At 47.9% G+C, this 288,358-nt stretch overlaps 3 protein-coding genes, 1 long non-coding RNA gene and 1 other non-coding gene across 8 annotated transcripts; 3 read left to right on the forward strand and 2 right to left on the reverse strand.

Annotated features, from left to right (window-relative positions):
- Nucleotides 1–14,835: 14,835 nt before the first annotated feature.
- On the forward strand, nt 14,836–166,259 carry clcnk (chloride channel K). 2 transcript variants are annotated; one of them, XM_038821627.1, is made up of 20 exons: nt 14,836–15,096; nt 79,627–79,799; nt 91,425–91,553; nt 97,374–97,502; nt 112,829–112,968; nt 114,278–114,355; nt 115,329–115,407; nt 119,133–119,258; nt 120,512–120,596; nt 122,522–122,623; nt 126,485–126,569; nt 126,780–126,953; nt 127,169–127,238; nt 129,314–129,424; nt 129,854–130,067; nt 131,749–131,882; nt 133,775–133,872; nt 143,554–143,637; nt 159,986–160,072; nt 165,617–166,259. In XM_038821627.1, the coding sequence occupies exons 3-20, from the start codon at nt 91,502–91,504 to the stop codon at nt 165,668–165,670; spliced, it is 1,902 nt and encodes a 633-aa protein (XP_038677555.1). In that variant the 5' UTR covers nt 14,836–15,096; nt 79,627–79,799; nt 91,425–91,501; the 3' UTR covers nt 165,671–166,259. The 2 variants fall into 2 exon arrangements, with proteins under 2 accessions (XP_038677555.1, XP_038677554.1); XM_038821626.1 differs by lacking the exons at nt 14,836–15,096; nt 79,627–79,799 and adding an exon at nt 86,830–87,029.
- On the reverse strand, nt 31,191–48,197 carry hspb7 (heat shock protein family, member 7 (cardiovascular)). The gene is made up of 3 exons (XM_038821628.1): nt 47,658–48,197; nt 42,877–43,010; nt 31,191–31,870 (listed from the first exon to the last, which is right to left on the reverse strand). Exons 1-3 carry the CDS (start codon nt 47,857–47,859, stop codon nt 31,685–31,687), a joined length of 522 nt encoding a protein of 173 aa, XP_038677556.1. The 5' UTR covers nt 47,860–48,197; the 3' UTR covers nt 31,191–31,684.
- On the forward strand, nt 75,975–76,046 carry trnaa-ugc. Its single transcript has one exon. It is a non-coding gene; the product is annotated as a tRNA-Ala (tRNA).
- Nucleotides 166,260–167,133: 874 nt separating the features above from the next.
- Nucleotides 167,134–201,239, reverse strand: fam131c (family with sequence similarity 131 member C). Of its 3 annotated transcripts, none has more exons than XM_038773681.1 (7): nt 200,975–201,239; nt 191,789–191,904; nt 190,272–190,310; nt 185,544–185,637; nt 181,920–182,102; nt 178,447–178,557; nt 167,134–168,611 (listed from the first exon to the last, which is right to left on the reverse strand). In XM_038773681.1, the coding sequence occupies exons 1-7, from the start codon at nt 200,994–200,996 to the stop codon at nt 168,262–168,264; spliced, it is 915 nt and encodes a 304-aa protein (XP_038629609.1). In that variant the 5' UTR covers nt 200,997–201,239; the 3' UTR covers nt 167,134–168,261. The 3 variants fall into 3 exon arrangements, with proteins under 3 accessions (XP_038629609.1, XP_038629611.1, XP_038629610.1); XM_038773683.1 differs by having other exon boundaries at nt 201,115–201,230; XM_038773682.1 differs by lacking the exon at nt 200,975–201,239 and adding an exon at nt 200,207–200,711.
- A 58,769-nt stretch (nt 201,240–260,008) lies between these two features.
- Nucleotides 260,009–260,942, forward strand: LOC119950901. Its single transcript, XR_005457455.1, has 3 exons — nt 260,009–260,069; nt 260,572–260,697; nt 260,804–260,942. It is a non-coding gene; the product is annotated as an uncharacterized LOC119950901 (long non-coding RNA).
- The last annotated feature ends 27,416 nt before the right edge of the window (nt 260,943–288,358 follow it).

A 288,358-nucleotide genomic window follows, 5' to 3' on the forward strand; every position in this document is an offset into this window, starting at 1 on the left:
CATGAGCGTGAGTCCCCGGGTGAATCAACCCTGAGACCGGAGCAACCGCTAATATTTTTTGAACACCAGATGGTATCATCGAGCTATTTAAATATCAAATCTCACCGAGTCCTGTATTAATTTTTTGTTTTAAATGGCTTGAGTTGATGCAATGTTTCCTATATTTCTTGTCTTTGTAATGCGGAAAGGGGGCCGGGATGAACTGGAACAGCTCTTTCGAAGAGCCAGCATTGACACGATGGGCCGAAAGACCTCCTTTCTGTGCTCTCGGACTGGTTACTGGTGCAGTTCCTCCCCCAAGTGGTCGTCCTACATGTGGGAGTGAGTTTCAGATGGATATGGGACTGTGTGGATACACCAGCTGAGCCCCATTATCTTGGACTTCCATCCCAGCGCCTTCCCATAGAGATCACAGGATACTGATCAGCAGCAGGTATTCCTGGCTGATTTTCAAATTCACTCTATTTGGCCCTTAGACCTGTAGCAGCTCTGCAGCTACCCTCGATCCCGGCTCAGGGTCGCTGTCCGTGGGGAGTTTGCACATTCTCACCGTGTTTGCGTGGGTTTCGCCCCCGCAACCCAAAGCTCTGCAGCTGCCCCATCTAAAATCAACCGATCATCGGCGGCGAAGTGCCATGTCTGGTGGCATAAGTGACCAAACATTCTTCCAACATTTCTGATCATCCAGCAGTGGATGACCTCGTTGTTCTCGATGGTATGATGACGATTCATGGACATCCGTACCGAGGGTGATTTTACACGAGTGATGCAAACCCCCAGTTCTGACTCTATTTGACTTGGGTAAAGGGAAGCACCAGCTGATTTCCTGTTGCCTTCCTCAACACAAACACTCTTTCTGGGTCCAGCTGGCCATTGTTCTCCAAAGTTGTAAGCTCCTCTGCCTTCATTGCAGAATCTGCTGCATCCACTGTGCCCAACCCTCATACCCCTGAGTGTGGTTCATAAAAGAGTAGGTTCGATTATATCCTGGTAATCATTCAAATAAACATGCTACCCTGTCAGGCTAAAGTAAATATTGGTCCTTTAGAGGATGAGAAGGAAGATTTAATAATGGGAGATGAAGAAATGGCTGAGGAACTGGACAGGTTTTTTTGGGTCGGTCTTCACCGTGGAAGACACAAATAACATGCCAATGACTGATGAAAATGAGGCAATGACAGGTGAGGACCTTGAGATGATTGTTATCACTAAGGTAGTGATGGGCAAGCTAATGGGGCGAAAGGTAGACAAGTCTCCTGGCCCTGATGGAATGCATCCCAGAGTGCTAAAAGAGATGGCTAGGGAAATTTTAAATGCACTAGTGATAATTTACCGGAATTCACTAGACTCTGGGGTGGTCCCGGCGGATTGGAAATTGGCAAACATGACACCACTGCTTAAAAAAGGAGGTAGGCAGAAAGCGGGTAATTATAACCCAGTTAGCTTAACTTCGGTAGTAGGGAAAATGCTGGAATCTATCATCAAGGAAGAAATAGCGAGGCATCTGGATGGAAATTGTCCCATTGGGCAGACGCAGCATGGGTTCATAAAGGGCAGGTCATGCCTAACTATGATGTGGAGATGCCGGCGTTGGACTGGGGTGAGCACAGTAAGAAGTCTTACAACACCAGGTTAAAGTCCAACAGGTTTGTTTCAAACACGAGCTTTCGGAGCACTGCTCCTGTGGAAGCAATCACCTGAGGAAGGAGCAGTGCTTCGAAAGCTCGTGTTTGAAACAAACCTGTTGGACTTTAACCTGGTGTTGTAAGACTTCTTACTGTGCCTAACTAATTTAGTGGAATTTTTTGAGGACATTACCAGTGCGGTAGATAACGGGGAGCCAATGGATGTGGTATATCTGGATTTCCAGAAAGCCTTTGACAAGGTGCCACACAAAAGGTTGCTGCATAAGATAAAGATGCATGGCATTAAGGGTAAAGTAGTAGCATGGATAGAGGATTGGTTAATTAATAGAAAGCAAAGAGTGGGTATTAATGGGCAGCATGGTAGTATTGTGGATAGCACAATGGCTTCACAGCTCCAGGGTCCCAGGTTCGATTCCGGCTTGGGTCACTATCTGTGCGGAGTCTGCACATCCTCCCTGTGTGTGCGTGGGTTTCCTACAGGTGCTCCGGTTTCCTCCCACAGTTTAAAGATGTGCAGGTTAGGTGGATTGGCCATGATAAATTGCCCTTAGTGTCCAAAATTGCCCTTAGTGTTGGGTGGGGTTACTGGGTTATTGGGATAGGGGGAGGTGTTGACCTTGGGTAGGGTGCTCTTTCCAAGAGCCGGTGCAGACTCGATGGGCCGAATGGCCTCCTTCTGCACTGTAAATTCTATGATATCTATGATAATGGGTGTTTCTCTGGTTGGCAATCAGTAGCTAGTGGTGTTCCTCAGGGATTAGTGTTGGGCCCACAATTGTTCACAATTTAAATAGATGATTTGGAGTTGGGGACCAAAGGCAATGTGTCCAAGTTTGCAGATGACACTAAAATGGGTGGTAAGACAAAAAGTGCAGAGGATACTGGAAGTCTGCAGAGGGATTTTGGTAGGTTAAGTGAATGGGCTAGGGTCTGGCAGTTGGAATACAATGTTGACAAATGTGAGGTTATTCATTTTGGTAGGAATAACAGCAAAAGGATTATTATTTAAATGATAAAATATTAAAACATGCTGCTGTGCAGAGAGACCTGGGTGTGCTAGTGCATGAGTCGCAAAAAGGTGGTTTACAGGTGCAACAGGTGATTAAGAAGGCAAATGGAATTTTGTCCTTCATTGCTAGAGGGATGGAGTTTAAGACTAGGGAGGTTATGCTGCAATTGTATAAGGTGTTAGCGAGGCCACACCTGGAATATTGTGTTCAGTTTTAGTCTCCTTACCTGAGAAAGGATGTACTGCCACTGGAGGGTGTGCAGAGGAGATTCACTAGATTAATCCCAGAGCTGAAGGGGTTGGATTATGAGGAGAGGTTGAGTAGACTGGGACTGTACTCATTGGAATTTAGAAGGATGAGAGGGATCTTATAGAAACATATAAAATTATGAAGGGAATAGATAGGATAGATGCAGACAGGTTGTTTCCACTGGCGGGTGAAAGCAGAACTAGGGAGATAGCCTCAAAATAAGGGGAAGTAGATTTAGGACTGAGTTTAGGAGGAACTTCTTCACCCAAAGGGTTGAGAATCTATTGAATTCCTTGCCCAGTGAAGCAGTTGAGGCTCTTCATTAAATGTTTTTAAGGTAAAGATAGATAGTTTTTTGAAGAATAAAGGGATTAAGGGTTATGGTGTGCAGACCGGAAAGTGAAGCCGAGTCCACAAAAGATCAGCCATGATCTAATTGAATGGCGGAGCAGGCTCGAGGGGCCAGATGGCCTACTCCTGCTTCTAGTTCGTATGTACATATGTTCATATCAACTGATTCCAAGTCTCTTCGCGAATCTAGCCGTGCGCTAAGGCAGACTTTCATCTGCGTCCCTAGCTGGTCATTCCCAGAACAGAACGCTAGTCTGTTGCCAGGAGCTTATAGTTTGAGGGCATCATTCCACATTAAGCATGGAAGACCAGGAGACACTCCCACTCTTACCACCGGCAATTGGCGTGTTTGAAAGACTTTACAGGTTGATAATTAACCTGTTTGACCACATTATGGACACTCCTGCCTTGGCTATCGAGTACTGGGGTGGGATTCGAGCCCAGAAACAGGGACACTAGCAACTGCACCACAAGATCTTGTATCAATAAAAACAGGGGAACAAATCTGACACCTTTGCTGTTTTCTTACTGAATACAGTCACTGAGCCAGCAGGACAATGACAACGCCATTGTTTTATTGTTGAGCCTATACATCGTTGCCTGTCATAGATTACATAGAACATACAGTGCAGAAGGAGGCCATTCAGCCCCTCGAGTCTGCACCGACCCACTTAAGCCCTCAATTCCACTCTATCCCCTTTACCCAGTAACTCCTCCTAACCTTTTTTGGTCACTAAGGACAATTTATCATGGCCAATCCACCTAACCTGCACGTCTTTGGACTGTGGGAGGAAACCGGAGCACCCGGAGGAAACCTATGCAGGCACGGCGAGAACATGCATACTCCGCACAGACAGTGACCCAGCGGGGAATCGAACCTGGGACCCTGGCGCTGTGAAGCCACAGTGCTAATCACTTGTGCTACCGTGCTGCCCATTTACTAATCTACTAACAGGGGCAAGAGCCCCCTGTAACGAGACCTTCAAAGGGAAAGTACAGGACGACTGGCACACCATTTCTGCCAATGTGCCCCGAGAACCTCACCAACCTGAGCTTCACCCTGTGCTTCCTGACATGAAACTTGTCCTTGCAGTCAGCTATAACAACATATACTCTGAATCATTGAAGTGCCCTTGGTCCATAAATTTGTAATTGGGCAGCACTTCATTGTGTTGGTCTTGAAGGCAGAATTCCAGCAGAACAGCAGCGATAAAATATCACCCGACCACTGCAGCCAGGGAAGGACCCACGGTTCGAAATGAGTCAGCGACTAAACTCTTTTTTTTAAAAAGATACTTGAACGATTAGTGATTTTTTATATATTTCCAGTTCTGGGTCAGAGGGTCTGGGGAAATACAGGTATGTGGAAGTGCTAATCATTGAGGAGGTGGTGAAGGTGAACCCTATTTAGTGGCAAAAGTGCCTGGGTTAAGGGTCCTGCCATATAATGGGGTCCAGGTTGCAGCTCAGTGGTGTGCGGGAGCTGCTATTCTGTAAAATCTCATTGAGTGAAGAGAGACTAAAATGCTGCTTGGTGGGTGGGATTGGAGGGCCCCAAGTGTCATTTACCCTATGTTTAAGTGGTCTGGTATCCTAATTGGGAAATAGGTACCTGGGATGTGGATAAACAGGAGTAAAGTGGTCCGCAGTGAGGGTGGGTGGAAGGCTAAGAAGGTAATCAATGGCGGAAGCAATGCTGAGTTGCGAGGGGTAGAGTTGGCAACGGGGCCAGGGATTGCAAAATTACTCTGAGTCAAGGAGGAAACAACTGTGTGCAGGCAAGGTGATCAAGGTGGCCAATACAGGGCTGTGTGGGAGGTCACAGTAAGAAGTCTTACAACACCAGGTTAAAGTCCAACAGGTTTATTTGTAATCCCAAGCTTTTGGAGTGCAGCTCCTTCATCAGGTGAGTGAAGAGGTAGGTTACACAGCATATAAAGACAAAGCCAATGATGCAAGATGATACTTTGAATGCGAGTCTTTGCAGGTAATTACTGGCCCAGATGGTGCAACGGAGAGAGGGACATTCACAGGTTAAAGAGGTGTGAATTGTCTCACGCCAGGACAGATGGTAGGATTTTGAAAGCCCAGGCCATATGGTGGGGGGTTAAATGTAGTTAATTGTAGTGAGACATGAATCCAAGGTCCCGGTTAAGGCCATACTCATGCGTGTGGAATTTGGCGATCAGTTTCTGCTCGGCGATTCTGCGTTGTCGTGCGTCCTGAAGGCCACCTTGGAGAACGCTTACCCGAAGATTAGTGGCTGAATGCACTTGACCACCCACTAGAATGTCCCAAAGCATGTTAGTCAATTAACTACTATCAATGCTGTTGCTGTTGTAATGTTGGGAAGATGGTAGCACAGCAAAATCTTACACACAGCAATGAGATAATCAGATTATCTATAGTAATAGAAAAACAGATGGCGCAAATATGGAATAAAATATAAAATGCTAAAATACTCAACAGGTCAGGCAACATACGTCGGGTTTGATGCCTCAGTTTGATAGCTCATCATCCAAAAGACAGTGGGCAGGATTCTCCGTCGGCGGGATCCTCCTCCTACTCACGCCAGGAGGTTTCCCGAAGACGTGGGGTTGGCCACAATGGGAAACCCCATTGTCCGGCTGCCGGGACGGAGGATCCTGCTGCTGCCGGGGGCCATAAAACGGGTCTGGTGGGATGGATTACACATTCAAGTATCCAACAGTGGAGCTTGAACCCAAAACCTTCTGCCCTGGAGGCAAGAGTCAAGGCCAGCATCTTAACATTGCAGAAGGCCCAGTAATGGCAGAGCAAATTGTTTCTTTCCTCAGGGCTGGCCATGGAAGCACAAGATGTTATTGTGTAAATACCCTAACCACAGAAGATTCAATGTAATTTGCACATTGGATTTCTGGCCAACTTTGCACTTAGAATCATTCAGTCCTCTGCTTTTCTCCAGAGATGCTGCCTGACCTGCTGAATATTTCCAGCATTTTCTGAGTTTATTCCGTATTTGCAGCATCTGTCACTGGATGATCTGGTCATCACCTCATTGTTTGTAGGACTTTGCTGTGTGCATATTAGCTGCCACCTTCCCAACTTTACAACAGTGACTAATTCTAAAGGATTTAATTGGTTGTAAAGTATTTTTGTGATGTGCTGAGGTTGTGAAAGGCACTATATAAATGCAGTTAGGAGGCAACTTGGCCCTTCGTATCCATGCTGTCTCTGCTAGAGCAACGCAGTTGGTCCCACTCTCCCTGTAGCCCTGCCACGTTTTTCTGTTCAATTAATTATCCAATTTCCTTTAGAAATTCATGATGGAATCTGCCTCTACCATGTATCCAAGGTAGTTTGTTCCAGAGGCTAACCACTCGCTGCATAAAAATGATTTTCCCCATATTACCTTTGGTTCTTTTGTGTCAGTCGTTTCAACGAATATAGAATCATACAGGATCACTGAAGTCTTTCATCCGCACCCTCTCCAAGGCCCTGACACACTACCTAAAATGTGATGCCCAAAATTGGACAACATAATTGAGATACAGCTAGTGATCTGTTGGCATAATTTCTTTGCTTGGGTCTGAACTGCATTGGGATTGGAGAAACTAGACTATTCATATTCACAGATCGGTTGCTCGTGCATACATAGAGCTGCATGCACACTCATACAGAAACTCAAACTTACACGCAGCACAAATTTGTGCTTGCATTCAAACTCATGTGCATCCACTATTTAGATATACACACGAGGGCATCGGATAGGTCAGTCCTCACAGACATTACTGATCAATAGGAAGCTGGCCTTCCTGGAACACTGATTCCAATGGAAGAATTTTCCTTTGACTAGTCCCGAGCGTTTTGACTCCACGTAGCAAATCATATTTCAATGGGCGGAGACTGGCTGACCCATGGCTTCTTGGCTTTTTGGCTATGATCTGGGCTGCGATCTTCCGACCACCCTGTGCCAGAAGCAGCCCGCCGGTGAAAGCCGAGAGACTCCGCTCCGGGGATCTACCGGAACCTCACTGCCTCGCGAGATTCAATGCAATCTCACAAGATGTTGCAAGGGGAATCCCGCCAATAATGGGCGGGATCAGATTTTGGCAAATCTGCATATTGCAGTGAGCAGAAAGCCTCACTCTAAGGTGCAGATTCCCGAGGTACCTGAGGCTTTGGGATTCAATCCCTTTGGGTGAGCACCGTTTGGTCCTGGTCCCCACAAACAGGGACCAGACAGAGCGGCACTCGTGGGGGTCTCCAAGATGCTCAGAGGCCCCAGCTGCATGTCCTTTGGGCAGAGTGGTGCCAAGCTGGCATTTTGTGCGTTCGAGCGATCAGGCCGGGGTTGCCTGGGGTGGATGTTGGGGGGCCGGGGGACCCTCCCATCTTGCGTTCAGGTTGTTGGTGGGGGGGGAAGTCGTGGATCTTTTTGTGGGCTTCGGAGATCGGAACGCCATTTAGAAATGGTGTCCTGATCTCTCGGTACAACAGAGAGTTCCGGCGAGCAGAGCTCCCCATTGTAGAAAACGGGGCTCAATGCGGCCTCGGCCCCTTTTAGGCCCCTTTTTCAAAGCGGGTTGCGATGAATAGCCAGATGTTTCTCGACATTGCGAGTGCCAGGAAACATGCGGCGAAACGCGCTCGCTCGGGGACTTTGTTTGCTTTTGTGGAGCTTGTGCCCCTAGTGTGAGATCAGGTGTGGTGCCTGCTCTTGTCAGCTGGTGTGTCTCTCTTGTGGGGACCATGAAGTGGATTCAGTTTGAATTTGAATTGGTTTTTGGAGCGGGAAGGAGATGGATTTGGGGTTTGTCTCTGTTCACTCTGCACTTTGGCTTTGTGACTTTGAGAAAGAGACTGTCTGACCCTCAGTTTTCAGTGCTCGTAGCTACAGTTAAGAAACATAATCGCTCCCTTGTCTCATTGCACTGACGGAATCCGTTTTACTGCCTCACATTGAACTGCGACAGGAGCTCTGTCAAAGAATTATATTTAGCTAACGGCTGTTTGGCAGGTTTACTATTAAATTGATGGCCCTAAATGGAGTGAATTGGTTAGGTAACAGTGTCCCATCGAACACTGCAGTTAGTCCAGGATAGCCACTGACCTCAGCAGACATATTTTGGGGCTTTCTTTAAGGAAACCAGCAGGATACTGATACAGGAAAATCTTGATAGATAATGTAATAGTGGCTGAGGATGATAATTAGCACTGGTAGTGAGAGCGGGTCATTTACGAGCATTATTGTGTAATGAGGGTTGTTGTTAGAAATGAGAAAAAAAGAAAAATTGCTGCCGGCTGCGATTGCTGACAGGAGTTAGTCAGAACTGGGATTGGGTTATAGTTAGTGGTTAGAGTTAGAGATATTGGGGTTGTTTGTTGAGATTGGTGGTGGTGGAGGGCCGGAGTCTGTAAAGTTGTGGTTGCTGGACGCAAGTATAAAGGGGCTAGAGTGGATGCTTAGTTATGATGGAGGCTGGAAGTCACTATTGAAAGATTGTTGATTTGAGTCAGTGGGTGTGGGTTGCTAGTTAAAGGCAGTGAGGTTGCTAGTTGGAATTGGTAATGCCATTGTTGCTGGTCATGTTATGTGGCGCTAGGGTAAGTGGTTAGAAAACAAGAACACCAAGTAGGCCCATCGAGCCTGCCCCACCATTCAATATGATCATAGCTGATCTTGGACTTTGGCTCTACTTCCCTGTCTGCTACCCGTTTCCCTTGATTCCAAAAACATGTCCTTCTCACTCTTAAATATATTCAACCATGGAGCATCCACCGCATTCTGGGGTAGAAGATTCCAAAAATTCGCAACCCATCAAGTGTAGAAATCTCACCTCATCTCCGTCCTAAATGATTGCCTCCTTACCCTGAGTCTGACCCCAGGTTTTCGATTCCCCAGTCGGGGGTGACAACCTTTCAGTGTCTACCGTGGCAAGTTCCTTCAGAATCTTGTACGGCCTGTTAGAGTTGGTGGTAGCAGGCAGCTGGTAATTTAGAGAGAGGGAGAGTGGAGATTGTTGGCTGCGCTGCCCGTTAGAGCCAGCGAGGACAGAGTTTGCACTAATTGACAACAGTGAGTTGCGAGTTAAGAGTCGGTAAGGCTGGGGTTGTTGGTTGGCGATGGAGTTGGGTGTTGCTATGAAACAGTACCTTTTATTTAGTCAAAGAGAAAGAAGTGCCACTCCAGCATTGAACAGTGTTAAGCAAATCCCAACACTTCATAGTGCTTCACACATTCTTGCACACAACTTAATACATCCATTTGTCCCCTTGGAGCTAATCCAATGTAAGAGTTATTCCAATCCATTACACAAGCCCATACAAGATGCTCAGCTAGCCTAACTGGCTTCTGGAGGCTGCCTCCCAGTCCGTGTTGTTTATAATGTTGTGTAACACGTTACTAGGCAACTCTATACACTTGTCAGGAATAGACACAGAGCCTGACCTTCCATTAACACGATAGCCCGGCTGTTGGGGTTATTTCGATGTATTTATAATACCAAAGGCCTGGTAGCTGGGATTATAATTATATATGCAAGCCTGGCTGTAGAGTAAATAATATTAACAACCCATTGAGAATATAAACTGTATTACCAGAAGTGAGTTAGGTCCAATAATTCATCATGAATTACACATGGCCTGTGCATGCATGCATTCTGACATATAAATTATAAATACCAGTGCTCAGTTAATGAATGCACTGCCCTGGGTGGTACTGCGATATAACAGTAAAATCAGTAATTCCAGCAAGGAGCTCTATTTTAGGGTTTCACAGGTCAAAAAATAAACGCTACTGTGTTCTCCTGTTGCCTCCAGCTTGTTCTTCCTTTGAATACTCGGGGCGTGAATTTATCCTCAAGAAACTAATAGAAAACGTGGGAATATTGCGCCCAGTTATGGGCACCGCATTTCAGGAAAGATGCGAAGGCAATAGAGACAGCAGAAAAGATTCATGAGAATGGTTGCAGGAATGAGGCAAGTCAGTTACGTAGCCGGATTGGAGAAATTCGGACTGTTTTCCGTGCAGATGGATTCTGGATTTGTTTATTGTCAGGTGTACCGAGGTACAGTGAAAAGTATTTTTCTGCGAGCAGCTTAGACAGGTCATTTAGTACATGAAAATAAAATAAAAAGAAAACACATCATAGGGCAACACAAGGTACACAATGTAAATATATAGACGTTGGCATCGGGTGAAGCATACATGGGTGTAATGTTAATGAGGTCAGTCCATAAGAGGGTCATTTAGGAGTCTGGTGACAGTGGGGAAGAAGCTGTTTTTGAGTCTGTTCGTGCGTGTTCTCAGACTTCTGTATCTCCTGCCCGATGGAAGAAGTTGGAAGAGTGAGTAAGCCGGGTGGGAGGGGTCTTTGATTATGCTGCCTGCTTTCCCCAAACAGCGGGAGGTGTAGACAGTCGATGGATGGAAGGCAGGTTCATGTGATGGACTGGGCTGTGTTCACGACTTTCTGAAGTTTCTTGTTGAGAGGGGATTTGATGGTGAAGGTGTTCAAAAGCATGAGGGGTCTCAACAGCTCAGAGTAGATAGGGAGAGGCATTTCCTACTTGTGCAAGGATTGAGAACGAGAGGGCACAGATTTAAGGTAACTGGCAAAAGAAGCGATGGCAGCTTGAGGAGAAACTTTTTCACGCAGCGAGTGGCTTGGTTCTGGAATTCTCTGCCTGAGAATGTGGTGGACGCATGTTCAATTCAGGCATTCAGAAGGGAATTAAATAGTTATCTCAAAAGGAAGAATTTGCAGGGTTATGGGGAGAATGGCACCAAATGTATTGCGCATTTGGAAAGCTGGTGCAGATATGATGGGCTGAATGGTCCCCTCCTGCTCTGTCAGAACTCAGTAATTCTGGGTTCCTGATTCTGTGATAGTCCCTGATGAGAATCCTACTTGTGAGTAGGCACAAGTGTATTTGCTTGCTTTGACTCAGCAGAAAAGTAAATGTTGAGCAGTGATTTGATTGAGGTATTCAAAGAATCCTGAGGGGTCTGGACAGTGTAGATAGGTAATAACGAGGTGGCACAGTGGTTATCACTGTTACCCCACAGCGACAGAGACCCGGATTCGATTCTGACCTTGGGTCGCTGTGTGGAGTTTCCACGTTCTCTCCGTGTCTGTGAGCGTTTCATCTGAGTTTCCTTCCACAGTCCAAAGATGTGCAGGTTCAGTGGATTGGCCATGCTAAATTGCCCCTCAGTGTCTGAAGTTTAGGTGGAGCCATGGGGTTACGGGGATAGGGTGGGTGATTGGGCTTAGGTAGGGTTACTCTTTCAGAGGGCACGTGCAGACTCAATGGGCCGAATGGCCTCCTTCTGCACTGTAGGAATTCTATGATTCTACGAAACTGTTCCCACTGGCGGAAGGATCCAGAATGAGAGGAGACAGATTGAAGGTGATTGTCCAAAAAAACAGAGGCAACATAAGGAAAACATTTTTTTGCGCCATGGTTGGGATCTGGAATGCACGCCTGAGAACATGGTGGCGACAGATTCAATCATGGTTTTCAAAAAGGAATTGGATAATTACCTGAAGAGAAAAAAAATCACAGTGCTACGGGGAAAAGGCAGGTGTGTCAGATTAGCTCTTACAGAGACATGATTGAGCAAAGAACCTACCTACCGTGCTGCAACCATTGTTATGAAATCCCATTGATTTGATTTGATTTGATTTGATTTATTGTCACATGTACTGAAGTACAGTGAAAAGTATTTTTCTGTGGCTGAGGAACGTACACAGCATGTACATGGTAGACACAAGAATAATCAACAGGGAACATTGACAAATCGTACATTGACAAAACAGTGATTGGTTACAGTGCAGAACAAGGGACCAAACAAAGCAAATACATGAGCAAGAGCAGCATAGGGTGTTGTGAATAGTGTTCTTACAGGGTACAGATCAGTCTGAGGGGGAGTCATTGTAGCTGTGGGGAAGAAGCTGTTTCTGTGTCTGGATGTGCGGGTCTTCAGACTTCTGTACCTTCTGCCTGATGGAAGGGTCTGGAAGAAGGCAATGCATGGGTGGGAGGGGTCTCTGACAATGCTGTCTGCCTTCCTGAGGCAGCGGGAGGTGTAGACAGAATCAAAGTGGGGGTGGCAAGCTTGTGTAATGTGTTGGGCTGAGTTCGCCACAGTCTGCAGTTTCTTGTGATCTTGGGCCGAGCAGTTGCCATACCAGGCTGTGATGCAGCTGGATAGGATGCTCTCTATGGCACTTCTGTAGAAGATGTAGAACATTGATGTTATGCGCTAGATTGTTCCAGCATTTGTTTCATGTGCTGTATTTCTGTTGGATATTAGTGAGAAACATTTGCCGAAACAGTGAAAATTCAGACCTATCTTTCATTAAGCAACAATAAAAGTATTTATTAAAGTAGAAGAAAGATAGTGGAACACTACAAAGAACTATCTTACACTTCAGCACATTAACAGTAAGCACTTAGACCCTCAAAACACAAAAGCATCTATTTCCTCCCAAATCCTAAACTCTGCTGAGACCCCTCCATTTCCAACACAAAAACCATAAATTAATTGGCCAAATCCAGCCAGTGACTGCCACACCATAGAGTTTATGTGACTCAGGACTTGGAAATGGTCTTCCGTTCAGTGAAGAAAACAATCTTTTGCACAAACTAGCTTTTGCCTTTAGCACTCCATGTCTAGCTTAGCTGTTTCCTGAGGTTTTCTGTCCCTCTCTCTCTCTTGCTGATGCTTCTTCAACACCTCATCTGTGTCTCGCCCGCTTCCTGGCTCACAGCACTCTGACTACTAAATGTTTCAATTGCAAAGAACACACGGTTCCCTGTTCTTTCCTGTTCCTTGCTTTCTCTTAATTGCTGCCCAGACATGGTTTACAAAATACACGGCAGTTAGATTTTACTTGTGCAAAGATAAACATTTTTTTTAATAACACCCTGCCATTCCATAACACCATTCTATAATTCTATGTATAGGATCAATGCTGTTCAATTCTTGCTCTGTGCTTAGTTACTCTAGGGTGGCAGCAGTATGTTACCATTCAATCCAAGTTGCTGTCACAACATGAACATTCACATGCATGCTGTGGTCTGAAGTTATGGACAGTGATGGGAGAGGCTCCAACTTACTTCCAGCACATGACTGACCAAGGATCTCTCCTGCTCTCACCGCTTGCCATTGGCCTGTGTTGAAGGATTTGTAGGTTGATGCTCAATTTGCATAATACCAAATAGGGTCTGGTTTAGCACAGGGCTAAAGAGCTGGCTTTTAAAGCAGACCAAGGCAGGCCAGCAGCACGGTTCAATTCCCGTACCAGCATCCCCGAACAGGCGCCGGAATGTGGCGACTAGGGGCTTTTCAAAATAACTTCATTTGAAGCCTACTTGTGACAAGAAGCGATTTTCATTTCATTTAATTTCTGCTTGACTGCGTTGTGGATACTCCGTCCTTGACTGCCAAGTCCTGGTGGGACTTGAACCTGGAGCTTTTGGCTCAGAGGCCCAAGACCTCCTAGAATGGCAGCAGGGACACTAAATCTGGCATCGTAGTTCATGGCATAAGTGATGGATAAACCAAAGTTCACACTCCTGATCCTTATCTCTTTCTGCTGGAAGGTTTGCCTCTGCACATATTGGTTGAGGAGAGAATCAGGCCTGGCTGCAATATTCCCATGATCAAAGAGCTTGCAGGCACGAAAAGTGCAATTCCATGAAGGTGTGCTCTTGGAACGTTTCTCACTGGGGACACATATTGAGAAACTGCTGGTCTCCATCACTTTTGTTGGAAAATGACAATGTCCACACCTGTGATAAGTTGTCTTGGGATGCAAGAGGTACGTTGACTTTTGAGATTTATTGAACATGATTACCAGCAGGCAAATCCATCTCTTACACTCACCAGCAGGATATTTATTGGGGACTAAGAGCCTCTCCTACTCGAGATAGCTCTTAGCTTTGAGTAACAGAAAGTTGTTGCTATTGCTTCTCTTACCCACCTCGTGGTTACCCACCTAGCGCAAGGTGGACTTTCATCTGGTCCCGTGGCGAGGTTTTACCACGGAGCAGGCCGCTAGCCTGTCGCCAGAGGCTTGTAGCTTGAGGGGCGCCACTCTACATCAAGCATGGCCGACCAGGGATCTTTCCCACTCTTACCACCTTCCATTGGCCCATGGGAAGGATTTTGTAGGTTAACACTCAAACTGTTTGGCTGCATTATGTACACGCCTTCCTTGGCCATCAAGTTCTGAGATGGGACTCGAATCCCGGGCTTCTAGCTCAGAGGCAGGGATACCACCGCACCACAAGACCTCCAGTCACCGAAAGTACATGCATTCATATTTATATGTTTCACTAAATCATCTTTATTTTGGTCGCAGGATATTATGTAAGCGTGGCACCATCTGCTATCCCTGGCTAAAACCAGCTTCCAGTTTAGCAGTATATCACATGACGTGTTTTGGCGCAAAACTGCTAACTGCTGTGTCATGTTCCAGTTCTTAAAAGCTTATCTCGTTTTAGTACTTTTCCATCATGTGTTCAGCATGCGAACAGTGCATGTACTCGCTATAGCAACCACAGATTGGTTTTAACCCATTCACTGCCGGCAGGGTTTCCTGGCCAGAGCTGTCAATGCTAGGTAAAGCCCTGACATTGTGACTTTCAATCACTGCCTCTTGAGGCGTACCCCAGCCCCACTCTGCTGAGCCTTGAGCCTGACTCATTTTCCGGAGCCTTGTTCCAGAGCTCTGTTCCACAGAAGCAAGTTAAAAAAATCGTTCAGGTTCTATAAATGACACAGAATGTGCAGCGAAGAAACAGGCCCTTTGGCCCATCTGCTCTCTGCCAGTGATCATGTGCCCCAGGTGAGCTCCTCCTTTAATCTTATTAGTGTATTCTTCTGTTATGTTCTGTTACAGGAACAAAGGAAGATAGGAGCAGGTGTAGGCCATTGAGCCCATCGAGACTGCTTCTCCATTTAATAAGATCATGGTTGGTCATTCACTTTTTAGTGGTCACAGAGGAGTCTGGAAAAGAAAGTTAAAACAAATGGTTTATTACCAAAGTAAAGTATATACAAGTAACAGTCCCAGTCCCAGCTGGGACTACTCTGCAGCTTAGCTCCTACCTGGGCCGACCTTTAATGTCCTGAGTTAACTATCCTGCTGATGGGCCTCCGACACTCAGTGGGGGAGCTCGTACTCCACGAAGCTCACAGAGAGATTAATCGGGTCATCCCTGTGTGTCTTGTGGAGATTATAACACACTTCAATGTTTTTTTCCCCACTATGCCCATGTCCTTTTGTGTCACTGTTATTTAGAAATCTGTCATGCTCAATGACTGAGCTTGCATAGCTCTCTGGGGCACAGAATTCCAAAGAATCACAACACTATTGTGTGGAAGAAAATCTCCTCAACTCGGACCAAAGTGGTTTCCCCCTTATTTTGAAATGATGTCTCCTGGTTCTCCAGAGCAGAAACATCTTGCCTGCATTTACCCTGTTTATCCCTTAAGTATTTTGTGGGTTTCAATGAGATTGATTACCTCTCAATCTTTGAAGCTCTTTGTTATTGGCCTCGACCATTCCATACGATAGCAAATTCTAGCAATTCTCCGGCTGGAGAACTTTCTACTGAATTCCTGACTGGATGTATTCGTGACACTCTTTTATTTATTGCCCTCATTTTGGACTCCCTACAGGTGGGAGTGGCTCCTCGGCAAGAGGTTATACAGACTCGGAACTCTGGGCAAGATTTTATGTCTATTCTCGCTGGCGGGATGGCCTGGCCCCAAAGGCGATGACCACCTCCCACCAAAGGTTACCAATGGTGTTCCATTGACCTGCCATGGGAGCCCGGGCTTCCACAATATTTGTCAATGATTTGGAGCAAAGTAGCTATAGCAGTGTTGCACAATAGCTGATAATGTAAAGCTTTGCCGATGGGGTGAACCAAATCTCTAAATTGGCTTGGATATGGTGGATTATTTTAAAAGTGGATGAATGTGAGGTGTTGCATGTTGGAAGATAATGGTAAACATGGGGTGCGATTTTCCGGCCCCTCCCATTGGTGGGAATTTTCCAGTCTCGCCAAAGTCAACGGGCATTTGAACTGCTTGCCACGTTTTCCAGCCGCGGCGCCATCCTGGCAGGGCTGTAACACTCCGCACGTGGGTACAACAGAAAAAGGTTTCTAACTTTTGATAGTCCTGAGTCCTGTTCCTGGCCACCATGCACCCAGCAATGCCTGAGTTGTCTAAGACGCATTCACGCCGTCACCACAGACGTCTTAGTTATTTTGTTCTATTTTCAGTCTGGAAATAAGCCAACTGGACAGACTATCCGATTGGAGAAAGCAACCAGGAAGCTGCAGTCTCGAACACTTGGGCCATTCCCCACCAATTGGTGGCGGAGGTGGGGGGGGGAAACGAGACAGAAAGAGATTTCAGTTTGCGGTTTGATGGAATTCATCAAAAGCGGGATGGGGTGTAAGAGGCTGTGACTGGCTGGGTAAGGCAGAAAGCTCCCTTGTGGGTCTGGGAGGAGTGTGCACTGCTCCTCCTCTTGGCCCACAAGGAGTGCTATAAAAGGCACTTACTTTTCTGAGCTGAGAGGTCCACTTTGCTACTGAGTTTCCTGAGCCCTGGGTAACCCATCTGGTAACAGCCACATTAAAATGAGGCTCTCACTGGCACTGTAGAGGCCTGGTGTAAATACGTTAATGAAGTGTGCCACTTCTTGAATATGAAACGCTCGCACGGCATGGAGTCCACTATTGTACAGTGGCCATGGGCAGGCACAAAGTGAGTTGGGGCGGGGGGGGGAATCATATTTCATTTTTTTTTTTTTTTTTTTTTTTTTTTTTTTAGAAATTTAGATTACCCAATTATTTTTTCCAATTAAGGGGCAATTTAGCATGGCCAATCCACCTACTCTGCACATTTTTGGGTTGTGGGGGCGAAACCCACGCAGACACGGGGAGAATGTGCAAACTCCACACGGACAGTGACCCAGAGCCGGGATCGAACCTGGGACCTCGACGCCGTGAGGCAGCTGTGCTAACCACTTGGCCACCGTGCTGCCCTTGGGAATCATATTTCATGTCTCGTCCTTTGCTGTCCTTTATTGGGGGGGGTGTGGTGGTGGGGAGGATTAATGTCAAGGTAATAATATCTGTGACCCGTCCATATCTGCCTTTCTCTCAATTCTGTCCCCCCTCCCCCACCCCCAACACACACCTTTTCTTCTTATTTTCTTTTGCCTACTGAGACTAAAGACTGGCCCCTCAGTTTTGCCTCTGCCTCCTTGCTGAATTCCTGAGCTGCCTCGACAGCTGATAATGCTGAAATAGAGAAAGGAATAAGTGAGTCAGGGTCTGAAAATAGCTCCAAACACTGACAAAGACAAGTGCTCAACACACACCGAGGTTAGACAGTCACGGGAGAACGTGAGGTGGAGGGCGGGAGCAGGGGTGAATCGCTGAATCACATTTCACAGCCCTGTCAGATCTTCTATCTGATTTTGCATTTCCCTCAGATTCATAGTTCTCGCAGAGCCATTTCTTTGCTTGCCCGTCTGCTTCTAAGCGGCGACATATTTAGCGTTGAACATCTGAAAAGTGTGAGTTGGCAAGATGTCTGCTGCACAAAACCACAGTAATGTTTCCGCGTGATGTCCTGGTCAATAAATAACTTTTAAAAATAAATTTAGAGTACCCAATTCATTTTTTCCAATTAAGGGGCAATTTAGCGTGGCCAATCCACCTACCCTGCACATCTTTGGGTTGTGGGGGCGAAACCCACGCAGACACGGGGAGAATGTGCAAACTCCACACGAACAGTGACCCAGAGCCGGGATCGAACCTGGGACCTCGGCGCCATGAGGCAGCAGGGCTAACCCACTGCGCCACCGAGCTGCCCTCATCAATAAATAACTTGACAAGAAAATCATATTTTGTGACACATTTTTCATTTACTCTGAATTGTTTTAGACAATACTCTTCCTTAATAGACAACACTCACATCATCCCTTTAGGGCAGCACAGTAGTATTGTGGATAGCACAATCGCTTCACAGCTCCAGGGTCCCAGGTTCGATTCCGGCTTGGGTCACTGTCTGTGCGGAGTCTGCACTTCCTCCCCGTGTGTGCGTGGGTTTCCTCCGGGTGCTCCGGTTTCCTCCCACAGTCCAAAGATGTGCAGGTTAGGTGGATTGGCCATGATAAATTGCCCTTAGTGTCCAAAATTGCCCTTAGTGTTGGGTGGTGTTACTGGGTTATGGGGATAGGGTGGAGGTGTTAACCTTGGGTAGGGTGCTCTTTCCAGGAGCCGGTGCAAACTTGATGGGCCGAATGTCCTCCTTCTGCACTGTAAATTCTATGATTCTAGACATATTTCGGAATCCACAAACACCTTAATAACTGAGCTGAATGTAGCGTGGAAGTGACACAGCCATGTCGGACTGTCCCCTTTCCTCTTACCGAACCTGTTACTCCATCTCTGCATCCACATGTCTCTTGGACCTGTGTCTCCTTTGGACCTAATTTTCCAATCTCTTCATCTCCCCCACCACCACCCACCTATCGCCTCATGTGTTCTCCCATAAGGCAGTTTTTTTAAAAACGTTGTTCCGTAATTTTAAAAAGTCAAAAATATTTAACGATTCAAAATATTTGTGCTCTCTCCACTTCCTGTGCTGTGGCCTCATTTTCTTTTTCTGTTTTGTCTGAAATAGTTTCATAAATGCAAATTTGTTTCTCTTTGTAGCCTGCTTTGTCTGGAGTACAATCTAATGACTGTTTGCCATGTCTGGCAGGACACAACGGGACACATATTTCAACAGTACAGCCGTGTTCATTCTGCAGATTGGAGGCTTTCAGCAAAATTTAGTAAAGGGAAGGCCATACCTATTAATAAATCAGGAGTTCATGACACATGCTCCTTTCCCCTTTTTCCTGTCACTTGTTCCACATAGTTGTAGAATGAACCGTGGCACCATATCAAATTAGACAAAGAGTGTTCTGCTGTCTTGATAGATGGATGTATCACAGGATGTGATGTTGAGCTATGTGATATTGAGTTGTGCAGACCACAAGCACCCCAAGTCCTTTGTAGGGGTTCAATCTGCAGTCTCTCCTTTCCTATGCACAGTATGCACTGTCTGTATAGCATGCAACAAACAATACTTTTCACTGTATACTAATACAGGTGACAATAATAAAGCAAATCAAATCAATCCTCCCGGATTTCCTAGACTCTGCTGGAATGGCCAATTAACCTCCCGGCTATTGCTGCAACCGCTACATGTCTTCGTACCTCCAAAAGCCCAAACTAGCAATTCTCTATTTATTAACCATCCCTAATTTTCATTGAACCACTTCAGAGGACACAACCCTGTGAATCTGGAGTCACATGTAGGTCAGACCAGGTAAAGGTGGCAGGTATCCTTCCCTGAGGGATATGGCACTAGGAAGAGCTGAGGGGTTTGGCCAAGGGTAGCATCATGGCTGGTACGGGCTTGGAGGGCCGAAGGGCCTGTTCCTGTGCTGTATTGTTCTTTGTTACAAAGGACATTCGTGAACCAAATGGGTTTTTGCAACAATTGACAATGGTTTCAAAGTCTTCACTAGATTTTTAACTCCGGAATTTTATTGAATTCAAATCTCATCACCTGCTGTGGCGAGATTTGGACCTCAGTCCCCAAAGCATTACCCTGGTTCTCTGGATATAGCCCAATGACAATTCCACTGCGCCACTGCCTCTATAGAAGTACTCTAGCATATTCTGCCACGTGACTCTCTGCAAATATCTCCCGATAGTCGCAAGGCCATCTGCTTCAATGTGAAGAATGTCTCTAAGTAAACAGGGGTCTCATACCCACAGTGAGTATCAACTCATCACAAGAAATGTTTAAGGGATGGACTATGAAGCAGAGCGGATTGCTGCTTACACCTGTGCCATTCCATGAATGGAGAGTTATTGAATTTAGCTCAAAAGCAGAAGTCCGGGATTAATCTTTCTGATTTGAATGGTTTCAATGGATGGATTTTCAGAGCCCGATGGGGATGGACCGGTGCCCTTTTGGAAAAGGTTTAGGTTGGGGCAGAATGGTTACCCACAGGCAAATCTTGGTAGCCAATGAAAGCAATTAGAGGGTCTATTGAGTCTATTGAGGCACAGTAGTTTGCACTGTTGCCTCACAGCGCCAGGGACTTGGGTTCAATTCTGGCCTTGGGTGACTTTGTGGAGTTTGCATGTTCTCCCCGTGTCTGCGTAGGTTTTCTCCCGGTGCTCTCCTGTTTCCTCCGACAGTCAAACGACGTGCAGGTTAGGTGGGTTGGCCACGCTAAATTGCCCCTTAGTGTCCAAAAATGTGCAGGTTAGGTTGCGGGGATAGGGTTGGGTGGGGTGGGGGAGTGGATCGAGGTGGAATGCTGTTTCGGAGGGTCGTGCAGACGAGTTGGGCCACATGGCCACCTTCAGCACTGTAGGGATTCTATGTTAAGCCCTTATACTGAATAAAACACAACCGGAGAGGGGAGGCAGTCTTCCAGTGGGAGCATCAGTGCTTCAGTGTGTTTTATAAACCACAACCATCAACACCCTCACGGTAGCTGCCAGACCGTGATGGGCACCGCTGTGACCAAAGTCTGTCAGGTAGCGGAGCCACCCCCCCCCCTCCGTCCTCCACCTGGACAACTTGTCAGCTGTGGCCAAAGTCTGTCAGGTAGCGGAGCTCTCCCCCCCCCCTCTCTCCCCCCCCTCTCTCCCCCCCCCCCCCTCCCCCCCTCTCTCCCCCCCCTCTCCCCCCCCCTCTCCCCCCCCTCTCTCTCCCCCCCCCTCTCTCTCCCCCCCCTCTTCCCCCCCTCTCCCCCCCCCTCTCCCCCCCCCTCTCCCCCCCCCTCCGTCCTCCACCTGGACAACTTGTCAGCTGTGGCCTCCGATACTTTTAAGAAGTCTTTAAAGGAAGCCTCAGGGCAGAGGAACCCATCCTTTCTCTCCCACACCCATCGGCAGCTCCCACCTTGGAAGGGGCATCCCTGTTGGACAGCCTTGTTGACCTTCAGGCCTCGGAGCCTCCCTACCACTAACCAGACGACGGGCATGCCCTCTGGCCTGGCGTTGACATGGTGCGCGGTCAGGACATTGAAGTTCCCCTGACAATGTGTTCCCAACCCCAGATGGAAAATCCAGGCCAGTGGATTTCCCAGGATGACGAATAGAATCATAGAATTTACAGTGCTGAAGGAGGCCATTCGGCCCATCGAGTCTGCACTGGCCCTTGGAAAGAGTACCCTACCCAAACCCACACCTCCACCCTATCCCTGTAACCCAGTAACCCCACTTAACCTTTTTGGACACTAAGGGCAATTTAGCATGGCCAATTCACCTACCCGCATATCTTTGGACTGTGGGAGGAAACCGGAGCACCCGGAGGAAACCCACGCAGACAACGGGGAGAACGTGCAGACTCCGCACAGACAGTGACCCAAGCCAGGAATCGAACTTGGGACCCTGGAGCTGTGAAGCAACTATGCTAACCACTATGCTACTGTGCTGCCCTGCCATGCTATCGTGCTGCCCCCCTATGCTATCGTGCTGCCCCCATACTTACTGAGTTATGTACATTGGACATTGGTAAGCATTTCTACTGCTAAGAATCAATGCTTGCAGAATTGGACTGTTTACTGGATTGTTTATGAATTGGGTATTTCATTATATCGAGATGGTGGGCATTAATTGGGGATAGTGGGCTTTAATTGATCTGTAGCAAAGCTGAAACTGTGGGCCCTGGTTTGGAGGTGTGCAGTATATAATGTGAGTCTTTGTAAAGGAGGGTGTATGTTTCCAAAGACTAGGCTCCAAAGTTCTATCCTTCACTGTCTGGTGTTCTGCGCTGCAACAGGCGGTGCCAACTACTGGTGCCAGTGTTACCAAAGCCCCAAAGGCATAAAATGGCGTGGGCCACTTCTGGTGAGTCCCATGTGGTGCTCCATGTTGGACAGGAGTGTGGCTTTGCCCGTGTGTGCGCCAATGTCGTGAGATGAAGTCTGACAGTGATGTCAATCAGCCATTCTGACTGAATCGATGTACGAACTTGGCCTACGTGGGCCTGCTGTACGCCTGTGCTAATCATCCTCAGTTAAACATGCATTCAACTCACGAGGAATCCCCCTCCCTGCTGAGCTAGTTAAAAGGACAGGAATCCAACTTGCGGATGATCTGTATTGGACTTGCTTCTGTTGCGGTAGTATTATGGTTAGGTGGTTTTAAAGGTTACGTGAGTGAACTTGTGCATCCATTCAGGAAGACCAGAGAAATTGGTCACCCAGGTCTGCCAAAGGTATGCAATGCACCTGGGTCTTCAACAGAACTCTGCAGAGAGGGGACCCTCTGGGAAGAAGGAGGAGGATGAGGAGGAAGGGCCCTGGAACAGGTTTTCCCAGAGCATTTTGCATCCCTCTGCCTGAGCTAGGAGCGATGGCTGAGGCAGCTCGGGATCACTAATGAGATGGTTATATAACTTATGGCTTTATTGTGTTTTTTTTTTATAAATTTAGATTACCCAATTATTTTTTCCAATTAAGGGGCAATTTAGCGTGGCCAATCCACCTTGAAGTTAAAACTCACCACTATTCTTAGAATTCCCCCTATACCAAAAAAAGGTTGATATTCTAAATGGTGAACAGGGATTCTCACTCCCTGACTCCAGTGCAGGCTTCTGTGAGTGCTATTCAGGTCAAACTATCTTTTCAAGTTATCCCCCGGTATAACCCATACCTTCACCGAAGAATTCTACCTACTTACCCCTTAATAGCATCGATGTCCTGGGTCCTGCGTTATTAAGGAAGTGAAGTAAGCTAATAACCACTTTTTCAGGTTAAGTTATTTTTATTATTATATTTTTTCTTTTAAAAGCTGCAAACACTTTCTTTACAGAAAGGAAAAAAGATCTTGCTTCTGGCTGCTTCAGGCCCACCTTGGCAATCGATCTTCTTAAAATCTGGTCTTCTTGAGTTGTATTCGCTGGTGAACTCGGTTGCTGTGTCCTGTTCTTCCCATGCACCGAGCTGTGAGAGCTGGCTCTGCTAGCTATCTCTAAGCTGACTCTGACTCCTGTTTAAATTCTAGCCTTCCTTAGATGTATAACTGTTTAAACTCGGCTGCTTGCCTTGTCTTTCCCATGACCGAGCTCTCTCTCTCTCTCTCTGAGTTCTCCTCCCCTTCTCTCCTGTTGCTGGTGCTGTTCTCTGTCCTGTCCTCTGTGCTCTGCTGCTGCTCCCTGGGTTTATATTCTGTTTCTGAGAGTTATTAAGTTTTAACGACTTTTGTAAATGGGCTTGTTTCACTTTGATAGTTTAAAAGTATCTTTGATGTAAACATCTTACTACAACTAATTATTCATTTTGGGCATATCGTCTCCTCTCAGATCTGATTAAACAATGCTTTGGTTTCAATAGGTGTTACTTTTAATTCTGTGATTTCAAATCGTTTAATTTTCCAATTGTCCCCAGCTCATAACTTTGCCTTTGATTTTGACTTACATGATGTTTCTCGTAGACAGGTCGTCTCCAATTTTCTTTTAATTGTCCTGATGTTCATAGAATTTTACACTTTAAAATTGACACCAAATTTGACTGAGTATCTTCCATCCTTTCCAGCTGTTTACTAAGAGAGTTTATTTCAATTAAGGTGTGAAACTTTGCTTTTAGCGGTATGCTAAAATTTAACTTGGTTATGACTTGAAAGACTTGCCTGTTTTAAACATTCGTCACTTAATGCAATTGAAACTCTCATCCATGCTTTTTCAGATGCTTCCTGAGATAGTTACTTTCCATGAAGGTGTGAGCCATTGTTTTAGCTTACCACATGAGACTGGTGTGTTTGATTAGCCTGCTTGTGAGCAAGAATCTGCATTTTACAACCCTGCTCTTTGCAGCTGCTATGAAACTTTTGTGGGATCTTTCCCTGTATCCTCTCAAACCAGATATTGCCAGACTTCCATGTTTCAAATGACACATTTTTCTGTATTTTCAAGAACAACCTACTCTGCACATTTTTCGGTTGTGGGGGCGAAGCCCACGCGGACACGGGGAGAATATGATGGCTTTATTGTGTTGATGTTGTACCTTTGATGTGGTGTGGCCTGGATGAACATTCTATTTCCAGAGAATAGCAGAGACCACCTAGCCGACAAATGGAGTAATAGAGATCTACAGCACAGAAAAGGCCCTTTGGCCCATCACTGTGCGTCAGTCAAAAACCAAACTATTGGAATCCCATTTTCCAGCACTTGGCCATGGCCTTGTAGGCCATCACCCTTTCAGGCAGTGAGTTCCACATTCTCACTACCCTCTGGGTGAAAAAGAGTTTCCTCACATCCCCTCTAAACCTCCTGCCCCTCACCTTAAATTTATGCTCCCTGGACATTGATCCCTCCACCAAGAGGAAACGTTTCTTCCTGTCTACTCTATCTATGCCCCTCATAATGTTATACATCTATAAAAAAAAAAAAATTTAGAGTACCCAATTCATTTTTTTCCAATTAAGGGGCAATTTAGCATGTTCAATCCACCTATCTTGCGCATCTTTGGGTTGTGGAGGCGAAACCCACGCAAACACGGGGAGAATGTGCAAACTCCACACGGACAGTGACCCAGAGCCGGGATCGAACCTGGGACCTCAGCGCCGTGAGGCAGCAAGGCTAACCCACTATGCCAACGTGCCGCCCTGTTATACATCTTAATCATGCCCTCCTTCAGTCTCCTCTGCTCCAAGGGGGAAAAAAACAGTCTATCCAATCTCTCTTCATAACTAAATCTCTCCAACCCAGGCAGCATCTTGATAAACCCTGCCCCTAATGTCTCAACAAGGTCGTCTCTCATTCTTTTAAACCAATGAATACAGGCCCAACCTACTCAACCTCTCGTCATAAGAAAATCCCTCCATACCCGAGATGAGCCTAGTGAACCTTCTCTGGGTCCCCTCCAATGCCAGTAAGTCTTTCCTTAAATAAGGGGACCAAAACAATACAGATTTCAGCTGCTTTTATTGATTAACTGCATTTAGAGTCCCCCCAGCTTGCTGTGGTGGGATTTGAACTCATGGCTCTGGAGTATTAGTCTAGACCTGTGGATTTGTAGTTCAGTAATGTTACCATTTTAACTTGAAGGGTATCACGGTTACTGTGAACATGAGTTATGGCTTTCTTCCTGCGGCACAGTGCTTACTTGGAGCACAATAGCTGCTGACCCGGCTGATAGCAGCTAACAAGTAAATCAAGCTGGGAGCATTAGGGCTGTGCTGTCTCATCACGTGTGGCAGTGCCTTTACCTGTGGAGCCATGAGGGCGTTATTCAACCAGTCATTAATTTGCTCTGCTTGCTAGGTGTTTAAGTGGAATGAATGAGGACTGATTTATATGTTTGTGTGACTGTTGTCGGAAGGGCCAGTGAGGGTCAAAGTGCAATTGGAGAGCCACGTCCAGATATATATTAACTTTCTCCTTCAGCAACTTTCCAGTGGCCTGTCACGAGGATTTGTAATTCTGGCTTCAGCGTTCAGGCACATAATGTTCCTGTGCGATTAGTAATAGACTCAGACAGGGTGTGGTGTTATCTATGTGTTAGCTGGGGCTGACTCACGGGTGAGGAATGGTTTTTTTTTTATTTCCCGGGGAGAGGGCTATACATGGTCTAGCCTACATCTCCACTGCCTCGCTAAGAGATTGGCTTCTCAGGCTGCCGAAAAAAGTGTCAGATAGTAACGGGCAAGCAGCCTTAAATAGAAACACGGCTTTAAATAGATAAGAACTGCAAGTCTTGCCAAGAACCAGGAGCATTGTTCGAATCAGAGGCCTCTTATCTAAGCTCCAGCTCAGCTCATCGGAGAATAGACACAAAAACAATAATAGGCATGATAGCAATTCCCATGAAGCAATGAGGGGGAGGTATCAAAGAGCCAACAATTCACATATTGTGGAGGAATGTATGGAACCGGTATGAGCCAAAGGGAAAATGCAACTTCCAGGGATGGGGAATTTGAAAGTTGTTCCCTTGAGCTGATGGCACAAGGACCAGGTGACACAGGCTTAAGTTTTTGGGCAGAGATGCTAGCAGAATGCGAGGAGGGAAGCTTTTATGCAGTGGGTGGTCGTGGCCTCGAACTTGCTGCCCACAGGCGTGGTGGAAACTGTGCCGATTCTAGGATTTTGAAAGGAAATCGCGTGGGGCACTTGACGAGAATAATCTTGAAGAGAATAATCTTGTCGGGCTTTGGAGATGGAGCGGGGGTGGGGGGGGGGGGGAATGGGAACTGACAGAGCACTGGTGCAGACTCGATGGGCCGAATGGCCTCCTTTTGTGGTGTTGTAACTTCATGATCCTAGGGCAAGAATGTGTAGAGGAGTGGGAGGTGGATGGCAAAGAAAGAGGAAACTAGAAACGCTGGGGTGGGAAAAAAAGATGAGGTCATGAGCTAGTACGGTGCAGTCCCAGTCTCATCCCATGGTGCTGGCAGAAGGTGGTAAGGACTAAGCAGTCCTCTGGTTTTGTTGCATTTTCTTCATTGTGCTCTACTTTTGACTGCCGCCCTGCTGACTACATTACCTCTTTGTGATTGCTCCTAGATGTTGGGCACAGCACCAAAGTAGCGATATTGGAACGCTTGGAGTTCAATGACAAAGCACAATACCCACCAGGGTATAGTCCTGCTTTGGGCAAATATAATATTATTCTGAAGCAACGTAGATGTATGTGGCACTCAGTTTCATGAAGACATATCCTTGCAGTATATAACTTCTAAAACAAAACACAATCTTCATGAATTCAGAATGGAGTATATTTATTTAGTAAAACAGAAATACAGTGGAATTCTGTTACATATAATAGTAAAGAAAAAATACGTTTATATATGTAAAAGTAACATCAATGCTAGTACTGACTCGAAGCGCGAAATACATTAGAATGGATTAAAAATGAACGAACAAGAATTTTCCATAACTTCTTTACAAAGTTGCATGTTCTTTACTGTGTGTGGGTTCGAATGCACATATAGGGTGGGTTTCCTCCCCTCCCCATGACATTTGGCCACTGGCAGAATCTTCTGGTCTAGTCAATTTTTACTGCATTTTGCGTGGCTTGACCATCCCACTGTTGGGAAACCCTCGTTTGCGGGGGAGGGTGGGAACGCCATCGGCAGAACTGGAATATCCCACTAAAGAGAAGATCCCACCCATCGATTCGAGGTAAATCCCAAAAACCCTGTCAGATCCATAATTCATCAACACTGTTCTATCTGTCAAATATATCTATGGTTGTGTGTATTTATATATATATACAATATATATTATGTATGCTGGGAGGATGTTTCCCCTGGCTGGGAAATCTATAACTAGACATCACAACCTCAAAATAAAGGGTCATCAATTTAGGACTCAGATGAGGAGAAATTTCTTCACTAAAGGGTTGTGAAGCTTTAGAATTCTCCCCCAATAGATTGGTAGATTTTTGGTGACTAAGAGAATCAAGGGTTATGAGATAGTACAGGAGGATGTGGCTGATGTAGGAGATCAGCCACATTCCTGTTGAATAGTAGAGCAGGACAAAGGGCCACATGGCCAACTCCTGCTCCTATTTCTTCTGCTCCTATGTAGATTCGAACCAAAGTGCCGATCTGCGTCAACGACTGACCTTGGTAAGAGTGCAATACAAGAATCAGCCGTAGGAAAGTGTCACCCTGGATTGGCGATTCTTGCCTTTGCAACACCTCGTTCATCTCCCAAGACAGACCAGAGATGTTGCGCAAAGCCCAGCACCCTTTGCACTAATGAGTGTGCTGAATAGCGTAACGGCGTGAGGTGCTGCAGCGTAATTATGTCACCTTACTTGATCAAACTGTATGTGTGGGAGGAATAACTGTGGATCCTCCGAAGCCTTGACTGTGAATGTTTCAAGTGACATGGACAGCCTCTCCAGGCCCTGTAAAATCACTGTGTGCATTCAGGAGAATGCCTGACCCCACCATACTTTCTCAATATGGATAATCAAAACTCCTTTTTAAGTAATACGCTTGAATCGGAAAAAGGGCCTGCTGCCATGTCGAAGAGTAAGTTTTGCTATGTAGAATGGTCTGCCACTGTTCTCAATACAACATGTGTTAATATTTAGAGAGGGATGCTGAAGACCTCAAGGCACCGAGGAAATTATGTCACGTAATAAAACGTGACAGGTATAAAGGTATAAAATCTATGAATTAAACTCAAGTTTTGCAAGAGCAAAGGGAGGTGGTTCAGGGGATCCACATCAAGGTATATATTGAATCTGAATTCGGAGTAAACCAAGAAATTAAGACCAGAGAACAAAACCTAAATGAATGAGTAATAAATTTAGGAAGAACTTTGGTGCTTAAACATTTAATAAAATACTTATCAGAATCTGCTAGGGAATAGGGAAAAGCATTGGCGTATTTAAAATGCATCTGGCTGTTATAATGGGAGAGGATGAGCAAACTTATATTTTTTTCATGGCAGCTTTCACGACCTTAGGACTTCACCAAGCACTTGGCAGTCTTTGAAGTAGTTATTTTTTGAAGTGTTGTTACTGTTTTGATGCAGGGAAATGGAGGAACAACGTTTCACACAATGAAGCTCCACAAACGAGGGGCAGGATTTTACAGGTGATGGCGGGGGGAGGCTCTAAGTGTCCTAAACTAGCAAAGGGTTGGCCTTCCACCTGGCCAACCTGATTGGCCAGCTTGTTCTAGTCCCTGCAGCACCAGGACTCTGTAATGAAGACTGCTGGGACTGCAAGGAGATCCGTGAGGATTGAAGATGGACACCAGATCCAGGTACGTCCCTGGCTTTCAAGGAAGGGAGGGATTGGGCACCTGAGGGAGGGGTGTGGGGGGGTGAGGGGTTTGGAGACCCAAATGGGGGCTAACATCTTAGGGAAAGGTGTCCTCAGTGCGCACTGGCACCATTGAATAATATACCCCAAATTCCTTCCCATCTTTTCATCAAATTTGTTTTTAAAAATGGCCTTCTTGTTTTGGCTATTTTCTACTGTACTATGGCAGTGGAGGTGGATTAATGTCCTTAAGGTTGCAGTAGTTGGTCACTTAAAGCCCTCAATAGGCCTAAGGGTGGGCGGGCTAGTGGGCGCCTTACCCATCCATGCCGCCCCTGGTATTATTGGTACTTGTTCGGGGTGGGTGAGAAGGCAGGGAACTAGCCACTCTGTGATATATTTTACATGCCCCGCCTGCTTTGAAGTGACGGAGGAATCAATGTTGGTCCAACAGCAGGATAACTGGCTTGCCTTCAGGTACTGTCCTCGGGAAAAAGGGCCTGGTAGGGCCTCGTTTGTATTCCCAGCAAGTCTGTGGAGTGGGCCTTGATTCCATGGCTGACTGACTAAGAGGCAAGGCCAACACCTTAATAGGATGAACGTTCATGAACTAATGTCCTTTTTTCTCTCAGCTATAACGTTTCTTATTTTATCAAATGATTGTGGACATCAGGGACGGCATTCTCCCCTAACCGGCGTGACAGAGGGTCCCGGAGTAGGGGAGTGGTGCCAACCACTCAGGGGCCAGGCCTCCCCAAAGGTGGGGAATTCTCCCCACCTTTGGGGGCCAGCCCCGCGCCGGAGCGGTTGGCACCAGAAGACTGGCGCAAAAAACCGGGGCCCCCGGCAGCGGGGCTGGCCGAAAGGCTTTCGCCGGTCCGCGCATGACATCAGTGGCAGCTGGCCGCTGACGTCACTGCCGGCGCATGCGCGATGTGGGGTTCTCTGCCGCTTCCGCCATGGCGGCCGCGGAAGGAGAAATAGTGCACCCACGGCACTGGCCCGGAGTCTGAGCCGGGGGCCCGGAGTCTGAGCCGGGGGCCCCGATCGCGGGCCAGGCCACCGTGGGGGCACCCCCCGGGGTTCGATCGCCCCCCCTCCCCCCAGGACCCCGGGGCCCGCTCGCACCGCTGATCCCGCCGTTCCAGAGGTGGTTCAAACCTCGGCAGCGGGAGAGGCCTCCCAGCGGCGGGACTTCGGCCCATCCGGGCCGGAGAATCACCGCAGGGGCCTCTCTGATCGGAGTGGCGAGATTCCGCCGCCGCCACTTCCCGGGTGGCGGAGAATCTCTGCCACGGCGGGGGCGGGATTTTAGTCGGCCCCAGGCGGTTCTCCAATCCTGCTGGGGGTCGGAGAATTTCGCCCATAGTTCGGAATCAATTGCCATTGTCAGAGATGAACAAAAGCTTCTTTTACCGTAAGGAATCATTTTTTGTAGTAAAGAATCAACAATAGGAGCTGACAACTTCTAGGTGTATCTGGGCACATTGCTGTTAAAGTGAAGTGATGGCTCAGACTCGGCTGCCATTGATGTTAATGTAAAGTGATGGCTCAGACTCGGCTGCCATGAGCTCGGTTTGAAGCATTCTATCTCACCCCGACTAACAGTCCTCACCCCCACCCTACACCCCCGCCACTGCAAACCTAGTATCCCTGCCAGCTTGACATTTTGGTTTGATGATGACATTATTTCATTGAAGGTTTCTAGGCATTTGCTACATCACAGGAGTACCCTGCCGATACACCAGAGGTAGAACTGCAACCGCGATGAGCAAGAGGTGAAAGGGTACCGTGCGGTGAGAATGTGGAGTTGCAGTTCCAATCAGATTAGCCATGATCTTATTGAATGGCAGAGCAGGCTCGAGGAGCCGAGTGGCCTACTCATGCTCCTAACTTGTGTGGAGGAAAATGCAGCATTATTGCTCAAGTGGACATTTTAGCCATGTTTTATCATTTGTATTTCCATCTCTGAAAAAAGGGACAGTTCTGTTGGAGGTGATGGTCTCTTTCCTATTCCTGATGGGCCTTATATTCTTGTGCTTTGCAACCATTCCCTTTGTAATACTATTAGCAACATCTCTTTTACAATCATTTGAGACACAAAAATGAATCTCTTGTCAAACAACAAAACAGGTGTAATGGTGCAAATCTATGTACAAAACACATATGCATGAAAGTTAAACTGGGGGGGGGGGCTCAACTGATTAGATATTCTACCAACGTTGCTGATCTATTTTACCTCACGCTACAAGACCATTCACGCACTCAGGGAGTTGAATTATCAGCATTATCGCCTGTTTGATTAATCTAGCAGTTATTTTGGTACAGAAAAACATTCAAACACATCGGCCATTGTATTGTGAGTCGTGGATTAGTAATGAATACGTAAAATAAATGGAATTACTAAATAATGTGATAGAAAGTGTCAAATATCTTATTGCACAGGCTTTCGCTCAACGTTTCCATGCCTGCAAGAGTTGAGATGATATTTTACAAATGGTACGTTGGTAGGGTGAGGTGTGAAACACCAGCACATGCTGCATACTGCGAGACTGGGCATTATCAAACACCACCCTGCATTACCATAAAGTAGCTCTCATCCCTTGCCTGCTCAGATCTTAATCTCAGTTCTAAAAGTCTGTTGCACATGTTCGGTGTGCTTGGCCGGGTGCCTCTTTGCTTTAACTGTCAGGGTCCCATCGTCGCCCAGAGCGGAGGTCACGGAGGTGGGGTCCACATCATCTGGGAGCTGACATTTGTGTGTGAATGTGTTCATTATAGTTCCATCTGCGGCAAGCTGAAAATGAAAGATAATTGCTTTATATTTGTACTGGTTACAGGTATTTGAGCTGCTGAAAACTACTCCCACACTCGAAGGGGCTGAATGTGAAATTGCGCTAACTGCCTCAAGGGAGTGATCTCACATGTGTATTGACAGTGATGGTAATTAGGAGTATTTCTCTTGTTGGGAGTACAAGAGCTGTCAATTGCTATTAAGGACATTTTCCATGCTATATAATGGGACCACATCGAAGGCATGAGAGTCTTTAACACTGAATGAAATGAAATGAAAATTGCTTATTGTCACAAGTAGGCTTCAAATGAAGTTACTGTGAAAAAACACTTTAATTGTTTCTGTGTTAAACTAGGAATGTTTTGAAGGACAGATGTAATGAATATAGTCAAGTGACCACTCTACCTTTCTAATTCAGTGACTTGTCGGAGAGGCTCAGGGAAGACCAAGAACTGCGTGTGCTAAAGGATTCATTTTCTCTTCACTCACACTTGGACACAGTTTTTATTAACCAGCAGCACATTTTGTGAAATTATATGTGGCAGCCCCTGATGTTCTGCCTATTAATGCTATCAGACAAGAAGTCATGGGTGGGATTTCTGCCGCTTTTCACCAGCAGGATCTTCCTGGCCCACGAAGGCGACTCTCCCTCGGCAGCAGGTTCCCTGGTGGCAGGATGGGAGAGCCATGTAAAACGCTGTAGACATGGGTGGGACAGGAAGATACCACTCGTGGCCAATGGGGAGCTGCCTCCACCGCTGGAAAAAGTGTGGGGGCGGTGGGGGGCAAGGGGTGCAAAATGTCACCCCATGGGCTGTGCCTGCTCAATTTCCCAAGGTTCGTATCAGTTGTGTGCAAGAGAACTTACACACTTCAAGTATTTTTCTTGTTCAATTTGTTCTTGAGATATCGCCAACACTGGAAAGACTGTACTTACTGATTGTTTCTAATAACCTTACATAGTTGGCACTGTAGCCGAGTGGTTATAGGTTAGACCCAACAACCCAGAGTTTGTAACCTAGTATTCCCACTATGGGAAATTGGGTTAAATTGTATGGTTCCCAGTGGGGCGTTGGAGGTGGAATGGGAAGTGTGTCGATCCCGCCCCTGCCAGCTTACTTTGGTGAATCAAGCGGCAAATGGCCAATTCAAGGCTGCCTAAAGGTACAGCGGCCAATTGGCATTGGGAGAGGGAGGTTCAGACTCAATTGGGCATCTAGGCCAGACATTGGGTGGGAGAGGGGTTATGCCGTGAATTGGAAGTCATTCACTGTCAACAGTTTAAAGGCTCCCTGTCCTCTCAATCTCAACCTCATTTGTTATGGTAGCCTAGTGAATGGATAGAGTCCAAAAACACCCAAACTGGAGTTTTCCAGTTATCAAGGGAGACAGGATAGGCTGGGGTTGTTTTCCCTGGAGCAGAGAAGACTCAGGGGGGGACCTGACTGAGGTGTATAAAAGTATGAGGGATATAGATAGGAAGGTGCATTTCCCCTTAGCAGAGGCGTCAAAACCAGAAGGCGTAGATTTAAGTTAAGGGGCAGGAGATTTAGAGGAGATGTAAGGAAGAAAGTTTTTACCGAGAGGGTGTTGAGAACCTGTAACTCACTGCCTGAAAGGGTGGTGGAGGCGGGAACCCTCACAACTTTTAAGATGTATTTAGATTAGCACTTCAAAAGCCAAGGCAAACAAGGTTATGGACCAGGTGTTGGAAAATGGGATTAGAATTGATGCTTGATGGCCGGCGCAGACACGATGGGCCAAAGGGCCTCTTTTCATGCTGGAAAACTCTATGACTCAAAAAGGTCAGGTGAGCTTCCAATATTAGCAGCCGCATTACTTCCAACATCTTGGAGTCTGGCATGATGATGCAGATTAGGCGATTTGTGGTCGTAAAACCCAGCCCCTGGATTCAATCAATTTGATAATGCATGGGATAGTACCAGAAAACTGCTGTGAAAGCTGTGGGATGATGGAAGTATCCAGCTGTTTGGCTATCGTACTTCAGGGTGTGATAGAACTGTTCCAAATTCGATGTGACTTCAGCTCCGTGCTTTGTGGTTGACTTGTCCTCAGAGACTCGGGCTGCCTTTCCAATGTTATTCGTATACCAAGAATCCATTTATAAAATGTGGTTAACTTTCTTCTCGCAATTTTTATTTTCCGCCAATCAGTGGTTTGCGATGGTGTTAAGAGGCAAGTATATTGGAACGAGAATCTTATGTAGGCCAGACCAATAAGGGGTAGTAGATGTATGAAAAATGAACTGAAATGAAAATCGCTTATTGTCACGAGTAGGCTTCAATGAAGTTACTGTGAAAAGCCCCTAGTCGCCACATTCCGGCACCTGTCCGGGGAGGCTGGTACAGGAATCGAACCGTGCTGCTGGCCTGCTTGGTCTGCTTTATAAGCCAGCGATTTAGCCTTGTGAGCTAAACCAGCCCCTATGTAGAGTAAAAGGTTAACATCAGAAGCACATGAAGTTGATGCAATGATGATTTAACATCACATGATTGAGTAACAGGAATCTGGAGAAAGGAAAAGTTTCAACCTCATGCAAGAGTTCCTGATGTGTGCATAGTGGCAGTAAATAAAACATAATGGGCGAAATTCTCCCCCCCCCCACGACGGGTGGGAGAATAGGGGGAGGGCCTTCCCGACATTTTTGACGCCCTCCCGCTATTCTCCCCCCCCCCCGCCGAAATCCCGCCAAGAATCGCTGCCGCCGTTTTTTTACGGCCGGCAGCGATTCTCAGCTGTTAGAAGGGCCGAAGTCCCAGCCCTTTACGACCTTTTTACGAACGGCAAACACACATGGTCCTGCCATTCGTAAAAACGTCGTGACAAACTCGCAAAAAATAACCATGGCACCGATTGGCACGGCAGTACCACGGCCGTGCCAAGGGTGCCATGGGCCCGCGATCGGTGGGCACCGATCGCGGGCAGCGGGCCCGATGCCCGTGCACTATTTGTCCTTCCGCCGCCCCGCAGTATCAATACGCGGGGCGGCTGAGGGGCAACCCGGCCCGCGCATGCGCGGGTTTCGCGCAAAAACGTGATGACGTCACCCGCGCATGCGCGGGTGGAGTCTTCCCACCTGCGCATGCGCGGCTGACGTCATATGACTCGTCAGCCGGCGCTAACTCCGGCAAGCGGGCTTAACGATTTTCGTTAAGCCCGACTTGTCGGAGCCTCCGACGTCGGGCTGCTAGCCCCGACGGGGGACCAGAATCGGTCCCCCGTCGGGAAGGGGCGCGCTGCCGTAAAACCCGCCCGGGTTTTACGGCAGTTTTACGATTTCTCCCGTTTTGGGAGAATTTCGCCCAATGGTTTTAACAAACTACAGTCTTGAGCAACTTACTTTGGTCGCAGAGACAAGCTTCATCTAGACCCCAAATGCATGACGAAACAGTAGGTTCTCTTCGCTAAACAAGATTTAGTTATTAAAAGACATAATGGCCAGGAATTTCTGCTCTGGGCCTAGGTCCCATGGCTGGGGCAGCAAGCGAGAGTGTTTCCTGCCATGGAGCCCAGAGGGAAATCACCCCGAATGACGCGATGCTGCATTTATCAATTATGCGGCCAGGCGTTTCCCAACAATTTTCACAGTGGGGCAATGAATTAACATTCAAGCGTGTAATAAAGGATGAACAATCACAGCTCTGAGGACCTGGGTTCGATCCCGGTTCTGGGTCACTGTCCGTGTGGAGTTTTCACATTCTCCCCCTGTGTGTGTGGGTCTCACCCCCACAATCCAAAGATGTGCAGGCTAGATGGATTGGCCATGTTAAATTGCCCCTTTATTGGAAAAATGAATTGGGTACACTAAATTTTTTTAAATAAATAAATAAATAAATTTGCGAAACCCACGCAAACACGGGGAGAATGTGCAAACTCCACACGGACAGTGACGTAGAGCCGGGATCGAACCTGGGACCTCGACGCCGTGAGGCAACAGGGCTAACCCACTGCGCCACCGTGCTGCCCCGGATACTTTAAATGTATGTTTTTAAAAAATGATTGAACGATTATCACCAGTTTCTTAAAATGCTAAAGCTGAAGCTTTACATCCCATAAAGGTGGTGATTCGGGAGAAACCTCATTCAGGTGAATAGAACATTAAATTGTGTAGGTGAGGTAAACCAAAAGGCAGATAGGTAGGACAAGGAAAAAGCAAAATAAATTTTAATAAATAGAAAATAAGCTGGAAACAGATCTTAGGAAGAAATTCTTCACTAAATGCTGAGTCTTTGGAACAATTTGATAAATGGCATAATAGATGCAAAATCATTTTGAGATTTTCATTTGCGATTGGGTGCTACAATTGGTGAGTTGAGGTACTGGGGAGATGTGCTTTGCGGGGAGATGAGCTTAATAGCCTTTCGTTGTATGGAAGGCTCAAAGCGGCCTCTCCCTGTGAGAGCAAAGCAGTGTAGAAATGAAAGTTGATGCTGTGACAATTACTGAATTGTATTGAGTACAAAACCGGAGGACTGGCACAAAATAGAGAGGTAGGAGGTGAGACAATGGTTTAAGGTATGAGGCAGGAGAATTAGAGGGGATGTGAGGAAAAACCTTTCACCCAGAGGGTGGTGGGAGTCTAGAACTCGCTGCCTGAAAGGATGGTGTAGGCAGAAGCCCTCACAACATTTAAGAAGTATTTAGATGAGCACTTGCAATGCCAAGGCATACAAAGCAAGTGCTGAAAAATGGGATTGTTTCTGACCGGCAATGGGCCGAAGGGCCTTTTCTGTGCTCTACACCTCTATGACTTTATGACAATATAAGTTGCCTTAAGAAGACACATCACGTATAAAGGATTTGCGAAAATCAATGGCGCAATTCCAGGATTTGGAGAGAGGGAGAAGGAGACGCAGCCTACAGGAACACAAGGCCTCATCTGTAATTGTGTCCAACATCCTGTTCAGTAGCCCAAGGCCTTCCACATGTACCCACATCAAATGTTTTGGGTGTGAATGCTCACAAAGGACAGTCGGAGATTGTAAGTACGGGTTTGAATTCAGCAGCTCGGTTGCTCATTGCGTTTCCAAATGATAGATTGCAGGAGGCCCTCGCCCTCAAAAGATTTGTGTATGTAATTCGAGTATGTTTTGCTGCACCTCCCTTCTCCTCACATGACCTTCCCTCCAGCACAGCTTTGAGTGCTTCTTGGCTTTTATCCAGGTGGATTTGGTGGAGGCGGAGAAGTACCTGTGAGCTGAGCTGGCCTGCGGAAGTGGTCCAGGCTGCTGGGACGGGTGTTGCTGCGATGCAGTTTGTTGATACAGAATGAAACTTTGTAGATGTTGACAGGATGGCAGCATTATCTGGTCTTTTGTATAAAATGTTCAGCTGACAATGTTCCCGGAAATACATTTTGATGAAGGAAAATTATTTTTTCAATGCAGTAAGTTGTTATGATTTGCAATGTACTGCCTAAAAGGCAACTTCAAAAAGGGAATCAGATAAATACTTGAAGGGAAACATTTGCAGCGCTATAAGGAAACGGCAGGGGATTGAGATCAATGGTAACTCTTTCAAAGAGCAAGCACAGGCATGATGGCCCAAAGGGGCTTCCTTCTGTGCTGTATCCATGGCTCGGATTCATAGGGTGACGGTTTTTCCCATCCCACCACTTAAGGAGTCGGCGGAGAACACGTCGCCTCCGACACTGACTACTCTGCAGCCATTTAACGCTCCAACCAGTGTTAACCGACTGGAGATGGGAGATTCACCCTTTACACGGGAGGAATTCACCCCTCGACATGGCCGGCAGCTCTCTAGTGCCAGCAGCACCAGGGGCTCCAATGGACAGGACAGGGACTGCAAACAGTCTCCACAGTCTTAAGTCCCAAGAGTCCAAAAATAGGTGTGTTGAATGTAGGACTTTCAGATATATTGCATTAGATGTATTTGGCGCAGTAAGAGTTAAAAACCTGGGTTATTGTGTGTGTGACTGCTGCAGTCATGTTTTCAAATAATCCTGGTTTGAACGGTTTGGGGAGCCAGAAGTGCAATTAAAGCATCGTAAAAACTTGGACTTTTGTTTGGATTAAGGGGGTTCCCTGGGGAGCACTTAATCAGAGACCTTTGTGTTCAGTTAGTAAGATGCTGTAACTAACGGAGGAGCTAGAGTATGAGGCATTTTAGCAGAGAAGCAGAGATTGTTCGATTGGTTTCTGAAAGTCAAACCATGAAGACAGTTTCTGAAGAGGTCCTGCATTGTTCTGACAGGATTCAGGTCTACCTCTTACAACAGTTTCCAAGAGCATCGCCTAAGTGGGCAGGTCTCAGGTGGGGAACAGCGGTGAGGCCCAGGGGAGGTGGGCAGAGGGGGTGGGGGATGTGGGAGTGTTGGTGGACAGGCCAAGTGAGCACTTGGAGGGTGAATGGGTGGGGGCACCTGTGGTTTAAAGGAGTCTGTTGAAAGAGGCAGTCCCCCCCACTTCCCGGCCAAGGCCCGAGCTTTCCCCTTCTCACTGAACTCCTCCCACCAACCTGAACATTAAAAAAAATAAATTTAGAGTGCCCAATTAATTTTTTCCAATTAAGGGGCAATTTAGCAAGGCCAATTGACCTACCCTGCACATCTTTGGGTAGAAACCCACGCAAACACAGGGAGAATGTGCAAACTCCACAGGACAGTGACCCAGAGCCGGGATCGAACCTGGGACCTCTGAGCCGTGAGGTAGCAGTGCTAACCACTGCACCACTGTGCTGCCCACCAACCTGAAAGTTGAGGCTGGGCAGGAAATGGGCCGTTAGTAGTCATTAATTGGCCACCCAAGGGCGTCAATTGGGGCAAGGGAAGGTGGCCGAAGCCTCACCCACTCCACTGTATAATTGGGAGAGGTCAGGGTGAGTGGGAGTCTAGTGGGTCGTCCCTGTCTGCAAACATGCTGGCGGGAGAAACATCAAGTTCTGCCCTATGAATATTTGGCAGTTCTGGAAAATATTTTAGCTTAAAAAGGCTGCAAATTCATTAGGAATGTGTAATTCTTGGAATGAATTCACAATATTGAGGCTGGCTTTGTAGGGTTTGGTAACTGTTGGGATGAGGAGTTGAGATTAAGTATGTTTTTAGTTTCGACCTTATTTAAACAGCCAGTGGGACGAGAGTTATTTTCTGAAGTGATGAAATAGAGCCCATCTGTTTTTCATTAAACCCAGTCTGTCAAAATTGAGTTAAAGATGTAAGGAAGATAATTCAAAACCCAAAAGTGAATCAAATTTCATTGCAGGGTAGGGTGAGGGAGTGGGTGGTGATACTGGGATACGGAGGTAATACACCTCTCTACTCTCCTCTTACATTTTCACCATGTCATGCATCACGAGGAACTGGAAATATGACAATATTTGGCTCAGTTGGTAGAACCATCATCTCTGGGGGGGAATCTTTTTTTTTAAATTTAGAGCACTCAATTATGTTTTCCAATTAAGGGGCAATTTAGCCTGGATAATCCACCTATCCTGCACATCTTTGGGTTGTGGGGGTGAAACCCACGCAGACACGGGGAGAACGTGCAAACTCCACACAGACAGTGACCCAGGGCCAGGATTCGAACCCAGGTCCTCAGCGCCGTAGGCAGCAATGCTAACCACTGTGCCACCGTGCTGCGCTTTCTGGGGGGGGGGGGATCTTGTGTCAGCAATGGCAGACTTAACCACTGAAGGGAGAGCCCCTCCACCCCTGTTGCCTCTTTCTGGGAAGGCCCACTGGAATGATGTGCCAATCAGGCACTTGACAGGCCACCTGTGGGCCTTTCCCAGGCACCAGGATCCGCAGGGTGGAAGACCTGTCTGCCAAGAGTTGCTAGCCAATCAGAGACTGGCAGCTCTTTGGAACAGCAGTGCTACTGGGGAAGCACTGTCTGTAGACAGAATAATGCCACCAGAGGCCCAAGATCTAGACCACAGGTTAATGATGGTGGGAGTGGGGGTCACGGGAGAGGGAGGTATGGGGGTCAGCAACAAGGGAAGGGGAATGACTCTCATTGGGCCCCCCCCCACTTTCCCAATACTGGGTACCTCGATCAGGTATTGAATGCCTTTGAATAAAAGCCACCCCATCCCTGGGTTTGCTTGTTGTGCTGCATGCTGAGCCCCTGCCTGCTAGTGGATCAAAACAGCGGTGGAGGGATGAGGCTCTTAATTGTACAATAACTGCCCACTTAAGAGCCTCAGTCGGCTGCGTGACAGGAAGGCCGGCCACGGGCCTTCTCCTCATGGACTTCATTGGGGGTGGAGGTGGGAATTTGGTGGAGTTCCCAGCTGTCACCCTTTCGCTTGGTTAAATGCCCTCCTTGCCATGGAGGGAGGGCACTGATTGCACCCTCTTGAGTCAGGAAGTTGTGGGTTCAAGTCCCACTCCAGAGAGCTGAGCACAAAATTCAAAGCTGACCCTCCAGTGCAGCGCTGAGGGTGTGCTGCACTGTTGGAGATGCTGTCTTTTGGAGGAGCCATAACAGAGATCCCGGTAATCCCGGGTTATCCTCAATATCCTGGCTAAGTATGTATCCCTCAGTCAACATCACCAAACAAAACAAATTGCCTTGTCATTATCGCATTGTTGTTTGTGGGAGCTTGCTGTGCACATATTGGCTGTCACATTTCCCATGTTGCCACAGTCATTCCACATAAAAGTTTGTTATTGGATGGAAAGCATTTTGAGACATCCTGGTGTTATGAATGATGCTGTGTAAATGCAAATCGTTTTTTTTCATAGACAATGATGCAGCAATCTCCTTTGAATAGAGGGGAAAGCCTCCTTGTGACCAGAAGATAGGGGCATGGTGGTTTCCATGTGTTGGACTGTATGCTAGGTTGTGAAAATTATGAATCGAGAGCTTGATAATGGTGCCTTACTGTTAGGATACAGAGGTAGTTTTAAATGATTTAAATTTGTAGTTTGTGGGTATTAGAAACAAGGGGCGCATTTCTCGCCCCCCATGCCGGGTGGGAGAATCGCAGGGGAGCCGGACGAGTCCTGTCACGCCGCCCCGGCAACCGCACGCGATTCTCCCACCCACCCCAAAACGGCGCTCCGAGATTTACGGCAGGCTGCTCGGACAATCGCCGCTAGCCGTTTGTAACAGGCGAGCAGCGATTCTCCGGACCGAATGGGCCGAGCAGCCTGCCCAACACGATGGGTTCACGCCGGCGCCAACCACTCCTGGTCGCTGCCGGCGCGAACAGCGCGCGGACGCTGCGGGGGCGACCTGTGTGGGGGGGGGGGAGGGAGGATCGAGCACCGGGGAAGCGCTCAAAAGGGGCCGGCGTCTCTGAAGGACGCACTCCTTTCCTCCGCCGCCCCGCAAGATCACTCCGACATTTCTTGCGGAGCGCCTACGGGGAGGACGCCAACCGCGCATGCCGAGTTGGCGCCGGCCAATCTGCGCATGCGCGGGTGACGTCATTTATGCGGCGCCAGCCGTGTAATTTACGCGGCGCCGCTCCTAGCCCCCTGGGGGTGGGAGAATAGGGGGCAAGGAGCGGCCTCCGACGCCGGGGTGAAACACTCCGGTTTTCACTCCGGCGTCGGCACTGGACACCCGTTGGGAGAATCGCGCCCAAGGTATAGCTTTAGGTAAGTTTAATTTTGTGTTTCTGGACAAGAAAGGGTTAAAACCTTAGGTAGCTACATGTTAAACAAAGCTGCCTGCATGTCTGTGGGTTTTAATCACTTCAAAACTGTGCCTGCATTGTAATTAAAAGGTTTACAATGTGAGAACAAACAGTTTATAGAAAGACTAGGCTGTTGCCTAGCATCCAGGGGCCCACACTAAAATGCATAAGCAATTATAGTTCAGTTGGAACCTGAGAAGAAAGCAACTCTCTCAGAAACTGGCAGCAGAGGGGCAGGGCAATAGAGTAAGATGCAGAAAGTAAGTTCCAGAAGCTAAAGAACGGGTTGTTCTAGAATCCAGGGAATTAAAGAGAAGTCCCAGGAAGACTGAAGTCAAAAGGACAGAGAACTAGAATGTGAACAAGGTAATATTCACTGAAGTTCAAGACAGGAGCAGAGATATGACCCCTGTTGCAGACAGAGCTGAAAGATGCAGACCTCATGAAGTCGGCCAGTGAGAAGCTAGACATATGGAATAATCCTACAGTTGGTGACACCTTCGTAAAGCCTGCGAAGCAGTGGTGTTCTGTCGGCATGGCTGGGTACCCGAGAGATTGTGCAGAAGCTTGAATGCATGTGGCAATCCAGGGCAGAGGAATTCTGAAAACAGTGATTGTAATCCTGGAATTAGATCCTTGGTGAATGCAACATTATTTGGGAGAAGATTCTGAGGTGTGCTTTTTCCATGAGTGGAAGCACTCATGGGGAAATCAGAATTCCATTGAGACCAGTTGGCTCACAGTGTGATATAAACCTGGGGAGGGGGGAATTTGAAGCCACAGAAGTTGTATTGGGTGGAACCTGCCACTTGGTTTCAGAGTGGCGGGTGTCTGACCACAGTTATCCTTTTGGTATACATAGACTGGACAGTCACTGAGAATATTATAGCAGTAAGATATATTTTGTAACTTGTGTTATCCTTAAAAATCTATGTACATCTGTAAAGATATAGGTGGGGTGCAAGAGCATTATTGTATTATAATCAATTTTTTCATGTTTAATAAATGCTTTGCTCTTTTGAGTACCCAATTAATGTTTTCCAATTAAGGGGCAATTTAACATGGCCAATCCACCTACCCTGCACATCTTTGGGTTGTGGGGGTGAAACCCATGCAAACACGGGGAGAATGTGCAAACTCCACACGGACAGTGACCCAGGGCCGGGAATCAAACCTGGGACCTCGGCGCGTGAGGCAGCAGTGCTAACCCACTGCGCCACCGTGCTGCCCTCCTTTGCACTTTTGGTAAAAGTTAATTGGCAATCCTGTGACTTTGTTCATCCACATCTCCAAATAAAAAATAAAAGTTACACTCTATTGAGCCAGGGTTCCATTCTGGGACCTGACCGCCCAGTAGTAACATCGGCTGGGATCATAACACTTACCTTCTCAGCATGAACTTCAATCTGATTATTGGAGGTGGTAACAATTATATCTTCAGGTGAGAAGTCACTCACATCTACTGTGAATTGGTAATTGTCTCCCATGGTCTTTACATTCCCCATATTTCCAGGGCGGCCTATTTGGGGTAAAGCACATTGTACAATCCCATCAGATAAGTTTGCATTTGGTGACATGGACAATGTATATTGTTGGATGAGTTGGATGATCTCCAGTATGGTCCAAGAGGGCAAATCACTGTGTGCAGATGCTTCCTATTACAAATTAATGCTGGAGTCAATTCTATATTAGTGCTATGATGAACCAAGCCAACAGTCTGGTATCAAACATGTGAAAGAAATTTACAGCTGTATGTTAAGAAGTGTGAGTCATTATCATGCCGAGACATTTTTAATTTGAAATCAGCAGTGACCTTTTCTATCCTATTAACATTCCATCTGCAGGAAGATTCTGGAGTGTAGATGCTTTTCATTCCGATAAAGCAGCAATACGTGGAGTTTGCTGCGCTACCACAGATACAGACTAGGGCGGAGTTAAAAGATGCTGGTAAACAATCTCCAATCCAACTATTTGCATCCGCAAACATAGCAAAGTGAAACAAAGTAGAGCAAACAGTCCATAATGAGCAAAAGCAAAATGCTGGAAATGTGAAATAAAAACAGAAAATGCTGGAAAAACTCAGCAGGTCTGGCAGCGTCTGTGGAGAGAGAAACAGAGTTTTTTTTAAATTTAGAGTACCCAATCAATTTTTTCCAATTAAGGGGCAATTTAGCATAGCCAATCCACCTAGCCTGCACATCTTTGGGTTGTGGGGGCGAAACCCGCGCAAACACGGGGAGAATGGTGCAAACTCCACACGGACAGTGACCCAGAGCCGGGATCGAACCTGGGACCTCGGTGCCGTGAGGCAACAGGGCTAACCCACTGCGCCACCGTGCTGCCCGAAAGAAACAGAGTTAACGCTTCAAGTCCGTATGACTCTTCTTCCGAACTTTAGTTAGTTATTTAAAATCCGTTTGCTTGTTTTCTTTGTAATCTAATTTTTTTTGTAATCTAATTTTTTTTTGCTTGTTCCTCTTTGTTTTCTTGTCTCCTAATTGCTCAATATTTCCTTTTATCTTTCCTCCCAATCTTTTTTTAAATCCTCATGCCCTGTCATCATGCCCTTTTCTGACAGTAATTAAGTATGGTCCCATGGATGCAGAAAGACCTCCAACATCTCATCAGATTTCCCAGCTTTCCTGGGTAAACCAAAGCAATGTGTATCATTGCGATGTTGAATAGTGAGGCTGATCACACTTGACTCCTCACTGGGCATCCACACACATACTTTTCCACCATGGTCACAGGGAAGGAATCAGGGGCAGAAATTCTGGACGATTCCATTCGATTTTGAAGTAAATTTAGAGCATCCAATTCTTTTTTTTCTCAATTAAGGGGCAATTTGGGGCAGCACGGTGGCCTAGTGGTTAGCACAACCGCCTCATGGCGCTGAGGTCCCAGGTTCGATCCCGGCTCTGGGTCACTGTCCGTGTGGAGTTTGCACATTCTCCCCGTGTCTGCGTGGGTTTCGCCCTCACAACCCAAAAATGTGCAGAGTAGGTGGATTGGCCACTCTAAATTGCCCCTTAATAGAAAAAAATATTTGGGTAATCTAAATTTAAAAAAAAAATAAATAAAAAATTTTTTTAAAACTGAAGGGGCAATTTTGCGTGGCCAATTCACCTACCCTGCAGATCTTTTTGGGTTGTGGGGGTGAGACCCACGCAGACACAGGGAGAATGTGCAAACACCACATGGACAGTGACCTGGGGCCGGGATTGAACCCGGGTCCCCAGCGTTGCGAGGCAGCAGTGCTAACCACTGCGACACTGTGCTGTCCTAGGCCAATTTCACTTTAGCCCCACCACTCCCTGAACAAAAGGATCTGTGGCTAATTGTAACACCCTGACCACCATCACCCTCCTTCGACAACACCTTCCAAACCTGTGAACTCAACCGCCTGGGAGGCCAAGGGCAGCAGACAGTTGGGAAGCACCATCACCTGGAAATGACCCTCCAAGCCACACACCATCCTACCTTGGGAATATATTGCCATTCCTTTGCTGTCAGTGGTTCAAAATCCTGGAACTCCCTCTCTAAAAGCACTGTTGGTGTACCTACTCCATATGGACTGTAGCAATTCAAGAAGGCGGCTCACCACCTTCTTCCCAAGGGCAATTGGGGATGGACAATAAAAATGCTGGACCAGTCAGTAGCATCCCATGAAAAGAATAGAAACAAAATTGGGGTAGGCTTCAGATCGCATACTAAAGGGGGAATTGATGACCATGGACCTCCACTGGATTGGTCCATGATTGTGCTTGGAAAAACATTGTAGTGGTTTGCTGACACCTTCTGCAAGATGGCTGACCAGGAAACTCTTCGGCTCTTTATCACCTGCCATCAGGCATATTGGAAGGATTTACAGGCTGATAATCAACGTGTTTGGCCACATTATGGACCTTCTGGCTTAAAGTAGGGATGCTATCCACTGTGCCACAAAATCTTCTACATATGAGTTTACCCACTGAATATCGAGGGATGCTCCATTCTTAAAAACATATCCATCTCTTTGTTCTTTTTTGTTTTCTTGTTCTGTCACGTTCATTTCATTCTAATTCCTTTCCATTTTGTTCTGTGTTGGTGTCTGTGCATGAACAACTTCTACTGTTGTAAGACCATAAGGCCATCAGACATATGAGCAGAATTTGGCCATTCGGCCCATCGAGACTGCTCTGTCATTCATTCATGCCGATAGGTTTCTCATTCACATTCTCCTGCCTTCTCCCCATAACCCAGATCCCCTTATTAATCAAGAACCTATCCATCACTGTCTTAAAGATACTCAGTGATTTGGCCTCCACAGCCTTCTGTGGCAAAGAGTTCCACAGATTCACCACCTTCTGGAAGAAGAAATTCCTCCTCATCTCAGTTTTAAAGGATCGTCCCTTCAGTCTGAGGCTGTGGCCTCAGGTTCTATTTTTTCCTACTGATGGAAACATCCTCTCCACATCCACTCTATCTAGGCCTCTCATTATCCTGTAAGTTTCAATAAGACCCCCCCCCCCTCCCCCTCATCCTTCTAAACTCCAAGTACAGATCCAGAGTCCTCAATCATTCCTCATATGACAAAATTTAATTCCTGGGATCATTCTTGTGAACCTTCTCTGGATCCTCTCCAAGGCCAACACATCCTTCCTTAGATATGGAGCCCAATATTGCTCACAATATTCGAAATGGGGTCTGACCAGACCCTTATACAGCCTCAACAGTCCATCCCTGCTCTTGTATTCTATTTTTGTTTTTAAATTTAGAGTACCCAGTTCAGTTTTTTCCAATTAAGGGCCAATTTTAGCGTGGCCAATCCACCTACCCTGCACATCTTTGGGTTGTGGGGGAGAAACCCACGCCAACACGGGGAGAATGTGCAAACTCCACACGGACAGTGACCCAGAGCCAGGATCGAACCTGGGACATCGGCACTGTGAGACAGCAGTGCTAACCACTGCTGGTTAACCACTGCGCCACCGTGCTGCCCCTGCTCTTGTATTCTAGCCCTCTCAACATGAATGCTAACATTGCATTTGCCTTCCTAACTGCTGACTGAACCTGCACGTTAACCTTAAGAGAATCTTGAACTAGGGCTCCCAATTCCCTTTGAAATGAAATGAAAATCGCTTATTGTCACGGTGCTTCTGATTTTCTAAGCTCTGCAAATAAACCCAGGGGCAATGGATTTAAACATGGTAAACATATTAACATTTGGATTGTCAGCCCGACTTTGATGCAGCAAATCAGGATTGAAATTCACTCACACAATCAGCTTGCTCAACTTAAATCAGGTTGAATACTAGCTGAAAAGGACTATTCATTATCCCATTTTTTACCAGATGCTTTTGCTTTCTTTCCTTTCCAAATCTCAAAATGGAACCTGCTGGTTTTTGCATTAGTCTTCAACTAATCTTGTATCTTATCTTCCTGACCCATGATTAGTGCTTTAAAAAAAATGTTTCCGTATTCTGTATAATCATGTTTAGGTCTTTTAGTTTCTTTCCTAAAATGAATTAATATTAATATACAAAGTAGCATTGCTGCCTCATGGCGCTGAGGACCCGGGTTCGATTCCTGCCCCGGGTCACTGTCCATGTGTAGTTTACACATTCTCCTCATGCCTGCGTGGATCTCACCCCTCTCACCCAAAAAGATGTGCAGGGTAGGTGAATTGGCCATGCTAAATTGTCCCTTAATTGGAAAAAAAGAATTGGGTACTCTAAATTTATTTTTTAAAAATAACATGCATCAATATGCATAGCCATACATAATCCACCAAGCACATATTTCCAAAGTGGCTACTGTAGAAAGACACTAGTTTCAAAGTGTGAAGTAGATGAATTTGAATCTTGCAAATACCTTCAATTTATCGGCCTCAATTGTATATTTACTTTTTTTTAAATAAGCTTGTGCACAATTATAATCCGCTCGAGGACCTCAGTACACTGCAGGTCACAATCACTTCACTTTTGAGTTTTATTGATCATTATTTTCTATATCTGTGAAATTAGATCTTTTTTTACGTGTGCATTTTTTTCAGATGTATGACACAGCTTCAAATTTCATTTAGCAAACCAACTTAAGTAATAATATTAGGACAGCACTTCAATTCCTCAACATGTTTGGTGCCGATAAGAATGTGTATTTGTTACTCTGGACAGATTTCACTTGCCTGAATATCCCAGTTGCTCATTTCGTGGCCTTAAGAAGCTTCCATGGAGGATTGAGGACTTCTCAAACTCGTCCCCAAAGAGACCCCTTGTTTTATCCATGCACTGATCCAAGCTCGGACCCGAGGAAGCGGAGGAGGAGGAAGTGGTGTTCTGGTGGAAGCAACGCTCAGATCTGAAAGCAGTCGAGGATTTTACACTCATGGAAGGCAGATCAACTTTAAATCTCAAAAAAAAAGCAAATTAACCAGGTCCTTTCTAGCAACCCCCGATGGTCAGGTAATATCGGATAAGCTTCCGAAGACTGAGTTGTCTTTTGTGCTCTGATGGTGTTCTACACTGCTTTTATACAGCCTTCTGCCAACTTGCCTGACTGCCAATGTCAAAACTTGATGTTAATTTTAGCACAGGCCACATCAGGCACGCAGTTGTGAAAATTCTAACAGATGAAAGGTCGTCAGAGTCCTCCAAACAAATGGAGCGATCCAGGAATGTGTTCTCATAGCGAGCATTCCAGCCCAGCTCGACAGAGAACTTAAAAAAGCAGTTTGACTCCCAGCACTGTAATTCTTGTTAAAGCTGCAACCCTGCTGTCCTGAAATTGGAAAATGCTTTATTTAGACTTGCAGTGCCGGTTTGGGACAATTGTGAAGATTCGAGAAAACCCTGACCTGACCTTTTGAACACAAATCTTTTGTGTATTCAGTCAACAGATTTGTTAGGAAAGTTCCAACTCATTCAAGCAGTCCCCACTGAACATAGAATGAAAATAAAACCCCTCTGGTTCTGCTCTGCCACGAATGGTTCACAAACGGTGGAACGCACATTGGCGGCAAGGTAGCCCAGTGGTTAGCACTGTTGCTTCACAGCGCCAGGGTCCCAGGTTCGATTCCCGGCTTGGGTCACTGTCTGTGCGGAGTCTGCACGTTCTCCCCGCGTCCGCGTGGGTTTCCTCCGGGTGCTCCGGTTTCATCCCACAAGTCCCCAAAGATATTTTGTTAGGTGAATTCGACATTGTGAATTCTCCCTCTGTGTAACCGAACAGACGCCGGAATAAGGCGATGAGGGACTTTTCACATTAACTTCGTTGCAGCGTAATGTAAGCCTACTTGTAACGATAAGATTTTTTTAAAAAACCCTTTTAAAATCTCAAATGAACTGACATTTAAAGCAATAGTTCAGAGGAGCATGAATGTGATTCCCTTCAGGAGTTGGATTTGAACTTGGATCTTTAAGGGCCTGATGGCAACACTTGTGCATGTGGATGGGGCTTGAAACTATTAACACTGGGCCCTTAGACTTTTGAATTCTGGCCTTTGTGAAGCTGAATCTGAATTTCCATTCTATCATACTGTTTAAAATGGCAGGGATGCCGATAGAACTCACTATCAAGGAGACTTAGCATTTTCTCAATGTCAACCAGGAAAAAATGGATGGACATTGGGCATCATAGCTCCACCATAAGGGCAGAAAAATGATCTCTTCCCACTAGATCAAGTTAAATTGGGGAAAATTAAGTAAGAGAAAATGGAAGCAGCGGTATAACATGGAATAACAGTCTGTAATTTGATTAGGCAGTCTGAATAGGTAGTGGTGAATAAACTGAATTCTCCGAATAGAACATAGAACATAGAACATTACAGCGCAGTACGGGCCCTTCGGCCCTCGATGTTGCGCCGATCTGTGAAACCATCTGAAGCCTATCTGACCTACACTATTCCATTTTCATCCATATGTCTATCCAGTGACCACTTAAATGCCCTTAAAGTTGGCGAGTCTACTACTGTTACAGGCAGGGCGTTCCACACCCCTACTACTCTCTGAGTAAAGAAACTGCCTCTGATATCTGTCCTACATCTATCACCCCTCAATTTAAAGCTATGTCCCCTCGTGTTGGTCATCACCATCCGAGGAAAAAGACTCTCACTGTCCACCCTATCTAACCCTCTGACTATCTTATATGTCTCTATTAAGTCATGCTCTGATTATAGTGTAAAGGGTTAATGTTAGATATATATTTAGACAGTATACATCATATGTAGCATAAGATCACACAAGGGAGTTCTATGTGAAGCTTTGTACTAAGCCCTGTACTATGCATCTGCGTAGAATGTTACGTTTACCAATAGTCTACCCTCTAGCCGTGTCTCTCAGTCCTGACCAAGGAGAACCTCATCCAAGACCCACAAAGATGAACGACGAAATGACAATTATGATCTTCTGAGCTGCTGCTGACAGAGGGATGTGAAGAAGAAACTTGTTGGAAATGTGGGAGAAGCAAAAAGAGAAATGCTCAGAATGACAAACGTGAAGCTTTAGAGCACTCAAAACATTTTCAACCTATTCAAATTTCTGTTTGCTCTTTTAATAAAATTGATTGATTTTGAAATAGTATAAATAAGAGAATTATTAAGAACTTAATAAGATTAAGAGAAAGCCACTTTTGGGAGGAATGGTGGCACAGTGGTTAGCACTGCTGCTTCACAGTTCCAGGGACCCAGGTTCAATTCTGGCCTTGAGTGACTGTGTGGAATTTTCACCTTCTCCCCGGGTGCTCCGATTCCCTCCCACAGTCCAAAGATGTGCAGGTTAGGTGGATTGGCCATGCTAAATTGCCCCTTAGTGTCCAAAGGGTTAGTTGAGGTTACTGGTTTCCAGGGATAGGGTGGAGGGGTGGGCTTGTAGGGTGCTCTTTTCAAGGGCCGGTGCAGACTCGATGGGCTGAACGGCCTCCTTCTGCACTGTAGGGATTCTCTGATTCTATGAAAGAGTTGGGCCACACTGGGTTTTACCCCTTTCTCATTAGAATTGAATAATTCAACAAGGGTAAGAAGAGGCATTCAAGATGTGTGAAGATGGTTACTACGGTGGAAGCCAAAGTTAAAGTGATGCAGCAAATGTTGTTATTTGCTACTAGCTTATCAATCCACAAAAGCTGTACACCCAACCTGTTAACGATTACGAAGAAAAGTGATCCATATATTGGCGCTGTAATCACAGAATTGCTATGGGGCAGAAGGGGGCCATTTGGCCCATTGTGTCTGCACAGAGTCTCCAAACAAGCATCATGATTCAGTGCCATTGCATGGCCTTTTCCCCATACCGCTGCACATTGTTTCTATTCAATTAATCATCTATTACCCTCGACTGAACATGCCTCCACCACACTTCCAGCCTGTGCATCCCAGACCCAAACCACCGTTGTGTGAAAACGTTTTCTCTCACATCACTTTAAATCTGTGCTGTAGCCATGCTGGCCACGCAAAATGGACACTGAGCCAAACTAAAATGGAAGGCTGCTGGGAAACAGACAGTTCAGCCAGAACAGCAGTCTGCAAAGAGCAGTTTGCATTCTGCAGCAGCAGAAACCAGTTTGGGCTCAGGTGAAGAGACCTTAGCTAGGTGCAAATGGCAAAACGCTTTGCATGCTAATGAGGCCATCAGACTTGAACACCCACACAATAGATACATTTGGTTCTGAATGGACACATTCCAATCAAGACCCAGACATCGAGGCACCAGAAACCTCCGAACAAAAGGACATAAGAAACGCCCCCTCCATCACGGAGACCCCCTCGCATTGGGGAATTAATCCAGTATCGATAAGAAATTGATCCAATAGGTAGAGCCCGCCCGAGAAGAGGGAAGGACAACGGAACCCCTATAAAAGATAGGGACCTCGTGTTGTCCGGTCTGTTAAACCTGTGCTCCGGCCCCGACTGACACCTGGTATCCTGACTCCAGCCGTTGAGCACCAGCCGCCGAAACCGTAAGTTCAACGCTCGCTACGCGATCCAAGCCCGCTAGACTCCCAAGTGCCAGAACGCTTGCTGAAGGCTGCAGACAAAACCAGGACGAAGGCCTCGTTCTCTGACCTTGCCTGTTCCTGTTAGATAAGTATTCTGTTTGCTTATGTTTAGTTGTAGCTTAGTCTCTTAGTGTGTGTGCATGAGTATTTATTATTAACTGTATAATAAATATTGATCGTTTGAACTTGACTAATCGGTGTATCGTCTTTATTACTTTGAATTTGACCTTGGAATACTTGTGACGTTGCCTATACGGCAGCTGGCGACTCCAGAGCTTAAATAATTACATAGAACAGAGCCTAGCAGTGTTAAGCACACGTCGAACTCGGAGGCGTGTTAATACACTCCAATAAACGCGTTTTACGCCCATAGTAAAACGTGCAACATTTAGTGGCGACATCCGCCGGGACCCTGTTGTAAGTGGAAACACCACAGCGTCCAGGACCCTGAAATTTGAATCAGAACTCCAAATTGCAGAGAAATAAAGAGATCACAAGTATTCAAGGTGTTCAAAATAATAAGCGAAATTCGGAAGTGTGTTTTAGTGCATGCGTACTAACAGGGCTGTAAGGTAAAACTGAAAGCTTTTTGTTGCGACAAACTTTCGGTAGTTTTGTAATCGGAAAATAGCGTAAGCCGTACCCTTTTTACGAAACACCACCCCAGCAACCCCCTGTTCCAAATTATAAAAAGAGAGTCAGAGGAAATGGCCATGCAGGCAATGGAACGTCTGATGGACCCAGAAAGGTTTGTGGTCGCAGCGACCAGCAGCAGTAGCAGAGTAGGCCAGTGTCCCACGTGGGAGCTGGAACTCCGCAAATATTTACAAGGAAAGGGATGGCCCCTTTGGAAAGAGTTTTGTGCAAATGAGGAGACAGGTCCCGGAAGTATAGGTCATACTTGGTGGGAGAACCTCTCTCAGATACACAAAAAGAGTTTAGGTAAAGCACGCAAGCCGATGGCGATTGTGTCCTGCTTGGCACAATTGCGAGGCGCAGAGGAGGTCATCAGGACGCTCCGGGCAGATTTAGAGGAAAGGAACAGAATGAGTAAGGTCGATGTCAGGGACATCGAGAAAGAAAACCTGGAATTAAAAGGGAAGTTGGCAGAGAAGGGTAGAGAGGTGGATGATGCCAAGAGGGCTCACCAGTCTTGTCTAGCTCATCTGAACAGTTCCCAGACCCAGTATGAGAAAGCCTATCAGGACGTGCAACGTGCCGTTCTGATAAGACAGGAATCGGAAAAGCAGGTGGAGGCATTGCAGAGGCAATGTTCCGATCTCAAAGCAGCTTTGAGAGCACTCCATGCTGCAACAACCGAACAAAGACAAAGCACAGTTGACCACGCGAAATGCAGAAAACAGATTGCGGAACTGCAATCTCTGCTTTCGGTGCAGAATGGCTTCCAAAGCACCTTTGGAGCTCAGTTAGATGGGGAAAACGCCCCAGATTGGCAGGAATTAAGCGAGACAGCGCAGCGTTATGTTCAGGGAACATGTGCGCCCGCAGCTCAGCAGAAACGACAGGCACCCCAACCCCCCACAGCTCAGATCATAACCGCACCCATGAATCCCGTAACCACACAGAGGAAAGCCGAATCAGAAGGCGCCCCAGACATAACTTACACCACCCCTTTAACAGTAACCCAGCTAAGGGACGCTTGTGAAAAGATCACTCCGTTCCTCCCCACCGCAGACCCCCACCAGTTCTTTGCGAAAGTAAAACAGCAGGCTACCATGTACGGCCTGGATGAGAGAGAGCAGGTTAAGCTCACCGTGTTGAGCTTAGACCAGAGTGTAGTGGCAGCCCTCCCCGACCCACAAAACGTGGCAGGAGGCAGCCTAGAGGAGATGCACACTGCTATTTTAGATGCCATCGGGTACAATAGAGGTGACCCCGTAGAAGGCTTGAATAAGTGCAGGCAGAAGAGATCTGAACACCCCACAGCATTCGCCGGAAGGCTGTGGATTCACTTCAGCGCAGTTTTCGGACAGCTAGATAGAGCGCATTTAACCCGCGAAAACATGGTTAAGTGGACGCGCACAATTATCTCACACGCAACAGAGGCAGGACAGAGCGCTTGCAATAATTACGACCCCTCAGAGGAGGCCCATAACGAAAAATGGGTCCTCAAAAGATTGTCCCGCGCTTGGGAGCAATCGCTTCAGGCAAAAGCAAAGGTTAGATCCCCAGAAGAGGCTCAGGCTGCTGCAGATATCCAAGCAGTCAGAGAGCACCAGAAGCCCGCATGGGTAAACGAAGGCAAGAGCAGCCCTCAGCAGAAAGGTCAGGAATGCTATAACTGTGGACAGTTAGGGCATTGGGCAAAAGAGTGTAATGCACCCCAGCGATCTCAGAGAGGCCAGCAGACAGGCACTCTGAACCGCAACAAAGCAAAACCCATCCACAATGTAGCAGTACAGTCAGGACCCACCAATGTGGACGAGACGAACTGACGGTGTTCGGGCTCCCCCACTTGGGTCTGTGACACACTATGGGACTCATCAGGGAGGCCCGTAGTCACGGCAAAAGTCAAAGGGAAGCCCATAGAGTTACTGTGGGACACAGGAGGATCCCGCACCACCATTAACTCCACAACCACGGCACACGCAGACACGTGGCCGACCACCTCCACCATCACACTTAGCGGGTTCACCGGACACTCGCAGCAGGGACATATCACAGTACCCGTAGCGATCCAGCTAGGGAACATTAGCACAAGGCACCCCGTAGTTTTAGTAAATCTTCCCCGGACAGCAGAACACATCCTGGGGATAGATTTTATGAACGCTCATAGCTTGTCGTTCGACCCAGTGAACCAGTGTGTCTGGCGAATGGCGAGATCAGACAGAGCCCCAGCCACCCTCACAGTAGGAGACTACGCTAATCGGATTAGCGCAGTGGGAGAGTACTCATTCGACCTGACTACACTCCACACCGACAGACAAATTAAGGCCCTACTAAACAAACACAGGACAGCATTTGCAAGTCACCGTCATGACTGTGGCAGAATGACTGGACAAGTTCATGTTACCGGACAGGACCCCCGACCGCAAAAGCAGTATAGATTTCCCCTCGAGGCAGAGGTGGAAATAGAAAAGGTTATAGGCAGCTTGTTGGACCAAGGTGTACTGAGAACGGTAGCCTCCACCAACAATGCCCCTATTTGGCCAGTGAGGAAGCCCGATGGATCATGGCGTCTGACCATCGATTATCGGGAACTCAACAAAGTAACCCCCGCAGTAGCCCCAACGGTAGCTACTAGTCCCGAGACCATGCTCAAGCAGGGTCTCAACGCCAAGTACTTCACGGTATTGGACATCAGTAATGGATTCTGGTCAATACCATTGGCAAAAGCGTGCCAATACAAATTCGCATTCACTTTTAAAACACAGCAGTACACGTGGACATGCCTCCCACAAGGATTCCACAATTCACCCTCCATTTTCCACCGACAGCTGGCAAGTGGATTAGAAAAATTTTCCCGACCCGAATGTCTGGTACAGTATGTAGACGACCTACTACTGCAGACAGACACAAAGGCAGAGCACATTTCGCTTCTGGCCGAACTCCTAGAACTCTTAACTGAAATTGGCTGTAAAGTTAACCCGAAAAGGCCCAAATATTGGAAAGTAAAGTGATGTATTTGGGATCAGTCATCACGCACGGCAAACGCGAGATCGAATTCAAAAGAATTGATTCGATTGTCAAATTGCCCCTTCCCCAGAATGTATCAGCCCTCCGGTCGTTTTTAGGACTGGTTGGCTATTGTCGGAACCACATCGACGGATTCGCGACAAAAGCCGCCCCACTTTCAGACCTCCTTAAGAAAGGAGCCCCCTGGGAATGGCTTCCGCAGCATACAGGCGCTGTGGAAGAGTTGAAACGAGCCCTTAGTGCAGCACCCGCGCTGCTAGTCCCCGACCAACTTTCACCGTACGCAATAGAGGTAGCGAGCACAGATCTGACCCTCTCGGCCGTGTTGCTTCAGGAACGGCACGAGCAGCTAAGACCAGTGGCTTATGCCTCCCGACTGTTAGACCCGGTAGAACAAGGATTTTCAGCCTGTGAGAGGCACCTCCTTGCTGTCTTCTGGGCAGTGCAGTATTTCTCATACATCACCGGACTCAACCCCATTACTATTCTGACCGAACACACACCCACACAGCTACTACTAGACGGTCGACTGAAGGACGGTTCAGTTAGCCAGATTAGGGCAGCTAGGTGGACCCTACTTTTACAAGGACGGGACATTACAGTGAAACGGACACGCACCCACACATACTTAGCAGACAACCTCCAATACCCCGGACAGCCCCATGACTGTGAAATTGTAGCTCCCCTGCATAACACAGGACCCTTTTTAGCAAAAACACCCCCCAGGAAGATAGGGAACCCGAAACAAAGCCCCCAGCCCACAGACACGTGTGGACCCTTGAGGATTATGTAGACGGTTCCTCCACAGTTTTAAATGGTGAGCGTATCACAGGATGCGGCATCTATGTAGAGGACGCGCAGGGGCGCGCTCTCGAAGAGATAGCTCTTAAGTTACCAGGTCACTTAGGCGCGCAGGCAGCAGAGCTAGCAGCCATAGCGTACATAGTGGACCACCCCGATTCTTTCCCCAGCCCAGCAGACATATATTCAGACAGCTTATATGTCTGTAACAGTTTAACCGATTTTCTGCCCCTGTGGAGGACACGAGGTTTTGTCTCCGCAGACGGGAAACCCCTTCCATCAGCCCCTCTACTCCAGCATATCCTAGAGAAAGCGAAGGACAGGACCTTCGGCATAATAAAAGTAAGAAGCCACCATAGGTCATCACCCCCTGGGAACGTAAAGGCCGACGCATTGGCTAAGGCAGGTTCCAGGAGAGGACACTTATGGACCCCCCCAGCTAGCACACCAGCTAGCGCCCCTGTGAGCGCAGTCCAAGTCTCACAGACTGATATTAAAGATCTCGTGGCAGCACAAAAACAGGACGGAGACCTCAGGGAGGTTTTCAAGGGAAACTTTGTGCCTGCTTACGAGCACTTTAAACACGCACTGACCACACATGAGGGTGTGATCATTAAGGACCGACTTTATGTGGTCCCACAGCAGGACAGGAATCAGATGATTGCCTTGTTCCATGACGGACACGGGCATCAGGGAATTGATGCAACAACGAGGCACCTCAGGCAACTCTGTTGGTGGCCTGATCTCAGGAATGATGTAACGCACTACATTGAGAATTGCCTGATTTGTGCACAGAATAACCCGGAGCGGTATTCTAAGAAGGCACAACTTCGGCATACTCGCCCAGTTAACGGCCCTTGGACAAACCTCCAGATCGATTTTATAGGTCCATTGCCCCCTTGTCGGAATGGCTATAAATACGTTCTGGTGGTGATAGATACCTTTACCAAGTGGGTAGAGGCATTTCCCTCACGAACAAATACAGCAAAGACAGCTGCAAAGATCCTGACCCACCACATCTTCACGAGATGGGGTTTACCCCGAAGTATCGATTCGGACCAGGGATCTCACTTTACAGGACGGGTCATGAGGAACGTCCTGACAATATTCGGAATCAAACAGAACTTCCACATTGCGTATCATCCACAGTCCAGCGGGATTGTGGAGCGCATGAATCGGACCCTAAAAACTACCCTTAGGAAAATGGTTCAGGAGAACAATTCCACATGGGATTCAGTGCTCCCATTTGCACTTATGTTCATAAGGAACACTGTCTCCACATCGACAGGATACACACCACACACACTCATGACCGGACGCCCTATGAAAGGTACAGAATTCCTTTTAGGACTGGACATGACAAGCCCCGAAGTGACGGCCCTCACACATGAAAAGGCAGTTAAAGATCTAGTTGAGACTGTGAGGTCTGCACAGCTCGCAGCCGCAGTCCAGCTAGGGAAACGCCGACAGCAACGTACTGCCTGTTTCAATAAGACCGTACACACCACAGAATTCCAGGTTGGGCAACAGGTAATGTTATCTGTTTATAACCCCAGCAGTTTTTTGGCTCCAAATATTCCGGCCCCTACTCAATTTCGGACAAAATTAGCCCCTCCGTTTACAGGATAAAGTATCCTAATGGGAAGACCGCGTGGTTCCATATAAACCAGTTAAAGGCTTATGGAACACAGGCCAACCATGCTCACCATGTCCTGCTGGATGCAGCAGAACACTTCACCCCGCCCACCAGAGACACTTTTCCACCATCCCCCTCACAGACCAGTTCATCAACGGACTCGCCCACGACTCCGCCCACAGACCACCACAGACCACGCCCCGACACGCCCACAAGCTGCCACAGCAGAGACAGTAGGACAGACACTGACTCTGAAGACAGCGACACCACACAGCCATACAGCCCACACTGCACCAACTACGACCCCGACTCCAGTGACCTCATGGAAGTCACTTACCTCAAAAACCCCGAACCACCACCCGACCCCGACTACCCCGACAACACACTCGACGCCACACAATGGCACAGGGACAATTCCTACAGACTTGTCCGCAATGACGAAAGTGACCCCCGGTCACACAACTCCAAAATTGCATGCCTGATCCACACAAGGGTGTGGGATCCGGGAGAGCAGGACGACACGGTGTCTGACTCCCGACACGGCAACCCCTTTGTGACCCTGTTCACAGAGGCAGAATCAAAGTGAGGTGTCCAGATGATGTAAGATAGGAATCGTTTGAGGGAAACGATGTCCTTTCTGATGGAACCTGCACGTATGTTTGTCTTCGTTTTATGTTTGTTTGTTTTCAGGAATGTAAATGTTTCAGTTGGAGGATGGACATCTTCTTTTCAGCTGAAAAGATTGTGACCACCTCACATGCACGTTAGTTTGTCCGCAGATATCTCTGAGAACTTCAGGGATGTCCTCAGTTGGAGCATCTTGGCTCCCTTGGTTTTTTAGGTGCCCCTCTATTCGGCGAAATAGAGGCTGCAAGTCATGGTAAACACATTCGTACCCGTTTCTCTCCAGGTTACTCAGGCAGTGGACAAACGGCACTGAGGACCCGCCCTGTCTGAGAACCAACCCTTGGTCAGCCAAGCTCGGGTATGGCACAGCACGCCCTACCCGGGGATTCCATCCAACTCGTACCCGTAGCGGCCCATACGCAACTCATTCGGATGTTTATTTCCAAGTTTGTTTTCATTTTACGTTAGGTAGCCCTTCGGCCACCATCCCACATGCTATTTACATCCGGGAACATTCGGATGGTAAATCAGCAAAGCCTGCGAGACGGCTCGCAGAAGGAAGGATTGTTAGGTGTATGCTGGTCTTTAAATTCGCTTTTTGAAAAAAAAAATGATGAGGGGAGTCACAGGGTGTGACTTAGCCAGTCATTTTAAAGGGTCAATTGGGTTTTGAAAGACAGATGCACTAACAAGTAAAGGTCTTAAACTGTGTATTGACAGATACTGTGCTTGATCCCAAAGGTTTCAAAGGACGAGACAGAGGTCGAAGCCAGGATTGTCAATACCGGAGGAAGAAGGAAGAGAAAGAAGAACAGCAAAATGATGGAAGCCCACTTATTACTATTTAATGTCATATGTATATGTGTGGAAACAAGACACGTTTCCCCCACAACCCCCACCGTAAATGTTAGTACAGCAAACCCCCAGTGCTCAGCTCTGATCAGCGAGGTTCAGACCTGGTGTACTAAATTCATGACGTGGTACTCCATGTCCTACATAATCGAATCACTGTTGGTGATTGCGATCCTCATCATCCTAGTGCAGACCCTCAGGTTGAGGAAATGGAAGAGGAGAGCCTCTCGTTCCAGCACCTCACCCATCTATAGAGTGCAATCCCCCATCTTCGGATTCCACCAAACCCCTCAACCCCTCACTGATTACAACACTCTGTAAATAAAATTCAGCCATGTATTATATTGTTCCATACTCGACTGCCGAGTTGGGAAGTGTGATGTTGTGGTGTGAATGGTTAAGATTTTAGAGTGATTAAATGTTTAAGTTAAGGTTAAGGTTAATAGTGATAGGTAGAGGTTCCCAGTTGTAGTAATGCATGTCCCTTTGACATAGGGCCAAGTAGAAATGTTAGTTAAAATTTTTTTCTCTTCTTCCCATAGTTTAGAACAGAGTAGAACAGGAACTGGCAAGAGGTCAGAACACAAGGAGGCAAAGTACATAGGTGATCCTTCACAATAGTATGATTGTGAGGATCACAAGGAGGGAATGTAGCCATGCTGGCCACGCAAAATGGACACTGAGCCAAACTAAAATGGAAGGCTGCTGGGAAACAGACAGTTCAGCCAGAACAGCAGTCTGCAAAGAGCAGTTTGCATTCTGCAGCAGCAGAAACCAGTTTGGGCTCAGGTGAAGAGACCTTAGCTAGGTGCAAATGGCAAAACGCTTTGCATGCTAATGAGGCCATCAGACTTGAACACCCACACAATAGATACATTTGGTTCTGAATGGACACATTCCAATCAAGACCCAGACATCGAGGCACCAGAAACCTCCGAACAAAAGGACATAAGAAACGCCCCCTCCATCACGGAGACCCCCTCGCATTGGGGAATTAATCCAGTATCGATAAGAAATTGATCCAATAGGTAGAGCCCGCCCGAGAAGAGGGAAGGACAACGGAACCCCTATAAAAGATAGGGACGTCGTGTTGTCCGGTCTGTTAAACCTGTGCTCCGGCCCCGACTGACACCTGGTATCCTGACTCCAGCCGTTGAGCACCAGCCGCCGAAACCGTAAGTTCAACGCTCGCTACGCGATCCAAGCCCGCTAGACTCCCAAGTGCCAGAACGCTTGCTGAAGGCTGCAGACAAAACCAGGACGAAGGCCTCGTTCTCTGACCTTGCCTGTTCCTGTTAGATAAGTATTCTGTTTGCTTATGTTTAGTTGTAGCTTAGTCTCTTAGTGTGTGTGCATGAGTATTTATTATTAACTGTATAATAAATATTGATCGTTTGAACTTGACTAATCGGTGTATCGTCTTTATTACTTTGAATTTGACCTTGGAATACTTGTGACGTTGCCTATACGGCAGCTGGCGACTCCAGAGCTTAAATAATTACATAGAACAGAGCCTAGCAGTGTTAAGCACACGTCGAACTCGGAGGCGTGTTAATACACTCCAATAAACGCGTTTTACGCCCATAGTAAAACGTGCAACAGTGCCCTGTCATTCTTGATCCTTTTAAAAGTGGGAATGGTTTCTCCCTCTCTACTCTGTCCAGCCCTTCATGATTTTGAATACCTCCATCAAACCTCCTCTTAAGCCTTCTTCTCTCCAAGGAGAACAGTCCCAACCTCTCAGCAATCGTGTAAAATGGATGCTTGGGAAATTGGTAACCCATCTTACACTATTCCGTTCAATCCCTTTTCCATTGACTTGTTGGTATCCATGTAAATGCATTAACCCTGACTGTCCACAAGAAACTGTACTGAGCTTTCAGAGAGGTTTGTCAGAACAATACTGCCTGGCATCATTAAGATTCAAACCCATTCTAATCCTCTGTGTTTTGAACATTGTTTAAACAGAAACAAGAAATACTGAAAGTTGAGATAAAACAAATTTGTAGAGTTTATACTTTTATAAAGATTTTTTTTTTAAATGTAGCAAAAGCTAGATTATTATTGAACTGTAATATACGCTTGAGGCACAATATTGATTGGAGACCTTTATAGTATGTACTTTACCAACTTCCAGATGACGGAGAATAGTTTTGATGCAAGAAACTAAAAAATACTTTTGAGAATAATTGGAGTTGGAGAACGGTCCTTTGATATATTGAGGTGGCTGATTGTACTGTTACTCTGATATATTAATGATAACCTACATTTGTATAGCACCTTCAACATAATAAAATGTTGAGCAGCGTGGTGGCGCAGTGGTTAGCATTGCTGCCCCAAGACTTCTGGTTGCGGCGATGCGGAGCTAAGCCGCACGTTCGGTGGCTCTCGCTATTTTTGGACTTTCGGGCTCTTTTAAGGGCCCGCAACGGGGCTGTTTTGACTTTTCCCCGAGTGGGAACGCAGCCTCTGTGCTTGGCGGCCGGTGGATGGGCTGGACTAGAAGTGGAGCAACCAGAAAATCAACTTTGCAGCAGAAGGTGCGAGGCAGAAAGGACAAGATGGCGGCGGGCGGGGAACCGGCAGCGTGGCAGCAGTGGGCGAGGGAGCAGCAGAAGCTGTTGAGGGCATCGCTGGACAGGCTCGGGGCGACTCAGACAGCTCAGGCTGCGGAGATTCGGGAGCTTCAGCAGCTTCAGCAGAAGTCTTCGGAGAACAAGGACGAACTCCTGGGCCTGGCGGTGAGGGTGGAGTTGCACGAGGGGCTTCACAAGAAATGGTTGGCAAGGATGGAGAATCGCTCCCGCCGGAAGAATCTGCAGATTTTGGGCCTCCTGGAGGGGCTGGAAGGTTCGGATTTGGGAGCCTACGTGGTCCTGATGCTGAACTCGCTGATGGACGTGGGGTCGTTCCGGGTACCCCTGGAGCTGGAGGGTGCCCATCGGGTGATGCTGCGGAAGCCCAGGCCGAACGAGCCGCCCAGGGCGGTGCTGGTCCACTTTCAACGCTTGGTCGACCGTGAGTGTGTGCTTCGTTGGGCGAAGAGGGAGAGGAGTAGCAAGTGGGAGAATACGGAGATCAGGATCTACCAGGACTGGAATGCGGAGGTGGCGAAGAGAAGGGCTGGGTTTAACCGGGCGAAGGCAGTGCTCCACAAGAAGGGGGTCAAGTTTGGCCTGTTACAGCCGGCACGCCTGTGGGTCACCTATAAAGACCGCCAACTTTACTTTGACTCCCCAGAGGAGGCCTGGACTTTTGTCCAGGCAGAGAAGCTGGACTTGAACTGAAGACTGGGGGCTGGGGAACATTGTACACAGCCCGGAGGCTTTGTCCTCCTTGATATCCTTTCGCTTTTTTCTTTTTAGTTCTATTGGACGATGTTTTTTTGCTGTTCTGTTTTTTCTTGTCTGCTTTTCGGGACTGTTATCTGTTTACTTGGGTGTTTTATCACATCATGTTGGGATTTTTATTATTTCACTGGTTGCGGGTTTGGGTGGGGTTCGCGGCCCTGTTGGGTCATGTGCCTGTCTTCCCGCGCTTTGGGTCGGGGGGGCGGGGCTTGGAATGGGGGCACGGGCTTTCCCCCTGTGCTGGAGACGCAGGGGGCGTGGTTGGCATTGGGGGAATGGGTGTGTGTCACTGGGGAGGGTAATTGGGGTGGGCGGGAGCAGCCGGGGTCACAGGAGTCGGCTGACTTACGGAAGTACAATGACTGGAGTTACGCTGCTAGGGGGGCCCTAGCTTGGGAGGGGGCGTGGGGAGGTTGGGGGGGGGTAAGAGGGGGGGGATACCGGGTTGCTGCTGGAATGGCCAAGAAGGAGCTGGAGCGTGTAGAGGGGGTCGGGATGGGGGTCTGTCGCTGTGGGGAACGGGCTGAGCGGGGGGGGGGGGGGGGGGGGGGGGGGCGCGGGCACGTGGCGGATTACGGAAGGGTGATGGCTAGTCGACGGGGGAGGGGGGCAGGTGGCCCTCCGATCCGGCTGATCACCTGGAATGTGAGGGGGGCTGAATGGGCCGGTTAAACGGTCCCGCGTGTTTGCGCACCTGAGTGGGCTGAAGGCGGACGTGGCTATGCTTCAGGAGACGCACCTGAAGGTGGTGGATCAGGTCAGGTTGAGGAAGGGGTGGGTGGGCCAAGTGTTTCATTCGGGGCTGGATGCAAAAAACCGGGGGGGTGGCGATCCTGGTGGGGAAGAGGGTGTCGTTTGAGGCGTCGAGTGTGGTGGCAGACAGCGGCGGGAGGTACGTGATGGTGAGTGACAAGCTGCAAGGGGAGCGGGTGGTGCTGGTCAATGTATACGCCCCGAATTGGGATGATGCGGGTTTCATGCGGCGCATGTTGGGCCGGATTCCAGATTTGGCGGCGGGGGGGCCTGGTAATGGGGGGGGATTGCAACACGGTGCTGGATCCGCCACTGGATCGATCCAGTTCCAGGACGGGTAGGAGGTCTGCGGCGGCTAAGGTGCTGAGGGGGTTTATGGACCAGATGGGAGGGGTGGATCCTTGGAGGTTTGCGAGGCCGAGGGCCAGGGAATTTTCATACTTCTCCCGTGTGCATAAGGCCTACTCCCGGATCGATTTTTTCATTTTAAGTAGGGCACTGATTGCGGGGGTAGTAGACGCTGACTACTCGGCGATAGCCATTTCTGACCATGCCCCGCATTGGGTGGACCTCGAGCTGGGGGAGGAGAGGGACCAGCGCCCGTTGTGGTGCTTGGAGGTGGGGCTGCTGGCGGACGAGGATGTGAGGGGGCGGGTTCGAGGATGCATCGAGAGGTGAAGGCCTTTGACAGGGTCGAGTGGGGGTACTTGTGGGAGATGCTGGAAAGGTTCGGGTTTGGGGAGGGGTTTGTCAGTTGGGCGAGGCTGTTGTATGAGGCCCCGATGGCGAGTATGGCCACGAATAAGAGGAGGTCGGAGTATTTTCGACTATACCGAGGGACGAGGCAGGGGTGTCCCCAGTCACCCCTACTTTTTGCGCTGGCAATTGAACCCCTTGCTATGGCGCTGAGGGAGTCGGGGGATTGGAGAGGGCTGGTCCGGGGTGGGGAGGAGCACCGAGTGTCGCTCTACGCGGACGACCTTTTGTTGTATGTGGCGGACCTGGTGGAGGGAATGCTGGTGGTGATGGGGATTCTCCGGGAATTTGGGGATTTCTCAGGGTATAAGCTTAACTTTGGGAAAAGCGAACTGTTTGTGGTCCACCCGGGGGACCAGGAGGGGGGGATTGGGAGGCTCCCGCTGAAAAGGGCGGAGAGGAGCTTCAGGTACTTGGGGGTTCAGGTGGCCAGGAGCTGGGGGGCCTTGCATAAGCTAAACCTCACAAGGCTGGTGGAGCAAACGGAGGAGGAGTTTAAGAGGTGGGACATGCTGCCCTGTCTCTAGCGGGTAGGGTGCAGTCAGTCAAGATGACGGTGCTTCCAAGGTTTCTGTTCCTGTTCCAGTGCCTCCCCATCCTTATCCCGAAGGCCTTTTTCAGGCGGGTTAATGGGAGCATTACGGGATTTGTGTGGGCGCACGGGACCCCGAGGGTGGGAAGGGTGTTTCTGGAGCGGGGCAGGGATGGGGGGGGGCTGGCGCTGCCCAACCTCTGTGGGTATTATTGGGCTGCCAATGCAGCGATGGTGCATAAGTGGGTAATGGACGGGGAGGGGGCAGCATGGAAGAGGATGGAGATGGCATCTGTGTGGGCACGAGCCTGGAAGCGCTGGTAACGGCGCCGCTGCCGCTCCCTCCAACGAGGTATACCACGAGCCCGGTGGTGGCAGCTACCCTCAAGATTTGGGGCAATAGAGGTGGCACAGGGGGGAGGTGGGGGCCTCTATGGGGTCCCCGATACGGGGGAACCACTGGTTTGTTCCGGGGAGAATTGATGGCGGATTCCTGAGTTGGCACAGGGCAGGTGTCAGGAGGCTGGGGGACCTGTTCATAGACGGGAAGTTTGCGAGCCTGGGTGAGCTGGAAGAGAATTTTGGGCTCCCCCCGGGGAACACCTTTAGGTACATGCAAGTAAGGGTGTTTATCAGGCGGCAGGTGGCGGGGTTCCCTCTGCTGCCGCCGCGTGGCGTTCAGGACAGGGTTCTCTTGGGGGTGTAGGTTGGAGAGGGGAGGATCTCGGAAGCGTACCAGGTGATGCAGGAGGTAGACGAGGCCTCGGTGGAGGAGATGAAAGATAAATTGGAGGAGGAGCTGGGGGAGAAGATTGAGGAGGGACGTGGGAGGATGCCTGGAAAGGCTGAACTCCTCCTTTTCATGTGCGAGGTTTAGCCTCATACAGTTTAAGGTGCTGCATAGGGCTCATATGACTGGGGCAAGGATGAGTCGGTTTTTTGGGAGTGAGGACAGGTGTGTTAGGTGCTCTGGGGACCCAGCAAACCATGCCCATATGTTCTGGGCATGCCCAGCGCTGGGGGAATTTTGGAAGGGTGTAGCAAGGATGGTATCGAGGGTGGTAGGATCCAGGGTCAATCCAGGCTGGGGACTCGCGATATTTGGGGTTGCAGTGGAGCCGGGAGTGCAGGAGGTGAAAGAGGCCGGTGTTCTGGCCTTTGCGGTCCCTAGTAGCTGGTGGAGGATTCTTCTTCAGTGGAAGGATGCGAGGCCCCCAAGCGTGGAGGCCTGGGTCAACGATATGGTGGGGTTTATTAAATTGGAGAAGGTGAAATTTGCCCTAAGGGGGTCAGTGCAGGGGGTTTTTCAGGAGATGGCAACCATTCCTAGATCTCCTGGCAGAACGGTAAAAACAAAAGGTCAGCAGCAGCAGCAACCCGGGGGGGGGGGGGGGGGGGTCTCTTTGTTTTTGTTTTGGGTTGAATCTTCGCTAACGACGGCCGTTTATTTATTGTTTCTCTTTTGTATATATGGGGGGGGGGGGGGGGGGTTGTTCTTTTTGTTCTTTGAATTTTCTGTTACTGTTTCTTTTTTGTGAAAATGTGAAAATTTGAATAAAAATTATTTAAAAAATAAAGCATTGCTTGCCACAAGGACTTGCTTCGATCTCAGCCCCAGGTCACTGTCCATGTGGAGTTTGCACATTCTCCCCGTGTTTGTGAGGGTCTCACCCCCACAACTCAAAAGATGAAACAAATGAAACAATCGAAATGGCTTATTGTCACGAGTTGGCCTTCAATGAAGTGACTGTGAAAAGCCCCTGTCGCCACATTCCGGCGCCTGTCCGGGGAGGCTGGTACGGGAATTGAACCGTTGCTGCTGGCCTGCTTGGTCTGCTTTAAAAGCCAGCGATTTAGCCCTGCAGATGTGCAGGTGCAGGGTAGGTGAATTGGCCACACTAAAAGTGCCCCTTACTTGGAAAAAAAAAGAATTGGGTACTCTAAATGAAAACAAAAATAAGAAAATGTCCAAGGTGCTTCACAGAAGCACTTGGCACCAAGAATACACGTGGGGAATCTGGGTAAAATGGTGGGTTGCAAGAGTGTTTGAACAGGAGGAAGGTAATGTGGAAAAGTGCTGGGGAGGCTATTCAGAGGCTCAGACCCAGGCAACTGAAGGCACAGCTACCAATAGTGGAGCAATAAAAATTGAGGATGCTCAGGAGGCCAGAATTGAAGGAAACCAGATTTCGCAAAGAATTGGGGGAGGCTGCTCGAGATTACAGAGATAGTTGACGGGGGGATTGGCTATGAAAGAGTTTGAAACAAGAATGCGAATTTTTAAACTTAAGATTGCTGCTTGACCTGGAGTCACTGGTCAGTGAGCACAGATGAGGGTAAATGGGACTTGCTCACTGCAGAAATCTTTATATACCTTTTATAAAATCCTTAAGAAATTATTGAATATTATCGAAATAATTTCCTCCCTCTCACTCATCTTATGAAGAACGCTTCTATAGCGGCTTGCTGGTTGACAGACACAGAGATGTCTTGGGTCTGTTATTTGCCAAGGACATGACTCTGGCACAGGCTCTGAAGCAAGACATTCTTAAACTGATAATACTGGATCTCAGACTCATATGTAAACCAGCTGTCTTACTAAAGATTAGACAGGATGTCCTAGCCAGCCATGAGATGATTTAATGGGCTTCAGTTGGAAATAGCGGGGCTTACCCTGAGTACATGCCCCTCGGTGATTGGATCAATGGGATCAAACAAGTGATTGGCATGGGGCATCCATCACCCTCTAGAAATAATGTTTATTTACTGATGCTTGGGAGGGGAATATTCCAGCCTTCTGCAATCAGCGGACGCCCAGTGACAGCTTCCTGACACTTCAATTAGCTCACAAAATCTGAGAGCAGAAGGAACTGCTACCACCAGATACAGCAATCCTATCCGCGTCATCTGTCTATTTATCCTCTGGAATCAGTAAACCATTGTCAACTGTCACGGGTCGTATGTTTTTCCTGTCTATTTGGTCATGCATCATACTTAAACTGTTGCTTCTTAATAAACTGCTTTAAAATCATATATGATTTGGAACCTCTTTTTTTGGGTCTTCTCCCTCAACAAATCTTATCGTGTTAAGACAAGGGCAGCAGAATTTTGGATGACATCAAGTTAAGGGTAAGATGTAGGGACCAGCCAGGAGTGTATTTGAGTTGTCCAGTCCAGAGGTTAATGAAGGCATTGTCATTCTTGGTGTAATGGATGGACGTGTGTTCATATATTTAGCTCCTATAATAGTTTCAGCAGATCCAAATTCAGCAAAAGATTATGTTGTGGGTGTTAAGACCAGGTGAGAAGGAGCAAAGTGACTCCCTTTTATTCAACCCCTCCGGCTCGTCACAACAAAGGTTTTTACAACATTTCATTTCCCCATCTATGCCTTTTCCAATCTGAATGTACTTTCTTAAAATAAGGAGACAATCAGATCAGGTTTTCTTCAGTCAAAGAAAGAGTAGGTTTATTAGCTACTAAACGTAAGGAAAAAACAATAAAAGATGCAACAATGCATACACAGATGTCAGAAGCAAGAGTCCCAAATAAAAGATAAGATGAGATACAATTAAGTTCTTTGCTTGTTCTTGAGGCATAGATTGTTGAACCAAGTCTGGTTTCCTTTCAAATCCTGGAGTTAAATTGAAGTTTAGGTTACTATTGTGGATACAGCCGTGACTTCAGAGAAAGAGAGAGAGAGAAATAGATAGAGAGAGAGATATTCCTTACTGTTTCTTTTAGCGGTATTTCCAGTTGATTTTGATTTTTCTCTCCGTTTCTGGTTTGGTAAAACCAATATTTAAACCTCCTGTTTGCATATTCCAAGAAGGAATTTGATTATGTCATGAGAATGTCGCTTTAAGAAATGTTTGTCTGCTCATGTTACTGCCGTGATGTCAGAGTGTGGGTGGAGCTGAGCTCTGGCTCTGCTTTTTAGTTTCACTTTGAGAAAAGCTTGGGTGTGTCTGTGTTTTTTTGGTTTTGTTTTCAGTGTCGGAGCGCCAGACAATGCAGCTGTACTGCTGTTCTCTCTGCCATGAAAAGACTGTCTCTTGATCATTTGGTGAATTCAGAATTTTAAATATTCTGACTAGTGACTTTAACCTGATGTGCTTCTGTTAAAGGTTATGTTTTTTGTAAGTCTTCTGGATGTTAAAAGGACAGCGTACACATTACTCAGTGTTGTATTCTTTGGGGGTTGTATTTGAATTAAAGGTTGCTAAGATGTTCACTGTTTGTTTTAAAAAGGTTAACTTGGGCAGCACGGTGGCGCAGTGGGTTAGCACTGCGGCCTCACGGCGCTGAGGTCCCAGGTTTGATCCCGGCTCTGGGTCACTGTCTGTGTGGAGTTTGCACATTCTCCCCGTGTCTGCGTGGGTTTCGCCCCCACAACCCAAAAATGTGCAAGCTAGGTGGATTGGCCACTCTAAATTGCCCCTTAATTGGAAAAATGATTGGGTACACTAAATTTATATTAAAAAAAAGGTTAACTTTAATTAATAGAATAAACATTGTTTTGCTTTAAAAATACTTTTCAATTTCTGCTGTACCACACCTGTAGAGTGGGCCGTGTGCTCCCCATACCACAATCTATTAAAAGTTGTGGGCCAGGTGAACTCCATGATACACTTTGGGGTTCTCTTCACCCTGGGCCATTGTCATGATATGCAGGCACACACAGACACACACACACAATGATATACAGACAAGCAGCTAATGGACACAGAGAACAGGACATGACTAATAAGCAGGCAGGACACACAGGGGTGGGATCTGACTATAAAAGACACAAGGCACTCACACTCCGCCTCTTTCCACTGATGAACATCTATCTAGAGAGTCAGTCAAGGGTGTTGTTACAATCTCGCACCTCCATCACGTGGCTAAGAGCTAGTCTGGTTCAGTCAGACAAAGGAACCACACTTAAGTTAACTGAGAGTCAAACAGACAGAGAACTTTTAAAAAATAAATTTAGAGTACCCAATAATTTTTTTCCAATTAAGAGGCAATTTAGAGTGGTCAATCCCCTTACCTGCATATCTGTGTGTTGTGGGGCTAAAACCCACACAAACACAGTGAGAATGTGCAAATTCCACATAGATAGTTGCCCAGAGCCAGAGCCAGGATCGAATCTGGGACCTCAGCGCCGTGACGCAGCAGGGGTAACCCTGTCCACCGCCGTGCTGCCCTAACTCACAGAGAACTGTGCTAACTGTGCTATTAGTTCAATAAACCTGATTGAACTAACTTCAAGGTCTGGAATATCTTTCTGATCTAAACTGCACCCAAGTTGCAGCCAGTGTTAGACCCGTGTACATAACACAACACTCGTAACAATTAGCATATAATCCAGTTATTGTTGCAGAACAAGTCATAAAACTTTTGATCTTTCATCTTAGAAACGTCGGACACATTTCAAGATGGTAGAAAACCAACAGGAGATTAGGTTAATTCATCCTGCACAGTGGATTTTGAATGTGTGTTGGGCATATAATTGGCTAGACGTTCCCACTGTCTTGCCAGAATTACAGTTGATTAAAGTCCAACATTTGTATTTAGAATGTTTTCATTTCAAGACCCCTGTTGTGAAATCGACCTTGATGCCCCCCACCCCCCGGTGCGAATTCCATAAGTAAAATGTCAGCAATGCAATCCATACAATAACTTTCCAGAAAGGTCAACTGACAATTCCAGACATCGGGCGACTCATGATAGCCATTTGCGGTCGGTGTCTTTTCTTGGTTTTTTTAAGGAGGTCCTTGTTAAACAGTTCAATATGTCTTTTGGTTGGTTACAGTTAGGTCTCACTCAGTCACAATTTCCCGTCATTGTGACATGGGTTAGAAATAGATGATCAAAAGTAGAATATTACACAGGATTTGTTTGGGCAGCCTTTGCTGCCTATTCGAGGTTTAATGTCTTGCCTGCTCTCTTGGATGAAGTGGTGCTACTCGTTCATGTAAACTGTCTGGGTGTCATATGCCCATTATAGAATAGTATAATCCATGGATGTAATAATCCTAACCACTGCCCACCCCTGTTATCCAAACTGAGTATGCATGTCAGTTCCACGCTCTATTGCACATATCTCTCCAAACATTTTTTTAAAAATTATTTTGATGTGGAGATGCCGGCGTTGGACTGGGGTGAACACAGTAAGAAGTCTTACAACACCAGGTTAAAGTCCAACAGGATTGTTACGAATCACTAGCTTTCGGAGCACTGCTCCTTCCTCAGGTGGACTCCTTACTCAAATTATTTTATTCAAGTTATTTTCATTTAAACAATCAAACAACATTATAAACAACGAACACTCGCTCACCCCCTGATCCCTTAATACAACCCCTTTCTTCGACCCCGCCTTTTCCATTGTAAACCCCCCCCCCCCCCCCCCCCCCCCCCCCCCCCACTGACCCCTCAATCATCCTCAAAGTAATCAATAAACGGCTTCCACCTCCCGGTGAACCCATCCATCGACCCCCACAAAGCGACCTTCTTCAGCCTCAGGTATACCGCCAGGCCGCGCACCCTCACCCCTGCTTTCGGAGGCTCCAAGTCCCACCACCCAAGCGAAATCTGTCTCCGGGCTATCAGGGCGGCAAAGGCCAAAACATCGGCCTCTTTCACCACCTGGACTCACGGGTCTTCTGAAACCCCGAATATCGCCAGCCCTGGACTCGGGACCTCCACCCCCAGCACCTCGAACATCAGATTCGGGAAGCTCCGTGAGAATCCCTTCAGAAAAAGGGCAGCACGGTGGCCTAGTGGTTAGCACAACCGCCTCACGGCGCTGAGGTCCCAGGTTCGATCCCGGCTCTGGGTCACTGTCCGTGTGGAGTTTGCACATTCTCCCCGTGTCTGCGTGGGTTTCGCCCCCACAACCCAAAAATGTGCAGAGTAGGTGGATTGGACACGCTAAATTGCCCCTTAATTGGAAAAAATAATTGGGTAATCTAAATTTATAAACAAAAAAAAAAAAGAATCCCTACAGAACATGTGGACGTGATTCGTGGGACTCCCCGCGCACTGTCCACACCTACCCTCCACCCCTCAGGACCGCCCTTTGTATCACTTTAAACTGAATGAGGCTTAACCTTGCACACGACGAGCATGCATTCTCCCTCCTAGTTCCTCCTCCCACTTAGGCTTTATGTCTCCAATGAACAGTATCCTGTTCCAACTTTCTGGATCCAGTTAAACACTAAAACTCAAAAGGTCTTCTCCCTAAAAGTGGCCCCTGGTTGCGAAGTAACACCTCATTCTTTCTGCAAACCCTTATTTACTTTTCCCATCATAAACGCTCTCTCGGGCAGCACGGTGGTGCAGTGGTTAGCATTACTGCCTACGGCGCGGAGGACCTAGGTTCGAATCCCAGCTCTGGGTCACTGTCCGTGTGGAGTTTGCACATTCTCCCCGTGTCTGCGTGGGTTTCACTCCCACAACCCAAGGATGTGCAAATAGGTGGATTGGCCTCGCTAAATTCCCCCTTAATTGTAAAAAATAATTGGGTACTCAAAAAATTTTTTTTTTTTTTAAATAAATGAACACTCTCTCAAGGGCTTCTGGTGATGGGGATGTGCTGAGTACTCGCACATCAGGTGGCGCTTCTCCAGAACGCAGCAATGTTGGCACTTTTGGCCAAATTTAGCCCGAACATTCGCACTCATTCATCTCCTCAACTGTAAAGAAAAAGAAGAGGAAGGGTATGCCAGGAAGCAGGGAAGGCAGAAAATGTGGAAAAGGGCAAGAGCAGCGAGTGAGTGAGTCGGCAGACCCAGGAGGCAAGGGGTTCCTGATCACCCCCAAGAGAGGAAGACAGGCGACCTGGACTACAGGGTCCCCCCCCTTCCCCCCCCCCCCCCCCCCCCCCCCCCTTCCCCAGGAGAGGGGTGGAAGACGTTCCTAAATATGGAACCGAAACTGACCACGATTAAAGATCAGATAATTTTAAAAAAAAATTTAGAGTACCCAATTATTTATTTCCAATTAAGGGGCAATTTAGAGTGGCCAATCCACCTACCTTGCACATCTTTGGGTTCTGGAGGTGAAACCCACGCAGACACGGGGAGAATGTGCAAACTCCACACAGGCAGTGACCCAGAACCGGGATCAAACCCGGGTCCTCAGCACAGTAGGTAGCAGTGCTAACCACTGCGCCACTGGGCCACCGTAAAGGTGAGATCAAAGTGGAAATCCAGATGGTGGTCAGGGTGGCAAGGCAAGGGCAGCACGGTGGCGCAGAGGGTTAGCCCTGCTGCCTCACGGCGCCGAGGTCCCAGGTTCGATCCCGGCTCTGGGTCACTGTCCATGTGGAGTTTGCATATTCTCCCCGTGTTAGCGTGGGTTTCGCCCCCACAACCCAAAGATGTGCAGGGTAGGTGAATTGGCCAACACTAAATTGCCCCTTAATTGGAAAAAAATGAATTGGGTACTCTAAATTTAAAAAACAAATGGTGGCAAGGCAGAGGCGCAGGCCGCCATACAGACGGTGTTAGATGGGACGGGAAAGAAGCTGGAGGCACATCGAAGAATGGTCCAAGAGCTCGAAAAGACACCGACCAACCAGAGCAACTGGCTCGTTGTCCTGGAGGCCGAGATAAAAAGGTTGGTGGTGACCCAAGGGAGCCTGAAGGGGAAGGTCGAGGACCAAGTGAAACGATCCAGGTGACAGAATATATGAATAGTGGGCCTGCCAGAGGGGATCGAGGGCAGAGACCCAACCGACTACATGGCCCAGACGCTGGGCAACGTGTTTGGATGGGACAGTTCCCCCAAGCCGCCAGAGATCGACAGGGCCTACAGGTCATTCCGACCAAAGCCCAAGGCTGGGAGCAGCCGAGGGCGATAATCGCCAAGCTACACAGGTACCAGGACTGGGAGAGGATCCTGCACTGGGCTCGGCAGACCAAGGTGAGCAGTTGGGAAGCACACAGAATTAGGGTGTATCAGGACATTGAGCGGTCCTGGCAAAGCGCAGGGGCAAGTTCACCACGCAAAACCGGCCCTGTACAAGAACAGTGTAAAATTAGGGATATTGTTCCCAGTCAGGGTCTGGGTGACATACCAGGCGAAGGAACATTGTTCCACCAGGGATGGACTGGTTCATGCATGCGGACAGCCTGGGAAAAAGGCAAAGAAGGCAGCAGCGAGGAAGGCACAGGGACGTAAGTGATGGACATGGACAGTTTTGCGCTGGATGCACGGCCTCACTGTAAGTAGGAGAACCAGCTCATAGGAAGGAAGGGGCGAGGGCAGCGGAGCACAGGAGAGGGTGAGGTGGAGACAGAGAGGACAGCAACGGAATGGGCACAGGAGGGGGTTAGGGCAACCCCGGGTGGGGAGCCGCCACAGTAGTGGGAAAAGCTAGTATTAGGAACGAGAAGGGAGCCGTGGTGCATCTCCCAGCAGGGAGAGAGTACCGTGGGGGGGGGGGGGGGGGGGGGGGGGGGGGGGAATACAGGGATAGGGGAGGAAGGTAGGGGAGGCAAATAAAAAGGGGGCACAGGAGGACAACAGAAAGGGGGATTGAGGGGGAATTGGAACCAGGCGGGGGGGGGACATAATGATAAGGAAGGGAAGGGCTCTCGACTGCCTTCAACAGGTCAGTTCCGGGATGATGGAACAAGATGGCACCATAAGCAGACACGTTGGAGGGCTATACAAATATACATTAATTAAACCTGCCTCTGTTTCCAGACAGTGTTCATCACGAAACACTTGGCAAGACAATGCTGGTTATGAATAACTTAAGCTACATTTTGGGGATCAAGTGAAATACAGAGTGTGATTGAACTCACTTCATTCAATCAGTACAACTTACCTCTCTCTAATCATTTAAAATATTCCACCTTCAGGGCAGCACGGTGGCCTAGTGGTTAGCACAACCGCCTCACGGCGCTGAGGTCCCAGGTTCGATCCCGGCTCTGGGTCACTGTCCGTGTGGAGTTTGCACATTCTCCCCGTGTCTGCGTGGGTTTCGCCCCCACAACCCAAAAATGTGCAGAGTAGGTGGATCGACCATGCTAAATTGCCCCTTAATAGAAAAAATAATTGGGTAATCTAAATTTAAAAAAAAAATATTCCACCTTCCACAGGCAATGCTGCTTCCCAAATCAGTGGGTTATCTTTGTTGACCTGAAGAAAAAGCGCTCCAGCAGTCGAACCCTCAGAGCCTGGTGAAAGCATGCTCCACCTTTATACACCTGCCAGTGGTTCAGTCGCAGCTTCTTAACTTCCTGTTTTCAAAGCTGGAGGGAGAGCACAGTCTAGTAACGCCCTGACAAATGCCCTGGATCTGGGGCCTATCAGAACATTTTTTTTGCAAAGGGAATGCACAATTTCGATTATGGTCCATCTCCAGGCGCTAATCACCACCCCCCCCCCCCCCCCCCCCCCCCCCCCCCCCCCCCCCCCCCAACCCCACCTCACACCCCCGCTCAATCTGGCCCACACCGAGGCATCGCGTGGACAGACCTGAGAAAATGCTGCACGTGGTGCACCTGGCACTCCCGCAGGAAATGTGATTGATTTCGGGCAGCACGGTGGCGCAGTGGGTTAGCCCTGCTGCCTCACGGCGCTGAGGCCCCAGGTTCGATCCTGGCTCTGGGGTCGCTGCCCGTGTGGAGCTTGCACATTCTCCCCATGCTTGCGTGGGTTTCGCCCCCACAACCCAAAGATGTGCAGGGTAGATGGATTGAACACGCTAAATTGCCCCTTAATTGGAAATAATATGAATTGGGTACTCTAAATTTATGGAAAAAAAGGAAGTATTATTCGGCCGGCAGCACAATGCAGTTCACGCTCCTGCTGTCCAATTTGCATTTTAAATAGTTTAATTATTAATTGTCCTTCTTTCGATCCAGGCAATAAGATACACTTCAGTGAGGCTCTATGGGCCTCTGTGCACAGTCTCCCTCAGATTCTGCAAGCTGCCTTGACCCCTGAGGATAGATTGTCGGTCGAACTGACGACCTTGTTTAAATACAGACTCACAATCATCATCGCCCATTGAGTCCCTCGACCAAAATCCTGCGAACTACCTCTCTCCATGTTATGAAAGCCTCCTCGAAAAAGTCCTCTTTTGACATTCAATACTCTTTTTCCCTTGTCCTCTTTTTTGTCCACTGCCCTGCTAAACTTTGAGATAATGTTCTGTATGTGGCTCCAAAAATTTATATTATTTTCTGAAACAAAACTGAAGGTCAGAGAGTGCAGAGATGTTTACAAAAACAACTCCAGGGATGAGAAACTTCAGTTATGAGGATAGATTGGGGAGGCTGCAACTGTTTTCCTTGGAGAGAAGAAGGCTAAGAGGAGATCTGAAGGCAATGTTCAAAATCATGAAGGGGCTGTACAAAGTAGATCGGGAGAAACTGCTCCTGCCCGGAAAAGGATCGGGAATGACAGGCACACCATTGCAAAAGAAGCAAAAGAGATGTGAGAAAAGTATTTTTCACAGGGGATGTAGTTCAGTGGTAGAATGCATGCTTTGCATGTATGAGGTCCTGGGTTCAATGCCAGACATCTCCACAGATTTTAGCAGGAGGGGATGTAGCTCAGTGGTAGAACACATGCTTTGCATGTGTGAGGTCCTGGGTTCAATCGCCAGCATCTCCACAGATTTTGGGCTGCACGGTAGCACAAGTGGTTAGCACTGTGGCTTCACAGCGCCAGGGTCCCAGGTTCAATTCCCCGCTGGGTCACTGTCTGTGCTGAGTCTACACATTCTCCCCGTGTCTGCGTGGGTTTCCCCTGGTTGCTCCGGTTTCCTCCCACATTCCAAAGATGTGCAGGTTAGGTGGATTGGCCATGATAAATTGCCCTTAGTGACCAAAAAGATTCGGAGGGGTTACAGGGATAGGGTGGAGGTGAGAGCATAAGTGCAGACTTGATGGGCTGAATGGCCTCCTTCTGCACTGTATGTTCTATGTTCACACAGTGAGTGGTTGGGGTCTGGAATGCACTGCCTGGAAGTGTGATAGAAGGAGGTTGAATTGAGGCATTCGACAGGGCTTTAGATGCCTGTTTAAACAAAAATTAATGTTTCTATTCAGGATTACAGGGAACAGCCAGGATAATGGCACTAAGTCAGAATGCTGATTTGGAGAGCTGGTGCAGACACTATGGGCTGAATGGCCTCCTTGAGCACCGTAGCACATCTGTGATCGCTTCAGAACAATGTTGGAAGAGAAATCCTGGAATGTGGGAAAGCGCAGTGCTGAGGGAGAAACTTTCTTATAGGGCAGCACAGTGGCGCAATGATTAGAACTGCTGCCTCGAGCAGCACGGTGGCACAGTGGGTTAGCACTGCGGCCTCACGGCGCTGAGGTCCCAGGTTCGATCCCGGCTCTGGGTCACTGTCCATGTGGAGTTTGCACATTCTCCCCGTGTTTGCGTGGGTTTTGCCCCCACAATCCAAAGATGTGCAGGCTAGGTGGATTGGCCACTCTAAATTTTTTTTTTTTAATTTAGATTACCCAATTATTTTTTCCAATTAAGGGGCAATTTAGCGTGGCCAATCCACCTACTCTGCACATTTTTGGGTTGTGGGGGCGAAACCCACACAGACACGGGGAGAATGTGCAAACTCCACACAGACAGTGACCCAGAGCCGGGATCGAACCTAGGACTTCAGCGCCGTGAGGCGGTTGTGCTAACCACTAGGCCACCGTGCTGCCCTTTGGCCACTCTAAATTGCCCCTTAATTGGAAAAATGATTGGGTACACTAAATTAAAAAAAAAAGAACTGCTGCCTCACGGCGCCGAGGACCCAGGTTCGATCCCGGTCCCGGGTCACTGTCCATGTGGAGTTTGCACATTCTCCCCGTGTTTGCGTGGGTTTCACCCCCACAACCCAAAGATGAGCAGGGTAGGTGGATTGGCCACACTAAATTGCCCCTTAATTGGAACAAAAACAATTGGTACCCGAAATGTTTTTAAAAAAAATCTCTATACCTTTTCATTTGTCCACCTTTATTTGGACTATAGCTTGCCACAGAGGACAGCTTTGGGAATCCTACAATCAGGCACGCAAACGACATGTTCAGTCCAACATAACCTTTCGATCATGGCTTCAATTCCAATTATAGTGCAGCTTTTGAGAATATGTTTATTGTGCACCCTGCCCTGTCATTTGATGCCAAGGACATGTCAACAGCGCAAGTGGAAATAGTCAAGTGAGCAGCAGTACCACAGCAGTGGGGTAGAAGGACATGGTGTGGATTAGTTGTGGAGAGGTCAGAGCCTGGGTGGAATGACATTGCTTTGTCCAAACTGGACTTGGGCGATATGTTTCACTGGGAAATGTTTCAGAACTGTGCATTCTGGAGGCTGAGGCATCAATACAGCTTTAAATAATTGGCAGCTGGTGTTGTCAGTTCCTTAAATGAAATGGTAGCTGCTGTTGTCACAATAAACTGTTCAGTTACCCATTACACAACGCTGCGTGAGGTTAACCATAACACAATCCTCCTTGAATCCACCTACCTCGTCCAATTTTTAAGCAATTGCCTATTTTTTTGTTAACGCTTTCAGACCAGGCTAACTGGGCCTGAGCAAAGTCTTTGATGTCTGATCTGATGAATAGAGAGTGGGCCTAAGAAATATTGGTGCCCATTGGAGATTAGTTGATCAGGAGATCTAGTGGGATGGCATAACTTTGAGTTGACGGATAATGAGTTTAAATACTCCCGTTAGCGAAAGAAGAAACCACAGCCCGACTTTACTTGCATTAGATTTATTCACAGAATGAAACATTACAGGTATCTATCTTCAGACTCCACTCTATTCCTGTGTCAGTAAGGATCTCTTCATATGTGCTCAAATAGCCGTCCAATCAATGTCTTTCACCTACTTAACTTCAATTGATACAATTAACAAGAGGGAGCGCAGCACAATAAATAGCACATGGTGGAGTAATACGTTACAGCAGGAGAATGACAGTTGTTTCTAGTCGTCCGTCACCATCAGTTGGTTCATGTTAGAATGACTCATAATCAGGACTGAAGGTCAGATGGTGCAGGGGTCAGCGTCTGGGCTTAACCCAGTAACCAGTCTACCTCGTGGAAAATCAATCTTGTGCTATCAGGGGAATGACGTCTGGACGTTGGGATGTGTGGAAAATTCTGCGGCTTCATTCCAGAGCAATGTCCTTCCCCCCCCCCCCCCCCCCCCCATCAATATTTTGTCAATGTAGATAGAAATCTGACAAAGCAGAAAGAAAGTGACTTGAGTTCTCAAGAGTTGCTTATCGTGAGTGGACTGAATGTCGATGTCATCATGTCCATTTATTTCTATTGAAACTCTTGAAAAGTGTTTAGCTCACCAGGCTAAATCGCTGGCTTTTAAAGCAGACCAAGGCAGGCCAGCAGCACGGTTCGATTCCCGTACCAGCCTCCCCGGACAGGTGCCGGAATGTGGCGACTAGGGGCTTTTCACAGTAACTTCATTGAAGCCTACTTGTGACAATAAGTGATTTTCATTTCATTTCATTTCACAGCTTATGGTTCCATTCTTTTTTAACTAAGGGGCAATTTAGAGTGGCCAATCCGCCTACCCTGCACATCTTTGGGTTGTGGGGGTGAAACCCACGCAGAAACGGGGAGAATGTGCAAGCTCCACATGGACAGTGACCCGGGGCCGGGATCGGACCCGGGTCCTCGGCACCGTGAGGCAGCAGTGCTAACCACTGCGCCGCCGTGCCTCCCGCATTCCATTCTAACCCGACTTCCATTTTTTTTTCTTGAACTCCGTCTTTCATCCATTTAATGGGCCCCTTAAAAAATAAAATTTCACACCTCTCCTGTGATTCAGTCTGTTTTAAACAACATTTACTTTTCAATTCAGGAATGGCAGTCAGTCGAGATGCTACGCTGCTTAATTTATGATGGTTTAGTGTAAAATCCCCCCAAAAAGTGTCTTCTCTTTCTTTCCCGGGATTTTGCAGACCTCGTGGTGAAGGTTTGTCCGAAATGATTCTTCTGTAGTTATCTTATGGAAGTTATGTTACATTTAGGTGAAGGTGAACATACTATTGGCCATTCTGTATTCTCCCTCTGTTTACCCGAACAGGCGCCGGAACGTGGCGACTCGGGTATTTTCACAGTAACTTCATTGCAGTGTTAGTGTAAGCCGACTTGTGATACTAATAAAGATTATTATTATTAATGTTTCTCTGTGAACTATCTTTCCCTTTCAGGGCTCCTCCGGGCTACGCAACACCAAAGTTCGAGCGAGCCGGGAGGAGATCACTGACCTTCGATTTCTTGGACCGAATGTGCGAATTGTGAGCTCTGACCTTGTCAGACATTGATGCTGGGCCCTTTAACTTCGTCTCCACTTTGCGGAACCCTGGATGACCGGTTCGAAAAGGTGAGAAGTAAATGAGGGAATCTAAAACACGGGAGTGGGGGGAGGGGCGCAGGGCCGGCTCAAGGCACCGGCAACTCGGGCAGTCGCCCGGGGCGCCATGTGCTGGGGGGCGCCAGAGACTCGGGTCCCGTGCATGCGCAGTTGGGCTGGTACCAACCAGCGCATGCGCGGTGGCCGCCCTCCCCCAAGGCGCCCCCCCACCCGGTCCGCCCCCCCCGCTCGGTCCACTCCCCCCCTCGGTCCTCCCCGCCCGCCCCCCCTCAGGCCCGCCCCCCCCCTCGGGTCCGCCCCCCCCCCCGCCCCCCCCTCGGGTCCATGCCCCCCCCCCTCGGCCCCGCCCTGCCCCCCCCTCGGCCCCGCCCCCCCCCTCGGCCCCGCTTGCCCCCCCGCCCCCCGGCCCCGCCCCCCCTCGTGGCCCCCCCCCCTCACCCCCCCCCTCGCCCCCCCCCCCGCCCCCCCCACCCCTCGGCCCCCCCCCCCACCCCTCGGCCCCGCCCCCCCAAGGGCGCCGAAGTTCAGCTTGCCCGGGACGCCAGCAACCCTAGGGCCAGCGCTGGAGGGGCGGTGTGGGGCCGCAGTCTCAGGACAAGGGGCTGATCACTTAGGTCTGAGATGAGGAGCAATTACTTCTCTCAGAGGGTTGCAACTCTTTGGAATTCTCCACCCCAGAGGGCTGTGAATTGTCCAATCGTTGTACACATTCCTGGTATTAGTCTGGTAAACCTTCTCTGAACTGCTTCCAATGCATTTACATATTTCCTTAAATAAGGAGACCAAGACTTGGATATAATACTCTAGATGTGGTCTCACCAATGCCCTGTACAAGTGAAGCATAATCTCCCTACTTCTGTATTCAGTTCCCCTCACAATAAATGATAACATTCTATTAGATTTCCTAATTACTTGCTGTACCTCTATACCAGTCTTTTGTGATTCATGCACTAGGGCGCCCAGGCCCCTCTGCCCCTCAGAGCTCTGCAATCTCTCACCACTTAGATAATGAGCTTCTTTTAATTCTTCCTGCAAAAATGGGCAATTTCACATTTGCCCAGACTACACTGCATTTGCAAGATCTTTGCCCACAATTTCCTGTTTGTGTACCACAATAATGTCATTTTAGCGTCAATTTCAGGCAACCACCCAGAAAATGGTCAGGTACCTGATGTGGACACCGGACGTGATTCTGCAGACTGGGGGTTGAGCGGAGATCCGGAATTACAGAACCTCGCCCAAATATTTTTGACTGAGTTGACCATTTTCTGTCTGTTAATTGAGCAGATTTAATCAGAAAATGCCTGCAGTGCAGGCCACCATATACCAGTCTTCAGCTGTGCACAGATTAGTCCCCTTGCTGTTTCTGTGCCTTATCATCTTCCTTATTGTGTGACTGTATCAGTTATTGAGGTTGTTCAGGGCTTCAATTCATTTTAATTAGTTAGGGCGAACAATTCCACCATCCCAACTCATTTCCTTCTGTATTCAGTTTTGGACAACATTCTTTTTTTTAAGTAAATTTAGAGTACCCAATTATTTCTCTCTTTTTTCAATTAAGGGGCAATTTAGCATGGCCAAGCCACCTACCTGCACATCTTTGGATTGTGGGGGGGTGAAACCCACGCAGACAGATTGTGCAAACTCCACACGGACAGTGACCCAAGGCTGGGATTCGAACCTGGGTCCTCAGTGCCGTAGGCAGCAATGCTAACCACTGCGCCACATGCCACCCCCAATTTTGGATAACATTCTTAACAATACCCTAGAATCCTCATGATTTCTTCCATCCCCTCTATTGGGTCCGATACATACAGAAGCAGGTCGTCTGCATAAAGCGAGATTCTGTGCTCCAACCCCCCCCCCCCCCCCCCCCCCCCCCACCCCCGGACCAGCCCCTTCCAGCCCCTTGAGGCTCTCAGAGCAATTGCCAGCGGCTCTATAGCTAGCGTGAACAACAGTGCGGAAAGGGGGCATCCCTGTCGCGTCCCCTGGTGCAGTCTAAAATAGTCCGATGTTGTCCTATTCGTCCGTACATTTGCCACAGGAGCCTGATACAGTAACCTGACCCAGTGAATAAAGCCCCGCCCAAATCCGAACTGTACCAGTACCTCCCACAGATAATCCCATTCTACCCGATCAAAAGCCTTTTCTGCATCCATTGCGATCACTACCTCCACCTCCCTACCTTCCGGGGGCATCATGATCACATTTAACAGCCTTCTTACATTGGCCACCAACTGCCTACCCTTAACAAACCCCGTCAGGTCCTCCCCAATAACGTCCGGAACACAATCCTCAATCCTGGAGGGCAAAATTTGGCCTGCAGTTTGCCGTCCACATTCAACAGGGATATCGGCCTGCAGGACCCACACAGGTCCGGGTTCTTGTCCAGCTTCAGAATCAGCGAAATTGTGGCCTGTGACATTGTCGGGGGCAGCACCCCTCTTTCCCTTTGCCTCATTGAACATCCTCATCAACACCGGCCCCAATATCCCAGAGAACTTTTTATAAAACTCCAATGGGTACTCGTCCGGCCCCGGGGCTTTACCCGCCTGCATGGCCTTCAGACCCTCCACTATCTCTTCCAACCCGATCGGGGCCCCCAGCCCTTCTACCAGCTCCCGTCCACCTTTGGGAAATTCAGCCCCCCCAGGAAGTGCCTCATCCCCTCCGGCCCCGTAGGGGGTTCCGACCTGTACAGCCTACTGTAGAAATCCCTAAATGCCTTATTCACCCCTGCTGAATCTCCAACCAGGTTCCCATCTTCGTCATTTACTTTCCCTATCTCCCTGGCTGCCTCCCTCTTTCTAAGGTGCTGTGCAAGTATTCTGCAGTCCTTCTCTCCATGCTCATATATCACCGCCCCCTCACCTTTCTCAGCTGCTCCACCGCCCTCCCTGTGGATAACAAGCCGAACTCTGCCTGTAGCCTCCGCCGTTCCCTTAAAAGCCCTGCCTCTGGGGTCTCCGCATACCTCCTATCGATCTGTCGTATCTCCTTAACCAGTCGGTCCATCTCTGCCCTGTGTACCTTCTCCCTATGGGCCCGTATCAAGATCAGCTCCCCTCTGACCACCGCCTTCAGTGCTTCCCAGACCATCGCTGCTGAAATTTCCCCCGTGTCGTTGACCTGCAGGTAGTTCTGGATACATTTCCTCAGCCGCTCGCACACCCCTTCGTCAGCCAAAAGTCCCACATCTAACCTCCAGTGCGGGCGCTGGTTACTGTCTTTACTAACCTGCAGGTCAACCCAGTGCAGAGCATGGTCTGGGATTGTGATCGGCGAGTACCCCTTGTCCCCCCACCCCTGCCAGTAAGGCCCTGCTCAAAATAAAGAAATCGATCTGGGAGTACACTTCATACACGTGTGAGTAGAAGAAGAACTCCTTCACCCTTGGCTGCCCAAATCTCCATGGATCCACCCCCCCCCCCCCCCCCCCCCCCCCCCCCCCCCCATCTGCTCCATGAACCCTTTTAGTTCCTTTGCCATTGCTGGCACCTGGCCTGTTTTCGAGCTTGACCAGTCCAAGCCAGTGTCAATAACCGTGTCGAAGTCCCCTCCCATGACCAACCTGTGCGACTCCAGGTCCTGTATCTTCCCCAGCATCCTCTTTATAAACTCCACATCATCCCAATTTGGCGCATGCACATTTACTAATACCATCTACACCCCCTCCATTATCCCACTGACCCTAATGTACCGACCTCCCACATCCGAGACTATTCTACCCGCTTCAATCACCACCCGCTTCTTGATCAGGATTGCGACCCCTCTAGTCTTTGAGTCTAGTCCCGAGTGAAAGAACTGACTGACCCATCCTTTCCTCAATCTAATCTGGTCAGTTAGTCTAAGGTGCGTCTCCTGCAACATTACCATGTCCGCCTTCAGTCCCCTCAGATGCACGAACACACGTGCCCTCTTGACCGGCCAATTTAACCCTCGAACATTTCAGGTGATCAGCCTAGTTGGGGGGCTAATTGCCCCCCCCTTCGCCGATCAGCCATCCCCTTTTTTGGGCCCGCCTCCAGCCCATGTTCCGCACCTCCATCGGCCTGCCCCTAGGTAGCCTCCGCCCCCCAACCCTCTCTCTGTCCCTTAGCCCAAGTCCCTCCCTCGTCAGCAGAACATTTGCCCCCCTCCCCCCCCTAGCAACAACACTCTGTAACCCACCCCGTTAATAAACCGAACATATGCACATCCACCACTGCGCTTCGCGAGCTAGCCCGCCCAGCTAGCTTGGTGGCCCCCATCCCTGGTACCGGATAGTCTCCCACCTATTTTTCCCTCCCACCATCCCCTCCACTCATACAAACATACTCCAACATTAAACAATCCCCACACAATTGCCCGACAGAAAAACACCAAGCATAGCTCCATCCCCCAACAGCGCAAATGAAAACCTTAACTCACTCAGCTCTACAGCTGGTCTCAAATCAATACGGAAGGCATTACAAACAGCTTCCACAAAACAAAAAACGAGAAACTTTATTTTTAAAAAGAACAGAAAAACAAACAAAAAACAAAACAAGAACGTTGCAGCAAAGTTAAAACGTTCTCAGTCCACCACCAATCCTTCCCTTTTTGCGAAGTCCAGCGCGTCCTGAGGCGACTCGAAATGAAAGTGCTGTTCTTAGTGCGTGACCCAGAGACGGGCCGGGTATAACAGTCCGAACTTCATCTTTTCTTAAAAAGGATCGACCTAATCTGGTTGAAGCCTGCTCTTCTCCTGGCCATTCCACACTCAGGTCTTGGTAGACCCGCAGGATACTATTGTCCCATTTACAGTTCCGTGTCTGCTTGGCCCACTGTAAAATGCGCTCCTCATCCAGGTACCTGTGGAATCTCACCACCATTGCCCGGGGGGGTCGCCCATTCGCGGCTTCCTCACAAGTGCTCTGTGAGCCCTGTCCACCTCCAAGGGTCGGGAGAATGCCCCATCCCCCAGCAGCTTCTCAAACATGTCTGCGATGTATGCCCCAGCGTCCGCTCCTTCGGACCCCTCTGGGAGCCCAACGATTCTCAAGTTCTGCCGGCGGGACCTATTCTCTAGGTCCTCCACCTTCGTCTGGAGCCTTTTCTGCTGGTCTCTCAGCATCCCCACCTCCAACTCCACAGCAGTTTGATGTTCCTCCTGCACAGCCAGCGCCTTCTCCACCTTCTGGATCGCTCGGTCTTGGGCGTCCAATCTAAGCTCCAGCCACTCAATTGACTCTTTTATCGGGTCCAAGCAGTCCCGTTTCTGCTTAGCAAAGCCTTTTTGAATAACTTGCATCAGCTGCTCTGTTGACCGCTGGGTCGACAAGCCAGAGGTCCCGGTCCTCCACCATGCTGTCTCCTGCTGCAGCTTCAGCCCAAGCCTTCTCTGTCTTTCTGTTTCTGCCTTTACGAGCACTTCTAGTCCTTCTCTCCATGCACCGATGTGGGAATTCAGTACACAATTGCCTCTGTCATCAGTTTTTCAATTCAAGTCCGGTAGAAAATCAAGGGAAAAGGTTCAAAAGTCCGACCAGAGCAGGAGCCACAAAATGTGCGACTTATTCATTCATAGCCGTCACTGGGGCCGGGATTCTCCCCTACCCGGCAGGGCGGGGGGTCCCGGAATGATGGAGTGGCGTGAACCACTCCGGCGTCGGGCCACCCCAAAGGTGCGGATGTCTCCACACCTTTAGGGGCCAAGCCCTAACATTGAGGGGCTAGGCCCGTGCCGGAGTGGTTGGCGCTCCGCTGGCTGGCGTGGAAGGCATTTGGCACAACGGCAGCTGGGGCCGAAGGGATTTCGCCGGCTGGCGGACGTCCACACATGCGCCGGAGTGTCAGCGGCTGCTGACGCCATCCCTGCGCATGCGCAGGGGAGGGGGTCACTTCCGCCTCCGCCATGGTGAAGACTATGGCGAAGGCGGAAGGAAGAGAGTGCCCCCACGGCACAGGCCCGCCCGCCGATCGGTGGGCCCCGATCGCGGGCCAGGCCACCGTAGGGGCACACCCCGGCGCCAGATTGCCCCGCGCCCCCCCCTCCAGGACCCCAGAGCCCGCCCGCGCCGCCTGCTCCCGCCGGTAAGGTACGTAGTTTGATCCACGCCAGCGGGAGAGGCATGACAGTGGCGGGACTTTGGCCCACCCGGGCTGGAGAATCGCCGGGGGGGGGGGGGGGGGGGGCACGCCGACCGGCGCGGAGCGATTCCCGCCCCTGCCGAATCTCCGGTGCCGGAGAATTCTGGACACGGCGGGGGCGGGATTGACGCCGGCCCCCGGCGATTCTCCGACCTGGCGGGGGATCGGAGAATCCCAACACGGAAGTCTCGTCCTGCCAAAAGTTAATAGACTTTTAGCTGGCCTGGCCCATTCCCCGCCATGGTGGCATATGTCTCAAATTAAAGTTAAGCACTAGCCTATTGGCATGGAGGATAGTCTTAAAATGAAGAGCCAGCTATAGTTTGAGGCAGGAAATCAGGAAGCACGTGATGGAGCGGAAATTTGGTGGACCTAATAGATGTTGGATCAATGGAAATGTTTAAGGCTGAGATCAATAGATTTTTACTAGGTAAGGATATCAAGGGATATGGAGCAAAGACAGATAAGTTAAGGACAAGATCCCTCATGAATGGCAGAACAGGCTCAAAGGGCTGAATCGCCTCCTTCTGTCTCTATATAAAAGTTTGAAGAAGAAATGCATCAAATGGCAAACTGGGGAGGCACGTTTCAACAATGGTCCCCAATTGGCCCCCAGAGGCAGTGGGAATTAAGATTTAATAAATGGCAGCATTCTAATAAATAAACTCGTCCTGGGTGGTAATGGAAGTTTGCATTATTCGGTTGGTGGCTTTCAAATGCTTTCTTCAAGTTGGGTCCTTTTGAAAAAGCCTTTGACTCTTACAGAAGTGACTTCCAAGGGCAAGCAGGTTGTGACTGTAAATGTTATGTGAGCTATGTAGGGGGTGGAGTGGGGAAGGGGGGGCGGGTGGTGGGTGGTGTTGCAGGTGCTTTCATCCTGTTTATACCAGGTTTGCAGCAAACCGCTGCGTGGTTCAGGTGTACCAGGCAAGGGACAGTTCGCAAGGGACAGAGTGTGTGTGTGTGTGTGTGTGATGACTGGCACAGGAAGCTGGTAATGCCTTATGTCTGCAATGAGCGAAGTATGGAGACAAGAGAATTCTCCCACTCTGGGAGCAGAGAAAAGTATTCTTCTGCAGCAAAACATTCGGAGACCATGGCCCAAAACCAGGAAGAACGTGACAGGTAAGTAAGAACGAGTAACCTTCCAACTTTCGAGGTCTGTCTAACTTTTTCACCGAGTATCACTCGTACATCTTAATTAACAAATGTGCCATTGGCGAATTTGTAATATTTACAGGACTAAGAGAACCATCCTTATTCAGTGCATCTATTGTAGTTTGTTACATATGGCTGGTCTTTAAACCTGAGGAGCAAGCTCGATAATCAGGTACAGGGTATCACTGGTTATCATCGCCAGCAGATAGGTCTAGTATACAGTAAGGAGCAATTCCACACTCCTTAGCAAAGTCTAACTGCATTCAGAATTCTTAAACCGGTTCTAACTTTGTTCTGTTGTCATTCTGATATACGCAGAGGTGCTAATGTCATGAATTTTAATGTGTGACTGCTTGAATGTTGATTATGTTTGCTGGCCAGCAAGGTCTAGATTTCCAGCAGTTTGTCATCCTCCGTGGAGTGGAGCACTGTGCCTCTTTCCTTATTCTAGATAATTATCAAAAGCAGGTAAATTGGTGGGTTTGGATAGTCTGTATCCATTGGGAGAACCCATAATGTAACAAACCAGCGAAAGGAAACTTAAATTCATAGTATCAATATTGCAGGAAAACAAGTCACCTTCATTATTACAGTTTTGTGTTCAATTAGAGTAGAGTGAGCTTATTTCACGATATTATGATCTTACAAGAAGTGTAACTAGGGTCATTTAAATTGAGGAACTATTTCACGGGGAAGTAGCATAAACTTCCTTGTGTTGGCATTCTCTGAGAATGAATGCGGCCAACACTTCAGCACTAATAAGTGTGTTTAATTGATCATACAGACAGTGTGCAGCTATTGCTAGCTCCATGCAATCTGTTAAGTAGTTATTAAGTGCTGGCTTTCATCAGAATGACTGTGTATGATTGAGTCTGCTCGGCAGGTGCAAAGCATTAACTGTTTTTTCCTATCAAAAACAGTGGACTTTTGATATTTGGTACACTTTCAAAGAATTTAGATTTTGGAAACAGGGGAGTTTATGGATCAGACAAATTAATGGCGTGAATAACAACGGGGTAAATTAAATTCCTGGTTCCACTTTTAACAATCCAGTGATATCCAGAAAGTCGCCTGCAATGGCTTGAATTTCCGCCATACACCATTACCTTCAGTCCCTCAAGCATCAATTATTGGCACCGCCTTATTTCCTGTTTAAATGCCATCGCTTGGCAACTTCAAAGATACAATGTTGGGGCAACATGGTGGCGCAGTGATTAGCACTGCTGCCTCTCGGCACCGAGGACCCGGTTGCGATCCCAGCACCGGGTCTCTGTCTGTGTGGAGTTTACACATTCTCCCCGTGTCTGCGTGGGTCTCACCCCCACAAACTCAAAGATGTGCAGGGTAGGTGGATTGGCCAGGCTAAATTGCCCCTTCATTAGACCATTAGAAAGGCAGCTCCTTCCACCACCATAACATTGCTCACCTGTCTTTGCTTACCAGCTCTAAAATCAGTCATCCATGCTTTTGACTTGACTATTTCAGTGCTTTCCTAGCTGGCTTAACATCTTCTGTCCTCTATAAATGTGGCCTTACCTAATTCTGCTGCCCATGTCCTAACCCATACCATTGCTGCTGTACTTACTGCCCTACATAGACTGCCAGTATGCCCAAGCCTTGATATTAAAATTCTCATCCTCGTTTTCAAATTCTTCCATGGCCTCTTCCCCTCCCTCACTTTATGACCTCCACCCGCCCTTCAACTTTCTGATCCTCCAAGTCTGGCCTCTTATGCCTTATGCTTTTTCATTCCCTTCACTCCATTATTGGCAGCTGTCAGCCATCTATGTCCTAAACTCGGGAGTTTCTTCCCCAAACCTCTCCACCACTGTCTCCTTCTTTAAGATTTTCCTTAAAATCTACATCATTAACCATGTGTTTAGTTATCTATTCTAATGTCCCCCTTCTCTGACTCAGTATCAACCTTTGCTGGCTAATGTTCCTATGGGACACTATACAGCACTAATGATGTTATATTAATGCGTGCTGTCAGTGATTGTCATGTAAATCCAAGCAAATGAAATATGCATTAGCCAGATTTAGCAGAATTGTGTGAAGAGGCATTCTGAATAATGACCTGTTCAAAGCTTTTTCCACAGTTTTAAAGTAGATAACACGAACAAAGGGAAAAAACTATTAAATGTATAGATACCTCCCCTTATTGCGCATGGATTATGTAACAGTAACTTGGCTGAAAAAGCCATTCCTTCTTACAGATTCTGAGCAATTGCGCTATTGTGGATTCGATCCAAAGTGCATAACTGCCCGAAACATCCAAGTAAATAAAATGAAATTCTCCCTGACCTCAAACGTAATTGAACAAAATCTCCAGGATAGGGATCTAACATTAGAACCTACGTTACTGAGCCATGACCAGTTACATTCCTCAGATAATATTTCTATGGTTGCAGTAGCAGGAGACCCACTATGTGCCATAGAGCAGTGTGTGCAATATTGTCCATGGTCTACAAATTGTAATTCAGTTCTTTTTTTTAAGGAGTAACAACTTTCATTATGCCTCTGTGCAACTTGCCTAATCTCCAGTTTAATAAGGGGTTTGTAAACCATGTAGTTTGTAGAGAAGGTTACGTGAGGGAAAAGTACAGAAGTAGTGCACTTCCAGCAAGATAGGGAATTGAAAGCAATTCCCATTAAAATAATGCAATTCCAATTCTGAGTTAATTAAGAAAGCCACAGAGGATACAGGAAGTATTTCTTAACAGGGCACAGATTGTAAAGCGAAGGTGGGGGTAACCCCCCAAAATGTGAAGAGAGTTGGAGGATGCGACTCTGCAAAGTTTGATGGCATTAATTATATATGCACTATTCTTGAGCAATTATCCCTCTTGCTCTTTTCTTCAGATGATGTCAGTCGGTGTGTTGTGTTATCAGTGTGGGGTCAATTACTGCCATAGAAGTTACAACACTGATGGTATGAATCTGGAGCCATCCATTGACCGGTCTCCTGTGACCCATTTAAGTAACCATGTATCATATATGACACCAGATTGTTAACGTTGGCAGAGTATTTGCCCACATGACGTAATGGCTCGAACCCTGGTGAACTCCTCAGACAATGTCAACATGCCCATTAACGATAACATATAAAGTTACAGTATGGGAACCCTTGCTGATCCTTCCACTCCCCAGCTCAAGGCAGAGAAGCCAATGATTGTGTTACATCAGCAGCATAGATTGGAACCTTTAAGTATTTAGGGCAGCATGGTGGCGCAGTGGTTAGCACTGCTGCCTCACGGCGCAGAGGTCCCAGGTTCAATCCCGGCTCTGGGTCGCTGTCCGTGTGGGGTTTGCACATTCTCCCTGTGTTTGCATGGGTTACCCAAAGACATGCAGGGTAGGTGGATTGGCCACACTAAATTGCCCCTTAATTGGAAAAAATGAATTGGGTACTCTAAATTTATTTATTTTTTGATAAATTTAGAATACCCAATTATTTTTTCCAATTAAGGGGCAATCTAATGTGGCCAATCCACCTAACTTGCAAATCTTTGGGTTGTGGGGGTGAAACCCACGCAGACACGGGGAGAACGTGCAAACTCTACACGGACAGTGACTAAATTTATTTTTAAAAAGTATTTATGGCTCAGTTAATTATTGCTTTCAGAATTGAACTGTTGGGGAGCCATAAGCAAAGCACAATAACCCGGATTATGCGGTAAGCAATGAACAGAAAATGCAGATCGCCATTCATTGCACTTTTACAGAATCTCCAACAATAATTAAAACCTGAAGGAGTGACATTCCACACTTGTAAAAAAAATTCAGTGACGGAGAGACTGCTCGGTGGTACTTAAAACTTATCAGACTGTTAGAAATTCACCTTGAATGGACAACCTATAACTTTTCTGGTATCTTTTTTTTCTTTTCTGGTATCTTTAATGGATATCCTGTAAATATGGACAGAGAACTTCATGTGTTTTGAAGCTGTATGCAATAGCAAGGCGCCACTGTACTTGAGCAGGGCGAAGCCTCTTAATTTCCATGTTCAACTGCACATGCGCAGATGCCAAATGTTGGGGTGAATTCTACACCGGTGAGATTCTCCATCCGTGGATTTCCCGATGGCATGAGGGGGCTACTATGGGAAATCCCTTTGTCCGGTGGCGGGAACAGAGAATCCCACTGCCAGCGCCGTTGCGCCCCCGAAGAATACGTGGCTGGGTAGGTGGGGAATTCATCCCAGTGTGTCAGATTTGTGCTACAATAACGGTGAGCTTTGATCGCCTCACTGTTACAATTGCCTCAAAACCCAATGACCAACTTAGCAGTCTCGAAAATGACAGTCACTTGGATGCCCCTATTAATGAATACTTTTCCTGCTCCTTTTGCTCTGTTCTGCAGGATGCTTGGGTTTTATCAAGCGGCAACTCTTCCGTGTCGGAGACGACTGGTATTTTCTCTTCATTCTTGGCGTGTTAATGGCTCTCATTAGTTTTGCACTGGACTTCACAGTGGTCAAACTTCTCAAAGGTAAGCAGAGACAGAGATTTATATTATTTGTTTCGCTGTGTGTTCCTTTTTGGTGATAAATCTGTCTATCTACCTTGTTCCTAGGAGGACCGCAGATTGCTCAGCAACGTGCCTTTATATAAGTTGAGACATTAGGGTTCGGGTCAGACTGCTTAGGATTGAATTTTCATCTATCTGAGAATGAGCAGAACATGTTACATGCAGTATATCTGAATCTTGTTCTTGTAGCGTAATGTCGTATATTAGACCAAGTCCCACAAAGGGTTAACTGTAATAGCCTGTAGTGTCATAAGAAAAAAAACATAAGAACATAACATAAGAACTAGGAGCAGGAGTAGGCCATCTGGCCCCTCGAGCCTGCTCCGCCATTCAATGAGATCATGGCTGATCTTTTGTGGACTCAGCTCCACTTTCCGGCCCGAACACCATAACCCTTAATCCCTTTATTCTTCAAAAAACTATCTATCTTTACCTTAAAAACATGTGTCAGAGAAGGAAATGACATATACACCAGTGATCTGAGAGTCTGGGAGAAAGCAACTTGGAAAAAGCTATTGTAAAGGGATAGTCTCATAACTAAACATGTTACGGTTGCCAAAGTGTTTGCACAATAGTATAGTTGATAGAAGAAAACTAACAACTCCAGAGAGGTTGGAGACCAATTACAAGATGGACCGCCTGCACTGGCATTTTTACAAAAGCTGCTAAGATCCCGGACCAGATCCCAACATTTGTTAGGATACCGGACAAGAACTCCAAATGCTTGTTTAAAATTTGTAAAACTGAGGAAAGGATATTTCGCTCCAGGAGTGATTCTACTGACAACAGAGCAAAGGTATATTCAACTTTTTTATTAACACAGGACTAAACTAAATTAACATCACAGAAAATAGCTTACAATTAACAGTTAACAGTTAAATGATTCTTAAAAATAAATGGATCACTTTGACTTCCAACTTACATATTCTCTATCTCCAATTAAGCAACGCCAATCACAGGTCAAAAGTCACTTATAAATAAAGTTAGCAAACACGGGGTTACTTGCTGTACACTTGAATAGAGATTTATTGGAAAGACTGTTTGAAGACTGCTTAACCTGGCAGCCTTTTGCAAAAGCTGCTGCTCACCTGAAAGCTCTGAGCAAAACTAAAAACTAAACTGGCTGCTGCAGACCTGGCTCCTCATTAATTACATCATCGTTTATCCTACTGAGATCCCCTGACCTGCTTATTTTAGTCTAAACACAATGGGCGTGATTCTCCGACCCCCCGCGTGGTTGGAGAATCGCCGGGGGGTGGCGTGAATGCCGCCCCGCCGCTGGCTGCCGAATTCTCCGGCGCCGGGGTTTTGGCGGGGGTGGGAATCATGCCGCGCCGGTCGGCGGCCGCTAGCAGTGGCCCCCCAGCGACTCTCCGGCCCGCGATGGGGCGAGTGGCCGCCCGTTTTTGGTCGGTCCCGCCGGCGTAAATTAGACCAAGTCCTTAACGATGGGACCTGGCTCTGCGGGCGGCCTGCGGAGTCCTCTAGGGGGCGCAGGGGGATCTGGCCTGGCCAGCGATCGGGGCCCACCAATCCATGGGCGGGCCTGTGCCGTGGGGGCACTCTTTCCCTCCGCACCGGCCGCTGCAACGGTCCGCCATGGCCGGTGCGGAGAAGAACCCTCCTGCGCTGGGATCACGTCAGCACACGCTGGCGCTCCCGCGCATTCGCCAACTCGCGCCGGCCGGCGGAGACCCTTCTGCGCTGGTTGGCGTGGCGCCAAACACTCCGGCGCCGTCCTAGCCTCTGAAGGTGCAGAGGATTCCGCACCTTCGGGGTGGCCCAATGCTGGAATGGTTCACGCCACTCCTGGGCGCTGGTGTGGCTCACCCCACCGGTTTGCGGAGAACCCCACCCAATGTCTCAAATTATCTACTCTCCAGGGAATATTCAGCAATCATAACAAAATTCCATTAGGCATTATATAGATGAACTTATTAGGCCTTATATAGGCCTCACAACGCCAGAGACCCGGGTTCAATTCCAGCCTTGGTTAACTGTCTGTTTGGAGTTTGCACATTCTCCCCGTGTCTGTATGGGTTTCCTCCAGGTGCTATGGTTTCATCCCACAGTCCAAAGATGTGCAGGTTAGGTGGATTAGTCATGCTAAATTGCCCATCGTGTCCAAAAGGTCAGCTAGGGTTGCAGGGATAAGACAAGGGGGTAGGCTTAGGTAGGGTGCTCTTTCAGAGGGCTGGTGTAGGCTTGATGGACTGAATGGCCTCCTTCTGCACTGTGGGGATTCTATCATTCTATAGTTGGAATGAATAAGGATCACACATTTACGACATCTTAATTGTATATTTTGCAACCATAGAGCATCCTATCCGGCTGCATCACAGCCTGGTATGGCAACTGCTCGGCCCAAGATCACAAGAAACTGCAGATTGGTGAACTCAGCCCAACGCATCACACAAGCTTGCCACCCTCACATTGATTCTGTCTACACCTCTCGCTGCCTCAGGAAGGCAGACAGCATTATCAGAAACTCCTTCCACCCAGGCTTTGCCTTCTTCCAGACCCTTCCATCGGGTAGTAGGTACAGAAGTCTGAAGACTCGCAAATCCAGACATAGGAACAGCTTCTTCCCCACAGCTACAAAACTCCTCAACGAGTTCACTCTTTAGGCACATGTTTCACTCTACCATACTTACAGTGAAAACATTCACCTCAGAGGACAATATATATACACAAACATAAGAAATAGGATCAGGAGTAGGCCATTCAGCCCCTCAAGCCTGCTCCGCCGGTCAATAAGATCAAGGCTGTTCTGTTTGTGTTGAGTTCTACATTCCCCATCTACCCCCCCCGTTAACCTTGATTCCCTTGCCCAACAAGAATCTATCTACATCCGCCTTAAAATTATACAATGAATCTGCTTCCACTGCTTCCTGAGGCAGAGAGTTCCAAAGTTGCACAACAATGAGAGAAAAATTCTCCTCATCTCTGTCATAGAAGGGTGATCCCTAATTTTAAAGCAGTGCCCCTAGCTCCTGACTCACCAACAAGAGGAAACATCCTTTCCAAGTCCACATGGTCGAGACCATTCAGGACCTTATTAACTTCAATCAAGTCCCCTCTCTCTTCCATTTCCAGAGTGGGCGGCACAGTAGCACAGTGGTTAGCACTGTGGCTTCACAGCTCCAGGGTCCCAGGTTTGATTCCCGGCTTGGGTCACTGTCTGAGCAGAGTCTGCACGTTCACCCCATGTCTGCGTGGGTTTCCTCCGGGTGCTCCGGTTTCCCCCCACAGTCCAAAGATGTGCAGGTTAGCTGGATTGGCCATTGCTAAATTGCCCTTAGTGTCCAAAAAGGTTAGGAGGGGTTACTGGGTTACAGGGATAGGGTGAAAAGTGTGGGCTTAAGTGGGGTGGTCTTTCCAAGGGTCGGTGCAGACTCGATGGGCCAAATGGCCTCCTTCTGCACTGTAAATTCTATGTTCTAAGCCACCCCTCACTCTTCTAAACTCCGATGGAAACAAGCTCAGGCTGTCCAGACTATCCTCATGAGACAACCCACTCATTCCAGGTATCAACCTCGTAAACTTCCTCTGAACCACCTTCAATGAATTAACTTCCTTCCTTAAATAAGGAGACCTAAACTGCAAACAATATTATAAATGTGATCTAACCAATGCCCTGTATCATTGAAGCATTATATCCTTAAAAGTACCAGATTCCTACCTTTATTGCAGCACTGGCACCTCCTCCAAGTTGGCAACCTTCATCTTAACCAAGTTATTAGATTGCACAGGGCATCATAGCCAAACTCAATTCTGTCCTTACCCACCATAAAAACATGGACCCTTTTCAGTCACTGGATTGTGATCAGGGCTGGCTGGACGCGATCTTTCTCTACACCAGGGGCACTGCGGCCAATTGTACATCCCCAACTGCTGACTCCTGCTTGAGATAGGTTAACAGCACAGAGTGGGGTTTGAACTTGAGGCATTTCACATCTGTATATAATAATAATAATCTTGATTGTCACAAGTAGGCTTACATTAACACTGCAATGGAGTTACCGGGAAAAGCCCCTAGTTGCCACACTCCAGCTCCTGTTCAGTTACATAGAGGGAGAATTCAGAATGTCAAAATTACCTAACAGCACGTCTTTCGGGACTTGAGGGAGGAAACCGGAGCACCCGGAGGAAACTCTCGCAGACACGGGGAGAATGTGTAGACTCAGCACAGACAGTGACCCAAGCCGGGAATCGAACCTGGGACCCCGCCACTGTGAAGCTACAATGCTAACCACTGTGCTACCGTATATGTTTGTCTTTAACCACCAATTAAGCTGCTTCCTACTATTATCAATGAATAAACAAGTCAGAAAAGCAGGGCATGCCTGTTATAAGGTCTTATATAAGGTAGAATGGAGATGGATCACCGGACTGCTAGGTGCTTAGTGCTTAGTGAGATCTAATGGCTTCATTCACCATGGGCGCAATCCCATTATGACTGCTAAATCTTGCGCGAGGGCCAAATCTGGATTTGCGCCAATGAGATCTCAGTTTGAGATTTTCCCCGCCCTCAGTTGTGTTGACCACGCCGGGGGGCGTAGAGGTGCCTGGAAGCCCCGGGGGTTGAAGCAAAAGGCTGGGCATTCCCTGGCATCACTCCCAGATAATTCCCTCTGGCAGTACAAAGTGGGCACGTGAAGCGGGCAGTGCCAAAGGGGCTTTGGCGAGATGTGGCGTGGCTTGCCATTGGGTTGGGCCGGGAGTTGCCGTGATGCTGGGAGGGCTCCTGATCTTCATGGGGTTGGAGATAGCCTTATATATAACTTTGCAATCGGGGCACGTTTTTCAATCCTGGCTTTGCCAGCGATTTGGGCCTTGTCTCCCCAGCTGGCCGTGTGATCCTTGCGCGTGCGATCCAGAGTGCTGTTAAATCAAGCGAGAAAAGGTGACTGTGAAGCCAGCGGGTTTCACACAGTTTTTCTCGCCCAATCCGGGGCTCCGTGCAATTCTGGGAAAATTCTCCCCGTGTGTTGACAATTTGTATTTGTACATCCAAATTGAAGATTGTGCTGGCAATCAGGAATTTTACCTTTTAAAATCCACTTCTCAAATTATTTTCAATAGAGTAAAATCCAATGATGTAGTTCCCTTGGTTATAATGATTGTACGTATTTAGTAAATAATTAAATATCTGGCTCACTCTCCTGTTTTACCTTCTGCCCTTGTCCTGCCTTTGCAACCTTTTGCATTAATTACTCTCTGGCATTTCCTTGAGTAACTGAGTGGTGTAGCATTCTGTAATTGTTAACCCGCTGATGTACACAGTGAGTTTTAACAGATTCAGTAAGACTGTGAGATTAATTAGGAAGTAGCACATGGAGCGTTGAGGGGCGGCACAGTGCCTTAGTGGTTAGCACTGCTGCCTCATGCCACCGAGGTCCCAGGTTCGATCCTGGCTCTGGGTCACTGGCTGTGTGGAGCTAGCACCTTCTCCCCGTGTTTGCGTGGGTCTCACCCCCCACAACCCAAAAGATGTGCAGGGCAGGTGGATTGGCCATGCTAAACTGCCCCTTAATTGGAAGAAAAATAATTAGGTACTTTATAATTTAAAGAAAGGAGAGTTGAGCAATTCCCCCAAATTATTAATTTTAGACCAGACAATTGTCATATGTCGATACAGAGAGTGGAAACAACATTAGCACATAGCCTAACATATGTGCACATTTGCAAATTAAATTTGACCGTGAAACAGAAACAGCCTGTTTTGTTTATTACTGAAGTCTGGATTTGGAGCTTCTCATGTTTTATATGTCTCTGCAGCCCACCGATGGCTCTTTGAGCAGTTAGAAGACAGCAATCTCCTGCAATACATCTCTTGGACTGTGTACCCGATTGCAATGACCACATTCTCCACTGGTTTCTCTCAGTGTGTGTCACCGCAGTCAGGAGGTAAGTCTGTCACCGTCGGTGTGTTTATAGACCAAACAGTATTTGTATAATCCATTTCCCAGCACCCCTGTGAATATGCCGCAAAATACAGCTGCTCAATCCCGTCTTCTGGGAAGAACATTCCCATGTCAAGTTGAACCGAGATGCCGAGTTAAATACTCAGCAGGCCATCTCTAAGTTCCAGTAGTAGATTCGGAGTTTGAGGAAAAGTTAATGCAAAGAAGGTGTTATAAGCAAAAGTCTCCTGAGAACGGAGGTAAATTCTTGTTCCTTCCTTCCCGGCCAGCCGCTGCACTTATTGAAAGTGCATTTGATAGGGCTAAAATATTGTAGCACCGATTCTCTGACCCCTGCTACCTTTCAGCATACCATCCTAATGGAAGCACAGATTGGTGATTTTACTTTCCTGTGGCCAACTTTCGTCTAATGCAATACTTACTAAGCCATACTTGCCTGGGTGAGTGCAGCTCCAACAACACTCAAAAAGCTGGACAGCATCCAGGACAAAGCAGCCCCGCTTGATTGGCACCCCATCCGCCAGTTCCAGCATGTGCTCCTTCCATCACTGACACACAATAGCTACTGTGGTTAACCATCTACAAGATGCACTGCAGCAACTCACCAAGGCTCTTGCGACAGCACATTCCAAACACCCAACCTCAGCCACCTAGAGGGACAAGAGCAGCAGATACCTGGGAACCCCATCACCTGGAGGTTCCCCTCCAAGCCACACACCATCCTATCTTGGAAATATATCGCCGTTCCTTCACTGTGGCTGGGTCAAAACCCTGGAAATCCCTCCCTAACAGCAGGGTGGCTGTACTTACACTGCATGGACTGCAGCGGCTCATCGCCACCTTCTTAAAGGCAACATGGGATGGAAAATGAAAATGCTGGCTGAGTCCGCAGCGACCACATCCCACAATGTGGGCGGCAAGGTAGCACGGTGGTTAGCACAGTTGCTTCACAGCGCCAGGGTCCCATGTTCGGTTCCTGGTTTGGGTCACTGTCTGTGCGGAGTCTGCACGTTGTCCCAGTGTCTGCGTGGGTTTCCTCCGGGTGCTCCGGTTTCCACCCACAGTCCAAAGATGTGCAGGTTAGGTGGATTGGCCATGATAAATTGTCCTTAGTGTCCAAAAAAGGTTAGATGGGGTTACTGAGTTATGGGGATAGGGTGGAGGTGTGGGCTTAGGTAGGGTGCCCTTTCCAAGAGCCGGTGCCGACTCGATTGACCGAATGGCCTCCTTCTGCACTGTAAATTCTATGATACTCTATGATAATATGATACACAAAATAATAAATAAAATATGGAGCAGTAAGGCCATAGACCGGAAATATTGGGTGTGATTCTCACCCCCGTGGTGAATAGCAGGAGAGGAGCCAATCGCGATGCTCCTGACCCACAGTGCCCGACGCGATCTGGATCCCTCCTGGGATTCACCGACTCTAATGGCGCAGCTTAAGGCTGGCGCTAATCATTACTGGTCTCTATCAACGGAGACCAAATGTGATGACCATGCTGGGGGCCATTGCAACCCCCGGGTGACCGGCGACCGAGCAGGGCAGTGCCCTGGCACTGACCCTGAAACCTGAACATGCCCAGGTTCACTTTGCAGTGATGCCAAGTTGGCAGTGCCGGGGAAGTGCCGGGGTGCAAAGGGGCACTGCAAGGGGCGGGGCCTAAAAGGGGGTTCTGAAAGGGATGGGGGCCCTCAGCCACCCCAGAGCGGGGTATGGTCACCTTAGGGTGGGGCACGGGTGGGCCGGGGGGGCGGCGGGGGGGGGGGGGGGGGGGGGGGGGGCGGCAAAGCCCTGATGCCATCAAGAAAGGATGGGGGTGGGGCCGGGTCACCCTCATACCTTGGTGGTGTGTGGGATGACATGACATTTAGTGATGGGGGGAGGGTTGAGGGTGTTCCCTTGTCTGCGGGGGGAGGTGGGGGTCACGATATCTGTGGGTGGAAGGTGCAGGGGAACTTTCAACTTAAGTTTGAGATTTGGACAACCAATCTCGGAGGAGCGGGTCTTGCTGGCGTCTTTAGTTCAGACTCCATTAAAAATTCAAAGGGCACAATCGAACGGCCACGTGGCTGCTAGAAGCTGGGATACCCCGCTTCCAGGATCTACCTGGCTCGCAACGCCTTGTGAGATCTAATGCAATCCCATGAGATGTCCGCCAATCTCGCATGGGTGACCACCCTGTCCTCGGCTGCCCTAGTCACCTCCAGGGCCCATTTCTCAAAGGAGGTAAAGATTCTTATGTCCAGCGTGCCTCCGCCACTCTGGGCCCCTCTCGCCGATTGTGGGGGAGCTTTTCCTGTGGGGACACAGAGGGAGAATTGTTAGCCACAAGTGTGTTCACAATGGTGGGACGGGGGTGAGGGGGTGTGAAGGGAGGGTTGGGGGTCGCATGTAGAGTTGGGGGGGTGGATGCTTGCGCGGGGACGGAAAGGTCTCGGGTGTGGGGGTGGGTGGTGGGTGGTGGTGTCTACTCACTCATGCTGCCTGATGTAGGTCGTTGACGTTTTTTCAACACTGGAGGCCAGTCCTCTTGGTCACACTGCCTGAGCTGACAGCTGCCGCCACCCCATCCCAGGCAGCACTGGCTGCCCTGTGGCTGACCCCCTGGGACCCTCGGGGGAACAGGACATCTCTCCTGGCCTCCACTGAGTCTAGGAGCCTCCCCAGGTCTGCATCCCCGAATCATGGGGTCAGTCTCCTGGGCACCATTGTTGTGAGCTGGGTCGGGTTGACTGAGCAAGTGCTGCTCGGCATTGTTAGCGGGGGGGAGGGGGTGGGGGGGGGCTGGAGAACGCAGAGCCAGCGAATCAGCTGGCAAGCCTTCATTTGTGGTGAGAAACCGGCGAAACCTCATTAAGTGGACCAATTAACGTTGAATAGCGTTGCCAGAGTCACTAGGCCGAGCGCTGGAAGCTCTCGGCAGTTCCTGCTCATTCCCACACTTAGAAATCTTTCCCGGGAATGTTGCCCTTTGTCCTTTTTTGGGAGAACCCAGCCCATTGTCTCTGTTTCTCGCCACAATTGCTGCCATTGCCTGCTGAGTATTTCCAACATTTCTTCGGTGGGATTCTCCGACCCCTCGCCAGGTCGGAGAATCGTCGGAGGGCCCCGCGAATCGCGCCACGCCATCCCGACGCCGGGACGCGATCCACCACAAAGCGGAGAATTGGCACCATTGGGGCCGCCGTAGTTGGAGCAGCGCCGGTCGGGGGTCGCTCTACGCGGCCCCCCGCGATTCTCCGGCCCAGATGAGCGGCGTAAAAAAACCCGAGCCCACCGGCACCGTTCTAACCTGCTCTGAGCTGGCGGGACCTTGGCGTTGAAGGGTCAGGGGATGGCCTGTGGGGGGGGGGGGGGGGGGGGGGGTCCGACCCCGGGGGGAGCCCTCCGATGTGGCCAGGCCCGCGATCGGGACCCACCGATCAGCGGGCCGGCCTCTCTGTCTCCCGGCCTCCTTTATTGCGTGTCGGCCCCTGTACTCCTGCGCCATGTTGGGTCAGGGCCGGCATGGACAAGGGAGACACCGCGCATGCGCAGAAATCGCGCCGGTGGGACTGCCCATGCGGGAGTTTGCGCCGGACCCACCGCGCGTGCGCGCGTCCCCCAGCGCCCATTCCACGGCCGGATCAGCAGCTGGAGCGGCGTGAACCACTCCAGCGTCCTGCTGGCCCCCTGTAGGGGCCAGAATTGTTGATCCTGGGGCCGTGTTGACGCCTTCGGGAAACGCGACGGTGTTTCTGTGGGTGTCAACACTTAGCCTCAGGATCAGAGAATCCCGCCCCTTGTTTTTCTTTTGGACCAGTAAGGTCCCAGGTCCAACTTTTGGTCTGACCTGTGCTGATCTCAGTGAGGACTAGTGACAGTACAATGGTGTCAGTGGAATACAGGAATGCGCCATATCTACGCTGATGACTCCCAGCTCGACTCCTCCACCACTCAATCCGACTTCACAATCCCTTCCAATTTGTGAAACTACCTCTTCAGCATCAAGTCTAGGATGAGACTCAACTTTCTCGAACTGGGGGCAGCACGGTGGCGCAGTGAGTTAGCCCTGCTGCCGCACGGCGCCGAGGTCCCAGGGTCGATCCTGGCTCTGGGTCACTGTCCGTGTGGAGGTTGCACATTCTCCCCGTGTCTGCGTGGGTTTCGCACCCACAACCCAAAGATGTGCAGGAGAGGTGGATTGGATGCGCTAAATTGCCCCTTAATTGGAATAAATGAATTGGGTATTCTAAATTTATAAAAAAAGACTTTCTCGAACTGGACATCAGGCAAGCCAGACATCATTTTCAAACTCTGCCACAAACTCCACTCCCTTGCCATCCTCCACTCTGACCAATTGCTGAAGCAGAACTGAACTGTTGACAATCTCAACGTTTTGTGCATCCCTGAGTTGAGCTTTAAACTTCAGATCCTACCCATTCCTAAGACTGTACAATTCCACCTTTGCATAATTGTCTGCACCTTCCCCGTGCTTTTGTCACCTCAATGATCACTTACTCTAATGGCCTCCTTGGTGTCGTCCAAGCACCATTGACTCCAACAAGTTCAAAATGCACTGAGTCCCACTTACCCGTCATCTGTGTCCTCCCTGACCCAACTTTCACTCAAGGCCCCCGTGTACTAAATTTAAATTCCATGTCCTCGTCTTAAAGTCCTTACGTGACTTTGCTCCACCTTTTTCTCTTCAATGTTCCCCAGCCTTATGTCCATTCTCACACACTTTGATCTTCCAACTTAGGCCTCTTAATGCATTCCTCTCCTCCATTCACCACACTAACCTAACTTCCACTCTCTCCCTGAGCCATCTGCCCTTTCTCTTCCCTTTCTCCCTTAAAAAGAGATCTTTGAAACCCATGGATTTGAGCAAACTTTCTTTCACCTGTGCTCAGCATGCCCTACTTTCTCACTGTTTATTTTGTTTGGCGTTCCCGTCTGTGAGATAACTTGGGACATTTTCTACATTTAAGGAACTGCATAAGAGCACGTTGTTGTTGAAGTGATAGGGCTCCAGTTTGAAAGCTCACACAGACAGAATGGAGATGAGTCAGCACCCTTAAAAGCGGAGGAGAGAAAAGCAGGCAGAAGCCATGGTAATAGCATGATTGATAAATGGGATGTTGCATTAGAGGTGATATTGCTCTGGGGGGGATTGCTACTCGCTTGAAATCCTGGACATGCAACTGCAATCCTTGAAAAGGAATAGTTACTTGATTAAAACTGAAGGGCTGAATGGCAGTAAATTTGCACTTCTTGCGAGCAAATGAGGGCCCCATTTATGCCCCTTGGAGGCATTTACCCATTGAAAAGAGGAGCAGAACCAACTGGGACTTTGGCCGAGGGCAAGAGGTCGGGGCTGGGTAGAAAATGGGAGATGGAGGTTTTTGATTGAAACGTATAAAATTCTAACAGGACTGGATGCAGGGAGGACGTGTTGCCTGCTTGGGGAATCTAGAGCCGGGGGATGCAGTCTCAGGATAGAGGGTACACCATTTAGGACTGAGATGAGGAAAGATTTCTTCACTCAGAAAGCAGTGATCCTGTGGGACTCTCTACCACAGAAGGATGTGAATGTATTAAATAAAGAGATAGATTTTTAAAAGATTTTAATGGCATTGAGGGGTATGGGAGAGAGCGGGGAGTACGGCATTGATTTCGGGGATCAGCCATGATCATTTTTTAAAAATTTGTTCTTGGGATGTGGGCATCGCTGGCTGGGTCAGCGTTCACTGCCCATCCCTAATTGCCCTTCAACTGAGGTGCTTGTTAGGCCATTTCAGTGGGGGACAGTTAAGAGTCAACCACATTGCTGTGTGGATCTGAAGTCACATGTAGGCCAGACCGAGTAAGGACGACAGATTTCCCTCCCTGAAGGGCATTAGTGAACTAGATGGGTTTTTACGACAATCGACAGTGGTTTCATGGTTATCATTCGACTTTTAATTCCAGACTTTTTTTTTATTGAATTCAAATTTCACTATCGGCCAGGGTGGGATTCAAACCTGGAATCTTAGAGCAGTACCCTGGGTCTCTGGATTACTAGCCCAGTGACAATACCGCACTGCCACCGCAGAGCAGGATCGAACGGCCGAATGGCATACTACTGTCATAGTTTCTATGGTGAGTATGGTCCGGCTGCTGTCCCCCAGTTTCAATATTCAATCATAGATCATAGAATTTACAGTGCAGAAGGAGGCCATTCGGCTCATCGAGTCTGCACCGGCTCCTGGAAAGAGCACCCTACCCAAGGTTAACACCTCCACCCTATCCCCATAACTCAGTAACCCCACCCAACACTAAGGGCAATTTATCATGTCCAAGCCACCTAACTTGCACATCTTTGGACTGTGGGAGGAAACCGGAGCACCCGGAGGAAACCCACGCACACACGGGGAGGATGTGCAGACTCCGCACAGACAGTGACCCAAGCCGGAATCGAACCTGGGACCCTGCAGCTGTGAAGCGATTGTGCTATCTGTGGTGATCACAAGTTAACCAGATGCAACACAACTGAGCAACCACTAGAGGGAGCACGGGAGAGCCACATAAATAGATCAGGACAGGAAGTGAGGACACACTTCATTGAGGGCAGAACTTGGAGCAACACATATACACTCTTCACAGCAGGTGGGCTGGTAAGCAGGACACAGTAAGCAAAGCTGGTAGATAGCACTGGAAGGTAGTTCTAGGTCGAGCTCTGGAAACTGAACGAACCCACAATAAAGCATCTTCTCCACACTTGAGACTACGAGCTTTATTAAGACACGAGTAACAACACATGGTACCTAGGAGTGATTTCAGACGCTTATGACAGGACAACTCAGCTGCAGATACAGAAAACAAAAAAAAAATGGCATGGAAATCTCAACCAAGAATGGCATGGAGATCTCCTGCTGGACATTCGACTGGGGAAGACATTGCTGATGAGAGGATGTGCCTTGGACACACACTTCACCTGAACACGACTGGAAAAGTAAGAAGTGTCTGGGAAAGGTTTAAACAAATGTTCGATTTCGCTATCATAGCATATGATGCAGCGGCAGCCTCAGACGAAATTAAAATAGCAATTCTCATCGAAGGAAATGAAGCTTGGAAAGTTTATAATGGATTTAAATACTCAAAAGGTGAAGACAGAAACAGCTTACAAACGGTACTAAACAAATTTGAAGAGTACTGTGAGAAATTTGAACAGCAAGACATGCTCACAGTCCAACCTGCACAGAGACTGAGTGATGCAAAACTTAAAAAATCACGAAGAGAGCAAGAAATCGCGAATGGAAAGTACAGATCAAAAAGAAGAAATAAAAAGAATTTCTCACAAAGCCAAAACGCTGAAACCCTGTCCAAATCGGGAAGAGAAGATCACTTACGAATTTTGCAGTCCTGGTGGGACAGTAAAATCGCTGAAATCCGCGAAAAACGGCAAAAAATGGCGTCGGAGCACATTGTGCAGTCTCTGGTAAGCAAAGAACTACAAATCGCGTCTGCGCATGCGCCGGAACCGGAAGTCGCGCATGCGCCGGAACCGGACGTCGCGCATGCGCCGGAACCGGAAGTCGCGCATGCGCAGTTTGAAAAAGATCGCAGCGCCGATCGTTATGCGCATGCGCAAGCCGCGCATGCGCAGTCAAAAAAAGTCGTCGTCGCGGATCGTCGTGCGCATGCGCAAGCCGCGCATGCGCAATGGGAACGAAACCGCACAGTGCAGGAGGAAAGCCGATTTGCGCATGCGCAAGTCATGCCAACGCGTGACGTCATGACGTCTGAGCATCCTGACCCCGCCCACTTAAAAGGGAAATGCCCGAAAATTGAAAATAAGACACTTAAAGTGGTAAACACAAATTTTCTTGCCTCAGAACACAGAAAAACGCCTGAACTTACACCAACAGTTAAAAACAACTTGCACAACACCCTGAAAAAAGCAGTCTGCACCACCCAAAGTGAAGAGAACAAAAAGAATTCCGAAACAACAAAAGATGATTTGTTTTTCGAAGAATACTACTCAGACACAGCTGAGTCAGTCGGATATGCTTCTCACAGCATCAGCGACACGGTCGCAAAGTTCAACACGAATCAACTCGTGGTAGAAGAATCCAACCAGGATGATTTGTTTTTCGAAGAATACTACTCAGACACAGCTGAGTCAGTCGGATATGCTTTTCACAGCATCAGCGACACGGTCGCAAACTTCAACACGAATCAACTCGTGGTAGAAGAAGCCAACGAAGATGAAATGGCTATCAAGGAATACTACTCAGACATGGAGGAGTTATTTGGACATGCTGATCACAGCATCAGCGACACCGTTGCAAAGCTCAACACGACTCTACTCATGGTGGATGAATCCAACACCATGGTGCCATGGCAGCTCGTCGATACATTGGATGACAGCAATACCCAAGACGAAGACGACGCCACACAGAGAGCACAGGAAGACTCCACGGAGCGAGCGATGACAGGCTCCACAGTGCGAGTGATGAAAGACGCCAACAGGGATGCAAGCAAACACTCCCGGGCGGACACCAAGCATGAACAAGACCATGAAGGTAAACCCGCTGTACCTGAGCAACCGCAAGCAGACCATGAAAGTCTACCAAGCTCACAGGAACAAGAAGAAAGAGCGGACTATGAAAGTCCAACACGCTCACAGGAACAAGAAGAAAAAGCAGACTATGAAAGTCCAACACGCTCACAGGAACAAGAAGAAAGAGCGGACTATGAAAGTCCAACACGCTCACAGGAACAAGAAGAAGACAATGCACCTCTGCCCACTGCATGCGAAGACAGTGACAAGGTGATCACACTCAACGTACAGGATCACAGTGAGACTGACAGTTCTCAGCTTGTCTGTACCGAAGCACAGAGCGAAAACAGTGACAAAGTGCTCGCACTCGACGTACAGGATCACAGTGAGACTGACAGTTCTCAGCTTGTCTGTACAGAAGCACAGAGTCGGGCCACCCAACAGTCCAGAGAGACGATGCCGAAAGAAAACATGCAGATTTTGACTCCAGAAGAGGAGCACCTGGAGCCCAGAGAGACAACGCAAAAAGAAAACATGCAGATTTTGACTCCAGAAGAGGAGCACCTGGAGTCCACAGAGACAATGCCGAAAGAAACCATGCAGATTCTGACTCCAGAAGAGGAGCACCTGGAGTCCAGAGACATCAAACAAAAAGAAACCATGCAAATTTTGACTCCAGAAGAGGAGCACCTGGAGTCCAGTGAGATAACATCAACAGAAATCATGAAGATTTTAACTCCAGAAGAGGAGCGCCGAGAGTCCACAGACACCACGTCAATTGTAATCATGGAGGTATTGACTCCAGAAGAGGAGCGGCAAGAGTCCACAGACACCGCGTCAAATGTAATCGAGAAGACTTTGACTCCGGAAGAGGAGCACCAAGAAAGCAAAGATGCGGAATCCAATTCTCCACAACTGATTGATGTCACCTGCACCGATGCAACATCAGATCATTCGCACCACTCGCGAGACGGCATGCTAAATGACTCAAATTATCCACTCGGGACACTCGTAGAGTATAACAAAAAAAACAAAAGTCAAAAGAAACACGGCAAGAACAGAAACAACATGAAGCGCGACAAGACCAACAACAATAGCAAGAAGCACAGCAGAAACGAGAACGACAACAGCAAGAACAAAAGCAACATGAAGCGCGACAAGACAAACAACAAAGTCAGGCACACAGATAGCGACAACGACAGAGACAGAAACAAGAAGAATGGCAACAAACACAACAAAGTCAGGAACAAAGATAGCGACAACACCAAAGACAGAAACGACAAAAACAGCACCAAGACCGGCAACGAGAACAACAAAGTCTGGAACAACAACAGTGCCAACACCAAAGACGGAAACGACAAAAACAGCGACCAGTACGGCAATGAAAACAACAAAAACAAGAACGACAGAAACAACAGCAATGAAACAACGACTTGTACACAATGGCACTACTTGGCACATGACGGACAATGCCACAGCGCATGGCAAAACGATGACAAGACTACAAACATGTCATGGGATGACAACGAATCGCACAAACTCACGTCTGCTCCAGAACGAGCAAGCACACCAGCATCCAAGGCGGATGAGACAATAAATCAACACCACAAGCACAGAAAAAAGGCCATGCCAGTCAACATCAGTGAGGTGACCATGCAAACACCTCGGGATGATGCATTGGGTACTTAAAATAACAAAGAACACCAACAACATTCACAGCGGACTTGCAATATCAATATCACCACGTCATCAACAACAACAAAAAAAAAAGAAAAAAAGCTCTGAACAAATTCATCAAGTTTGGACTCATAAATGTTTTATTGAGATTGGACATATAACTACAGTGGCTTTGTACAATATGCAATAGCACCATCACCTGTATAGATTCGCATATCATAAGTAACTGTTTTCAATACTGTTTCTTTAATGATGTACAGCAAATATGTAAAGAGAAAAAGGGGGATGGGGTGATTGTAGATTTACTAGATACAAAACAACTGAGCAAACACCAGAGGGAGAGCTACAAATACACCGGGACAGGATGTACAATTTTCTTTAACGATGTACAGAAAATATGTTAAGAGAAAAAGGGGGATGTGGTGATCACAAGTTAACCAGATGCAACACAACTGAGCAACCACTAGAGGGAGCACGGGAGAGCCACATAAATAGATCAGGACAGGAAGTGAGGACACACTTCATTGAGGGCAGAACTTGGAGCAACACATATACACTCTTCACAGCAGGTGGGCTGGTAAGCAGGACACAGTAAGCAAAGCTGGTAGATAGCACTGGAAGGTAGTTCTAGGTCGAGCTCTGGAAACTGAACGAACCCACAATAAAGCATCTTCTCCACACTTGAGACTACGAGCTTTATTAAGACACGAGTAACAACACACTATCCACAATGCTACCCTGCTGCCCCTCAATCATGGCCCCTCAATCATGGGGAGTGCTCCAAAAGGAAGGAAGCAGGACAATGATAGGTACGGCAAAATGGCCCCGCAACAGGCCTGGGGTCCTCCTCGGCAAATTGAAATTGGACCGGCACTGACCTCTTCCTGGCTGCCAGGGAAGGGAGTGCAGTGCAATATGGAAGCCAGACGGTTCCAGGTTTGATGGCCAGTCAGTCTCCAGTTCTTTAATCTCGGCCCGATTGGCGTCTCAAATGCTGGACTCAGGATCGGAAATTCAACTAGGGTTCCTGCTTCTGAACGCCACCTGGTGACCTCTGCTGTTGGTGCGCGGGATCGGTTGAAGTCCGGATGGATTTTAACCGTGAGATCCTCAAACAACTGCCTGTCAATGACGGGTGTTAACGCCAAATGGACAAGAAATGCTCGAAAAATATTGTTTTTGCATGCTGTCAGTCAGTGTGTTATGTTACCAGCGTGGGGTTCATTACTGCCATTGGAGTTACAATACTGGTTAACGCCATTGGGTGCATTGATTATCTTTACCTGTTATAATGTTCGACACATCGTTAACCTTTCCGACGCAACTTGGTCTATCGGTGCAATCATGTGTGTATGCAGTGCCCCCAATAGGCTTTCCACATCACTGCAACAAGCTAGTTGTGTTTTCAGCAATTACTGAGCAGAATTAAATATTTAAGTTAAATATCTGGGGCGAAATTCTCCGACTCCAGCAGGGTCGGAGAATCGCCTGGGGCCGCCGAAAATCCCGCCCCCACCGTGGCAGAGATTCTCCGCCACCCGGGAAGTGGCAGTGGCGGGAATCGCGCCACTCCGATCGGAGAGGCCCCTGCGGTGATTCTCCGGCCCGGATGGGCTGAAGTCCCGCCGCTGGGAGGCCTCTCCCGCCTCCGAGGTTTGAACCACCTCTGGTGGCGGCGGGATCGGCGGCGCGAGCGGGCCCCGGGGTCCTGGGGGGGGGGGGGGCGGGGGGCGATCGGACCCCGGGGGTGCCCCCACGGTGGCCTGGCCCGCGATCGGGGCCCCCTGCTAAGACTCCGGGCCAGTGTCCTGGGTGCACTCTTTCTCCTCCGCGGCCGCCGTGGCGGGAAGCGGAAGAGAAACCCACATTGCGCATGCGCCGGTGGTGACGTCAGCGGCAACTGACCGGCGAAAGCCTTTCGGCCAGCCCCGCTGGTGCCAACCGCTCCGGCGCGGGGCTAGCCCCCAAAGGTGCGGAGAATTCCCCACCTTTGGGGAGGCCCGACCCCGGAGTGGTTGGCGCCACTCCCCTACGCCGGGACACCCCGTCACGCCGGGTAGGGGAGAATCCCGCCCCTGTTTTGCAATGATAGAAAATAACCAACAAACTTGCATAGAACTTATATCGAGCCTTTCATGACTTTGGGATGTCTCAGAGCCAATAAAGTGTTGCTGGCATAATGTAGAAAACCAAAAGCAAGCATCTTATTGTCTTCTTTTGGATTTCTGATGAGACTGGAGGTAAAGTGGTGCAACGGTGCAGGATTAACTAAAATTGGGGCTTTTTAAGGGCAGCATGGTGACACGGTGGTTAGCACTGCTGCCTCATGGCGCCGAGGTCCCAGGTTCGATCCCGGCTCTGGGTCACTGTCCGTGCGGAGTTTGCACATTCTCCCCGTGTTTGCGTGGGTTTCGCCCCCACAACCCAAAAGATGTGCAGGGTAGGTGGATTGGCCACACTAACTTGCCCCTTAATTTGAAAAAATGAATTGGGTACTGTAAATTTTTTTAAAAGAGGAGAAAGAAAATTGGGGCTATTTACATGTCATTCTATGTCTATTAAGAACAACAATCTCCATAAATTCAATTTGCACTAGTTGCCCTCAAGCACTTTAATTGGGTCGTCAATCGGACAGGCAGGAACTGGAATCCAAACGACAGGTAACATATTCCGCTGCAGGGGCCATCACAGCCGCCGGATCCTCTCCATCTTTCATACAATTACAATTTCTGTAATAGTAATCTTTGTCAATTGAGCTGTGTAGGCTTCAAGCTCTGGAATTACCTCCACAAACTCCTTCTTCATACTTCCAACTTGCTCGCTTTCGTTGAGACACCTCTTTAAACCTACCTCCACGACCAAGTGTTTGTTCACCTTTAACAAGTGATCTCAGCTCTACGTTTGCCAACTTCCTTTACCGTGGCCCCTGGTGTCTGCTGAGTTGGCTGAACTCAGCTGGGGAAGAGGTTGAAGCACAACAATGGGCCTCAGTAACTCTGGGTTGTGGAGGGAAAATTGGCAGCAAAGATGTGCAGGTTAGGTGGATTGGCCATGCTAAATTGCCCCTTAGTCTTCAGGGATGTGATGATTAGGTGGGGTTACGGGGATATGATGGGGGAGTGGGCCTAGGTAGGGCGCTCTTTCAGAAGCTTGGTGCAGACGCGATGGGCTGAATAGCCTTCTTCTGCCCTATGGGGATTCTGTGGTAAAGGTAGTTAAAATCACGATTCGTAAATTGAAGTAAGGATGAATCTGGAGCCAGTCTTTTCTTTAAACAGGTTCATTCACTGGTTTAGCTGGTTTAGCACACTGGGCTAAATCGCTGGATTTTAAAGCAGACCAAGGCAGGCCAGCAGCACGGTTCAATTCCCGTACCAGCCTCCCCAAACTGGCGCCAGAATGTGGCGACTAGTGGCTTTTCACAGTAACTTCATTGAAGCCTACTCGTGACAATAAGCGATTTTCATTTTTCATTTTCATTTCACAAAAGCACAGACCCCCTCCCTGCTGTAAACCAGTTCTTATATACTTGCCCCAATTGGTAACAGCTTCTTTACAAACTAAAGCCTGCACTTTATTGGAACAGGATTCCAACATTGACAAGGAGCACAATCAGGCAAAATATTGCGCCAAAGAGGGTGACATTAAGACAGATGATCATACACTTGGTCATTGAGGTAGGTTTTAGGGATTGTCTTAAGGAACGAGATTGAGCTGGAGATGTGAAAATGTTTGTGGAGGTAATTCCAGAGCTTTGGGCCTACGCAGCTGAATTTCCCAGAATTTCTGTCACGGATCCAGGAAATTTGAGTGTCAGACTGTATAGGGTGAATTTTTGCTTCGATCTTTGGGGGATTCCAGAGGCAACAATGGAAGGAAGCTGTTTTCTCAAGACTCTCCAACTACCATCAGAGTGGTAAGAGTGGCACAAAGCGAGGGCAATCACACTGACAAAACAGAAGAGAGATATCAGAGGAAGATGTACTGGTCAATCATGATGAAGGCTACAGATATATTGAGGAGGGTTAATCTACCAAATTCACAGGCAAAGAGAACAGCATTTGCAATTCTGTTTATGGCCATTTCAATAGTGTGGCAAGGGTGGAATTGTGATTAAAGAGATTCAGGTTGTGGGCAATGGAGTAACATTCAAAGAGAAAGTACAGCAACAAGTCACATTTATATAGCTCCTTTATCATAATAGAAGATCCCAAGGTGCTTCACCCAGCCACATAAGGAGATATTTGGTTAGATGACCAAAAGCTTTTTTTTCTTTTTGTAAATTTTAAAAATAAATTTAGGGCAGCACGGCGGCGCAGTGGTTAGCATTGCTGCCTACGGCGCTGAGGACCCGGGTTCGAATCCCGGCCCTGGGTCACTGTCCGTGTGGAGTTTGCACATTCTCCCCGTGTCTGCGTGGGTTTCACCCCCACAACCCGAAGACGTGCAGGTTAGGTGGATTGGCCATGCTAAATTGCCCCTTAATTGGAAAAAATAATTGGCTACTCTAAAAAATGTTGTTTAAAAAAAAAAAATTTAGAGTACCCAATTATATTTTTCCAATTATGGGGCAACTTAGCGTGGCCAATCCATTAACCTGCACATCTTTGGGTTGTGGGGGTGAGACCGCCGCAGACACGTGGAGAATAGAACTTGCAAACTCCATACGGACACTGATCCGGGGCCGAGTTCAAACCCGGGTCCTCAGTACCGTGTGGTGGCAGAGCTAACCACTGTGCCACCATGCTGCCCAGATGGCCAAAAGCTTGACCAAAGAAGTAGATTTTAAGAAGTGTCTTGAATGAGGAAAGTGAGGCAGGGGGGTGTAGGGAGCGAATTCCAGAGAACAGGGCCCAGGCATCTGTAGGCAAGACCACCAATGGGGGAGAGGGAAAACTGGTACCAAAGCAAATGTGAAAAGTAAGACCAATTGCATTCACTCAATCACCAATTGATTGTTTCTCTAATTGTTTAGGGTCCATTATCAATTTTGTATGTTTCGCAAGCTCCTATATTTTTATCAGCGCCAGGACATTTCAATTCTGTCATTCCACTTCATAATATTTCAGAGATTTATCCAGATGGACTTGTCCTTTACATCTAGGTTCAGGCATTCCAGAACTGAAGACCATTCTGACTGGAGTACTTCTGGAGGAGTATCTGACAATGAAAAACTTGGGAGCAAAGGTGGTCGGTTTGACATGTTCCCTGGCAGCGGGAAGCACAATATTTTTGGGGAAAGTGGTAAGTTAAAGGTTTTAATGTATTACCTGAGAGAGATGGAAGGAGTGTAGCGATAGAGAGATGGGGATAGTGCAAATGCTGCCGTGGTGGCAGAACAAGAGGGAGGAAAAGAGAACTGAACGACAAGAGCTTATATTGATACAATGCCTTTAACATAATAAAACTCCCAATAAACGTCACAAGAACTTTTTAAAACAAAGTATGATACCGAGCCACATGCGGTGGTATTTGGTCAGATGACCAAAATCTTTGTCAAAGGGAGGAAAGAAAGTGCTGGAGGGATAAAAAATTGAGAAAGAACTGGAGAGGTGTGTGGAGAAAGGCAGTGTTGGAAAGATAAAGAATCAAGAAGGGACACAGCAACGGAGTGGAGTGGGGGGAATGGTGGAGGGGTTAAAACAGGGGTGGGCAAACTACAGCCCACGGGCCGCATGCGGCCCGCCAAAGGTCTTTATGCGGCCCACCAAGATCAAGTCATTAAAACATTTTTTTTAAAAAAACAAAAATTTTTTTTTAATATTTTTTATTTTATTTTTTTATTTTAAGGTTAATGGGGGGGGGGGGGGCTGTTGGGTTACTGGTATAGGGTGGATACGTTGACTTGAGTAGGGTGATCATTGCTCGGCACAACATGTGTTTCATGTGAAGTTTCTACTTTAAAATATTAATTAATAAAAATTAATTGCTTTTTTTTCTTTAAAAACCTTTTATTTTGGCTATTTTAAATATTAATTATTTTACTTAATATACTATGCGGCCCTTTAAAATTGTGAATTTCTGAATGTGGCCCTTGCACGGAAAAGTTTGCCCACCCCTGGGTTAAAATAACTGAAAGACAAACAAAAAGAACCAGTACAGGACCTAGGGACCAGCGCAAGCAAACAAGCAAAACCCTACCAAAATGTAAATAGACCAAGACACCAAGGAAACACCTAAACAGGGGAAGGGGAGGAGAGGGGTTGAGGGTGGAAGGAACTATACATATGTAAATACATGATGATCACTTTTTGTAAATTATATATGCAAAATTCCAATAAAAATATATTTTTTTAAATAAATCTGGTGGCGCCCACCATTAACGCTTGGAGGTTTGGGCTTGGGGCAAGTATAAGTCATTGAGTGCAGGATAATATCTCATGGGAAAACACTGAGTGAGATACCAGAGGGCCACATCCCTCTGTGAAGCTATACCCTTGTGAGGGTGCCAGTGACTCCGGAGAGCACAGAAGGGTGTGAAATAAAGAAAAATAAGGAATATTGAATGAGGAAGGGCAAAATGATTAATCGACTTTTCTTGCTTGAACCCCAGGGCCCCTTTGTCCACATCTCCAGCATGATTGCAACCTATTTGGGAAGAATTCGAACTACCGTCACGAGAGATTATGAGGTAAGGAGGGACATTTTGTTTTTAAATTTAGAGTAAGGGGCAATTTTTAGTGTGGCCAATCCACCGAGCCGGCACATCTTTGGGTTGTGGGGGCGAAACCCACGCAAACACGGGGAGAATGTGCAAACTCCACACGGACAGTGACCCAGAGCCGGGATCGAACCTGGGACCTCGGTGCCGTGAGGCAACAGGGCTAACCCTCTGCCCCACCGTGCTGCCCGTAAGGAGGGAGATGAAGGTGAAATTTCTAAATCATTAAAACCAAATCATGCGATTGACCTTGTACATAGACAAAGTGAGGAAAAATGATGTCTTTCATTAGATAATTCGTACAAGATCAGTGCCCAAATGTTAATGTTCCTCAGCCATACAAATCGGGAAGGTTTGAACTCTTGTCTGTTCGGTGGTTTCCTTTGGACTGGTGATTGAGTGAATGCAATTGGTCTTAGCAAGCCTGAAGGGGAAAATCAGCCAGGGTTGAAACTGTGCCCTTGTGAGGGGACCAGTGACTTTAGGACTTTAGAATTCAGCGTAGAAATTCCAAAAACACCTCAGCTGGTCTAGTTTCAGACCGACCCGAGTTGTCTCACGCTAACTGCATTTCCATGGAACATAGAACACAGAACATACAGTGCAGAAGGAGGCCATTCGGCCCATCGAGTCTGCACCGACCCACTTAAGCCCTTGCTTCCACCCTATTCCCGTAACCCAATAACCCCGCCTAACCTTTTTTGTCACTAAGGGCAGTTTAGCACATCTTTGGACTGTGGGAGGAAACCGGAGCACCCGGAGGAAATCCACGCAGACACGGGGAGAACGTGCAAACTCCGCACAGACAGTGACCCAGCGGGGAATCGAACCTGGGACCCTGGTGCTGTGAAGTCACAATGCTATCCACTTGTGCCACCGTGCTGCCCCCGTAGAATGTGGAACAAAGCTAATTTCTGCCTGTGATTTATTCTTTTTTCTACAGAATAAGAACAAGCAGTATGAGATGCTGGTGGCGGCAGCAGCAGTCGGGGTCGCAAGTTGCTTTGGTGCACCCATCAGCGGTAAGAAATTGGTCAGTAAAAAGGTAACCGCTCCACAAGGCAGGTAAAACCCCGCCCTCTAGTGAAGGAAATGGGGAGGCTTCATGCTGGGCAAAATAATGTCCACAACGGAAAGGAAGGAGGTGGCACAGTGGTTAGCATTGCTGCCTACGACGCTGAGGACCTGGGTTCGAATCCCGGCCCTGGGTCACTGTCCGTGTGGAGTTTGCACGTTCTCCCCGTGTCTGCGTGGGTTTTGCCCCCACAACCCAAAGATGTGCAGGTTAGGTGAATTGGCCACGCTAAATTGCCCCTTAATTGGAAAAAATAATTGGGTACTCTAAATTTTTAAAAAAAGTAGAGAAACCCAGTCAGTCCCATTCCCCTGCTCTATCCCTGTATCCATGCAAGCTTATTTCCCTTAAGTGCTGATCCAATTTCCTTTTGAAATCATTGATCATGTCCACTTCCATCACCCTCCTGAGTTCCAGGCCATTGTCACTTGGTGCGTTAAAAATAATAGTTTGTACCCACATTCTCCTTGCATCTCTGACCCACAGCTTTAAATCTATGCTGGCTTAGTCCTTGTATGATCAACTTATGTTTGTCTACCTAAGGGCAGCATAGTGGCCTAATGGTTAGCACAACCGCCTCACGGCGCTGAGGTCCCAGGTTCGATCCCGGCTCTGGGTCACTGTCTGTGTGGAGTTTGCACATTCTCCCGTGTCTGCGTGGGTTTCGCCCCCACAACCCAAAAATGTGCAGAGTAGGTGGATTGGCCACGCTAAATTGCCCCTTAATTGGAAAAAATAATTGGGTAATCTAAATTTTAAAAAAAAATGTTTGTCTACCTTAAATAAAACCACCATAACCTCAAATTTAGGTCGGTAAGTGTGTGTGTGTTTTCTTGACTTGTTCCCCCATCCCCCCCAACCCCGCCCAACTGAAACATTCTGAGTCTTGAATTCAATCCCAGAGCTATAGGGAGTCGGTCAAGCCCAACAAAAGCAGCAGAGTCGGCCTTGTTTCGAAACAGAAAGCCACATGGCAAAGATTTTCTCAGTGTCAGAAGGAGAATGGATAAAATCTAGTCGATGGTTATTTTGTCTTTGCCAATTCGGACAACGTACTGATGTGTTGAAATGTAGCGCATTTTCTTATTTAGTATTATAGTGCAAAGACAGAGGGGGTGGGATTTTCCAGCCTTTCCTGATCTTGTCCCGTCAAGAACGACCCCTCGCCACACCCACACACAGCGGGTTCCCAGGTGGTAGGTCACTCAAAATGTCGTAGACATCAGTGGGGTCAGTGGATCCCGCTGTCAGCCAATGGCGAGCCACTCTGCTGCTGGGAAACACACCACAGGCGGGGCTGGGGTTCCGGTTCCACCCATTGTGGGATCGGAAATTCCCACCCCGAAGCCAATGGGCCTTTTACTGGTCCGTCAAACGTTCCATCCCACCTGCAGCGATTCCCGTGGTGAGCGGGGCCGAGAAATACCAGCTGAAATTGTTGAATCCAATTTGGGACTGTTGCTCTGTCTGTTCACACGTTGCAAAGAAAAACAACTGAGCAATTCTGAATCTGGAGCCTTTGTTTTCCCAGTTCCCTCTTCATGAAGACTGAAGACGGGAAGACTACCACGTGGGAACCTGCGCTGACGTGAATACCCAGATCAGATGGCAAGGGGGGGGTGGGCAGATTATTATTATACCTTGAGTTCCACTATTGTGTAGTTAGATATTGGCCAGTACAGGAACACTGCTGAACATGATACACTCGGGTACTTTCCAGGAGTGACCAACTCTGCTAGACCCAAGAGAATATCTAAGGCCATACGCCTAACTCCCACCAGCATGCAGTTCCATAGGGTGACACATGAGAAAGTGGAGGAAATCAAATGAAAATGGAAAAAGAAGCCATTGTTAGCTGTTATATCATATTCAAGTAATGTCATTTCTGTTCGGTGGCGACTTAAAAAAAAATTTATTCTCCTCATTTTCCACATTTTCATCATACACAACAAAAGATAACCAACAGTAACAAATACAGAATTAATCCCCCAACCTGCATCCTCTTCAATATACAAACCCAAACATCACCCATATATTCCAAATACAACAAAACAAAAAGACCAAAAGAGAATCAATGGTCATCCCATTAACACTGTGCTCAATCCCCCCAATAGCCACCCCCCTCCCTCCCTAATGCTCGATGGTATCCAATTCTTGAAAGTGCACGATAGGCAATGCCCATGAGTTGTAGAACTCTTCCATCCTCCCCCTCAGCTCAAACTTCATCTGCTCAAACGTCAAAAATCCCAGCAGGTCCCCCTGCCAAGCCAAGGCACAGGGCGGAGAAGCTAACCTCCACCCCAGCAGGACCTGCTCTGGGCAATCAGCGCGGCGAAGGCTAAAACATCTGCAGCCTGGGCTGGTCCGACACCCCAAAAATGGTTCTAGGGGCCCTGGCTCCAAACTCCCATGTACCATCCCTGAGATGACCTTAATAAACCTCCCTCCAATACAACTCCAGCTTTGGGCAGGACCAAAACATGTCAACATGGTTTACTGGGCTCCTCCCAAAGCGCTCACACACATCCGCCACCCCCTCAAAGAGTTGGCTCATCCTCTCCCTCGTGAGGTGCACCCTATACACGATCTTCAACTCTATCAGCCCCGGCCTCGCACACAAGGTTGAGGCATTTACACTCCGGAGCACGTCACACCACAGACCGTCCTCAATAACATCCCCCAACTCTTCCTCCCACTAGGCTTTAATTCCCTCCAAGGATACCTTATCCTCCCCCCAAATCCTCCCATAGATCACCGACACCACCCCCTTCTCCATTCCCCCTGTCGTCAATACTTCTTCCAATAACGTGGGAGCCGGCACCATCGGGAACGTCTGAACCTACTTCCTGGCAAACTCCCCAGAGCTGCAGGTACCTAAATATTTTCCTCTGCCCCAGTCCATATTTCTCCCCCAACTCTTCAAGCCTCGCAAAACGACCTCTCAGGAACAGGTCTTTCAATACCCTGACTTCCCTCACCACCACACCCCCCCCCCCCCCCCCCCCCCCCCCATCTCCGAAACCTCCAATCCAACTTCCCCGGCTCAAACCTATGGTTCCCCCAATCGGCATCTCGCTTGACTCCACCCACAACTTATGTTGCTGCCTCAATTGCCTCCAAATCTTCAGCGTTGCCACCACCACCGGACTCCCAGAATATTTACCAGGGCCATTGGGAGCGGCGCTGTTGCCAACTTCCTCAGCCCCGACCCCCTACACAGACTCACCTTCTAACCCACTGGGACCCCCCTCACCTTCTAACCCACTGGGACCCCCCCCCCATGGGGACACCCCCACCCCCACCCCACCCACTCCTCATCTTTTCGGCATTCTGCAGAACTACCTTCCTAACCCTGGCTACCTTCTACCCCTGCCAAATAAACAAGATGATCAACTTAAGTTGGAGACTTTTAACTGTACAATCTCCTTCCAGGGAAGAATAAATAACATTGTTTAAAATTGTAAATGGGGTTCTTTCACTGCAAGCATTGGGTGGTTTAACTCACTCAAAACCCATTTGTTGACACAGAGGTAAAATTGGGCTCTAAAATGTTCAATGTCTGCATTGAGCATTTTGGCAATGATGGTGCCACTAATCCTTGCCGTATGTCAATGAACCACTGCTGACCTGTGATCCCTGTCTTGAAATGTAATCTGTGCTTGCTTTTCTCAGGTGTCCTGTTCAGCGTGGAGGTGATGTCGTCTCATTTCGCGGTCCGTAACTATTGGAGAGGCTTCTTTGCCGCCACCTGTGGCGCGTTCGTGTTCCGACTTCTTGCTGTGTTCAACAGTGAACAAGGTGAACACCACAAGGTGGCGCTGCCTTTGAGGCCTGCAGATCTCCACATCACATCCACTTCAGTTCTCCATCTTCCTAATTTTCTATTGACAGTAACAGGTTATTCTGAAAAACACAAGATTAAAAACACCCTTCAGTCCATAAGTGAGTGAGCGGAGAGGTAGTGGCGCAGTGGTAATATCACTGGACTAGTGTTCCAGGCTCAGTGATGTGGGTTCAAATCCTGCCATGGCAGCTGAATTTAAATTCAATTAGTAAAATCTGGAATTGAAAATTAGTCTCAGTAGTGGTGATCATGTCAGCAAATCATTGGTTGTTGTGAAAAGCTATCTGGTTCACTAATCTTCCATCCTTATCTGGTCTGGCCTACATGTGACTCCAGACCCACAGTGGTTGGCTCTTCACTGCCCTCTGGAATGACCAAACAAGCCAGGGGCAATTAGGGTCAGCCAACAAATGTTGCCCTTGCCAGTGATGCCCCACCTCTCATGACAGAATTAAAAATGAGAGATAAGGTAGACATATTTATCTGACTGTAAATGCAAAGATGCAAGTGATTGAGGAATAGGGTACGTGATGTCAATTCGGGAACAGGTTGAATTTTGACTTTTGCTGATGGTATTGGATCAAGTGACCCAGATCTCTCTCTCCCAAATATTGTCTATCTCCAACACTGCACCCAGTAAGTGCTTGATTTCAATAATGGAGGAAAGCTAAAGAGTTAGTGAGGGCATAATGGGCTGAATGTCCCCTTCTGTACTATGGTTGTAAGATGAATTGGGAAAAGTAATAAAGCCTCGCAGTTACCTATTGTGAGCAGATGCTCCCCACAAGTGTCAAAGCAGCTGCCTTGAGCCATTGTGTGCACACAGACAAGTGGCATTGTCCATGGGAGCACAGGGCCAGCCAGGGTTCCCCGTTTGGAATTTTATTGCTGGGTGAGGACATAATGAGGCTCTACTGTGATGTCCTCCACTGTAAGCGAGCCTGCCTGCACTCACTGCCCTCATGCTCACATTGTAAATAATGTCCACTTCGACGAGGTACAACTGCCTGTGGCGGTATATCCTTACGGAAATAACATAGTCTCCGCAAGAAGGGAAGGTCAGGAAACGTGGAGAGGAAAGGTAAACCTGAAATCCAAGGAGGTGTCCCGGCTACCTGGCAAGGAGGCTCAGATCGCTGCCTGCTCCGGGATTTGCTTCAAGGTTAAAATGTATTTCTAATTTTCCCTGTTTTTCTTTGCCCGGCAGAAACAATCATTGCTCTTTTCAAGACAAAATTCAAAGTTGACTTCCCGTTTGACTTACCAGAAACATTCATCTTTATCGTCCTTGGGTGAGGGGCCTTTCTGCTTTCCCTCTTGTGTATCTATGTCAAATGGATGGCAATGGAATTGATGCCAGCTACAGGTCCTTAGGCAGCACGTTCCAAATGCACGACCACTACCATCTAGACGGACAAGAGCAGCAGATACCTGGGAACACCATCACCTGGAGGTTCCCCTCCAAGTCACTCACAATCCTGACTTGGAAATGTATCGCCCGCCGTTCCTTCACTGTCACTGTCACCAATCTTGTTCTCACAGTGGATGTTCAAGAAGGCAGCTCACCACCACCTTCTGAAGGGCAACTAGGGATCAGCAATAAATGCTGACCTAACCAGCGACGCCCACATCCCGTGAATTAATTTTTTAAAACCGTAAATGCCGTTTGAGCGGATCGCAAGCTATCATATAAATTACTCGGGAAACCAGTCACCATGTCACAAAGGCACTGAGAGAGCCATTTGTTAATGTAGAGTGATGGTGTAAAGCTTACCAGTTAATATTGAACAATGCTGAGCATCTATTGGAAGGTAGAGTAACTGTTGATATGTATGAATAAATGACTGCACCAGAGCTTGAGAAAATAAGTTGTTCACTATTTTCATACATTCTTCAAGGGGCACCACCCTTGAAGAACAACGTCTCCTGACTTACTGACCTTGATGCAGTAACAAGAGACCCCTAACATCCTAGACCTTCTCGTTCTCTTTGTAGCTGAGGCTTGGACCTGTTTTTTGGTTCATTACCTGCTCGCCAAGGCGAAGTGTGATGGTGCTGGAAATGAATGTTTTTATAGGAGCAGAGAACTTAGGAGCAGGAGTGAGCCATTGGCTAATTCGAGCCTACTCCGCCATTAAATATCAGCAGAGGTGATCCGTTTCTGGTCTCAGCTCCACTTTCCTATCAGTCCTCGATAACCCTTGACGGGTACTCTAAATTAACAAAAAAAATTGACCTCATATTTTTAAACCATGTCCCACAGCTTTAGTCTTCCCCACAAGAGGAAACATCCTCTGGGTATCCACTCTATAAGTCCCTTCAGGATCTTATGTTTTAATAAGATCACATTGCATTCTTCAAAAACCGAATGTTCAATCTTTCTTTTTTTAAATAAATTTAGAGTACCCAATTCATTTTTTCCAATGAAGGGGCAATTTAGCATGGCCAATCTACCTATCCTGCACATCTTTGGGTTGTGGGGGACAAACCCACACAAACACAGGGAGAATGTGCAAACTCCACACAGACAGTGACCTAGAACCGGGATTGAACCTGGGACCTCGGCGCCGTGAGGCAGCAGTGCTAACCACTGCACCACTGAATGTTCAGCCTTACACTCTGGACAGATTTTATGTCTTTGGCTTCTGGCAGGACCTGATTCAGGAGAGAGCATAAGACGTAGGAGCCGACGTAAGCCATTCGGCCCATCGAGTCTGCTCTGCCAATCATTGAGATCATGACTGACCAGATATGATAATCCTCAACTTCACTTTCCCATCTTATCCCCATAACCTTTCGTGATTAAAAATCCGCCTTTCTCAGTTTCGAGCAGATACGATAGAGTAAGGCACTGACAAAACTACACTCTGAATTGGAATAGCACTGGGTAGTTTCAGTTTTACAACCAGGACAGGTTTGACCCATTTAGATAGTTCCTACCCCATTCAGGACAAGTGGAGCAAAGTAATTTACAACCCATATCAGTCCATATGTGAGACACTGTGGTACTGATTGTAGCACACTGAGATTGACATTATTAACCACCCATACAGATGAGCTGCTCCACTCTGATGGACAGTGGGACTGAAACAGGTTTGCGGAACCGCTAGGCTTTCTGCAAACATGTAGCACCGTTTTTAGACCCAAAATATTACTTCCATTGTTTTGTTTAGAAAATAACTTTTTTTTATCTGCTCATTGTTATTCACCTTTTTAGGATCATCTGTGGACTGCTGAGCTGTGTCTACCTGAGCTGTCAGCGCTGGCTGGTAGGATACATCCGGAGAAATGCTTTCATCCTGAAACTCGTGGCAGCAGAGTAAGATTACAATACTATTTTTACAAACAGTCGGAGTACAGAACTTGAATGTTGCTGAAAAGAGAGACCAGTTGTCGAAGCTTTTCACCTTGCACTCATCTGGTAGGTTGGAAATGCTTTGACCCATCGAAGTTGACTTGCAAACCAATCAGCACCTTTTCCTCTTGGAGCATAAATTGTTGTGATCCTTGGAAATTTGGTATTCTTGTATTTGTCCTGATGAATGCAAGACAAAAAGCTTTGACAACCTGTCCCTCTTTATAGTAATGTCCAATTTTTAGTTTTCCTGGAATGACAATTGAGGATAGACATAAATATCATTGCTGACAGCATCACTAGAGATATTGAAAAAGTAGGGAGTTACTTTTAACAATTTGCCACCAAAGGGTAGTAGAGAGGTGAAATACACAACCACAGAAGACCATCAAAATGGGCATTATAAATTAGTTCAAGATGCAATTAAGGAATTAATTTTCTGTCACCGCATAACAGTTCAGGAGGACGACACGATGGCGCAATGGTTAGCACTGCTACCTACAGTGCTGAGGACTCAGGTTCGATCCCGGCTCTGGGTCACTGACCGTGTGGAGTTTGCACGTTCTCCCCGTGTCTGCGTGGGTTTCAACCCCACAACCCAAAGATGTGCAGGTTAGGTGGATTGGAAAAATAAATAATTGGGTACTCTAAAAAAATTTTTTAAAGCATAACAGTTCAGGTACTTGTGTAAAATGTCCTCTGTATTTACTGTAGCAGAGTAAGTGAATGAATTTTAGCAGGGCGCGCAAGATAAAGAGCAAGGGGACTGCCAGGGAAATGTAGACTCTAGTATGTGATACTAGAGTCAGTAAATGTTGGCAGGTATGGCGAGATTGTGGGTGAGTATGTTGCGTTTTCTTCTTTTACTCTTTTACTCTGTCCTTTCTGTGGCTCTGTTCCAATTATGGCAATCAGTGAGTTTTCCCTTCTTTCTATGTTGTCTATGGAGTCGCCAGGTATCAAAAGATACCACCACAATGTTCAACCGGCTATCGATCAGAGAGCCAAACACCAGTTAGTTAGTTCAAGGTCAAGGGTACTTTGTTTACACACAATTAGTCATGCAACATAAACACTACTAGTTAACTACACCTATCGACTAAGACAACCTGTACTTAACTCTGGGCACCCGGCTTAGGGGGTTTTCGCTCTCTTTTGGGCAGTCCTTCAATTTGGGCCCCACTAATTGGGTGATCCCTGATCACTCTGTTCAATTCCTAACCGATAAGTGGGCGGGGATCCGGATGACTGGGCGTGTCCCAAGCGGTCACTGACCCCGTTGTTTATGCTTCCCTTGACGAGGGAGTGGCGCCGAAATGTCTGGGACTGTACCGGTCGCTCGAGTACCAGTCCTTTGTTTTGATGAAGATGGGCCATCAAATGCTAATCGGCCCCATTAAAATGCTAATTGGTTGGAGTTTCGATACCGTCTGGGCTTCTTGCTTGCAAATATGCATTTCAGGCTCTGAGCCTGCCTGAGTCTTGGCTTGTCCATTATACCCGCTTGGCTTTGCAAATCTCTCTGTACCTAGTTGTAAGTGGCCATCCGAGATGGCTACAAGTAGGATTATTGAATCAACAAAGGTTTACAGCACAGAAACAGACCGTTCAGACAATCCAGTTTGTTGAGTGTTTTATCCACCAGTTACCGAGTCTAATCCCATGCTCCTGCCCACTCTTCATGCTCCTCCTTTTCAAGCAACCATCCAATTGCCTTTTAAAAGAGTTCAAAAACCATGTTTAAACAACTGTTTGTAGCAGAGAATTCTACATTGTAACCACCTTTTATATAAAAAAGAAATCTAACACACCCTCTGTATCCTTCTGTGATTATGTTAGACTCTTTCATCGTCAGGTCATCAATCAGTGGACAGAATCTATCACTGTTTACCTTGTCAGATCCTTGAAAACCTCTATCAATCATTTCTGAATCTGAGCTACAGTGAAAAATCTCTAACTTCCCAAGTCCCCTGTCACAAATTAACTGTAATTCATTATTCCCGTTTACATCCCGTTGAATTAAAGCTACACAGTTTCCATCATTTTTTTTGAATGGGATACCTAAAAGGCTGTACACCCCCCCTTCCCCTACTTCAGTTGCGACTTGGCCTTGTACAAGTTCGGCATTGCACTGCACTGGAATGTTACCAGCAGAGGGGTAGGTGTAAGGTGGTCCACCAACCTTTGGGCCATTGAGACCTGTAAGTGGCTAATTAATTGCCACATGAAGGTCTCCTCTCCCCATCACTGCTATTGTACCACGCCAGGCAGTGAGACCACAGGTAAACACAGGCAGCCGAGATTCTAAAGCTGAGTGGGAAATCCTTCTGTTAGCTCACCCTGTGCCTAATGGAAGCCCCCACTCCAGCCCCAATCGTAATGGTCACCCCTGTTCTCCACCCACAGCTCACCCCTCCCGCCCCCTCTCCACCCCGAACTGATTGTTTAGCAACTAGGCTCTAAGCAGCAGAATTGTGTGCAACCATAATCCGCAACCTTATAGCATGACATATCCCGCACTTTACTATTGCCATTGAACCAGGGGGGTCAACCTTGGTTCAATGAAGAGTGCAAGAGGGCACACCAGGAATGGCACCAGGCATATTGAGAAAGGAGCTGTCAACCTGGGTGAAGTTCCAACACGGCCATTTACAACCCCATCAGTCTACTCTCGATCATCAGCAAAGCGATGGAAGGGGTCATCAGCAGTGGTATCAAGAAGCACTTGCTCAGCACTGCGTTCAGCTTAGGTTCTGCCAGGATCACTCTGCTCTTGACCTCATTACAGCCCTCGTTCAAACAAGGACAAAAGAGCAGAACTCCAGAGGTGAGAGCGACTGCCCTTGACACCAAGCTCGTATTTGACCAAGTATGGCGTCAAGGGGCTCTAGCAAAGCTGGAGTCAATGAAAATCAGGGGGGACCCTCCACTGGTTTGAGTCATACATGGCACAAAGGAAGATGTTTGTGTTTGTTGGAAATCAATCACCTCAGTCCCAGGCCACCATTACAGGCGTTCCTCAGGGCAGTGTTCTAGGGCCAACCATCTTCGCCTTCCCTCCATCAGAAGGTCAGAAGTTGGGATATTTGCTGATGAACGCACAACATTCAGCAACTGCTATGACAATTTTTATAAAATAAATTTAGATTTCCCAATTTTTTGTCGAGGACCCTGGTTTGATCCCAACCGTGGGTCACTGTCCATGTGGAGTTTGCACATTCTTCCCGTGTCTGCGTGGATCTCACACCCCACAACCCAAAGATGTGCAGGGTAGGTGGATTGGCCACGCTAGATTGCCTCTTAATTGGAATAAAGCTTTAAGTGTACAGAGTATGACAAGCATAACAAATAGATTTCCAATCTGTACCAATGAAGATTGCACGTGTTAGTTCTATGGTATTAAATAAGAAGTAAGAATAAGAATTAAGAGGAATTCTGTGCTGACACAACTGGAGAGCTATCTTGTGTTGCACTATTATATTGACGCTTGAAAAGTTTCCAAATACATTTATAATGAAGGGTCAATCTGTTTTCTCTCAGTGTCTGTTAATTGACAGTGACAGTGAGAGCGAAGCATTCATTAATTAGCAAGATGTTGAAGTTAAAACGTTCATTAACAGTCGCATTGAGAGCCAATGTACACAATCTGTGGGAATAATTTTCCGACAGATCATTTGAGACCGCCTGTTTACTTGCACCATTACTGTATCACGAAAGTGACTGAATGGAGTGTTCGATTGAGCTGGTTTGTGATATAATTGTTCAAACCTATTTAGGTTAATGAATGAGACATTAGCTAACATCCAAATAATGTTCTATCAATAGGAAGGCAGTGTACTCGGGACTTGTAACCTTGCTCTTGGCGTCCATCACCTTCCCTGGCAGTTTGGGACAATTCATGGCATGCAGGGTGAGTGTTTATGTATATGAAGCATGTCTCACCTTGTAACCAGATACAGCTTCACTTCCAGGTAATATATGGAATAGGACAGACACTGAACTTCAGGATTTCTCAGCCAAAGGAAACGGTCTAATTTTCCCACGGTTCTAAATCTATAAAAGGCGAGCGAAGACATGTCTTCAGTGTAGAAATGATAATCTCTGACTGTGTTCTCTGCAGCTCACCATGAAAGAACTTCTCTCTTCACTCTTTGATCACCGGTCCTGGGGTGTGCTTTCCCAGAATGCAACACTTGATATCCAGGCCAGAGTCGACCCTGACAACCTGTGGATTGAATGGTGCCACCCATCCTTCACCTTTTTTGGCACACTCCTGTTTTTCCTATTTATGAAGGTAAGGTATGGTTTTCACTCAGCCCCCAGCCTGGAAACCCTCCACTCATTAATTGCTGACCCAAAATGAGTTTTAGGAATTTAGCGTCCGCGGGCACAATCAAACGTGCATTTAAGAACAGCCTTCATTCACACATGGCCCATGAACATACAACAGTAAGAAAGCCTGTCAGGGGTTTTGTGCTGGACTGATTATCTCTCCTTTATCTCCTCTAGTTTTGGATGCTGATCCTTGCAACCACGATGCCAATGCCAGCTGGGTATTTCATGCCAGTGCTTATTTATGGTGAGTTAAAGAAATAGGTCTTCCGGGGCAGCACGGTGGCACAGTGGGTTAGCCCTGCTGCCTCACGGCGCTGAGGTCCCAGGTTTGATCCCAGCTCTGGGTCACTGTCCGTGTGGAGTTTGCACATTCTCCCTGTGTTTGTGTGGGTTTCGCCCCCACAACCCAAAAATGTGCAGGGTGGGTGGATTGGCCACGCTAAATTGCCCCTTGATTGGAAAAAATGAATTGGGTACTCTAAATTAAAAAAAAAGAAATAAGTCTTCCTGCTGGCTGAGGTGTGAACTAAATGCATTGGACAGAGCAATGCTTTAAAATCAAGTTATGTTGAAACTACCTGAATCTGAACCTGTACTTTTTATATATACAAGTAGTTGCTGCATTTGCAATTCTGAAACACAGAAGAATAGGCATAGAAGAGAGATCATTTGGCCCATCGCCATCCTGCTGGTCAAGAAAAAGGGCGATTCGGCCTAATCCCATTTTCTAACCTTTGGTCTGTTGTCGTGGAAATCATAATAACGACAAATTCCTCGAGGTTCGATTTAAGGAAATTTATTGACACAAATATATTTGTGGAGAGAGAGTGTTCCAGCTGCAAAAGCCAGTGCCCTGCACTCTGAGTTATGCAGTCGAAAACCATTATATTTATAGTGTGAAATAAACAACTTTGAAGAGATAATGCTTGGGAACATACGCACGAGGGAATATAAATGTTTTGCCCTTGGTTTAAAAGCAATTCGAGGTATGCATCTTGTTATCCTTCGGAAGAACAACTTATTATCATAATATGGCCGAGTACAAAATACTAAGCAGTATTTAGTTTACATTACTTGACCTACTTCTTTTCGCTCAAAAGCAGTGTTAAAATATAGTCAATATTCCCAGCATGCTTCTAACTTGGTAACTCATTAACTTCCCTTCCACATCTGTTAAGCCCTGTATTTGTTTTAAAATGTAGTGAGTGTCTCTGTCTCTACCTCGAGCTGGCAGTGAAATCCAGAATCTGCCCCTCCTCCAGGCATCTCTCTCTCTCTCTCTCTTTCTCTCTCTCTCTCTCTCCAACCCTCTGGGTGAAAAGGATTCTCCTCAATTCCTCGAATTCTCCAATTATGGTAGTATCCTCAGTTTCCTCCCGAGTGCGATCATATCTGTACTGTAATGTGGACTACCAGAACTAATGTAGCGACTAGGAGAATGATCTACTGGCCACCTTGTGCTTGAGCAATGTCCAGGCTTGGGCTGAAAAGTGGCAAGGAACGTTTGCGGCACACACGTGCCAGATAATGACCATCGGCAACAAGAGAAAATCTAACCATCGCCCCTTGACATTCAGTGGCATTACTATCACTATCAAGTCTGTCCACCATTTGCAAGGCACAAGTCAGGGGTGTGATGGATACTCTCCTTTTGCCTGGATGCGTACAGCTCCAACAAGGCTCAAGAAGTTCAATACCATCCAGGACAAAGCAGCCCACTTGATTAGCACCTCATCCAAAACCATTCATTCCCTGCAGAAGGACAAGGGCAACAGATCACATGGGAACACCACCATTTGGAATTTCACCTCCAGGTCACTCAACATCCTGACTTGAAAATAGAACGCCGTTCCTTCACTGTCGCTGGGTCAAAAATCCTAACAGCACCGTGGCTGTGCCTACGCCACATGGACTGCACGGGTTCAGGAAGGCAGCTCACCATCCACTTCTCAAAGGCAATTAGGGATGGGCAACAAATGCCGATCCAGCCAGCGACGCCCTCATCCCGTAAATGAATAAAAAAAGGAGCGATGAGCAGATGGTAGTTTCGTTTATAGAAAAGGAGGATATGTAATCCCTCCCTAGGTAACTATAAACAAGGGGATGTAGAGTCTGTCCTCATGGTTAATTACAGATCGGGAGATGTATGGCCTCCCTCCTGAGTGATTTATAGATGGAGTAGATGGCACTTGCTCCAGGATGGCTACACAAGGGGAACATTTAAGGTTTTCCTCAGGAGAACTTTAAATCTGTGATTTATTATGCTAGACAAGCAATGGCTTATAAAGCCCTGATATTTATCCTTTGCATTTTGTGTAGGTGCTGTGATAGGTCGTTTGGTCGGAGAAGTTGTGGCTGTTATATTTCCTAATGGCATCAAGTCAGAAGGCGTTTTGAATCCGATAATCCCGGGGGGATATGCCCTTGCAGGCAAGTATGTGCTGGTCATGCATTTCCAAAATATGCCTCCTGATCCGTCCTGTAGCACTGAAGGTTACTGGTGCCGAACTGCCTTCCGATATTGCAGGCAAACCTTCTGAACACACAGCTCTATTGCTCTGTGTGGAGCAGCTCAGTCAGAAGGTTTCCCCACCATATTAGTAGCCGCACTGATGAATGATGATCCTATTTGAAGGATGATGCGTGGGGTGTGTTGCCACATCCTTCCCTCTTTTTCTTCTTACTTTCTAATGTGTACAGTCTTTCTGTTGGAAACTCCATGGATGGTAGTTATGGCTCCCAGGCATTGCTTTGCAAATTTAGGTGTATCTTTTCAAGCAATGAAAGCTCTGTTTTGTTTGGTCACCTTTCTCCTCGGCAAACTCAAATAAGATCAGGTATTTTTTTTTGTCTTGGCAGGGGCAGCAGCATTCTCCGGAGCTGTGACCCACACACTGTCCACAGCGCTGTTGGTATTCGAGCTCACAGGACAGATGGCACATTTCTTACCTGTTCTATTGGCTGTACTTGTGGCAAATGCCATAGCGCAGAAATTCCAACCTTCCTTCTATGACGGCACCATCATTGTGAAGAAGCTGCCATATTTACCTAAAATACGGAGCGTTGACATTGGGTACGTATCACCCCTAATGTCAGTAGGTTGGTGGTGGTGGGGTGCCTGATAGGCGCGGTGGGTTATATTGCGCATGGTCTCTATATTTATCTGGCTGGATTTTGTGAGTGGGGCGAGGTTTTTGGCTGGAAGACTCAGAACCTGAATCTGTTTTAATGTTGTTGCTTGTGCCTTCTCTTTCAAGCGCATTCCCCAATCAGAAGTGAGCCTGAATGACAGGTTTGATTCTTTGCCAGGTGGGGAAGGCTCTGGAAGAGGCCTGAAGCCAGGATCAGGTAGTGAGTCCGCAGCTGGGTTAGCAAGAGATAGAGGGCCTGCAATTCGGGATGAGCTGAAGTGGTTGCTGGCTGATCCTGGCCCGGGGGGGGGGGGGGGGGATCCCAGAGCACGTCTAATAGCAGGCAGGAAGCTTGGTGGCCCAGCAGAAAGCACCCCTGCCCCTCTTGACCCACAAGCAGTGCTGTAAAGGCATTTGCTTTTTCCTCGAAGTGGTCTTCACACCCCTTTAGTTTAAAAAAAAATAAAATTTAGAGTACCCAATTAATTTTTTCCAATTAAGGGGCAATTTAGCATGGCCAATCCACCTACCTTGCACATCTTTGGGTTGTGGGGGTGAGACCCACGCAAACACGGGGAGAATGTGCAAACTCCACATGGACAGTGATCCAGAGCCGGGATCGAACCTGGGACCTCAGCACCGTGAGGCTGCAGTGCTACCCACTGCACCACCGTGCTGCCCTCTCACACCCCTTTAGTTGCTACGTTTCCTGAAGATTGGCCAGCCATGGTGAAACCATGAAGATATGTTGATTATGAGGAAATCTGTCTCATTATAATATTTAAATAGCCAACCCATCTCCCGGGAGCAGGTTGCTTGCCCATTTCTCTGTTCCTCTCCATTAAAAGCAGAGGTGGGTGGGTTTGAGATGTGTTGGCGGCGGGTTCGAGATTTTCAAAAATGCTAAGGTCCCACCCAACTAAACCTAACTTATTTGGGGAGTTAAATGTACCCTTGAAACTTTCAAACTCTGTACAACTTTTGTTTTATTGTGGGCCAGGAGGTTCTGTGGCTCAGTAAGTAGTTCACCTCTCTCTAAGCCAGGAGCTCTGGTTTCACATCCCACTCCAGGACTTGGTGGTCACTGAAGGAGTGTTTGCAGCATGGGGACGTTAGTTTCCTAATTAGCCCAACACCCCGTGCCCAGCATTTCCCAAAAGGAAAAATATGTGCGTGAAGAGACAAAACAAACAGATGTGCTCTGAACCAAATCCCTCGATGTTGTCCTTTCAGAGATGTTCCTTCTTACACATTCTTGTTATAGACATTCGAACAACAAATCTTTATCACTTATTATCTTTTTTTTTTAAATTTAGAGTACCCAATTATTTTTTCCAATTAAGGGGCAATTTAGCATGGCCAATCCACCTACTCTGCACATTTTTGGGTTGTGGGGGCGAAACCCACGCAGACACGGGGAGAATGTGCAAACTCCACACAGACAGTGACCCAGAGCCGGGATCGAACCTGGGACCTCAGCGCCGTGAGGCGGTTGTGCTAACCACTAGGCCACCGTGCTGCCCTATCACTTATTATCTTGCCGTTTTATCCTGTTACCTTCAGTGGAACAGCCCTAGGTTGAATCTTGCTGTTATATTTAAATAATATCGATCTATTCTTCAGCTCTTACAATGTGACGGTGGAAGAGTTCATGAACACCAATATCATGTGTTTGGACAAAAGTTTCAACTACACTGATATCCTGCGACTGGTGACCTCACGTTCTGACGCTGTATATCCTGTTGTAGAGAATTCAGGTAACGACCTGAGCACTAACCTAACCTGCCGGTGACAGACTTTCATTTCGGATTGCTGGTGGTCTGAACTTGTGATCATTCTCTTTTGCTTCGCGCAACTTGGTGACACTATTGGTGTCGATTTCTTTTTTTTAAATTTAGACTACCCAATTATTTTTTTTCCAATTAAGGGGAAATTTAGTGTGGCTAATCCACCTCCCCTGCACATCTTTGGGTTGTGGGGGTGAAACCCATGCAGACATGGGGAGAATGTGCAAACTCTACACAGAGAGTGACCCAGGGCCGGGATTCAAACACGGGTCCTCAGCACCATAGGCAGCAGTGCTAACCACTGTGCCACCTGCCGCTCCATGATTGAACAAAGTTAAATATTTTCTATCATCCTTCACGCTTGTTTCAATTGAAAGGCTCTAGTTCTAGATGCAAAAAGAGAATGTAAGGACGTTGAATAAGGTGGCCCCTCATGTGTTCAGAGCAGTTTGCCTAATCGTAGGTGTATTATCATATTAAATTAAATTATTACCATATTAAACTGAGGTGATAAAGAAATAAGACTCCCAAGTATAAGAACTTGAATTAAGAAAGTTGTGTATGATTTCTTTGGAAAAGGTGAGACGCACTGTATTTGATATTTATTCTGGTGAAGGATCCAAATATCAGAGTTAAAACATTTTTAAATGGAGAAATTAAGAATCGGAAGCGAGATCAGAGTACGTTTACACCATAAGGCAATAGAGCAGTGAAATATTTTCCCCCAGGAAGGTTAATTAAAACAGACAGTAAAACAATAGATTCACAACATCACGATGTACTTACAGATGAGGAAGGTCATTTATCCAATCTTAATTCATCCATCCAGAACAAACTTACGCTCTCCTCATTTGTGATCGTTTTTTAAATGGTTCCAAGGTTCCATCTACCATTGCGCCCAGAGGTTCATCCCGTGTGTTGATCACTGTGCTTGATGAAGTGTATCCCGATAGACATATGTTTAGACTCTAAAGGGGATGGGGCAGAGATATGGAGTTGGTGCAGAAGGTGTGCCCTGACCTTACTGATTGGTGGAGATTCTTGATGGACAAGAGGGCGAAAGGCTATGGGATGGTGAGGTAGGAATGTGGGGTTGAGGTTACCAGTAGATTGGCCATGATCTTATTGAATGGTGAAGCAGGATCGAGGGGCCGAGTGGCCTACTCCTGCTCCTAATTTGTATGTTCATACGGTCGTTTGGTCCACTCCTCCTCTTTCTTATGTCAGTTTGTATCCCCTTGTCCTTCTCAAATATTTCTGCTTAACTTTTTCAACATCAATGTATAAGTGTGCCTTCATTCCCCGGGCCATGCAGGCAGCAGCCCAGGCTGAGGACCTCTGACATTAAGGATCAACCTTGGGGCTCTTCCCAACACTGTTTCCTGTGCTTAAATATCTCCTTGTTTCTTAGCGACTAGAATTGGACAGAGTGCTTATGTTGCGGTCTTATGAGAACACTGTAGTTTGGTCGTGATGCCCTTTGATCTGTATGCTGCTTTTTAAAAATAAATTTAGAGTACCTAATTCATTTTTTCCAATTATGGGGCAATTTAGCGTGGCCAATCCTCCTACCCTGCACATCTTTTTGGTTTGTGGGGACGAAACCCACGCAGACACGGGGAGAATGTGCAAACTCCACACGGACAGTGACCCAGGGCCGGGATTCGAACCTGGATCCTCAGCGTCGTGGGCAGCATTGCTAACCACTGTGCCACCGTGCTGCCCTTTTTTTTCTTCTTTTTTGTTCCAATTCAAATATGGAAGATTCCAGAGAACCGTTTCGGTAGCTGTCCTGGTACACGAGTCCACCAAAAGGCATTTTTATCCTTGAGCATAAGCGGAAATTCTGTTTTTGTTAATAGAATCCATGGTGCTCGTGGGATCAGTTCAAAGGAATGAGGTTGTCAAATTCCTTCAGGCTCAAAGGGAAGAGAAATGCGGCAAGGAACAATTACAGCTGGTAAGCAAACTGCTGGACACAGGCATGATGGGCTGAATGGTCTCCTCAGGAGCTTGCCGCTCTCTGTTGTAAAATAAAATACTTCACCGCCGATAGGGGCAGACAGTGCCCTCATGGTAATGTCACTAAATGACTAATTAGTAACTAGTCAATTAAATGATGAGGAATCCGGAGGCCCAGACATATGCGATCCAGGGCATGGTTTCAAATCCCACCATGGCAGCTGGTTTTAAATATAAATTCGTTGAATAAATCTGGAATATAAAGCTGTCTCTATAATGGTGGCCATGGCAACTATCATTGATTGTTGAAAAAACCCATCTGGTTTACTAATGTCCATCCTTACCTAGTCCGGCCTACATGTGGCTCCAGACCCACACCAAAGTCGTTGACCCTTAACTGCCCTCTGAAATGGTTGAGCAAGGCGTTCAGTGCAAGGGCAATTAGGAATGGGGAACAAATCCATGCTTTGTCAGCAATGTCCACATCCCATGAAAGCATAAAGAAAAACAAATCTTGATTTAGGCAAGGATTAGAGATATCTTTATCAGGATTAAAAGGAGGATTTCACTGTACGTGTTGGCACCTTCAACCAAAATTCTAAAAATAAACTTGAACAAGAATACCGACTGACCTTTCATGACAGGAGGCCTTCACCAAGTCAATTATTATTCTCTATATTTTTTGAACTTTAAATAAAAATCTGTCTGTGAATGGAAAGCCCACAGGGCCAAGCTGCTGCTTTTTATGTTCATTCATTAATACAAAGATCTGAGGTTGCCCTCGAGCCCCAGAGATAATCCGACTGTGTTTCTCAGTCATTTGTATGCTACGCACTCGAAAGCAAATCAGAGTTTACAGTGTCATTGTGACATGCTTGATCCAACGTGATCTGAAGGTTTGCTGATGCATTTTTCTGATGTCGATTTGTGTTTATTTTTGTCCCCCAAGTATCTGATTACCAAAACCAAACAACATGTTTGAAAATAACTTATTCATACTGGAAGATAGAAAGAAATAAAGGCCAGAATTATCCGGACCCACCTGGGTAGGCTCCCCCGCTGTGGATGAAGCAAGCTATTCAAAGGTCCATTGTCTCCGGCGGGTCAGGAAGATCCCACCGGCAGGAGGGGATGGAATACTCTGGCCAAAGATTTGCATTTATATTGCAGTTTTTCAATGTCCTTTAGAAACATCTTGGGAGTAATGATCTGGTCACCTGATCATCCGAAACCAGGCGTGTGGCTGAAGTTTTATGTGCGTCAGGACCCTACGGAAGTCATTGTGCATCGATGTATGTGGGAATTTCCTGGGAAGTTTCAACTTCCAATGGACAATTTCCCCCACCCCCTGGGACCCACCACAAACGTCTCTGTCTCTGAATTACAGTCAGAGACTTCAGACAGTCCCATGGTACTTACCTGTATAATTACCCGGAATAGTTAGACTGATTAAAACTTGGTCTAACCCCTGGATAACTCCACAACTGACTCCTCAATCACTCAATGATGCTCCCCACTCCCTGAATACACCTCAATCCCCCTCCCAACCACCCAACAAACCCCTAACTAATCACCTAACCATGTGACTACCGCCCAACCTGACTACCTCTCTGACCACCTGCCTACCCGCTCCGACTAGTCCTGACTTCCCCAGCACCTGAGTGCCCCTGACTTGCCTAACCCTCCCGACTTGACCTCAGTATGCCCTGACCAATCTACCCACTCACCCACCTGCCCACGCACCTACCTACATAGACTACCCACACCTCACCCACCTACCCTCCCTACCCATTTTCGTGCATAACCCCCTACCAACCTAACCACTTACCTCACCCAATTACCCACCTACATGTTCAGTCACTCATCCATTCACTAAGATTGGAAGACTGGACATTTAAACTTACCACACAGCAGCCAATGCCATAGAAGGGTGCAGGTCCTGTCTTCTCCTGACTTTGCTCCACTCCGACCGAGTTCCTAGAGGGATACTGAGCATTTCCGGGTACAGGATGAGGACTCAACCCAGTTAATGCAAGAACAGGATGAGGGCCTCACTCAGTTGGTGCAAGAACAGGATGAGGGCCTAACCCAGTTGGTGCAAGAACAGGATGAGGGCCTAACCCAGGTGCAAGAACAGGATGAGGGCCTAACCCAGTTAGTGCAAGAACAGGATGAGGGCCTAACCCAGTTGGTGCAAGAACAGGATGAGGGCCTAACCCAGTTGGTGCAAGAACAGGATGAGGGCCTAACCCAGTTGGTGCAAGAACAGGATGAGGGCCTAACCCAGTTGGTGCAAGAACAGGATGAGGGCCTAACCCAGTTAGTGCAAGAACAGGATGAGGGCCTAACCCAGGTGCAAGAACAGGATGAGGGCCTAACCCAGTTGGCGCAAGAACAGGATGAGGGCCTAACCCAGTTAGTGCAAGAACAGGATGAGGGCCTCACCCAGATACAAGAACAGGATGAGGGCCTAACCCAGTTGGTGCAAGAAGAGGATTAGGGCCTAACCCAGTTAGTGCAAGAACAGGATGAGGGCCTCACCCAGGTGCAAGAACAGGATGAGGGCCTAACCCAGGTGCAAGAACAGGATGAGGGCCTCACCCAGGTGCAAGAACAGGATGAGGGCCTAACACAGTTGGTGCAAGAACAGGATGAGGGCCTAACCCAGTTAGTGCAAGAACAGGATGAGGGTCTAACCCAGTTGGTGCAAGAACAGGATGAGGGCCTAACCCAGGTGCAAGTACAGGATGAGGGCTTAACCCAGTTGGTGCAAGAACAGGATGAGGGCCTCACCCAGGTGCAAGAACAGGATGAGGGCCTTAGCCAGGTGCAAGAACAGGATGAGGGCCTCACCCAGGTGCAAGAACAGGATGAGGGCCTAACACAGTTGGTGCAAGAACAGGATGAGGGCCTAACCCAGTTGGTGCAAGAACAGAATGAGGGCCTAACCCAGGTGCAAGAACAGGATGAGGGCCTAACCCAGTTAGTGCAAGAACAGGATGAGGGCCTAACCCAGTTGGTGCAAGAACAGGATGAGGGCCTAACCCAGGTGCAAGTACAGGATGAGGGCCTAACCCAGTTGGTGCAAGAACAGGATGAGGGCCTAACCCAGGTGCAAGTACAGGATGAGGGCTTAACCCAGGTGCAAGTACAGGATGAGGGCTTAACCCAGGTGCAAGAACAGGATGAGGGCCTCACCCAGGTGCAAGAACAGGATGAGGGCCTAACCCAGTTAGTGCAAGAACAGGATGAGGGCCTAACCCAGTTGGTGCAAGAACAGGATGAGGGCCTAACCCAGTTGGTGCAAGAACAGGATGAGGGCCTAACCCAGTTGGTGCAAGAACAGGATGAGGGCCTAACCCAGTTGGTGCAAGAACAGGATGAGGGCCCAACCCAGTTAGGTTTAATGAAACAAAAGGGATGATAGCAATAAGTATTTATCATTCCTTCAGACTCGGTCATGGGTCCAAACTGAAGACATCAATGTGCAACCTCTCACTGGGAGTTCATTGGTAAACTGTAATTTTAAAAAATTGAATGAAGTGTACCAATTTTAAAAAACTATGAATAATTTTATACATAATGTAAACATGATGTACCAACATTTTGTAAAAATTTCTCACACCCGATAGAATTTCAAGGATGAAATTCATTTTAATTCATTCATTTTATGGAATATCATTGGATTTATAGTGCGATACTCAGAAGGAAGATTTTTGAAAGAATGCTCTGAATGATTTGCTGAGCAGACATAGAACGGCTAAAATAGGAAGACGATGAGAAAGTCTGAGTGAAGAAAGGACCATTCAGCCAATCAAGTCTGCTCAGCTCATAGGCCCAATATAATGATTCAATCAGAGACTTCTGTCCTAAACCACAACTGTTAATCCCATACTTTGTGTAATTTATTCTTGGAGTGTGTGTGTGTGTCATTGCCCGTTCCTAATTGCCTTTGAACAGGTGATGATGAGCCATTTGCAACACTATGGCTTCATAGGCCACTTCAGAGGGCAGTTAGGGGTCAACTACATCCACAGGAGTCACATGTAGGCCGGACCACTAATGGTGGCAGATTTTGTCACCCGAAGGAAGAAGCAAATGAGTTTTTAAGATAATCCGGTAGTTTAAGGATCATTGCCAATGAGACCTGCATTTTATTTCCAGATTAATTAATTAATTGAATTCCAACTTCCCTCGCTGAGGGGGTGGGGAGGGAACACATGATTCTGGAGCATTCATTGGAGCCTCTAGATTATTGATCCACAAACCCACGATAATGACAGAACAATAGAACATTACAGCGTGGCCATTACAGAACAGTACAGGCCCTTCGGCCCTCGATGTTGCGCCGACCTGTGAAACCACTCTAAAGTCCCTCTACACTATTCCCTTATCATCCATATGTTTATCCAATGACCATTTAAATGCCCTTAGTGTTGGCGAGTCCACTACTGTTGCAGGCAGGGCATTCCACGCCCTTACTACTCTCTGAGTAAAGAACCTACCTCTGACATCTGTCCTATATCTATCCCCCCTCAATTTAAAGCTATGTCCCCTCGTGCTAGCCATCACAATCCGAGGAAAAAGGCTCTCACTGTCCACCCTATCTAAGCCTCTGATCATCTTGTATGCCTCTATTAAGTCACCTCTTAACCTACTTATCTCTAACGAAAACAGCCTCAAGTCCCTCAGCCTTTCCTCATAAGATCTTACCTCCATACCAGGCAACATCCTGGTAAATCCCCTCAGCACCCGTTCCAAAGCTTCCACATCCTTCCTATATTGCGGCGACAAGAACTGTACGCAATACTCCAAATGCGGCCGCACCAGAGTTTTGTACAGCTGCAACATGATCTCATGGCTCCGAAACTCAATCCCTCTACCAATAAAAGCTAACACACTGTACACCTTCTTAACAACCCTATCAACTTGGGTGGCAACTTTCAGGGATCTATGGACATGGACACCGAGATCTCTCTGCTCACCCACACTACCAAGAATCTTACCATTAGCCCAGTACTCTGTTTTCCTGTTATTCCTTCCAAAATGAATCACCTCACACTTTTCTGTATTAAACTCCATTTGCCACTTCTCAGCCCAGCTCTGCAGCTTATCTATGCCCCTCTGTAACCTGCAACATCCTTCCGCACTGTCCATAACTCCTCCGACTATAGTGTCATCCGCAAATTTACTCACCCATCCTTCTATGCCCTCCTCCAGGTCATTTATAAAAATAACAAACAGCAGTGGCCCCAAAACAGATCCTTGTGGTACACCACTAGTAGCTGAACTACAGGCTGAATATTTCCCATCCTCTGTCTTCTTACAGCTAGCCAATTTCTGTTCCAAACCGCGAAATCACCCTCAATCCTATGCCTCCGTATTTTCTGCAATAGCCTACCATGGGGAACCTTATCAAATGCTTTACTGAAATCCATATACACCACATCAACTGCTTTACCCTCGTCCACCTGTTTGGTCACCTTCTCAAAGAACTCAATAAGGTTTGTGAGGCACGACCTACCCTTCACAAAACCATGTTGACTATCTCTAATCAAATTATTCCTTTCCACATGATTATACATCCTATCACTTATAATGCTTTCCAAGACTTTGCCCACAACGGATGTAGGGCTCACTGGTCTATGGTTACCTGGGTTGTCTCTACTCCCCTTCTTGAACAAGGGGATAACATTTGCTAGAGAAAAGCAAATTACTGCGGATGCTGGAATCTGAAACAAAAGGGAAAATGCTGGAAAATCTCAGCAAGTCTGGCAGCATCTGTAGGGAGAGAAAAGAGCTAATGTTTTGAGTCCAGATGGCCCTTTGTCAAAGCCAGACATGCTGAGATTTTCCAGCATTTTCCCTTTCGACAACATTTGCTATCCTCCAGTCTTCTGGCACTATTCCTGTAGACAATGCCGACATCAAGATCAAAGCCAAAGGCTCTGCAATCTCCTCCCTAGCTTCCCAGAGACTCCTATATTAAATCCCATCTGACCCAGGGGACTTACCTATTTTCACACTTTCCAGAATTGCTAACACCTCCTGCTTATGAACCTCAATCCCATCTAGTCTAGTAGCCTGCATCTCAGTATTCTCCTCGACAACATTGTCTTTTTCCTGTGTGAATACTGATGAAAAATATTTATTTAGCGCCTCTCCTATCTCCTCGGACACAACGCACTACTTCCCACTACTGTCCTTGACTGGCCCTACTCTTACCCTAGTCATTCTTTTATTCCTGACATACTTATGGAAAGCTTTAAGGTTTTCCTTGATCCTACCTGCCAAGAACTTCTCATGTCCCCTCCTGGCTCTTCTTAGCTCTCTCTTTAGGTCCTTCCTGGCTAACTTGTAACTCTCAGGCACCCGAACTGAACCTTCACGTCTCATCTTTACATAAGCCTCCTTCTTCCTCTTGACAAGTGATTCAACTACTTTAGTAAACCAAGGTTCCCTCGCTCGACCACTTCCTCCCTGCCTGACAGGTAGATACTTATCAAGGGCACGCAGTAGCTGTTCCTTGAACAAGCTCCACATTTCAATTGTGCCCATCCCCTGCAGTTTCCTTCCCCATCCTATGCATCCTAAGTCTTGCCTAATGACATCATAATTGCCTTTCTCCCAGCTATAACTCTTGCCCTGCGGTATATACCTACCCCTTTCCATCGCTAAAGTAAATGTAACCGAATTGTGGTCACTATCACCAAAGTGCTCACCTACCTCCAAATCTAACACCTGGCCTGGTTCATTACCCAGTACCAAATCCAATGTGGCCTATCTACATACTGTGTCAGGAAACCCTCCTGCACACATTGGACAAAAACTGACCCATCTAAAGTACTCAAACTATAGCGTTTCCAGTCAATATTTGGAAAGTTAAAGTCCCCCATAACAACTACCCTGTTGCTTTCGCTCATATTTGCAATCCTTTCCTCTACAGCTTTGGAACTTTTTGGAGGCCTATAGAAAACTCCCAACATGGTGACCTCTCCTTTCCTGTTTCTATACTACCTCAGTAGACGTGCCCTCATCAAATGTCCTTTCTGCCACCGTAATACTGTCCTTGACTAACAATGCCACACCTCCCCCTCTTTTACCACCTTCCCTGAGCTTACTGAAATATCTAAACCCCGGCACCTGCAACAACCATTCCGCTCCCTGCTCTATCCATGTCTCCGAAATGGCCACAACATTGAAGTCCCAGGTACCAACCCATGCTGCAAGTTCACCCACCTTATTCCGGATGCTCCTGCCGTTGAAGTAGACACACTTCAAACCACCTTCCTGCCTGCCGGTACACTCCTGCAATCTTGAAACCTTACTCATAACCTCACTACTCTCAACCTCCTGTACACTGGAGCTGCAATTCAGGTTCCCATCCCCCTGCTGAATTAGTTTAAATGCTCCCGAAGAGCATTAGCAAATTTCCCCCCCAGGATATTGGTACCTCTCTGGTTCAGGTGTAGATCATCCCGTTTGTATAGGTCCCACCTACCACAGAATGACCCCAATTATCCAGGTATCTGAAACCCTCCCTCCTGCACCATTCCTGTAGCCACGTGTTCAATTGTTCTCTCTCCCTATTCCTCGTCTCGCTAGCACGTGGCATGGGTAACAACCCAGAGATAATAACTCTGTTTGTTCTAGCTCTAAGTTTCCACCCTAGCTCCTTGAATAACTGCCTTACATCCCCATCCGTTTTCCTACCTATGTCGTTGGTGCCTATGTGGACCACGACTTGGGGCTGCTCCCCCTCCCCCTTAAGGATCCCGAAAACACGATCCGAGACATCACGGACCCTGGCACCTGGGAGGCAACACACCAACCGCGTGTCTCTCTCTTTCCCACAGAATCTCCTATCTGTCCCCCTAACTATGGAGTCCCCAATGACTAATGCTCTACCCCTCTCCCCCCTTCCCTTCTGAGCAACAGGGACAGACTCTGTGCCAGAGACCTGTACCCCATGGCTTATCCCTGGTAAGTCCCCCCCCGCCCCCCCACCCTCACCAGTATCCAAAGTGGTATACTTGTTACTAAGGGGAACGACCACAGGGGATCCCTGTACTGACTGCTTCCTCCCAGCCCCTCTCACTGTCACCCATCTATCTTTATTCTTCGGAGTAACTACATCCCTGAAGCTTCTACCTATGACCACCTCTGCCTCCCGAATGATCCGAAGTTCATCCAGCTCCACCTCCAGTTCCCTAACGCGGTTTCTGAGGAGCTGGAGATGGGTGCACTTCCCACAGGTGAAATCAGCAGGGACACTAACGGCGTCCCTCACCTCAAACATTCTGCAGGAGGAACATTGCACTGCCTTCCCTGCCATCCCCTCTAGATAACTTGCAGATAAAACAAGAAAAAGAATGAAAGAAAGAAAGAGCTTACCTGATATTCACTCAACACCTTAGGTTAGAGGAGATGGCTCCTCTCCCGCTTTTAAATCTCCGGCTCCTCTCCCGCTTTTAAATCTCCGGCTCCTCTCCCACTTTTAAATCTCTGGCTCCTCTCCCGCTTTTAAATCTCCGGCTCCTCTCCCACTTTTAAATCTCCGGCTCCTCTCCCGCTTTTAAATCTCTGGCTCCTCTCCCGCTTTTAAATCTCCGGCTCCTCTCCCACTTTTAAATCTCCGGCTCCTCTCCCGCTTTTAAATCTCTGGCTCCTCTCCCGCTTTTAAATCTCCGGCTCCTCTCCCGCTTTTAAATCTCCGGCTCCACTCCCGCTTTTAAATCTCTGGCTCCTCTCCTGCTTTTAAATCTCCGGCTCCTCTCCCGCTTTTAAATCTCCGGCTCCTCTCCTGCTTTTTTTATAATAATAATAATGACAATAATAATAATTTTTATTGTCACAAGTAGGCTTACATTAACACTGCAGTGAAGTTACTGTGAAAAGCCCCTAGCCGCCACATTCCGACGCCTGTTCGGGTACACGGAGGGAGAATTCAGAATGTCCAATTCACCTAACAGCACGTCTTTTGGGATTTGTGGGAGGAAACCAGAGCACCCGGAGGAAACCCACGCAGGCACAGGGAGAAAGTGCAGACAGTGATCCAAGCCGGGAATCGAGCTTGGGACCCTGGCATTGTGAAGCAACAGTGCTAACCACTGTGCTATCGTGCCGCCCAGTTGCTTCACAGCGCCAGGGAGCCGAGTTCGATTCCCGGCTTGGGTCACTCTCTGTGCGGAGTCTGCACACTCTCCCCGTGTCTGCGTGGGTTTCCTCCGGGAGCTCTGTTTTCCTCCCACAAGTCCTTAAAGATGTGCTGTTAGGTGAATTGGACGTTCTGAATTCTCCCTCCGTGTACCCGAAGAGGCGCCGGAATGTGGCGACTAGGGGCCTTTCACAGTAACTTCATTGCAGTGTTAATGTAAGCCTACTTGTGACATTAATAAAGATTATTATTACTACACTACCACTATAATGCCATCTCCCAAACAACAAATATACTGGGACAGGTTTTCTTGCAGATAGACTTATTGGATTTGTTTGCACAGCCAGTGTATGCTGTGAAACTGAGAACGAAGCAATGCACCACCGTAATTGGACCTGTTTGATTTTCCATCCATTTAAATTAAGAGATAGAAATTCAGACGGGCTTGGGCATGTGTTTCTTTTCATCTGGTTTTCTTCCATGCTCCACGCCCTTGGACTGAAATGTATTTTTTATTTGTAGAAAGAAGGGGATATAAACCTTTGGGAAAAGTGCCACATAGATCCAGTATCACTCCAGCTGTCACCAAGCACATCATTACACCAGGTAAATGAATATAAGAATGTTGAGTAGCAGGTAGACAATAGTTATGATGCTCATTATCAAGATCTGTGCATGTTCACATTTTAATTATTATTATGTCATATTTAATTTTAAATTCTTCCACATGTGTCTTTTTCTGAGTTACACAAAGTTATAATTGGCCCTGTTTGGGCAGCACAATAGCACAGTGGTTAGCACAGTTGCTTCACAACTCCAGAGCCCCAGATTTGATTCCTGGCTTGGGTCACTGTCTGTGCGGAGTCTGCACTTTCTCCCCGTGTCTGCGTGGGTTTCCGCCGGGTGCTCCGGTTTCCTCCAACAGTCCAAAGATCCAAAGATTAGGTTAGGTGGATTGGCCTTAGTGTCAAAAAAGCTTAGTTGAGGTTACTGGGTTACGGGGATAGGGTGGAAGTGTAGGCTTAAGTGGGGTGCTCTTTCCAAGAGCTGGTTCAGATTTGATGGGCCAAATGGCCTCCTTCGGCACTGTAAATTCTATGATTCTATAATCACTTTGTTAGGGTGAATGTTGAACTCTAATATTTAGTACCATGAGTAGTTAGACAAATGAGAGACAAAGTCGTCTAGAATCTGATCGAATTTCTCAGAAGTAGATCTCAAAGTGTCAAGGTCCTTCACGTGTAGACAGTGACTGTTGTTAATAAGGTGCACAGATCCCATTTGCTGTGATTCAATAAATAAAGTTGACCTATATTGCGTAGTGTGGGTCTTTGGAAGATTGTTATGATGTGCCAACTGCTCATCCAGGTACCTTTAAAGGATGTGATGGAAACCACCTCTCCCACCCTCCCAAGCATTGCACTCCAGACCACCCTCACAGTAAAACGTTTTTTGTTTCAAATCTCCCCTACACCTCCTGCCCCTCACCTTGAACTTGTGTCCCCTCGTAACTGACCCTTCAACTAAGGGGAACAGCTGCTCCCGATCCACCCTGTGAAAGCCCCTCATAATCTTGTACACCTCGATCAGGTCACCCCTCAGTCTTCTCTGCTCCAGCAGAAACAGCCCAAGCCTATCCAACCTCTCTTCATGAATTAATTGTTCTATCCCCGGCAACATGCTGGTGAATCGCCTCTGCACCCACTCTAGTGCAATCACATCCTTCCTATAATGTGGCGACCAGAATCGCACACAGTACACCAGCTGTGTGTGGCGCTAACAATTGCACACGGAAGACTCGATGAGGTACAAGAGAGGCTTTATTACAGTGAGATGCTATTCCTCTGGCTGCAGCTGTAGAATGGCATCTCAGGGAAACTCATGCATATTTATACGGCTCCCTGGGGGCGGAGCTAGCTGGCAGGGGCTTACCAGCAAACTTGTAATACAGGTACTGTCATACATCCCCTAATGCAAGCACACACATATATATAGTGGTAGAGATCACCACATTGTGGTCTTATCAAAGTTCTATACAACTCAAACCTGACTTCCCTGCTTTTGCAACCTATGCCTCGATTGATAAAGGCAAGTGTCCAATATGTATTTTTCACCACCCTATTAACCTGCCCTTCTGGATGGGGTGCACACCACCTTGTAAAACCTACATACGTCGTTTGGGGTGAGGGATGCTTCCTCTACTATGGCAGAGGGTTAAGTCCTTTGAGCCCATTGGTGACATTTCCACCCAAAGAACTGTGGCTCTTGTCAATGCTACAGAAAAGTCAGCTGTCCGTTTACGTGAGACCGTAGGGGCTGGTTTAGCTCACTCGTCTAAATCGCTGGCTTTTAAAGCACACCAAGCAGGCCAGCAGCACGGTTCGATTCCCGTACCAGCCTCCCCGGACAGGCGCCGGAATATGGCGACTAGGGGCTTTTCACAGTAACTTCATTGAAGCCTACTCGTGACAATAAGCCATTTTCATTTTCATTTCATAGCAGCTACCTGACATTTAAAAAATATTAGAATGCAGATATTGAGATGAAGGATATCCCGTGATGGGGAATGGATAACGTTCCCCCTATTCCTGGGATCCAATGCCAGCCTCAAGTCAATTTCTCTGCCGTGACATAACAATTTGAATGAAAAGAACCTTAGTTAATGCAACATTATGTATTGTGCCAGTGTAGCGCCTCCCTTCCTCCCACCAGTGACTGTGACCCCTTTGAGTAAGATTGCCGTGCAATGCTGGAGGATCGGAATGTTCAGCTTGTGGGCCTTAATTTGATTAAAGCTACCAAGGCTCATTCAAAGTGAGGCCCTTGTTGTAAGCAGAGCGAATGAAGAATTGCCTTTTGACAGCCCCAGTGAGTTTATAATCTTGAACAAAGTTAAAAAGACACGAGCGTAGATTTTCCAGTCAACGTCACTTTGACAACATTAACCACATTAATCTTGATTGGGGTAACGGTAAAGTAACGGCAATTGGAAAATCCATAGAGTCTGTTAGTGACGTGTATTATTCCTCAATTCTTTCGCCTGATTGTTTCAGTTCTCAGCAAGGCAGTGGTCTTCAGCAACGGGATCCTTTCCAGCTGTGTGCGGAATGTCAGCTTCCTGCGACTTTGCTAAGCCAACATCCAAACAGTCATTGGTATTCACGGCTGAAACAAAAATGATCGACAAGAGAGACCGAAGTAAAAGGATCAGCGTTTGAGTGCTAGTGGCTGTCTGTCTGACGCCTAAATCCAGGAAAGTGTGAGTTGCTTGACTACTTCATGGAGGTGTCAGCGTGACTACCAATTCCTGATTGACTCACTATTGAAATCCCAGCAGCTCAGCCTCACAGTGATGTGGATGAAGGGCCTTGGTGCTGGGGCTCGTTGGCAGTGCAGTTGAGCAGTTGTGTGTGACCCAATGGTCACAAATTCTGTAGGCATGAGCGCAAAGCCCGGTGGCGGGGTTCTCCGTTACTGAGACTAAGTGTTGAGGCCAGCGCAGAATTCGTAGACTTTCACGACAGCGCATCTGGCGCCGAACCTGGACAGATTCCTCTACTGCGGAGGGGCTAGCACTGGTGCAGTGTGGAACGTAATCGATTCACCACCCGGGACACCCAAGCAGCAGCCTGGCCCATCCAGGTCTGGTCCTCCAGAAGACGCCCGCAATCGGGGACCCAGGTCACAGGGTGGGAATCACAGCAGGCTGCTTCCACTTCTGCTGTACCGTCTGGGGAACCACCGAACATTGTGTTCGGGCCCGTAAGGCCAGGAAGCTAAATACTAGTTAAATTGGCACGGGTGAAGGGCATAATATAGTTATAGGGGCGAGGGCAGGTGTCAGTATATATTCATTCACATTAAACACCAGTGCACACTGTTACAACCTGTCTTGGTGCTCTGTCAGATGGGTGTGAGAGGTGGGCTGGCCTGAGCTGGCCGGAGGTGGGGGGAATGGGCGGACCCTGTGGGCGGCCTGGGCTCCCCACCCTTCCCCCCCACCCTCCCCTGACCGTTCCCACCACCTCCACCCCAGCGATCCGATGAGACCCTGCAATGGATTCGCCAGCTTGCATGCAGGGATCACGCAGATGGATGGCTGAAAGTGCGACCATGGGCAGGGGTCAGACGTTGTCGAACGATGGTGAGCACCAGGGCTCATCGCAGAGCAGGTTCTCATTATCCTCCATCCCATGGATCAGACCCGCTGTTACTGCCAACCCAGGGCCTGCACCCTCGTAGTGTGGCAGGTATGTATCACGGAGGGGGTTGCAAGCGGGGGTTGGCCAGGGGGTGGAGTGAGGGGATGGGGGTTGGGATGCAGTGTCTGTGCCCCTGCCTTGTTGCCACGGATGACGTCGAGGTGAAGGATGTGCCGCCATCTGGCAGTTATGTTGCACGGTCTCTCTGCTCAGCCGGATTTGGCGTTGGAGCCTATTCTCTGTCCAATCGCGTTTCGCGATGTCGCTGTCAGCAAATGAAGAATCCCACCCCAGAGCTCTTGTGCTGGGTTGAAATGTTCAGAGAGTCGTGAATCTGTGGGATTTTTAACTGCAGAGAGCTGTAGAGGCTGCGTCGTTGAGCGTATTCAAGGCTGGGGAAGGCAGATTTTTAAAAATAAATTTAGACTACCCAATTATTTTTTTTCCAACTAAGGGGCAATTTAGTGTGGCCAATCCACCTACCCTGCACATCTTTGGGTTGTGGGGGCGAAACCCACGCAACCACGGGGAGAATGTGCAAACTCCACATGCACAGTGACCCAGGGCCAGGATCGAACTCCAGTCTTCAGCGCTGTAGGCAGCAATGCTAACCACTGCACCACCGTGCCACCCTAAACAGATTTTTAATCAGTAAGGGAATTGAGGGTGGCTTGGTGGCACAGTGGTTAGCACTGCTGCCTCACAGTGCCAGGAACACGGGTTCAATTCCAGCCTTTGGTGACTGTGTCAAGTTTGTACATTCTCCCTGTATCTGTGCGGGTTTCCTCCGGTGGTCCGGCTTCCTCCCACACTCCAAAGATGAGCGGGTTCTGTGGATTGGCCATGATAAACTCCCCTTAGTGTGCAAGTTAGGTTACAGGGATTGGGCACGGTGGACGGGGGAGTGGACATGGGCAGACTCGATGGGCCGAATGGCCTTCTTCTTCACTGTAGGGATTCTATGATCATTCTTACAAGGACAAGGTGAGAAAGTGGAGTTGAGGATTATATCAGATCAGTCATGATCACATTGAATGGCGGAGCAGACTCAATGGGCTGAATGGTCTATCTGATCCTATGTCTCATGGCTCCATGGAGTGTAAGATTTGGGCAAAGTTTATCATCGAGCTGTCAGTGATAACTCTCCAGTGCACCTTATTGGTGAACTGAGATCATGATCTGAAACCTAGTTCCATAATAATAATAATAATAATAGCTTATTGCCACGAGTAGGCTTCAAATGAAATTAACGTGAAAAGCCCCTAGTCGCCACATTCCGGCACCTGTTTGGGGAGGCTGGTACGGGAATTGAACCCACACTGCTGGCAATGTTCTGAATTGCAAGCCAGCTGTTTAGCCCACTGTGCTAAACCAGAAAGGTCAAAAGGCCCATTCACTGGAATAACTCATATAGAATTTACAGTGCAGAAGGAGGCCATTCGGCCCATCGAGTCTGCACCGGCTCTTGGAAAGAGCACCCTACCCAAGGTCAACACCTCCACCCTATCCCCATAACCCAGTAACCCCACCCAACACTAAGAGCAATTTTGGACACTAAGGGCAATTTATCATGGCCAATCCACCTAACCTGCACATCTTTGGACTGTGGGAGGAAACCGGAGCTCCCGGAGGAAACCCACGCACACACGGGGAGGAAGTGCAGACTCCGCACAGACAGTGACCCAAGCCGGAATCAAACCTGGGACCCTGGAGCTGTGAAGCGATTGTGCTATCCACAATGCTACCGTGCTGCCCAAATGAAGCCAGCCTCCCCTGAAGAATAAAATGGATGGTAGTCAGTGCCCTTGGACCTGAACCCGATCGTGCTCAACTGAAATCACATGCCGTCTCAGGCATCATTCGAAATGGTTGATCCCACAACCTCGGGCTCCCATCCAAGAGTTGTCTTTAACAATAAGACCATTTTAGGACATTGTCTGTGTGGAACACATGTTTTCTTCCCCATTTGCTGTCTCCCTTGTGGTGGTGGTGTTGTATTTTATATTTTCCCCGCGTCTTGACTGTGATAGAGAAATTCAAACAACATTCATTAGATAAGCAAAACTGAACTTTATTCACTAATTAGAACTGCTAGCAGAAAATGGCTGATACTTGGAGTCGGAAGGCAGTCAATTACAAACTGCGGAGTCCGTCCCAAGTCTGCGATAGTACAGAAAAGAAGGCGATTCTTATACATTATAGGATCAAGATAACATGAATACAGCTTGGTCAGGAATTTGATCGAAAGTAAAACATAAGTAATAATCGTTACAATGGCGTCACCTTCTGACCTTTAGGGGACTTGAGTTTCATATCATTATCTTGTCTTTGTTTTAAGAACTGGACAAACTTGTTTACATACAGGCAGAGACAGTTTTTTAGCTTGTTATGTATTGAGACTGCTAAGTTCAAGCCTTATCTAGACTCTCAGAGTCACCCAGTTCCCAAGACATGCTGACCTCGGCTGACTCTGTATTCTGGGCCTTAGGTTATATGAAAATCAGTTTAAATTCACTTGTACCAAGAAGACTTGACTAGTTTTCCCATCATGCCATTATTTGCTTCACACAATACTACACTCCCCCCTTTTGTCATATCATGACAACTAGCTAAATAGGTATATCCATGATTCGTTTGAAAATGCATTTACACAAGCAGGAAAGCAATCCTATCCCTAATAGCATTAGTAGAAGTAGAAAAAAGGCCTTAAAGATCCAATCAAATAATCCATGACCCAATCACCCTAGCCAACCCGGCGGGTTATAGTCGTGAAATTCACTTCCAATTTCTTGAATTTGAGCAGCCTGTCTCTTAATATGGTCGGCCAGGTTAGTGATATTTTCAGAGCCATCTGGAATGTAAGTACAGCACTCTTGGCCTATGATAGCACACGTTCCTCCCTGCGAGGCTAACAGATAATCCAAAGCCAGTCGATTCTGTAATGCCACGGTCCGGACAGCCACTAGCTCAGCTGAGACCTCGGCCAGTGCCTGTCCAGTGTCCCTGGCTTCTGTTGCAGTTACGTTTGCCAGATGTTCCAATGCTGAGGCCATGTAGATCAGTTCGTTCATGCCTTGCCCGTTCTGTTTTAGAAATTGTTCTTTTTGCTCGCGAGGGGTAGTGCTTAAGGATGGGTTGGTGATGCATTTGGGGTATGACATATCCCAAAAAGCAGGATCCTGTCCAATCCATGGGGAGCCACGGATATGCTTTAGTGCCACAAATGAAATAGGTTCCATTGTAGGCTGTAAAATCATCAGCTGATGTCATCCAGGGGATTGTATTGGTAGGTTGCATCTACTTTGCCCCATTAACTTTCCTTTCCCTGATTTATTAAAACATACGGAACCTTGAACATTATACGAGTGGACAGTGAGGGAGGGTGGAGTCAGGGCATGATTATAGTTAGGTTGATACGAAGCTGAAAATTTAGTCATGTCATAGCCAGCAGATTTCCATATTTTCATATTCCCCCTATCTCCCCTGATTCCTGTTTGGTTTTGTCGTAAAATCCATTCAACTGTTTCTGTGGTATGAAGGGGGAGAGATTGGAGAGGTATTCCTTCCCTTGAATGGACAGGGATATGGGTGCAAACCCAACACTTGCTAATATTCAATTTTTCGGCGTAAAGATATGACATATGTAAATAGGTATTGGAAGGCAGGTCTCGTTTAGTTCGTTTTTTTTACTACCGGGTGGCCATTGAGGCTAAATAGTCCAGAAAGTCCAAAAATTATACTGAAGATCTTCATCCTGTGTTCTCGTCTGGGTTGGAGACTATCTTCTTGCAATCGGATAGATGTATCCAACTTGAACGTCCTTCAAGTTTGACCGAAGTTGGCGTCGTCAGTAATACGAGGAATGGTCCGCTCCAGCGTTGTCCTAGTTTCTTTCTGTCCCAGTTTTTTACCAACACGAGGTCTCCGGGTTTGACCACTGGATATCGAGGGACGGCTGTCCCTGTCATTACTGGTAGATGTACCTGTTTTACCTGTGAGTGAAGAAACTTCAAAGAAAGTGTTAATTGATTCAAATAGTTCTGCATTTGTTCCCCCATCACATGGAGGTCTACTCCCTCTAGGGGTTTTTTATGGGCATCCCAGGGAGTCCTCATTGGTCGACCATAGACTATCTCTGCAGCTGACAGTCCGGTCCGCGAATGGGGAGTCACTTGCATGTGAAACAGTGCCAAGGGTAATACTTTTAGCCAATTTAACCCAGTTTCTTCAGTTAATTTAGATAATTTTTCTTTTAAAGTCCCGTTGGCTCTTTCCAGAATTCCTGCTGCCTGCGGGTGATACGCGCAGTGCAGTTGCTGTTTAATTACAAGGGCTTTGCACAATTCAGTATTGATCCGAGCTACAAAATGCGGTCCATTATCTGAGCTCACCATTTTGGGTACCCCAAAACGAGGAATTACTTCCGTTAACAACAACTTCACTACTGTATGTGCCGTACAATTAGTGGTGGGGAATGCTTCAATCCATTTACTAAACACATCAATTATTACTAAACAATATTTATAGCACTGTGCTTTTGGCAATTCGATAAAATCAAGCTGTATACAAGCAAAAGGATCATCTGGCAAGGGGGTGGTTCCCGGAGGACCTTTACTCTTATTATGTTTCATGCAAATGACGCATCGATCCAGCCGCGTTTGCTGTATTCAAATCTGGGTGCCACCATGTTTTTAGGAGTAGCTGTACCACTCCCTCCTTACCAAGATGGGTACAAGGATGCAAATAATCAACAAGTAACGGCAATAAAGAATTTGGAATACAAACTTGACCAACTGGAGTCAGCCAGAGGTCTCGTGTCAAGGAGTGCGAACACCTCATTGACTTCCATAGTGTTCACTCAGAATCAGAGGCGTCCCTCTGTAAATTTTGAACTTCAGCTATCTCTGGCATGCCCTTCGTCCGTAATGCAGGTACCTGGTTTAGAGCCTGATTAGCCCCACTGGGAACAATTAAAGAGGTTGATGAAGCTGCAGTTTTAGCAGCTGAATCAGCACGGGCATTTCCTAATTGAACAGGAGTCTCACCCTTCGTGTGCGCAATGCATTTAATAACTGCCAATTGACGGGGTAGCTGAATAGCATCGAGGAGATTTTTAACCCAAAGAGCATTTTGAATGGGAATTCCCACAGAGGTGAGAAAACCTCGCTGTTGCCAGAGGCGGCCGAAATCATGGGGTCATGCCAAAGGCATATCTAGAATCAGTGTAAACATTAGTACTTTTGTTTGTGGCTAAAATACATGCTTGAGTAAGGGCGAATAGCTCGGCTTTTTGTGCAGAGACAGGGGTCTGGAAGGCTGCTGCTTCCTGCACGTCAGTGTCGGTTACCACGGCATATTTCGACTGTGGGACGGGAAATGGAAGAACTGCCATCAACATAAAAAATTAGATCTGGATTATCAATAGGCCTGTCTGTTAAATCCGGGCGAGGTGCGGTAAGGAAGTGATTCCGAAGCAAACAATCGTGTGGTGGGTCTTCAAGGTTATCGGGGGGCTATTCGAGGAACACAGCAGGATTTAAGGTTGAACAATAATGAAAAGAGAGGTAGGGGTTTTGCAATAGTGAAACCTCATAGCGGCTCAAGCGCGCTTGAGTCAGATGCTGGGTTTGCTGAGACGTTAGGAGAGCCACGATAGTGTGAAGTATGCACTTGTACTGGTTGGTGAAGGGTTAGATTAGAGGCTGCCTGGACTAACAAATGGACAGCAGTAAGAATTTGGGTGAAAAGGTCTGTCATACATAGGTCGTGTGCTGGGGCGATAGCCAGGGCGTTTTTCAGGGTAATAAAAGATAGCTTTGCTGAATCAGGTAGTTCAAACTTAAGAGGAGCATTTTGAGAGGAGTACGGAGTTAATTCTTTAGAATGCACAGTAACATTAGGAATCCATTGTCTGCAAAAGTTCACTAATCCTAAAAAAGCTTGCACCTGCTTGGGCGATGTAGGAAATGGGGTCTGCAGTATAGGAGTAATGCGTTCTTGAGTAAGGGAGCGATCAGTAGCACTAATTAGGACATCCAAAAATTTGACCTGTCGGCCTTTATGAACTTTAGCGAGCGGGATCACATATCCCCATGAATGGAGACGGATGAGCAGGTAAAAGGTGTTACGCTGGTTAGCGGTGAAATCAGGGCTGGCAAGGAGTAAGTCATCAACATATTGAATGATGGTGGAGCCACCAGGAGGTGCTAATGTCGCTAACTGGGAGTGCAATGCCTGTGAGAAATGGGTTGGAGAATGAATGAAACCGTGTGGAAGTCGAGTCCAAGTGTATTGCGTCTTCTTAAATGTAAAGGCAAACAAATACTGTGATTCAGGGGCGAGGGGTATCGCAAAAAAGGCATGTTGCAAATCAACAAGGGTAAAAATAGTCGCTTCCGGTGGGACATTGCTAAGGATTGTCGCTGGATTTGGGACAATGGGATGTAAGGGTTCCACTATCTGATTAATAAGCCGGAGGTCTTGGACTAAACGCTATTCGGATGGTCTTCCTATCTTAGGAAGTGGAAGAATCGGGGTGTTACAGGGCGATTGGCATGGTATCAGAATTCCCTGCTGAAGGAACGATTGAACAATGACCGAGACTCCTTTTTCAGCCTCGGGCCGCAAAGGGTACTGTGAAATAGAGGGTAAGGGCATATCAGGTTTGACTCTAATAACAACAGGAGGGACATTAGTGAGACCAACTTCGTGTTTGGAGGCTGCCCATAAATCTGCGGGTAGTTCAGGAGTTGTAGATTGGGTTGAATGATGATGGTGCAGTGTGCCAATGTGGACAAATGGGCGTTTAAAATATTCTAAAGTGCCTGCGGGTAGGGTTTGACTATCATTAAGGAAAGGATCAGCTTGTCCTCGTAGTGCAGCTGCCAGAAATCCCAAGGACTTGGCATTGTAGCCTTCGTTGACAGAAAGGGTCATGTGGGGTGATACAAGTCTCGACTGACGTCATAGGCTGTGGGGTAAATCGACAAGAAAGGCAGACCCTTCTTTTGCCTTGGTAAATGCTCTCCAAATCGGGCGAGGTTACTGTATGATCGTAGCAAAGAGTGACATGTGGATTGGGAATATCTAAGGGAGGTGAAAAATGTGAGGGATCAAAATCAATCGACCACCACTGTGGAGTAGTGAATAGGGGAAAGTTTCGAAGCTGGGCCTGCAGAATAGGTGATATAGTAATGCGGTTATCAAGGCTTGGGTCACTATATTCTCTCATCTGGACTCTATCGGGTGTTTTAAACAGTGGTACTCAGGGTTAATGTTAGCTGCCAGCATAGAACACAGAGCAATCAGGCATAGGCACAGAAGTTATTAAATTCTGCAGCTGGTGACCTCGTATTTGAGACAGTTCAATAAACATACCATTATCAATGCACTGTATTACCGCTCCGAATTTGCAGTGTCTAATCAGCAACTTTCTAATCAAGGTGGATAGCCTAACTTGGTTCTTTTCCATATGCGCATTCTGTTTTCAAGACCTGTCAATTCTATACTCAATTTTAATTCTTTATCCTGTCAGCTGGCTAACAAGGAAGCATCCTTCAATTTTGAACAATATTCCCTCCATAGAGCAACTAACTTTTTAGTAGTTGACGCCCTATTATTTTCCTAAATCACTTGTTGAGCTTCTATTACTGTTGATAGGTCTTTAGTTGTTCACCCAGCGTTTGCAGTACGCTGCCATTTTAAAAAGTTGTATCTAAAGTTTTACCCATTGCACACTTTGTCTGATGCCAGATGGTCCTCCGATTACAATTTTAACAATTGATTAAGGAAATTACGTGTGTGATGTTTTATGTCAGGGTCCGCACGCTTTTTGCCCTGTTTATGTGTTATTAAGCAGAGTTATCCGCATCTGCAGGAGATTATAATTTAAATCACGGAGTAATCGCGCTCCATGCAAACCAATTAACAGCTCGAAAGTGACACTGTAAAGATTCTATGCCACCCGCCTTACAAAGTTAACGGGAACCTTTTATCGCGAAGGTTTCAGGTAATAACAAGGACCATGTTGGCATCGATATCTCTTTACCTCTTTCAAATAATCACAGCTTGAAACATAATTTTTAAAGTCAAAGTCTGAAAAATGAAATATGAATTCTTTCCCTCTCTCTCTTATCTATCTCTCTCCCTCTCTACATAACTCTGTCTGTCTTTGGAACTCTTGTTGCTCTTTCTCTTTATCTGCCTACCTCTCCATCTCTGCCTCTCCCGGGCTCGCTCTCTTTCGCTATCTCTAACAGTTCCTGTCTCTTGTCGCTGGCTCTCTCTCCTTCAATCTCTTCCTCTGTCTCTCTTTCTCTCTCTTGGATTCAGCCCTTGTCCTTGCGGACAAATTTTGAACAAAAATTTTTCATTCTCTTTCGAAAACTTTATCTGTGTTATTCCATTTAAGTCAATTTGCACTGATTAATTTTAGAGGCAATAGCTATTCTTTGAGAAGTATTTCTTCTTTGTCAATTCAGAAAAGACCAACTGTCTGCTGAAATGGTTAATGTTTCTTGCAGAATCTAAGGGGTGGAGAACTTGGCGTGATGCCATTTACGTCTTTTCACGCAATCTAAAAAGTTATTCACATTTCAGTTACTCTTATTTGTAAAGTTACTTTCTTTTAAACTGATATAGGGTGAACTGAACAACTTTGGAACATTTTGGGAAGCTTGGGAACATTTGCAAGAGGAAATATGAATGTTTTGCCAATAGTTTAAAAACAATTCGAGTACACATTTTGTTGTCCTTTAGAAGAACCACTTGTTATCATAATAAGGCCAGTACAACATTCCAAGCAGTAGTTAGTTAACATCATCTGATCATCTAAATTTCATTCAAAAGCAATGTTAAACTTTAGTCATTATTGCCAGCATGCTTCTAAATTGATAACTTATTAACTTCACTTCTAAAATTTCCTTATTGTGGATCTTTTAATCAATACCTTTTAGTCAATTATCATGTTTTCCGTAGAGAAGGGTTGTTCGATATTTACGGCTTGCGTCTGTGACCGAGTGCGTGTCGCTAAGGGGGATACGTTAGCAGGAGTTTCATTGGTAATGGGATCAGAAGTGGGAGTCAGGACTTGGGAAAGTGGAATTGTAAAATCGGGGAGCGCAAAATGAGGGTGGGGTCCAGGGTTCAAATTCTCCTCGGCTCCCGTATCGCTTGAATGTGGGAACATCGGCATGCCAGAGCAACTGGGAGGATCCTCCTTTCCTATAATCTTACGAGCTAGCCCTATCTGTCTGGTGAGAGGAGGTTTCTTATTGCCGAATTGCTTTTTATCATTTTGACTGTTTTCCATACCAAAGCTCACATTACAATTTTAAAGTCTTCCAATCTTTCGCTTTACCGTTCACACACTCATTAATATCTCTTTTGCGGGCGTTATCTCTTCAACTCATTGTGATTGTTTGTTGCGTTAAGTGGACTGTTTCTTTCCACTGTAAAATTAAACGATTTGAAACCGGCATTTTTTTTTTCCAGATTGCTTTTTTTTCTGCATCAATGTTATTGTCAAAGTTCCAAGATCCCTGTGTTACCTAGTGGCCAGATATCGTTACCTAATTTATTGTTTAAAGCAGCGCTGCAGCCAATCTTCGAATATTACGTTCTTGAGAAGAGGTTTCTAAACACATGAAAAATAGAGGGGAATTGCCGCTAGTTTTGTCTAAAGTTTGTCGCATAATGTCAGTAAAAATGTGCCCCTGGCAAAAAAACGCTCAAACAAAATTTCTGGTACCAAATCAAACTGGAGGGTCCTTGACCCCAAAAAATTACTGACAGGGTCCCTGACCCGAAAAAAGTATTGACAGGGTCCCTGACCCCAAAACTTATTCAAAGGGTCCCGGACCCAAATTTATTGACAGCCTGTATAAATCTGATGCGGATGAAAAACGAGATCAACAAGGTCCCTGACCTGCGGCTAATTACACAAAAGAAATGTACTCACAGTCAAATTTAGATTCGAGAACCGTCACCTTTTTAGTTACTTCCGTCAGGGATGAGGGGTCGCAGCACAGATCCGAGAGAGAGAGAGACCAAGGTCAATCTTACCTTGTGCCGGCGTCTGTCTCTTTACTCCGGTCGTGGCTTTGATCACTTTTTCTCAGTCCCTCATGGAAGCTCACTTCAGGATATTGGATTTTTTCTCGCAGCGCCAAATGTTGTATTTTATATTTTCCCCGCGTCTTGACTGTGATAGAGAAATTCAAACAACATTCATTAGATAAGCAAAACTGAACTTTATTCACTAATTAGAACTGCTAGCAGAAAATGGCTGATACTTGGAGTCGGAAGGCAGTCAATTACAAACTGCGGAGTCCGTCCCAAGTCTGCGATAGTACAGAAAAGAAGGCGATTCTTATACATTATAGGATCAAGATAACATGAATACAGCTTGGTCAGGAATTTGATCGAAAGTAAAACATAAGTAATAATCGTTACAATGGCGTCACCTTCTGACCTTTAGGGGACTTGAGTTTCATATCATTATCTTGTCTTTGTTTTAAGAACTGGACAAACTTGTTTACATACAGGCAGAGACAGTTTTTTAGCTTGTTATGTATTGAGACTGCTAAGTTCAAGCCTTATCTAGACTCTCAGAGTCACCCAGTTCCCAAGACATGCTGACCTCGGCTGACTCTGTATTCTGGGCCTTAGGTTATATGAAAATCAGTTTAAATTCACTTGTACCAAGAAGACTTGACTAGTTTTCCCATCATGCCATTATTTGCTTCACACAATACTACAGTGGGGGGGGGGGGGCATTGTGGAATCACCTCTGGTGACCTGAAATGTTTTCACGTTCGTTTGAAATCTTGTTAGGACTGAAACCGGCTGTCCCCGAAGGCTCCTGTTGTTCTCCCGCTGCTGAAGAGAGGCGATGGAAATTCAAAGATTGTAAATTAGGCTCTGTCAGCTGGACTCTCAGCCCCCGCCGAGGCCAGGATCGGAAGCAGATGGAGCTGAGACCCTGATGCTGGAGGCTGTCATGCAGATTCCCTGGCTCAGGGCCATTTCTGAAGAGGCAGAATTAGAGGCCAGCAGGACTGCCTACCAGCGGGTACCTGTTCAATTCAGTGCTGGTGGTCAGTTCAAAATGCCTGGAGGCTGGCCAGGGGAGTCAATGCTCCAGGCAGGCCTAGAGGCCCTCACTGACTGAGAGCCAAAGGGCTGCCCTGTAAAGAGAGTTCCCCTGCCCTCCCACAAGTCTTGACCTGGCCTTTGAGTCTAATTTTTAATATAAAACTTTGAAATGTTGGAGATGAGCCGGCTCCATCTTGATGCTCCCTCTCTCTTACTTATCTAAAATTTCAGTCTGCTGCTCCTCTCAAACTGGAATGCCTATGATTGGCCATCCAGCTTTGAGAGACTGTCTACAATTCTTAATTTGATTCCGAACCTGATCATTAATTGGCAGCCTCAAGCAAAGGCACAGGTTGAAATAGTTCCCCTCCTGTTTAAGGACCCGGAACAGGCCTGACTTACATTTCCCATTCCCAGGGGGAAACCCAGCCCAGTATCTCAGACCCAGTCATCTCATTCAGATTAAGGATCTCTGGTTTTGCTCCACTTCTATCTCGTTGGAAACAGGGTTGCTTATGCAAGGTTGCCGTGACTGCACCCTATCACTCTTATCCATAATAATAATCTTTAACATCCTTAGTTTGTGGCTCGAAACAAAAATGCATCGATAAAAAGGGGAGAAAAAACGATAAAGTTCTTAAAAATTAATTTTAGACCCTACGTTGCCATACGTCAAAGTCTGATTCGGTTAACGTTACATTTTTTTTCATGAACTTCGAGAATAGTAGCCAAAACCAGATAACAATGCTTTTTCAGTCGATTCATGGTGCACCCATCTGATAGGGGATTACCCATCCTCTATGATGGCACAATGGCTTCACAGTCCAGGGTCCCAGGTTCGATTCCGGCTTGGGTCACTGTCTGTGCGGAGTCTGCACATCCTCCCCGTGTGTGCCTGGGTTTCCTCCGGATGCTCCGGTTTCCTCCCACAGTCCAAAGATGTGCAGGTTAGGTGGATTGGCCATGATAAATTGCCCTTAGTGTTGGGTGGGGTTACTGGGTTATTGGGATAGGGTGGAGGTGTTGACCTTGGGTAGGGTGCTCTTTCCAAGAGCCGGTGCAGACTCGATGGGCCGAATGACCTCCTTCTGCACTGTAAATTCTATGAATTCTATGAATTGGTTCAGTTGTTTATCTCCTGGGTAGGTTGCAACCAGAGGTTGCTTCTCCCTTTGAGGGGGGAGCGCTGACCGGTGGTGATTTAACCTGAGGGTCACCACATCTGAAGTAAGGACCAAGGTGTTGTGTCATCATTTCAAAAAGAACAAGATATTTCTTTTATCTCTGGTGTCCTGGCCAGCTTTTCTCTTTCACAAAACACCATCGGAAAGTGATTCGTTTATGCCACTGCTGTTTATGATATATTCTTGACACAGAACAGCTGATATATTTGTCGACAAACAACCATCGCTTCACTTTTATCAGGAATTGATTGTGTGAAGTGCTTTGAGACATACTGATGATGTGCTAATTGCAATTATTGCTGTGGGCAACACCACGGAATTGTGTATAATGCATGGATAATGTGCTAAATGGTTTGCAATCAGTCAACGTTTTCTATCTCTGAACTGCCAAGGCAGCACCTGAAAGGGATAATAAATTGGAATTGCAGCGAAATTGCTTTGAGAAATATCATTAAAAATGTAATCTATTTTCAGGCACACAAACTCTTTGATCTTCTTGTCCTTCAGCACATGTTTGTTAGCTCCGCAGGGAAGGTGATTGGCTTTGTATCCAGAAATGAGGTAAGACAAATAGAAAATGTAACCAGGGACTGGTGGGAGGGCGGGATGGAGGGAGGGAGGGAGGGAGGTGGCCGGGAGGGAGGGAGGTGGCCGGGGGAGGGGTGAGATTTGCACATAAATTTGAAATGTTCAGCACCAATTTTATTCTTGCCTGGCTGGTATGGGGCAGATATGGGCAGGGAGGAGAGCTCTGAATTTTAGAACATATTCTACTCAGTAATTGAATGAAGTTCTTGACTCTCCTGGAGACCAAACGGGGAATTTTAGCCCCTCGCAATGGACAGGAGAGGGTCAGGGAGTGGTGTTAAAATCCCCCAAATCTCTGGGTCACTGTCCGTGTGGAGTTTGCACATTCTCCCTGTGTTTGTGTGGGTTTCGCCCCCACAACCCAATAGATGTGATTGGCCACGCTAAATTGCTCCTTAATTGGAAAAAATTAATTGGGCACTCTAAATTTTAAAAAAATCTCCCAAATCCCCAAACTGCTGTTGATGTGCCAGCCACTGTTTTTTGGCTGTTTTTATGCGTTGCACTGGTGCATCTGTGCCCTGTTCTCAAGGGCCAGGATCATTGACTATAATATTTAAATCAGGCTCCCACAGTGTGGCTGGTGTGCTGTTCTTTATGTTGCTTATACTCAGGGTGGATTTGTAGTCTACACAAAAACCACAAAAAGCTAAATCAAATAAACAAAGTTAAGATTTATTACAATACAATATTATAACTAAACCCACAATCAACACTATACTTATCTCATGCACGCTATCTTAAATTGTACTCTGCTTTGCTCCTTGGCTCTCTAACCTTCTCTCCTCCAGAAGCCTGAGAGGCATTCCCTTTCGTAGGTCTGCTTCCCAGCTCCATCTAGTGGTCGGTTATAATATTTCACCAACCCTTGATGTACTAGACATTACACATAATGTCACAGCTGGGAGCTTAATTTTAATTGAACACTGGCCAGTCCAGCAGCTAAAGGGAGTTGAGAGGAAGGATCAGGATCCATCAGGAAATTGTTTTTTAATGGCACATGTTTCAGACCGTTTGTTCAAAATTCTTTTTCTGGATGTGGGCTTTACTGGCTAGGCCAGGATCTTTTGCCCATCTCTTTTGTTTTTTATAAATTTAGTGTACCCAATTCATTTTTTCCAATTATGGGGCAATTTAGCATGGCCAATCCACCAACCCTGCACATCTTTGGATTTTGGGAGCGAAACCCACTCAAACACGGGGAGAATGTGCAAACTCCACGCGGACAGTGTCCCAGAGCCGCGATTGAACCTGGGACCTCGGCACCGTGAGGCAGGAATGCTAACCACTGTGCCATATTGCCCATCTCCAATTGCCCTCGAGAAGGTGGAGGTGAGCTGCCTTCATGAACCTCTGCTGTCCATGTGATTATAGGTACACCCACAGTGCTGTTAGGGAGGGAGTTCCAAGATTTTGATCTAGCGAGAGTGAAGGAATGGGAATATATTTCCAAGTCAGGATGATGTATGGCCTGGAGGGACCACCACGCCCACACTCCATTTCTGCCAAGCATTCTTACCTGTTTTTGCCTTTCCTCCCATCCCCTCAACAAACTTTGATCTTTCCCAGTTGGCAGGGACGAACCCCAACAGTCTTTGTTTATTTTCACAGGATGTGGCCGTTGCTGGCTGGGTCAGCATTTATTGTTCAACCCTAATTGCCCTTGAGAAGGTAGTGTTCAGCTAATGTTTTGAACTGCTGTAGTCCACGTGGGTTACTCTGCCACCACTTTCCCGTCCCATTGTCAATCTGACCGGCTGCTGAGTGTGAAACAAGGCTCCCCATTCTCATCCCCTGCTCCAAACCACAGACATGCTCCCTGTTCCTTCCCTTTCTTCCCTAAGCAAATTGAAGCCAAAGTCGCTGAAAATGATTTATTTATTTCAACAGAAATTGAAGGATCATGTGAAATGTGGTAAACTATTCAGCGTCCCATGGGTTTTCAGTGGTGAAGATTCTAAAGAAAATATCCAAGGCAGCTGAGATCAAAGGGCAAATGTCATGTAGCAAAATTACAAGCACATCATTAAGTTTTAGTACGGCGTTGTGAATTTATCATAGAATTTACAGTGCAAAAGGAAGCCATTCGGCCCATCGAGTCTGCACCGGCTCTTGGAAAGAGCACCCTACCCAAGGTCAACACCTCCACCCTATAATAACCCAGTTACCCCACCCAACACTAAGGGCAATTTTGGACACTAAGGGCAATTTAGCATGGCCAATCCACCTAACCTGCACATCTTTGGACTGTGGGAGGAAATCGGAGCACCTGGGACCTTGGAGCTGTGAAGCAATTGTGCTATCCACACTGCTACCATGCTGCTTCATTGGCTGATATGTCCGATGGTCATGAAAAGTGCCATATAAATGCAAGTCTGCCCTCTCTTTTTTCCCCACCACCAACCATAACTCAAGATCTCAAAGCTACAGCAGTTCTTCAGTCCTTCAATTCTTCTTCCCTGCCATGGTCTACAGGTTTTAAAACCCAATCTCAACTTCACTTAGCTGCTACTTTCTGGTTTATCTCAGGCTCACGCTCTCCCCTAATGCCTTCAATGTTGGCATTGACATACTCCGTGATCTTTAGCCATTTATTTGGGTTCAGTGGCATGATAATAGTAGGAAAGAGCATTCACCCAGTGTCGATGTGTAGCTATGGATTTCTACCTCCTGTGAACGGCTTATAAAATATCAGGATTATGGGATGCAAAGGCAGAAGTCAAAGGGCATCACGGTGGCCCAGCGGTTAGCACTGCTGCCTCACAGCGCCAGGGACCCCGGTTTGATTCTGGCCTTGGGTGACTGTCTCGTGCAGACCTGATGGGCCAAATGGCCTCCTTCTGCACTGTAGGGATTCTATGGAAATGGAAGTCAGCTGGAATTTGGAGTTGAACTCCGCTTGATTGGATTCCTCCTATGCAAAGAGCAAGCAAATCTCTGGGTTAAGCAAATCTATCGTGGGGAGTTCCCTGTGTTACTTTCTGGCAAGTGCTAGCAGACATCTTACTAAGATCTGGAAGAATGTTTGGTCTAAGCCCCAGGATGTTACAATGGTGAAGTAATCAATTCCAAAGAGGCTCAGTTGTCATTCCAAAGCTGTTGATCTGCCCCTTTGGGTGCATTTTGCAATGAAATGATGTTCCTCCTCAGGTCCTTCTAGGCCTCAAGAAGTCCCTCAGAGCAATATAGTGCTGCTTTGATTTCTCCTCCCAGCTATTGGAATTGCTGAATGTTTACAGCACAGAAAGAAGCTACTCAGCCTGTGGAATCTATGCTGGCTCTCTGAAGCATCAATTCAGCTAGTTCCACTCCCTTGTATCCTAGAATTTGTTTTCTCTTCCATGCTTATTTGATCCCTTTTTGAAAGCCATTATGAATCTCTCTCCCACCACACTCTCAGACGCATTCCAGATCCCAACCACTTAGATCATAGATCATAGAGCCTGTCCCCACCACACTCTCAGTGTATTCCAGATCCTAACCACTCGCTGTGTGAATCTGTCCACCACCACACTCTCAGACAGTACATTCCAGATCCTAACTACTCGCTGTGTGAATCTGTCCCCACCACACTCTCAGACAGTGCATTCCAGATCCTAACCACTCGCTGTGTGAATCTGCCTCCACCACACTCTCAGACAGTGCATTCCAGATCCTAACCACTCACTGTGTGAATCTGCCTCCACCACACTCTCAGACAGTGCATTCCAGATCCTAACCACTCGCTGTGTGAATCTGCCTCCACCACACTCTCAGACAGTGCATTCCAGATCCTAACCACTCACTGTGTGAATCTGCCTCCACCACACTCTCAGACAGTGCATTCCAGATCCTAACCACTCACTGTGTGAATCTGCCTCCACCACACTCTCAGACAATGTATTCCAGATCCCAACCACGCGCTGTGTGAATCTGCCTCCACCACACTCTCAGACAGTGCATTCCAGATCCTAACCACTCACTGTGTGAATCTGCCTCCACCACACTCTCAGACAGTGCATTCCAGATCCTTACCATTTGTGGCATAATAATGTTATCCCTCAGGTTTCCATTGTTTCTTTTGCCAATCACCTTATAACAGTGTCCTCTGGCTCTGGATCCTTTCGCCAATGATAAGGTTTCTCCATGGGTGTGATTCAGCGACTCTGTTGCGCCCGGCGTGGATCCAGGTGCAACAGGTGAATTGTGCAAGAGCCCCAAATAGGGCACCGCGCCAGGCCGATCATGAGTCACCTGACTCACACCGCCTGGCGAGATCCAGATCTGCCTATTTAAATGAGCCTGATGGTGTAAACATGGGCCAGGCGTAACGCCATGGGGGGAGGGGGGGTGTCTCTGCTCTTAATTTTCTCCTCTCTTGGGTGACCAAAGCCAGTTTCTCCAACCTTTCCACGTGACTGAGTTACCTCATCCCTGGAACTAGTCTTGTAAATCCTTTCAGCACCCTCTCTAAAGCCTGGTCCATCCTTCCTAAAGCATGGTGCCTAGAAGCGTGAGTTCCTGCTAATGTAAAGCTTCAAGCTATGCATCAATCTGACCATCTTCTCCATTTAAACATCCATTTGCATCCTGCCTCACAATTCACAATGGCTTCAGCGTTTTTAATAATATCAGGCGGCCATTCAACTATCAAATAAAAGAGGAGCGGCATGTGGCGCAGTGGTTAGCACTGGGACTGCGGCGCTGAGGACCCAGGTTCGATCCCGGCTCTGGGTCACTGTCTGTGTGGAGTTTGCACATTTTCCCCGTGTCTGCGTGGGTTTCACCCCCACAACCTAAAGATGTGCAGGGTAGGTGGATTGGCCAAGCTAAATTGCCCTTTAATTGGAACAAAAAAATTATTGGGTACTCTAAATTCAAAAACAAAAAAAAAAACTATCAAATAAAAATAAAATACCTCGAATGCTGGAAATTTGAAATAAAAACAGTTCTGTAGAGGGGTCACACAGACTTGAAACATTAACTCTGTTTCTCTCTCCACAGTTGCCGCCAGGCCTGCTGAGTTTATTCAGCATTTTCTGTTTTCATTCAGCTATCAACTATTGTTATCTAAACCTGCCAGGATCTAGGACTTTATCCAACAAAAGGATAGATCACGGGTGGGATTCTCCATCCCCTCCCAGCCGCGTGTCTCTTGGCGATGCGCCATTGGCTGGCGGCAGGATCCTCTCTTCCCGCTGCTTGGCAATGGGATTTCCCATTGAAGCCATCCCACACGGCTGGGAACCCCGGGGGCAGGGTGCGCTGCCAGCAGGAAAGCAGAATCTCAACAGCCAGAGAATTCAGGGGGGCATGGACAAGTTGGGCCGAAGGGCCAGTTTTCAAGCTGTAAACCTCTATGATTCTACATCAAATGCCACCAAAAAGCGTTTTCTAATGCATGCGCGTTATCTTTACGGTGTTTGCGTGAGATGGTAATATTGCTTCTAAATTCAGATCAATGACTTAGCACTGCATATTCACGTGTTGTTGCATTGTGGGCTGCTCATTAACTAATACCTCTGTGCTCTCTATCAGCTGAAGAAGGTGATTGAAGATCTCACCAATGGCCGTAGCCCTGTCAAGATGTAAATATTACAGAAGAGAGTTGTCTGCCATTTTATGTGTCACCGTGATTACTTGGATTTTCTTTCAGCGCACTATGTCACGACACACGCTCCTGCAGCAACACCCAGCAAACGCGTTAAGCTTTGTGCGCCCAGGCAATGCGCTCAAAATGTGCCTCCCACATTCCAAAAAGCTAAAATTCCTGCAACGAGTTGTTTTGAGTTCTTCGCTATTGCGAGCTATGTGACTACTCTGTATTTTTTCAAAGTAATAAATGGGTGGGTTACTTAATCAGATTCCTGCTTGGGGAGACAAAAATATTTGAATGGCGATATTAAATCTTATATTGACTTCTCAGAAATATCTGTTATCTTAATGAAGGAGCACTTCGGAGTGTCCCATCTGAAAAATCCGGGGAAGAGTCAGAAGTAGTGAAGAAGCCCAGCCGTGTTTTGCCCAGCCGTCCTCACGCTATTTCATCCTCCAACATAGGAACAAGAACTCCAGAGGGGTTTTTAAGTCAGTGGAAAGCCATCACCACTTCCATTTGACTGAGAGGCACCAAAACAAGAGGATAAACCCTTCAGGGTGTCATCCAATATTTATAAGGTTTCATCCAAAACATGTTAAATATGGATATATACAGTGTGAGACCCAAAAGCTTTAATACCCTTCTCATCAGGACAGGAGCAGCTTTTATTCTGGGGGCTTTATAATTCTTAATAGAGTGTGAGGGGGTAGAAATGGAGAGGGGTCCATCGAGACTCACCTTTGGCTTGAAATCGTAAACAAAAATAATTTGTCAGTTTTCCTTTTGGCTGGGCTTCCCGGAGATTGGCTGGGTTATTACGTCCATGTAGTCATTCCAAATATCAAAGACGTTCATACGCTTCCAAATCGGGGCGGCACGGTAGCACAGTGGTTAGCACTGTCGCTTCACAGCTCCAGGATCCCTGGTTCGATTTGCGGCTTGGGTCACTATCTGTGCAGAGTCTGCACGTTCTCCCTGTGGGTTTACTCCGGGTTGCTCCGGTTTCCTCCCATGGTCCAAAGATGTGTAGGTTAGGTGTATTGGCCATCTTAAATTGCCCTTAGTGTCCAAAAAAAGTTTAGAAGGGGTTACTGAGTTACGGGGATAGGGTGGAGGTGTGGGCTTAAGTAGGGTGCTCTTTCCGAGGGCCAGTGCAGACTCGATGGGTTGAATGGTCTCCTTCTGTACTGTAATATTATGATTATTAAATTCTATGATTCTATGCTCATTGCTACCAGTACATTTGACCAGACCTTTGACCTTACTTCAGCATGTGTGGGCTATGGGATATTTAGATGTTCCACTTTCCATGTTTCAATATTTGTCAGCTGCTTGTCCCAAAAAAATGTTTTCCAATCCAAACTCCCTTCTTCCTACGGTATACACCTCTGGGGTTGTTTGTCTAATTTTAGAAGCCTTTCTAGAATAGTCTAAGAAATAAAATAACACATTTCAATGATGTTTAATTTTTTTTTTGCGTGTGGTTGAATTCCAAGTACAATTCACAACAAAGACAGATAGTAAATCACAGCCATTCATCAGATATTCGCCGCACGGCCGTGCGAACTTGCACTTGACAAAATGTTTTACACATTACATGGCTGTTGAGGGAGACTGACAACGTGCTAATTGGGGTAGGGGATGACTAATACCTGAAGGGTCAAACTGAGCTTTGGTAAAAAGGTCTTAAGAAATTAAACAAACAATTTAAAAAAACATATTCTTCATTGGGCGTGGGCAGTATTGGCACATGTAGACCAGACCAGGTAAGGGCAACAAATTTCCTCCTTAAATGGAGGTGAATCAGATGAGTTTTACAACAATGGTTTCACAGTCATCATTTGTTAATTCCTTGAAATCAGAATGTCACCACTGCTATGGTGGGATTTGAACCTGGCCCCCAGAGGATTAACCAGAGTCTCTGGATAACTAGGCAAGTGACATTACCACTACACCATTGTCTCCCCCTGTTCAAGTAGCAACAAGTGGGCTGTGCCAAGGTTAGACATGTTTACTGTCAAGATTATAATGGTAGATTTTATTTTAAGGCAAATGCTCTATACTACAGCAATGTAATACTTGACTAGGGGTCTCTGTTGTAGCCAAAACATACCTGAATTTCATTCTAATCTCCCCTCCCCCCTCCTCTCCCAGGGAAGTTGATTTTTTTTCAGGAGTATCCACCTTGTCCAACTGATCATTCCTTATGTGCCAGTCTGAGACTTGAACACCATTTCCCCGCAAGCTTTAACAATTTCCCACAGGAGTTATGATGAGAGGCCAGTTGAATGCTTTTTAGCTTTTAAGGCTTGGGTTTCTGAAACCTGTTTAACCGCGAAGCTCAATTCGTTCCGAATGTCAGCATCCAGCAACATTCACTGGATGGTGATGAAAAGCAGGAATCGCTGCTGATTTCTAAACCACCCTCTCCTCCCCCCCCAAACTGTGGGACAACGCGAACGACTGTAGGATCCATTTTTCATCATCCGATATCTCAATATCAAACACACACAAAGTTAAAATGGAATGACAAAGGAAGTGGACCCTTGTCCAAGACTACAGCTTCTGATCTTAATTTCTCGTTCTAGTTATAAAATACATCGTCTTCCATGAGCGAGCTGCTGTTGCTGGAGCGTGAATGATGTGGGTGACTGCCAGTGCTCTGCCGCACTGTTCTATGTAATTCTGCTCCACCGGAAGTGGTTTCTGGAAGAGACAAGCAGTTAGGAGGGTCGCAAGTCAGGAACGTTTCTGCGAGAGATCCATTGTGGGAAGGTTGTACTATAGTCATGTCTGTTTGCACTGGCTCACCAGATAAACTGGCTCCATATGAAGAAACAGGAGCTAAGACAGTGCAGGGACCTTCAACACTGGAAGGGTAAAAGGTTTGTGATCCGCTGGGAGACTGATCTTCCAGGTACATTTCGTCTGTATCTAAAAAAAAGAGAAAAGCTGCATCAAACTAGCATTACTTTCCAAAGGATTAGAAATGAGGAACTCATTGGGCACTCTATGAATCATTGAAATATTCATCCACTTTTCATTCCCAGAGCATGTTATAGAACATAGAACAGTACAGTACAGAACAGGCCCTTCGGCCCTCAATGTTGTGCCGAGCCATGATCACCCTACTCAAACCCACGTATCCACCCGTAACCCAACAACCCCCCCTTAACCTTACTTTTTAGGACACTACGGGCAATTTAGCATGGCCAATCCACCTAACCCGCACATCTTTGGACTGTGGGAGGAAACCGGAGCACCCGGAGGAAACTCACGCACACAGGGGGAGGACGTGCAGACTCCGCACAGACAGTGACCCAGCCGAGAATCGAACCTGGGATCCTGGAGCTGTGAAGCATTTATGCTAACCACCATGCTACCGTGCTGTTGTGCTGTTACCCTTCCCACAATTTGCAGCGGGCTCTTTGCATTAATAGAGTTTTCCCACAAACGTTAAATAAACAGAAAGTCTCACTTAGCAGCTGCCTCTGCTAATTACCTCTAACAGTTGTATCCAGAAGCTCATCACTAAGAGAATCACACTTTAACTTGGTGTGAACTGCTTCAATACCCGCCTTAGTCTAAAAGCAGCACAGCATTTGAAATCGCTTAGCACTTGTAACAGACTGTGCACTTGATTGGTTATTAGTAGTGTTGTTGTAATTGACGTCTATGGCAATGACAAAGGATTAAGTAATATGGACGGCTGCCATGGTAAAGCTGAATGAGAATTGCTGGGAACTGTCTTTGTAAAAAGGATCAGTATCTGCAAAGTCTCCAGACTGGCAACGTGGTGGCACAGAGCTTTGCTCTGCTGCCTTACAGCACCAGGCCCTGGGTTCAAATTCCAGCCTTGGGTACCTGTCAGTGTGGAGTTTGCACTTTCTCCCCACGTCTGCCTGGGTTTGCTCCGGCTTCTTCCCACAGTCCAAAGGTGTGCAGGAAAAAAAAACGCATTTAATGAAACGAGATACAATCTGCGACTTTCCTCCATATAGTCCTTTTAATCCACTTCTGTCCCACTATGGGTAAAATATGCGACGTTGCAATTTAAAATAATTAGTTGAATACAGATTCATACAGTTAAGTTTAGGTATTTTATCCATCCAGTGGATTTGGAACTGTTAGTTTTATGGAGCAATTAAGGATGCCTTAAAGGATAGATCAAGGAACCCCGCTGCCTAAAACAGAGCTGTGATGATTGGAGCAGTGCCATCTTTGGTCCTGGCAATTGCCTATTCTCTCTCCAGCAATGAACTGCACAATGCATGACATTGGCAGCAAAGGTAGCCTTCACAAATACAGCTGTTGTATTGAGTGAGGAGTGAACAAATTCTTAGGACAAGTATTTCTCACATCAGTGAGATGTAAGATAATCTTGAGATGATCTGAGTTATTTTCCAGTTTACTTGAACATAACATAATTTGAAACAAACTAACTGTTTAGTGCTTAATCCCCAACCTCACCTAACATTTCTGTAGGATGGGGGAGTGAGAGAGCAGTGACTGAAATATGCATGTCAATAGAAAATGAAGACCATCCCACCAGCTACGTCATCCATCTTTCTGTTAGCTCTTAATACTATGCACAGTATAACAGCCCAAAACATAATACTCAGATTATGGATTCCCACTGGGTTACTGTTGAATGCCTTCTGCTGGTTAGACACAAGGCTTGTTGGCAATTTGCCCACTCTGATTATAGTTATCAGTGGCATGTTGGGAAAATTATTGAATCATTTAGAGAGGAGTCTTGATATTGATTATGCTGGTAAGTCCCTGTGATTGCTGCACTTAGTCTGGGAAGGGAATGTGGAACTCAAGCTAAATGGTTAATTTACCATGTTATATCTCGGACAAAAAGTATAAAAGCAAGGAAGTCAGGTGAACTGGTGTAAAATATTAGGCCACACTTGGAATACTGTGCATGGTTCTGGACATCCCAGTATAAGGAGGGACAGCACGGGGCAGCACAGTAGCATAGTGGTTAGCACAATTGCTTCACAGCGCCAGGGACCTGGGTTCGATTCCCGGCTTGCGTCACTGTCTGTGCAGCGTCTGCACGTTCTCCCTGTGTCTGCGTGGGTGTGCTCCGGTTTCCTCCTACAGTCCAAAGATGTGCGGGTTAGGTAGCTTGGCCATGATAAATTGCCCTTAGTGTCGAAAAAGGTTAAGTGGGGTTACGGGGATAGGGTAGATATGTTGGCTTGAGTGGGATACTCTTTGTAAGGGCTGGTGCGGTCCTGATGGGCTGGATGGCCTCCTTCTGCATTGTAAATTCTATGAAAAGGAGGATATTCAAATCATGGAAAGGATGCAAAACAATTTCAGGATTGAGAGGGTATGGTTGTGAAGAAAGTCTCAAAACGGTGCTATTTTCATTTTAAAAAAGAGACCAAGAGGTGATCTGATTGAACATTTAAAGCTTATCGGTTTTTTTTTTCTTTAATAAATTTAGAGTACACAATTTTGTTTTCCAATTAAGGGGCAATTTGGCATGGCCAATCCTCCTCCCCTGCACATCTTTGGGTTGTGGGGGCGAGACCCACCCAGATACGCGGAGAATGTGTAAACTCCACAGGGACAGTGATCCGGCGTCGAACTCGGGTCCTCGGTTCTGTGAGGCAGCAGTGGTAACCACTTCACCACCGTGCTGCCCACCTTATAAGAGTTTTTAATGAGGATAGTTGTTATCATGACCATGAGGGATACGGGGGATCAGCAACAGATCTCATGGGCTCCGTGGAGTATGAATTTCTCTACTGAGCGGGCGGAGGCTCATCCAGTAGGAGGTGCGTGGGGTTGGGGGGGGGGGGGGGGGGTATTTGAAACCCGCAGTTCCAATATAGTGCAGCATCTCTGGAGGCCCCCGGGCTGGGACGAGGCAATGGCCCTTTTTGTTACTTTAATAAAGGGGGTTATCATGAGAAGACTGGCCTTGGCCAAGCTATTGCAGTAGTGATGATGTGTTTGCCTGGTGGCATTGACTGACCAGAACAATAAAGAGGAAAGTTAGGAACTCTTACCTCAAGTGACCATTGGGACAGACACAATAGAGGTGATTAGATAAGCATTTGAAAAGCAATAATCTTCAGGGTTACTGGAATAAATCAAGAGAAGTGGATTTGGAAAGTTGCCACTCAAAGAGCAACAGCATGGACATGATGAGGTCAATTACCTCTTTCTGCACTCTACATTTTTTTTGACAAATTTAGAGTACCCAATTAATTTTTTCCAATTAAGGGGCAATTTAGCGTGGCCAATCCACCTCCCTCACATCTTTGGGTTGTGGGGGCGAAACCCACGCAAACACGGGGAGAATGTACAAAACGCTACACTGAGAGTGACCCAAAGTCAGGATCGAACCTGGGACCTCGGCGTCGTGAGGCCGCAGTGCTAACCACTGCGCCACCGTGCTGCCTGGTTGCACTGTATATTTGAATGAATCCATCACATAATGAAAGCCAGTGCCTGTTTCAGTAACCAGGAAGTTTGTTTGTTGCATGAATCCACTTCTTGTTTGAAGGTTATAGTGAGTAACAAGAAACTGGGACTTGAGTGCGGTTGGAGAAAGAAACATGCTAGGTGTAGTGATTGTCCCTTTAAGGACAACACAGCAGAGTAAGGGTCACCTGGCCTGGATGACCAATCAGGACTCAGAGTGGGGAATCACCCCGGAAGAGGAGCTCTCCTAGGCAGAGTTATTTTAGAATTAGCAGCAAACATGCTGCTGCTCTTGAAGGCTTGTTAATAAATCCCTTTATGTTCACTGATGAAGTCTCTGAAAGTGCATCATTACACTAGATAAGATTTTCATCTTGCTATCATCAGATTAGCTATGCACAATTAATCAATTATAAAGGGAACAACAGTTTATTCTGCATGACAAGAAGCGCTTATTGATTTGCATGTGGAATCTGATTGGTGGCAGTGTCGCCATGGTGAATGCACCAGGGAACAGTTAACTGTTGCAAACCAAGCAGGTTGACTTCTGATTGGTCATGGCTTTGGCAAGGGGATTGGCTGTCCTTCGTTTATGTTCATATTGTCCTTTACAGCCACAAGGAGCATTTCCATACACGTGGATAGCACTGTGGCTTCACAGCTCCAGGGTCCCAGGTTCGATTCTCCGCTGGGTCACTGTCTCTGCGGAGTCTGCAAGTTCTCCCCGTGTCTGCGTGGGTTGCCTCCGGGTGCTCCGGTTACCTCCCACAGTCCATAGACGTGCAGGTTAGGTGGATTGGTCGTGCTAAATTGCCCTTCGTACCAAAAAAGGGTTAGGTGGGGTTATTGGGTTGCGGGGATGGGGTGGAAGTGAGGGCTTGGGTGGGTCAGTGCAGACTTGATGGGCTGAATGGCCTCCTTCTGCACTGTATGTTCTATTACTTTTTTCCCAACAACTGAACAAAAGTTTGGGGGTCAGCCATTCCCTGATTCATTCCCTATGGCACTGCCTTGACCAATCAGAGTTGACCTGCCTGGTTTGAATTTGAACGAAAAGCTTAGCGGTGCTGCATCTCCATGGCAACACCTCTATCATCAGAGTTCACTTGCCAACCAATCAACACACTCTTCTCATGCAGTTTAAAGTGTTGTACCCTTTATTGTCGGTTTATCTTGCGAGCAGACCTGATAAGTGCAAGATGAAAATCTTCAATTGCATGTCCCTTTTTTTCAGCAATACTCAAGTATTGTACTACCAAACTGGGACTGTTCAGTTTTGAGAAGAAACAGGGCCCAGAGGGGACATTACAGAAGTAAACAAGTGAACACCACTACCTGCAAGTTTCCCACCAAGCCTCTCACCATCCTGACTTATAATTATATTGCTGATTTTTCACAGTCGCTGGGTCAAAACCCTATAACTTCTTCCCTAACAGCATTGTGGGTGTAACTACATCACATGGACTGCAACAGTTCAAGAAGGTGGCATACACCACCTTCTGAAGGACAATTAGGGATGGGCAACAAATGCTGGTCTAGCCAACTATGCCCTCACCCCGAGAAAGAATTTTTAAAAAACAATTAATTTGACCGAGAAAGTTAACCCAGAGGAATACTTTTAGACAGATCAGGGCGGGAAGATTAGACAGATTCAGCTCAAGGTGCGGAAAGGAACATTTAGGACACATGTTCGAACATGGCATATGGAATATCTGCCTTTATTGGCTGATGATGTGGAGATGCCGATGTTGGACAGGGGTGAGCACAGTAAGAAGTCTTACAACACCAGGTTAAAGTCCAACAGGTTTGTTTCAAATCACTAGCTTTTGGAACACTGCTCCTTCCTCAGGTGAATGAAGAGGTAGATGCCAGAAACATATATATACACAAAGTCAAAGATGCAAGACAATGCTTTGAATGCGAGTATTTGCAGGTAATTAAGTCTTTACAGATCCAGACAGATGGGTAATCACAGGTTAAAGAGGTGTGAATTGTCTCAAGTCAGGACAGTTGGTAGGATTTCGCAAGCCCAGGCCAGATGGTGGGGGTTGAATGTAATGCGACATGAATCCAAGGTCCCGTTTGAGGACGTACTCATGTGTGCGGAACTTGGCTATGAGTTTCTGTTCGGCGAATCTGCGTTGTCGCGCGTCCTGAAGGCTGCCTTGGAGAACGCTTACCCGGAGATCAGACGCTGAATGCCCTTGACTGCTGAAGTGCTCCCCGACTGGAAGGGAACATTCCTGGTGATTGTCGTGCGATGTCCATTCATTAATTGTCGCAGGGTCTGCACAGTCTCGCCAAATGTACCACGCTTCGGGACATCCTTTCCTGCAGCGTATGAGGTAGACAACGTTGGCTGAGTTGCACGAGTATGTACTGCATACCTGGTGGATGGTGTTCTTGTGTGTAATGGTGGTATCCATGTCGATGATCTGGCATGTCTTGCAGAGATTGCCATGGCAGGGTTGTGTAGTGTCGTGGTCTCTGTTCTGAAGGCTGAGTAGTTTGCTGCAAACAATGGTTTGTTTGAGGTTGCGCGGTTGTTTGAAGCCAAATAATGGGGATGACCTTGGAAGATATTCGTCTTCATCGATGACATGCTGAAGGCTGCGAAGAAGATATCATAGTTTCTCCGCTTCGGGGAAATACTGGACGATGAAGGGTACTCTGTTGGTTGTGTCCCGTGGCTGTCTTCTGAGGAGGTTGGTGCAGTTTTTTGCTGTGGCGCGTTGGAACTGTCGATCGATGAGTCAAGCGCCATATCCCGTTCGTACGAGGGCATCTTTTAGTGTCTGTAGATGTTTGTTCCTTCCTCCTCGTCTGAGCAGATCCTGTGTATACGGAGGACTTGTGCATAGGGGATGGCTTCTTTAATGTGTTTAGGGTGGAAGCTGGAGAAGTGGAGCATCGTGAGGTTATCCGTGGGCTTGCGGTAAAGCAAAGTGCTGAGGTGACCGTCCTTGATGGAGATGAGTGTGTCCAAGAATGCAAATGATTTTGGAGAGTAGTCCATGGTGAGTCTGATAGTGGAATGGAACTTATTGATATCATCGTGTATTCATTTCAGTGATTCTTCGCCGTGGGTCCAAAGGAAAAAAATGTCATCGATGTATCTGGTGTATAGCGTCGGTTGAAGGTCCTGTGTTGAGGAAGTCTTGTTCAAACTTGTGCATGAAGATGTTGGCATATTGAGGTGCGAATTTGGTCCCCATGGCTGTTCCATGTGCCTGGATGAAGAACTTTTTGTCGAAAGTGAAGACATTGTGATCCAGAATGAAGCAGATGAGTTGCAGAATTGCGTCTGGAAATTGGCAGTTGTCGGTGTTGAGTACTGAGGCTGTTGCATCAATGCCGTCGTCATGGGGGATGCTGGTGTAGAGTGCCGAGACATCCATTGTGATGAGGAATGTTCCTGGTTCAACTGGTCCATGGGTGCTGAGTTTCTGTAAGAGGTCCTTTGTGTCGCGACAGAAGCTGGATGTTCCTTGTACGATGGGTTTCAAGATGCCCTCGATGTAGCCAGAGAGGTTCTCACACAGGGTCCCATTGCCTGATACGATAGGCTGACCTGATGTGTTGGCATTGTGTATTTGAAAATGAAATGAAATGAAAATCGCTTATTGTCACAAGGAGGCTTCAAATGAAGTTACTGTGAAAAGCCCCAAGTCGCCACATTCCAGCGCCTGTTCGGGGAGGCTGGTATGGGAAGATTTTCGGAAGGCAGTAGAGATCTCCAACGCAGGGAGTCCGTTCTGTTCAGTATGACGGTGGCCCCTCCTTTGTCTGCTTTTATTGATGACGATGTTGCGGTTGTTCTTGGGAACGCGGGGGTTGCGTTCTGCTTGGGTGATGTTCGGGGCTGTCTTATGAATGCGACTGATGAATCTGGCATTGACGCGACTCCTGATGGCTTGTGCATACATGTCGAGTCTAGGGCAGAGGCCTTCTGGAGGGGTCCAATTCGACTCTTTCCTCTTCGGTTGCCGCATCGCAGATCTCTCGGTCTGCTGTTCCGGTTCATTGGTTGTCTCATTGGGTTCGCTGTCAGCCTCTTGTGGTCTGTGGAAGAACTCGCGGAGTCTCATTCGCCTGATGAATTCCTCCGTGTCTGCCGCAAGATTAGGTGGATTGGCCATGCTAAAAAAAATTGCCCGTAGTGTCCTAATAAAAGTAAGGTTAAAGGGGGGGGGGGGGTTGTTGGGTTACGGGTATAGGGTGGATACGTGGGTTTGAGTAGGGTGATCATGGCTCGGCACAACATTGAGGGTCGAAGGGCCTGTTCTGTGCTGTACTGTTCTATGTTCTATGTTCTAAGACTGATGGGGTCCATTTTGGTGGTGGTGCAGAAACTGAGCCCTCTGCTGAGGACCGATTTCATCTGGTTGATGGGTGTAGTCTGACAAGTTGACAATAGATTTCCCTGTATTGGTTTCTACTATTGTTTATTAGCTGAGTATAGAATATAAGAGCAGGGTGGTTATAATGGAGTTGTATAAAACCCTGGTTAGGCCACAGATAAAGTACCCTGTGCAGCTCTGGCCACCACACTGTAGGAAGGAAGTGATTGCACTAGAAAGGGTACAGAGGCGAATCACCAGGATGTTGCCTGGGCTCGATCGTTTCAGTGATGTTGAGAGTTTGCGGATGATATGACTGTGTCTCAAACAATGATGAATCAGACTACAGAAGGGAGATAGATCACTTGGTTACATGGTGTACTGAAAACAACCTCTCTCTAAATGTTGGAAAGATCAAGGAACTGATCATCGATTTCAGGAAGGGTAGCACGACACACACTCCCGGCTGCATCAATGGCTCCGAAGTGGAGATGGTTGATAGCTTTAAGTTCCTAGGGGTCGCCATCACCAACAGTCTGTCCTGGTCCACTCACATTGATGCAACAGTCAAGAAAGCCCAACAACGTCTCTACTTCCTACGGAAGCTAAAGAAATTCGGCATGTCTGCATCGACTCTCACAAACTTCTACAGATGTGCCATAGAGAGCATCCTATCCGGCTGCATCACAGCCTGGTATGGCAACTGCTCGGCCCAAGATCACAAGAAACTGCAGAGTGTGGTGAACTCAGCCAACGTATCACACAAGCTTGCCACCCCCACATTGATTCTGTCTACACCTCCCGCTGCCTCAGGAAGGCAGACTGCATTGTCAGAGACCCCTCCAACCCAGGCTTTGCCTTCTTCCAGACCCTTCCATGAGAAGATACAGAAGTCTGAAGACCCGCACATCCAGACATAGGAACAGCTTCTTCCCCACAGCTACTAGACTCCTCAACTACTCCCCCTCGGACTGATCTGTTCCCTGTAAGAACACTATTCACGACGCCCTAAGCTGCTCTTGCTCATGTATTTGCTTTGTTTGGCCCTTGTTCTGCACTGTAACCAATCTCTATTTGTTGATGTACCATTTGTCAATGTACTCTGTTGATTATTCTTTCGTCTACTATGTACGTACTGTGTACGCTCCCTTGGCTGCAGAAAAATACTTTTCACTTTACTTCGGTACATGAGACAATAAATATCAATCAAAAATCAATCAATCAATCAATCAGACTGGATAGGCTGGGGCTGGAGCAGAGAAGGCTGAGGGAGGACCTGATTGAGGTGCGCAAAATTATGAGAGACATAAATAGGGCAGATAGGAAGGAACAGTTCCCCTTAATAGAGGGGTCAATAATGAAGGGGCATAGATTTAAGGTAAGGGGCAGGAGATTTAGAGGGGATCTGAGGGGGAACCTTTTCACCTAGAGGTTGGTGGGAATCTGGAACTCACTGCCTGAAATGGGTGGTCAAGGCAGGAATTCCACTTGAAGCACCATAGCAGACAAGGCTGTGGAGCAAGTGCCGGAAAATGGGAATAGAATTGATGGCCAGCACAGGCAGGATGGGTCGAAGGGCCTCTTGCTGTGCGATAAAACTCAATGACTCTGTATATTTCTTTAGGGAATGGTCAACAACTGAAATGAAATGAAAATGGCTTATTGTCACGAGTAGGCTTCAATGAAGTTACTGTGAAAAGCCCTTAATCGCCACATTCCAGCGCCTGTTCAGGGAGGCTGGTACGGGAATTGAACCATGCTGCTGACCTGCCTTGGTCTGCTTTAAAAGCCAGCTATTTAGCCCAGTGTGCTAAACCAGCCCAACTGGAACGTGAGACAGGGGAAGATGACTGGAATCACATCAGCAACAGAATGATTTCGCAATGACATTAGATAAGAAGAGGGGCCTTTTCATCCAAATCAACTTCGACATGACCGATGGATAATAAATAGAAGGAAAGAATTAAAAAGGTTTGACCCACTGAGGTAGTCAATTGTGTTGCTCAGACTACTGCCACCAACCACCTCTTCTGCATCTGGAGAGGACCAAGCACTCAGTGTTGCTTCAGTAATGGCAAATTGTTCAGCGACGCCTATTCAAAAACAAAATAGACCGAATTAACCAGCGAATGCTCAAGAAAAAGACTATCAACATTAAGCGCAATAACTGACAGGAACCAAAGCGAGTTTAACTGGACCAAAAGAGACGGCACTGGGCAAACCCCGGTATGACGAAACGGAAACCAGTGACACCAATTATACCTCAGTTGGATAGCATTAAAAAAATAATCCAAGTCAAAGTAAAATCAAACTGAATGAAGCATAGTGTGAAACTGAATCAGGATCTTGTTGCTGCAATCAAATATATAATTCATTTTTGGGGGTTCCCGCCAGTTGTGGAAGGCAGTGGGGTTTTAACCTTGAAATTTGTAGCCTCCCCTGTTTGCAAAATGCAAGCCTGCATCTGATAAACCTGCCAATGGTCCCACTGTCAAACCCCTTAGATTTGCTCCGTTGCGGTTCAAAAGCCCTCCCAAAACCTCTCTCTTCAGAAGATACCACGTTCTGTTATCTTTCCAATGTCTGCCTGCTGTCCAAAACCTCTCCCCCTTGCAAAGTGCCGGGGAGCGTTTTGTTATGCTACAGGGGTGATTTCAACAACAACCTGAATTCACAGTGAAACATCCCAATGTGCTTTACAGGCAGATAATGAAGCAAAGTTTGGTACCAAGCCACACTTGGACATATTGGGTCAGATGACTAAAAGCTTGGTCAAAGCGATGTGTCTGAAAGGAGGAAAGAAAGGTGGTGAGGTGCAGGATGGGAATTCCAGAGATTTGGGCCCAGGCAACAGAAGGCACGGCCATCCATGGTCAAGTGATTAAAATTAGGACGCACAACAATTGGATGAGCGCAAATATATCTCGGAGGGTTGTGGGGTTGGAGCAGATTAGAGCGATAGGGAGGGGCAAGACCATGGAGGGATTCGAGAAAAAAAATGAAATTGAGAAGTTTGAAATCCAGACATTGCTTGACAGAAGCAAATGTAGGTCAGCGAGCACGGGGGTGATAGGGGAACGGGACTTGCTGTGAGTTAAGGCACAGGCAGCAGAGTGTTGGATTGTCTCAAGTTTAGAGTGGGCAGAAGTGGGAAACCAGCCAGGAGTGCATTGGAATAGTTGAATCTAGAGGTAACAAAGGCATGAATTATTAATCCTATCACAATGAAGCTCATGCACCAGCTGTAGGTGAGAGTAGCTGTCACTAATTGGGGAATGTTTAAGTAGGCACTTAAAGGATTGCATCTTTTTTTTGCCTTTGTATTTTTGGTCCTGACTCAATGATAGTGAGTTTCAATCCAGAGTTTTCTTAGATTGTCAGAGGTTCAATGGTTTTCTAATGATTTTAAGATCATTCCTATTACCATAGGACAGCTCCTGAGAACATGACATAGTGCATACTGGGTGAGTGGCTTTTGGGGGGGGGGGGGGGGGGGGGGGGAGGGGGGTAGGTGGCACCTTGCTTAGCACTGCTGCCTCACAGCGCCAGGGACCCGGATTTGATTGTGGCCTTGGGTGACTGTGTGGAGTTTGCACATTCTCCCCGTGTCTGTGTGTTTTTTTTCCCCCACAGTCCAAAGATAAGGTGTGTAAACTAGGCAGATTGGCCATGCTAAGTTGTCCCTTAGTGTCCAAAAATGTGCCAGTTGGGTGGGGTTATGGGGAAAGGGCAGTGGAGTGGGCCTAGGGGTAGGGTGCTCTTTCGGAGGGTTGGTGCAGAATGATTTGTTGACTGGCCTCCGACTGCACTGTAGGAATTCTATAGATTCTATGAATTCAGTGGAGGATATATTGGAGGGGGGGTGGAGGGAAAGAAGCATGGGGAATGTGAGGTACCAAGGGGAAATAGAGGTGGGATGGGGTGGCACGAGGACATCAAGGTGAATGGAGTGATGGGGACATAGATGTGGAATGTGGCATGTGAGGAGTATAGGGTGGGATGGGACATAGAATTGGCAAGTGGTGACTTTGGGAAATGTGAGATGGCATGGAGTAGGAATAGGGTGAAAAGTAGGGGCCTTTAAATGAATTTGGGAGCTGGGCTGCTGTGTTAGAGAACTGAGCCAGGCCTTATGAGCATCTGACCTCACACACCCCATCCCAGCTTTCAAAATGTAAACTGGACACAACCACTGTTTGAAAAGACCGCGTAAACCCACACATGGGATTGGCCATGCATTTTGCGAGCTGTGCAAGTGCGCCAATCAGATTTTCCCAAGTCCAGACGAAAATTCAGCCTCGCCTGTTAGTTCTTGCAGGCAATCTAGTGGGTGTGGAAATGGGTGGGTCATGGTGGGCTCCAACCCTGCCCATATTTGCAGTCCCAGTTCAACCCAGAAATTGCTCAATATCTCCTTGTAGATGATGGATTGTTTGAAAAAGAATCTGGTTGGGGCTTTGCAGTTCTGTCCTCAGCACAGATTTTCCACACTGAGGTGCTAAGTGGAAGCGGGAAAGCATTGAAGCAGAAGACCAGCCTTGGCCACTTCCGTTTGGTAGAGAGTCTGGACATCAATAGCAGTAACAGTACTTCACCAGTTTACATACGTCAAGTTTTAGATCAACGGATCAAGGCTTGAAACTACACAGCAGCTCCTATTTTAGTTTTGAATCAGTTTCAAATACTTTGACCATGTGCTGTTACTTGAAAACTACAGTGACACAAAGGGTCGAATTGGGGCAGAGGGAAGATGGGCACTGTGCACCCCCGCCCTCATATTGTTTGAGTAGACATTTAGTTTAGAACTGGTAGTGTATGGTGGCACGGTGGCGCAGTGGTTAGCACTGCTGCCTTATGCACTGAGCACCCAGGTTCAATCCTGGCCCCAGGTCACTGTCTCCATGTGAAGTTTGCACACACTCCCCGTGTTTGCGTGGGTCTCACCCCCACAACACAATGCCATGCAGGTTAGGTGGATTGGCCACGTTAAATTGCCCCTTAATAAAAAAGAAAATTGGGTACTCTAAATTTATATTAAAATTCTGAACTGGTAGTCTAACTGACTGCTTTATCACAGATTCCCTACAGTACAGAAAGAGGACATTCAGCCCAAGAAGTCTGCATCGACCCTCAGAAGGAGCACCCTACCTAGGCCCAATCTCTCGCCCCATCTACGTCACCCATCTAACCTTTAGACAGTAAGGGGAAATTTAGCATGCCGAATCCACCTAACCCCCAAATCTTTGGACTGTGGGAGGAAACCGGAGCACCCGGAGGAAACCTATGTAGGCATGGAGGGAACCTGCAAACTCCACACAGACTGTCGCCCAAGGTCAGAATTGAATCCGGGTCCCAGGTGCTGTGAGACAGCAGTGCTAACCACTGTGCCGCCCTACTTTCATCTCTGTGCACGTTGAGTGGGACACAATGTCAAACACAGCGTTGCTCATCTTACCAGCTGCAAAGCGAGCCTCCTTCAGTTCATCAGTGAGACTGAAGTAATGGGCTTCATCCATCGGGTATGTATTACATCCTCGCCCGTGTGCACCCCAACCCTTCCATTCAATTAGATGAGCAACTCGCCCGCGAGCCATAGCTGTTGGCTTTGTTATGTGATCTTTCACTGTCTGAACGAGACCTGCAACAGAAAATCACACTTCACTACAATGGTAAAACAAGTCCATACATTTCATTATATACGGAAGAAAGCAACTATTTGAATTTCAACTGGGCATTACAAATGAGATTTAAGCTGCAACCTCAATCCAGGGCAGAATGAAAGGTCAGGACTCAAATGAAATTAGCAAATGTATCTGGAGACTGAGGTTGACTTAAAGAAGGAAAAAGACTTGCAGTTATATTGCAAAATCATGTTGTGGTTCCACCCAGCAGCCATGCTGTGTTCAGACAATACCGAACTCGCTCAGTGAAGTGTCGGTCTAGATTAAATCAGGGGTCAGGCGGGAACTCACTTAAATCAGGAGTGGGGCGTGAACTCACCCGACCGTCATGGGAAATCATAGTTGGAAAATGGTCTGCTGCACATGCCTGATATGTATTACATGAGCACAGCTCTTTGATACTGTGCGAAGTCAGAAAATTACCTTGAAGTGATTGTGTGATGTTATTTTGCCCAAAGGCAGAAACAACACAATGGTTTAGATCACATAGGCATGAGATCTCACTCAAAATGAATCTCAGAGAGGAAACATTCCTCTCAACTGGGTGAACGTTCTGAATGCTTTGCTCTACTTAGTAACCTGCAGATTGATTACATGTTTCCCCTGGGCTGTTTCGAGTGAGCCCTGTGTGAATTTGGGCTCTATTATTATGTAGGCATGAGCCAAGCAGACTGAAAGCAATGAAGTTTAGTCACAGGCCTAAAACTCTGCCGGAAATTCAACTTTCAATGAGAGGGGCATTTTTATAGATTTTCATTCTGAATTAACTTTGGATTTAGGCGATGTTTGCTTTGGGCCATTGGCCTTGACGGATAATCAAGGAATTGGACACCTGGAGCAATGAGAAGAGATTGAATAGATTAGGCCTTCAGCGTTCAGAAAACTGAGAGGCGATCTCAACAAAACTTAGAAAATTCTGATGGGGCTTAACAGGGAGGATGCTGAGTGGAGGTTACCCCTCGCTGGCGAGCTTAAAACTAGGGTCAGAAAGTTTAGGCGTGCGCCCCGATGTCATCGCGCCGCCTCACAATATTTCAGTCGGCAGGCACATGTGCGAGTTTGGGATTTTACGTGGTCCCTATTCCTTTGCAGTTGACAGGAAGGCTCAACAGCAAGACGGCCTTTACGTTTAAGTATTCATCGGCGGGAATTTCCGATCCCCCGCACGCTGTGCTTTTCAACGGCAGAGGCGGCCTGCCATTGACTGGCAGCGGAATCTTCCGGTCCCACGGATGTCTACAGGCTTTGCGTAGCCCATGGCTTCAGCTGCCGTGGTACCCGCCGCCGGGGATCACCATATGTGGGACCGGAAGATCCTGCCGGCGGGAAAGGCCGGAAAATTCCGCCCAATGTTGACATTTATTTTCCTCTCCGGCTCCCTTGAGACAGCTCCACAGCGGCCATCCCCCTGAGGGAGGCTCATTGGGAACGCCCGCCCTCAACCCTCCCTTTCTCAGCGTTCGCTCTCTCCCCATCCACCTCAGCCTTTCCCAGAGTGTGATTCACGTTGGATGGCCATTAACCGGCCAGCCAGAGTGAAATTGTGTTCTGGGACCGACAGACGGGAGCACGATTTGCGGCCATTTACAGACCCACCGAGTAGGCACACAATCGGCCAAAATTCAGACCAGGGATCAGAGACTCCGAACAAGGGGTTTGGGACAGAGATGAAGGGAAATTTCCTCATTCAAAGGATCATGATCTTTGGAATTGTGTACCACAGAGACCCTTGATTCGCAGCTTTTGAGTATATTCAAAACCAATAGATTATTGGATAGCAAGAGAAAGAAGGGATATGGGGATAGAACGGGATGTTAGAATTGAAGTAGACTATCACCCATGAGTTTACCGAATGGTGAAGCAGGCTTGAGGGGCTGAATGGCCCACTCCTGGTTCGTATGTTCTTATGATCCATACTGAATACTTCGAGAATAAAATTAATTTCAATTTAACTTGCTGTGGATTCCACTATTGCCTTAATTGCAGTTTTCAATAGCAATGCTGCTCAAAGCTGTCAATCGCCAATGAGTCACAGTTTCAGCATTTTAAACCAGTGAAATTCTTTTTTTGTTAATAATTTAGTGCAGCCAATTCATTTTTTCCCAATTAAGGGGCAATTTAACGTGGCCAATCCACCTACCCTGCACATCTTTGGGTTGTGGGGGGCGAAACCCACGCAAACACGGGGAGAATTTGCAAACTCCACACGGCAGTGACCCAGAGCCAGGATCGAACCTGCGACCTCAGCGCCCTGAGGCAGCAGTGCTAACCACTGTGCCACCATGCTGCCCAAAAACCAGTGAAATTCTAAGGGAACTGAGTTTCTCAAAGGGTTAACCAGTACCAATTTGGACTCATTGCTTTGCAGAACTTGAACGCACTTCAAAGCAGCTGATTGAAGTATATGCAGAACTGCTCCCTAGCATCTCTGTGGTTGTTCAAACATGCTGGTTATTGGCAGTCCTGCCATGGTTAGTTGGGCATGTAATTATTGCGCGTATCCTCCCCATCTCTTATGATGTGGTTGGTAGCATCCCTACCTCTGAACCAGAAGCTCAGGGATCAAGTCCCACTTCAGGACTTGATAGCCAAGGAAGATACATTCATAAAGTGGTCAAACAAGTTGAGTGTGACAACCTGTAAATACTTCCAATACGGCAATAGCTGGTGGTTAGAGGGAGAGACTCCTGGTCAGTCAAGCTTGATGTGGAGAGGTGTCCCTCAAGTAATAATAATAATGATAATAATAATCTTTATTATTGTCACAAGCAGGCTTACATTAACACTACAATGAAGTTACTGTGAAAAGGGCAACATGCATTGCTGCCTCACAGCGCCGAGGTCCCAGGTTCGATCCCGGCTCTGGGTCACTGTCCGTGTGGAGTTTGCAGATTCTCTTCGTGTTTGTGTGGGTTTCGCCCCCACAACCCAAAGATGTGCAGGCTAGGTGGATTGGCCACGCTAAATTGCCCCTTATTGGAAAAAATGAATTGGGCACTCTAAATTAAAAAAATAATGTTACTGTGAAAGGCCCCTAGTTGCCATACTCCGGTCCCAGGTTCGATTCCCGACTTGGGTCACTGTCTGTGGGGAGTCGACACGTTCGCCCCGTGTCTGTGTGGATTTCCTCCGGGTGCTCCGGTTTCCTCCCACAAGTCCCGAAAGACGTGCTGTTAGGTGAATTGGACATTCTGAATTCTCCCTCTGTGTACCCGAACAGGTGCCGGAATGTGGTGACTAGGGGCTTTTCACAGTAACTACATTGCAGTGTTAATGTCAGCCTACTTGTGACCATAATGATCATTATAAAAGTAGCGTTCAACGTGCTAAAGGCTGAGTGGAAGGGGTTTCAGTCCATTTTGTGCAGTAGAACTTACATACGATGCATAATAACCTACCAACCAGTGACGACCTGGCAAGTGCAGTGATGTCGTAGCCATTCAGAGTTTGCTTAGAGCCAGAGAAAATTACATTCGAGCTTCCAAAGCAATTCTAAATCCCCAAGAAAAGAAGAGTTACAAAAAAATTAAATTGCAGAATAATCCATCCAATTTCAGTTAAAAAGTGTGTTACAAAAGTGCATAACAATGTAATTTAAAACAGATTACTAATGGGCTGTTAAATATGGTGAGATTATTAATAAACATATCTATATTAATGTATCTCGTCCATCAGATTTCAGTTAAAAAGTGTGTTAGGGCAGCACGGTGGCGCAGTGGGTAGCACTGCAGCCTCACGGCGCCGAGGTCCCAGGTTCGATCCCGGCTCTGGGTCACTGTCCGTGTGGAGTTTGCATATTCTCCCCGTGTTTGCGTGGGTTTCACCCCCACAACCCAAAGATGTTCATGGTAAGTGGATTGGCTATGCTAAATTGTCCTTAATTGGAAAAAAATGAATTGGGTACTCTAAATTTAAAAAATAAGTGTGTTACAAAAGTGCATAACAATGTAACGTAAAACAGATTACTAATTGGCTGTTAAATATGGTGAGGTTATTCCCCAAATATACCCACATTAATGTATCACATCTCTCAGAATAATCCATCAGATTTCAGTTAAAAAGTGTGTTACAAAAGTGCATAACAATGTAACATAAAACAGATTACAAATAGGATGTTAAATATGGTCAGGTTATTCGCCAAACATATCTGCATTAATGTATCACATCCCTCGCAATATCATGTAACTACTTGCCTTAGAACACATGAAAACAGATTTTATAATCATAGATCATAGAATTTACAGTGCAGAAGGAGGCCACTCGGCCCATCGAGTCTGCACTGGCTCTTGGAATGAGCACCCTACCCGAGGTCAACACCTCCCTAAAACCCAGTAACCCCACCCAACACTGACGGCAATTTTGGACACTAAGGGCAATTTTGGACACTAAGGGCAATTTAGCATGGCCAATCCACCTAACCTGCACATCTTTGGACTGTGGGAGGAAACCGGAGCACCCGGAGGAAACCCACGCACACACGGGGAGGATGTGCAGACTCCGCACAGACAGTGACCCAAGGCGGAATCGACCCTGGGACCCTGGAGCTGTGAAGCAATTATGCTATCCACAATGCTACTGTGCTGCCCTCATGATCTTTGATATCTCTCTGTGACACATAGGTATGTCAAGATTCAGGGCTGAAAGGGCTGAGATTGTTTCTTTTGCAAAGTTCTCCCTTTGTCCTCTCTTTGTCGTTTGGGCTAACTTTCCAAGGGAACTGACATCTTCTGTTTCATTCATTCTTTAAGTCTGAACCGAATAGCTTGTGTGACCAGAGAGAAAAGGATATCAGAACTCAGGCCAGTTCTATTCTATTCTCACACCACATTCTCAAATGTTCGTTTGAGCAGGGTCACTCAGGGCTGAAAATCCTGCTTGATTTTTCTTCCCCTACTTTGCTCTGAGACTTTTGAACCAATTGTAACATTCCTTCCTAACTCCGAGCAGCTCTCCCATCCTCACTGTCAGCTTAACTGTCTGCTATTGTGATTCTAGTACGAACTATCCACCTCCTCATCAACAGGCTTCCCTTTTTCCTAAAACTGCAATTTTTTTTAAACGAAAGACTTTAATTTATTTAGTGTTTTTCACAACCTTAAAGCACTTTACAGCCCACATAGTACTTTTGAAGTGTAGTCGCTATTGTAATGCATGAAACAGCAGCCCACAGCAACTCCCACAACAATAATGTGTTAATTACCAGATAATCTGTTCTAAGCGAGGCAGTTTGTGGACAAAATTTGGCAGATGGAGTATAATGTGGGAAAATGTGAGCTTGTCCACTTTGGCAGCAAGAAGAGAAAGGCAGTATATTATTTAAATGGAGAGAGATTGCTGAACTCAATGGTACAGAGAGATCTGGATACATGAGTCTCAATAAGTTAACTTGCTTACAGCAAATGACTAGGAAGGCAAATGAAATGTTTTTTATTGCAAAGGGGATGGAATATAAAAGGAGGGAAGTTTTACTGAAGATGTTCAGGGTCTTTGTCAACCACATCTGGACTATGTACAGTTTTGGTCTCCTTGCCTGAGAAAGGATATAATTGCTTTAGAAGCAGGACAGAGAATGTTCACTCAACTCATTCCTGGGATGAAAAGCTTATTCTGTGAAGAAACATTGGACAAGGCTGGGCCTAAACCCATTGGAACTTAGAAGAATGAGAGGTGATCTTATCGAAACATATAAGATCCTGAGCGGACTCGGCAGGGTAGATACCAGGAGGATGTTTCTACTCATGGAGGAGATGAGAATGAGGGGACACAGTTTAAGAATAAGGGGTCTCCTTTTTAAGGCTGAGATGAGGATAATTGTTTTTATCTCTTAGGGTTGTTAGTGTGTGGAATTCTCTTTCCCAGAGAGTACGCCATGATGTGGAGATGCCGGCGTTGGACTGGGGTGAGCACAGTAAGAAGTCTTACAACACCAGGTTAAAGTCCAACAGGTTTGTTTCAAACACGAGCTTTCGGAGCACGGCTCCTTCTTCAGGTCCCAGAGAGTAGGGGAGGCTGGGTCATTTAGAACATAGAACAGTACAGCACAGAACAGGCCCTTCGGCCCTCGATGTTGTGCCGAGCAATGATCACCCTACTTAAACCCACGTAACCCGTATACCCCTAACCCAACAATCCCCCCATTAACCTTACACTACGGGCAATTTAGCATGGCCAATCCACCTGACCCGCACATCTTTGGACTGTGGGAGGAAACCGGAGCACCCGGAGGAAACCCACGCACACACGGGGAGGACGTGCAGACTCCACACAGACAGTGACCCAGCCGGGAATCGAACCTGGGACCCTGGAGCTGTGAAGCATTGATGCTAACCACCATGCTACCGTGAGGCCCCAAAAGATTTAATGTATCCATGCATAGTTAGACATATCTTTGATGGACAGGGGAGTCAAGGATTATTGGGGGAAGGCAACAGGAGAGTGGAATTGAGACTACAACCAGATTATTGAATGGCAGAAAAGGCTTGAAAGGTTGTGTGGCCTATTCCTACTCCTGAATCCCATGCCTTTAAAAATAAATTTAGAGTATCCAATTCATTTTTTTTTCCAATTAAGGGGCAATTTAGTGAGGCCAATCGACCTACCCTGCACATAATTATAATAATGATTGCTTATTCTCACAAGTAGGCTTCAATGAGGTTACTGTGAAAAGCCCCTAGTCGCAACATTCTGGCGCCTGTTCGGGGAGGTCGGTACGGGAGTTGAACCCACGCTGCAGGCCTTGTTCTGCATTACAAGTCAGCTGTTTAGCCCACTGTGCTAAACCAGACTATCTTTGAGTTGTGGGGTCGAAATCTACGCAAACACCGGGGGGGGGGGGGGGGGGGGGGGGGGGGGGGGGGGGGGGGGGGGGGATGAGCAAACTCCACACGGACAGTGACCCAGAGCCAGGATCGAACCTGGCACTGTGAGGCAACAGTGCTAACCACTGCGCCACCATGCTGCCCCTAAATCCCATGTTTTGATCAACATTATCCAGGACATGGGGGAGTGCCCTTAAGTTTTGAATAGAGTGCAGCACGGTGGCACAGTGGTTAGCATTGCTGCCTATGGCGCTGAGGACCTGGGTTCGAATCCCGGCCCTGGGTCACTGTCTGTGAGGAGTTTGCACATTCTCCCCGTGTCTGCGTGGGTTTCGCCCCCACAACCGAAAGATGTGCAGGTTAGGTGGATTGGCCACGCTCAATTGCCCCTCAATTGGAAAAAATGAATTGGGCACTCTAAATTTATAAAAAAAAAAATTTTTTTAAGTTTTGAATAGTGCCATGGGATCTTTTAAATCTACTTGTCAGAGCAGATTGTCCTTGGTTTAATGTTTCATCTGAAAAACAGTATCACCAACAGTGCAGCAGTCCCTCAGCACGGACTGAAGCAGCAGCCTAGATATTTATGGAGTGAGGCTTGAACCTTCTGACTCAGAAACAAGGCCGGTACTTGGCAAAGCTCACGCTTGGCATTTAACCATTATTCATTCATTGTGTTTTTCCTCCTCCGGTTTATGTTAGTAGTGTCCCAGACCGTATCATCATATACATTCCTGGAATAATTAATGTCACCTACATTCATAGAATCATAGACTCCCTACCCAGTGAACAAGGAGACCATTTGGCCCATCGAATCTGCACCAACCATCCGCGAGGGCACCCTACCTACCTCGGCCCACAGCCCTCTCTAACCCTGTAACCCCGTCTAACCTATCGGACATTACAGGATAATTTAGCGTGGCGAATCAGCCTGAACCTGCACATTTTGGACTGTGGGAGGAAACCGGAGCACCCGGAGGAAACCCACACAGACACTGGGAGAACGTGCAGACTCCACACAGTCACCCAAGGTTGGAATCAAACCCGACTCCCTGGCGCTGTGAAGCAACAGTGCTAACCACTGTGCCACCATGCCGCCCAAATGCTTTAAATGCCTACATTCCTAGAATAATTAAAAACACAAGCTGGAATTGAACCCAGGAACTTTGTCCTCTACTAAGCTCTGCATTCCACTGGACAATGCATTGAGGATTAGGAGAGTTCTAGTCAACTTTTTCCTTTTCTCTAAATGTGGTCCTGCATTTAGCCACGTTTAGGATCGTATAACGCGATGAAAGAGATGCCGACCTGTATGATGGGGTCCCAGCAGAAATCCATCCTGTCTTGCTGAAACATAACAAAAGAAAGTATTAGTTCAACAGTGCAATTATGTCTCACTCCCCTTTGCAATCTTTCCCCCACTTCAACATGCTGTGGTACAATTCCATCACCATCTGAAGTTCTCTCAATGTCGGCCATGCAGCCATTTTTAATGTGCAAGTCCAGGGCCCCTGAACAGGGAGGGGTCAGACTTTCTTACCCAGTATTTGCACTTTCCCAATTTCCACCAGGAGTCACTGGGTGTTATTTTGAATAAAGAACAGTTCCCAGAGTGTTGAGGCTAATGCGGGGCAGGATTTCCCCTTAGGGCCACTAGATCCCAATGTTGGGGTCAAATGGGGCTTATGTCCCCGCGTTGTGTGGGTGACAGTCACCTGACTGTGATTTTCCCCAAGTGGCCAATTGATGGCCAGAGGACAAGCTTAATGTTCAGTTTTATTGCAGGTGGGCTCGTGAAGCTGAAGGCCCTCCAGAATTCAAGAAGCAGCAGGATTCAATGGCATGTAGGGGAGAGAGAGAGAGCGGGCGGGGTGGGGTGGGGTGGGGTGGGGCGGGGGGGTTCCAAGGTGGCCATTTCCTCTCAGCAACATGTTTAACTTCAAAATGAAAAGTGCTCTTAACATCCAGGCCACATGATGGCCTGTGTCTGAAGCTGAAGCCAGGGAGGCAGAGAGGGCCTCAAGGCCTACCTGAAGCACTGGCTGGCTCCTAGGCTGCTCCCAGACACGTCTCGGATCAGAGGGGATAATCTCAGAAATCTTACAACACCAGGTTAAAATCCAACAGGTTTGTTTTGAATCACTAGCTTTCGGAGAGCAGCTCCTTCACCTGATCATAGATAGAATCATAGAATCTACAGTGCAGAAAGAGGCCATTCAGCCTATCGGTTCTGCACCGGCCCTTAGAAAGAGCACCCTACCTAAGCCCACACGTTTACCCCATCCCCGTAACCCACTAACCCTGCCTAACCTTTTTTTGGACACTAAGGGCACTTTAGCATGGCCAATCCACCTAACCTGCACATCTTTGGACTGTGGGAGAAAACTGGAGCACCCGGAGGAAACCCACGCAGACACGGGGAGAACTTGCAGACTTCTCGCGACAGCGACCCAGCCGGGAATCGAGCCTGGGACCCTAGAGCTGTCAAGCAACTGTGCTAACCACTGTGCTACCGCCCCCCCCCCCCCCCCCCCCCCCCCCCTTGCTGGGTTCAAATGACCCATTTGCATGCTCCTGCCAGCGCGGGGCGCGAACTTCAATTCCGCTGCCAATGGAAGACTGGAGCATCGCAATGGGAATGGGGCCGTGCACGATTCTCCGCCACGTATGTTCTGCACTGTATGTTCTATGTCAGGAACTCTGCTACCGGCGGTGGGCTACAGAGAATCTCAGCCTAGAGAGGGTGGATGGTTAAGGGTATTTTCTTGTTGTCTTTAATTGATTATTTTGTGCTCGTGTATAATGATGTCACAGGGGGACATTACCTTACAGACTTCATGGTCTTCAGCTTTTTGTGGAGATTCTCTCTTCTCCTGAGAAACTGGAACCTGAGGGACATCACTGGCTTTTGAGCGATTTTCACAATTATTTGTGAGGATTTCTGAAGAGATTAAATAATTTAAAAATATTGATAGAGATGTAAGCAATGTCTGCACCAGAGATAAATAATGAACTGTACAACAAAAGAAACACAACAACTCTCTCGCCTCTAACTGCTCCCTGTTCCAATCCCATTCCCAATTTTCTATCAATCCAAAGGTAACATTTCCTCTTTGTTCTTTCTAAGCTCCATAATACACCACCCTGCACATCTCACAATCTTTGCTGTGTTGAAATAAAGACTCAATACATCGCCTCCTCCTCTAACACATTCTTCCCCGGATTTCGAAACCAAGGAACTTCCCACCGTTTTCCAACTTGGCATCCTGTCAGAATCTGCAGGCTTTCAAAACCAAGTGTGGAGTCACCTAATTACCACTTCCTGATTTATTAACTCACTCCCACTCTTTTCGACATTAGGAGTCATCCGCCGGGACATTGACATTAGTGCCTCGAGTGAAGAAACTATCACTGGCAGTTATCATGGTTAAGGAAGTGAAGCACTGAGTGTTGCCCCTGTAGTTTTGTGTCTCCAGCACCATATATGCACTGTTATAACGAGTCAGTCACACCTCATAAGACCATAAGACATAGGAACAGAATTAGGCCTCTCGGCCCATCGAGTCTGCTCTGCCATTCAATCATGGCTGATATTTTTCTCATCCCCATTCTCCTGCCTTCTCCCCATAACCCCTGGTCCCCTTATTGATCAAAAACCTATCTATCTCTGTTCTTTTTTTATATAAATTTAGAGTACCCAATTAATTTTTTCCAATTATTTACAGAATTTACAGTGCAGAAGGAGGCCATTCGGCCCATCGAGTCTGCACCGGCTCTTGGAAAGAGCACCCTACCCCCTACCCAAGGTCAGCACCTCCACCCTATCCCCATAACTCAGTAACCCCACCCAACACTAAGGGCAATTTTGGACACTAAGGGCAATTTATCATGGCCAATCCACCTAACCCGCACATCTTTGGACTGTGGGGGGAAACCGGAGCACCCAGAGGAAACCCACGCACACACGGGGAGGATGTGCAGATTCCGCACAGACAGTGACCCAAGCCGGAATTGAACCTGGGACCCTGGAGCTGTGAAGCGATTGTGCTACCCACAATGCTACCGTGCTGCCCTAAATTAAGGGGCAATTTAGTGTGGCCAATCCAGCTAGCCTTCACATCTTTTTGTTGTGGGGGCGAAACCCATGCAAATACAGGGAGAATGTGCATACTCCACACAGACAGTGACCAAGAGCCGGGATCGAATCTGGGGCCTCGGCGCCATGAGGCAGCAATGCTGACCACTGCGCCACCGTGCTGCCCATCTATCTCTGTTTTAAAGACACTCAGTGATTTGGCCTCCACAGCCTTCTGTGGCAAAGTGTTCCACAGATTCACCACCCTCTGGCTGAAGAAACATGTGACAGATCCTGACCACACAGAGTGTTTATGAGCCAGCTGGAGCCGTTAAGGAGACAGGAAAGAACAGGAAGTTGTCATTTTCACTGTCAAGAGATCCAACAAAACCTGTGGGTGCTCCATGACTTGTTACTCGAGACGTGAATAGATCTGGAGGTCTGTGGTGAACAATTCTAAGCCTCCTAAACCTCCTATAGAGCTGTGTGAGGTATCAAGTTTAAAACTGAATTTGCCTCTGAGGTAGAAGCTGCTGCCTGACCTCAAGGAAGGTGGCCTGGGCTGGCTGGAAAAGAGGAAGGTCACATCTGTATGGGCTCCTCTTCATCATTCCGCGGCACGCCAACCAAGAGGGCAACGTTTCAGACTGCTAATCTCGCTGGGTAAGCAGAGCATTGTCCACGAAAGAAGGAAGGGAGACTGAAGAATTGGGCACAGAAGCCTCACGTATGTGTCATGTAAAGGAAAGGTGGAGACAGCAGCATGTGGCTACAGCCATGGTACCCGGATATGAGTTGGCAGAGCCCCCAGTCAGAACAGTAAGAAAGAGGAATGTGAAGGATATACTGGAACAGGTATGGCTTCCTCGAAATGACTGAAAACCAATGTGGGTGGAGGCTAAGAATGTTGTGGGAAATGGGCAGAGAAATCTGCGCCATGTTGGAGGCAGAGCTCGCATCCCTAACAAGAGGTGCCTAAGCCCTGCCAATTGCAGTGAAAGTCACTGTGGCTTCAACTTGTATACAGCCTGATTCTTCCAGGGCTCTGCTGCAGACCTCTGACACCCACAGGGGCATAACATCAGTGACTGATGCTCTCTGTGTTGGCATAGGGGAGCATTTTACTTTTCCAATAGATGTGGAGTCTCAGATCCGAAAAATAAAGGAAAACCCATAAATGTTTTGTTAGTACAGTAAGAGCAAGAGAATAACTAAGGAAAATGTAGGACCTATCAGAGATGTACATGGTAACTTGTGGATTGATTCAGAAGATGTGGGCAGTGTTCTCAATGAGTATGTTGTCTCTGTCTTCACTAAGTACAGGGATGATTCAGACATTCTAGTTAAAGAGGAGTGTTTAATATTAGATAAAATAAGTACAGTAATTGAGGAAGTACTGGAGAGACTGGCATCATTATAGGTGGATAAATAACCAGGGCAAGATGGATTGTATCCCAGGCTATTGACGGAATCCAGGGAGGAAATAGTGAATGCTGTGATAATCATTTTCCAATCCTCACTAGATACAGGTGAGGTACCAGAGGATTGGAGGTCTGAAAATGTTGCACCAGTATTTAAAAAAGGTGCGAGGGATAAGCCAGAAAACTATAGTCCGGTCAGTCTGACTTCAGTGGTGGGCAAATTTTTCAAAACAATTCTGAGAGACGGGATAATCTGTCACTTAGAAAGACACCATTTATCAGGGGTAGTCAGCATGGTTTTGTTAGGAGACATTTGGGTCTTCCTAATTTCATTGAATTTTTTGAGAAAGTAACAGGGAAGATTACTGAAGGTAGTACAGTGGATATTGTCCATATGGATTTCTGTAAGGCAATTGGCAAGGTTACACATGGCAGGCAGGTCAAAAAAGTGAGTTCTCATGGGATACAGGGGAATGTGGTGAGTTGGATCCAAAGTTGGCTCAGTGACAGGAATCAAAGGGTAATGGTCGATGGATGATTTTGTGAATGGAAAGCGGTTTCCAGTGGCATTCCACAGGGCTCAGTATTGGGGTCCTTGCTGTTTGTTGTGTATGTTAATGGTTTGGACTTAAAAGTGGGAGGCGTGAACGGGAAATTTGCAGGTGGCACAATAGTTGGCCGTGTAGTTTTTTTTAGAATAAATTTAGAGTACCTAATTCATTTTTTTCCAATTAAGTAGCAATTTAGCGTGTTCAATCCACCTAGCCTGCACATCCTTAGGTTGTGGGGGGAGAAACCCACGCAAACACGGGGAGAATGTGCAAACTCCACACGGACAGTGACCCAGAGCCGGGATCGAACCTGGGACCTGCGGCGCCGTGAGGCTGCAGTGCTAACCCACTGTGCCACTGTGCTGCCCCAGTTGGCCGTGTAGTTGATCGTGAAGAGGATAGCTGTCGACTTCAGAATGATATCAATGGTTTTGTTGAGTGGGCAAAGAAGTGGTAACTGCAATTTAATGGCAGAATAATGTGAGGTAATGCATTTGGGGAGGGTAAATAAAGCAAGGGAACGAATACTCAATAAATGGGAGGATACTGAGAGCAGTTGAGGAAATGAGCAACCTTGGAGTGCATGTCCACAGGTCCCGGAAGGCGGCAGAACAGTTGGACAAGGTGGTCAAGAAAGGAAATGGAATGTTTTCCATCATTGGGCAAGGCATTGTATACAAAAGCGGGGATGTAATGACGGAGCTGTGTAAAACACTGGTTAGGTTAGGCCACGATTCTGGTCACCCCATTACAGGAAGTAAATACATGCTCTGGACAGTGCAAAGGAGATTTACAAGAATGTTGCCAGGGCTTGAAAACTGCAACTATGAGGAGAGATTGGATAGGCTGGGATTGTTTTCCAGGAGGCTGAAGGCCAACTTAATTGAGATGTGGAAAATAATGTATGGCCTGGATGGGGTAGACAGGACAGAATGTTTCCTGTGGTGGAGAAGTCAATAACCAGGGGGTACAGCTTTATGGTGATTGGCAGAGGGATTAAAGGGGCCATGAGGAATACCTTTTCACTCAGAGGATGGTTGGGCGCCTGGAATTCACTGCCTGGTTTGGTGGTTAAGGTAAAAACCCTCAATTCATTTAAAGGCTGCCTGGATCCACTCCTGAAGTGCCATAAACTGCAGGGCTACAGACCGGGTGCTGGATGGTGGGATTAGGATGGACAGTTAGTTTTCATTTTTTTTTTTTCTTTGGCCTCTGAAGACACAATGGAGTAAATGACCGCTTTTCGTGCTGTATCTTTTCTCTGGTTCGAGGCATGCTCAGATATCTACAGGCAGTGAGCACAAGATGACATTGAGAACAGGGGGGATCTAATACAGATGTGCCCCTCCTAAGCAACATTGAGGATATAGGGCTTTGACAAAGGGTCATCTAGACTTTAGCTCTTTTCTCTCCCTACAGATGCTGTAGGGAGAGATAAGCTGTAGGAACAATCAGAGAGGTCTTCCAGTTTGAGCGGAGCAGCAGGCTGCAGCATAGGGTAAATAACTGTGAGGGTGCTTCAACATGGAGGTGCCTCTCACCAACTATTTTCAAACGTTAAGTCCACAAAAGATCAGCCATGATCTCATTGAATGGCGGAGCAGGCTCGAGGGGCCAGATGGCCTACTCCTGCTCCTAGTTCTTATGTTCTTATGTTAAATGTAAAACAGCCTCAGCGGTCAGGCCACCATTGTGGGGAGAGATGGGAGGAGTGGGGGAAGAATCCTTCCCTCATGCAGGCAGACAGGGAAGAGCGGTAGGCCTTGCCTGGGGTGTTGATCCCCACCTCCTGTCCTGCCACTGTGTGCCCGCCTCTTGACAGTTAAATGCCCCTTCGACATATGAGGAAACTGACTTTAACAAGGCTCTGAAGGGGTCCAATTGGCTGCCCAGGTCATGGGGTCCCGAACAAACCTTGGCAAAAAATAAACTGCCGCAGGGAACTGGGTTGGGATACCAGCAATGCCGACGGGACTAGTACTTCTGAGCCCCGTTTACCTTGGTTCCTGATCTCAGCCAAGCCCATGCAGGTGGTGTACCTGAGAACACATCACTTGGCCCCTGTGTGAAACTGGACATAGGCCAGGGATGCAAAATGGACGACATTTTGTATTATTGAAGACAATGAGTGCGATCTAAATGAATTGGAACTCGTGTCGAGCACGTTTAGCCGAGTGTTTCCCGATGCTCACAATGCCGACAAACACCACGTTGCAATCCGGGGCCTCAGCGGGGAATACCTCTCCAAAGCAGCACTTAGTCCCATTTCCTGCACTGAGGAGCTTCACTCGCCAGAACCCCTCAGTGCAGGAGGAGATCGGGATGCCATTTTAAAAATTTGGCTCTGATATCTTGCCCCCCCCCCCCCCCCCCCCCACCCCCCACACACCCCACCCCCCACCCCCCCAATGCTGATTTCCCCCAAAGCCTCAACTCACCTATAAGGGTCCTTGGGCAGGGCAACCCCACCTCACATGGGCAGGACTCCCCCAGGCCCGATCCCCAGCGTGGGCACACTGCCAGCCTGTCACCCTGGTATTGCCTGGGACCTTGGCAGCGTGAGGTTGACATCTAGGTGGCACTGCCAGGGTGCCAACCTGGCGGTGTCAGACTGGCAATGTCAGGATGGCACCACCAATGCCAGGGTGCTACCATGCCAGGAGGCCAACCACCCTGGGGCCTCCCACCCCCTGGGAGACCCCTCCTAAGTGCTGTTCTGCCTGGTCCCTGTTTGCCACCTCGGGTAGGTCAGGTGGGCTGCATATTAGAGTGAGACTAGCTACGCACTCTAATACGCAGATTTGCAAAATATTGGTCCAACCCACAGTGGACGGCATCCAGATCGAGGTGTTTTGTGAGATCCCGTTACATCTTGCGAGGCGTGGCAGGTTGGGTAAATCCTGGAAGAGGCCCCTCCTGGCATCTACCGGCTGTCTCCTGCCCCCGTTTGGGCGGGACGCAGCTGGACGATTGTGCCCAATGACTGAGATCTTCCAGTCCTGCCAGCCATGGAACTGGAAATTCAAGCTCGAAGTTAGTGGACCTTTGGCTGGTCCGTCAAATTTTTAAATTCCGCCCATGACGGTTCCTGCATGGGCGAGGCCTGAAACTCCCAGTCCATGAAGCAGAATATGGGGTGAGGCCTAAAACAGTGAACCATTGCGATGTCATCTCTTTATATTTCCTCCCTTGTCTAATTATTCCCTATGGTGGTCCACCATTTTGTGATAGCCCTCTCTCCTCACTCACCTTTCACTCACGGGGAGCCTACTTAGTGACCAAGGAATCCAGCGCAAAGAAGGGTAAAGAATTATTTTACTTTAAACATGAAGTCTGCCCACGGCAGTAATTATTTACAATCACAGTCCGCATTGAGGCAGCAAGCATGGCGGTCCCTGCTCGAGCCGGCTTTTATGTTTTTACGAGCCCCAGCTGAGTGGGCCTTTGCCCACTACCTGGGAAGCTCATAGTCCACGGGCATACTGATAATGGTTTCTCCGTGGGTCGCTTATGACACCTACAGTTAACTCAGTCATTATCTTCATTCTACTTACCCACCCCCTTCTCTTCACCCCTTTACTCCTCCCTCCCTTCACTTTCCACACTCATTCTTCTTGCCCTTCTCTCTCCGTCTCTCTCCACACTCATTCCTCCCTCTCTGTCCCCTTCACTTTCCACGCTCACCCTTCCTGCCCTTCTCTCTCCCTCTCTCTCCACACGCGTTCCTCTCTCTCTCTCTTTCCCCACTCTCCCTTTCCCCACTCTCCCTGGTCCTTCCCAATCTCCACCTTCGCCCTCGATTTTCAACTCATTACAGCTGTGGATGAATTTTGCTTGATCTCTTTGCATGCGGAGTCTTGCAGCTTTGAAATTTCTCCCAATCCCTCATCCTTTGGTTGCTGTGTGAGTGGAACAGTAATACAGAGACTGCGTACAAGTGCCTTTGGGGCAATTTGGAAAGTTGAATTCAGGTTTTGAAGTCGGGAAATAAATCCCTGTTGGAAGTGACCACAAAGAACAAAGAAATGTACAACACAGGAACAGGCCCTTCGGCCCTCCAAGCCTGCACCGACCATGCTGCCCGTCTGAAATAAAATCTTTTACACATCCGGGGTCCGTATCCCTCTATTCCCATCCTATTCATGTTTTTGTCAAGATGCCCCTTAAACATCACTATCGTCCTTGCTTCCACCACCTTCTCTGGCAGCGAGTTCCAGGCACCCACTACCCTCTGTGTAGAAAACTTGCCTCGTACATCTCCTCTAAACCTTGCCCCTCGCACCTTAAACCTATGCCCCCCAGTAATTGACCCCTGGCAAAATGCCTCTGACTATCCATTCTGTCTATGCCCCTCATAATTTTGTAAACCTCTATTAGGTCGCCCGTCAACCTCCTTCATTCCAGTGAGAACAAACCAAGTTTATTCAACCTCTACTCATAGCTAATGCCCTCCATACCAGGCAACATCCTGGTAAATCCCTTCTGCACCCTCTCTAAAGCCTCCACATCCTTCTGGACCTGAATTGAACATTATACTCCAAGTGTGGCCTAACTAAGGTTCTACACAGCTGTAACATGACTTGCCAATTTTTATACTCAATGCCCCGGCCAATTAAGGCAAGCATGCCGTATGCCTTCTTGACTACCTTCCCCACCTGTGTTGCCCCTTTCAGTGACCTGTGGACCTGTACACCTAGATTTCCCTGACTGTCAATACTCTTGAGGGTTCTACCATTCACTGTATATTCCCTACCTGTATTAGACTTTCCAAAATGCATTACCTCACATTTGTCTGTATTAAACTCCATCTGCCATCTCTCTGGCCAAGTCTCCAAACAATCTAAATCTTGCTGTATCCTCTGACAGTCCTCATCGCTATCCGCAATTCCACCAACCTTTGTGTCGTCCGCAAACTTACTAATCGACCAGTTCCATTTTCCTCCCAATCATTTGTATATACTATGAACAGCAATGGTCCCAGCACTGATCCCTGTGGAACACCACTAGTCACAGCCCTCCAATCAGAAAAGCACCCTTCCATTGCTACTCTCTGCCTTCTATGACCTAGCCAGTTCTGTATCCACCTTGCCAGCTCACCTCTGAACCCGTGTGACTTCACCTTTTGTGCCAGTCTGCCATGGGGGACCTTGTCAAAGGCCTTACTGAAGTCCATATAGACAACATCCACTGCCCTACCTGCATCAATCATCTTTGTACCTCCTCGAAAAACTCTGTCAAGTTAGTGAGACACGACCTCCACTTCACAAAACCGTGCTGCCTCTCGCTAACACGTCCACTGGCTTCCAAATGGGAGTAGATCCTGTCTCGAACAATTCTCTCCAAAGCTGACGGACTCTTGCAAAAATCCAATTGGTTCACCCCCTGTGCCCCTTGGGGGAAACGGACATATGGGTCCTTGTGGGTCTGGTCCCGCTCAGACCCCTGACGAGGCCGAGGCCACTCCATTGAATCATTTCGAGGAATTATTGATGGAATGGTGACTGTGCCTGCTGGGTACACTCCCTTTGCTTCCCGTTTGAAAGACAACAAGAGCATTTGCAGCATGGTGGCCCACAATTACAGATTAAATTACCACAGATTTAAAAAGCAGAAAAGGTGACTGGGTATTTCTAGAATATTCCAGCGAACGTGCACCGAATGTAGCTTTGGCCATCTTTGTCAATGTCCTCCCCCCCGCCCCCCTCTGTGCTCACTGCTACTCTCTCAAACAAAGGGCTGGCACTGGCAGTGAAGTCCTGTTCCATTGGTACATGTAACCATAGCAACAACAAACCAGATTGATTTAAACCACCGTATTAGCACGGTGTCTCCTTGCAATTCCGGGACAGCCATTTAGCACCACATCGAGGGGGGGAGGGGGGGGGGGAATTGAACCAGGCAGCAAGGGGTGCAGTCTGATTTGGGAGCGAGTGGGTTATTTCTCATCCTTCAGACTAGACTCACCTCTAGAGATGCAGCAACCCATATTGAGCAGCGGAGAGAGAGAGAGAGAGAGAGACAGGCTGTCCTCTGCTCGCTTTTTAAAAAAAACGTGCCATATTTTTCCTGGCTTCAAATTATTTCACAATCTTCCTCAAGAGCACCTGAGCACGCTGATGGCTGAGGCAGCTGCTTTGGACGTCTTGTGATCTTAGTCGCGGAGCCCCTGGTCCCCACTCTTCAGCTGAACTCAAACCAGAGAAGCACACACAGGGACGAGGACACTCAGCTGTCACTCTCACTGCATCCAAGCATTAACTCCTTCACCACCACTCCCGAGGTCTGCTCGAACTCTCACTTGTATCGATTACCCAACTCACTGATCTAAAATCGTAACCTGTTGCCACACGCATAGTTCAAACACTTGTCCTGCAATGCACCCCAGGGCGATAAGGAGATGGAAGGCACAATCTAATAATAATATAATAATAATCGCTTATTGTCACGCGTCGGCTTCAATTAATTTACTGTGAAATGCCCCTAGTTGTCACATTCCGGCGCCTGTTCGGGGAGGCCTGTACGGGAATTGAACCCGTGCTGCTGGCCTTGTTCTGCATTACAAGCCAGCTGTTTAGCTCACTGTGCTAAACCAGCCGCTCTTTGGGATGTGTGGGTGAAACTCAGGCAGACAAGGGGAGAATATGCAAACTCCATACGGACAGTGACCGGGGGCCGGGATCGAACCCAGGTCCTCAGCGCCGTGAGGCAGCACGGTAGCACCATTGCTTCACAGCTCCAGGGACCCAAGTTCGATTCCCGGCTTGGGTCGCTGTCTGTGCAGAGTCTGCACGTTCTCCCGTTGTCTGCGTGGGTTTCCTCCGGGTGCTCCGGTTTCCTCCAATAAGTCCCGAAAGACGTGCTTGTTAGGTGAATTGGACATTCTGAATTCTCCCTCCGTGTAGCCGAATAGGCTCCGGAATGTGGCGACTAGGGACTTTTCACAGTAATTTCATTGCAGTGTTAATGTAAGCCTACTTGTGACAATAAGGATTATTATGATTATAATAATCTGTTCCTTTCTAAACGCCAGATTATCCTGTCTCTCAGGGATGATTCCAATAATTTACCTACCACCGATGTTGGTCGGGCATTCACAGGATAAATGCCGAGATGCCATTTCCCCTTATTGGGAGAGTCTAGGACCAGCGGGCATAGTCTCAGAGCTGTGGGGACAGAGTCCTTGTGTTTATTTAAGGCTGAGATAGGCAGATACGTGATTAGTAAGGGGATCAGTGGTTACAGAGAAAGGGCAGGAAAGTGGATGTGAGGAATGTTGGGTCCGCCATGGTCCTATTGAATGGTGGAGCAAGCTCAAGGGGCTGAACAGCCTCCTTCTGTTCCTATTTCTTATGGCCTTAGTCTGAGCAGCCTATAGTTTTCTGGTCTATCCCTCGCAACCCTTTTTAAATACTGGCACGACGTTTGCAGACCTCCAATCCTCTGTTGTCGTATCTGTATCTGGTGAGGTTTGGAAAATGATTCTCCCAGCTTCCACTGTTTCCTCCCTGGCCTCCGTCAAAAGCCTGGGATACAATCCATCTGGCCCTGGTGAGTTATCCAGCTGTAAGGATGTCAGTCCCTCCAGTACTTCCTCTCTCACTATACTTATTGTATCTAATATTTCACACTCAGGGTGGCATGGTGGTGCAGTGGTTAGCACCGCTGCCTCACGGCGCCAAGGACCCGGTTCAATCCTGGCCCTGGGTCACTGTCTGTGAGGAGTTTGCACATTCCCCCATGTCTGCGTGGGTCCCACCCTGTAACAATATGGATATTGAATGGGAGTTAAAGGGTTAACAATTTCATGTCAATACCTCTTACCACCAGATGGTGATCAAGAGCAGTCACATATATATCATGTGACGACCCTGATTCAGGGAGAAGGGGCAGGGTTCTCCGTTTTAGCGGCAGAGTGTTGACGCCGTCGTAAACGCCGGAGCGTTTTACGACGGCGTCAGCTTGTCGCTAGGAGCAGCGATCCCCCAACCCACAGGGGACCAGCACAGGACAGGAGCGCTTCACGCAGCTTCAGCTGCCGATACGGGCCTCAGCATGGCCGGCGCGGGTCCACGCACGCGTGCCGCAGCTGGCGCAGGTCCGTGCAAGAGACGGCAACCCACGCACATGCACGGACCCGCACCGGCCTCCATGCTGGATTCGCACCCCGCCCCGGCGATTCTCCGACCCAGCACGGGATCGGAGAATCCCACCCAAGGTGTTCAGGCATGAGAGAGTTGTTGTGTATTTGAGAGTTCTGTAGTTGGAGTTTTTAAAAACTAATTTAGATTACCCAATTATTTTTTCCAATTAAGGGGTAATCCACCTACTCTGCACATTTTTGGGTTGTGGGGGCGAAACCCACACAGACACAGGGAGAATGTACAAACTCCACACAGACAGTGACCCAGAGCCGGGATCGAACCTGGGACCTCAGCGCTGTGAGGTAGTTGTGCTAACCACTAGGCCACCATGCTGCCCTGGAGTTATTTTTTTAAATTTAGAGTACCCAATTATTATTTTTTTTTCCAATTAAGGGGAAATGTTTTAGCGTGGCCAATCCACCTAACCTGCACATCATTGGGTTGTGGGGGTGAAACCCACGCAGACATGGGGAGAATGTGCAAACTCCACACGGACAGTGACCTAGAGCCGGGATTCGAACCCGGGTCCTCAGCGTCACAGTCCCAGAGCTATCCACTGTGCCACATGCCATCCCTGTAGCTGGAGTTATAGCATAGTTTATTTTAGCAACCATTGTACTAAGGAATACATGCAAATCTATTTTAAAGTAGTGTTAATAAAGCAGCTTTGATAATTCACATAACTTGATGTTCTTTGTTAAACACTATGCATTCAAGACATCCAGACAAAGAAAACAGAGAACATCACAACCCCCACAACCCAAAAAGATGTGCAGGGTAGGTGGATTGACCATGCTAAATTGCCCCTTAATTGGAAAAAAATAATTAGGTACTCTCAATTTATTTAAAAAATAACCTTTCACACTCTGCTTTAACTAGAATATCGGAATCATCTCGGTCCTCAGTGAAGTCAATGTACTCATTGGGAACACTGGCCACATCTTCTGAATCAATCCACAAGTTACCATGTACATCGCTGATAGGCCCAAACTTTTCCTTAATTATTCTCTTGCTCTTAATGTACTGGTGAAAGATTTTAGGATTTTCTTCGATTTTGCCGGCCAATATCGTTTTCGTATCCCCTCTCTGCTTGCCTAATTGCTATTCGTTACTTCATCTCATACTTTCCATACTGCCATACTTTATATACCACCTTTCACAAATTCAGAGCGTCCCATAGCACTTTACAGCCAATTGAGTATTTTTGAAAGGTTGTCACGGTTATAATACAGGAACCAAGGCCGTCAATTTTCACACAGCAAGATCCCAAAACAGCAAAGTTGTAATGACTGGATGGTTTCGTTCAAAGGTCTTACTCTGCTGTTGGAGTGGCACAGGGCAGCTTTTGAAACAGGTCTAGTGGATTGGGGAGGGGGTGGAGGGGAGAGGAAATGCCCAGCCTGGCTATGGAAATGACCTCAACCCTGAGCTTCAGGAAGGACAGAAATTGCATCTGTATCGCGCCTTTCCTGACCGCAAAAGAATCATGATTACAGCCAATCAAACTTAAAAAAAAAATTTTTTAGATTAACCAATTATTTTTTCCAATTAAGGGGCAATTTAGCGTGGCCAATCCACCTACTCTGCACATTTTTGGGTTGTGGGGGCGAAACCCACGCAGACATGGGGAGAGCGTGCAAACTCCACATGGATAGTGACCCAGAGCTGGGATCGAACCTGGGACCTCAGCACCGTGAGGCGGTTGTGCTAACCACTAGGCCGCCGTGCTGCCCTGCCAATCAAACTTTTTGAGGGCGGTCAATTTTGTAACTCTGGGAAAATGTGGCCATTTACTTCAGCAAGATCCCACAAAAGGCCCTGAGATAAATAAGCAGACAATCTGTTGATTCCTTTTAAAAGCCCCATTGTTAGGTTAAAGGGTCAGAATTGGCCAGGACACCCGGAGAACACAATAATGCCACGGGAACCCTTATTGAACCAGGGCCTCAATTTAACAGCAGCTCCGCAGGAAAGTGCCAGCTTCATTCTCCCCCAGGCCTGGAGTGAGTTTGCCCCTCTGGATTATTCTTGTGGGGGAGAAGGGGCTAGGGGGGGAGGGGGGGTGCTTGTGTCGGAGAGGTGAGAGTGCCACCACCGTGCGAAGGATAGGGTGTCGGGCTCACGTGTACACACAGCATCCACTCCAACAGCGTGGCTGCACAGGAACGCCAGAGTTTTACTCATGTAAATAGCGTTTTGGAACAGAGGAGGGGGAGCTGAAGGATGAACTGGCTAAAGTCTCTTGTCTGGGATCACTGGAATCGATATAGATTCCTTACTCTGTAGACCTGAGGCTGATGTTATATACAGTCAGGCCACTGACCACAGTACCACATACTCCGGCAATACTTTGGGGTACTTATTATACAGCAGTGCCACCCGGAGGAACGACAGGGCATTACACTGATCTTTCTTTACTGGCTGTTCCCACAATCAGCCTGAATTTCACGCTCCCCCGCCAGCAGGGTTTTTGGGAAGGCCGTCCACCTTTGCCCCAGTTGAAGCCCTGAAGTGACCAGTTACTGTCCGCTTCCCGTCCAACCTCAATTTCCCAGCTAGCAGGAGGGTTTACCTGACATGGGGGAAAGCCTGAAAATGCAAGGGGCTTTGATCTCGGGTGGGGCACCTCCATCAGATATCAGATGCCCCCTTCTGACTTTGCCCCCCCCCCCCTTACTAAAGGTTTGGTGGCTGCTGGGCCTCCCTACCCCACCAGCCTTGCCCCTGAAACCTCAGACATCAACCTGCGGGTTCTGGCGTCACTCACTTATCATCCGTCATTTTTCCTGATTGCCCAATGTTTATCTGCTTAATCCTCAAATTAATGTTGGCTGTTATATCCCTGGAAGACTTTGGGATTAATATTGGTAATAGGATACCGGGAAAAAGTCAAGGAACCCATCGATAAAAGGGTACAACCAGATTCAGTGGAAGTGGATCCTTCCTTCCAATATGGCGGCCTGATCCTCAGGAGGTCTCTCGGCCCTCCATGGAGTTCCCTTGGAAATGGTGAAAATGGTGACTGCCGACATTACCCGGGTGATTGACCAAAGGTTTGGTGGGTTGACCCAAAATCAACATGCTCATGAGGCCGAGTTGCAAAGCGCCATTAAGAGGCTTGATGTTAGGGAGGAGAGAATCCTGCATGTTGAACTTGATGCTTTCTCTGCGGAGGCAAAAATTCAACCCTTGAAAACCAGCTGAGTGGGATGGTGGAGGTCCTGGAGGACTTGGAGAACAAAGGTCAGAGAAAGAATATCCGAATTGTCGGTTTGCCAGAAGGTGTGGAGGGTAAGATCCCTGTGAAGTTCTTTGAGGGTTGGCTGCCACGTTTTGTCAAGCTGGATCTGAAGGCTGGGCATTTCAAATTAGAAAGGGCAAATCGTAGCCTATCTTTGAGGCCAAGGGATGGTTTTCATCCCAGGCCCTTAATCGTTCACTTCCACAACCTTAAAGATCGCCAGAAAGTCTGGGAGAATTCATGGCGAGGTGGGGCCTGGCTCCATGAGGGAGTAAGGATTTCTTTCTTCCAGGACTTTTCAGCATCAATGCCCGCCAAGCATCAAGGGCTTCGATGAAGTTTGAAGACAACACACGGCTGTTGGAGTGAATTATGCTATGCTTCATCCTGCGACCCTCAAAATTGTATCCAACAACTCTGTCAAGTCATTCGATAATCCAACTACTGCCTTCGCCTTTATTCAGTCCATGAGAGGCAAGGATATGGTTTGCAGCTTGTATTAACTCAAGCTCTAATATGGACTCTTTCCCTAACACTAGCACGGTAGCACAGTGGTTAGCACTGCTGCCTCACGGCGGCAGGAACCCGGTTAGAATTCCGGCCTTGGGTGACTGTGTGGAGTTTACACATTCTCCCCATGTCTGTGTGGGTTTCCTCTGGTTTCCTCCCACAGTCCAAAGATGTGCAGGTTAGGTGGATTGGCCATGCTAAATTGCCCCTTATTGTCCAAAAGGTTAGGTGGGGATAGGGTTGAGGCATGGGCCTAAGTAGGGTACTCTTTCCAAGGGCCAGACTTGATGGCCTGAATGGCCTCCTTTTGCACTATAGGGATTCTATGAACATGGTTTTTTTTTTAGGTGACCCAGAGCTGGGATTGAACCTGGGACCTCGGCGCCGTGAGGCGACAGGGCTAACCCACTGCGCCACCGTGCTGCCCAGCTCTGCTTCAATATTGAGCCATATGGATGCTGGATCCATCCTAACACAGCCCCCGATGAATATTAGATGAGAGGTCAGCTGATATAGCTAATATTCGACCCAACGCCCCCCCCCCCCCCCCCCCCCCCCCCCCCCCCCCCCCCGCATTGCACCTCCCGGTGACTGAAGCTTAGAAAACTTAAGGCAAAGTATCTTTTTGTTCCAGATATATGTACCAATAATTCCATTGATTTCTATAATGACTCTAATCAACAACAGAATAGGCAGCATTTGTAAAGGGTATCACAATCTGCTCACTACATTCATTTTAATTAATGCAATCCTCCCAAGCCAAAACATCGGGAGCATCAACCACTGAGCAAAATCCCATTTATCAGCGATCATTAACTGGGGCAAGTTTGCCCCATATAATTGTCTAAAGGAAGGGGTAATGGAAACCCAGGGATATTTACATCCCATGGGGGACGATCTAAAGGGGAAATAAGCAAAGGGAGATGGTTTACCCCTCAATCCTCCTCCACCGGTATGGTCTCTGACTTAGCAAAGTTAATCTTATAACGAGAAAACATACTAAAACTATCCACCACTCCAATAATAGCTGGGACCGAAACACCGGGATTTGACACAAAGAGCAACAAACCATTTGCATAAGGTGTGACCTTGTGCTCCTTCATCCCACATTCCAATCCCAGTATCAAAGGCTCCGACATAATGGCCTCCGCCAATGCCTCATAGGCAAATAATGCAAATAACAAAGGGGACAGAGAGCAGCCCTGCCTCGTCCCTCTCTGAAGTCCAAAGTTCGACCACCTTAAATTGTTCACGAGCACTGCAGCCACAGGTCCATGATACAATAATTGAATTCACTTGACATAACCTTCCCCCAACCCAAAACCCTGCAATGTGTAAACCAAATAACTTCAGCCAACTTGGTAAAAGCTTTCTCTGTATCTAAGGAAACAACTAGTCGGGCAGCAAGGTGTCGCAGTGGTTAGCACTGCAGTCTCACGGCGCCGAGGCCTCAGGTTCAATCCCGAGTCCATCCAGTGCATGCTCCTGAAAAACCGGCATCACAGTCAACTGCCAGGTCGTCCTGTCAGTCTGATCCTCCTGCCGATTGTCGGAATGATGATTTCCTGCCTTTTGGCCGCAACGTAAAGTAACAGTTTCAAGTCAACATTCGGAAGACACAGCACGGTGGCGCAGTGGTTAGCTCTGCAGTCTCACGGCGCCGAGGTCCCAGGTTTAATCCCAGCTCTGGGTCACTGTCCGTGTGGAGTTTGCACATTCTCCCCGTGTCTGCGTGGGTTTCACCCCCACAACCCAAAGATGTGCAGGGTAGGTGGATTGACCACGCTAAATTGCCCCTTAATTGGAAAAACTTGAATTGGGTAATCTAAATTTTTTAAAATATTGAAGCAGAGCTGTCAGTTTTCCCTCTGTTATTTTATGGTGACATTAAGGTAGGCTCTGCCAAGTATGATATCCTATCATTATTCATACTATTGGAGCGAGAAGGTTGGTTCACCAATTAGAAGGGAGATCCAAACAGACTTGTGCTCTCTCTCCTATCCAGGGCAGTCCAGACTTCCCACTTGATCTAATCGACCATGGATTGGATACCTAGAGAGGTAAAGGCATCTATAGGCTGGAAGACATGTTCAGAGATGCTTCCTTGTCATCCTTTGAGCAGCTATGTCCTAAATTTGGCATCCCAAGACAATTATTTTTAAAATATCTACAGCTCAGAGACTTTATTCTTAACAAGACTCCCCTGCGTCTTGACTCCTCAATTTTCCCAGTGGAAAGAATCCTGAATCCTGTGGACCCTAAACAATTGATTAGCAAGTTCTATGATGTTGTGAACTCCAGAGCTTGCATCAACAGGCTGAGCGCCTTGCAGGCAGGGGACAAAAGACTTAGCTATCAACGTTGATGGGGAAACACAGGGTAACATATGGGACTATGCCAGTAAAAGTTTGCTTTGCAATAAGATGAAGGAGACCCAGTTCAAGATACTGCACCGCATTCATATTACGCCTAGTCTTAGACACAGGTTTGATCCTGCTTGATGATGTGCCTAAAGTGCCAGGTAGTCGAGGGTGATTATATACATTGTCCATGGGTCTGTGTCAAGATTCAATTCCATCGGTCAGGTGTGGTCAGGGGACTGGAGTGGAATTTTGAGAGAGCCTTAGCTCAGAATTTCCCACCAGCGTGATTCTCCGTTTCGCCGAGTTTACCGCGAGCAGGATTCCGCCAAGCCACTTGGGGAATTGTATCCCTGCTCCTTACTGCCACTGAGTCAAAACAATGGATCTCCCTCCCTGACAGCACTGTGGCTGTACCTATGCCAGATGGTTAGCCATGGTTCAAGAAAGTAGCTCACCACCAGGGATGGACAATAAATGCTTACTGTTTCAGCCATAGACACAGCCTGAGATTTAAAACATTGGCCGTGATTCTCCGAGCACCGCGCTGGGCCAGAGAATCGCCGCAACCGCGCCACGATGCCCCGACGCGTGATTCTCTGAGGTGCGGAGAATTGGAGTTATTTTCACCGGGGCGTTTGACGTGACGCCGGCCGCGAGTCGCTGGAATCGGCGGGGCCGCCGACTCTCCGGCCCGGGTGGTCCGAGCGGCCGCGCGGAAAAAGCAGAGTCCCGCCGGCAGCGACCGGGGTGAACTCTGCACGAAGGGTCGGGGGGGGCGGCCTGTGAGGCGGGGAAAAGAGCTCCTTCACCAGGGTGGCCTCCGATGGGATCTGGCCCGCGATCGGGGCTCACCGATCGGCGAGCCGGCCTCTCCGTCACCGGGCCTACTTTGTTGCGCGGCCGCCCCTGAACCCCTACGCCATGTTGCGTAGGGGCCGGCGTGCTGAAGAAGTCCCCCGCACATGCGAGTGTTGGCACTGCCCAACTGCACATGCGCAGGTTGGCGCGGTGCTCATTTGGCGCCAGGAATGGAGGCTGGAGCGGCGTGAACCGCTCCAGCGCCGTGCTGGCCCCCTGTGAGGTACAGAATCGGTCGTCCCCGCGCCCATTTCGTGCCGTTGCGAAACGCGACGGTTGTGTGTGGCCTTCACTGACCGCATGTGCACTTTTTTGAATGCTGCACGGACAAATAAATCCCAGTTTGATATAATACCAATTTATGGGAAATGCCGGTTTTATGGACAGGCTTGTGGACACAGATTGGATTGTGGTTGTTTGTCTCCTTTTCAGAGTGGGTTGATTTAGAGAGTTATTGGTGGTGTAGTTAGTTCAGTTTGGTGCTGGCTTGTACTGAGCTGTGGAGGACTCGGTAGGTCTGGTACTCTGGTAACAGCAGCTTCGAGAACCACTGTGAAAGTTTACAGCCACTTAGCCGGACTGGGACACTTCAAGACATGGATTGGTGCCAACCTGTTCAAATTAACCGCACTGAATCAGCCAAGCTTAGTGATACGGCAAAGGTTGGCACAACAATCAAAAACAACAACCTCAAATTATGCAGCGTTTTAAAAAAATCGACACTGAGCCACGATGAGAAATTTGCAAATAAATACACAAATCCCGGTTTTAAGGAAAATCCTTTTTTACGGAATGAACTCGGCCCCGGCCCATTCCGTAAAAAGGGGATTTACCTGCGCATGGACAAGTTGGTTTGAATCAAGAAAATAAGAATGGTTTGGGGGTATGAATTGGTCTTGGCACTTAATGTTTTGAAAGTGTCAGTGTTCAAGTTGCCCTGTGATTGACAGGTCTGTCCAGGGAGTGACATATCACCTTGCTCTCCCTTGTTCTCCACTCTGGTTGTCCCCATGTGTGACACTAGCTGTGCTGAAAGGCAATATGCGCCAAAAATGAGTGCAGTAAACATTCAACTTGTAACATTCAACAGCATCGCACCCTCACCACTGAAGTGATCTTCAGAAACACTGCCCACCCCGCAACACCCCCCCCCCCCCCCCCGTAATTTCTTTTCTCATTTAATCACAGTTGGTGATTGTGTACGTCACTCATTTTCAGAGAAACTCCCTACCTGGAACAATGTGATAACTATCTACACACCGTGTTGGCCAAGAGTTCCAGATATGATCATTTCTTGGTTAGCTTCAGTCACTACTCCCTCACTTCAGGCAATGATCAGTGACGATTTTCCCATTGGTATTGTGTTACCTGACACTATGTTGAGCAATATTGCATTATCGCATCCCGCACAGTTGAGTTATATTGTGCTATCTGTGCGTGTGTGTGGGTGCCCAACGCGTCAGTGTGGTGCATCTAGTGCATGGGTGAAGAGGGGTTGGCGTGCTGTGTGCTAGTTTGCTCCTTGTTTTCGGCCTGCCCCACAGGCCAGCAGCAAAGCGAAAAGGAGGAGCAAATCTGTCAGCCTCCTGTCTGTCAGTGCGCAGCCTCCCCACCGGCAAGTCATCAGCTGTGTTTCCTTGTTTCAACAGTGTGGAAACTGGGTCCCTTGCATGTCCCAGGCTGAAGCTGCTGAGGAGGTTTGACCCTCCCCCCCCCCCCCCCCCCCTCCCAGGCGCACTGGCGCAGGAACACACCCCGACACTCACGAACCAAACTCCCAGCTATGGCCAAGTAAATCCACGGCTTTGTGGGTATCTCGGGTGGGTTGAAGGCAAAGGATGTAAATTCTGCCAGAAAATCGGGAGTGGAGTCCCAAAGTGGAATTATGCCCAACCCAACTGGGGAGACCCAGAGGGGAATCCTGATGTTCCAGCAGCTGAGAGCTTCCATAAAGATTTCCCAGACTGGCAAGGGAGCATTCCGGTTCCGCAGGACACTGAGTTGACAGTGAAGGTGCAAACCATTGGGTGCGATTCTCCAGAAAGATTTTGAAGTGTAGTAGCGAGCATGAACTGCCCCAAGCTTTCCAGCGTTCAGCCCAGCAAGGCCAGGAACATTAATCAACATTAACTGCTCCACTGACCGAGGCCTCAAGGGCTTCACGCCGCGAATGGACGCTCGCTAGCCAATTTACCGGGACCACGCTCGCCAGCCCCCCCCCCCCCCCCCCCCCCACACACACACACACACACCCCGCGAACAAGGTCGAGCAGCACTTAAACAGCACGTGCACAACCAACCCCGGACAGCTGACAGCAATGGCATGGCCGGCCCCAAGATTCGGGGATGCTGACCTGGGGAGACTCTGCGATGCGGTCAAGGCCAGGAGGGATGTCCTGTTCCCCCCAGATCTTCTCACTGGAGTTGTGAAGTTCCACGACTACGTCTATGGACTTCTGCAGTTCACAGTTGAAACCGACCACTGCCCGCTTGTCAATATTATCAAAAAGGACTTGAATGACATGACGCCTCGCCTCCAGCGTACCCTACTCAAGCTGCGCAGATACTACTTTCAACTGATCTATACCCCTGGCAAGGACCTTGCCGTTGCCGATGCCCTCTCAAGGTTGATCACAACTCCGTGTGATCACGACGGCTTCATTTGCCAAATAGATGCTCAAGTTCAGCTTGCAGCCTCCCATTTGCCAGCTTCAGATGCAAATTCGCCGCGAGACAGCGGCTGATCCACTTCTGCAGCGGGTGATGCGTCTAATGTCAGACGGGTGGCTCAAGGGCCAATGGCCGCAATTTTGCAACGTCCGCGATGACCTGGCGGTTGTCGACGGGCAGCTCCTGAGATTGGATTGCATCGTCGTCCCACAAAGCATGCGCCAGCTAGTGTTGGAGCAACTCCATGAAGGCCATTTAGGAATCGGGAAATGCCGCCGCAGGGCCAGAGAGACCGTCTACTGGCCGGGCATCAATGATGACATCGCCAATGTGGTGCTCAACTGCTCTACCTGCCAGCGTTTTCAGCCCACCCAACCAGGGAGACCCTGATGCCCCATCAGCTCGTCACATCACCTTGGACCAAAGTGGGCATCGGCTTGTTCCATGCATTGGGCAGGGACTACGTCATCATCATCGACTATGTCTCCAGTTACCCAGAGGACATCAGGCTGCACATCCTCGGCTGTGATCAGGGCGTGTAAGGAGACATTTGCTCGACATGGCATTCCGCTGACGGTCATGTCAGACAATGGCCTCTGTTTCGCGAGCCAGGAATGGGCCGGCTTCGTCCGACACTACAACTTCGAGCATGTTACGTCCAGTCCCCTATACCCCCATCCAATGGGAAGCGGCTCCTCAGCAAGGCCGCCGACGCCGGCTCAGATTTCCATTTTGCTCTGCTAGCCTATCGCTCCGCCCCGCTCTCCACCGGCCTGTCGCCTGCTCAGCTAGTAATGAACCGCACCCTCAGGACGACGGTCCCAACCTCGATTATGTCCCTGTGCTCCACCGCATGCACATGTCTCAACTGCAGCAGAAAACGTCCTACGACTAACGGGCTGCTGACATTCCCGACATCCATCCACACGACAAGGTTCGCATTCCACCTCCCGGATGGTGGCTGGTTTGCGCCTGCTGTCGTTCTAAAGCAGGTGGCCCCCCTGCTGCTTCCTGGTCCGCTTACCGGATGGATCCATTCGGCGCCGCAACAGGCGTGCTCATTGCCTGGTTCCAGGGTCATCACAGGATCCTCCGACCAGCTCTTCTACTGACCCGCCGTGGACTGTGTGGCACTTCCGGTCACTCTGCCTGCCCCTGACAGTGCTGCAGCCCTCCCGGCTCCTGATGTGCCAGCCATTGCCCCACCCTTGAGGCGGTCAACCAGAGTTCGTCGCCCACCTCAGAGACTGAACTTATGAACTCTGTACACGTGGACTTTCTGAAATGTTTTTTTTCTATATCCTTCATTGTTGCATTCGTTATCCAGTGATTTGTAAATAGATTTGTTGGTTGTTCCAGTTCATGGTAGTCATCTGCACCAGGCACCTTCCTCTGTAAATAGTCTTGTTCCCTGTATATAGCTTTGTACATATGTATTCACACCTCACACGTAGCTAGGTACATTCTCCACACACCCACACTATTTATTATCACATGCCTATATCAACATTTTTTATAAAAGGGGGGATGTCATAATATACACCAGTATATCATGGTGCAGACACACACTGATGGACACACACAGGGACCAATCAACATGTACAAACATCGCAGCCAATCACCAGCTAGAATACACACACTATAAAGGCAGAGGGCACCACGGTTCCCGCTCATTCTGGGTGCTGCCTCTCAGTGTAACAAGAACTCATCCAGCCCAGCACAGACTCACAACACGTGCTGAGAGAATCAACTGGTTCGGACAAGGCTTCGGTCTCTAGTTCAAGTTAGCATTATTTAGAACCACAGTCATCGTTGTTAGTTAGTTAGAAGTAGTTAATAACATTGAGTTGAACCTTCATCAGTGTTGGAAGTGTCTGTTCATCTCTCAAGCCTACACTTGCCAACACTTCACAGAGCATACAAAGTAGAGGACATAATGAAAACATTTTAAATGCACATGATGATTCCTCAAACTTTCCGATACAGAATGACTTCAGAGTAGAAGTGGTAAACAGAGTCGATACACCAGATATAAATGAAAAATACATTTTTCAAATTTCCAACTTACTAAAAGATTGGACAAAACTATTAACTATAAATGGATCAGATGTGCAGTTCAAATTGGATACAGGTGAACCTGCAAATTTACTCACTGAAGCCAATCTGAGACAGCACTCCAGAAATCAGAACATCAAACTGTCGGCTGACAGATTATAAAGGCAATGCCACAATGACCTAAGGTTCCTGCTGCCTCATGATACAGAATGGTGACATCTGCATGGCAGTAGATTTCAAAATTGTAGATGAACACAGTCATCACTACGTGGTGCAGATGCATGTGTTAGGTTAAATTTGGTGGAAATAAATCTGCCTACCGATGAACACCAGCATCAAACACCAGGCAAAGAGTTAGGGCGGGTTTCAGCCCCACCCGGCGGGGTGGGGGGGTGGGTGGGGGGTCCCAGCGGGACGGAGTGGCGTGAAGCACTCCGGTGTCGGGCCGCCCCAAAGGTGCGGAATCCTCCGCTCCTTCAGGGGCTAGGCCCACCCCGGAGTGGTTTGCGCCCCGCCGGCCGGCGGGAAAGGGGCTTGGCACCACACCAACCGGCGCCGAAGGGCCTCCGCCGGCTGGCGCATGTGCGGGAGCGCCAGCGCATGCTGCCGTCATACCCGTGCATGCGCAGAGGGATTCGCTTCCGCACCGGGAATGGCGAAGGACCACAGTCTCCGTTGCGGAAGGATAGAGTGACCCCACAGCACAGGCCCGCCCGCGGATCGGTGGGCCCCGATCGCGGGCCAGGCCATCGTGGGGGCACCTTCCGGGGCCAGATCCACCCCGCGCCCCCCCCAAGAACCCCGGAGCCCGCCCGTGCCGCCAGGTCCTACCAGTAAGGGGCCTACTCCAATTTACGCCGGCGGGACCGGCATCAGACGGGTGGGACTTCGGCCCATCGCAGGCCGGACATTTTGGGCAGCCCCGGCGCCCATTGAGTCACGCTGGACCCCGCCATTCGCCGAGGCGGGCGGCACGACTCACGCCGGGCCGGTTTTTGAGGGGCGGGAGAATTAGGAGGACGGCGGGGGCGGGATTCACGCTGACCCCCGGCGATTCTCCCACCCGGTGGGGGGTTGGAGAATCCCACCCTTAGTTATGGCGTTATTGAGCGCCACAAGCAACAATGACGAGAAAGCATCAGAAGTTGTTCTAAATGTGGAAGCACATGCCACATTTGTTGCAGACGTGCTACCTGCATCCGATGCAAAGCTAAAACTATCAAAGATGAAACTGAAAAAGACCCAATTCTACAAAGGGTAATAAAAAATCTAACTGAAGGATGGCCTAATGGCAGTTGTTGAAATTTTCAAAGCATCAATGATGATTTGACAGTGATGAACGGATTCCTGTTAAAATGGGGACAGGGATTGTGATACCCTCCTACCCGAGACTAAGTATCATTGAGAAGATACATGCAGGGCATCTAGGAATAGAAAAGTGTCGCAGACGTGCCAGACAGTCAGTGTACTGGCCAGGCACCAATAGAGATCTTGATAACTGCGTGAAAGAGTGTAGTGTCTGTCCAATCACATCAACCATCCCAGTGCAAAGAAACCTTTGTGACCAGTGAAATCATCACACGTCCACGGGCAAAGGTCGGGATGGATCTCTTCTATTTCTGAGGAAAGGATCATTTAATCATTATGGTTTATTACTCTGACTATCTTGAAGTAATGATGTTGTTGGATTCGACTGCTCACTCAATAAGGCAAAATCTGTATTTGCTCGACACGGAATACCAGTCAAAGTCGAGACGGATAATGGACGTCATTTCAGTAGCATGGAATGGTTGTCCTTTGCAGAGGTATACAACTTCCAGCACGTTACCTCCAGTCCATTATATCCTCAGTCTAATGGAAAAGCCGAAAAAAGGCACGGCATAATAAAGCGACTTTTCAGGAAGGCGTATGATGACAAGAAGGACTTGTTGCTGGCGCTCTCAAGCTATTGAGCAACTCCGTCCAAATACTCTCGGGAAGGAAGATTCAAATGACATTATCTGCTATTATCATTCCTAACGAGGATGAACAGTTAATGCATCAACATACCAAGCAAAAGCATTGCAAGCAGCAAGCTTACTGTAACAGGCAAGCAAAACCACTACCACAACACACAGAAGGTGATATAGTAAGGATAGAAAATCCAAATGGTGGCTGGTCAGAAGCAGCTAAAACCTTAAACAAAGTTGCACCAAGGTCAAATATATAGTCCAAACTGAAGCTGGAACACTGTTTCGAAGAAATAGGTGAACATTTCTAAAAGTTAAAAATTAGATGAAAGTTCCAGAGCCGAATTGAACACAACCAGAAACTTTGTTTGACAATATAGACCCACCTGCAGCGTTATTAACAACTATACAAACAGAATAGATGACAGAAAACTTTGAAGGTACTACGAGTGTACTAACAAGATTGAAAAAAACGAGAAGATCACCAAATAGACTGAATTTGTGCAAACAAAACATTAAGGATTGTAAATCTGACGAAATTGCAATTATGATATGCATAATACTTTCAAAGCATGTAATGCATGCACATAGCATCCACTATGTATGTAGAAAAGTGTTAGAAAGAATTTAGAACAATTTGTTTTCTCAAAGTAAGGGGAATGTGACATTATAGGAAATGTACAGATAACAAAGGGTTAATGCAATGATGCCAGTTCCAGAAGTATATAAGGCACAGTAAAGCAACTCTTCAGGAAGGCGTATGATAGGGTAGCATGGTGGCGCAGTGGGTTAGCCCTGCTACCTCATGGTGCCGAGGTCCCAGGTTTGATCCCGGCTCTGGGTCACTGTCCGTGTGGAATTTGCAGTCTCCGTGGGTTTTGCCCCCACAACCCAAAGATGTGTGGGGTAGGAGGATTGGCCATGCTAAATTGCCCCTTAATTGGAAAAAAAAATTAATTGGGTACTCTAAATTTATATTAAAAAGAAAGGAAGGGGTATGAAGACAAGAAGGATTAGTCACTCGCGCTCTGAACTTATAGAGCAACTCCGTTATCGTCAGGATTGCCACCTGTCCAAATGCTCATGGGAAGGAAGATTCGAACAACATTACCTGCCATCACAACTCTCTTTTTAAAATACATTTAGAGTACCCAATTAAACACCACGGGAAGAATGTGCAAACTCCACATGGACAGTGACCCAGAGCTGGTGTTGAACCTGGGACCTACGGTGCTGTGAGGCAGCAGGGTTAACCCACTGCGCCACTGTGCTGCCGCCCCCCCAATCACAGATCTCTGGGAGAGAGCTAGAGAGGAGAGCTGGAGAGAGCAGTGATAGAGAGTTCAGTACAGTATTAGATAGTGTGTTGAGACTAGTGCAGTTGATGTTATGGGCCAGGGTTTAGAGAACCCCAAAGTGTATCATGGAGTTCATCTGACCCACAACTTTTAATAGATTGTGGTATGGGGAGTACATGGCCCACTCTACAGGTGTGGTACAGCAGAAATGGAAAAGTATTCTTTAAAAGCAAAATAGTGTTTATCCTATGAACTCAAGTTAACCTTTTTAAAACATACAGTGAACATCTTAGCAACTATTAATTCAAATATAACCCCCAAAGAATACAACACTTTTTTTTTTTTAAATAATTTTTATTGAGATTTTCACAAAATATCAAAAACAGAAAATATCAACAAGAAAACAGTATTAACAACAACAAAAAAGAAAGAAAAAAAATCCAAACCCCCCCCCAGTAACTACAAAAAGAAGAAATAGATTAGCACCCAGCATATTCAACAAACACATGTACACATTTCTCCCCTCCACTGAAACAACCCCCCCCCCCCCCCCCCCCCCCCGGGTTGCTGCTGCTGTCGGCCTATTTTCCTACCATTCTGCCAGGAAATCTAGGAAAGGCTGCCACCGCCTAAAGAACCCCTGCACTGATCCCCTCAGGGCGAATTTCACCCTCTCCAATTTAATGAACCCCGCCATATCATTGATCCAGGCCTCCACGCTTGGGGACCTCGCATCCTTCCACTGTAGCAATATCCTCCGCCGGGCTACTAGGGACGCAAAGGCCAGAACACCGGCCTCTTTCGCCTCCTGCACTCCCGGCTCCACTGCTACCCCAAATATCGCGAGCCCCCAGCCTGGCTCGACCCTGGATCCTACCACCCTCGACACTGTGTTCGCTACCCCCTTCCAAAACTCCCCCAGTGCTGGGCATGCCCAGAACATATAGGCATGATTCGCTGAGCTCCCCGAGCACCTAGCACACCTGTCTTCGCCCCCGAAGAACCTGCTCATCCTCATCCCGGTCATATGAGCCCTATGTAGGACCTTGAACTGTATGAGGTTAAGCCTCGCACAAGAAGAGGAGGAATTCACTCTTTCCAGGGCATCCGCCCACGTCCCCTCCTCAATCTCCTCACCCAGCTCCTCTTCCCATTTACCCTTCAGCTCCTCCACCGAGGCCTCATCTACCTCCTGCATTACATGGTACACGTCCAAAATCCTCCCTCCTCCAACCCACACCCCCGAGAGCACCCTGTCCCGTATCCCACGTGGGGGCACAAAGAATACAACACTAAGTAATCCTTTAAGCTTTCCTTTGAACATCCATAACATTTAAAACACCTTTTACCAGAAGCACATTAGGTTTACATTCACAACTGAGAACATTAATAATTCTGAATTCACCAAATGATCAAGAGATAGTCTTTTGATGGCAGAGAGAACAGCAGTACACCTGCTTGGTCTGGCTTCAGCTCCAACACTGAAAACGAAACTAAAACACACCCTACAGCAAACAGCCTAAAACAAAAGTAAAAAGCTGACAGGCGGCCCAGCTCCACCCACACGCTGACATCACTGATAAACACTCATTTCTTAAAGGTACATTTCTTACACTCATTTGAATGAAAAATGAAAATGAAAATCCGTTATTGTCACGAGTAGGCTTCAGTGAAGGTACTGTGAAAAGCCCCTAGTCGCCACATTCCGGTGCCTGTTCGGGGAGGCTGATACGGGAATTGAACCGTGCTGCTGGCCTGCCTTGGTCTGCTTTAAAAGCCAGCGATTTAGCCCAGTGTGCTAAACCAGCCCCATAAAGGTACATTTCTTAAAGGTACATTTCTTAAACACCCATTTCTTAAAGGTACTGTCACATGACATTGAGTATAGAATGTAGCTTAGATTATTGCTTACTTTCGGAGTAAGTGGTCAAGCTTAATTTAAGTAGTGTAAATAAATGTTGGCTTTGTTTATGAACATGTTGTTTATGAACATTACAGCATTCATCCTCAGAACAAGAATCACAAAGAATACCACAGCCAGGTTGGCACAGTGTCAACCTGAGCCAGGGAGCCTTGCCTGGGCAGGCTCTAGCGAGAGCTCTAACATGGGGGGGGTCGGGGTGGCAGCTGCCAACTAAACTTTGATGGTGATGGTGGGGGGGGGGGGGGGGGGGGGGGGAGAGAGAGAGAGGGGAAAGGGTTCAATGCCAGCAGTGGATGTGGTGGTGATGATAGGTGTGAAGGGGGGGTGGGTGGGCTGGCATGAGGAGCGGAATGCTGGCAAGGATTGCCGGGGGTGTGGAAGCCCCCGATACGTCCGTGATGGGGGCTGGGGGCCGTGAAGACGGTGCCCCGATCTCTTTGGCGCCAGCTGCCAGCTGAGTCTGGGCCCGTCAGAGTGATGGTGTAATCTACGCCCACTCGTTTTATTTTTAGGAACAGATAAAGGCCATATTGCCTAACAAGCCTGCTCCTTTGCCAAGGGTTAACCCCCTCATAGTAATATTCCCCAATTCCTTCTCTGCCTACAAACACGTTGAAGTCAGCCCATTTGCACTGCGTGTTTCAAAGGCTTTTCCTGACATGTTGTCCGAGATGCAACAGTTCCTGCACATGCTACAAACGGGCTGGATTACAGAAAATGTGTTTTGAAAAACTTAATTAGTCATAGCAACGCTGATCAAACGAGCTGCGATGGAATGAGGTGATATCATCTTCTGATAAAGAACCTCACCCTAACAACTTTGGAGCAAAAGTGGTTGTCAGTAAAATGCGTCTGATGTAATGAACTGTGACTTTAACTGTGAGTGTGTTGCTGGAGCTTTCAGCTGCAGTAAAATGGGAATATTTGAGACCCTAAGAGTTAACCAGCCTGCTTAGTTACTGTGAATGCATTTCATGACATTAAAAGATCCTTTGTAACATTCCATCCCTGGAGATAAGTGAACCAGATTGATTTACATACCCGTCACACATCAAAGCAAATAGTGAATATTTCTTTCAAGCAAATAATAAGGGGAAATTCCAGACCATCATTTATTTTTATATCCTTTCTATTATCTCCCTTGACTCTGGAAGGTTATGGACTCTGAGGTGAAGTTCAGTTCCAACAGCACTGTTAGCCCTCAGGTACCTCACCTGAGTGGCAATTTGTCATTTTGTCAGCCACGGTGGGGAATGTCAGCATCATATTTGATTGTCAAGGCCCATCCTGTCCATATTTAACATCCACATCGAGCTCCCTGTGAGTAACGGGGCAGCATGGTAGCATGGTGGTTAGCATAAATGCTTCACAGCTCCAGGGTCCCAGGTTCGATTCCCGGCTGGGTCACTGCCTGTGCGGAGTCTGCACGTCCTCCCCGTGTGTGCGTGGGTTTCCTCCGGGTGCTCCGGTTTCCTCCCACAGTCCAAAGATGTGCTGGTTAGGTAGATTGGCCATGCTAAATTGCCCGTAGTGTCCTAAAAAGTAAGGTTAAGGGGGGTTGGGTTACGGGTATAGGGTGGATACGTGGGTTTGAGTAGGGTGATCATTGCTCGGCACAACATCGAGGGCCGAAGGGCCTGTTCTGTGCTGTACTGTTCTATGTCTATGTTAACCCTGCCTGACTGCTCAGACCAGCTGTGTTGCTCCTGTTGCTGATCCAGACCAGCTCTTTCGCTGTGGATGTCTGTGCAGGAAAAACAACAACCACAGCAACTTTTATTTAAATTGTGCCTTTAGTGTAATAACACGTCATGTGAACATACAAATGAGGAGCAGGAGTCGGCCACTCGAGCCTGCTGCGCCATTCAATAAGATCATGATTGTATGTTCAAGCCCACATTCCTGCTCGCTCCCGATGCACGGTAGCACAGTGGCTAGCACTGTGGCTCCACAGCGCCAGGGTCCCAAGTTCGATTCCCGGCTTGGGTCACTGTCTGTGTGGGAGTCTGCACGATCTCCCCGTACCTGCAGGGGTTTCTTCCGGGTGCTCCGGTTTCCTCCCACAAGTCCCGAAAGACGTGCTTGTTAGGTGAATTGGACATTCTGAATTCTCCCTGAGTGTACCTGAACAGGCGCCGGTGTGTGGCGACTAGGGGCTTTTCACAGTAACTTCATTGTATTAATGGAAGCCTACTTGTGACACTAATAAAGATTGATAGTATTAGAACCTTTCACCCCTCGTTAATCGAGAATCTATCCAGCTCTGCCTTCAAATTATTCCGAGTTTCTGCTTCCGCTGCCTTTGGAGGAACAGTTCCAGAGACTCACAACCCTCTGAGAGATAAGGATTCTCCCCACCTCAGTCTTAAATGAGTGACCCCTTATTTTAAAACAGGCGCTTCACAGGAACGTTATAAACCCAAGTTTGACAGCGAGCCATATAAGGAGATATTGGGTGGGATTCCCCGGCCTCCCAGCTGGCTGTTTCACGGTAACGCACCATTTGTCGGGTTGGTCAGCTGACCACGCAGACGCAGGGCGATTGTGCATCGGAATAGGTCAATAGAGATGCAGTGCCAGACATTTAAGGGAACATTTAGAGTGCCTGATTCATTTTTCCAATTAAGGGGCAATTTAGTGTGGCCAATCCACCTAGCCGGCACATCTTTTGGGTTGTGAAACCCACGCAAACAAGGGGAGAATGTGCAAACTCCACAGGGACAGTGACCCAGAGCCGGGATCGAAGCTGGGACCTCAGCGCCTTGAGGCAGCAATGCTAACCACTGCGCCACCGTGCTGCCCCTGTAAGGGGATATTTTAAGAGTACACTGAAGAGGTACTTCCCAACAGGAAAGAAAAATTCCAAGGAGATGACTCACCATCCGTGGTTAGCTAAAAATGTCAAAAATAGTATCAAAGACAAAATAGATAATTGTGCAAAGATGGGTGGCAGATCAGAAAATTGGACAGAACATAAAGAACTGCAAAGAATGACTAAAAGATTAATAAGAAGGGGGAAGTCAGAGTACAAGAGAAAGCGAGTTAGAAATCTGGTTCGGAATGTCCAACTGCGTAATCTGAGACTATGATCCCAGTTCCAGACTTCCCAGCCAGAGGAAACAGTCTGGCAGCATCTACCCTGGCAAGCCCCTTAGGAATGTTGTGGGCAGGATCCTCCGCCCCACCTCATCCATTTTCTGGTGTGGCACGCCCCCCCGCCCCCTTGGAATAATTTTAAGGCAGAGCTGGATAGGTTCTCGATTAACGAGGGGTGAAAGGTTATAATAATAATAGTAATCTTTATTATTGTCACAAGTACATTAACAGCAGGATCCTCCGTCCCGCCAGCCGGCCAATGGGGTTTCCCTTTGTGGGCACCCCCACGCCGTTGGGAAATCCGGGTGTGTGAGTGCGCTGCCAGTGAAGTGGAGGATCCCACAGACGGAGAATCCTGCCCTGCATGTTTTAATGAGATGGCCTTTCATTCTTCCAAACCTTACAGTCTATAGGCCTCCCTCCTCAATCTCTCCTCACGAGATCATCCCCCCATCAGGAATCTGTCAAATGTTTCCCCTGCCTGTAGTGAATGTATGTAAAGGGTTAACATCCATAAACAGGTGCTAGATAACCACTAGATGGCAGCACCAGATATATGGATAAATATGACTAAGCCCCCACGTCGGCGGGAAAATTGGCACCAACCACTCCGGCGTCAACAGCCCCCGAAAGTGCGGAATTCTCTGCATTTTCAGGGGCTAGGTGGACGCCGGGGTGGTTGGCACCGCACCAGCCAGTGGCAAAGGGACGGCGCGAGTTCACGCACGCGCTGAAGGGCCGGCGTGATCTCGAGCATGCGCGGAACGGCTGCCGTGATTCCGCGCGTGCGCTGACCGGCCGGCATATTTTGCCGCATGTGCGGGGGGTTCTCTTCTCCCCGCCAGCCATGGCGGAGCCCTGCAGGGCGGCGTGGAAGGAAGACGTGCCCCACGGAACAAGCCCGCCCACGGATCAGTGGGCCCTGATCGCAGGTCAGACCACTGTGGGGCCCTCCCGGGATCGGATCCCCCCCTCGCCGACCCCCCCCCCCCCCCCCCCCCCCCCCCCCCCGAGGACCGGCCACGCATACTCACCTGCCAGGTCCCGCCGGTGCGTGAGCGGAGTGATTCACACCAGCAGGACTGGCCAAAAATGGATGGGTCATCGGTGCCCAGAGAATCGCCGGGGGGGGCCGCTGCCAACAGCTCCTGACTGGCGTGGCGAGAGGCCCACCCCCGCCCGAAATATAGTGCTGGAGAATACGACTTTCCCTCCTCTCCTCCCCCCACACGCTTTCCCCCACCCTCAACCACCCCACACGGTTTCCCCCTCCCTCTCCCCCCACACGCTTTCCCCCTCCCTCTCCCCCACACGCTTTCCCCCTCTCCTCCCCCACACGCTTTCCCCCTCCCTCTTCCCCCCACATGCTTTCCCCCTCCCTCTCCCCCACACTCTTTCCCCCTTCCTCTCCTCCTCTGTGCGCTTCCCCCCTCCTTCTCCTCCCACATGCACTTTCCCCCTCCCGTGTGCTTTTCCTCCTCCCCGATGCGCTCACACCCCTCCCTCTCCTCCTGTGTACTTTTCCTCCTCCCCATGTTCTTTTCCCTGCCCTCTCCTCCCGTGCGTTTTCCCCCTCCCTCTCCTCAAAAAAATGGAATCTGTCTCATGCACCTTCTTTGCACTCCTCAAAGCAAATTCTTTGCTCTATGATATCAATGCAAGCATTAACCCAGTTATTTCGACTATGTTAAGGTTTTTGAATTTTCTCGGACTTTGTGTTACTGTTAATTCACTGGATGTACAATGGACACACTGTCTTTGCATGGAGATGGTGTTTTGACTGCAGTGCCAATGGATTCCCATTATCAGACAATGTCTGGAGGGCTTTCAAGGCCAGATGTCATGGAGTCATAGAGTCATACAGCACAGAAAATGCCCTTCGGCCCATTAAGACTGCGCTGGTCAATGAGTGTGTGATGCTGTTAGTTATTGTTTCCAATAACTAACACCATTACACACTATTCCACCCGTATCACCAATGAGAGTTTCTAGGCTGCACTGTACTTGTCCCAAATTATAATTGGACCAGCCATATAAATATCTTGGCTACAAGAGCAGGTCAGAGGCTGGGAATTCTGTGGCGAGTATATCACCTCCTGACTTCGCAGAGCCTGTTCACCATTGACAAGGCACAATTCAGGAGAGCGATGGAATCCTCTCCACTTGCCTGGATGAGTGCAGCCCCAACAACACTCAAGAAGCTCGTCACCATCCAGGACAAAGCAGCTCTGCTTGATCGGCACCCCATCCATCACCGATGCACAGTGGCAGCCGTGTATACCATCTACAAGATACACTGCAGCAACTCAGCAATAATCCTTCGACAGGACCTTCCAAACTCGCAACATCTACAGCCTTGAATGGCAAGAACAGCAGATACATGGGAGCCCCATCAGTTCCAAGTTCGTCTCTAAGCCACACACCATCGTTTTTTTTCCTTTTTAAAAAAAATTTAGATTACCCAATTTTTTTTCCCAATTAAGCGGCAATTTAGCGTGGCCAATCCACCTAACCTGCACATCTTTGGGTTGTGGGGGTGAAACCCACGCAGACATGGGGAGAATGTGCAAACTCCACACGGACAGGGACCCAGGGACGGGATTCGAACCCGGGCCCTCAGCGCCGCAGTCTAAGTGCTAACCACTGTGCCACATGCTGCCCCCGGACACCATCTTAACTTGGAACTTAATCGCCATTGCTCCACTGTCACTAGGTTACAATCCTGGAACGCCCTCCCTAACAACATATATCTAAACGACTGTGGGTATATCTACATGGACTGCACCGGTTCAAGAAAGCGTCTCACCACCCACCAACGTCTTTGGTACGAGGATGGGGCAACAAATGTAGCCCCAGCCAGTGATGTCCACATCCCCTGAAAGAATATACAATCTATAAAACCTGATTATTCCGTGCGTTAAAGGCCTCATTCACTTTGTGGTCATTCATTCAATCTAAGATATTTAAGGGATGACCTGATGGGGGTTTAAATGATTGGGAAAAGGAAAATGGTGACAGATTGTTCCCATGGTCAAGCAGACAGTATCAAGAGACACACATTTAATTTCATAACAAAGATGAATTGAAGGGGAGGTTGCAAATATATCTTTACGCAGGGAATGGTCGGAATGTGGAATTCTCTTCCGAAAACTCTTGTTGAAATGCAATCCATAAATTCCTTTAAGAGTGAATTTGATGGCTGCTTGGAAAATAGAGAAGTTGTTAAGAATGTGGGAAACAAGCAGGACATTGAGACGGAATGGTATGACTCACGGGGAAAATCGCAGGCGGAGGTATGCTGGATTGAATAGCCTGGTTTCTGTGCTCTAACATTTGACCCATGGACGACTTGGCTTTATGTTGTTTTCTCCATGCAGTAAGCCTGTTGCAATCAGATTTCAGTGACAAACATGTAACACTCTGGCGGTTCTTCAGATACTTCAGTGGGGGTGTAACTGATACTCAAGTGGCATAAGATGGGCAAGAATGAATTGACTGTCCAATTTACAGCCCACCAGATTTGCATCTCAGTTGACCACAGAATAGTAAAACGGTCGTAAAACAAGTCACCGGTGTGAAACTTTAACTGTTTCTCCACAGATTCTGCCTCACTTGAGTGTTTTCCAGCATTTTCTGTTTATAATCACTGATTCCCTTTTACCACCCCAGGCCCATTTACTTTCTGTGCATACCTTCATCAAGTGATTCATGGTGCATTGAAGACCATTGGATCAATCTGTGGTTAGTGTTGTATTACCATAGGTTCATAGAATCCTTGCACTGCAGAACGAGGCCATTTGGCCCTTCGAGTCTACACCGATCCTTCAAATGAGAACCCTACCCTTATCCACCCCCCCCCCCCACCCCACCCCCACCCCCCTTCCTATCCCCGTAACCCCATAACTTAACCTGCACATCCCTGGACACCAAGGAGCACTTTATCATGGTCAATCCACCGAACATGCAAATTTTTGGACTGTGAGAGGAAACACATGCAGACACGGGGAAACGTGCAAACTCCACACAGACAGTGACCCAAAGCCGGCATTGAACCTGGGTCCCTGGCGCTGCGAGGCAGCAGTGTTAACCACTGTGCCATTGTGCCGTCTGTAATATTAAGTGTGCCTGCCATTGTAATGTAAAGGGGCTTGGCAGAGCAACGGTTAAAGTGAGACCGGCAAATAGCTCCATCCATGATATGATGTATCGAGTCACATGGTAATAGACTGAGGGAACACTTTAGAACAGGAATGAGAAACTTAGGCTGGTGAGTGGGCCGCATGAGTGACCCTCCATCATCCCAGGCACGGGATGCAAGATGGACATCAGGCTTGCTCACTAACCATGACCCCATTGATAAGATTAAATACATTAAATACACGCTGAATATTTTATAATGAATTTTGGAAAATGCTTAATCATTCATATATTAATAGAACTAGCGACAACTTCAACTGGTAAAAACCAAAGAAATATTTACACTTTGGACACAGAGGGAGCCTACGGCTGTCGCAGTCAATGTTGTGAGCAAACAGCACGCACCTCACTTCACTTTCTTTGCTTTACATGTGGATCACTTCAGTCATACCGATAGGAAAAAAACTTTGCGGACAGAAATCAGTGGGATGTGGCAACCTTGCGTGTGGGCAATGGCCAACAAAATGTCTCATTGGCCGCACTCAGAACCCAGGTGGGCCGCATGTGGTCCCCGGGCCACAGGTTGCCCACCACTGATCTAGAAGCAACCTGCATGGCGACAGCACTAATTATGACGGCACGGTAGCACGGTGGTTAGCACAGTTGCTTCACAACTTCAGGGTCCCAGGTTCGATTCCTGGCTTGGGTCACTGCCTGTGCGGAGTCTGCACGTTCTCCCCGTGTCTGTGCGGGTTTCTTCCGGGTGCTCCGCTTTCCTTCCACAGTCCAAATATGTGCAGGTTAGGTGGATTGGCCATGATAAATTGCCCTTTGTGTCCAAAAAAGCTTAGGTGGGGTTAGTGGGCTACGAGATAGGGTGAAGATGTGGGCTTAGGTAGGGTGCTCTTTCCAAGGGCCGTCTTGATGGGTCGAATGGCCTCCTTCTGCACTGCAAATTCTATCTATGAAAATATCTGGGATGTGTAAATAGTTTAAAGATGAACAATAAATGGTTCGTGTTTCTAGCTGCAAGCCTCAAGATCCTCTGATTGGGACAGTACAGACGAACCCATAAGACATCACGGTGCTCAGCAGGGACACCCCAATACAACATGGTGAGCAACCTACATGAGGGTGGCATTTTGTACGAAGAAACTAGCACAGAATCCCAAGATATGAGGAAGTAAAAGTAGCCTGGCCAGAGGGACATCCACCTAAGAAAAAAAAAATTGGAGAGAAAACGGAAGAAGCTTTGCTACAAATTTAGAAGTCGAGGAATCCACCAGAGTGTGTGGAGTCCATTGGAAAATCTCTGAGCGATGCAGAGTTAAAAAAAAAACTGGTCATAACACAAACTTTGTGAGAAATTTCCCAGAATTCTGGACATTATATCAAAAAAGAATGAAGTTCCTGCAGAGTTTTAAAAAAAAACTATTGCAGCCCAGAGAGAGACTTGCTGCAGTTTTAAAGTTTGGGGCCCACTATTGCGGGGTTCCCGGAAAAATTCCGGAAAATCACGGAGAGAGAAACCGACAGGCTGCAGACGGCCTGTGTGAAAAAACTCACAGATATTTCATAGAGAGTCTTAAAGGGGCAACGACATTTAAAGTTGTAACTACAAGAAAAAAATAGCCATTGACTGATAATTAAAAGACACTCCAGAGAGAGGGCAACTTTGAATGAAGCGGGAGCCGTTCAAAGCGGCAGGGTGGGTGAGTGACTTGCCGGAGTTCTTACATTTGGAAAAGACAGGGCAGCACGGTGGCGCAGTGGTTAGCACTCCCGCATCACGGCGCTGAGGTCCCAGGTTCGATCCCGGCTCTGGGTCACTGTCCGTGTGGAGTTTGCACATTCTCCCCGTGTTTGCGTGGGTTTCGCCCCCACAACCCAAAGATGTGCAGTAAGTGGATTGGCCGCGTTAAATTGCCCCTGAATTGGAAAAAATGAATTGGGTACTCAAAATTTTTTTAAAAGAAAAAAAGAACATTTGGAAAAGATTGTCATTAGGGGGTCAGACGAAGGGTTCTTCTCAGGTGGTGGTTGATCATCGCTTTCTTTAAGGTGGATGTCAGTGGGGATGATGGTGGGAGGAGTGCTTTCTCCGGGTTATCGTTGTTTTATATTATAAGTATAAAGTGCGGCATGTGGCGTGTTAAAGGGGATGGAGGGGTCTTGTGTATTGCGGCAAGTGTATTAAGGTGACTTTCCTGTGTTTTGTATATAAATTGAAAATCCCTTGAATAAAAATATATATTTTGAAAACTCTGAATAAAGCACTGAGAGCAACAAAAGGCTCCAGGGAGGGGAACAGGAGACTCCAGGGAGAGAGACAATAAAAGACTCCAGAGAGAGGGCAACAAAAGACCCGAGAGCGAGAGAAACTACATTCAAGTAAACCACAGTAGGATTGCCAAACATGTCAGTGCAATGAACTGCGTGAGCCAAAGTGTTCAGTGCGATAGAAAGAAATGGCTCCACAGCAGCCGTAATCCTTAAAAAGACAACTTGCGGGGAATGAAGATGTTCGACAGGAAAATGTTTGCATCAGAGCTGAACTGGAAGATTCAAAGGCGCACGATTCAAGCTGAGTATATACCTTTGAAAACACACAATATACTGAAGCTTTCAATGAACTAAGCTGTTCACAATCTGGACAAATAAATTTCAGAGATGACACAAGGGTACCACGAGAAAACAACAGCACTCAATTCTACAGTGATGTGGAGATGCCGGCGTTGGACTGGGGTGAGCACAGTAAGAAGTCTTACAACACCAGGTTAAAGTCCAACAGGTTTGTTTCAAACACGAGCCTTCGGAGCGCAGCTCCTTGAGGCAGGAGCAGTGCTCCGAAAGCTCGTGTTTGAAAAAAACCTGTTGGACTTTAACCTGGTGTTGTAAGGCTTCTTACAATTCTACAGTTGACATGGGCAGCATGGTGACGCAGTGGTTAGCACTGCTGCCTCACGGTGCCGAGGACCCTGGTTCGATCCCGGCCCCGGGTCACTATCTGTATGGAGTTTGCAGATTCTCCCCTTGTCTGCGTGAGTCTCACCCCCACAACCCAAAACAATCTGCAGGGTAGGTGGACTGGCCACACTAAATTGCCCCTTAATTGAGGAAAAAATGAATTGGGCGCTCTAAATTTATATTTTCTAAAATTCTACAGTTGACAAATCAAACCAGGAGTTGGGGAAACTCAACCCAGATGCGCAGTCAGGCAGAAAAGGCACGCAGAGAAGTTGCGACCCTGAAAAAGTCCTTGAAGGATCAATTTGTACCCATGTGAGAAACATGCGGAGCTAAAAGTGACACTGAATATTACTTCAGAAAAATCTGCATTGGCACTATCATCAGCAACTAAATAATGTCCTGAGGCCCAGAGCAAGTTGGCAGGAGGTCAACGCTTGAAAGAAGAGTCAATTGTCCTTCAAGATTGAATGCGAAAGGAATGCGTAATCATTCAGCAGCATGATGAAGTGAAGACGGTCTTTTTTTAAATGTATTTTATTACAACATGTATCAAAGCAGGTTACGGCAAATAAACACCCCGGGGAACATACGTGAAGACGGTCTTCACCAGCAACATGGAAGCACGGCAGAAGAAGCGCGAGGAGGATCAATCGAATTACTCCTGCGAGCTTCATAAAGGGACGGAAAACCTGCTGAAAGACAGTCAAACGCCACAAGATTCCCTCTGCTCACATTTTATTCTTCTGGGAAATTACGAAGAGATGCAAAATGAGTTTAACATCACCCTGACCAAACTGAAAAAGCAGCTGTCAGAGAGGACTCGGCAATGTTCCATATTCCAGCAGGAAAACAACATGGCAAGAGAGAGGCTGAAGAGGCAGTTGAATGGCAAAGGGGGCAGCATTGAAAGGAAAACCTGCCCACAGAGAAAGGAAAGACAGAGATGAGATTGGAAATCTGACACTGAAACGCAAGGCATTAGTGGAAGAAACTGGACAGGGGGCGGGATTCTCAGATCCTGAGGCTAAGTGTTGACGCCGGCGTAAACGCCGTCGCGATTCACGACGGTGTCAACAGGCCCTGAGGAGCAGTGATTCCGAGCCCTTCAGTAGGCCAGCACGGCACTGGTACAACCCACGCCACTCCAGCTGCCGATGCCGGTGTCAAATGGGCGCCGCGGGTCTGCGCATGCGCACTGCGATCGGCGCCAATGCGCGCATGCGCAGTGCGACTGGCACGGTTGCCGCAGCTCCCTCCTCCATGCCGGCCCCGCGCAACATGGCGTCGGGCTACAGGGGCCGGCGCAGAGCAAAAGAGGCCCCCCAGCCCGAAAGGCCGGGCCACCGATCGGTAGGCCCCGATCGCGGGCCAAGCCACAGTGGAGGCCCTTCCCGAGGTCGGATCCCCACCTCCCCCCCCACCAGGCCGCCCCCGGATGCATGCACGCTCAGACCACACGTGGACGGCACCGCCGGGACTCGTATTTTTTTGCGGCCGCTCGGCCCATCCCGGGCAGAGAATCATCGGGGGGCACGTAGAGCGGCCCCCGACCAGCGCCGCGCAAACCACGCCGGCGGCAATGGCACCGATTCTCCGCAGAATCGGTGGACCAGCATCGGGGTGGCAAAGCGAGATTCGCGCCCGTCCCGGCTATTCTCCGGCGTGGGCTGAGAGAATCCCACCCAGGGTGTCTCAGAAATGCTGAGATGCGTTGAGCTGAATGAAAAGATTTGTAAGTTTGCACACTGATCTGAAAATAAAACAGCAAAAAAATGTTTGGCTGAGATGGTGAGACCAGTGGAAATGGAGGTTCCATTTGCGAAACGTATGCGTTCGGCAAGAACATGGCGGACACCACGGAAAAAGAAAATTCAAGTCCATTCTAGGAACGAACGGAGTGCGCATTACCCTCGGAAGGAACAGGACAAATTCGATGAGTTGCTAATAAAAAGAAATACAATACAATGGAGCCACAAAAAGCGACTCAAATGTAGAAAACCAAGTACCAAATTCAGAGACTTGAGGTGGGGGGGAAGGGACAGCAATTGTATTGCAAATAGTTATACTCCATTGAAAGGAAGGAAAGTTTTCTAATAAGAAGAAAGGGGGATGTTGTATTATGCGCCTTATTGCCATTGTAATGTAAACGTTCACGGTAGAGCAAAGTTTAAGGTGAGACTGGAGAATAGCACCATCCACTGTACGATGTATAGAGTCGCATGGTAATCCCCTGAGAGATCTCTAGGTCACCTCAGGTTAGTTAAAATTACAGCTTTTTGGGGCCTGGAGCAGGACCCTATGGCGTTCCCTGGACCCCAGAGGATTTACCTTGCTGACATTTGCCTTCTCCTGATGTCTCTGGAAGTTCTCTGTGCCCCTCGGTTTTTTGTCCTTCCCCGCCACAGCCTGACCAGCTGAACGGCGGAATTTAAATGAGGTCAGGGAGTTCAAATCATTCAGACTGGGGACTCATCAGCTCGGAATTGTCATCCTCTACAGCTGGCTTGCCGCAGGGAATTCAAATTGGCTTCACCATTGGCTATGTACAGAATAACCACTTAGGCTTCATATTGGAGGATTGATACAGATGTAGATAATGGAGTGCTGCTACATTTGTGTATTAGAGTTGTCAGTTGTGAGTAAGTGAGGTTTCATCGCATGCCTGACCCAGCACATCCACCCTTTTTACGCACGGCCTTCCCCCTCCAATTGGAAAGCAGAAAAACTCATTACCCGATTGGATGATGCTTGGCTGCCAGCCAAACAGCCTTCCCCACCCCCACCCCCAATATCTGGTAAAGAGGAATGTTTAAAGAAAATGAAGGAAATATAACCAATCTTTTTCAATGTCTCTATGATTTTTTTTTCTCCCGGGCTCCTCTCTTCCTGGAGACCGATCTTCACTTCCTGGAGGTTTGGCAACCCTAATGACGATAAGGTAAAGTAAGGTAAAGTCGCCATAGTCCCAGATGACCCACAGGCTGCTTCTCCCTTTGAGGGGAAGAGCTGACTGGTGGTGATTGTGGTGAATGTAACTTAGTAATTCACACTGTATTTACCAATACCATTGTAAGCGCAGTAGCGTTATCCGACCACTGGGGGGAGTAGCTCTGGGAATGCTCAGGAGTTTGTACAGGGCCCCACCCTTGGCTCCGCCCATGACTCCTCCCCCTGGACTGCTGTATATAAATACCCTTGTCCAGAGCCAGCCTGCAGTTCATCGAGAGTTCAACGGGTAACAGGCTGGCTCTGTAGTAAGTAGATTAAAACCACTGTTCATATCTTAAAGCACGTGTCTAGTGAATTGATGGTTCCATCAGTGATTTAACCTGAGGGACACCACACCTCAGGCGAGGGGCAAGGTTGAGAAGGCGGGGCCTTCATGAACAACCTGAGCCGGTACGGGAATCGAACCCGCGCTGCTGGCCTCGCTCTGCATCATGAACCAGCTGTCCAGCCAAGTGAAATTAGGATAGAGGAGTGTTGATATGTATGCGGCCTCATACCACAGCGAGAGGCAATGCCTTCAACAGAGGAGGGCTGTATTTTGATCAGCTAAAACAATGCTGGTTAGCGAAGCTGAGACTCCTCCCTCCACAAGCTGTACGTGTGAAAGACTCTCCACAATAAAATCTCTCACGGTTTGATGATTGTTCCGTGACTCTGCCTGGAGCAGCTGGTGCTCTTGGGCTCGATTAAATCCTCAAAAGGATTTTGAGCTTTCACTCCTATTGGATCTGAAGCAGTTCCCTAAAGTAGTACTAACTGTGCCTGAGGCCTCATTCACAAAGGCCTCTCCCTGATTGAAGTTTACATTTTAAATAATCTTTTCCTTATTTATTAGCTATTACCTGGTATCTTCATACCCATTAGACACAGTAATCACTCTGCAACATGTGTGGCCTTTCTAAACATTCCTCCTCCTTTTCCTCTTGCCTCTCGTGAGGTCTCGTGATTCATTTTTTTTAAATTTAGAGTACCCAATTATTTTTTCCCCAATTACGGGACAATTTAGCGTGGCCAATCCACTTAGCCTGGACATCCTTTTGGGTTGTGGGGGTGAAGCCCACGCAGACACGGGGAGAATGTGCAAACTCCACACGGGCAGTGACCCGGGGCCAGGGTTGAATCCGAGTCCTCAGCGCCGTAGGCAGCAATGCTAACCACTGCGCCACCGTGCCGCCCTGGTCTCGTGACTCTTGTTGGGGCACGGTGCCAGGGTGACACGCCACACTCCAGAACCTCGCCCAATTAGTTATTCCTTATCGTTGGACATCTGTTGGCAGACTATTAACCCATTGGGCATCATATCTGCACCCAATCCTGTACTAATGTCCATACACTTGAACATTCAAGGTTTGAGTTAGTTGGGGTGGGGGAGGGGATGCTGTGGGTGTGAATAAATGCAGGGTCATTGACTGGTATTCCCCCGCCACACTCTGTGGGCACTCAATCCAACTGCAACATGTCAACTATATCCCCTTCCGTTGGCCCTTTTTCTGTGCACAATGACCGGATTTAGTCAAGATTAGACAATGCTGGAAAGGTTCAGCCAGCCAGGCAGCATCTGTAGAGATAGTAAACGCTGTTAACAGACCAGGTTTAGTCACCGGTTAGAGATACTTAGTTTTAAGGAGCTTTCTTTAGGCTTGGGTTTTTGTGCGTTTGGCAAAAGAAAAATGACTGTGAGCAGCCAATAGCGACTGTAACTGAGCCGGTTAGGGCAGCAGGGTGGCGCAGTGGTTAGCACTGGGACTGCGGCGCTGAGGACCCGGGTTCGAACCCCGACCCTGGGTCACTGTCCGTGGGGAGTTTGCACATTCTCCCCGTGTCTGCGTGGGTTTCACCCCCACAACCCAAAGATTTTCAGGTGAGGTGGATTGGCCACGCTAAATTGCCCCTTAATTGGGAAAAAAAAACAATTGGGTTCTCTAAATTTATTTTAAAAACGTAACTGAGCCGGTTAATCGATAGATTTGATGCTGCTGGTTGTGGGAAGCATGGAAAGGATCAAACAGATTCTACTTCAGGGAAACCGACAGCACACAAGGAGGCTGTTTGGTCCATCGTCGCTGTGCTGGCCCTCCTGTGGCGAAAGCAAATGTGTGATGAATAAGCAGGATGAGCAGCGGAGTGGAGCAGCTGAGGGAGGATTGGAGCAGCGGAGGGAGGAGGAGCGTTTTTTAATGTTTCAGTTCAGCTCCTGTCGTGCAGGGCTGGTGAGGCTTCACATCCCTGTTCTCCTGATGGGGACCTTGAGGCCTGGCAGCTCTTCTGAAGTTGCTGCCGTCCTGATCTAACCGGCAACTGATCACCTGGTTGTATCACCCTGAAATAGAAGCTGTTTGTTCCATACATGACAGTCTTGGGCTTCGTGGTTACATCACACAAGGCATTGCTTGCAGCAACCAGATTTCTGCACAAAAGGTGTTTTGTTGCCTTCTCAGTTCCTCCCTTCGGTCGTTCCAAATGAACAACCCTTGGAGATAAATCACCTACGTGACAGATGTAAAACCGTCTTCACAAGCTAATTCCGAGCCTTACACCTAATTATCGTTTGATTGGCATAAACTGCTCTGAGCTCTGGGTCTGGATTAAGTATTCAAAGCATGGAGGCTTCACTCGATCCAACTCTCAAACAATTTCACAAAATACGGATTGTGCTCGAGGGCAAATCCAAGCAGGACACACCCTGAATGAAGCTTGTCTCTCGTTAAATAATCTTCCTCTTTACTATTGTTGAATATCTTCAAACCCATGGACACCATCCAGCTTTTGTGGGCTTCCACGCTTTAGTTTTGAGGGATATGCTGTTAGATACTTTCTTGAGTATAATCTCACTGCTCAATCCTGTCAATGGACCTTGCATCCAATGTGAGCCAAGAATTGCAGTAAATCCTTACTCTCTACAGGCGATAAGCATGTGCCAGCGCTTGGGGGAGATGGTGGTGTCGTGGTAATGTCACAGGACTAGTAACCCGAAAGCCCAGGGTAATGTTCTGGAGACTTGAGTTCAAATCCCACGATGGCAGCTGGTGAAGTTTAAACTGAGTTAGTTAACCTGAAATTAGAAAGCTCGTCTCAGTAATGGTGACCTTGACAATTATCACCGATTGCTGTTAAAAACCCATCTGGTCCTTCTGGTCTGGTTGACATGTGACACCAGAACCACAGCAATGTGGTTGACTCTTAACAACCCTCAAGTCACACAACTGCAAATTGATTCCCACTGCTGATGAAAACATGCTGCCACCATCTGATATTTCTCCCTACAACTAGCAAACATTCCAAACAAAGTGGAACCATAAATAGTTGATGAATGAAAAGTTATATGTGTTCCCTTGATAGGTAAAACAAGAATTTGGCTTTCCTCTAAATGCCGGACATGTTTTTCCCATTGCGTTGCGCCCGGCGCCGATGCCGATCGGGCGTACGGGTGAATCGCAGGAGAGGCCAAAATTGAGACTCGTGGCGCACGTGAACCATTTTGCAATTTACCCGACCTGCTCCAAATGGCGATGTGGTGATGTGCATCACTGTAAATACACAAGGGGTTAATGTAAATACATGTAGACTAGCTAGACACTAGAGGGAGCACCAGCAACATGACACACAGACACTCAACCAATAGAACAGTTAGCTAGGACACGACCAATGGGCATTCACGATACACACAGAGGTGATACGACCACAGGAGGGCATTACACCAAGCCATATATAAAGGACACAGCACATATGATCTTCCTCTTTCCAGTGGAGACAGTCAGTGAGTAGAGACACAGGGTTGATTCAGCATCACACCCACCATGTGGATTATAGCAGACTGGTTAGTCAGTCTGAGTAGCTATAGAAGGATTAACAGTAGTGGCGAACCCGAGTAGGAGAAGTGTAAATAGTTTAATAAACGTGTTGAAGTTATCTCCACGTCTGAAACTTCCTTTGTCAAGTGCACCACAAGGAAGCCGCTTATGCTACGCCTAGAGCATAACAAGATAGGCGACTTCCAGATCGCGCCCAAAAATGGCAAGAAGCTCATTAAGCCTAATTAACATTCATTTCAATCTCATTAACGAGATTGAAGTCGAATGTAGCGGCCACCCGGGAATCACCCGTCCCCCCAGCGAGACGTAACGCTGGCATCGTTTAATACTCCCTGAAGTAATGGGTGCTGAGGGAAAAGGTGAGTTACCCTTTCCATTTACCAGCATGCAACTCAAGGGCACCGGAGCTGCTGCCCCAGTGTTTGGTGGGGGTGGGGGTGGTGGGGAGGGGGGGACATCAGGAGGATTGGGATTGTTCAGGGGGCTGGAGTGGTCCAGGTCGTGGGCCACCCCTGGGCCGGGGAGGAAGGGTAGTGGGGACTTTGCGACTGTGAGGCTTCCAAGCCATCTTTAAATATTGTGGAGACTCATTGTGGTAAACCACTGTTGCACCTATATTAGGTGATGTATGGTAGGACCTGTACTACAGGTACGAAGGTAGTCCCTGCCTGCTGGCTCCGCCCAGTCGGCGGAGTATAAATATGTGTGTACTCCGTGCTGCAGCCATTTCGCCAGCTGCTGTGGGAGGCCACGCATCTTAGAGCAATAGAACTCAGTTGTATTCAACTCTCGTCTTTGTGCAATTGATCGTGCGTCAATTTATTGCTCTAAGATTTTCAGAAGATGGATCTCCGAATCAAGCCGGATCGCCTGCAGCTGGATCCGCAATCAAGCGACGCCAAAAAGGACTTTCAGCACTGGCTAGCTTGTTTCGAGGAGTACATCAACTCAGCTGCAAGCCCTGTCTCAGTGGCTCAGAAAATACAGATACTGTACTCGAGGGTGAGCTCCAACATCTTTCCGCTGATCTTGGACGCGCCTCTCTGCACCGAAGCCATGACGCTACTTAAAGAAAATTACGCCCAGAAGACGAACACGCTCTTTGCCAGGCACGTGCTCGCCACTCGCTCTCAACTCCCCGGTGAGTCCGTAGAAGACTTCTGGCGGGCCCTAATCCCACTAGTCCGGGACTGTGACTGTCAGGCCGTTACGGCCACTGAACATTCTAACCTCCTTATGCGGGACGCTTTTGTTACGGAGATTGGGTCGGATCTCATACGCCAGAGACTTTTAGAAGGGGCCATGCTCGATCTCGCAGAGACAAAGAAGCTAGCGCTCTCTATGACGGTCACCTCGCGCAATGTTCAGGCCTACAACCCGAGCCTCGCAGCCCACCCCTCCTGCGCATCGTGGACCCCACAGATGGCCGCTCTAGCAGGGGCCTTACCCAGCCAATGCGCCTGCGCCACGCGCCAGCCAGCGAACCTTGGGGGTCCCCGATGTTACTTTAGCGGCCAGCAGAAACCCCCCCCCACCAACGCTGCCTGGCCCACGCTGCCCTTTGTAAGGCTTGCGGTAAGAAGGGGCACTTCGCCGCGGTGTGCCAGGCCCACGCAGTTGCCGCTATCGCCCCCACCCTCCTTGTTTACAGACAATGGGCGCCGCCATCTTTACCTCCCCGGACCATGTGCGGCCAGTGGGCGCCGCCATCGTCTCCCCCTCAGATCAAGCGCAGCCAGTGGGCGCCGCCATCTTCCCCTCCGTGCAACACGTGCGGCCCATGAGCGCTGCCATCTTTTTCAACCCCCGCCACGTGCGGCCCATGGGCGCCGCCATTTTGTCCTCCCCAAGATCTTCAGGCGCCGCCACCTTGTCTCCCCCACGGCACATGGGCACCACCAGCGTTCCAGGACCCGTGCTCCCCGAGCACCCCATTATCCGACACCAGCGACGACTAACCACAACCCGCCTAAGTGACCATCGACCAGTCTCGTCCGCACAACCTGGCCACCGCATCGACCAGCATTAAGATCGACGGACACGTGACCTCTTGCCTGCTGGACTCAGGGAGCACCGAAAAGTTCATCCACCCGGATATGGTAAGGCGCTGCTCCCTCGCGGTACACCCCGCCAATCAAAGAATCTCCCTGGCCTCCGGATCCCATTCCATGGCGATCTGGGGTACTGTACGGTCACACTCACGGGCCAGGGCATAGAATCCAGCGGCTTCCGCCTCTACATCCTCCCGAATCACTGCACTGCCCTACTACTTGGCCAGGACTTCCAGTGTAATCTCCAGAGCCTAACCCTGAAATTCGGCGGTCCGATACCACCCCTTACTGTGTGCGGCCTCGCGATCCTAAAGGTCGATCCACCTTCCCTCTTCGCTAATCTAACTCAGGATTGCAAACTCTTCGCCACCAGGAGCAGATGGTACAGCACCCAGGACAGGACCTTCATCAGGTCCAAGGTCCAGCAGCTGCTTCAGGAAGGCATCACCGAGGCCAGCAACAGCCCCTGGAGAGCCCAAGTGGTCATGCTGAAAACTGGGGAGAAACACAGAATGGTTGTGGACTACAGCCAGACCATCAATCGGTACACTCAGCTCGACGCATACCCCCTCCCACGCATATCTGATATGGTCAAACAGATTGCACAATACTGGGTCATCTCAACGGTAGACCTCAAATCCACCTACCACCAGTTCCCCATCCGTAAAGCGGGCCGTCCATACACGGCCTTCGAGGCAGACGGCTGCCTCTATCACTTCCTCAGGGTTCCCTTTGGCGTCACCAACGGGATCTCGGTCTTCCAAAGGGAGGTGGACCGAATGGTCGACCGGTACGGTTTGCGGGCCACCTTCCCATACCTAGACAACGTCACCATCTGCGGCCATGATCAGCAGGACCACAATGCCAACCGTGCCAAATTTCTCCACACCGCCACTCTCCTAAACCTCACCTACAACAACGGCTTAGCCATCCTCGGCTATGTGGTCCAGAACGGAGTTCTGGGGCCTGATTCCGACCGAATGCGCCCCCTCATGGAGCTCCCCCCTCCCCCACTGCCCCAAGGCTCTCAAAAGCTGCCTGGGGTTCTTTTCATACTACGCCCAGTGGGTCCCAAACTATGCGGACAAGGCCTGCCCTCTCATACAGTCCACCCATTTTCCCCTGACAGCTGAGGCACAACATGCCTTCGCCCGTATCAGAGCCGATATAACCTAGGCCGGGATGCATGCAGTAGACGAGACGCTGCCCTTTCAAGTGGTAAGCGACGCTTCAGACGTCGCCCTCGCTGCCACCTTCAATCAGGCAGGCAGACCTGTGGCGTTCTTTTCCCGCACCCTTCATACCTCAGAAAATCGGCACTCATCCGTCGAAAAAGAGGCCCAAGCTATCGTTGAAGCTGTGCGGCATTGGAGACATTACCTGGCCTGCAGGAGATTCACTCTCCTCACTGACCAACGGTCAGTAGCATTCATGTTCAATAACACACATCGGGGCAAGATCAAGAATGATAAGATCTTGAGATGGAGGATCGAGCTCTCCACCTACAATTACGAGATTTTATATCGCCCCGGTAAGCTCAACAAGCCCCCAGACGCCCTATCCCGAGGTACATGTGCCAGCGCACAAGTAGACCGACTCCGGGCCCTGCACGACAGCCTTTGTCACCCGGGAGTCACACGATTGTACCATCTTGTCAAGGCTCGTAATCTGCCCTACTCCGTCGAGGAAGTACAGATAGTCACCAGGGACTGCCAGGTCTGTGCGGAGTGCAAGCTGCACTTCTACCAGCCGGACAGTGTGCGTCTGGTGAAGGCCTCCCGCCCCTTTGAGTGCCTCAGCGTGGATTTCAAAGGGCCCCTCCCCTCCACCGACCGTAACACGTATTTTCTCATCTGCCACCGTCATCAAAGCCCTCAACACAATCTTCGCTCTGTTTGGTTTCCCCGCCTACATCCCACAGTGACAGGTGATCCTCATTCCTGAGTGATGAGCTGCGTCAGTTCCTGCTCAGCAGGGGTATCGCCTCCAGCAGGATGACAAGCTATAACCCCCGGGGAAACGGACAGGTGGAGAGGGAGAATGGGACGGTATGGAGGCCGTCCAACTGGCCCTACGGTCCAGGAACCTCCCGGCCTCCCGCTGGCAAGAGGTCCTCCTTGATGCACTACACTCCATTCGGTTACTACTGTGCACCGCCACTAACAACACACCCCGTGAACGTCTCTTTGCCTTCCCCAGGAAGTCCACGTCCGGGGTGTCGCTCCCGACTTGGCTCGCAGCTCCATGACCCATCCTCCGTAGACACGTCCGACTCCACAAGGTGGACCTGTTGGTGGAGAGGGTGCAGTTGCTCCATGCCAACCCCCAGTATGCCTACGTGGCGTACCCCGACGGTCACCAAGATACTGTCTCCCCCAGGGACCTGGCACCAGCAGGTTCCCCATACACACACCCCTCCGGCGTGGCGCTACCCTCCCCTCCCCCGGCGCTCCCAGCAGCAACCCCCTCAGGACCATCCGTCCTCCCCGTGCCCAAGCCCGAAGATGAAGAGGATTTCGGCACCCTCTCGGAGTCACCGAAGGCCAGACCAGCATCGGCATCGCCGCCACCACTGCGTCACTCCCAGCAGCACATCAAGGCCCTGAACCGGTTAAATCTCTAACTGGTCCACTGGACTTCAAAAGACATTTTTATTTCACAAAAACTGTATATGTAAAATTCAGTTGTTGTATATAATTCTCCACCACCCTCGCCGGACTCAATTTTAACAGGGGTGAATGTGGTAAACCACTGTTGCACCTATATTTGGTGATGTATGGTAGGACCTGTACTACAAGTACGACGGTAGTCCCTGCCTGCTGGCACTGCCCAGTAGGCGGAGTATAAATATGTGTGTCCTCCGTGCAGCAGCCATTTCGCCAGCTGCTGTGGGAGGCCACACACCTTAGAGCAATAAAGCCTCAGTTGTATTCAACTCTCATCTTTGTGCAATTGATCGTGCATCACTCGTAACAGGGGCAATCACAGCTGCAGCCTGTCTGACCCAGCAAACTCTCCCAGGACAGAGCCCTTCTGCGGCTTCACTCCTGAAAGTCAATATCACCCCCTTTGACTGTGAGCAACCTCCAGCTTCACAGCTGAAGGCTACTTCAAAGGAGGGTTTTGCCTTTTTTTAAAGTTGCAATGCCATTTTATTTTCTTATAATGTTCGCAGCAAAGTCAGTATTTAATCCACTAACATGACTAGGCATTATTAAGTAATATGAACTGCCATGTTTTAATTTAAAAATTAATCACAAATGTTGCTACCATTAAGGAAGTTGGTTTCATCTCCTCTGTACGTATCAAGAGGATGCAAAGCAGCTCAATGAGTCAGTGCTTTTTTTTCTACAATTGTAGTCTAAAATTCAGGCCTTCTATAAAAAAGGTCCTATTTTAAGTCATGTCATTTTTCTCTTTCAGCTCTTGAACCTTTGTGATGTACATCTTCATTGCCTCTTCTTTACTTGTTCCTTCACATTCATTCCATGCATCCCACTTGGCCTTTGAAACATGCCAGGACGAGCTGTATTCACATCTCCAGCCTGTTTGTACAGACTGTAGATAGTCAACATTTCATCATCAGATGGTTTTGATTTGAGCTGTTTAACCTCTTCTGCTGCCTTTTCAAAATCATCCTGTGCCGCCTCTGCTGAGTTGTGCCCAAACTGCAGATCCGATGCCTGGATCCCCCTGGCCCTCAGAGGGTCTCTCACTTGGTGGTGATCTGCTGTGCCCTCCACAATCTGGTACAGCAGCGGGGCGACATGCTGGAGGGAGAGGAAGAATAGGGACAGGCGGCCTTGTCTGAGGAGGGGGGGGGGGGGGGGGGGGCGAAGGCAGACCAGGAGTGGCTGGAAGACGAGCACGAGAAGGAGGTGGAGGACAGGCGGCGGCAAGGGTCCGCCGTGACAGGAGGACCAGGGAGGCCCTCATTGTCTCCAGATTCTCCGGAGACAAAGCTGTGTCTGTCAACTCAACACCCACCCTCCCCCTTGACCCCCGATCATACTCAGTTTAGAGACATTTGTTAGAGACGACAGGCACAATCGCCCATAAAAATGACAAAGTGTTGTTTGGGCGAGTTTGACAGGGTGTTTCACATGGGCTGTCGAGGCGAGATCGTGGCCTGTATTCACCCAAACAACGTCATCAAAACATTTTTTTATTACGGCATTTATATAATTATACATCAAACACAACAGAATTAAAAAGAGAACAAACAGAAAATCTCATAACAAATAAATCCCCAACACCCGTGCCCCGTCCTCCCTGCCATGCCCCCCACCCTCTCGGCCTCCTCTTTCTTTTTTAAACCATTGTCTTAACTATCCTTGAAGAAATCGATAAACAGTTTCCATCCCTGGGCAAACCCCTCCACAGACCCTTTCAAGGTGAATTTTTAGTCATTTTTATGGGTGAATTGCGCCTGTCGTCTCTAACAAATGTTTCTAAACTGACAGCCGGCCCTCTCCCTGTCGGCTACAAGGTTCACACACACAATGTCCTGACACCGCTTATCAACAGTCCACATAATCCCGGAAGAGAATTTCTCTCTCAAGCTGTCTGTCACCGAGGCTGCCACCCAGACAATAGACAATACGCCCTTCTCAAAAGTTCTCAGGAAAGGATGCCAAAGTCAATAAAATGCAAACAGAGGACGCTGGAAACAAAGCACTGCAGCAGGTTAGTCAGCATCCGCGGTGGAATGTGGGCAAGTTAAAATTTCCAATGCAAGCCTTTCTTCGCAGGTTTGAAGGCTGGCCACTACTCTGTTAAGCCACTGACTAAACTGCTCAGTGTTTCCTGCTTTTGTTTCAGATTTGAGGGATCCAGTTCAGTGGGAGCACCGTCACCTTCCAGCCCCACTCCAGATACCTGACCATGTGACCTCGGCAGCCATTTTAGTGGCACTGTACAACAGTGACTACATTTCAAAGGTGCATGCCCCCTGACGTTGTAAAAGGTGCTGTAGAAATGCAAATCCGTTCTTTCTTTGTCAATGGTATTATCCTAGGCTGGGGCCCATCAATTCCTGAGAGTATTGCCTGACTTTCTGTGCGCCATGATGACGAGTTGAATAGAACGGCAGTCTAAGCAGCGAGGGGTTTCACAGCTCCTGTGAGAAACGGCCAAGGCAGTCCTCGACAAAGGGCTGTTTAGGAATGCAGATGGAGGTTTCCGATATGGATTAACCTGCTAACACTTCAATCAGTGTGTGGGCCACGGCAAATCCAGGCCCCAAAGGGAAACTAGTAACTAAACTGAACAAAAGGAGAAAGAAAATGCTGGAATCAATCAGCAGGTCAAGGCATCGTTTGTGAAGCCTTCGTCAGACGTCGTGCTGTTGGAGAGGAAGATTGCAATGACAGCTTGGTAGAAGTGCATGATGGAAGGATCCTAAGATGCTGGGTCCCAAAACCACCTATTAATTGGACTCCCAATTTCCAGCACATCCAAGTATAACATTGCCTCTCCTGCCCTGGTTTGTTTGGAAATACTGCTGTAACATTCCCTGCCCTGGTTGGGTTCAATAAACCCAGCCACATCACCATAAACCCTCTTGTCATTCTCACCCTCCATCCATTCACAGACCTTCCCTTTGCTTCCCCCCCCCCCCCCCCCCCCACCACCACCCTGTCCGCCCCTCCCCCATTTTTCTCTTGGTTCTGTACTTGTTGAGAAACTGTTAAATCTCTCAGGGAAGAGAAAATGCTGGATTGTCATCGGACTCGAAACGTTAACTCTTTTTCTCTCCCTACAGATGCTGCCAGACCTGCTGAGATTTTCCAGCACTTTCTCTTACGTTTCAGATTCCAGCATCCGCAGTTATTTTCTTTTATCCAGTGTTAAATCTCTCAGCTCCTTCCGGTTCTGATGAAAGCTTATTGGCCGGAAAGGTTAAACCTCTGTCTCTCTCTCTTCCTGCAGACGCTGCCGGATCTGCTGACTGTTTCCAGCGTTTTATGTTTTTATTCCAGGGGTAGCACATGTTTCAACGGAAAAGACAGTTTTAAGGAGACACAAGAGCGCAAGAATTAGGAGCAGGGGTCGGCCATTGGGCCCTCAACTCCATGTCCTGCCTGGTCCCAGACTCCCATGTTGTCAAAAGCTATCGAACACTTCCTCGAATAAACTTTTTTTTTTGTAAATTTAAAGTACCCAATTCATTTTTTCCAATTAAGGGGCAATTTAGAGTGGCCAATCTACCTACTCTGCACATCTTTAGGTTGTGGGGGCGAAACTCACGCAAGCACGAGGAGAATGTGCCACCTCCACATGGACAGTGACCCAGAGCCGGGATCGAACCTGGGACCTCGGCGCCGTGAGGCAGCAGTACTAACCACTGTGACGTCATGCTGCCCATGGTTAGCACTGTTGCCTCACAGTACCAGGAACCCGGGTTCGATTCCTGCTTGGGTCACTGTCTGTGCGGAGTCTGCACGTTCTCCCCGTAACTGCGTGGGTTTCCTTCGGGTGCTCCAGTTTCCTCTCACAAGTCCTAAAAGACGAACCTGTCAGGTGAATTGGGCATTCTGAATTCTCCCTCAGTGTACCCCAACAGGTGCCGGAGTGTGGTGACTAGGGGATTTTCACATTAACTTCATTGCAGTGTTAATATGAGCCTACTTGGGGCAGCACGGTGGCGCAGTTGTTTGCATTGCTCCCTACGGCACTGAGGACCTGGGTTCGAATCCCGGCCCTGGGTCACTGTCCGTGTGGAGTTTGCACATTCTCCCTGTGTCTGCGTGGGTTTCACCCCCACAACCCAAAGATGTGCAGGATAGGTGGATTGGTCACGCTAAATTGCCCCTTAATTGGAAAAAAAAAGAAAGAAAAAAAACTTTTTAAAAAAAATAAAAATATGAGCCTACTTGTGACACTAATAAAGATTATTATTATTGATGGTCTTCTGCCTCATAGGGCTGAAGACCCAGGTTCAACCCCGGCCTCGGGTCACTGTCTGTGTGGAGTTTGCACATTCTCCCCGTGTTTGCGTGGGTTTCACCCCCACAACCCAAAGATGTGTAAGCTAGCTGATTTGGCCTAGCTAAATTGCCCCTTAATTAAAAAAAATTTTTTTTTTTTAATTTAGAGTACCCAATTATTTTTTCCAATTAAGGGGCAATTTAACGTGGCCAATCCACCTATCCTGCACATCTTTTGGGTTGTGGGGGTGAAACCCACGCAGACACGGGAAGAATGTGCAAAATTGCCCCTTAATTAGAAAAAAAATAATTGGCTACTCTAAACTTATGACAAAAAAATTATTGATCTTCATTTATGCTCTTCCCCAACACGGCAGCACGGTAGCATTGTGGATAGCATAAATGCTTCACAGCTCCAGGGTCCCAGGTTCGAATCCCGGCTTGGGTCACTGTCTGTGCGGAGTCTGCACGTTCTCCCCTGTGTGCGTGGGTTTCCTACGGGTGCTCCGGTTTCCTCCCACAGTCCAAAGATGTGCAGGTTAGGTGGATTGGCCAGGCTAAATTGCCCTCAGGGTCCAAATTGCCCTTGGTGTTGGGTGGGGTTGCTGGGTTATGGGGATAGGGTGGAGGTATGGGCTTGGGTAGGTGCTCTTTCCAGGAGCCGGTGCAGACTCAATGGGCCGAGTGGCCTCCTTCTGCACCCTAAATTCTATGAAATGAAAACATTCTCTCTGCCTCCACGCCATCAAAACCTGCATAATCTTCAAGACCTCTGTGAGGCCTTTCTTCTTCACGAGGAAAGAGGTCCAACCTATCCTTTCCTACATTTCTGGCATCATCCTTGTAAATCATCTCTCAATCTTACCCAGTACATCTATCTCCTTTCTGTAATATGCTGGCCAGAACTGCACCTTTTAAATGTGGTCTAATCAAGGTTCAATGTGGGTTGAGCATATTTCAGTTCTATCGAAGCACATAGTCTTAAGCATCAGCATAACGCTTTCCAAACCTGTGACTCCCATCATATTGAAAGGCAAATGCAGCAGGTTCAGGAGAACACTGTCACCTCCAAGTTCCCCTTCATGTCGCACCTCACTTGGGCGTACTGACAAAAGTGTGGGATGTGCTTCCAGCTGCGATGGAGGTAAGGTTGAAGTAGAGACACAGGAGGTTGAGGGAAGTGAATGGTGTTGGTGATGGAGGGGGCAACAGAAAATGAGCTCAGTCTCTTCAATAGGACATCAAGGTTGTGCACTCTTGGGTTCAGCTTTAGAAAAGAGTGGGGAAGGGGAGAGATTTGCGGGTTGAGACGAGATGGCATAGTGGTAATGTCACTGGGCCAATAATCCAGAAGTCCTGGCAAATGTTCTGGGGGCCAAGGGTTCCAATTACACCAAAGCAGCTGGAGGAATCTGAATTCAAGTAATAAGCTGGAATTATAAAGCTACTCAGTAATGGTGCCCATGAAATCACTGTCGGCTGTTAGAAAAGTCCATCAGCTTAACTAATGTCCTTGAGGGAAGGAAATCTTGGGCTGCACAATGGCATAGTGGTTAGCACTGCTGCCTCACAGCACCAGGGACCTGGATTCAATTGCGGTCCCGGGTTACTGTCTGTGCGGAGTCTGCAAGTCCTCCCTGTGACTGCGTGGGTTTCCTCCGGGTGCTCCGGTTTCCTCCCACAGTCCAAAGATGTGCAGGTTATGTGGATTGGCCACGCTAAATTGCCCCTTAGTGTCCAAAAGGTTAGGTGCAGTTACTGGGTTACAGGAATAGGGTGGGGGTCTGACCCGAGGGAGGGCGCTCTGTTGGAGTGTCGGTGCAGACTCGATGGGTCGAATGGCCCTCTTCTGGACTGTAGGGATTCTTACCTGATCTGGCCTACATGTGACTCCAGACCCACACAGCATGCGGTTGACTCTCAACTGCGCTCTAAAAAGGGCAGCACGGTGGCGCAGTGGGTAGCACTGCTGTCACACAGCGCCGAGGTCCCAGGTTCGATCCCGGCTCTGGGTCACTGTCCATGTGGAGTTTGCACATTCTCCCCGTGTCTGCGTGGGTTTCGCCCCACAACCCAAAGATGTGCAGGGTAGGCGGATTGGCCACGCTAAATTGCCTCTTAATTGGAAAAAATGAATCGGCTTCTCTAAATTTTTTTTAAAACTGCGCTCTAAAATGGCCTCACAAGCCACTCATAAGGGCAATTAGGGATGGGCAACAAATGCTGGCCATGCCAGCAACTCCTGCATACCAAGAAAGAATAAAGAAAATAAATAGAATGATTTCAACCTTGCCGATGCTAATAATTAACATAGGTTGGTTACAAGCTTCCTTCTTGCAAATGAAAGTCGCTCCGCCATGCAGACATTTCATGTTTCCTATATGCCATTACATTACATATATTACATTTTATGCACTAAAATCCCTTTACCTGCTTAGCCATCTACTTGATTTATCCAGGCTCTGTTGAAAGATAGCAAGACAAGTACCTTCCTGCCAACAATAGATAGTACGACAAGAGACAATGCAAAACTTAGCATCATCACTAAATGGCACAATACTAATGCAAAAGCCTCTTCCAGGTGTATAAATAGTAGGAGCAGCAGGAGACCCAGACAGCCCATTAATATTTGCTGCTCCTTCAGGCAATCTTATCCATTTATCATCACCTTCATGCGGATTTTTGAATCAGTAATTAAATTGCCACTAATTTCATAAATGTTAATCTCCTGGCCTAGATTCAAATCCAAGTTCAAAAGAACACTGTTCTGACAAGTTGTGCAACAACACTGATTAAATCTGTTATCATGGACTGAGTTTCTGTGTTTATTATTTAATATTTTTATATGCGAGGTTGGTGTGTATTCTTAGCTTCTATTTAAATAATTTCCAGCAGCAAGATTTTGTGAATTTAAAAATGAAGAAGATTATTTATTGTCACACTTGGAGTCTTAATGCGACATCTCATTCACGCTATCAACCACGCAAAGAATAGGTGCGAATGAGGGTGGTGGTGGGGGGGGGGGGGGGGGGTGGTGGTGGGGAGCACTACAATTAGAAGTTGAAATTATTTCAATCTCTTCCGCAGCAGACCTGCATTTTCTGAGCCGAATTGATTCTGCAGCTGGTGAGGAGGTCAGGGAAAAGCAGAGGATTCTCAATAAGCTCTGTGGTTTCTTGTAGTTGGATTACCAGATAAATGCAAGATCATTACAGGTTATGAAAGAAGCCTTCTCCCACTTTCAAGGTATGGCTGTTTCACCGTGGATGCCGACTTTCTTGCAACTGTTTCAACCACTTTTTAGATGGGATCTCTCTGATGTTTTTCTGATCCAAAAAACATCTGCTATAACTCTTAAAATCAGCTACAGGCATGACTGCCTTTACTAGATGACCTGGGGCAGCACGGTAGCATTGTGGATAGCACAATTGTTTCACAGCTCCAGGGTCCTAGGTTCGATTCCGGCTAGGGTCACCGTCTGAAGGGGCAATTTAGCGTGTTCAACCCTGCACTTCTTTGAGTTGTGCGTGTGAAACCCAGGCAAACACAGGGAGAATGTGCAAACTCCACACGGAGAGTGAATCAGAGCCGGGATCGAACCTGGGACCTCGGCGCCATGAGGCCGCAGTGCTAACCCATTGTGCCACCGTGCTGCCTGAGACTGCAGTGCTAACCACTGCGCCACCGTGCTGCCCCAAATTGTCAGTGTCTGATGATTCATGGTAGGTCAAATGATTGGACAGGTTTTGGAAGCCAGCAAAGAGCCACCCTCCCCCCCCGCAACACAGGCTCCCCGACCCTTCGCGCAGAGTTCCCGCCGGCAGCGACCAGGAGTGAACGGCTCCGGCCGGACTCTGTCGTATCCGCGCGGCTGCTCGGCCCGCCTGGGTTGGAGAATCGGCGGCCCCACCGATTCCAGCAGCCTGCAGTCGGTGCTGCATCAAACGCACCGGCTCAAATGGCACCGATTCTCCGCATCTCGGGGCACCGTGGCACGGTTGCGGCAATTCTCCGGCCCGGCGCGGGGCTCGGAGAATCGCCCCCACAATGTTGGCGGAGCGACTGGACGTGGACAGTATGGAAAAAGGGCAACTGCGGGGACATATATGGATGACTTTTAGCATGGACACACTCCCCACCGGACAGAACAAGGTAGAAATGAGAGGAAATATTAGGGATGGAAGTGGGCTGGGGACTCTGGAGCGAAGCCCTGAACAAGGCCAATCCTCTTCCTCCTGCGCAAGGCTCAGCCTCATGCAGTTTAAAGTGGTGCACAGAGCACATCTTTTTAAAAATAAATTTTAGAGTACCCAATTAATTTTTTCCAATTAATGGGCAATTTAGCTTGGCCAATCCACCAAGCCTGCACATCTTTGGGTTGTGGGGGCAAAATCCATGTAAATACGGGGAGAATGTGCAAACTCCACACGGACAGTGGCCCAGAGCTGGATCAAACCTGGGACCTCGGAGCCATGCGGCAGCAGTGCTATCCACTGCGCCACCGTGCTCCTACGTGCTCCACCGTGCCCCACAGAGCACACCTGACAAGAACCCGAATGAGCATGGTCTTCCCACAGGGTGGAGGACAAATGTGAACAGTGCCAGGGAGGCCCGGCCAACCATGGGCACATGTTTTGGGCCTGCCCCAGACTTGTCGGCATTTGGACAGCCTTCTGCAAGGTGATGTCCAAAGTTGTGGGGGTGAGAGTGGAGCCGTGCCTGAGAGTGGCAATCTTTGGGGTATTGGACCAGCCAGAACTTCGTATTAAGAAGAGGGCCGACGCCCTTGCCTTTAACTCCCTAATCGCCCGCCAGAGAATCCTGCTCGGCTGGTAATCAGCAGCACCACCCACAGCTGCAGACCGGCTGGCAGACCTAACAGAATTTCTCCATCTGGAGAAGATCAAATCCATCATCCGAGATTGGACGAGGGCTTCCACAAAGCGTGAGGGTCATTCACCTGCCTGTTGCAAGACTTGTTGGGGAGAGAGGGGGGAGGGATTCCCCAAGCCCCGCGCTGGGCCAGAGAATCGGCGCCACCGTACCACGCTGCCCTGACGCCAGCAAACGATTCTCCGAGATGCGGAAAATCGGCGCCATTTGCGCCGGCGCGTTTGGCTCGGCGCCGGTCGCGGGCCGCTGTCTGCGGCCAGGATGCCGATTCTCCGGCCTTGATGGGCCGAGCGGCCATAGGGAAACGGCAGAGTCCCACCGTCGCCATCCACACCTGCTCACAGCCAGCGGGAACTCTGCGCGCAGGGTCAGGGGGCAGCCTGTGGGGTGGGGAGGGGGGGCTCCTTCATCGGGTGGACCTCCGATGGGGTCTGGCCCACAATTGGGGCCCACCGATCAGCGGGCCGGCCTCTCCAGCCCCGGCCCTATTTTGTTATGCAGCCGGCCCCTGACCCCCGCGCCTGACCCCCGCGGAAGTCCTCTACGCATGCCCGGTTTGGTGCGGCGCCACTGCGCATGCGTGGGTTGCCACGGCGCCAGTTGCCGCCGGGAATGGAGGCTGGAGCGGCGTGAACCACTCCAGCGCCATGCGAATCGGTACTGCCCGCTCCTGTTTCGCGCCGTCGTGGACACTCTGCCTCCATTTCGGAGAATCCCGCCCAGAATGTATGGAGGGAACGGGGTGCAGAAAGGAATAACGTGTAAATTGTAAAATATAATCGTTTCATCGATTTCCTGTAGTGTAAAAATCCTAAATTTATTCTGAATTTTTAAACAAACAGTGCTAACCACTGCACTACTGTGCCGCCCTCCAAGGTGGTCACCAGAAATTCCAATCGGGAATTTAGGACAAACTTCTTTGCCCAAAGAGTGGTGAGAACGTGAAATTCGATACCACAAGGTGTGGTTGAAGATGAATAGATCGTCGAGGAGAAGCTGGACAAAACATAAAAGGCAGAAGGGAATAGATTGAGATGAGGAACGATGGGAGGATCCTCAAGTGCAACATGAACTGGCTGGACCGGATGCCATCTTTATGGGGTGTTTACCTTACGTAATCCAAGGACAGATGGTAAATTCCTGCTGAAATATTCTACATTGTCAAGTAAATGCCAGTGTCGTAGCTCAATAGTTCTCAACCAATTTCATCTACGGACCACTCAAATGGAGCAAAGTACCCATCGGACCACCGACAGGCCCCGACAATGGTGGAATAGTCCAGAACAATGGGGTCACAGCTGAGGATCGGGGGGTTTAGGTGGTGCACAGAGATGAGGAGAAATTTTTCTACCCAGAGTGCTGAGTCTGTGGAATTTGTTACCACAGAAAGTAGTTGAGGCCAAAACATTAAAGAAGCAGTGAGTTTACCTGGCCAGGTTATGTTTTTTTAAAAAGATGTTTCTAAAGAGCTCCTGTCATAATAACAATCTTTATTAGTGTCACAAGTAGGCTTACATTAACACTGCAATGAGGGCAGCACGGTGGCCTAGTGGTTAGCATAGCTGCCTCACGGCGCTGAGGTCCCAGGTTCGATCCCGGCTCTGGGTCACTGTCCGTGTGGAGTTTGCACATTCTCCCCGTGTCTGCGTGGGTTTCGCCCCCACAACCCAAAAATGTGCAGAGTAGGTGAATTGGCCACGCTAAATTGCCCCTTAATTGGAAAAAATAATTGGGTAATCTAAATTTATTAAAAAAAAACACTGCAATGAAGTTACTGTGAAAATCCCATTGTGCAGCTCCCTGGTTGTGTGCAGGTGTGTTGTGTGGGTGGAGCTCATTTTACTAGCCATAGTAATGTCAGTGTTGAGCATTCAGCAGGTTTGAGCTGACCACAAGGAATTATCTGTAGCCATCACTTACAGCCATTATAAAATGAAAGAAAGTTCCTCTGTATCCGCCTTTCATAACCTCCAGAAATAAAGCACCTTTTGAAGTGCAGTCATCAATTTGCATGTGGTAAGAGTCCACCAAATCTAATAGGTTCAATAACCAAATGATCGTTTTTTTTTAGGTGTTGGCCAAGTACACCAGAAAACCGCCCCAGCTCTTAGTATAAACATAGAACATACAGTGCAGAAGGAAGTCATTCGGCCCATCGAGTCTGCACCGACCCACTTAAACCCTCACTTCCACCCTATCCCCGTAACCCAATAACCCCTCCTAACCTTTTTGGACACTAAGGGCAATTTATCATGGCCAATCCAGCTAACCTGCACGTCTTTGGACTGTGGGAGGAAACCGGAGCACCCGGAGGAAACCCACGCAGACACGGGAAGAACATGCAGACTTGACCCAGCAGGGAATCGAACCTGGGATCCTGGCGCTGTGAAGCAACAGTGCTATCCACTTGTGCTACCGCGCTGCCCCATAAGAAATACCAGGCAAAGTGACGGGGATAAGACAGGGGCGTGGGATTAGGACAAAAGCTCTTTCAGAGAGCCAGTGCAGACTTGTTGGCCTTCTACTGCTCTGTTAAGATTCTGTGGTACTGATGAGCTGTGGGACCTTTCACAACTACCAAAGAGAGCCTCTGGGCCTTGATTTAACACCTCATCTGGAAAGTGGCACTCCCTACCTCAGTACTGCACTAAAGTGTCACGCTAGATTGTGTGCTTATATGACTGGAGTGGGGCCTAACTGCGAAACCTTCTGACTCAGAGACAGATCATCGCCACAGAGTCAGGATGGACACTTATATTTGCTATTTCAACATTTGTTGATTTTGTTATGAGGTGACTTCTATGTTGCTTGAGCTGAAGAACGTCAGTGCTCGGAATGATGGACGCCTTGTGGATTTTTCATAGCCAGTGCTGACACCAAGAAGGTCAGGGTGGAGCAAAGCTCTCCCTCCGCTGTCCCATCCAACATTCCCAAGTCGTAAACTATGCAGGTTTGGTGGGGCATACATTGCCCCATGAAGCATGTCCAGGTTAGAGATGGCACAGGTTAGTACAAACCTCCTTCAGCACTGCCTTAACGTCAGAAGAGCACCTCATCCTGAACCGGTGTAATATTTTGGCATTTCCCGCAGCAGCCACCTGGCAGACTCTCACAGGATAAGCGCAAGTTGGGAGGTCATATGGCTAATGAAAGATTTCATTTTTTTGCGAAAATATACTTGATGCACTATCAATTACGACGAGACGAGAGTAGAGAGTAATCGAGGCTTTATTACACAGAGATGCGCGGTCTCCTGCAGCTGCTGCCGAAATGGCTGCAGTTCGGAGAGCACACACATTTATAGCGTGTGTCAGCGTATGTCGCCGCGTCCCGGATGAGGGGGAAGATGTCCGAGCTCAGGCGCGTGTAGAGGATCTGGAACGTCTGTGCCTCTGAGGGTGGTTCAGTCGCAGATCCTATGTAGGCCTCAAAGCAGACTGGCCAATATGCGAAGGCTGACTTGGCGTTGTTTGCTTGAGGGTGCAGCTGCAGGCGATCAGGCTTGATGCGGAGATCCATCGTTTTAAAATCTCAGCTTAATAAATTGATGCACTATCAATTACGACGAGACGAGAGTAGAGAGTAATCGAGGCTTTATTACACAGAGATGTGTGGCCTCCTACAGCTGCTGCCAAAATGGCTGCAGTTCGGAGAGCACACACATTTATACTCCACCTACTGGGCGGAGCCAGCAGGCAGGGATCTACCCCCGTACCTGTAGTACAGGGGCCTTACCGTAATACCCTCGTATGCAGTGCAGTATATACAATATAATACAACAGTGGTGACTACCGCAATACTTTAATCCTAAAATATCTGGCAGCACAGTGGTTAGCACTGCTGCCTCACGGCGCCGAGGTCCCGGGTTCGAATCCTGGCCCCGGGTCATTGCCCGTGTGGAGTTTGCACATTCTCCTGTGTCTGCGTGGGTCTTGCCTCCACAACCCAAAGATATGTCGGGTAGGTGGATTGGCCACGCTAAATTGCCCCTTAATTGGAAAAAATGAATTGGGTACTCAAAATTTATTTTTTAAAATTAAAATACAAATAAAAAGAAACAAGCTTACAGCCTGAGGGGGTTCTCCCTGGTTACCAGCCCCTCGGTGTACTCTGGCTGAAAGATCTTACATACATACCTTTTTTTTATTTTATAAATTTAGATTACCCAATTATATTTTCCAATTCAGGGGCAATTTAGCATGGCCAATACACCTACTCTGCACATTTTTGGGTTGTGGGGGCGAAACCCACGCAAACACGGGGAGAATGTGCAAACTCCACACGGACAGTGACCCAGAGCCGGTATCGAACCTGGGACCTCAGCGCCGTGAGGCGGTTGTGCTAACCAGTAGGCCACCGTGCTGCCCGCTTACATTCATACCTGATCCGTGGTGCACCTTGGCAGCGGCTACTCCAAGCTTGAGTGCACTTTGGACCTTGGAATGTGCCAGTCTGCAACACTAGGTTGAGGGCCACACTTCACAGAGGAAGATTTGACCAGCCTCGGGCAGACCAAAGAGCGTCTTTCACCAAGTTGATGATCCTCCAGCAGCAGTCGACGTTTGCTTTGACTGCTGCTGGAGGACCTTGCAGGAAACAAACACCGACTGCTGCTGGAGGACCTTGCAGGAAACAAACATGGACTGCTGCTGAGGGACCTTGCAGGAAACAAACATGAACTGCTGCTGGGGGACCTTGCAGAAAACAAACATGGACTGCTGCTGGGGGACCTTGCAGAAAACAAACATCGACTGCTGCTGGGGGACCTTGCAGAAAACAAACACCGACTGCTGCTGAGGGGCCTTGCAGAAAACAAACATCGACTGCTGCTGGAGGACCTTGCAGAAAACAAACACAGACTGCTGCTGGGGGACATTGCAGAAAACAAACATGGACTGCTGCTGGGGGACCTTGCAGAAAACAAACACGGACTGCTGCTGGGGGACCTTGCAGAAAACAAACATGGACTGCTGCTGGGGGACCTTGCAGAAAACAAACATCGACTGCTGCTGGGGGACCTTGCAGAAAACAAACATCGACTGCTGCTGGGGGACCTTGCAGAAAACAAACACCGACTGCTGCTGGGGGACCTTGCAGGATACAAACACCGACTGCTGCTGGGGGACCTTGCAGGAAACTGCCTCTAAGTAAAATTGCCAGTTTAGTATCAGCTTTGTCCGACGGGTGCAGGTTAACCTCAGTTGAGGCAAATTTAACATTGGGTCCCTACCGTCAGAGAAAGGAAGTACCGGCCTCCCCGAACAGGCGCCGGAATATGGCGACTAAGGGCTTTTCACAGTAACTTCATTTGAAGCCTACTTGTGACAATAAGCTATTTTCATTTCATTTCATTTCAATTTCTCTTAATTTGAATATGCTAGATATCCCTGACTTTCATGGTGGAAAATCAATGTCATTATCTGGTGTGATCAGGGTGGGGCTGTATGTTCTGACAAAGAACAAACATCTCGAGATGCAATTCCTTGAATCAGTTCCTGAACTTGCTTGACATCTAAACATACTTGCGCACCTTCAAAGGATGTGCCAGCAAACAGTTTCCTCCCCACCGGCATTACATGCTGTAACAGACGTAAAGGACAGTGAGTCATTCAGTGTCAAACCACATTTTTGGAATGTGAATGACAAGTAAAGTGAAGCCAATCAGGGAACCATTATTGACGTTTGACCGATTCAGATAAAGGTACCTCAGTCGGTAAAGCCAACCTAAACCCCATTGATTTTCAGCAAGACCCCGTAACCCCGGGGGCAGGTGGGCCTGGAAAATCACACCTCGAGCCCCAGCAGCTTTTTGAGGAAGAGTTCCAACGATCCTGATATGAAGAGGTGCTCCCTGTCACCACCCTCTGAACAGACTATCTCGAACTTTAACATTACGCCCCCCTTGTTCCGGACTCCTTTGCCAGAGGAAACTGTCTCTCTATCTACACAAATTGAACCCGGGTTCGATTCCAGCCTCGGGTGACTGTCTGTGTGGAGTTTGCACTTTCTCCCTGTGTCGGCATGGGTTTCCTACGGGTGCTCCGGTTTCCTCCCACAGTCCAAAGATGTGAAGTGGATTGGCCAAAATAAAATGCTTCTTAGTGACTAAAGATGCACAGGTTAGATGGGGTTAAGGGATTACAGGGATAGGGCGGGGGAGTGGGCCAAGGTGGGGTGCTCTTTCGGAGGATCAGTGCAGACTCGATGGGCCAAATGGCCATCTCTACCCTGTACGAATTCTATGGTTCTAACTGCACTACATGGTAAATATATCCTCCCTGAGGTGTGGGCTGCAATTTTCTGTCTCTCCCCACCCCCCACCATGGCATGTTTCCTGGCAATCGAGGCACTCACCATTTGCCGCTAGTGGGATCTTCTGGTCCCATTGGAGTCGATGACCTTTTGCGTTGCTGCATTGTTGGGGAACCCTCTGCTTGCGGGGGTTGGGAAGGCATCACCTTCAGTGGGACCAGAACTTCCTGCCGGTGGGAAGGATCGGAAAATCCCGCCCGTGGTGTCCGGAACTGAATGCAGTTCTCCGGATGTGATCTAACCAGAGGCTGATACAACTGTAACAAACATTCATCCCTCTTGTCTTCCAACCCCTGAGCTAAAGAATAATGTCCGTTATCCCTTAAATTATTTTTTGTGCCCGCTAGCTATTAATGATTTCTATATCAGCAGGGTAGCATGGTGGTTAGCATAAATGCTTCACAGCTCCAGGGTCCCAGGTTCGATTCCCGGCTGGGTCACTGTCTGTGTGGAGGCTGCACGTCCTCCCCCTGTGTGCGTGGGTTTCCTCCGGGTGCTCCGGTTTCCTCCCACAGTCCAAAGATGTGCGGGTTAGGTGGATTGGCCATGCTAAATTGCCCGTAGTGTCCTAAATAGTAAGGTTAAGGGGGGGGGTCGTTGGGTTACGGGTATAGGGTGGATATGTGGGTTTGAGTAGGATGATCATGGCTCGGCACAACATTGAGGGCCGAAGGGCCTGTTCTGTGCTGTACTGTTCTATGTTCTATACCTGGTCCCTTTTCTACTCCTCCACAGTTTCAAGATTCTCAAAATTGGATGAACTCACATTGTCCCCACATTAAATGCCATTTGCTCCCAATCTGCACAGGTTACTGCATTACCCAACTCGGTGCCATCAACAACCTTGGATAAATAGCTCTCTATTCCTTTATCACCGTCATTGATAACTATGGTGAAAAACAGAGGCCTCAGTACGGATCCCTGGGGGAAACAGCATGTGTGGCATCAGGCAATCAGCACGCATCTGAACAACACAGGCCAGAAAACATCCCACATCCAACCTGCAGCACTGGGTCATTGATCGCAGTTCAGGTGGTATATTAACAGCACTAAAAGTTCTCCAAATCAGAAAATGGAGAAGGTTTGGGGTGTGTGTGTGTGTGGGTGGGGGGAGTGATATGGAGGGAAATATCAGGCCAGCATTCCCAGGAAAATAAAGACCAAATTTTTGTGAGGCCTCCACAGTTCCACACTCACTGTCCAGAAAGCATCGGCGTTTGAACATCCATGAGGGTCTAACATACATAAGAACCTGGAGCAGGATGAGGCAATTCAGCCCCTCCAGCCCGCTCCACCATTCAATACGATCATGGCTGATCTCCTCTCGGCCTCAACTCCACCATCCTGCCCGTTCTCCATAACCCTTCAACCCATCGCCAATTAAAAATTTCTCTATCTCCTCCTCACATTTACTCAATTTCAGGGCAGCACGGTGGCACAGTGGTTAGCATTGCTGCCTACGGTGCTGAGGACCCAGGTTCTAAATCCTGGCCCTGGGTCACTGTCCGTGTGGAGTTTGCACATTCTCCCCGTGTCAGCGTGGGTTTCACCCCCACAACCCAAAAGATGTGCAGGGTAGGTGGAGTGGCCACACTAAATTGCCCCTTAATTGGAAAAGGTAATTGGGTACTCTAAAGTTATTTAAAAAAATAAAAAGTTTACTCAATATCCCAGCATCCACCGCACACCGGGGTAGCGAATTCTACAGATTCACGCCCCTTTGAGAGAAGTAATTTCTCCTCAATTCTGTTTCAAATCTGCTACCCCCTTATCCTGAAACGATGACCTCTCGTTCTAGATTGCTCCACAAGAGGAAGCAGCCGCTCGACATCGACTTTGTCAATACCTTTTATCATCTTATATACCTCAATTAGATCTCTGCTCGTTCTTCTAAACTCGAGAGAGTATAGGTCTAAACTACTCAATCTCTCTTCATACGACAAGCCCCAAATCAATCCAGTGAACCTCCTCTGAACTGCCTCCAAAGCAACCACATCCCTCCTCAAGTAAGAGGATGAAACTTGTACGCAGTACTCCAGGTGCAGTCTCAGCAATGCCGTGTACAGTTGCAGCAACACTTCCCTACTTTTATACACTATTCCTTTAGCTATAAAGGCCAAAATTCCATTTGCCTTCCTCATTACCTGGTGTACCTGCATGTAGGACAGAACAAGCGGATTGGTCAATGCAATGAAACGGGGGAGGTGGTACATACTATTTTCAAAATGGTAGCACAAGGGGCTGGTTTAGCCAAGGGGCTGGTTTAGCTCACTCAGCTAAATCGCTGGCTTTTAAAGCAGACCAAGGCAGGCCAGCAGCACGGTTTGATTCCTGTACCAGCCTCCCCGGACAGGTGCCGGAATGTGGCGACTAGGGGCTTTTCACAGTAACTTCATTGAAGCCTACTCGTGACAGTAAGCGATTTTCATTTTTCACATGACTGGTCAGAAGTCACATATAGAAGGAATCAAAACACTTCTAATCACTTCGAGCAGCAATGGAAAATGAGGGGCAGGATGTTCTGACCATTCCTGCTGGCGGGATCATCCGGGCCCACCGACGGTGAGCACCCCCCCCCCCCTTCATGGGGTTTCCCGTCAGCAGAGGGACCGAACGACAGAAAACCCCGTTGATAGCGGCGGGATCGGCAAATCCCACCCCCAGCCAATGGCGGACCGCCGTGGGGTGTGGAAAATCCAGCCCAAGATCGTGCCTGGCCTGGTTTGCAATGGTCTTCTAAACTCGGGCCGTGATATATTTTCTTTTGAATCTTTTTTTTTAGGAGACGTAGTTCCCGGGCACGTCAGGGACCTGAGGACATTTATTTCACCAAGCACTCTGGTAAGTCTCATTTTAAATTTTTAAAAATCCTTGCCTCTGCAAGATAAACCCAGTCGGAATGGAGGCAGTGAAAGATGATTCCCCATTTAGAAGCTGAGTAATGTCTTCTGTTTATGAAAATGTAAATTTTTAATTATCCCAATTTCATGGGTTCAGTACTCTCCTGTGAGTACTTACTGCAAGCTTGCTGCCTTATTGACTGAATATTGAAGAAGCCAGCTCTTCAAGGCAGTACCAGTCATGACCCCCACAGACACCCTCGGCCTACTGGGCCACATGACTATGCAGGTAATTATAGGCCCCACCCTTCCATCTTGGCTCTATCTGGGTGACTGTGTGTCTCCTGCTGGCCTGGTGGTTTTATTTGGGTGTCCACAGGCCTCTCCATTGACTTTGACCATGTGGAAATCATGTTTGCAACTATTGATGTTAATATCTTGCCCGCTATTTTAACAGGTGTGGGTTATACATTAAAATGTTTGTGGGACTTTGTGACCTCCAGACCAGCTGAAGCCTCTGAAGACCTATGTTGATCCACACACATATGAGGACCCAAACCAGGCCATCCTGAAGTTTGCTGATGAGATCCATCCGTCGGCAATCACCAAGCAGAAAGTGATTGGAGCTGGTAGATAACGTTTTACTACGAAACGACCCGCTATCCAAACTCCAGAACTGCATGCTCAGCCGCACAGTGGTAGTAAAACCAAATTCTCTGCTTTGCCCCCAAATAGATGAATTTGGTGAGGTCTACAAGGGGATTCAACGTGACACCCTGTCCGGACAACAGTTGTTTCCTGGGATCGGCAGCTCTTCGACTGTCCGCTCCCTCAGGAGTCCCTACATCCACCTGATGGGCTGCAGCATGTGTGAAGTGCGAACCAGAAGGTGACCCAGGAGCCTCGTCATTGAATTGCCACACGAGGTGATCGTCTCTGCGATAGTGGAGGGTGCAGGTAAAAGCAGGGCCGAGACATTGGTGTCTTCCCTGGACCGATGCTTCAGGGTATGCTGGGGATGTGGCTGGGGGGGTGATGCTCGCCGGATGGGCGGCCTGGTCTGATGGTGATCCTGCAAGACAAAGGACAAGACACTCGGTGAGAGCTTGGGCAGGAGTGGTCTTGGAGAGAGTGGTGACTCACTCGCAATTGGGACTTCACTCTACATTTGGAGCTCACTTGGTTGTCGCATGCTGACCTCCGTCTTGGAGATAGTCCTCTCCTGCTCCTCCCCGGCTAATTCCATCGCCCTCTGCTCAGCGAGGGTGAAAGACCTGATGCCCACGATGCCTCCTCCAGTCTGCGCCCGATCTCTTCTGTTATGGGCCACCTTTTCCTCGCGGACACATGAAGGACATGGTGAGACGCATGGAGGCGAGTTACATGGGGGGGGGGGGGGGGGGGGAGGTGGCATATGTGTGCAAGGCACCTGGGCAAAGAGGAGAATCCAGGTGTTGGGGTTTGGTGCAGGGTGGGATGTGAGGCAGATGAACACAGGTGGGTTTTAATTAGCCTGTATGGGAGTGGGGGTGTGACGTGAGGAGTGAGGGACAGGAGTGATGCCAGGGACACAGACGTGGTGGCTCACCCTAGCTACCATAAGGAGGCCGTTCATCTTCTTCCAACACCTCCGCCTCGGCCCAGTTGACGACCGTGGACTGGAGCCTCCTGCCCACCCTGAGGAAGGGGGTGTCCCGCCTCTCCTCCACCACATCCAACATTCTATTGAACTCCGACTTGGTGAACCTCGGCTCTCTGCCATCTTCTCGGCTGGAATGAGAGTGTGTGGGGAGTGGAGTGCTTATAAACATCTCCAGCTTGTCAAGCTCTCCAGCGCCAATTCTGGTCCCAGTGAATCCAACGCCGACGGGAATGAGAATTGCGCTAGATTCATGAGGGCAGTTCTGGCCCATTAGCATGTCCGGAATTGCTCCACAAATAGGGCCCCCAACGGGAATGCGAACTGCACGCGATTTAGTCCCGGCGTCAACACTTAGGGATGAATTCTCCACCACCCCAGCCTTGTGCTTCTCGACGGCACGTCATCGCCGGCAGCGGGATTCTCCGCACGGGAGCACATTGGTTAGCACTGTTGTTTCATGGCACCAGGGACCTGGGTTCGATTCCCAGCTTGGCTCACTGTCTGTGTGGAGTCTGCACGTTCCCCCCCTATTGGCCTGGATTTCCTCCGGGTCCTCCGGTTTCCTCCCCTGTCCCAAAAGACGTGCTTGGTCGGTGAATTGGACATTCTGAATTCTCCCTCAGTGTACCTGAACAGGTACTGGAATGTGGCAACTAGGGGCTTTTCACAGTAACTTCATCGCAGTGTTAATGTGAACCTACTTGTGACATTAATAAAGATTATTATTATGATTATTATGAGATTACCCAGTGTTGCCAACCCGTGCCACCAGGAAACCCACGGGCGGGGATGCGCTGTCAGTGGAACGGAGAATCCCACTAGCGGAGAATTCACCCCTTCTTCTCCCAAACGGTGATCGCACCCCCTTGTCTCCAAAACAGAGGATTCAAGCCAATAGCATTTTGAACACAAAAATGGCAAATGGTACTTGTGACACGTTTGACAGTATCCCCAAAAGAATGTGCGGGTAAATTGGCTTTTATGGAAACAGGAAGTCCAGAGAGGTAACCCATTCTGAAATGAAATGAAAATCGCTTATTGTCACGGGTAGGCTTCAATGAAGTTACTGTGAAAAGCCCCTAGTCGCCTAGGCGCCTGTTCGGGGAGGCTGGTACGGGAATTGAACTCACACTGCTGGCCTGCCTTGGTCTGCTTTTAAAAGTCAGAGATTTAAACCAGCCGCTGTCAGCTTCCTGAGAGGAGGACGGGCCTTCCTCACTGCAGCCAGGTACACGGTTGCAGGTGGACCTCAGTGAGTTCGGTCTCCATGTGCATTCAACACCTGCACGTTTGCACAAAGACGGCCAGCAACGCTCAGCAGGGCCAAACCCGCTTGCTGCACATTCTGCAGCAGGCTCTCAAACCTTCAATATCAAACGGAGCAGCGTTGCCCACAGGTCTGTCCAGATCCTGGGCGGAATGATGGCGCAGTGATTAGCACTGCTGCCTCACGGCACCGAGGACCCGGGTTCGATAACGGCCCTGGGTCACTCTCCGTGGGGAGTTTGCACATTCTCCCCGTGTCTGCGCGGATCTCACCCCCAGAACCCAAAGATGACAAGGGGAGGTGGATTGGCTATGCTAAATTGCCCCTTAATTGGAAAAAAATAATTGGGCACTCTAAATTTAAAAAATAAATAAATACATTTTAAAAATTAAATTTAAAAAAAAGTTCTGCACAGAACCACAAGCTAACTTCCCTGTGCCCGTCACAACTTGTGATCTTTTAGCCAAGTCAAAATAGATGGCAGAGATTGTACTGAAAAACTGGGCCCTGACCACTCATTAGATAACAGAAACAACCTCAAACAGGGGTGTGCATAGCTTGTAAATCTGTGTTACTGGAGAATAGGGCCCAGTCAGCACCACTCTTGGCTCATTTTGTATAAAGCATTGTTGTGTCCTATTCACCTCTGCATACCGCCTCCCTTGATATCGGCATCTCTCAATTCCTGTTAGTGTCTGCAGTTAGCTCATATAATTGGAGCTGGTAATTGCTTGAGGTGCAAGTTTAATCATTGGACCCCTAATTAATGCAGTCAGTCATTAGGAGGAAAGGTGGATGCAGGAAAACTGTGTCGCCTGTGTGCCAACGCACACAGACAGAATCAGGGGCAGTGCAGACACGCCGCGCTGAAACATGTATTAACGCTTACCCATAGCAATTATGTTTATCAGCTGAAGGAAGATGGAACTTCAGCCATCCAGCCAAGATCCCGGGAATAGCAGGCACACAGAAATCAGTGACTGCGAATTAAACTTGCGGAATGCATAACTCCGAAGCATCTTTGTTCAGCAACCCCTGACCCCCCCAAACCTTCTTTTCCATTCACAGTACTGTGAGTTAATTCATTGCACTTTTTCCTTCACTTCTGTAGTGGAGAAAGCGAGCACAAGAGTACAATCGGCAGCATTGTTTTATAATTTCCATTCCTCTCCTCAAACTATTCAGCCTCTCCTCCCATTAGGTGCTCCCTGAGTTTAAGCAAATTCCTGACATTCAGATGCATGAATAAAGCTTGACTCTAACCTTTAAATATCTCCCTGTCCTGTCGTTACTTGTTTTTGTTCTCTAAGCCAAGCAGCCGATAATTATCTGCACAGGCGTAGTGTTTAATTCTTTCCGCCTTTTGCCGGTTTTGCTGCAAGACTCTAAATTGCCTTCAGTTGAAGCTCGCAGGCAGGGTCTGGATTACAGGTCCTTGTGAGTAATGCCTCAGGCTGCAGCAAGGCCCAACTTGTCACGCAGTATGAGGATCGTTTCCAAACAAGTCGGCTGGTACGTCCTCACATCAGAGAGGAAATTTGGCACAAGCAGAGATCCCGTGCCAACTTTCATATTGCGCCCGTACTATCTTAATACCCGCCTAGCTCATGAGCCAAATGTCCACTGTGCCCAAGTGGCACCTTAGAGCAAACGGGCAAGATTTGCAGAAGGCCCATGCGTCAGGAAGCATGCAGCACGAAACACTGGGAGGACTAACGTGGCGAGGGGATGGTCAATGGAAGTACAGAGGATCAAAGGGACCTTAGTTTGCTCATCTCTAAAGACAACAGGGCAGATCGATAAGGTGGATAAGAAGGCTAATGGGGCAGCACGGTGGCCAAGTGGTTAGCACAACCGCCTCACGGCGCTGAGGTCCCAGGTTCGATCCCGGCTCTGGGTCACTGTCTGTGTGGAGTTTGCACATTCTCCCCGTGTCTGCGTGGGTTTCACCCCCACAACCCAAAAATGTGCAGAGTAGGTGGATTGGCCACGCTAAATTGCCCCTTAATTGGAAAAAATAATTGGGTAATCTAAATTTATAAAAAAAAAAAAAAAAAAGAAGGCTAATGGGATTCTTGCCTTTATTAAGCGAGGCATTGAGTGTAAGAGCAGGGAGGTTATGCTGGAGCTGTATTAAACACTGGCCCCAGCTAGAGGACTGTGTACAGTTCTGGTGACTACACTATAGAAAGGAAGTTTCTATTGCACTCGGGAGGGTGCAGAGGAGATTCACCCCAATGCTGGTTGGGCTGAACCATTTCAGCTACCAAGAGAGACTGGATAGGCCCAGGGTTGTTTTCCCAGGAGGTGAGAATGCTGAGGGGATGCCTGATTGAGGGACATAGATAGGGTGGATAGCAAGGTACTTTTCCTCTTAGTGGAGGGGTCAATAATGTTAAGTAATGGGTTAAGAGACATTGCAATTAGTTGTCTCATTTATGTTAAGTGTTCAATGATTGTCTCATTTTTGTTAAGTGTTCAATGATTGACACTGATATGTAAAGGGGCTTTAGGTGGCCTCTGGATCTGGTGATCTGTAGAGTTCTGTGCAGAGTGAGTTTGAACCATTAAAGGTGTGTTGGTGAAAAAGGAGCTGAACTCTTGCCTCTTCATACCACAGCATTTAATACATTTAACAAATAAGAAGGGGAAGATATTTAAGGCAGAGGGTGAGAGGAGGTGCGAGGGAAAACGTTTTCACCCAGAGAATGGTTGGAATCTGGAACTCACTGCCTGAAAGGGTGATAGATGTGGGAACCCTCATAACTTTTAAATTGGTTTGGCTAAAGTGTGCTCAAAGATACCAAAAAAAAGTGAGGAAATGAAGCACAGGAAGAGGAAAATCACTTAAGATACATGTGAAAGTAATTTAATTTAATGGAGATTGAATGAAATGAAAACGGCCCAAGAACCTCATGTGGGGAGGTGAACGAGATTTGCACCTATGCATTTGGAGTTAGGCTCTCCAGTTGGAGCTGAACCAACAGAGCTTATAGGGTTGCCAACCTTCCAGGATTGGCCTGGAAGCTCCAGGGATGGAAGAACAATCTCCAGAACACTGCAAAATCATAGGGGCATTGTTTGTTTTTGTCATTTTCTTTTAATATTTCTCTCTATCAGATATATATATATTGAAAATGGAGAAAGAAAGGCTGTATGTCAAGCATTATCCAATTGGGCAATGAGTCTTTCAGCTTTCCAATGGCTTAGGAAGGCCGTGTGTCACTAGGATAGATGTGTTGGTCGAGCAATGTCTGGAGCTTGGAGGCAAGTCATGTGATGAAACCTCCGGGAATACATTTAATCACAGTTGGCAACCTCATGAGTTTTATGTACGGAGATCCATCAGTGTGAATCCAGTGTAAAACAGGAATACGGTGCTGGGGGTGCTTGCAATTTAGGGTGCAGTCTTTGCAAAGCCAGGTCTGGGTGGAGATTGAAACAGAAGGCGGGGGTGTAACAGAGTGAGTCAGAAAGTGGCTCACTAGACTCATTGCCAGGTAGCTGCACTAGGTGGCGCATGTGTGATTTTTTCTTCAACTTTCAAGAATGACCTTCCAATTGAGAAAGGAGATTGTAAAAGGGACAAGGTTGGTGCAAAGAGAAACGGAAGAGCTGGTATATTCAGTGCGATCAATCTGCAAACTCACCATATTGAGATGGAGCACAAGAAAGACAGAGTACCATTAGGAGAAAACCTCAGAAGGAACACCTCCTATGCCATGTGGAGGGAGTTGGTATTCCTCATAACACTCCCCCTACCAGGAGTGGGACAAGAAATTCAATGATCTGACTGGGCAGGCAAGGTAATGCATCAACCACTCTCCCTTTACTTACTTGGGCACTGATACAATCAGAAGTCTTACAACACCAGGTTAAAGTCCAACAGGTTTGTTTCGAATCACTAGCTTTTGGAGCACAGCTCCTTCCTCAGAATTCACCTGAATGCTGAGGAATTCATTGCCACCCTTCATCTAATTAATTCAATCGTATCACAGGAGAAACTTGCACACAATGTCTGCAGAAGGCAGGGTACTGAAGGGGGTATCAACATGGAGGGGGTATCAACATGGAGGGGGTATCAACATATCACCCACAATAAAGAGCAAGCTAGAGATGGATTGTGCGGTATGAACCAACTTGATGGGTGCCTACCTATACAGTCACTGTGGCGTCCCTGAAAAGCCACATGATAAAGCCAAGGATCAATTAATATTCTCTCCATGGGCGGCACGGTGGAGCAGTGGTTAGCACTGCTGCCTACAGCTCTGAGGTCCCAGGTTCGATCCCGGCTCTGAGCCACTGTCCGTGTGGAGTTTGCACATTCTCCCCGTGTCTGCGTGGGTCTCACCCCCCAAACCCAAAGATGTGCAGAGTAGGTGGCCACGCTAAATTGACTTTTAATTGGGAAAAAAAAAAGAATTGGGTACTCTGTGGGTCTGGAGTCACGTATAGGTCAGACCCGGTAAGGATGGCAGATTTCCTTGCCTAAAGGTCATTAGTGAACCAGATGGGTTTTTACAACAAACAACAATGGTTTCATGGCCACCATTGGAGGTTTATTTCTATTGAATTCAAATTTCACCATCTGCCATGGTTTGAACCCAGGTCCCCAGAGAATTACCCTGGGCCTCTGGATCACTAGTCTAATAATAATAATCTTTATTGTCACAAGTAGGATTACACTGCAACAAAGTTACTGTGAAAAGCCCCTAGTTGCCACATTCCGCCGCCTGTTCGGGTACACAGAGGGAGAATTCAGAAAGTCCAATTCACCTAACAAGCACGTCTTTCGGGACTCGTGGGAGGAAACCGGAGCACCCGGAGGAAACCCATGCAGACACGGGGAGAACGTGCAGACTCTGCACAGACAGTGACCCAAGTCAGGAATCGAACCTGGGACCCTGGCGCTGTGAATCCACAGTGCTAACCACTGTGAATCCACAGTGCTAACCACTGTGCTACCGTGCCGCCCAGTGGCAATACCACTACTCCACAGCAGCCGGTGACATTTGAATTCACAGCTAGTCACAGTGACAGTGACCATAAAACTATCATCACTTGTTGTAAAAACCCCAACTGGTTCACTGATGCCCTTTAGGGAAGGAAATCTGCCATCCTTACCCGGTCTGGCCTACACGTGACTCCAGATGCACAGCTAGGCGGTTAGCTCTTAACTGCCCTCTGAAATGGCCGAGAAAGCCACTCAGTTCAAGGGCAATTAGGGATGGGCAACTAATGCTGCCCTTGCCAGAATGAAGAGGAAAAACAATCCTTGCTTGTCGTCTTGTGCAAGGAATTTGTTCTTTTGCGTTCTCAACGCCTTTCCTTAAATGAGGAAGGAGGAGATTGGAACAAGAAAGACTATTCAATATTGCTTAAAAAGACACATTTTGTCGAAGATTTTCATCTTGCACTCATCAGAGCAATTTGCAAGAATACCAAATGTAAAGTGAATGACAATTTATACTGCATGAGAATAGAATGCTGCTTGGATCTTGATCATGAAGTTTAAATTGTAGTTCCCTTTACATTTGGTATTCTCGCGAATTGTTATGACGAGTGCAAGATTAAAAGCTTTGGCAACATGTGTCTTTTTTAAGCAATACTCAGGTTTTGTGCTACCAGCCCATTCAGCCTGCTCTAGTCCCACACCATCTGCATTTCAAACTATTCCAAACTCTCCCCATCTATTTCATGCCCTGAAGGAACACCTCGTATCAGTCGATCTTTCAAGATTGGGATTCATCCAAAAGATAACCTTTGAACGCCACCAGAATATTAACCCTGCCCACATCTCCAGTGTTCAAACCAGACTGGCCATCTTCCAAAACAACAACAGCAACTTCCATTTATCCAACTTCTTTGCTGTAATGAAACATCCCCAAGCACTTGAGGAGAGTGTCATTAGGTGGAATTTGACACTGATCCACATGAAGCAATATTAGGGCAGATGGCCAAGAGCTCCATCAAAAGAGGGTTTTGAAAGAGAGATGGCGGAGCAGCAAAGTTTAGGGAGGGGGGAAATTCCAGAGCTGGTGGTTGGGACACCCGAAGAGGCAGTCGCCAATGGTGGAGGTATTAAAATCGGAGACACTCAAGATGAGCTTGCAGGCTTGTAGGGCTGGAGGCCAGTCCAGAGATAGGGAGGGATAACAAAGATGAATATTTTAAAATCAAGATGTTCCACAGACTGTATTCTTCCCGCATCCTACAGCGCATGGACTATAAAGTCCTCTTGGCACATTTGTTCATCTGAATCAGCAGCAATACCTCCAGGCTTTTTCCCAATAAAATAGCGTGTAAATTTATTATTAAAGGAGTTAGGCTACACCATCAATCATTCACAGCCAGCTACCGGGTGGTTCAAAGTAACCCCATCACTATCAACTAGCCCTTTGCTTTTTGCTCCTTCGGTCCATCAAGCCTGTTCCACCATTCACTCAGATCATCGCTGATCTGATTGTGGCCTTAACAGCACTATCTCGCCTCCCCTCACACCCACCCCCCCCCCCCCCCCCATCCCCACAACATCCCTTCATACCCTTGTCAATCGAAGGTCTGTCTTACTCAACCTTGAAAATATTCAAGGACCCCCACCTCCAAAGCTCTCTGTGGAAGAAAATTCCAAAGCTTGACTAGAACATAGAACATAGAACATAGAACAGTACAGCACAGAACAGGCCCTTCGGCCCTCGATGTTGTGCCGAGCAATGATCACCCTACTCAAACCCACGTATCCACCCTATACCCGTTACCCAACAACCCCCCCCCCCCCCCCTTAACCTTACTTTTAGGACACTACGGGCAATTTAGCATTGCCAATCCACCTAACCCGCACATCTTTGGACTGTGGGAGGAAACCGGAGCACCCGGAGGAAACCCACGCACACACGGGGAGGACGTGCAGACTCCACACAGACAGTGACCCAGCCGGGAACCGAACCTGGGACCCTGGAGCTGTGAAGCATTTATGCTAACCACCATGCTACCGTGCTGCCCACCCAGACTACTTTTAGAGAAAATAAATTCTGCCTTATCTCTGTCTTAAATGAAATATCACTTAACTGTAACCCCACCCCCGAGTTCTAGATTCCTCCATAAGAAGAAACATCCTTTTTTTAAAAATTCGTTCATGGGATGTTGGCTTCACTGGCTAAGCCAGCATCTATTGTCCATCCTTAATGTCCCTTGAGAAGGTGGTGGTGAGATGTCTTCTTGAACGGCTCCAGTCCACGTGGTTGTGGGTGCACCCACAGTGCAGTTAGGGAGGGAGCTTCAAGATTTGAACCCAGCGACAGGGAAGGAACGGCGGTATATTTCCAAGTCGGGATGGTGAAGGCTTTAGTGGGGAAGTTTCCGGTGGTGCTGCCCAGATTGTCACGAGTAGGCTTCAAATGAAGTTACTGTGAAAAGCCCCTAGTCGCCACATTCTGGCACCTGTTCGGGAAGGCTGGTACGGGAATCGAACCGTGCTGTTGGTCTGCTTTAAAAGCCAGCTGTTAAACCCAGTGAGCTAAACCAGCCAGACTGCCATCTTGTTTCTTCTAGATGCCAACAGGTGTGGGTTTGTATAGTCCTGTCAAGGAAGTAAGTGTTGGTGAGTTCTTCCCACCGTCTAACCTGTCAGGGCCCCTCAGAATCGTATATGTTTCAAGAAGTTCACCCCTCAGTCTTCTAACCCCCAATGAGTATAGGACCAACCTGTACAACCTTGCTTCATACGGCAACCCCTTCATCCCAGGAATCAACTGAGTGGATTGTATCAAATGCTGCTACATCCTTCCTTAAGTAAAGTTACCAAAACTGTACACAGTACCCCAGGTATGGTCTCACTAAGGTCCTGTAAAGTTGCAGGAAAAGATACCCAATTTTACACTCCAATCCACTTGCTTATTTTTTGTATTCATTCACGGGTGTGGGCGTCATGGCTGGGCCAGCACTCATTCCCCATTCCTAATTGTCCTTGAGAAGGTGGTGGTGAGCTGCCTTCTTGAACCGCTGCAGTCCATATGGTGTAGGTACACCCACAGTGCTGTTAGGGAGGCAATTCCAGGATTTTGACCTAGCGACAGTGAAGGAACGGCGGTATACTTCCATGTCAGGATGGTGTTTGGTGGGTGGCATGATGGTGCAGTGGTTAGCACTAGTGTCTCACAGCGCCAAGGTCCCAAGTTCAATCCTGGCCCCAGGTCTCTGTCTGAATGGAGTTTGCACATTCACCCCGTGTCTGCATGGGTCTAACCCCCTCAAACCCCAGAATGTGTATGGTAGGTAGATTGGCCATGCTAAATTGCCCCTTAATTGGAAAATAAGGAATTGGCTATTCTAAATTTGTAAAAAAAATGGTGCGTGTCTCGGAGGGGAACATTCAGGTGGTAGTGTTCCCAGATGTCTGCTGCCTTGTCCTTCCAGATAGTGGAGTTTGGGATTTGGAAGTTGCTGCCTAAGGAGCCTTGGTGAGTTCCTGCAATTATTGCAATTTTCAATTCTTATTCCTTTTTTAAATAAATTTAGAGGACGTAATTGTTTTTCCAATTAAGGGGCAATTTAGCGTAGCCAATCCACCTACCCTGCACATCTTTGGATTGTGGGGGCGAAACCCACGCAAACATGGGGAGAAATTGCAAACTCCATACGGTCTGTGACCCAGAGCCGGGATCGAACATGGGACCTCAGCGCTGTGAGGCAGCAGTGCTAACCACTGCGCCACTGTGCTGACCCGCAATTCTTATTCCTACTGTCTTGCTGCTCCTGACTCCTAACGTTTTGTGATTTGTGTCTAAGGGCACCCAGATCTCTCTGGCCCACACAAAGATTTGGGGAGAATGAACATATACCTTGCCAGTCCATGCATCAACGCCTCTTTGCCTGTGAATCTGGATAATTACACAATGGTTACAGCACAGAAGGAGGCCATTTGGCCCATCCTGTCCATGCTGGCTCTCTGAATCTCACTTCCTGCCTTCTCCCCGCAGCCTTGCACAGCTCACAATGGGGGGGACTAAACGCAGCCTGGGTGACCACTTAGTGGATCATCTTTGTTCCAGCTTCAAGCATGACCCCAGCCTTCCAGTAACTTGCCATTTCAACTCAGCCTCTTGCTCTCTTGCCCACATGCCCATCCTAGGCCAGCTGCAATGCGGCCCACTGCAAACTGGAACAACATCTTCCCATTTGACCTTCTGGACTTAACACTGGGTTCAACAACTTTAGACAGTAAACTTCCCCTTCCATCTTAACATACTAATGGTGCCATTAGTGGATGAAGGGTGCTGATAGTAGTTAATAGAATGGAGAGGCCATAGTCTCAGGATAAAGAGTAGCAAATTCAAAACGGAGAAAGAGGGAAATTATTTCTACAAAGGGGTTGCGAATCTGTGGAATTCGCTACCCCAGAGTGCAGCGGGGGGATAATGGGACAGTGAGTAAATTTAAGGAGGAGTTAGACAGGTTTTTAATTAGTAATGGGTTGAAAGGTTATGGGGAACAGGTAGGATGGTGGAGGTTAGGCCTTAGTGAGATCGGCCATGATTGTATTGAACAGTGGAGCAGACTCGAGATGCTAAATTGCCAACTCCTGTCCCTAGTTCTTATGTTCTTATGTTCTAAGAAAGAACTATTCTGTCTGGTTCCACGCTCCAGCTCTTGGTCTGTAGCCCTGTAAGTAACAGCACCTCAAGCACACTTATCCAATTAAGTGGCAATTTAGCATAGCCAATTCACCTACAGAGCACATCTTTGGGGTAAAACCCATGCAAACACAGGGAGAATGTGCAAACTCCACACGGACAGTGACCCAGAGCTGGGATTGAATCTGGGACCTTGGCGCCGTGAGGCAGCAGTGCTAACCATTGCTCAATCGTGCTGCCCTGGTGTTCTTGATTAATAAGTGGAATTCTTGTTTAATAAGGGGATAGGGGTTATGGGAAGGAGGCAGGAGAATGTGGATGAAAAACATATCAGTCATGATAGAAATGGCAGAGAAGACTCGATGGGTCGAATGGCCTAATTCTGCTCCTATATGAAAAAAAAATGAAAATCGCTTATTGTCACGAGTAAGCTTCAATGAAGTTACTGTGGAATGCCCCTAGTCGCCACATTCTGGCGCCTGTCCAGGGAGGCTGGTACGGGAATTGAACTGTGCTGCTGGCTTGCTTGGTCTGCTTTAAAAGCCAGCGATTTAGCCCAGTGAGCTAAACCAGCCCCTATTCGCAATGTACGATGCACCCTTCATCCACTAATGGCACCATTAACACTTCCCTTTGTAGGGTGGCATGGTGACGCAGTGGTTAGCACTGCTGCCTCATGGCGCTGATGACCCGGGTTCGATCCCGGCCCCGGGTCACTGTCTGTGTGGAGTTTTAATTGGAAAAAATAATTGGACACTCAATTTATTTTTAAAAACACTCCTCTTTGTCTTATGTACATTACGAATTTGTCCATATCTCCTTTCCCCTACCTATCTCTAGTCTTCTATTCCGCTCCACCTCCTCCGCCCCCTTGCCAACTATATAATTCTTCACATTTTTCCCGTGCTACAGTTCTGTAGAAGGGTCATTCAGACCCAAAACGTTAACTCTGTTTCTCTCTCCTCTAATGCTGCCAGACCAGCTGAGTTTATTCAGCATTTTCTGTTTCTATTTCAGAATGGGCAGAAGTCCCAAGCACAGGGCACTTCTCAAAGATCGAGGGCAGCACAGTGGCACAGTGGGTTAGCCCTGCTGCCTCACAGCGCCGAGGTCCCAGGTTCAATCCCGGCTCTGGGTCACTGTCTGTGTGGAGTTTACGCATTCTCCCCGTGTTTGAGTGGGTTTCGGCCCCACAACCCAAAGATGTGCAGGGTAGGTGGATTGGCCACGCTAAATTACCCCTGAATTGGAAAAAATGAATTGGGTAATCTAAATTTATTTCAAAAAAAGATTGGATAGTTGATTTTTTGTTAAGCCCAGGCTAACCCGCTCTGAGGAATGTTCTGAATGGTGTAAGACATGAGGTTAATTGCAGAGTACAAGTCCATGGAAGCTCTGTCTGCCAAAAACAGCAGTTTGTGTGCCTCTATCCTGCAATTATAAATGGCTATGTCATCTGGCACTGAGATTTTGGGTGGTCTCATTGATTTAAGAGAAACGTAAACATATTTAATATATTGACACCGGAGGCTGCTGTGAATCGGATAATCCATTGGCAATGGGAAGGCCTCTGTGTGAACAATCAGGAAGGAAATTCCACATGACAGCTGGATAGGTTTGAGGATGCTGCAGAAAGCCACATACAGATGTGGCCAAGACCTGCCAGTGTGCTTGCACATTGCGCGCTGGTGAACACTTTGCGATTTCTTTTTTTGTCAATCCCTCCTGTGCGGAAGTCTCGTGATTTGTAATTCTAAAGATGTGCACGAACCTGTTTGAGCGGTGCCTGGCAATCAGTGATCACGCATCTTGCAGTTGGTTGTCTAAATGTGACTCTCGGTGCTACCTGTACATGTTTGATGTTTCCTTGATTCTTCAATAACTTCTTGGTGCTTCTACTTTCCCTGTCTCTTCTCTAATGTTTTCCTGTTTTCTCTCTCTGTCTCTCTCAGTGATTTTACTTGCTCTTTGTTCGTTTGCTCTTGCCCGGGGCAGTGAAATGTTTTCCCCATTTTGTTTTTAAATTTAAAGTACCCAATTCTTTTTTTTCTTTATTGAGTGCGGAGCTAAACCAGCTTAATTTTGCAGGGGTCTTGGAACAGTGATATTGGGCAAATCATAGGGGCGGCCTGGGGCTCCACCGTGGCACAGTGGTTAACACTACTGCCTCACGGAGTAGCTTGGAGGGAAGCTCCAGGTGGTGGGGTTCCCATGGATCTGCTGCCCTCGTCCTTCTAGATGATAGTTGTCGTGGGTTTGGAAGGTGCTAAGGAGCCTTGGTGAGTTCCTGCAGTGCATCTTCTAGATGGTGCACACGGCTGCTACTGTGCGTCGGTGGCAGAGGGAGTAAATACTCCTGGATGGGATGCCAGTCAAATGGGGCTGTTTTGTCCTGAATGGTGTCAAGCTTCTTGAGTGTTGTTGGAGCTGCACTCGTGCAGGCAATTGGGGAGTATTCCCCCACACTCCTAACTTGTGCCTTCTAGATAGTGGACAGGATTTGGAGAATCAGGAGGTGAGTTACTCACCACAGAATATCCAGCCTCTGACCTGCTCTGTTGCCACAGTATTTATATGGCTAGTCCAATTCGGATTCTGGTCAATGGTAGCCCCCAGGATGTTGATAGTGGGAGAGTCAGCGATGGTAATACCATTGAATGTCAACGGAAAATGGGTAGATTCTTTCCCATAGTTTGTACAATCTGAAAGCACCATTACAAAACACTTGTTGCTGCCGCAAGCCCCTAACTTAGTAATTATGTTTGTAATAGAACACATTCCAAGGGTAATGCAAACTGTGGGCAAGTCTCCCCCTGTGTAATAGTGCTTCATCTGCCATGAGTTCCAAGATGTGGCCAAAAACCTCCACAAGCAAACTTGGTTAAAAAGTGTCCTTTGAGCCAAGTATCACTTGGCTTCGATGAAGCAGAAAACTACACTGTTTAAATGTGGACCTCATCCTGAAGGGCAGATGGGAAGGCATGGAATTTAAGATGGGTGGATGTCAGTGATGTAATGTTCTTTGGGGCAGGACGGTGGCGCAGTGGTTAGCACTGCTGCCTCAGGGCGCCGAGTTCCCGGGTTCGATCCTGGCTCTGGGTCACTGTCCGTGTGGAGTTTGTACATTCTCCCCGTGTTTGCGTGGGTTTCGCCCCCACAACCCAAAGCTGTGCAGGGTAGGTGGATTGGCCACGCTAAATTGCCCCTTAATTGGAAGAAAAAGTGAATTGGGTACTCTAAATTTTTTTTAAAAATGTAATGTCCTTTGATTGGGCTGATGTGAGCAAAGAACATTCGACTTTGTTTTAATAATAATATATAAGTTTTATAATATATTTAATATATATGTTTTATAAACAAAGCTATTTATTACTAACACTACGTTAACGAATAACTAAAATGTCTGAGATGAATACAGTTGGAAATAAATGTAAATCACTAATTTACACTGAGATACAACAGAGCTGTTCTAATCTGCAACTGCTATCAACTCCTTACAAACATTTCTGAAGGAACACCTGGTGCATCCTGGGTCCTGGGACTCCGTACTCGCCCCACCTGCTGGTCGGATGGTAGAACTACAACAGTAAAGCATATAACTTATAATACACATGCAGATCATAGATCATAGAATTTGCAGTGGTGATGAACTACTCATATTATATACAGGTGATAGTCTACCTTTCATCACAAGTGAGTGCGTTGGGAGTGGGGGTGGGGGGGGGGGGGTGTTTCACCCAGAACCCAAAACAAATTGATTCCTAGGTTCTGCTCTATGTCAAGTCATCAGAGATTTCCAGTCTTCTCTGCGTGCACTGCACGTCCGTGCACCCCTTCACCCCACCCAACTCAGAAATTTGAGGGTCCATTTGATTTAAACCCAAAAAAATGGTAGCTTGTATTGTAGTTAAAATTGTACGTTTCAACCATTTTAATATTTGATGTGATCCTCCCTTCAAGAACAGCCTTATTCCAAAAATAGTCCTCGACTGGTTTTGATTTGCCACGTAGATCAGTCATGTTATCCTACTTCTACAGGAGAGTGAGTCGTCTACCCTAAGGACTGGGCCACTCATACATTCATTGGCGCTCGACTGCTGGAGCTGCGCCTGAGGAGATCTTATCTAGCTTCTCTTCCCCCCCCCCCCCCCCTCCCCCCCACCCTACCCCACCCTGCCACTCTGATTAACCAGAAAACTTTGACACCTGAGGGAGATCTGTTGTCTGTCAGTCAAATCAGGGATTAGGATTCATATCGCTGTATGAGAAAAACGACACTGCTTCCAGGCTAGCCCCTAAGTGTCTGCTTTGATTTGTTCTTCATGTGTAATGACATGAAGTGGCTGTAGAGAGCTGCCAAGGAAGTAAATCGCTACGCTACAGCAGGAAACCAGACCTAAACTAGAGCGCTTTGTTCTAGAAAACTGGTTAATCCAGTTGTTAGAGGTATAGCAGTATTTTGCCTCCGATCCCATCCACATGCTCCTTTGGGAGTTTCTTCCAGGGTAGCACACATGGCTAGCACTGTGGCTTCGCAGCACCAGGGTCCCAAGTTCGATTCCCTGCTGGGTCACTGCCTGTGTGGAGTCTGCACGTTGTTCCCGCGTCTGCGTGGGTTTCCTCCGGGTGCTTCGGTTTCCTCCCACAGTCCAAAGACGTGCAGGTCAGGTGGATTGGCCAAGCTAAATTGCCCTTAAGTGTCCAAAAAGGTTAGGAGGGGTTATTGAGGGCGGCATGTGGCGCAGTGGATAGCACTGGGACTGCGGCGCTGAGGACCTGGGTTCGAATCCCACCCTTGGGTCACTGTCCGTGTGGAGTTTGCACATTCTCCCCATGTCTGCGGGCGTTTCACCCCCACAGCCCAAAGATGTGCAGGTTAGGCAGATTGGACATGCTAAATTGCCCCTTAATTGAAAAAAAATAATTGGGTACTCTAAATTTTAAAAAAAGGAGGGGTTATGGGGAAAGAGTGGAAGTGTGCAGACTCGATGGGCTGAATGGCCTCCTTCTGCGTTCTATGTTCTGCAATGTTCTATGTTCTATACAAGGGAATGACAGATGACGATGAGAGGTGTGGCACTTAATCCCTAGAATCCTGGGTCTGTATTCAAACCAGTAGCAAGGCTTGGTTGTTCAGAGACTACTACTCATTTCCAAATAGGTCCGTATCCCTTGATACCCTTAATTATCAAAATGTTACCAACCTCAATTGAAAGGTCCAATTGACCCAACATGCAGACTTTTTTGGGTGGGGGGCACTCCAGAGTTCTACCACCCTTTATGCAAAAAAGAACTTCCTGAATAGTCTAGCCCTAGTTTTAACACTGCCCTCTCTTTCTTGATTCCCCCACCAGGGAAAATAGCTCCCCTGGATAAGGCTTAGCTGATCCCTCCAAACACTTTGATCTGTTCATCACTCAAACTTGTAAACCCCAGGGAAATGCCAGCCAAGCGTGTGCAAACTGCCCTTATAATGTAACCTGCCAGGCCCTGCTGTCATTCCATTGGTTCTGTAACATAGCCCAGCCAGCACTTACAGATTGCTGACACAATGCAGCCACCACTGACAGAGTGTATTGCACAGCCTCGACAGCATTGACAGAGCATCTAACATTTTTAAAAATAAATTTAGAGTACCCAATTAATTTTTTCCAATTAAGGGGCAATTTAGCGTGGCCAATCCACCTAACCTGCACATCCTTTGGGTTGTGAAGGCGAAACCCACGCAGACACAGGAGAATGTGCAAACTCCACACGGACAGTGACCCAGAGCCGGGATCGAACCTGGGACCTCGGCGGCATGAGACAGCAGGGCTAACCCACTGCGCCACCGTGCTGACAGAGCATCTAGCATAATTCAATAGCATTGCCCAACAGTATTAGCATTGATTAAGTGGTGGCATTCTCTGTAGTTCCAGTATTCTTGGATATGTAATGAGGCCTGATACTTGAAATTGAAAAAAATTGAAAATCGCTTATTGTCACGAGTAGGCTTCAACGAAGTTACTGTGAAAAGCCCCTAGTCGCCACATTCCGGTGCCTGTTCGGGGAGGCTGGTACGGGAATACGAACCGTGCTGCTGGCCTGCTTGGTCTGCTTTAAAAGCCAGCGATTTAGCCCAGTGCTAAACAGCCTTCTTCAGTGTAGGGCTGAGGGAGCACCGCCCGATGAGAGGTGATAACTTCTGGGTGAGACATTAAAAAACTCCTTGACCACTCTTTCAATTGGGTGTAAAAATTCTCACATCACTATTGGAATAATAATAGTAATAATATTTATTAGTGTCACAAGTAGGCTTACATTAACACTGCAATGAAGTTACTGTGAAAAGCCCATAGTCACCACATTCTCCTGCCTGGGTACACTGAGGGAGAATTCAGAATGTCCAATTCACCTAACAAGCACATCTTCCTGGATTTGTGGGAGGAAATCTATATCCCTCGATAAGCATCACTAAAATGACCTGATTATTTGGTTGTGGATTGTTTCTGTGCACAAATTGGCTGTTGTGTTTCCAGGGAGTTGAATTTAATGGGGCATTGCCCCCCCCCCAACCCTGGTGAAAGTCAGGAGCAGGTCCACCCCCGCTCACTTGGTTTGCCCCGCAGCGGTCGAATGCTCAGAGAGGAATTAATCGGTTTAATTGAGACTTTCACCTCCAACTGGGCAGGAGGTGCAGCTTCAGAGTCCTGCCAACCAATCAAATGGCCAGTAGCTTGCTGGTCAATGCACCGCCATCAGAAGCAGTGGCCACTGCTGGAACTGCTGTCAAGAAACAGAAGTACGTTTAAATAATCTATATTTGTATTTGCGGATCTTTGAAACAAGGTGAAGCTTGAAGTAAGTTTAATTTTGTACTCCTGTATAAGAAAGGGTTAAACCACTGCGAAGAAAGGTTTAAAACTTTCATTAGCTTCAGGTTAAACAAAGGTGCCTGCATGTCTGTGGGCTTTGGTCACTTTAAAACTGCGCCTGAATTGTACTTGAAGGTTTTACGGCATTACGGCAAGAACTAAATTTAAAGTGAGAAGCCTGACATCAAATGTAAATCAAAAGTTTGATGACATCTTAATGAAGAAATGGTGTTCTGTTGGCGTGGCTGGATACCGGAGAGATTGCGTGGAAGCTTGAATGTATGTGGCAATCCAAGGCAGGGGAATACTGAAAGGAGAGATTGAAATCCTGGAAGTTGATCCTTGGTGAAGGCATCCAACAGAAAGTCTTGTGTGGAAGGAGAGTCTAAGGAATGTTTTTTCGAGAGTGGAGTTTGGACACACTGGTGTGAAAGACAGAGTTCCAATGCAATCAGTAGATTCAGTGTGAAAAGCATCTGGGGCAATTTGATGAAAAATCCACAGAAGTTGGGTGGCATCTGCCACTTGGTTTCAGAATGGGGCGCGTCCATCACATTTCGCCTACTGGTACACAGGGACTGTGTACTTACTGAGAACATTGGAGTATACAATGGGCTGGATTCTTCACTACAGTGACTAAGTGCCGGCTCAAACACAGAATTCGCAGGGCGTTCTACCACCCGAAAAACAGTGTGAAGCCCTCTCCGATTCCGGGACCGGTGAGGGGCTAGCACCGGCGCTGGGCGAAACTCCCGGCTACCAGACCGAAAATGGCCGGAGAATGGCCAGTTCCCGGTCCACACACAGGCCACCCCCCACCAGTCCCCCCAGCCCTCGCGGAAGCCCCCCCCCCCCCCCCGGCCAGCGGCACGGACCCGGCCGAGTGTGGCGGGCGCTGGACACAGTCTGCAGCCGCTATGCCAGGTTCCCAACCGCTGAGACCACACGGGTCCGGTGCGGCCGGGAACCCGGCTCATCGGGGACAGAGCATCGAGGGAGGGCCTGCCGATGATGCACCAACGCCGTTGCAACAGCGCGCGACACAATGCAATTTCGGAGGTGGCGGAGCATGGCTGACAGGCGTCAAACTGCCGCCAGCCCCGATTTGGGCATCGGAACCCATTCTCCGCCCAATCGCTGATTACAATATCAATGTCAGGCAACGGAGACTCCAGCCCAATATATTTTGTCACTTGTGCAATCTTTATAGATCTATGTGATCTCTGACTGTGTTGTGGGAGTGAAGGGATAGTGCTATAATTAATATTTTCTTGTTTAATAAAGGTTTTAATCTTTTATTAAAAGTTTGTTGACAGTCTTGGAGCACTACATTAAGAGCAGTAATTTCGACAGTTCTTTAATGCTCAACATGCTGTAGGGACACTTTGAGGTTGTGAAATATGCTTTCTAAAAGATAGTATTTTCTTTGTTTGTAGAGGAAGCCAAATTAGCCTCAGTACCTAATATCACAACCAATTTGTGCACCCTGTGTGTATAAGGTTAGCCAGTAAGGCACCGACCAGAGAAGAACCCAATAGGGGTCTATCGTTTGTAAATAAAACTTGGTTCTTATTTTTACTTGCAGTTCAGTTCCCACAGGTGAGTTGAAAACCGACAGCAGTGAAGAGATGTGAAGTTTTTATAGTGCGTTGCCAGGTACTGTGTCAAACAAACAGCTGCTCCTATCACTTTCAGTGGAATACCTGAAGGCTGAGGCCATCGCTTACTCAGTATGTACTGATTAGAGCTTCAAAGCTGAAGGGAGTGGTGTTTAATGAATGATTTCATCCAGATATAATGAGCTGGTACTGGAAATATGTCAAACCGCTTACCCACCGTGGGATCACCTTTCCATTGAAAGTTTCACAAGAGAAGTAATGTCACCGTTGTGGCCAGGCCCCTCACTCAGGAAAGCATTGACACAAGAATGAGAAGTGACAAGGATCCAGGCTCGGCTCGGATGGTAACTGCTGAAAGGCGAGTTATATCTCACAAATTGTGTGGACGTGCATTGGTTTTGACTTTGCACCGTCACAGGTTGTGATTCAGGTGTGAAGCGGACAAATCACATTTAGCAGCGCTCCCAGAGACCAGTTAGGACCTCTTTGTTTTACACCCCTTGTCGTGACCTCAGTGGTTAGCACTGTTGCTTCACAGTGCCAGGGTCCCAGGTTCGATTCCCACTTGGGTCACTGTCCGTGTGGAGTTTGCATATTCTCCCCGTGTCTGCGTGGGTCTCGCCCCCACAACCCAAAGATGTGCAGGTTAGGTGGATTAGCCACGCTAAATTGCCCCTTAATTGGAAAAAAAATAATTGGATACTCGAAAAATTTTTTTAAAAAGAATGTGAAAATTGTAGGGAGTATCTGAGGGAAATGCAAGGGAAGCTGGGGTGTCTGGTGGTGGAGGGATAGCGTCCCTACCTCTGGGTAGAAGCTCTGGGTTCAAAGTCCATTCCAGGATTTGATGGCCAAGGAGTGCTCAATGTGGTCAAACAGTTCCTTTATCAGCTTGTAAGTCCGTCCAATACATCTGATGGCATTCGGTAAGAAATGGGAAGAGTTTGCAGATCAGCAATGCTGCAGAGGGCAAAGGCAAACCACTCCAGTACTTTCATATAACCACAGTGCAGAAGGAGGCCATTTGGCCCATTGAGTCTGCACGGAACATTCAAAAGAGCACCTTTAGCAGATGACACTAAAGTCGGTGGAGTTGTGGATAGTGCTGAAGGATGTTACCAGTTACAGAGGGACATAGATAAGCTGCAGAGCTGGGCTGACAGGTGGCAAATGGAGTTTAATACAGAAAAGTGTGAGGTGATTCATTTTGGAAGGAATAACAGAAAGGCAGAGAACTGGGCTAATGGTAAGATTCTTGGTAGTGTGGACGAGCAGAGAGATCTCGGTGTCCATGTCCATAGATACCTGAAAGTTGCCACCCAGGTTGAGAGGGTTGTTAAGAAGGCGTACAGTGTGTTAGCTTTTATTGGTAGAGGAATTGAGTTTCGGAGCCATGAGGTCATGTTGCAGTTGTGCAAAACTCTGGTGCGGCCGCATTTGGAGTATTGTGTGCAGTTCTGGTCGCCACATTATAGGAAGGATGTGGAAGCATTGGAAAGGGTACAGAGGAGATTTACAAGAATGTTGCCTGGTATGGAGGGAAGATCATATGAGGAAAGGCTGAAGGACTTGAGGCTGTTTTCGTTAGAGAGAAGAAGGTTAAGAGGTGACTTAATTGAGGCATACAAGATGATCAGAGGATTAGATAGGGTGGACAGTGAGAGCCTTTTTCCTCGGATGGTGATGTCCAGCAAGAGGGGACATAGCTTTAAATTGAGGGGAGATAGATATAGGACAGATGTCAGAGGTAGGTTCTTTATTCAGAGAGTAGTAAGGGCGTGGAATGCCCTGCCTGCAACAGTAGTGGACTCGCCAACACTAAACGCATTCAAATGGTCATTGGATAGGCATATGGACGATAAGGGAATAGTGTAGAGGGACTTTAGAGGGGTTTCACAGGACGGCGCAACATCGTGGGCCGAAGGGCCTGTACTGCGCTGTAATGTTCTATGTTCTATGTTCTACCCATGTCCACTCCCTGTCCACCCCAATGTGTCCCTGTAACCCCACATAACCTGCACAACCCACGCTACTGTGGGGCACTTTTAGCATGACCAATCCACCTTACCTACACAGCTTTGGACTGTGGAAGGAAACCAGAGCACCCGGAGGAAACCCACACAGACACGGAGAGAGCATGTAAACTCCACACAGTCACGCAAGGCTGGAACTGAGCTTGGATCCCTGGCGCTGTGGGGCGGCACTGCTAAGCTCTGTGCCACTTTGCCACCTTAAAAGGAGGCCACTTGGCCCATCGAGTCTGCACTGACCCACCGAAAGAGCAGCCTACCTGTTTTGTTATGCTCTTGACATAGCATAAGCTGCTTCCTTGATGTGCATTCTGACAAAGGAAGGTTCAGATTTGGAAATAGCTTTTAACACATTTATTAAACTGTTAACGATTCTCCTACTTGGATTTGACTCTCCTGCTAATCCCGCTATAGCTACTCAGACTGACGAACCAGTCTGCTACAATCCACCTGGTGGGTGTGATGTGTTCAATCAATCCTGTGTACTCACTAAGTGTCTCCACTGGAAAGAGGAAGATCATGTGTGCTGTGTCTTTTATATGGGTTGGTGTAGTGCCCCCCTGTGGTAGTGTCACCTCTGTGTGTGTTTTGAATGCCCATTGGTCGTGTCCTATCTTACTGGCCTATTGGTTGAATGTCTGTGTGTCATGTCTCCAGTGCTCCCTCTAGTGTCTAGCTAGTCTACGTGTATTTACATTAACCCCTTGTGTATTTACAGTGGTGCATATCACCACACTACCGAGACTCAATACCTCTGTAATTCCACCTAACCTTTTGGACACTAAGAGGCAATTTATCGTGGCCAATTCATCAAACCTGCACATATTTGGATAGTGGGAGTTAACCGGAGCACCCAGAGGAAACCCATGGGGAGAACGTGCAAATTCCACACAGAGGGTCAAACCCGGGTCCCGAGCGCCGTGAAGCCAAATATAATCATGGGCCCAACCAATGGAAGTCCATGGCTGCCAATGCCCTCTTCGGGCATAGGATCTGAAGGAGGCAGAGAAAAGGGTAAGCTAGATCAGTATGTGAGGAGGAAAGGAAGGAGAATATATCGGGAGAGGGTGAGATGAGGTAAGGTGGGCCGAAACTCCTGGGAAGCATAGAAATGGACTAAATGATTCCTTTGTGTGCGTAAACCCGATATGATCCCATGTAATACAGCATTTGGTGCACACTAAGTTCAAAAGGTTCATCAGCTTTCCACTATAATTAAAATGGAAGCAGCATTCAGAATCCTGTGAGTGATTCCATTAGTCAGAGGGTAACATGGAGACAGGGCTGTAACCAAATCTACAGAATCAGTGCCAGAGCAGTATCCATGGTTCAACGATACTCTGAACATAATTTCAGGAATGTTTGAGGGATGCAATCAGAGCTGTGACTTCACATTTGGGTTCAGACGTTTTCTTTGCAAATAGCATGAAATTGAAAATCAAATATGATCCTGAATCAACGGCAGCGAAGTCTGGTAGAACTGGGCACTGTGAGAGTGGCACGGTGATGCAGTGGTTAGCACTGCTGCCTTATGGTGCTGAGGACCCGGGTTCATTCCCGACCCCAGGTCACTGTCCATGTAGAGTCTGTTCATTCTCCCAGTGTCTCACCCCTACAACCCAAAGATATGCAGGTTGGCTGGATTGGCCACGCTAAATTGCCCCTTAATTGGAAAAAAAGTAATTGGGTACTCTGAATTTAAAATTTTTTTTAAATGATTGAACGCTTTTTCACCTGAGCACTTAATTGAGGATTAGCTGAGAAAGTGGTTTGTTGATCACAGGAAGGCTGCAAGGTAAATGTGCTCGCAAGTTAATTATACTTGTTCACAGCAGTACACTGCCAGCTTGGTATTTATTTCCTTTCAAAAATGTACGAGGTCAAGAGGCTGGGCAAGCGACAAACATCATGCAGACTGCCAACACCAGATACCAACGTACCTCATACACCCAGCAGGGCAGCTGGCTTGGTTGGTACTCGGTTGGCATATATATTGGCTGGTTCTCTGCTTCATGATGCCAGAAATGTGAATCGTGATCGGGTGGAGAATCGCAGATCAGCCTGGCGTCAATTCCGCCATGCTCTCCCCCCCCTTTAGCGGCAATATTGATGTTTGTGCCCCACACCAACGGATCAATGCCAAACCGTCATTTGCATGGATTTCAATATCATTAACGGCTTGGACACTTCATGCTCCACGCCCCGCGGCGCTCCACCCTAAAAACCCTAAAGGAATGTCGGGCTTGCTGGGGGTTAGCTGTCCGAGCCATGGGTGGTAGCAAGGAATGACTCGATGCCAAGTCCGCCAACTCGGGGTGTCCCCCTTAGGAACGGGATGGCCTTGCTCAGGCCGTCTTTGCCACAGTCCGTCTTTTAAATGCACCGCTTAGGTACTCCCTGGCTGCTCTCTCTGCTGAGGGCTTCCTAGTTCCTTTGGATTGGATTGGATTTGTTTGTTGTCACGTGTACCGAGGTACAATGAAAAGTATTTTTCTGCGAGCAGCTCAACAGATCATTAAGTACATGAAAAGAAAAGGAAATAAATGAAAATACATAATAGGGCAACACAAGGTACACAATGTAACTACATAACTCCGGCATCGGGTAAACCATACAGGGGCGCAGTATTAATGAGGTCAAGCCATAAGAGGGTCGTTTAGGAGTCTGGTAACGGCAGGGGAGAGGCTGTTTTTTTTAATATAAATTTAGAGTGTCCAATTTGTTTTTTCCAATTAAGGGGCAATTTAGCGTGACCAATCCACCTACCCTGCACATCTTTGGGTTGTGGGGGTGAAACCCACGCAAGCACGGGGAGAATGTGAAAACTCCACACGGACAGTGACCCAGGGCCGGGATCGAACCTGGGACTTCAGCGCTGTGAGGCTGCATGGCTAACCCACTGCGCCACCGTGCTGCCCGTGAAGCTGTTTTTGAGTCTGTTCATGCGTGTTCTCAGACATTTGTATCTCCTGCCCGATGGAAGAAGTTGGAAGAGTGAGTAAGCCGTGTGGGAAGGGCCTTTGATTATGCTGCCCGCTTTCCCCAGGCAGCGGGAGGTGTAGATGTAGTCAATGGATGGGAGGCAGGTTCGTGTGATGGACTGGGCTGTGTTCACGACTCTCTGAAGTTTCTTGCGGTCCTGGGCCGAGCAGTTGCCATACCAAGCTGTGATGCAGGCAAATAGGATGCTTTCTATGGTGCATCTGTAAAAGTTGGTAGGCGATAATAAGGACATGCCGAATTTCCTTAATTTGCTGAGGAAGTATAGACGCTGTTGTGCCTTCTTAGTGGTAGCGTCGACGTAGGTGGACCAGGACAGATTTTTGGAGATTTGCACCCCGAGGAATTTGAAACTGCCAACTGTTGTGTTGTGTAATTTGGAATAACACAAGCTGCCACTTGATGCAGTTTTGAGTGAAAGATGCTCCAGACTTTGAAGTAAGTTCAATGCGTTTTATTGAACTATTAGCACAGTTAATCTAAATGTAGTCACTCAGTCTAACTGAACCAGTCTTGCTCTAAGCCATGTGCTGGGGTGTGACGCTGAGGATACATCCTGTCTCACTCTGTAGATGTTGGTCTGTGGAAAGAGGCGGGGTATGAGTGCCTCATCCCTTTTATAGTGAGATACCACCCCTGAGTGTCCTGACTGCTCATTGGTGGTGTCCTATTCTATGCGTTCATTAGCTGCATGTTTACATATCATGTCACTAACCATCTCCACCTCGGCCCCGTTGATGCTGACAGGGGTGTGTACAGTACTTTGCTTCCTGAAGTCGATGACCAGCTCTTTAGTTTTGCTGGCATTGAGGGATAAATTGTTGTCGCTGTACCACTCCACTAGGTTCTCTATCTCCCTCCTGTATTCTGACTCGTCGTTATTCGAGATCCAGCCCACTATGGTCGTATTGTCAGCAAACTTGTAGATGGAGTTGGGACCAAATTTTGCCACGCAGTCGTGTGTGTACAGGGAGTAGAGTAGGGGGCTAAGTACGCAGCCTTGCGGGGCCCCGGTATTGAGGACTATTGTGGAGGAGGTGTTGTTGTTTATTCTTACTGATTGTGGTCTGTGGGTCAGAAAGTCGAGGATCCAGTTGCAGAGTGAGGAGCCAAGTCCTAAGTTTTGGAGCTTTGATATGAGCTTGGCTGTGATTATGGTGTTGAAGGCGGAGCTGTAGTCAATAAATAGGAGTCTGATGTAGGAGTCGTTGTTGTCGAGATGCTCTCAGGATGAGTGTAGGGCCAGGGAAATGGCGTCTGCTGTGGACCAGTTGCGGTGGTATGCGAATTGCAGTGGATCAAGACGTTCTGGGATTAGGAAAGTGATGCGCTTCATGACCAACCTCTCGAGCACTTCATTACGACTGAAGTCAGGGTCACCGGATGGTAATCATTGAGGCACGTTGCCTGATTCTTCTTTGGCACCGGTATGATGATGGTGCTCAGAAGGCCTCTGGTCATCTGGAGGCCCACTCAGGCCGCTCCACTGGACACTCTCATACCCCAGTTGTTTCCTTCAGGAGATGGGCGTGGTCAAGCGCAATCAGGGGACCACCAGGTGTTGGCTCTCCTCAGAAATGCTGCCGCATTGCAGAGGAAGCAGGGGAGAGGCAGAGCTCACCCCAACCAGAGGACACCTGCACCATGACCTTTGGAGCCCTCTCTGGTTCTCTGCCCCTATCAGGGCAGAGGCCTCACCATTGAGGCCCATCGTTCAGGGTCACCTACTGTCTCCTCCTGGTGAGGCTGGCAGTGCTGGCTGCCTCTGTCACCACCTCCCAGGCAGTGTTCAGGGGGGCAGAATCGGGTCTGCAGGCCACCCTGGGGAAGAGTGTGTCTCTCCATTCCTCGCTGGGATGAAGATTTGGGTCCACCTCGGATCCCTGACCTCAGAGGGCAGGTCTTCGTGGCTGCAGTGAGTGTGTGGTACGTGGAGCGTTTAAAAACAGCTCCAGCTGCCAGGCTCTGTCGTGCTAACTCTGACCCCAGCGGTTAGAACGCCCACCGGCCCGGGAATTACTCTCTGATTCGCTTACCGAAAAGCGGCCCCTACGTGAACGCAAATCGCACGCTACTCAGACCCAGCGGCAACACTTAGAGCTGGATTCTCCCTCCCCGCCCGCCACAAGAACGCCATAGGCGAGACGCGGACAATGGAGAAGTCCATTGACCTCGGACGGGATTCTCCGATCGCCGTGAGGACGCAGCGAGAGAATCCCGCCCTTAGTTTATCAAACGGAGAATTC

This window comes from Scyliorhinus canicula, chromosome 16 (assembly GCF_902713615.1).
Source record: "Scyliorhinus canicula chromosome 16, sScyCan1.1, whole genome shotgun sequence".
NCBI lineage: Eukaryota > Metazoa > Chordata > Chondrichthyes > Carcharhiniformes > Scyliorhinidae > Scyliorhinus > Scyliorhinus canicula.

Excerpts from the sequence above, each read along its gene's own strand:
- hspb7 (XM_038821628.1), bottom strand. The coding sequence starts at position 47,859 with ATGAGTGTAAAATCCTCGACTGCTTTCAGATCTGAGCGTTGCTTCCAC. Across the intron at positions 43,011-47,657 it reads TGAGCAACTGGGATATTCAG|GCCGCCCTGGAAATATGGGG; the intron begins GCAAGTGAAATC and ends TACCCCAAATAG. Across the intron at positions 31,871-42,876 it reads TTGAAGTTCATGCTGAGAAG|CTTGCCGCAGATGGAACTAT; the intron begins GTAAGTGTTATG and ends TTTCATTTTCAG.
- fam131c (XM_038773681.1), bottom strand. The coding sequence starts at position 200,996 with ATGGGTTGCTGCATCTCTAGAG. Across the intron at positions 182,103-185,543 it reads TGCCAGGTCGTCACTGGTTG|GTCTCGTTCAGACAGTGAAA; the intron begins GTAGGTTATTAT and ends TTTCTGTTGCAG. Across the intron at positions 168,612-178,446 it reads CAACACAATTGACTACCTCA|ATACAGACGAAATGTACCTG; the intron begins GTGGGTCAAACC and ends TCTTTTTTTTAG.
- clcnk (XM_038821626.1), top strand. The coding sequence starts at position 86,909 with ATGTCTGCAATGAGCGAAGTATGGAGACAAGAGAATTCTCCCACTCTG. Across the intron at positions 112,969-114,277 it reads CAATATTTTTGGGGAAAGTG|GGCCCCTTTGTCCACATCTC; the intron begins GTAAGTTAAAGG and ends CTTGAACCCCAG. Across the intron at positions 129,425-129,853 it reads GGGGGGATATGCCCTTGCAG|GGGCAGCAGCATTCTCCGGA; the intron begins GCAAGTATGTGC and ends TTGTCTTGGCAG.